The sequence below is a fragment of the Cololabis saira genome, chromosome 5 (assembly GCF_033807715.1).
Source record: "Cololabis saira isolate AMF1-May2022 chromosome 5, fColSai1.1, whole genome shotgun sequence".
Taxonomy (NCBI): Eukaryota; Metazoa; Chordata; class Actinopteri; order Beloniformes; family Belonidae; genus Cololabis; species Cololabis saira.
In genome coordinates, this window is record NC_084591.1 from 34502409 (window position 1) to 34790766 (window position 288358).

General features: G+C 41.3%; 12 protein-coding genes, 8 non-coding genes and 1 pseudogene across 28 annotated transcripts in view; 16 read left to right on the plus strand and 5 right to left on the minus strand.

Moving 5' to 3' along the window:
* Positions 1-14712: 14712 nt before the first annotated feature.
* On the plus strand, positions 14713-17987 carry snapc5 (small nuclear RNA activating complex, polypeptide 5). Its single transcript, XM_061721778.1, has 4 exons — positions 14713-14857; positions 15194-15315; positions 15391-15471; positions 17369-17987. The coding sequence occupies exons 2-4, from the start codon at positions 15226-15228 to the stop codon at positions 17552-17554; spliced, it is 357 nt and encodes a 118-aa protein (XP_061577762.1). The 5' UTR covers positions 14713-14857; positions 15194-15225; the 3' UTR covers positions 17555-17987.
* Positions 17988-18199: 212 nt separating this feature from the next.
* Positions 18200-23652, plus strand: lctlb (lactase-like b). 4 transcript variants are annotated; one of them, XM_061721776.1, is made up of 15 exons: positions 18200-18399; positions 19089-19275; positions 19384-19544; positions 19652-19739; positions 19839-19948; positions 20028-20156; positions 20650-20745; positions 20828-20882; positions 20967-21128; positions 21216-21493; positions 21597-21723; positions 21814-22013; positions 22129-22192; positions 22459-22532; positions 23128-23652. In XM_061721776.1, the coding sequence occupies exons 2-14, from the start codon at positions 19149-19151 to the stop codon at positions 22521-22523; spliced, it is 1662 nt and encodes a 553-aa protein (XP_061577760.1). In that variant the 5' UTR covers positions 18200-18399; positions 19089-19148; the 3' UTR covers positions 22524-22532; positions 23128-23652. The 4 variants fall into 4 exon arrangements, with proteins under 4 accessions (XP_061577760.1, XP_061577758.1, XP_061577761.1 ...); XM_061721774.1 differs by lacking the exon at positions 22459-22532 and adding an exon at positions 22921-22965 and having other exon boundaries at positions 23128-23651; XM_061721777.1 differs by lacking the exon at positions 23128-23652 and adding an exon at positions 22921-22958.
* On the minus strand, positions 23330-29336 carry zwilch (zwilch kinetochore protein). Its single transcript, XM_061721772.1, has 18 exons — positions 29171-29336; positions 29029-29071; positions 28855-28947; positions 27794-27963; positions 27496-27686; positions 27325-27404; positions 27078-27233; positions 26834-26905; positions 26661-26754; positions 26519-26571; positions 26298-26400; positions 26127-26206; positions 25628-25784; positions 25442-25470; positions 25214-25350; positions 25011-25106; positions 23959-24074; positions 23330-23852 (listed from the first exon to the last, which is right to left on the minus strand). The coding sequence occupies exons 1-18, from the start codon at positions 29218-29220 to the stop codon at positions 23758-23760; spliced, it is 1815 nt and encodes a 604-aa protein (XP_061577756.1). The 5' UTR covers positions 29221-29336; the 3' UTR covers positions 23330-23757.
* Positions 29337-29751: 415 nt separating this feature from the next.
* rpl4 (ribosomal protein L4) lies at positions 29752-35695 on the plus strand. 2 transcript variants are annotated; one of them, XM_061721780.1, is made up of 10 exons: positions 29752-29846; positions 30216-30387; positions 31240-31346; positions 31572-31710; positions 31942-32066; positions 32457-32586; positions 32796-32952; positions 33151-33234; positions 33409-33529; positions 33616-33741. In XM_061721780.1, exons 1-10 carry the CDS (start codon positions 29844-29846, stop codon positions 33691-33693), a joined length of 1116 nt encoding a protein of 371 aa, XP_061577764.1. In that variant the 5' UTR covers positions 29752-29843; the 3' UTR covers positions 33694-33741. The 2 variants fall into 2 exon arrangements, with proteins under 2 accessions (XP_061577764.1, XP_061577763.1); XM_061721779.1 differs by lacking the exons at positions 33151-33234; positions 33409-33529; positions 33616-33741 and adding exons at positions 35077-35160; positions 35335-35695.
* LOC133444949 (small nucleolar RNA SNORD16) lies at positions 31415-31513 on the plus strand. The gene has a single exon (XR_009782767.1). It is a non-coding gene; the product is annotated as a small nucleolar RNA SNORD16 (small nucleolar RNA).
* Positions 31774-31873, plus strand: LOC133444948 (small nucleolar RNA SNORD16). Its single transcript, XR_009782766.1, has one exon. It is a non-coding gene; the product is annotated as a small nucleolar RNA SNORD16 (small nucleolar RNA).
* On the plus strand, positions 33009-33079 carry LOC133444946 (small nucleolar RNA SNORD18). The gene has a single exon (XR_009782764.1). It is a non-coding gene; the product is annotated as a small nucleolar RNA SNORD18 (small nucleolar RNA).
* Positions 33273-33339, plus strand: LOC133444944 (small nucleolar RNA SNORD18). Its single transcript, XR_009782762.1, has one exon. It is a non-coding gene; the product is annotated as a small nucleolar RNA SNORD18 (small nucleolar RNA).
* On the plus strand, positions 34497-34595 carry LOC133444950 (small nucleolar RNA SNORD16). The gene has a single exon (XR_009782768.1). It is a non-coding gene; the product is annotated as a small nucleolar RNA SNORD16 (small nucleolar RNA).
* LOC133444947 (small nucleolar RNA SNORD18) lies at positions 34934-35004 on the plus strand. The gene has a single exon (XR_009782765.1). It is a non-coding gene; the product is annotated as a small nucleolar RNA SNORD18 (small nucleolar RNA).
* Positions 35199-35265, plus strand: LOC133444945 (small nucleolar RNA SNORD18). Its single transcript, XR_009782763.1, has one exon. It is a non-coding gene; the product is annotated as a small nucleolar RNA SNORD18 (small nucleolar RNA).
* On the minus strand, positions 35448-51550 carry map2k1 (mitogen-activated protein kinase kinase 1). Of its 2 annotated transcripts, none has more exons than XM_061721782.1 (11): positions 51305-51550; positions 41294-41465; positions 38949-39095; positions 38720-38797; positions 38517-38568; positions 36851-36975; positions 36491-36695; positions 36347-36411; positions 36206-36264; positions 36070-36115; positions 35448-35999 (listed from the first exon to the last, which is right to left on the minus strand). In XM_061721782.1, exons 1-11 carry the CDS (start codon positions 51385-51387, stop codon positions 35886-35888), a joined length of 1146 nt encoding a protein of 381 aa, XP_061577766.1. In that variant the 5' UTR covers positions 51388-51550; the 3' UTR covers positions 35448-35885. The 2 variants fall into 2 exon arrangements, with proteins under 2 accessions (XP_061577766.1, XP_061577765.1); XM_061721781.1 differs by having other exon boundaries at positions 35532-35999; positions 41255-41465.
* Positions 51551-70555: 19005 nt separating this feature from the next.
* Positions 70556-163597, plus strand: megf11 (multiple EGF-like-domains 11). 2 transcript variants are annotated; one of them, XM_061721783.1, is made up of 26 exons: positions 70556-70684; positions 91469-91598; positions 94235-94347; positions 96370-96471; positions 96833-96933; positions 101448-101540; positions 137392-137638; positions 137734-137854; positions 137998-138134; positions 139403-139615; positions 140096-140270; positions 145987-146107; positions 147096-147259; positions 147365-147467; positions 150835-150981; positions 152304-152438; positions 154363-154491; positions 155058-155186; positions 155740-155868; positions 156009-156137; positions 156242-156478; positions 157393-157565; positions 157652-157715; positions 159458-159502; positions 161446-161652; positions 161894-163597. In XM_061721783.1, the coding sequence occupies exons 3-26, from the start codon at positions 94241-94243 to the stop codon at positions 162067-162069; spliced, it is 3384 nt and encodes a 1127-aa protein (XP_061577767.1). In that variant the 5' UTR covers positions 70556-70684; positions 91469-91598; positions 94235-94240; the 3' UTR covers positions 162070-163597. The 2 variants fall into 2 exon arrangements, with proteins under 2 accessions (XP_061577767.1, XP_061577768.1); XM_061721784.1 differs by having other exon boundaries at positions 156245-156478.
* A 4405-nt stretch (positions 163598-168002) lies between these two features.
* trnaq-cug (transfer RNA glutamine (anticodon CUG)) lies at positions 168003-168074 on the plus strand. Its single transcript has one exon. It is a non-coding gene; the product is annotated as a tRNA-Gln (tRNA).
* Positions 168075-173836: 5762 nt separating this feature from the next.
* dennd4a (DENN/MADD domain containing 4A) lies at positions 173837-239686 on the plus strand. The gene is made up of 30 exons (XM_061721785.1): positions 173837-174020; positions 179667-179991; positions 180180-180426; positions 180521-180590; positions 180705-180874; positions 181528-181766; positions 181866-181932; positions 182064-182122; positions 182234-182378; positions 182681-182856; positions 183219-183319; positions 185528-185746; positions 186363-186508; positions 186873-186893; positions 187970-188103; positions 188334-188466; positions 188617-188823; positions 188913-189041; positions 189152-189296; positions 190009-190131; positions 191167-191277; positions 191709-192475; positions 192566-192785; positions 194005-194096; positions 194201-194376; positions 194563-194953; positions 195375-195492; positions 196575-196737; positions 196833-196897; positions 237895-239686. Exons 2-30 carry the CDS (start codon positions 179681-179683, stop codon positions 238029-238031), a joined length of 5082 nt encoding a protein of 1693 aa, XP_061577769.1. The 5' UTR covers positions 173837-174020; positions 179667-179680; the 3' UTR covers positions 238032-239686.
* LOC133444200 (sodium/potassium/calcium exchanger 1-like) lies at positions 238725-250131 on the minus strand. Of its 3 annotated transcripts, none has more exons than XM_061721788.1 (10): positions 250000-250131; positions 248448-249685; positions 247557-247616; positions 247197-247305; positions 245620-245706; positions 242195-242283; positions 241699-242007; positions 241517-241606; positions 241241-241407; positions 238725-241128 (listed from the first exon to the last, which is right to left on the minus strand). In XM_061721788.1, the coding sequence occupies exons 2-10, from the start codon at positions 249522-249524 to the stop codon at positions 240879-240881; spliced, it is 2238 nt and encodes a 745-aa protein (XP_061577772.1). In that variant the 5' UTR covers positions 249525-249685; positions 250000-250131; the 3' UTR covers positions 238725-240878. The 3 variants fall into 3 exon arrangements, with proteins under 3 accessions (XP_061577772.1, XP_061577773.1, XP_061577771.1); XM_061721789.1 differs by having other exon boundaries at positions 245626-245706; positions 248448-249681; positions 250000-250121; XM_061721787.1 differs by having other exon boundaries at positions 248448-249681; positions 250000-250121.
* A 1541-nt stretch (positions 250132-251672) lies between these two features.
* Positions 251673-255579, minus strand: LOC133444888 (sodium/potassium/calcium exchanger 1-like; annotated as a pseudogene).
* Positions 255580-256878: 1299 nt separating this feature from the next.
* Positions 256879-264552, plus strand: ints14 (integrator complex subunit 14). Its single transcript, XM_061721790.1, has 11 exons — positions 256879-257474; positions 258802-258909; positions 259569-259724; positions 260085-260203; positions 261140-261282; positions 261375-261467; positions 261843-261987; positions 262109-262242; positions 262462-262580; positions 263262-263327; positions 263415-264552. Exons 1-11 carry the CDS (start codon positions 257253-257255, stop codon positions 263646-263648), a joined length of 1539 nt encoding a protein of 512 aa, XP_061577774.1. The 5' UTR covers positions 256879-257252; the 3' UTR covers positions 263649-264552.
* On the minus strand, positions 263790-268254 carry hacd3 (3-hydroxyacyl-CoA dehydratase 3). The gene is made up of 11 exons (XM_061721791.1): positions 268064-268254; positions 267226-267268; positions 267063-267136; positions 266806-266970; positions 266601-266646; positions 266337-266447; positions 266113-266240; positions 265886-265998; positions 264851-264957; positions 264644-264775; positions 263790-264551 (listed from the first exon to the last, which is right to left on the minus strand). Exons 1-11 carry the CDS (start codon positions 268139-268141, stop codon positions 264475-264477), a joined length of 1074 nt encoding a protein of 357 aa, XP_061577775.1. The 5' UTR covers positions 268142-268254; the 3' UTR covers positions 263790-264474.
* Positions 268255-268352: 98 nt separating this feature from the next.
* On the plus strand, positions 268353-273515 carry ppcdc (phosphopantothenoylcysteine decarboxylase). The gene is made up of 5 exons (XM_061722613.1): positions 268353-268556; positions 269641-269736; positions 270099-270227; positions 270328-270496; positions 273101-273515. Exons 1-5 carry the CDS (start codon positions 268413-268415, stop codon positions 273187-273189), a joined length of 627 nt encoding a protein of 208 aa, XP_061578597.1. The 5' UTR covers positions 268353-268412; the 3' UTR covers positions 273190-273515.
* Positions 273516-281458: 7943 nt separating this feature from the next.
* c5h15orf39 (chromosome 5 C15orf39 homolog) overlaps positions 281459-288358 on the plus strand; it is a 12089-nt gene continuing 5189 nt past the window's right edge. Inside the window, exons 1-3 of the mRNA XM_061721792.1 lie at positions 281459-281489; positions 284072-284206; positions 285954-288358. The exon at positions 285954-288358 is cut by the window's right edge and continues 794 nt beyond it. Coding sequence (XP_061577776.1) covers positions 285996-288358 — 2363 coding nt within the window. The 5' untranslated portion in view covers positions 281459-281489; positions 284072-284206; positions 285954-285995. The remainder of the gene's footprint in view (positions 281490-284071; positions 284207-285953) is intronic.

Below are 288358 nucleotides of genomic sequence, written 5' to 3' on the forward strand. Positions count from 1 at the left end.
CTTTTAAAAAGGCAAGAATTTGAGTTTCTGAGAAGAATCAATGAACAACTCATTCTGCATTTTGGTTAAGACCTGTATGCAATATAGCATTTTAAATAATCATTATGCCATCGACTTTCTCCTGTGCATAGTACATGAGTGTATTCTATAAAGATAATGAGTAAAACAGCTGTTTTTAGCCATGCACTACACTCACATCTGCTGGGAATACACCCCGTCTGCCTGACTCACTGATCATCAATTTGCCTTACTTACCCTAATTTATGCACAAGACAACGTAACAGGTTTCTGGCATAGATTAATAGAGTCGGCATGAAAATTCTGTTTTCCTCAGCAAGTAAAAATACTTGGAAATACGAATGTTTTATTTTGTTTCCTGGGCAAGACTCTACCATTCAGTAATTTCAAGAACAGGGTGTCTCATTCAGACAAATGTGATATTTCCAAATTCTAAATGTTATTTGATATAGTTTCATAGATAAAGGAATAGATCAGCATTGTTAAGCACACACGATGAAAATACTCTGCACTACAACTCAGGTCACTGGAAAAGACCCCATGATAACCCCAATGAAGCCTAATGCACACTCACTCACTGACACTTGCATCATGCAGACCTCAACTGGGGACACATGTGAGTCAGAGGTACAGGTTCATCTGTAATATCAGTATTTTCTGCTGATAGGAATCCATTGCTGGGGCCCATCCGAGCTGGTCATGGAAATTAGGACTGGAAATTGTAATTTCACATCAGCATGAACGGGGTTCCTGTGGTCACACAGAACCAGCTATCTTTATCAGTTTATTAAATTCATTTGAGTCAGCAGCTCTGATGCTGCTGTCTTAACAAATGAGAGTAGGGGTGGGTATTGCCAAGGACCTCACGATACAATACGATACTGCGATATCCAAATTTTTGCATTATACTGTGATGTTATACATAGTTCGCTGAAAACATTCAAAGGCATTATGCATCTTAAAATCTGAGTTGCACGTACATCAGATTATAGGGATAATTCATAGGACAAACTGAGTCAAAATAATGTAATTCAAATTATCCATGCCATTTAATTGTAATTATACAAGCTAAAGTTACAACATATTTGTATATTTTTTTCATATTATTTACATAATATGAAATTAACATTAACAATATTATTTAAACCACCCATGTATACAATAAAGTCTTACTGGATTTACAACCTGTCTGAAACATGATTTATTATTTGAAAAAAAAATCAAAATTTATATTAAAATGTTAAATATCGATATTGAATTGGCCAACAAAGTATTGCAATATATTGCCATAATCTATATTTTTGCCCAACTCTAAATGAGAGCAAATAAAACTTCAGTCTCCATCACAGACTTATAGAGCAGTGGTTCTCATATGGGGGTACGCGTACCCCTGGGGGTACTTTAAAATAATTATTTCATAAATAATTGAGGAAAATATAAGTCTAAATTCATAAAATGAATTTTATCTTCAGGAGTAGGCTATTCAACTTATTATCCTAAAACCGCAGAGTATCCCCCACACCAGGATGGTTCCACCTAACCTGTCAATCACCTGGCTTCACCTGTCAATCACTTGGACCAACGATGGAGTCGTGGTTGAAGCATAGCAGCAATATTTTTATGTTTAATAAATCAGTTACTGATGGCACAGTGCTCTGTTTTAGTTCTTTTTTTTTACAACCAAAAGTGCTTTGCGCTGGTTAGGGGGTACTTGGCTGAGAAAATATTTCACAGGGGGTACATCACTGAAAAAAGGTTGAGGACCACTGTTATAGAGGATATCCAACATGTTGCGTCAAACTCTGAATGGCATGGCAGCACCTGTGTCCAACTGGACTCACAGCAGTCCTACCAGCACTTATCCAGCTGTACCCTCCTATGTGATTTTGTGCTTGTGTTGTTCTCTCAGATATAACTCGCTTTGGATAAAAGTGTCTGACAGTAGTAGTAGTAGTAGTAGTAGTAGTAGTAGTAGTAGTAGTAAATGGCCTAAACGTCCTTGAGAAATAGAGTCTGGTATGTCCTTTCATGTTCACAGATTTAGCTCTACAATCTCATATGTGTATGTCCCCAACATCCACTTTGTCTTCCCATTAAAGGTGAGGTGACTTCCCACACCATGCCCCAAAGAGGTCCACCATTTTTCTGCCTACAGTTAACCAAAGATCTGCCCACAACAGCAAAGTCATCTGAGTATTTCTGCAGATGACAGAACTCTGAATTGCACAGGAAGTCTGAGGTGTATGGGCCGAAGAGAAACAGTAAAGTGCCCTGCAGTAGCCCACTGCTGACCACCGGCTCAGACACACCAACCTTCAGTCTCAAAAACTGTTTGTCTCATAGCCAAAAATCCTAGCAATTGTAGAGGCATCTACTTGCTCTTTTTCTGGAGTTTCCCACATAGCAGTGCAGGCTGAATCATGTCAAACTCACTGGAGAACTCAAAGAACATGATCCTCACAGCGCTTCCTGCTTTTTCCACATATGAGTGGGTTAGCTGAAGTTGGTAAAAAACACCATTGTTGACTCAAACTCAAAATGATAAGCCAACCGCAGAGGGTCCTGAAAGGTGCTTACTTGCTTCCATGGGTGGACTAGGAAATTCATAATGTGGTAGGGCAGATGGATGTGACTCCTTAGGTAGTGGAACAAGGCTTTTTTCTTTATAATTTTCTTCATACAGAGAACAGGACACTGTGTTCTTTTCTTTTTTATAAACAAATAAACAAACGTACAAATAACATTTTCTGTTTCATTGTCACTCCTAAAAACAGGTGATTCTTGTACATCCAGTCTTCCTGGTTCAACATTAATAGGTGTACCTGTAATCCATACAGTCCCAATTGTCCAAGGACTTTTCCCACTGATCTTATGGGTGATGCTAAAAAAAAAAAAAGGGTGAAGTCTTGCTGTTGCTGCAACAGAGCGGCTGAGCTTCCACAATGATAAAGCTCTGAGAAAGAGACATTTTTTTAGAAAACTAACTAGACACATCTTTAGCAATGTGTTATACTCCCACTTTGGTTGCTTTTGCGTTCACATCTAGATCACATGGACAGTCACCTAGACCGTCAGGCGATTAGACAGTCACCTATTTAACCACACAATACAGAGGTAGGGATGGAGTAAGACAGAACCTGAACCATTTTTGAGGCACTCATTTGATTCACAATCCACAGTGATCCCAGCCAGGGGGAGGGATTTTCAGGAAGGAAGATCAGTAGCCAGGCTTAAGTTAAAATGTCAAATGTCTTACTTTGACTTCATGCAAAAGAGACAGTTCAGAAGACCCGACAGACCACATACTACCACGCGTTTTTCCTCTCTTTGAAAAACAGGTACAGACTGGTTCTTTCATGGAGCTGCGGCAAAACAACGAGATGCTTCAACCCTGAAGGCCGGTGATACTTGATCATCAAACTGCCACCAATTACAGCATTAGGAGAAGTCATTTATTTTGCCCATGTTAGTAAAAGGTGCTAAACTCCTTGAACCATTCCCTCATACCACTGCTGAAATTTCATCCAGAGCAGCATTAGCCCCACACAGAGAAAGAGCGATACTGAGGGCAAAGTGAGACCAGGGCTCTGGAGACCATGCAGAGTAGATCCTGCCAGTCCAGGAGCAGCCGGAGAAATGACAGCTCTCTTTCATCACTCCTCCCATCTCTCCCCTCCCCCCTCTCCCCTCTGATAGGATATCAGCCTACTACAATTCATTGTTCACTACAGAAAATGTCTGAACGCTCACGTTTTTCCATCACGGAGGGCCTAACGGGGCTCAGGGGGTAGAAGATGGTCGCCGACACACTCCCTCTTTTCAGCCTATGACCTAATGCAGGTAAAGAGTGAAGCCCAGCTCTGAACCGCTCCCTCTTGAGCCCCACACCCAAACTTCCAATTTAGCTATTTGTTGAACCTCCTGCACTGAGAGATCCATGCCCCAGTGGGAACAGACTCAGAACTGGGAAGAGCACAAGTTTTCTCAACAGTGTGAAGACAGCTCAAAAAGCTCAGTTATTATGTTGCTTTAGTGGTTTCCTTCTATCCAGCCACCAAAAACCTCCCTGATAGCACCTAAGGTTTATCCAGTATAATTTAATGCATCACACTGAACACCTTAAACCAAATGTCTGGCACACCAGTTTCAACAGAAATCCATCTTTAACTCTGAAAAGAATAAAAACAGTATTCGTGGATATATGTTGGTTGAAGTAGAAAACAACAGTGTGTTTCTTCTAGAGGTAAAAAGACAAAGTACATAGAGTACATAGAACTTCCGATTACTAAAATGTTTGGCATACTTGCGCTCTTATGCCTACTGTACGTGCCCCTCACCCTGTGTTAATAATAAATAACAGCGCCCTCTACTGGGCAGCCCCTGAAGCATCATCCTGTCTTCACCACAAAGCTTCAACTGTTCCTGATAAAGGGCAGTCATGTCTATCCCAGCATGCACCGGGAGCAATCTCTAAACAAGACAGTAAACCTGCAGACAGTAAAACATTTATAGCTATTGACAGATTCAGCTTTGGGGAAAGGTGAAACAGAAAAGCATCCTGTATCAATCTGTAAATGAATTACAATGTTCTAACTTGATGAATGGTTATGCATTTTTAAGTTTGTCCTTTCAAAGCAAAAACGTGTACGCTTTCTTTCCCTGTAATGAATGCATGCAGTGTTTAACCACATTTCTGTGAAACAGAATTGAACAAAACACAGTGTAAAAGTCTGAGGGCTGCAAAGCGGTATAAAGTAACCAGCAAGTCATATTGTGCGATTAGGTCTCATTAATCATGATCAAGTTCAGCCAAAGAAACCAAAAAAGAGAGAGAGAAAAAAAAAATACAGCTGAAATTTTTTATGGCACTGACTTTTTCTGTCCTCTTCGGTGATGAAATGCATGCTTTCATGTGTCACTTTAGCAATAACTGTCACATGACAGATAAGTCTGAACAATTGGGAGGGAGGTGTTGTATCGGTAGTCAGTCCCAAACTGGGTAAGAGGATATTTCATCCAGTGCCTCTACGCAGGGCTCCAACAGTAACACCTCCAGACTAAAAAGAAATTCCTCTGCCTCTTCTGCTCGCTGCTGGAACAGACAGCCCTCTTAATCCTGCTCAAATAATGAGGTCATTTCACACTATAACTTCCTCCCCCCTTTTTTCATTTGAGCATATTATAATCTGGCTGCAAGATGATCAGAACATTTGTGTGTTTTTTTTTTATATACGTTGGTTTATTTGTTAAAAAGCACATGGCGAATCACGACTCTGTGACCCTTGTTTACTTGTATTTCTGCAGCTATGATCACAGGCCTGGGCTTATACGGGACTGTAGAGCGAGGAGGTGGGAAGCAGTGGGACAGACAGAGATGTTGTGGAGAGCTATGTCCTGCCAAAACCATCTCTGATCACTGCTCTGAAACCATCTGATCGCAGGAGCAGCCGGCCTGGCCTTAAGTGGAAGTGACAGTGTGTCTGAGAGACACGTTACAAGTCAGAGGAAATTGGAGATAAACAGATAAAAGAATGCAATCTCTGCTGGAAGTAGCAAGGCACAGGGGGCAGGAAATAAACCTGTATTTAAGCTGATTACCCGAGCAGAGTCCCAGCCCCTTTCAGCAGCTCTGTGCTGCCCGGTCTCTCCACTGCCAATGTTGTTAATTAGAGATTTGCTGAGGGGAAAAAAGGCAGCCTTGTCAGACTTGCAGGAGTGTTAGTGATGGCTGGCTGGAGGGGGACATGCAGAGCTCTTAATTGGGTCTGTATGCTGTATCGGTGGCTGGCTGGAGCGCTGGTGATGATTGCTGTGAGCAGGTGGCCATGGTGGCAGCTCCATGCAGGCCGTCCAAGGCCAGCCTGTCTGTTCTTGTCAGAACCTGGAACACTGAGCAGACAGCTCCTGAGCCCCACACTCATTACTCCAAGTTACCCACCCAGTTGCTTAGCAACACCCTCACAGCCCCTCCATAACACCTCAGTGGCCCCACAATGTAACCCGCAGTCGTGGAAGACTACTTCCTCAGTCCTGCCATGGGAAAAAACACGAATACGCCACCACTTCATAACATGTAGTACATTAGATCATTAATGAGTTTGTCTTCTTGAAAAAAGGGGGTTAAAAAAAATGTGACAAATAGTTATATGACAGTTTCAGGCTATGACATCTAAAAAAGCACAGATTTCTTTATTTAAGTTATTTTTTTTTTCATCACATGAGGCAATACAATTGAAAAACGGCATTTATGAAATAACATGAAGCTAAATTTCTTGTCTCTTGAGTGGATTATGGTCAGAAAAAGGTATTTCAACGTGCTTCTTTTAACAGTACTTGAACAGATAAGCATCCATGTGACGACATCCACACAAACACAGGATCGGGGGTCTAGGAAATATTCTTGCTAAACATGCTGATGTCTTTTTCCGGCAGTAATCCTGTTTTGAGTAGGAGAGGTGCTCCGCTTCATGGAAACACTGCTGAAGACATGAAGTCCAGCAACCCAATCCAAGGCTGACAAGAGTAAAATACAGCAATCTAGAAATCAGCCTGAACAGACTTCCTTCTTCCAAAATGTCTCCATGCCAGGGCAAGATTTATTGGCAAATGAGTGATACAACTGCCAGAAGGAAACTTAACAAAGTAAACTTGGATTTTGTGATTGCAAAAGGAGCAGAACATTTCTGCCGCAGCGTTTTTGTTTTCCTTTTATTACCAAATGTCATTGGTTCATGGGGCAATCCATGTCCCAGGAGGACCGAGGTTTCCTTTAGTCGCAGTAAGATTACTTTGGACAGCAGTCAGCCAAAGTTTCAACAAGATTCAAAAGGAATTTTGATGAATGTTACAAATTAAGTGTAAAAGAATTAATCATGTGAGGATTTGACCTAACGGACTTTGGGCATGTGGAGCGCTCCTTCTGCTTGCCTGGAAAATGACAGGAAACAGTAGAATGACATCAGTTATGGCACAGTGCAAGTCCTGTTTAATGAAATGGAGAATTCAGTGGGCTTCTATAACGCCGTCTCATACGTGGAGTGCACCTCCAGACTCCAGCTGTGAATTAAAAAAAAAAAAAAAGGGCATATTTCATGCAACCGCTGAAGAAACTGGAGCAGAGTTGGAATACAATCAAGACCAACATTACCCCCTAATAAGCAGTGACTAATCTGGCAGTAATAAACGTTATTTTCACTTCTCCTTTCTCAAAGGGTTACCGCTTAAAAATTGAGAAAAACCAACATTCTGTGTTGTTTTTTTCTTTTTGTGTGAATGTGTGCATGCATGCATGCATGTGTGTGTGCCTCATCTGCATGATTGAAGTTGATCTAATCGAGTCAACAGCTCACTAAGAACATACAAGCTAGACAGTGTTTTGAGTGGAGGCTGTCCTCCTGAGTGTGAAACTGGAGCACTTGGGGATGTGGCCACAGTGGGCCCTGCAGACCCCTGGAACAATGTTGGAGATTTCTGCCCAGAAGAGCTCAGATATCATGTAGAAACCTCAGACTTCTAGGCCTCTGGTAGAGGCCCTGAGTGTTATACTGCCCACATGAGAAGAGAGGAGTGAGCAGGGAGTGTCCAGTATACAACCATACCCCCATCGTAGACTCTCTGTGACACGGTTATCTACACCAGGACGTGTCCATGTTCAGTGGTGCTTCTTGAGTTACTGAAGCTGCAGAGAAGGGAAAACCCTCAACTTAGACCCACTTTAGTGCGCCAAGACGACCAGAGCATGCAAAAGCTGAAAACCCAAAGGGTGATCATTTGTCACAGGCCGTTCGCATGTCTGGAATGTCTCAGTTTGTGCACTCAGAATATCAAACAAGATGGGTAGTATTACTAGAGATCAGGGCTAGTTGCATGTCGGTCGATCAAAGCAAGGAGGGCTGCCTCTGCAACTTTCACACGCAAACGTGTCTTTCCGGAGGTTGCACTTTGGCTGTGGGTGCTAGACCTCACTGTGGAAGTGCCTGTAAATAAATGGTTTTGTTAGTGTGTATACACATTCCTCTGACCACCAGTCCTTCTCAGCCTTGAACCTCTGTCAATACAGGCTGCTGTCCCCACAGCTGACTGCTCACGTCACCTCATTACATTAAATGGACTTCGCGGAAAGAAATCAACTGACACTTTTCAGCACTATTTAAGTCTCTTCAAAATGGCTTGAAGGTAACTTACTAAGATAACTGATATGCCATTCGTCTAACCTTTGATGGGGGAAAGAATCTGCTGTGAATGTCAGATGAGAGGGAAAAATTAAATTTGTTCAGGAAAAGTTGTCATCAGTCATAATTTATTGAACGCAGCAGCAGGAGAACAGGTTCAGCAGAGGCCTCACCAACGAAGATTTCTCAACATGGCAGTTTCATGAGGGCGTATTTATGGTAACACTATGCACATTTTAAAATAAGTAAAGATTAGATTTGTGATAACAGTTTTTATATTATATATTTTTTCCTGTTTTAACAAGAATTTCACAGATGAAAAATAAATAAACTTTTCATCGCCCTCTGCTGGACAAACAGGGGATTGTTTAAAAAAATGGCAGGGAACATGTTTGCAAGAAGAAGAAGAAAAAAAAAATCAGACAATATCATTGGTTAAGCACCTGATTTTTCAAACTTTTCTTTTCGATGATAAAATATAAACTAGATGCGAGATGTTTGTCGGTGCGCTTCACATGTAATACAAAAGTATTCATTTGTTTAACAGTAATCTGTTCTTACTGTAGTACTTAGTAATATTGTATATTAAAATTGATTGTATATATTTTTTTTAATTGACAATTAAGCAAATAAAATAATCTATTGGTAACAATTTCTCAGACACCATCTTAAAGACAAGGGGGTATGGTTTTTGTGTATGCACCAGTTCAGCAGCCTGAAGACTTGCAGCTAAAAACCTGAACCTGCAGGAGTGGTGGGGATGGCTGGGACGGATCCTAGAAATCTGAAGTCTAGTACTTGTCAGATGGTCTCCTCGTCATTTCTAAACCTTCCAAGTTCATATTTAACTGAGATGAAGTGATAAGAACATGAAAAAATAGAGATGAGAACTAAAAGTGGAGCCACAAAGATCTCAATCTAATAACCGCTTTGTAAGGTTCCCTGCATTGCACCATACCTGCATATAATATTGATTTCACTGCTGCCTTTCAGATGCCATGTTATGACTGTGGAACCAAATCTGAGCAGACTTGAACTCTTCTTTATAATGATGAATCGAGTCCAAGTACTAAAACACGGTTTACCACATCTTTAGCTGGAAAATCATATTGAAAATCCATATAAAATAAGAAGAAAAAGAGCCTGGAGACCTGCTAATAATGAATCATAAAGCACAGAGAGAGAAAAAAAAAATGACAGCAGAAAAGAAGAACACAGTGGATTTCCTGATGGTTGGTCTGGCATTGCAAGGATGTTTTACTTAGGGTACCAAGGGAGGTGAACTACCCAGACCAACACACAAGGCTCAGATTGAGAGAGAGCGCACGACACAAAGAAAGAGAGGAAAAGGGGGTAAATGTAATTAATCACACTCGAGTCAGTGGGTCTGGTTGGAGGTGGTCTTGAACTCTGGGTTTGTTCCGACGGCCTGGAGAGGAAGGCCGGTGAACCTGGAATGCTGGGTATGGGTCCTCAATTAGTTTACAAATTTCAGCTGTGACAGAGACATCCTCATCAGCCCAGGCCACAAGCTCCATCTCACCATCCCTCAGCAAACCACATTACATCAGGGACTAAACCTCATGCCGCTGCCTGAAGAATTCCCCAAGTTGCATCATAAAGAAGCTCTCTCAACTTAGCCCGACCTAAATCAACAGTGTTTTTGTTGTGGTTAGATTGGATTGCCTTACATTCAGCCCTTTTAACCGTTTTTTTTTTTTTTTTTTTGGTTCCATAAGTCCAACGCACCCCCAGAGACTGGACCTCCACCGGTCTGCTGTTTCAGTTCCCTGTGGTCTCAGCAGGTTGCACATCCCTGCCAGTCTCACTGGATGTAATTATCCCTATTTGGAAATGTAAGTTTTGCAATAAAAAGCTAAGCGGACTCCACTTATGTGTGGGCTGAAATAAAATCTAATTGTGAAATAAATATGCTTTCTTAAGCGCTGCCTCGCAATGAAAATGGTTCAGATGATAAAAAGCTGAGCGTAAACGGTCAGGACAGGGCCGGGGGTATGAAGCTTAACTCGTACTTCCCTCAGTTGACAAATGAAGACAGCGTCACTGGGCCACCCAGCTGACTTTCTCACAGACACACACATGCTGGTGTTGATGGACAAAAAACACACGGTGGTTATACCACAGAGCTGCAGTTAATCTGATGATTAACAGTATTATCAATCATCCTCTTATTCAGCGACAGAGTGCCCACTGGGATGAAACTGATTTAGTCACACACAAAAAAAAGTTATGCAAAGAGTTCCTTCACTACCATGCAGATCACAGCTCTGCAGTAGTTACTTTATTAAATATGAGCACATATTTCCTTCTTGTAGCACTAGAAGTATATAATATATATATATATATATATATATATATATATATATATATATATATTTATTATTTTTACCAATTAGTACTTTGCATTTTTGGGAATATGCATCTGTAAATACATTCACACAACATCCATCTATTCACTACCAGAGTATGCATCCCGTCTTCCGAGCCTGCGTACGTGCAGATGTTTTTGCTGATCACAATGAATCGAGTCGAGTATATTTATTGTACATTGTGTGCGTGACAAATTGCATGAATATGTGTGTGAGAGCTCAGGACAGGAAATGTTAAAGGTTTAGGTAGGTCTATGGGAACAAAGGCTTGGCGATCCCCGAAAGCCCTTTCTTTTCATAGCGCCTTGGGCTCCTGTCACCCTCACAGAAACGCTGAAGAGGAAACATGCCGGAGCTCCCACCCACACGTTTCCCTTCACCTTCAACGGAACGCCTGACCCGCAGTGCATCCCAATCATTAAACCTTAACATAAACACGTAACAATACTGTTCCCCGAACCAGATCTAAATGACAAACAAAAGAAAGCTTAATTCCCCCGGTGACTAAACAACCCCGACTTACTTTCATCTCTGACCTCACCTTACAGTCATTAGAACCCACTTCCTTCTTTCTTTCATCCCTCTGTTATTTCTCTGGCCTTATTCTGGGTAAAGGTACTCTAACGCAGGCTCATTCCCCTGAAGTATTCCATGTTCATCCTACACGTGAGGACTTTGTGAGGACTTGAGGAGAGCTGAGTGACCTTTGCCTCGAGAGGATAATTACAGCACAACTAAACGCTCCTTGTTTAAGCTGATTTTGCACATTTATTGAGGATCTGCAATTATTTAACCATTTTCTCATCATTTCATTATAGTTCATGACATGCAACAAAAAGGAAATCCATGAAAAACAAAAGAACTTTAATGAATAATAAAAGAATTACTTCAGACCCTCAGATACAAAACATGAAAAAACAAACAAAAGATGCCAATGAACAGAAAAATAAAATCTATTAATACTCTGAAGTTGATTTGATGACTAATTTGACCACACTGGTCTAAAACTGTAGTGATTTGTGTCAGCTCAGGTATATCAGCTGTGCCTTGCAATCACCAACAGATTTGTAGTAAAGTGGAAGGGCAAAGCCTCATATGTTGGTCTCATACTCCTGGTTGAGGAATCCCTCTTCACTCCTTCATCCCAGCTCCTCATGATGGACAATCAGACTGATTTCCAGGTTAAACAAGGGACAGGGAGCGATCGCTCAAGGGATTTGGCATGTACCCTGGGTGCTTCACTGCCCCAATTAATAACTGACTCATAATTTCCTGATCGCAAAGGTCACCTCCTCCTCCTCTTTTGTCTCTGTCTTTCTCTCTGTATCCTCTGCCCTTTTTTCTCCTTTCCCTTTTGGAAGGCCCCTCATCCATAGCGCCCTGCACTGCATTCCACAGACGGTGGGAGCACCTTCAAACGCCGCACAAGCAAAGCAGACGACTGCTCACAGCAGCTTGCACGGAGGCTGAGCCTCAGCTGCCACCCGGGCCTCAACGCTAAGTTCAAGCCCTGCCAGGGGGAGGCTTTAACTGGGGAGAAACTGCAATGTAGCTGCAACACAGCCTGTGCGATGACAAGGAGAAAACAACTGTTTCTCTCAGGGAGCAAAGTGATAACTGTCTAGTATTAGTGACCTCAAAGCTGCTGAAACTGGCTCCACGTAAAACCCTCGGTCCACACCGAGGTCTCTCATGCCTGTGCTGGGACGCTGGCAGCTGCAATATCAGCCCACACGCCCCAAAGCACATTTTCTTCTGACCCCCAAATCTTTGAGGTCTCCACTACACGGACACACAGCTCCAGTTTCAGCCTCCCAAGGGCTCCTATGATCTTGCCTTACACACCAATAATGCTCCAGTATGTGGTCACATACCACGGCATGGCAAATGCAAGGTATAGTAGCAAACAGTAAACCTATTTATTAGCTGACTAACACTAAGCCACCACTATCATATTCAAAAGGCAACAACAATAAAAACTTAAATCAATTACTTCATAAAGTTAGGACCTTCACAGCTGTTGCTTCTCACCAATAAAGCAAGCCCATGAATTCATTTTATGAAATATAGAGTGAAAAATGTGCCATTGGTGAATTGCATCCCATCCTGATTAGATATTAAATAGAGCACACTTGTACGATACACCGAGTAAATAACTGTGAGAAATGCCCTGCGTTTTAAGCTTTTAAGTGTTGTAGTACATCCACATGCGCAAAACACATTCACTGTTTGATCTTACACATACTGAGAGCCCTCAAAACCCTTCAGACTCTGTTGTTTCCCAGCTATTATCCCATCCCGTTCCCCACCACACCAAGAATGTAAAACCACAAAACTGATGAAGAAAGTTCACAAATTAGGGAACGTAAGGCACGTACATCCCACGGCATTCCTCGTTTAATGTATGTAAACAGAGACGGGTACGTCCCTCTGCTTGGCTGGTCTCTGCTCAGTCTCCAGTTGCGCCTGCGTGCTGTGCTTATCAACGCACACATCTGGATGGACTTAGTGATGAAATCCTATAAAGGAACTAATGGGCTCTTCAAACATTTCTGAGGACTGATTAAGAGCCGTTTCAGATCTTGTTCACATCAGTAGGTTCCATATGTGATTTATTTACATTCTCACTAAATTTGTTATCTACTTCACATGCTCTTAGTCAGAGTGGGGTTGGGGGGTCTCTGGGATTTGAAGGGGACTACAACGCTGCTGAATATCTGCTTATGTGGCAGGTCAGATTCTTGTCTCTGTTTGTGTGTGTTTGTGTAAACTAAACATGCATGGTATGCCTTGTACCGCAGCCCCAGCTCTCTGAAGACTATGGTCTTCTCGCAAAGTTATTCTTCCTGATTTTTGTGCAAAACTATTATCTACAAAATAAATCACTTATGTCTTGCCTCTTCTGCAATAAAAACTACTATTAGGAGTCACGGCAGGCAAATTTACACCACTCATACAATCTGGTAGCCAGTACTCTTTGCTGTGTCTTCCAGCAGTGCGACCCCTGTGTTTTAAATGAGAGACTGACATCATAAACTACACGTGTTACAAATTAGGCTTTCTGGCACAGTAAAGTTGACACCTGCCACTTCAAACCATTCTTTGGAAAAAGAGACAGCCTATGATGGCCTCAACAAAGAAAAAAAGTTGCTTTGTCGCATGTTCTTTGGTTGATAAACGTCACACGAACCCAGCTTGGTATTTCAGTCGTCTGAAAAAGTCGTTTTGCTCAAGAAGTTATCAAATTATGCTTCCCGTGACCAAATTAGCAGTTACCACCGACTGACCACCAGATGGCGCCAAAAACAACCTTCATAATGAAAGTCTTCAGAGCTCATCATGAGGCATTATTTTTAAGTTCAAGACGTACAAATGTTGACAATGAGTTATTGTAACAAACTTGCTTCGGTCGATTAAAACAAACTGAAATAAACAGTAACACCGATATTTTTTTAAAATTCAGTAGCCTGCTATTTCACAGTTCACTGTTACTGAACTCTAAGACTGTTTCAATAAATTGCCTTACCATCTATAGTCGGTGCAGAAACTCAAACAGGTGGTGAAGTATCATTAGTAACAGATTATTCCCACGTCGTTGAAGCCAAAACTAGGGGGGGAAACAAAAATTAAAATTCGTCAGCTACAAATTGGCACTCCGGTGTTCTGTCATATTTTGTTGCTTTGCCAAAAAATGCTCCCTAATGGTTTTCTACCTTTGTAGAGCTCATGGATGTAGAGCTACAATTGTTTTGCTCCCAAGCCCACTTCCTTTCCCCCCAAGTGGTCCTTGTCGCTTGCCAGGCCTTCATTGTAAGTAAGAATGTGTTCTTAATGACCTGCCTGGATAAATAAAGGCCAATGACTGAATGAATATCAAATAAAGTGATAGAATTGTTTTTTTTTCCTCTTTATCGTATAATGTTCACAAAGTGTAATGCAATTCATGTCATGGGTCGTGTATTTTTGAAGGATCAAATACTCAACATCCCATATTATCAATTTTACATCATGCAAGAAATGATTGGCGTGGCAATCAAACTTTGAAAATCCACTGTGCGCATGCGCAGAACCAAAAAGTAGCATTTCTCGGCAGGTAGCAGAAATTGGCAGAACACCGGATATGACGAAATGATGACGTAACCATCACAGGACGTAAACTTTAGCAGTAGCATGTAGCATGTAGCTGTAACGCACAGGAAACGAGCTTTTCATAGGCATTTTATTCAATCAACGATATTGATGTTGGCATGCTGCTGTAGACAGAATTATTACGCGGAGGTAACGGGTTTCAACTCAGTCTCACCAGCATTTGTGGACACTGACTGCCCCCCTTTAGAGCAGCGATGATGTTTATTTCTGCAGCTCGCTCAGGAAGCAAAGGAATGTGTTTGCCTTCTTACCATTTGCAGGACTTTGCATTGCTTTGTACTTTAAATACTGATCTGTTACCAACACATCAGTACCACAACACTATCTTATAATGCCTATGATTTGCAGCTTACTGTTCAGAACAGAAATATACTCCCATGTCGACCACATAAACATCAACATAGTTGGTAAGAAATTGAAACTGGGAGTAGCTCTGATGATCTGACTTTGTTTTGTTTATTTTAGTCTCGAGGAATGGTCTGAATGCTGCAGTAAACATGCACAGCCGTTTGCAGGAGCTGAAGAAGGAAGAGGAGACCCTCCTCAAAATCAAAGTCATGCTGCAAGACCAGCTGAACCGCTTGAAAGTGAGTGCGAATTCATATAAAACCATTGTTTTATCACATATTTGTGCCTTACATATTGTGTCTATGCTGTTTCAGTTTGAAGAAGGGGCCTTGAAGTCTATAATCAATGCTCAAACAGAAGAAGGAGGCTCCCACAAATTGTCCTCAGAAACTGAGGTAAATCACATCTGGTTGAAATCCTGCCACCTGTTCAGAGATCAGTTATAAAATAATGACATTCTTGGTTCTGGTTGTTTCGTACTTGGATAACCTCAGTTTGCTCGCAAACACATTAAACCCAAGTTGCTTTATTCTCTTTAGTGAATTATTGCATTAGCGAAGTGGAGTTGTAGTTTTAAAATTCATGTAAACAAACATATTTGATGGATTTTAAACCAAAATCCTCAGTTGGACTGATACACCCAGATAAAGCAGTTAAAGTTAAGCTAATTCTTGCATGTAAATGTTTAGCTGGACTAGAACCAACATTTGGGAAGCTGTGTAATATGTAAATATAACTGAATGCAATGATTGACATTTAGCCATTTCATGGAAAATATTAGCTCATTTTGAATTTGATGGCAGTGACACATCTCTAAAAAGTTGGAACAGGGGTGGCAAAAGGATGTAAAAGTCACAAATTGGCATAAATCGAAAACAACTGGAAGAGCATTTAATAACTAATCAAGTTAATTGGCAACAGGTCAGCAAAATGCTGGAAATGTTTGTTTCATGGTGTGTCAAGTGTTTTCCTCTGGTGAAAGCCCACCGCCAATGAGTATTACTGGGCCCATTCAGTCTTTTACTATTGAGATATTTGCCCATTTTTAATGATGACACAAAAGCCGCCCGAGAGCCCAAAGATTACGAGCATCCAGTATTGGCCTTTGGCCATGTCACTTCCACACACAGATTAATCCTGATTTTATAACATTTTTGATGATGTTATATGCTGCAGATGCTCCTTTTACACCCAGTCATGTAACTGACCTGTTGCCAATTAAAGCAGCACTACGTAACTTTTCCACCTTAATATCATATTTCCAGAGTCATTGTGATGGTACATCAACTTCCAACAGGTTTAATGACACCTCTGTCATGGTCTTAGGGGTCTGTATCGCCTTCACTGGCACTATATAACTTTGAGGTGCATGGTAGGAACCCTTCCACACTACTGGTAAAGCACTACCACTTTTGTCCAAAGGAGCCGCCAAACTCAACACAAGCTGAAAGTTACATTGTGCTGCTTTAACCTGATTAGTTGTCAAATGCTCCTCCAGTTGTTTTTGATTTGTAACAGTTACTTTTCTGTCCTTTTGCTGCCCCAGTTCCAATATTTTTGACGTGTTGCTGCCATCAAATTCAAAATGAGATATTTTCCATGAAATGGCAAAATGTCTCAGTTTCAACACCTGATATGTTGTTTGTGTTCTATTGGAGGGAAGAAATATAGGTTTGTGAGCTTGGCAGTTCATTTTATTTTGTTTGCATTTTACAGTGCCCCAGCTTTTTTTGAAAAGGGAGTTGTACTTGCTCTGCAGATGCTTGACAGTTACCACCGCGGGCTTTGATCCAGAACGATTTAAGTAAACTTATACTCAAAGGAAAGAGCAATTTAAAGCATAGATAATTTATGAAATATACAGAGCTGTAAGACCCAGCTCACACAACAGCATCTGTTGCCAACATCACTTTTAGTTGTTTCTGACATTGCCTCATCAGGGGTCAGTCTGTCCAATTAATCATTTGTCACTTTTCCATTTTTACTTTCATTCATTTTTGCTGCCACCAGCTAAACCAAAGATGTAATTGTTGTTTTGGTGTGTCAGAATAGCCAACAGTAACAAGCTGCAAGTTGCCACTATTGCTAACCATCATGTAGAGTATGACGTACTGTGGTCAATATATCGTATCCCTCCACATACATACATGAATGTGAGAAGTCCAATTGAATGACCCACTGAGCCATAGCTCAACTAATACAAATATACTGACTGTTTGGGTTTTATTACGTTTCTTATTCACATGATTGAATTTTTCATTGCCATGCCGTTGTTTTTTGTTTTTTTTCCAGGTTCACATTAATCTTGATGATGAGGGCGAGATTAATCGAACCAAACTCCTACTGAATGCTGCTGTAGATTACGATATGGAAGAAGAGGAGGAGGATGAGGATGAAGAGGATGACGATGATGAAGACGAAGATGAAAACGAGCTTGGATTTGTGCCTGAGGACGATGAGGAGGAAGATGATTACTGAGAATTGTGGGTTTTCTGTTTTTTGCGCCACTGAAAAAGTACTCCATGTAAACAGACACTCGTTAGTTTGTATTATCCGTTGATAAGTTTAATTTATTTGAACGGAGTAACAGTTACAGTGTAATGGTGTTTGGTGCTAGCAGTACCCTCTCTTTGCCTGAAGTGATGCATGTCATCTGCATTTCTCACCAAGTTAGTTGTGTCAAATCTTGTGGGAGATACTCACTGATATGCAGTAAGGCAGTTATTAGGTGCCTTTTAAGGTAGCTTCCTAAAGTCGTTGTGCATTTTGAGAATATAAAGGAGAGCAACAGTTCACATGAGAATCAAAAGTGTTGTGTTTTATTAAAAATGTATGGCTGGGCCATGTGACTAGTGAATATGTAGGCATTATGTAAGAAATCAAAAGCACAAAATAAATGTTTTGCATATGATTCTTTTGACTGGTTTCCACAGTGTACACTTCTGGTTTCCAAGACGCGATTATGTCTTCATATGCAGTGGGGTTGAATTCAATTAAGGTAACACCTGAGTTAAATCCTTGTCCTAACCTGACCCAGGCAAATAGGTAATGCAGTGCAAACACTTTCCCTGGAAATCCATTCAGCATTTTCTAAACAGTTAAAACAATGCAGCGAGCCTCACAATAAGGCCAGTTTTCACATTGACAGCAGGGACAGCTCTGGAGAAGGGTGGTGCTACAACAGGGAATGTACAATAGAGATTTCACCAATAGATATATACAGCTTTCTACATGCTCTGGTGGTCCAGGAGAGGTACCATTCCCACAGAGATCTTGGCTCGGCTTGTACACCTGCTGCAAATGCATTTTTCATAAAGTGTCAGGTAATTTTACAAGAGTAATTCTGTGTGTTGCTGAAGTGAGTTAATTGCATAAAGATACTGAAAGTTATGAGTCTGAGAAAATTAAATATTCGGGAGAAAGAATCTACTCTGTGCATTATGTAACATTTATGCAAACAATTTCAGGGACATTCTAGTTGTTTTGTTATACATATTTTATATGTGTATCGAATTCAAGATTTCCACTGTTATGGTGTGATCATTTGACAATGCTTTGCAGCTCATTGTACAACTGAGATGACCTTCCTTTAACATGTTAAATGATGAGGTTTCCTTATTTGTGATCATCTACGTGCTCAAGTGGAATACATTGTCCTATGATTCTGTATTGTAAACATATCAACCTCTCTGACATTAGGTTTGCTTACAGAGGTAAAATCACAGTTTGTATGGGCTCTGTCTGCCTCAGCAAGATGAGCTTACACTCCATTGAGTCTGAAAAGAGGCATATGGCATTGCAACAGAGATCCCCCACCCTCCACCCCCTCACCCCCCCTTCATAGCCCGTCATATCGGATGCTTCCAGACTGCTTAATGGCAGTTCAGTGACATTATACCAAGTTTTTCTGTCAACAATCTTCTACATTTGCAACATCTGAGCTCATTGGCTTGTATATAAAATGTTGGTTGTGATTAAGTGTGGGGCCTGAACTGTTCATGTCTGTGTTCAGACATTTGTGAGAGACTGGAGCAGAACAACACAGGAACTGCCCTGCAGGCTCGGGAGTACCATGCCGCCCCACTCTGCAGTCAGTGTGTGCCATGTGCTTATGCTGGTGCTGTGTCTGTCTGCGGCTGAGGACTTCGACTGGACAAAGAACAACCACGGCTCCTTCTATTATGGCACTTTTCCAGCTGGTACTCGCAACCTGGCCTTTGATTCAGTGGAATAAATTCATTACACGTTTAAACAATTGCTAAATAGGATTCATGTGTGCTCATCAGGCTGACTGCTTTATTTGTTAGGATTTTCATGGGGTGCAGGAGGTTCAGCCTATCAAACAGAAGGAGCCTGGGACAAAGATGGAAAAGGCCTGAGCATCTGGGATGTGTTCAGTCACAAGAAAGGCAGGGTCCAACAGAATGACACTGGGGATTCCTCCTGTGAGGGCTACTATAAAATCAAGGTGGGCCATCGGAAAACATGCTGAAAGCAGGGGGATATCATTGGGTTGGTTAGCAGATACATCTAAATGTTTTAAATGTCTCACTATGCTCCACGCGCTTCGTACAGGATGATGTTTCTCTGATAAAGGAGCTGAAGCTCAACCATTACCGTTTCTCGATCTCCTGGCCCAGAATCATTCCCACTGGCATAAAGTGTGAGTAGTTACTGCTAATCCAAGCCTTTTTGAGCGGAACTGGCAAATGTCATTTCATTTTTAAAGAATTTTTTAAACTCTGTCCAATGCCATTTCCAGCTGACCATATAAATGAAAAAGGAATACAGTACTATGATCAACTGATTGACCAGCTCCTGGACAATAAAATCACTCCCATCGTTACACTTTATCACTCGGATCTTCCTCAGGTAGGTATCATATTACTCACCACTCCAATTATATCATTATTGATTTTAAAATAATACACTTTATCACATGCTTTTCTAGGTTTTGCAAGAGAAATATGGTGGGTGGCAAAACATAAGCATGATCAATCATTTCAATGAATTTGCAAACCTGTGCTTTGAGAAGTTTGGCAGCCGAGTGAAGTATTGGATCACCTTCAACAATCCATGGGTATGTATGCAATACTATATATCTTTGAACATACATTCATATTTCATACAAAAACACAGTATTTGATGCATTTGCTCAGTTAAAGTGTCATAGCTTGGTTTTGGATTTTGGAGATTTACATGGGCAGTGCCCACTCTCCAAAACCAGAAGCCAGTCGTGCATATGGCACAGCCATGCTTTTACTTTGGCGTACCACTTACTAATGATGACTGCTGCACTATAGTATTCAGTACATTTGCCATACCTTTTTTTTGTGAGCATAAGTCAGCTGCTCAGCAGCTGTTTTGGAGCATACCAAACTCCCCACTGCACAGGTGTTGTGCATGTATTTTACAGTAATGGTGATAAATAAAAGATGGGACAACTGGGGTGCATTCACTCCGTGACAGATCCTTTAGCTTTATGACTTCCAGAGCAGACAAAATACTAAACAACACCTTGGAGGGAAGAGAAACCCCCTGGTCATGTAACGATCTCTGATTCCCAACCGCAGTCTGTAGCAGTGGAGGGCTATGAGACAGGTGAGCATGCTCCTGGACTGAAGCTGAGAGGAACAGGCGCCTACAGAGCTGCACATCATATAATCAAGGTAGGAGGCTGGGAAAATGTCAGAACCACAAAAAAACATAAGAGGAAACTTTGAACTTAAATATGAAAACTTATTTTTCCAGGCACATGCTAAAGTTTGGCACACGTATGATACACAATGGAGGGGAAAACAGAAAGGTAAACCAGATATACGCTTGGAAGTAAAGAGATCTTTGTTTCTCTCCGTGCCCAAGCACTGAGAACTGCCGTTGACATCTGCAGGTCTGATCGGCATCTCTCTGTCGGGGGACTGGGGTGAACCGGTGGACATCAGCAACCAGAAAGACATTGAGGCGGCTGAGAGATATGTCCAGTTCTGCCTGGGCTGGTTTGCCACCCCTATCTTTTATGGTGACTACCCTCAAGTAATGAAAGACTTTGTAGGTAAGTTCAGCTGTAAACACTTAACCCTGCAGCAAATGTTGTTTCACTAAGGTAATCAACTAATTTCCCGTTGTAACTTGTATCCAGGAAGGAAGAGTGCCCAACAGGGTCTGGGGACGTCTCGACTGCCCACCTTTTCCCCCCAGGAGAAGAGCTATATCAAGGGGACCTGCGACTTCCTCGGCATTGGTCACTTCACCACTCGGTACATCACCCAAAAGAACAACCCAGCAGTCCGTAGCAGCAGCAGCTACTTCACCGATCGTGATGTGGCTGAGCTGGTTGACCCACGGTGGCCCGATCCCGGGTCGGAGTGGCTCTACTCTGTGCCCTGGGGTTTCAGACGTCTGTTGAATTTTGTCAAGGTGACCCGCAGTGTTTTAATATTGCTGACAGACAGTATGTGCTTCTCCTTAAATGCCCCCACTGCAACAGCAGGTTAATTACACTGTTTTGCCTTCTCTCCAGACTCAGTATGGAAGCCCCATGATTTATGTGACTGAGAACGGGGTCTCTGAGAAGATGATGTGCACAGAGCTGTGTGATGACTGGAGGATACAGTATTACAGAGAATACATCAATGAGATGCTCAAAGGTAAATTAGGTTCCATATACTAGACAAAAAGACAAACAAAAGAAAGACTTGCACATGAACTCAAAGTCTCACCACATTTCTCTCACTCAGCTGTCAAAGATGGAGTTAATGTAAAGGGCTACACCGCATGGTCCCTGCTGGACAAGTTTGAGTGGGATGAGGGATACTCAGAGAGATTTGGCTTGTACTATGTGGACTTCAGGAATAAAAACAAGCCTCGCTACCCCAAAGCCTCTGTGCAGTTTTATAAACGCATTATCAGCTCCAATGGATTTCCAAATCAAAGAGAGGTGAGATGCTTCACAGTCACTATCATTACGGTCAAAATATACTTTCTTTTCTCTTTTTCAAAGACATTGTCCAGACAGACGTGTCTTTGTTTACACATGTCCTAAACATTCACAGGTTGAAAACTGGAGAAGGAAGGCCGTTGAGAGCTGCTCCTCCAGCAACCAGCTGTTGGCTGCAGGTTAGTTTATCGTCTCATGATGGTCCTTAATTATATTGACGGGTAAACAACTAGCAGGGGGTAAACAAACTAAGATTCTGACCCTAGAATTATTAAATACAATTAAAGCAATTTGTTCTAAGAACAATTATATTTCTTTTTCTTTTTTTTGCAAACACTTCAGAACACATACAAACAAATAATTAGTTGTAAGAGCGGTGGTGGAAACCTCGTCACCAGACATCCTTGGAGAATACCTGAGGTATCTTCTTTGTTTGCCCCTCCAGCTAGAAGAAAATCCAAGGAACATGCAGAAATGCCAAAGGTTTGGCCAGTGCATGATGAAGTTTAAGACTCGGGGGTACATGTCTCCCGTTCATTTAGCTGCCGTCTCTTGTGTGGGTTTGTGATTGTGTGGATTCAAATCTAACTAACAAGCAAACAAACAGAAAAAAAAAAGAATCGCTAAACTTTAAGCTTATCAGTAAATTTGCCCAGAGAATATTTCACAAAGCAGAACTTTTAGTCAGATAACATTTCAGGGATAACTGACCTGGAATTTGAAAACAACTTCAATTTGAGCCTTGTTTGTTAACGACGAAAGTGATATATATATTGAACAGGTTCAATTTTGATTGATCTCACTGACAAAAACGCTGCTTTCTGAAATATTCCCACATAGCTGCATACAGTTCTCAAAGGGTTAAGTGTTGTCAATCAACTCTGAGTACTTTCTCTTCTTTTGATAGAGGAACAGCGGAGTACTGCTGCCAATATTCTAAGACTTATACATGGTAAGGAAACCCTTGCGCTCATAATTAAAGTCAAATTATGATTGAAATTAAGAAGAGAAATATTAACCCTTTGAGTGCTGTGCTTGAGCTTCATTAGCAGTGTCTGTATTTAATGGTCATATAAGCGAGTTTTTAATGAGTGCACGTGTGTGTGCTTTGCAGACCCTTTGACCAGCCACATGGAGATGGTAACTGAGATCGTTGTCCCCACTGTTTGCACACTCTCTATTTTGCTCTGTGCCATCTTCCTTATGTTCCTGCTGCGGAGGCGGAACTAGGTGTGCATGTTTACAATCACAAGCATCAGCACGCACACACATACACACACTGTACATAAATGCAATGTAAGTACATAATTTCTTTAATAGCTTATGTGTGGACAAAAATGCATTGTTTTGAACACAACTTAAAGTTTATCAATAACATGGATTTGTTGTGCATACAGTATTTACTTAAAAAAACAGACATTAACTGCATACTTTAAATTTTGACACAAACTGACAGTGTGAATACAATTGCAATGCTCAATTTTCTTATTAGAATGCTGCTGGACTTTATTTTTATCTGGATGAAAGAGTTGTTTGGCAGAGTATCTAATGTGTTAATAAAGGACAGGAAATACACACAAATGTACAGAGACTCATATTTGTTCACTAAAGACAATAAACAAAAATATATCGATAGAAAAACATGTTTGTCAAAGCAAGTTTTTGAAGCATGTTCAGCCGTGTCTTTGATGGCCGATGAGAAAGTCAAATATGAAAGCACCTCCTTCGTGTAGTGGTGCGATCCCTAAACTGAAGCGAAGCTGACGAGGCTGCTGCAGCCCAAGGTGGAAAAGAAAGCAGGCTCTTCACCGTCTCCGTTAACGGTCTCGTTAGGATAATCTGGAAAAAAAGGGAAGAAAACAGGCACAACATGAAGAAAATATGTCTGCAATTTACTATGGTAGGTACCATTCATACATTCTTTTTTTTCGGGGGGGGGGGTCACCTGTTTCAAAGATGACGTGATCAACCAGTGGTCTGTCACTGAGCTGTAAGGATGTCCGCACCTCACGAGGACCATTCCCACTGGACACATCCACACTCCACAATACTGGATGCTCTCTGCAAAAAAGAAAAACAATGTTATGATCTATTTTAAAATACATATTAGCTTCTTTTCTTGTTACTCTATAAAATGAAACTACTGTTTGAAGATTTTTTTTTTCTAATTTAAAAAAAAACATGTTTGCATGTTCAAATGGGTTTTCTGAGAGTCTTTAAAGCTTGATTTATTTGGGGATCCTCTTATACTCTGAGCAGTTTTATTCTGCGTTCATCATAAATTCACCCAGGTGTCTGACAGTAACACAGAGCAAAAGTTTGTTTCAACATCCACACAAAGTTCTGTTAAGTTATACGAGTCTTAGAGTAAAGATTTCTTCTTCTCTTTTCTTTTCGCTGATGTGTTTGTTAGTTAAAATCACAGCTACATGAGAAGGATTTCTGCTTTCAATAACAGATGTAACATATATTTTCTTTTGGTTTAGTTCATAGTTCATAGAATCTGTGTGCGTGTAGAGTCTGAGTGGTGTGCATGTGGAAGTTTCCAGAGGGTTTCAGACGGCCCCCTGTTGATGGATGATTAAATCTACATCAGAGGAGCTCACGCGGTCCCTTCAGGACACATAAAATATGAATTTTCTCAGGGGCCAAACTCTTCCATTCTCTGCAAAGCTGATTAATGTCTAGTGCGAATGCATTAGATGACATGATCACAAGACAGTAGCCTCAAACACTGCTGCACTGACAAGTGTTTAAAAGCAAGTCCCACAAAATAACGATTGCACCTCATGAAGACAGCTGGATAAAGCGTCTGTCCACTGATCAGATGTCAGCAACAAAAGGCAAAGCTTACCTTTTTCTTTTCAGCATTGGTGCAGATTTATTATAGAGATAAAAAAAACAAAAATCTAGCTTTTTGCCTCCAATATGTTAGATTGTGCTCACAGTTTGTCCTTTAACACAATCAAACAGTGAAAAATAGGTTGTATTCCTTACTTCTGATAGAAATGGCTGATCAGAGCAGGTTTGATTTGGAGTTTAAATTCATGTTCCTCATCATATGGAGATGTTTTATAGTGCAGTAAACATGATCTATGAAAGAGAAAAAGATGTCAAATATCCTGTTACAACATCACCATGGAAAGCATGTATTTTCACTTGCTCATAAATTGCTAAAATATATATATCAAGTGATTTACTGTGTTAGAAGAAACAGTCGGTCGTAGGGCAAACCCAGGAATGTACTGCAGGTGACGATTATTTCCAGCAGATGGTGCAGTTTTCTGAGTCGGATCACTTGCTCCTGCAGATCAACCTCCGTGCTCAAGTAATAACACTGTGGAGTAAATAGCTCATTTAAGTACTTTATGGAGGGATGCTGTAAAAAAAAATATATATATATATATATTAGCATACTATGAGCTTACCAAGTGGTTTAGAGTTGTCAATTGTTCACCTGAGAAACAAAAAAGAAAGCAAAATGTCTGTGAAATGTGCAATTTATCATCCTTAAAAACCTTAGTTTTAGTAATCAGAGATCTAAAGTTAGACTGCAGCTCAGACATGATGATGGGCAAGTTGTACCGTACACAGAGTAATAAGTTCAAGTTTACCAATAAGGTAGTTAATATAGTCTTTTCTCATCTTGTCCAGACCCATCTCCAGAAGCATGTTGACAGGGGTCACGCCCGTAAGAGACACGTGATCGATCTGCTGGTGGTAGCACTGCAGAATGAGCTTGCTGAGGGAGCTGTTGCTGTCTCTGTGAATCTGGGGGATGTAAAAATCACACACACAGGGAAAAATGAAACAGATTATAAAATATATATGTTTCTTTATGATTCCACATTTTCCAAAGTTACATCATTCTAATCCATGTATTGTTTATTCTTTGTTTTTTTTTTTCAGTGCCAAAGAGAAAAACAGAAATGAAACAAACGAAATAAAAAAAACATTTGTTTCTAGTTCATCTTTCCTGTTTAATAAAACAAATTAAACCCATCTTCCCTTATTCTGTTTTGTGTTTAGAGTGGGGGGAAAAAGCCCCATGTGTTTTTCAGAGTTTGTTCCAGAAAAAACAAAGAAGGAACCATGCACAGACTCGTTCTGTACCCAGGGCTTGATGTCACCATATCTTAGACCTTCAATGACCATCTTCAGACAGTCTCCAATGTCCTGGTATGACGTCACACCTTTATGGGAAACAAAATAGATAAACAGTTGCTGTTGTCTGTTTCCAGCGTTTGTAATTCAAACAAATTCTAGTTTTCTTAATAAACTGACTTCTTCTCATCCGGACCCACAGCTGCTCCACAAAATCCAAATCACCTCTTTCAAAGAAAGAGCTAAAAATGGGAGTGTCTGTCTCAGGCTTCAGCTTTGTGTTCTTCAAAGAGATCAAAACACAAGATGTGTGCAACATTTAAAGTTTCAGTTAATATTCTCATTATTTTAATAAAAGCAAATAATTCATGACAATGTTCCTTTTTTAGTCTCTATCATACCTCTGTTGCTTTTGTAGCCTGATCCTGCAGTGTTTTTGCAGTATTCTGAAGCTCTGAGAGATGAAAAGAAAAAGAAAGTAATGTTAACTATATGTTAACTTTTCGGAATAATTTATTAACTTGTCTCACTGAATGCAGATACCTTCAAGGTAAACCTTGGTCAGTTTTACAGCAGATGTGCTTTCCAAAGGCTCCATCCATTCGGTTTCCCCTGTTCTCAAACCATCAGCAAGAGCCTGAAATAACAAATGTCTCAGATATTTAGCCATTCATTTTGATTGTTACTATAATATCGGATTACAATGAAACCCAAACCTGAAGAAACTCTAGCTCCCTGTACATCTCAAACATTGGACTTCTCATGTCTCCACAGCCTACTTTGATGTTCTGCATATGAAGAGACAAACAAGGCAAATGTTAGTCCAAATTTAATTAAATTAACTAAAATAAAAAACACAATTGCAATTTAATTTTAAATTATAAAAAAAACCTTAGAAATGTACAAAGTACTTCACTGTTAGGAAAATTGATTGTTAAGTTGCAAAGGATTTGTGCTTACTAGTGTTGCTGAAGAGGACAGAGGTGGAGTTTCAAGAATACTCTCCACATGACTCCACTTGAAATCCACAGTCACATTGCTCAGAGACTCGATGGTGGTGTGTTCAACAACAGTGGACCCAAACAAGCTGAACCTAGCGCTGCCTTTAATCCCCATCTGGAAATATTGACATATATATATATATAAGATGCAAGTGAATGAACATTCATCCACAGAGGGCAGCATGGTTTCAAACATGCTTACTTACTGTGGATGGGTGATGCCTTTTCTTATGCTCTTGTTTAAGCTCCTTTAAGCTCATGAGAGATTTTGTATCCGTAGTTGAACCTAACAGTATGCAGATCAGTAAAGACAAATGTCAAAATTAAAGTCTAAATACGTGCCAGAGTCTTAAAGGAGTTTAGTGTCTAAACAATACCTTTGCAGGTGACAGAATACAATTTGATACTGGTTACTTTGTTGCCCAAGCAAATTGGTTCGGCCCCAAACCAAGTTGTTCCAGCAGGGTCTGACATGTCACAACGCACCCACAAAGGGTACAAGGCAAGAGTTGTCTCCATAGCTGACACACCTGTGTTTTGAGATAATGTGTACCAAGAAAGCAACTGTCTATATGGAAGAAAAAAAAAAATGGGTTTATTATATACACAGCCTAAAGAATCATGCTAGCATGTCCCTCTTTTAGATGAAATGTTAAACTTCTTAGCATTGGTCACCTTGCTTTCATGACTGTGAGAGGCTGTGGTCCCACTTCCATTTCCAAAACATCAGCACCATCAACAGCACCATCACCAGGCCCATCATCATCATCAGCATCAGCATCATCACCCACACATTTCGATGTCTCAGTCGTTTGCTGATCCTCTGGTTCACTTGTTTTTGGAACCTAGTGAAATTACAAAACATGACCAAGTGGTCAAAATGTAAATCATCCTCTGTGAAGCACGAGGAGCTATAATATTGCCGTGGGCATCAATGGCTTCAAATGCACTGAGTCGATGCTATTTATTTGTTAATTAGTTATTAAAAGGGAGGTATTACAGAAGAAGATGGTTATATTCAGAGGTGTATGTGAACACTGTCGGCAGAGATTCAGCCAAATCTAAAACACACTTTAAAATTGAAAATAATAATAAAAAATACTGTTATTATAGCAAACCAAAAGACCAATGTTAAACCTTCTTAATTTAAGTCTCTCAAATAAATAACATAACGCAGTTGCAGCAAAGGTCTGACAATGCATCACCAGTGAAAGAAATCAATTATTTGACGATATCCATGGACTCAAGATTTACATATTATTTATTAATTAATTGTAAGTTATTTCATGAAAGAAATTCTCAACAAGTGATAACAAATGAAAATTTCATGCACGTATGTTTACTAAAATAATTTGCATTTGAAGCGTATCCTAAAACTCCTTAACCATAGCTTTCTTAAATTAAACCTTATAGCTTGTACTGTAAGTCTGTTTTACTTGGATAGCATATAATACATATATAGTAACCTGAAAAAGGGTTTGTTAAACATTTAAAATACTGTAATACAAACTGGATCCCTGTTCAAATATTTCCAGAACAAACTGATGCACTGAATGTGCACCATCACGTGATTATGTGTATCTTTACTTCAAATCATCTAAAATATCAGTTACATCAGAAGAGTTTAAAAAAAAAAAAGTATTCACATAAAAATGTAAACGTGTTCTTTATTTCTGGGATCAGCTGATATCTTTACTGTGTGGCATTTAATGTGTGAGAAGAACAATGTTACTCACAAGTTTTTGACAGACAAAGACTGTCTGGTTACCACAATACATGTTAACTGCATCAAGTTTGCTCCCGTTCATCTTTAATATCTGGATTTCCTCCTGAAAAATACAAATGTATCGTAGCTGTTAGTTAATACAAACCAAACACGGACACGATCACCCCAGGGAACATTCAATTACCTCATATGTACACGAATCACCACCTTTTTCATCTTGTAGAATTCTGAAAGCAACACATGACCAACAAAAACACTGAAAATAATTTAGATTCAGAAAGATTTGTAAATTAAAAAAAAAAATGAACAATGCATCCAAAACTCACCGAAGAATCCTGAAAAACTCCTTGGCACAAGATAACACTTTTGAGCCCATAACGAAATGAACGCCAAGCGTCTTCGCTACAAGAGAAGACAAATATTGAAAGCAAACTGAGAGAAGTAATGATGTCAACTCGCTGCTCAAACTTCAAATGTTGATGTTTGGACACTCGCGCGCTCACTCGCTCTGACGACACAGGGTCAAAGGTCATCTTATCTGTCATATATTTTTAGATAAAAGAGAAAAAATAATGACTTATATAACGTCGAATAATGTATAACACAAAAATAACAGATTTTAACCGTGAAAAAAACTCATTATTTTAAAAAGGTTAAAAAAGAGGAAAGTAGTCCGGAGCTTCCGTTTATACTCCCCCATACGCCATGAAGTAAAGAAATAGTCCCAACTGCAAGAACAAATCTTAAAGGTTTACGCTAATAATGACTGAGCGTAACCTACTAAACAGTTGAATTTATGAACAATTGTCAATTTTTTTTTAAATGTATCTTTCCAAAAGGTTAAGAATAAAAACTGTTGAAATAATATTGTGAACGGAAGTGGTGTCCTCTGGGGCGGAGGCATAAGACGGTGCGTGTGGCTTTGCCACTTCCTTTTCACTGTGGCCGCCATAGCGAGAGCAGCGTGCTTCCCGGCGAGCCGAAAACTAGATACCGATCATGGTAAGAAATCCTTAACGTAACTACGTTGGCCTATTATATTTGTAACTAATTATTGTCATATAATCCGTAAATACTTTTATGTATAGATCCCAACGCCGTATGTTCGCATTATTCCAGTAGCATGTGGAAAGCTACCGGCCAGCTCGGCTAATACGAGCGGCCATTTTGGATGAACAGCTCGGCTGCTGCACACGTGTAGCTGTGTCGTGGTCGTGGCAACATTTTGTAGACAATTAACGCATATTCTCAAGCTCAAAGTTTCCGCCATTGACGTTGAACGTAGCAGATAAGCAAAGTCGACTGAAATGTCTAATTATGAAGGTTATATTCGTACTTTACCAATGAGTGTATTTGATTTTCTGTTCCCAGGCTTGTGCCCGACCCCTCATCTCGGTGTTCTCCGAGAAAGGCGAAGCCTCAGGCAAGAATGTAGTCATGCCTGCCATTTTCAAGGCCCCGATTCGTCCTGATGTTGTCAATTTTGTGCACACCAACATGCGCAAGAACAGTCGCCAGCCATATGCGGTCAGCGAGCTGGCAGGTGAGTGTATTGGTCCTGCTGTTCAGTGGTGTCAGTCACTGCTATGTTTGTATTTACTTCATCTGTGCTTATGTATTATTCTGTCAGACCAGTTAAGAAACCGTAAAACAGGTTGCATGGTTGGCAGTGAACTTATTAATCATTTTATGTATGCCGATGATCTGGCACCTAGCAGTGCTGGGTTTCAAGAGCTTCTCAATATATGTTCTAATTATAGTGTAACATCTGATGTGAATTATAATGCTAAAAAGAGTTCTGTTATTTGCAAAGTAAAAGGAGATGAGGACCTCACTTTTCCATCCTTTTAACTGTCAGGACAACTGCTTCCTGCTTGCTCTAAAACTAAATACCTGGGACACATCATCACTGAAATGACAGATGATGAAGATATGAATAGTCAGCGTTGTATTTTATATATGCAGGCTAATTTGTTGACCAGAATATTTTCTGTTCAGAGAGGGGGAAAGTGGGTCTTCTTAGGCCTTACTGTACCCCTTTTTATACTGCACCCATATGGATTAAATTTAAGGCCAGCATCCATTAATTGCAGGTTGCGTACGATTGTCTGCATATTTTGCTTGGGAAACCAAGATGGTCTAATCCAAGAGAACTATTTTGTAAAGTTCAAGTTATCACTTTTCATCCTCCTTTAAGGGGATTGATTTTCAAATTCATATGTCAACTTAATAGCTCTTGTAATGCCATTATGATAACCAACCCAGTCAGTGCTGTAAGATACCAGTCTGCTGTGTGGAAACACTGGTATGACTGTCTTTTTTTAAATATTGCTGTATGTTTGTTTCTCTTTTAATGGACCTGAGTCTAAATAAAAAATGATTTTGTGTTTTTTAGGCCACCAGACCAGTGCCGAGTCCTGGGGAACAGGAAGAGCTGTGGCCCGTATTCCTCGTGTGAGAGGTGGTGGTACCCACCGCTCCGGCCAGGGTGCTTTTGGAAATGTATCCTATTTGTCAATTTAACAAAAACCTTTTAACTTGTTCCTTTTCCAGTAAAACGTGTGAAGACCTGCCGTGATGGTGTAATTTGCGTCTGACTCTGTGACCAGGGACAGTATGCCTGCTGTCATATCCTGGCACAGATGGTTGATGAACCTTGAGACTGAGCAGAAATTAGCACTTAAGTATTTGCTTCTTCAGCATGAAACTTCCTTGACCTCAGTTTAGATGTGCCGTGGTGGTCGCATGTTTGCCCCCACTAAAACCTGGAGGCGCTGGCACCGCAGGATCAATACCCCCCAGAAGCGCTATGCCATCTGTTCTGCACTGGCTGCTTCTGCCATCCCTGCACTTGTGCTGTCCAAGGGTAAGCTCAGATTGTATTTATTGCACAATAGGCAGATGTAGTATAACACATTTAATTTTGACTTGCCATGATGGTGTAATTTGCGTCTGAGCTTGTGATCAGTGACAGTTGCCTGCTGTCTTTAAGCTGTCACAAGGTATTGATGTGTATTGAGTTCTGAGCAACAAAGTGATTACGTCGGTAGGCTTTGTGTAGATGTACACCAGAGTTTCATCAAGTTGTTTTTATTAGGACATCGTATTGAGGAAATCCCTGAGGTCCCATTGGTGGTTGAGGACAAAGTTGAGGGCTACAAGAAAACCAAGGAGGCGGTGCTCCTGCTGAAGAAACTTAAGGCCTGGAACGACATCAAGAAGGTGAGACAAAATTGACCGTCAACTCCTTTCTAGTTGAGTTTTGTCTCCTTTCCTCCATGGGTTTTGTAAATTGAGTGAAACCCATTGGCATGTAACGCAGACACACTAAAACGCACTAAACTCAAGTTTAAATGCTCATTTTGATGTGCGTGTTAATCCCCTTTGACTGAGCAGAAGTTCCAGTGCTTTCTGTACATAATCTCTGAACCTGTTTTTTACCTGAAAGGATCAAATCTAAACCCCTGTAGGATTTAACTTGGAACCTGTTGTTCATATATGAATGCATACAGTGAAAGTATTTTATTAAGCGCAATCAGAAACTTGTAAAGATGGTTTTGTATTTCAAGCATTTTCTTTGAGGCTGATTAGATCAATAATTTGTGTTTGCAGGTCTACGCATCTCAGCGCATGCGTGCTGGCAAGGGTAAGATGAGGAATCGTAGACGGATCCAGCGCAGGGGGCCATGCATCATCTATAACACAGACGCTGGTTTAACTAAAGCCTTCAGGAATATCCCAGGTGAATTATTACAGATATAATCCATCAGTATGTTATAATGTACAGTTTATATTGTCATTTGTTATTATGGTCGAAGTAGATAATTGTTAGATTAATTTGAAAGAAATGAGTCCTGCATCTGTCATGCATCATATTCTTGATTCATTTTGAAATCACTTGTTTCATTTTTGGAGATTATATATTTCTAACCCTTTCTTTTTCCTGTGCAGGCATCACTTTGCAGAACGTGAACAAACTGAACCTCCTGAGACTCGCTCCTGGTGGTCACGTTGGACGGTTCTGTGTCTGGACCGAAAGCGCTTTCAGGAAGCTGGATGAGCTGTACGGCACCTGGCGTAAACCTGCCACCCTCAAGATGGACTACAAGTGAGTATCAGAAACATTTAGGATAGCACAAGTATATGTTGTACGTTTAATGTACGCCACAGTGATGAGCTTTATACTTCAGGTCCGTGTTTTTGAACTACATGATATTTAAAGAAGTTCTGAGTTGAGCAACCCAATACCAGTTGCTGCTGCGTGTCTGTTTGGTGGTGGTTTCATTATTGGTGTTTCTTGTTTCAGCCTTCCAATGCACAAGATGACCAACACAGACCTGAGCAGGATTCTGAAGAGCGAGGTGATCCAGAAGGCTCTCCGTGCTCCAAAGTAAGCATCATGTTCCTCATTATCGTGTCGTAGCTCATCAGCTATGATGATTTCCACTTCAGGTCCGTGTTTCTGAGCCCTGATCATAAAGGAAGTTCTGAGTTATGCAGAAGGTCTATGACGTGTTGCAGTTTAGCTGGCGTTTACATTAAACCCGGGATCTTGTCATTACAGCAAGAAGATCAACCGCAGAGTACTGAAGAAGAATCCTCTGAAGAACTTGAAGATCATGCTTAAGTTGAACCCGTACGCCAAGACAGCGAGACGCCATGCTATCCTGAAGCATGATCCCACTGTAAGTAGCTAAAAATTAGTTCAATAACACCCAACAATGGAATAGGAAGCTACACACATGCTTCATCACTTCTGTTCTTGTTGTAGATCAAGGCCAAGATGCTGAAACCCAAGAAAAGGCCCCACAACAAGAAGGCGGCAGTAGCTGAAAAACCCAAGGCATAAATATGCAAACAGACTCAAGTTCCCTCAATAAAAGTTGTTTCAAATACACTAGTCAGTGTGTCATTCATACCTTTTTAATTCACAAGACTTGTATCATAAGCTAACAAAGATAACAATTGACAGTGTTGGCAAAGGGGTGTAAAGTCATCTAAAGTGTAGAAGTTTAGCAGTTTTCGTAAAGATTAAAAAATCATTTTTCGGGCAAGTCTGCAAAATAGCCCTAACAGTTCAAAATGTGTTACTTTACACAAGTAGGAATGCACATTTTTACTCTAAACAAAACTATGCAACCTCTTAACTAGTAATTTTCCACATTTGGGAAAAGGAGCCTTGCTAGTGTCCTCACATGGCAGCAGTGTGGGTGGGTGTTGCAGACCGACTCAGTCCAATAGTGCTGCATAACCAGCCTGCAAAGTCCACCTCCTTGGCTGGATGAAGATGCTCGCCCACCATCAGCTGCTTCAGCTCAGCTCTCTGCAGGAGTCTTTATCGAACCGCAGGGAGAAAAGTTTCAGCCACATGCAGTCAGCGCACTGGCAGGTGAGGGTATGTTATTCATTGGTATCCTGTTTCCAAGTCACTGCTATGTTTTTAGTTCATACCACTTAATGTTCATCTGTGCTTACGTGTCTTTAGGCCACCAGACAATTGCCGAGTCCTGGTGGACAGGACGAGCTATGGCCCGTTTTCCTCGTGTGAGGTGGTGGTACCGCTCCGGCCAGGGTGCTGTTGGAAAGGTATCCTATTGTCTATTAAAAAAAACCTTTTAACTTGTTAGTTTTCCAGTAAAACGTGTGAAGACCTGCCGTGATGGTGTAATTTGCGTCTGACTCTGTGGCCAGGGACAGTATGCCTGCTGTCATATCCTGGCGCAGATGGTTGATGAACCTTGAAACTGAGCAGATGTTCTTGATCTTTTACTTGTTCCCTTTAGTAAAACATGCGATTAGTGACAGTTGCCTGTTGTCTTTAAGCTGTCACAGGGATTTTTGAAGATTATATATTTCTAACCCTTTCTTTTTCCTGTGCAGGCATAACTTTGCAGACAGTTAACAAACTGAACCTCCTGAGACTTGCTCCTGGTGGTCACGTTGGACGGTTCTGTGTCTGGACCGAAAGCGCTTTCAGGAAGCTGGATTAGCTGTACGGCACCTGGCGTAAACCTGCCACCCGCAAGATGGGACTACAAGTGAGTATCAAAGAAACATTTAGGATAGCACAAGTATATGTTTAATGTACGCCACAGTGATGAGCTTTATACTTCAGGTCCGTGTTTTTGAACTACATGATATTTAAAGAAGTTCTGAGTTGAGCAACCCAATACCAGTTGCTGCTGCGTGTCTGTTTGGTGGTGGTTTCAGTTATTGGTGTTTCTTGTTTCAGCCTTCCAATGCACAAGATGACCAACACAGACCTGAGCAGGATTCTGAAGAGCGAGGTGATCCAGAAGGCTCTCCGTGCACCAAAGTAAGCATCATGTTCCTCATTATCGTGTCGTAGCTCATCAGCTATGATGATTTCCACTTCAGGTCCGTGTTTCTGAGCCCTGATCTTAAAGGAAGTTCTGAGTGATCCAGAAGGTCTATGACGTGTTGCAGTTTAGCTGGCGTTTACATTAAACCCGGGATCTTGTCATTACAGCAAGAAGATCAACCGCAGAGTACTGAAGAAGAATCCTCTGAAGAACTTGAAGATCATGCTCAAGTTGAACCCGTACGCCAAGACAGCGAGACGCCATGCTATCCTGAAGCATGATCCCACTGTAAGTAGCAAAGTATCAAGGCCAAGATGCTGCATAAATACGCAAACCGACTCAAGTTCCCTGAATAAAAGTTGTTTCAAATACATGAGTCAGTGTGTCATTCAAACCTTTAATTCACAAGACTTTTGTCATAAGCTAACAAAGATAAAACAATTGACGGTGTTGGCAAAGGGGTGTAAACAGTCATTTAAAGCGCAGAAGTTTAGCAGTTTTCATAAAGATTAAAAAATAATTCTTCAGGCAAGCAAAATAGCTTTAACAGTTCAGACCATGTTGCTGTACACAAGTTGGAATGCAAATTTGTACTCTAAACAAAACTATATGCAACTGTCACTAGTTGTTTATATATAAACTTTATTTTAAATGTTTAAAAAAACAAAAAGACCGTTTGAGGAGCCTCTGATGGGCTTGGCTGTTGCTGGAGTCGTCCTCACATGGCAGCAGTGTGGGTGGGTGTTGCAGGCTGACTCAGTCCAATAGTGCTGCACAACCAGCCTGCAAAGTCCACCTCCTCGGCCTCGGACTGTCTGATAAAAGGGTGCACCTGAAAAGGAAAGTTGGATGTAGTTAAACATGAAGGATGTCGGATGATGCGATCAGAGGTGCTCACCCACCATCAGCTGCTTCAGGTCTGCTCTCTCCGCAGGAGTCTTTATCAAACTGGAGCGAGAAGTTTCAGTGTGAAACATGTTAATAGACCAAGTAGGTGCAGTCTGGATTTGCATGGTTGTATAAATAACTCCTACATACCATTTGTGGACAAATTCTTGGAATTCAGAGCTAAATATCGCAGGTAGTTTTGGTGGAGGCTGAAAATGTTAACAATTGACACAGTTGAAATGCAAAAACGTATTAAGAGTGTCGATGTGTAAATGTGGTGGACAAACTCACCTCATTGACGATGTAGTCAAGCAGCTCAAATATAGCCATGGGAGGTCTGCTGTCTGGGCCGTACACTAGGGGAGGAAGCAAACAGCATTAAGGCTGTCCTGCATCAATGTCCTGCAGCGCGGACCAGAACCGGCTGGGACTTACAGCTGACGGGACACCCAGGGGGCCGTGGTCTGGGGGACTCGGTGGGTGCTCCGTCCCCTTCCACCGGGAATCCAAAAATCTGCTCAAGCTCTTTAGAGTCAGGTGGAGGGATGGGGAAGCGGCCAATGGCCATCTCAACTAGAGACAGACCCATGCTCCATATGTCTGACTGGACGGAGTAGTGGGTGCCCTGCAGACGCTCTGGCTGCAGAAAACAAGGCAGCATAGAGATATACTGCACTGATAAAATAATTTTTTTGCATCAGCTATTGGCTTGTATAGCACTTATAAACATAGAGATAAAGTAAATCTGAGACTTTGATTATTCAAGAAATATGAATATCTGTATCCTTAACTTACGGACATGTACGACCGAGTGCCCACGAAGGAGTTGGCCATCGAGTCTATGAGCTGTCCACTCACTCCGAAGTCACACAGCTTGATCTCGCCGCGGGAGTTCACCAGGATGTTGGAGGGTTTCACGTCTGAAAGAGGTTCACCAGAGGGCGCTAAGCTAAGCAGCGAGGCCAAGCCGCTGTACGACTCTGATCCTGTTGTAACTTCTCCCCATTAACACATGTCACAATGTCTCTTACTCAGGTCACAGATCCAAACATTAAAGATCACGTTCATATTTCCTCATGTCGTTATGGGCTGGTACTGAACATTGTGGCACCCTTTATTTGTGGTTATTATAGCTGACGAAAACTAAAATCAAGTAAAAAATTAAAATACATTAAACAAAATAGAACTGCAGGTAAAACTGTTCATTTTAATTTGATGCCTTGTTTTTTAATGTTTGCTGCTCCATTTTCAAATTTTTTTTCTACTTATTACCCAAAATAAAGAATAAAGGACTTTTGTACTGTATAACATTGTTTTTTTCAAGCATGTTTTTTTGTCAACATTTGTATGTCAATACTTCAAAAACTAAAATTAAGACCAAAAATATACAAAACTATTTTCCATAACTGAAACAAACCTTTAACTACTGTTGCGCTGGTTAAACTATTTAAAACTAAAATGAAATAAAAACCAATAAAATAATTCAAAACCATTATAACTGGTCAAGATTACGCTGGTTACGGATGGATCCTATCCTACTGAGAGCACACTAAAACAGAATGTTAGTGTGGATAAAAGACCCTTCCTGGTTACAATAGAAGCAAACTGGGATCAAATCCATGAACTGTTTCTTGTAAATATTATTTAAAAACCTGATGTGGAGCACCGATGACACCATGGAGCGACTAGCGCAGGATATACATATGTATACTCATTGTGAAGTGTTTTTGGACAGGATGCTGAGCCGCAACGTGTCTGCTGTTATTAAATTAAATGCTGTCTTATTTGATTTCTGTATCAGTCAAGCCCTGTTTAAACTTATGATAAACTTTTTTTTTTGTCCTCTTCTCTCATTTGAACAGGGTGTATGTTGCTACTATGCTACTGAGGACCAGTTTAGGAGTTTGGACCATCCCTTGATATATGTTATATATTATAATGTTCCACATGCATGAAGAGGTCTGGACTACAGGCAGATCACTGTTGTACTTTGCCTCGGACCATGTAACATCAGAAGTTTGGTTTAGGATCTTCTTTGCATGACGCACAAAGATCTAATCCACTGGGTGCAGATATTCTCAGGATTATTTGAATCTTTTGACAATATGTTCTGTGGTTCATGAAATTCTCAGGTTCACAGTTACATTGTCATGAGTGGAGAACTCGGTCACATCCTAAAGCTCAGGCTGTTCTTGAAACTGGGTCGTACATTACTAAAATGACGTTTGCAGCGTAGGGTGCAAACAGTTGCAAGCTCTGCAGGGTGCAAAAAATGCCTTCTGGGAAATTCCCAGTTACCAAATAACTAACCTACGTTATATGCTTTATTTAATAATGTAACGGATTCAAATTCAAATGCCAGTAAAAATAAAACAATCTAACTCTAAACATTTGGTGTTGTCTGATGTAATATATTTCACTTCTAATTTGGACGTGTCTGGTATGTTGAGTGGTAAACAACCTCTGTGCATGATCTTGTGCTTCTCCCGGAGGTAGGAAAGCCCTTTAATGACCTGCAAAAACAAATGTTAATGGCAAATTATTTGGCACTGCAAAATGAATCTAATACTGCAGTACAAACTTGGTTGAGACACAGTTGTAAGCATAACTCTTGTTTAAATGCCAGAACATGAAGTGCGTGGGAGAAGCGCTTAAGTCACGCACAGCGATGCTGACTTTGCCAAGTATCTGCTCTGGGATCTTGCCAGCTTTCTTCAGTGACTGGTCCAGGGAGCCGCCATCCTGCGGCCAGAATGAAAGGAAAATATGGAAAGCATTAAGTGATTTAAAATATATCTGAAACAACTAAATTAGCTGGTTCTCATACCAATGCTCCACAAAGTGAATACAGATGGGGGATAATGGGCAAGTGTTATATAATGAAGAGTTGTACCATATGCTCCATGCAGATGCTGATTTCTCCATCGCTGTAAAAAGCCCCGTAAAAGCCTACAATATATGGGGAGTTACACTCGTGCAGCACCTGCAGCTCCCGAATGATCTGGTTCCTGATGGCTGGCTTGATCTCCAGGTGGATCAGCTGGAACACAGGAACCCTCTGCTTTATGCTCGTATACACAAAAGACACTTATGCATTCTTCTGTAAATTTCCAAGCTTTAGCTCAAATTTTGCAGCAACATAAGGACATCTGTGGTAGCGCATATGAATGCTGGTTATTTGTTGGGAATGCGTGAGTATTTTTCATACTGGAGAAAAAAACTCTGCTATGACAAAATCATACATACACTGATACATATTTTATAGACAGTAAACAGTGCCAGGCTGTCATGCTTCATCTTCAAAATGCACACAGATGGAGAAGGAGCAAGAGCATCGGGTATTGGTTTGCGCTTCACTAACAAGCTGCATTAGTGAGATGTTAATGTTTCTCTTCAAGATTATTGTTCTTTATTATTGTTTTATTGTTATTATTTATTAAAGTTTGTTTTTAAAACAAAAGCCATAACCTGAACTAAGAAGGAAAGACTTTTTTAGTATCAAAAACACTGGAAGATGCTGCCAACAGTGAGGGGCTTGGTGAGTATTTACATCTACGCACCAGCCGAGACCAGGTTTAGTGTTACTTTAGGCTGGAAAATCCCACCAGGAAAACTGTGACGCCGTTTCCAGACTAAAACAAAAACAATAATGAACCATTGATTATTCAAAAAAAGTTTCTCAGAATGATATCACACGCAAACAGATATGAGCCATCTGCTCCCCTTTTCATTAATTATTCATTATTATCCGTCAATAAAATTAACATTTTTAAAACATGTTTATTTATGTTCAAATTTAAAAATTATATACAAGATCTTCCTTCTTCTTTTCATAATTTCTTTTGTGTTAATTCCGATATTCATTCTTATGCCACAAGGCACAAAGATTATTTTAATTTACCGTTTTGTAGAACATGGAAACATCAATCTTTCATCACTTTCAGAGGCCCCCACTTGTGGAATTCACTCAATAAATCTCTTAAATCATCACCATCCTTGCCAATATTCAAAAAACATTTAAAGAACTTTCTTATTGTTTCATCTTTGTAATGTTCATTATTTGATCTGAGTTACATTTTCTTTTTTACTCTCCCTTGTGTAGCTTTGTTTTGTTTTTTATTCATATATGGAAAGGATTCTATATAAGCCACCAGGCTTCTTCCTTTCCTTGCATGTTATTTCATTGTTTTTCATTTTTTGTTCATATTTGTCTAAATAAATAAACTAAACTAAACTAAACCTGCTGGTCACATAAAATATTGAGTTTGATGTTGAGTAACTAAATATCTGGAGCCGTGGTAGTTACCCAGGTCAAAAGCAAAACTTTCGACCTGGGTAACTACCACGTTTGGGGTTGGCTGGCTCTAAAAAAGACCTAATTCAGAGAGCGGTTCAGAGGGGAGAGATCCCAAGTGCAATTGAGTAATTCCTTAAACCCCTATACAGTTTTGATTTATTTATTTATTTTATTTTAATTTTTTATTGACGCAATACTAGAGCATTTCTGCAAACAGAAATTACACGGTGAATTTTGCCATAATCGGGATGATGACCTCAAAATGAACCTGTACCTCAGAGAATAGACTTTAAAATATTTCTGTTAGTTTATAAATCACTGACTGCTTTTAAAGCTAACCCTAACCCAACATACATCAGAGACTTGTTGTTGCCATGTCAACCATCCAGACCTCTCAGGTCTGCTGGTTCTCCAATCATGGAGATGCAGCATTCAGCTTCTATGCTCCACAGATCTAGAACAAACATCCAGAAAACTGCAGGATCGCTGAAACCTTCAGTTCCTCTAAATCAAGGTTAAAAGCTCATTAGTTTACAGCTGCCTTCGACTGGATTGTTTAAACCCTTCTGAATTTAACTTTAAACAATGTTCATTTCAGTTCTACAGTGTAACTCTAGCTTAGGTCTACCTATTCTTCATTTGGCCACTGCAACGTAAGTCATACTTTTTGTTTATTCTTTTTAGTTGTTATGTTTTCATTATGTAAAGTACATTGAATTGCCTTCTTGCTGAAATGTATTAGAAGTTTTGTATTGTGGACCTTGGACCATTATTTTGTAATCTATAAATGAATTCCCCTCCTGGGATTGATAAGGTTTTGTTGTTCTTTTGGTAATGTGCTATACAGATGAACTTGCCTTGCCTTTTATCGCCTCTTCACTATTACTGCACCTGCAGCTTACCTTCCTCGCCATAATCAGACCTGAAGGCCGGTGTGACACCTTAAAGACAACGCCTCCGTTGCCTGCACCAAGCTCACAGATCTTCTCGAAGTCGTCGTCCTTCAGCTCTCCCACCTTCTGCTTCTGTGTCAGAAAGGCCTCCAAGCGTTTTCGCTGCTGCTCATCCAACTCAAGCTCTTCTAGCTTCTTCTGCAGCGCCTCCAGGTTTGTCCTTCGACAAAACAGGGTAAAGACGGAAGCGCAGAAAGATTAGTAACTGGTTATTATTGTACTCCTCCCTGAAGAAAGGCTTCTCGAATGCAATAAGATGGCGTACAGATATTATTCACAAAAGGATTCCCTGTGACAGACATCTAGTGGGACAACCAGTACTTCATTTCCCCCTTTGAACATATGAAATAACCAGAAGGAAAAGCAAAGTGCTGCCAGTGTGTTTCAGTGTTGGGAACCTTTGAATGGTGCTCCTCTTCCTCTGTTGTCATGACAATGCATTTCACGTGAAAGGAAACTGTAGCCATATACCAGCTGACCTCTTGCTCTTTCGTCGTTAAGCTCTGTATTAAAACACCGACCACACCAACACTCAGAGGAAGTCTGCCCCTCTATCAAAAAAAAAGATCCAGTAAGGTGATGTGAACAAAGATGAGGAGTCACTTCTCTGCTCTGTGAATATGAAGTAAAATGGGGCTTTTTTCTTCCATTTTTCTATTCTGCCAACAGTGGACGACTCAAACAAAAGCCTGCCTGATTTGAGCTTTGTCTTGACCCCCAGACAAGTGATCATTTATGCTTATCTGATGAGATAAATGTTCTTATCAAGCTCATGGTAATAGTGTCTTTTTCTTTCTTTGCAATAAATCACGACTCACTGGAGAGGGGGCTGGAGCTGGAGCAGGGCAGCACGCGCTCCTTTCCACGCCACTTCACGCAGCAAAGAGAGGGTTAAGTGGTTTTTAGTTTTGACAGCAGGCCTGCATATCCATGGAGACAAGGCGTTGAGTTTCAGCTAGATCTGGGTGCCGTGGGCGTTTTGCCGACAAGAACTGGAGGCGGAGGAGGCGGAAAATTCTGAGGAGAGGAGCAGCCTCAAACGCACTCCACACAATACGTGGGAGGGACGCCCCCCTTCAGGTGTGGAAAGAAGTGAACACGACGCTGTCCTTTTGTGCTCCATCCACACAATATCCAAGGACATGCAGTAGAATATGAAGGCAACAAGCAAAATATCTCTGCAGCTTGCCAAAGAAGACGGCGTGACTTTCCATGCGTGTTTTTGAAGGAGAAAAAGGCATCACAATATGACTTTCTTTGCTTTTTAAGCTATCATGAATCCCTTGCAAGAGAGAAAAATAGTGTAGCTACATACTGTAAATGTGATGGTTTGGTCTGGTGCAAGCCATGGCTGGAAAAGTCCCACCAGAAAAGGTTGTTTTTACGTGCTCTCTCATCCCTCCTGTGTTGATATTCAATACTTGATTGGCATCGTGTAGGCCACCCACAGCACTCCTCCAAATGCTAGCAGACACGTCACGCTGTGAAACTCGGGCTGGTTGGGCCTCAAATGGCAAATCTTTCTCACAGGAGTGCAACACTGTGATTTTGGTGAGCTCGTCTAGGACCACTATGTAACACATATAAAGGCTTGTGGACTTGGCGATCCTGTGGTACAAAATACCCCCAATAAAGTGATCATCACAATGAACATTTTGCACCTTTCCTATTCAAAATAACTGCAACACATTAAGTACTAGTGAGACAGCAAAAGACCAAAATAATGATGCTATTTCCAACAGGGGATGTCCACAGGTGACTTGTTTGCTTCAATAAGCGGTATCCCTTAAACGCTGGAAGAAAGGTGAAACAGAGCTCCACTATGTCAATAAATATGTGAATAAATTAATTGAAATGTTTAAAAATAATTTTCCTCAAATAGTAAGATTTCTGATTCTATGGTGCATATCTTTATCAAGTGACTGCAGGAGATTAGAGGGGATTTTTTTTTGCCTAAAAGGACAATGGTGTAAGGGCGAACCAGACAGCCGTAATCTTCAATCTCCCAGACTGCACTGCATCAACAATCATTGTTCATAAAAAATCTATATTACCATGTGGACAAAGGCTGACACTAGGAGGTATTCACTACCATCCACAGTGATACTGACTACACTTTGCTGTGCAACAAAGAAGCTTTATGTCAACCTTATTCAGAGGTGGTGCTGATGTCTCTTTGATTTTGATTTGATTTATTCACACACACACATGTGAATTGGTCTCCTGGAGAAGCTATCCAAAGCTTATGGTAGGAGTCAATGAACATAAATACATTAGACAGTAATGCATACATACACTTACACTTATATACACACTTACAACATGCACTTTATACTAGACTACCACTTACATTACGACATAACATTACAAACACTTAACGAGAAACATTTTGTGGTCTTGAATTGTACATTTATATATATGAGCTTAACAATTGTTTCTTTAACTGGCGTTTGAATATGGAGATGGACTGTGACTTTTTAAGGCAATCATTCAACTCGTTCCAGATCTGTGGTCCCCGACACACAACACTCATACTTGTTCCCACAAGTTTACGTTGTTTTCCTATAATAAGGTGTTCTGGGGAACGGAGATTGGGATGAGTTGAGTTAGTCTGTGATTCAAACCTGAGACCACCTGATATATCATTTTTTATTTTTAAAGTATTACACCAAATAATATTACAGTAATTTAAATGTGGTTCAAACAAAGTTTTATAAAGAATGAGAAGGGCAGAGCATGGAAGCAGGTGTCTCAGTTTGAAAAACAGACCAACATATTTAGATAGTTTTTCCACAAGGTGATCTATATGACATTTAAAATTTAGACAGTCATCAATGAGGACCCCAAGGAACTTTGTAGAGTTTACTCTCTTTATTTCTTCATCATTTATTATGATCTGAAAGGCCAAATTTTCCATATTTATTCGTTTTTTTATTGAAACAAAATAATATATAATTTGTTTTCTTAATATTAACAGAGAGTTTATTTACTTTAAACCAAATATCCACCTTAGCTCATTGTTAAGGAGCTCTTGAAGTTCTTGAATGTTGTTATGTGATATAAAAAGGTTTGTATCATCCGCAAAAATGATTTTTTTGGAAGACCTTTGAGCATTTGACCACATCATTTATATAAATAATAAAGAGTAATGGCCCCAAAATAGAACCCTGTGGAACCCCATATTTGATGTGTCTATATTGAGATTTGTTGTCATGGATATGTACATATTGTTGTCTCTGAGAAAGAAAACTAATGAACCTTTTAAGAGCCGTGCCTCTGATCCCATAGTGGGTCAATTTGTTTAGCAGTATGTTATGATCAATGGTATCAAAGGCCAGAAACACACCAACGCCATATTCTCCTTTATCTAGTGCATCATTTACTTTACTTTCTTAAACTTAAACTTAAACTTTATTTATTTATATAGCACCAACTCATGCAGTGTAAGTGCAACTCATGGTGCTTTACATACAGAGATAAAATAACAATCAAAAGTACAATTTAAAACATCCCATACGACCCCACCCCCCACGCATACACACACACACACTCACTCACACTCATACACATGTGCATACACTCACACGCCCACACACACACACACACACAATAAGTCGACTGGTGACATGGCTTCGCACTAACGATCCAGGTGAGGATAACACTACCTATGGGTGGCCGTCCACACCGAGAGGCTCCACCGGCCACGACCACAAGGAGCATCGCCACAGAGACCCCCCCAACCCAGACAGACCAGGACAGACCCCACACAGAAGGTGGAGTCCCTCCCCCAGCTACCCAGGCCTGAGGGACCCCCATGACGACACCCCCATAGGCGGAGCAGGCACACCTCCCAGTGTGGACGACCCCCCTGAGGAAACACTGGAGCTAAAAACTAAAAGATTAAAAGAAAGTAAAAAATGCCTAAAAAGTGTAAAATTTTAGAAAAATCTATACAAAACTTAAGATGAATAATAAATAACATAAAATACAAAGTCACTCAAATGGATTAAATGTTTATAAAAAAAAAAAAAAAAAAAGAGATCAGATAAAAGCCAAGCTAAAAAGGTGTGTCTTGAGCCTCCTTTTAAAAGTATCAACGTTCTCTGCGGTCCTGAGGTTCTCTGGCAGGCTGTTCCATAAATACGGGCCATAATGGCTGAATGCAGCCTCACCGTGGGTTTTGGTCGCGGTTCGGGGAATGGTTAAAAGGCCGGTGCCAGAGGACCTCAGGGTCCGTGAGGGTTGATACGGTAAAAGCAGATCAGATAAATAAGATGGCCCAAGACCGTTAAGACATTTAAAAACCAGTAAAAGGACCTTAAAATCAATCCTGAAGCGGACGGGGAGCCAATGCAGCGATTTTAAAACAGGTGTAATGTGCTCCCGCCCTCTGGTCCTCGTCAGCACGCGAGCGGCTGAATTCTGTAATAGTTGTAGGTTCTTAATACTCTTTTTAGGAAGACCAGAGAGCAGGGCATTACAATAATCTAAACGACATGAGATAAAAGCATGCATCAGCACCTCCGTGCTGGCCTGAGAGAGAAACGGGCGGACTCTGGCTATATTCTTAAGATGGTAAAAACCTATCTTCGTAATATTCTTTATGTGTGGAATAAAAGTGAGCTCAGAGTCAAAAATAACACCCAGGTTCTTTACACATTTCGAAGGTTTAAAATCTTGTAGTTTTGGTAAAAGTTTCTCTCTCTGGCCTTCAGGACCAATAACTAAAACTTCTGTTTTGTCCTGGTTGAGCTGTAGGAAATTATCTGCCATCCATGACTTAATATCTAAAATACAGTTAAAAAGGGCATCAAGTGGCCCTGTGTCATCAGGAGACACAGCGATGTACAGCTGTGTGTCGTCAGCGTAACTGTGGAAGCTGATGCCGTGTCTCCTGATGACGTCCCCCAAGGGAAGCATGTAAAGGTTAAAAAGAAGCGGACCTAAAATTGACCCTTGGGGGACCCCACACTTAATTTCATGCATTCTGGAGGAACATGTATCCAAACTTACAAAGAAAGATCGATCTGTGAGATAGGAGCGGAACCAGTTAAAAACAGTACCAGAGAGGCCCACCAGGTGCTTCAGTCTGTTTAATAAAATGTGATGGTCTACTGTATCGAAGGCGGCACTAAGATCCAGTAGAACCAAGACTGTCAGTTTGCGGTTATCTAAATTGCACCTGATGTCATTTAAAATCTTTAAAAGGGCTGTCTCGGTGCTGTGGTTCATCCTAAAGCCAGACTGAAATTTCTCTGAAATATTGTTTCTTATTAAAAAATAATTTACTTGGTTAAAAACCAGCTTTTCTAAAATCTTACTTAAAAAGGGTAAGTTGGATACAGGTCTGTAGTTATTAAAAATGCTGTGATCTAAATTGCTCTTCTTCAGAAGGGGCTTCACCACCGCCATTTTAAAGGCGGCAGGGAAGACACCCGTCTGAAGAGAGTAATTTACTATATTTAAAATATGTTCCTCAAAGAATTCATAAAATGTCTTTAAAATTGATGTGGGAATAGGATCTAAAAGGCAGGTTGTTGGGTTTACCTGGGAGAAAACTCGACCAAGGGTCCTCGCATCAACCAGGGCAAAACTCTCCAGTGTTTCCTCGGATAAAAACAACTGTCCAGATGTGTTAAAAATGACATTTTGATGTGGTAAAAGACTGGACCTAATGTTGTCAATTTTACTTCCAAAGTGGTCTGCAAAATCCTCACAAAGATTGTCTGTTGGTGGTTGTGAGGAATTCTTAAAATGTACATTTGTTAAAAGATCGAAGGTGGAGAAAAGAAATCGAGGATTGTTTTTATTGTCTGTAATGAGTTTTGAGAAATGAGCTATCCTTGCCTGTTTGACGGTTTTATTGTAGGATTTGAGTTGTTCACGAAATATTTGATAATGTATTGTAAGTTTACTTTTTCTCCACCTTCTCTCAGCACCTCCTGCATTTTCTTTTTGATTTTTTGACTTCCTCAGTTCTCCATGGGGGTGTAGGCTTAGTTTTTATGGTTTTTGTTAAAAGTGGAGCAACTGAGTTCAACGTAGATTCCAGTTTCCTGTTAAAATTATCAACAATAAAATCACATGATGCAGGTAAAACATCAGCAGGAGTGCTCTCTAAAATCTCAATAAAATTTGCAGCCACTTCAGAAGTTAGGTAGCGTTTCCTCACCGTTCTCATCGAGGCTTCCTGATGATTAAGACTGGTGATGTTAAAAAACACGCAGTAATGGTCAGACACAGCCAGGTCGACAACAGAGGACACACCGGTGGACAGGCCAGGCGAGGAGATCAAGTACAGCCATACAGGTAGTTCTTTTTTTCCTGAATCTATACTGAGATGGTGTAAATATATTACATTTATTAAGATAATCACTCAGTCTATTGTAAAGACTCTCTCCAGTATTTTGGAGAATATAGGTAGTATTGATATGGGGGATAATTTTCTCTGTCATTCTTATCACCAGATTTATGTACAGGAATGATTTTTGCTATTTTAGTCATTACGGGAACAATACCTGTAAGTAGGGAGAGATTTAGACAGTGGACTAGAGGCTCAACAATTATATTTGCAATAGATTATAGGATTTTATTATTAATCTCATCCTCTCCTGCCGAATTGGAGCTTTTCATAGCCATTATAATATTTAAAACTTCATTTTTATCCGTTGGTTTCAGAAAAAAAGAATTTAAATAATTATCTGTCAGGTATTGCTTAAATTCATACATTCCCTGAGGTTGACTGATCTTCCCCGAAAGGTTTCCCCCTATAAACACAAAATAATTATTAAAGTCATTAGCAAGATTAGTATAGTTATCATTAGCAGAATCAGGAAGCACAGTGTGTTTCTGACCCCTGTTCAGGACATTGTTTAGCACCTGCCAAGATTGAATTACCCTGGGATAGTTGTAGGAGGTCACAATAATAATTAGCTTTACCTTTCCTTATTATTTGTGTAAGTTTATTTCTATAGATAGTATAATTATTCTTATTTACTATACTCGAGTTTTTCAGATATATTTTATATAGTTTATTTTTATGGAATTAAATATTCCCTTAGTTAACAAGGGTTTTGTGTGTGTCCTCCTGTGAGTGACAGTCTTTTCAGGAATAGTATTATGAATATAATCTGTTATTTCATGAACCAGGCTGTCATATGCAGTGTTCGGATCATTGCCGAGATAAACAATGTCCCAATCTTTGGCCTGAAGGCTAGTATTTAACTGCTGTTCTGTGGTAAAAGATGGGCCTTGTGAACTACAGACCAGAAATAATAATGATAATAAAAAGAGACCATCCAGACTGTTATCAGCAACAGATCCGATGGCATAGGGTTGCATCACTGGGTAAGGTCACTAATGCTTTTGTGATAACAACATTGTTGAAAAAAAATAAGAAAAATGTTGCTTTAAATTATAAAGAAATGTGAGCTGCTTTCGAGATGGCTTCTTTTTCCAAAAACATCAATGTCTTTTCAACTAAACCATATTTCTGCATAGATTATAAAAGTGTGGGTACCAAACAGTCGTGCCTGCAGTCATGACCTCTCTTAACAGAGAATCTGGAAAAATAAATAAATAATGTGCCAACTCCCCCAAAAAAGACACAACAAGAGATGAAATGCTTCATTGCTTTATATCCTCAATGCCTTTGCAATGGATGCATTTTTAGCGCAAGGCTTTATGTTGCAAACATTTTGGAATGTTTTGCAGGCAATAAATGGAAAATAAATGAATGAATAAATAAACAAATATAAATAACACGTGCATGTATGGACATATAAATATCAGTAGAATGAAAAATAAGGAAATAAGACAAACGCATGGAAGTACCAGTAAATGTAGGTGTGGCTATGTGTGTTTTTGTTTGTCAAATTTGGATTTTTCAGCCTACTTCATCTAATCTAGGACAGTATCAGTAGCGTTGATCTGTTTGAATGTATTAACTTGTGATGCTCTAGCTGTTGCATAAGATTGAACAGAAAGCTTTTTTGCCTCTGTTTGGCATCCTCACTGATGTCCACAAGCTACAGCCTCAAAAGCAACTGTATATCTTCTCTATCAATATCCTAACCTCTGTAAACTGGCAAGAGAGAGTAGACACAATATAACGTGTTGAATTATATATGTTATACGTGTACAGCAAGTGCATGCATACTCCTGTCTGCAGAGCTTCAGACAGCCGAGAGTGCACACAGATGAAGATAGCTTCTTTAAAAGAACAAGAAGACTGAGCAGAACCAGGCTGAACACCAACCTGCATGTTAACATGCTGTCGGTGAGTGTATAACAACAGCAGCATTAGCAGACGCGCTCACAGCTGTGGGAAGATTCCTAACGTTTGATTCAGAGTTCCTGTTTGTTGCCTCATTCCAGCGTGCTGCTCCTCATCCCACTCCAGCCTGGCCCGCGGCGGCAGCAGCAGCGCGGATCATGTCATCATCAAAAGCTTAAAGTGAACAAAACCTAGCTAAAGTTCATGTAGTAGAATATAAAGAAGTATGTGAAGCACAGGTCTATGTTCCTGGGCTGAAACAACAAACGGAGTAGCTGGTTAGATAAGTGAAAAGGTTTCTATGCAGCTGTTTAGATGACTGGTTTCTTGGTTAAGTTTTGAGGGCATTACCTTGCTCTCGCAGCGGGCAGGTCTTACTTTTTAGATATTCTCACCAACGCTCCACTTAATGCCACCGTTTTCGCCCTACTGTATTTTTTTTAGGACAAAGACCTTACATGGTCTTCAGACGTAGGTTCTAATGGAGAAGCAGTGGAATATTCTGCCTGAATAACACATTAGATTAGCAGCCCTCACAATGGATGACATGTTATGTAATTGTGATCTCAGCTGATTCAGTTTCTGTTACAAGAATAACCTGGCTCTCCTCTAGGAAATGAGAGCTTGAGCGCGCTGTCACACTGGGTTTATTATCACATTTTGGCAAATACCGGTGGGATCAGGCCTATTAACCAAACATCTAATCCACACAAGGATATATATTTCACCATGCAGCAGCGTCCCAGCGCGGGTCAGCCACAGGAGCGCTGGACAGCCATGATCTTCCCAACAGCACTGTAACAAGGATCTTTAGTGACAGTGGCTTACAATTATGACACAATGGGAAAATACACTCCAAAAAATGAAAAATTATGTTAGCAGCCCAAAACCATGGTGTTTGATTTGTTTTTTGACCAAAAGAAGCATGAATGCAAACAAAGATTTATCAATCCTAAATCTTATAGATATTCCTACATATCAGAATTTGAGTTTTGAAATCATAAATTCAACATTTTTTGACTACTGTTTAAAGTTAAAATAAATAGTTAACTTTCTGTGGTTTGTAACTATTTGAAAAGTGTTTAACATTTATCAACCGTAAATTTGCTGGATACTCTGCTTTTTCTCTGGTTTAATGAATGTAAAGATGTTAGGAGGTGTTCATTAGGATCTGTCCATCATTTTCAAGTCCAAGGAATCCATAATGATAATAATAATAATAATAATAATAATAATAATAGTAATAATAATAATAATAATCATCATCATCATTATTATGATTATTATGATGATGATGATGATGATTATTATTATGATTATTATGATGATGGTGATGATTATTATTATTATTATTATTATTATTATTATTATTATTATAATATGGCCTAATGTAAAGTGTAAAACCCATGGATGCAGCAATAAACAGAGCACAAGGATTAGAAAGCTTTTGAATTTGATTGTGGGAATCTGGAAAGACACATTTTACTTTGATTGAACAGTGTTTTGGGGAAATTCCTCAGTTTATGACTCATTAACTACAATTGTGATTAGTTGAAGACACAGTTAAACCACACACACAAAAAATCCCCGTGACACACATCTGGTGCAGTATCACGCACTCATCCAGATAATAGGGGTTCGGCTCCTGTCACAGGTCTTAATATACTTAAGGAGATAAATAATAGTCGCTTATTAACCGCTTATCATCCGGAGATGACACTTACTCTGAGGCTCCCGTTCCGTTTAGTGTGTTTCCATCAGGAATCGGGTTGAGTTGGATCGGCTCCGGCTTCCTTCTTTTCTGCATGTTGCAGGAGACAAGCTGACAGGTACAGCTGTGTGGCTGCAGGAGGAAAGGAGGTGTGGTAACACAGGGATACTCTCGCTTTATGTCGGCACAAGGACCGAAACGGAGCAAACGAAACGGAGCAGCGCTGTCAGGATCCGCAGAGGTAGAGACGCTGCTTCTGCAACGAGAAGACGAGAATGAAACGTCACAAAAATGTTTACATTGGTCTTCCGAGTAGCGTGGCGGTGAGCGGTGCGGCGCGCCCTCTGCCGGCCGTGGCGGGTATTACCGGCCTATTTTTGAGCTCAGGTCCGTGAGGAAGCAGGGCCGAGTGAGGAAAGAAACGTAACTTCTGTATTTTTAAGGTGTTTCACCTTATATACATCTGCAAATATGCATGTCTTTCACGTTATGTATACAAAAATACACATAATCAGTGACTAATTAAAGGGGACCTATTATGGCATCTAATACCTATTTTAAACAGGCCTTGAATGTCTTAAAAACAAGCTTTTGATTGTTTTTGCTAAATAAATTAGAAATTCAGCCTCTAAACCATGTCTTTATCATCCCATTCTCTAATCTCATTATCTATGTGGGATTCTGAGTGGACGGGGCTATGATAATGAGGCTCTGTGCTGATTGGCTGCCTGAATGACGCGATACACCGCTACGAAAAAATGGCGGAAGCTCCGGCCGGCGGAGTTACACCGTGTCCTAACTGCATGCGATGCGAGCGAGCGTCAGCGACAAAATCACTTCCATTGCTTTATTTTCTATTGGAGCGCTGCGCGGCGTTTTGAGCCGAACATTTGTCAGACGCCCTGCTTCTATTTTCTTCCTGTCGCTCGCGTTGAAAGCCGGTTGAAAGCGCTGTAGGAAACAGTCATGGATGAGGAACGGCTGATCCAGTTAGTTGAAATGAGAAGTTATCTCTATGATACCTCCTCATTTCACTACAAAAACCTCAATAAAGTGGCAGCTGTCTGGAGGGAGATGGACAGAGAGTACGATGTCACGCAGTGCGACGCAATAGTCGGACGCTCGCATGCTGTTATTAGGACACAGTGTTTAGTTGTGGGCGTGGTTTGCATTTAGGTTACGTAACGAAAGGGAGCAGAATCTGAACGGCTCATAGAAGCCACATCACACTGGATGGCTCATCCGGGCGGCTGTAAAGACACTGCAGAGTTTGGTTGCTTTCCTCCTTCTCTGAGTTGGCAGGCTGAGGGGAGACCACTTTATATATGTTAAAGCAAGAAAAAACCTGTTTTTCATAATAGGTCCCCTTTAAGTTTGTAGAAAAAGTTCCACTCCATGAATGACCACCTTATTATTGTAGAGATGTTTGGGGGACCAAGTCATTCCATGTCGTTGTTGGTGACTGTTCATCCCTGGCAGAGTTTGTGATTTGGCCCAAGGCAAGAAGACTGAATATTCAGTATTTCAAAAACCTTATATTTCAAATGCTTATGATGAGTACATCTAGACCCCTGGACAGCTTACTTGGAATAGTGACATGAGGGCTTCATCTTGAAGCCAAGCTGGAGGAGGGGCTCAAGAATGGTGTCTGGGTGGACACAGTCCAAAACAAGCTACATGGGATCACCCCTCTTGTCCACGGAATTGGGGATTGGGTGCCAGTCTGAGACAGAAGGCTTGTTGATCTGATCCTGGTTTATTGAAAGTGTCTAGAAAGACTTGGGACATCCCCTTACTTGCAGACAAGAAAATCAAGCTCATACTGTCAGATAAGAGATTGTGGTTAAATATAATCGTGGTCACCTCGAAGCTCACCAATGGTTTGGCACAGATCTCTTAGACAGTGGCAAGAATTTATTTAACAAAAGGAGCTTATCTGCACCTTCTGGATTGGAATCAGACTCTGACTGCTGTTTGCACCTCTGTACTTAATGTCATTTCAGAGTATTTGACCTTATCAGAGTCTATCGGGGTCCTTAAAATGCAGGACCGGGGGACTCTGTTTTTCTGCTGGAGTATTTCAAAATTACATGGCTAATGACGGTGAACCCTAAAGGGGTGTGAGTGGCAGGAATGATGAATTCCATTAGTGTTCTGTTGTCTGTGTTCGTCACAGGCTGGCCACAACAAACGGCACGGTCAGGCCTAAGGCTGCTCATAAGTGCATGTGACACCAGGACACCTGGCCGCAGGTTGTTTGGTTTTGTAATGATTTCATCAGAACATATGATTGTGGACAACCGTATGACTTGGATAAACAAAAGAAAAGAGGAAGTGATGACCGATCACCCCCTGGTGGCCAGGTGAAACACACTCAACACTTCCTGTCTTGTCTGTAGCAGTTAAAGGAGCTTGAGGCAAGAATAAGAAATGAGACTCATTAGCGCCACGACAACCGTCGGGGTTCCTGCAGCCAACAGCGAAGCCGGCACGGGAGCGCGTGTGTAATCACATGTGATTTTCAAATCAAGCTCTAAATATGACTTACAATGTTATCCTACCTGGTCAGTAGGAAATGAGCCATGTCAGCATCTGTTTTCAGTCCCAATTCAAGTTGAAGCTGCCTCCATGACTCAAACGCGTATCCAATGTTTACTCGTGCGCCGCCGAGAACGCGCATGCAGCGTCATGTGACGTCACATCCACAGGACAGCGCGGGAAATTCCGGTCCGGAATTGCAGCACATTTTGCAGCACACAGCCTGTTCAAGGCAACGGAGAGATACGCTAGAGGGCTCATTCTTTTTGGTTTGGAACGCTTCATCTGACATTATTACTAGAAAACTTAAAACGTATACGAATTTTTTTCCTAAATCCTGCCTCATGCTCCTTTAAAAGCCAACCGTATGGGCATACAAGCACTACAAACGTTGGTACGTCAAACCAGAGAGCAAAGACCATGTGCTTCATCGTGGGCTATCCAAGTGTTTATGACAAAATAAGCAAGTGTTTAAAGCAGTCATTTGAATGAAAGGGCATTTTTGAGTCACATCAGAGGCTTAAAATAATTTGTTTTGACTTAGAAGGCCTGAGATTATTGGCAAATAAAGCAAGACCGGCTGCAGCGAAGACAAATTCAAAGTTGCTTCAGTTGTTTTGGTCCCTGACCAGAGCTTACATTCCTTACCATCTAATAAAAGATCTATCGTTGATTTAGCTCTGGACTCTTCCTTTAAACTTGCTTTTTCTCCTTAATGAGTTCATTCCGCGATCTCACTGAAACAGAAGTACAAACACAAACATCAGGTCAGTGCATAATTTCAAGCTAAAATGATTGTGTAGTTACCAAATTATGTAAAAGGGAAAACAATTCCTGACATGTCTTTTTTATACTTTAATCTCTTTCTGTTTGTTTTTCCCCTTTTCTTGCACAGCTGATCACAAAATTCAATAAAACCATTTGCTTCTGTCTTTGTAATCAACAAACAGACTAGTGCAGTACAGACGTCTTCAGGCAATTTTTATACATTTAGATGGAAAAGAAAATGCAAAATAAATAAATAAATGAATACATAAAAAAGTGACAAAAAAGAGAGAAAAATCAACTTTCATTTCCACATTCAAAGACCAGTTACTGCAAGTACTGAAATCGGTGCAAGAGCACACATTTGTGCCACCACAGCTTCCCCTGGTGGAGACTGTGCTGCAGATGAATTGACTCATTTGGGTCCCCGGCCAATGGTCTTTCTTTTTCTTTGTCACAGCAGTTGGCTGCTGCTATCTGCCACTTCTGAAGCGGCCTGTATGGCCTTCTGTTCTCTACGACCAGAAACCCCCAACTCCCCAAACAAAGTAATGGTGGATGAGGCAACAAACCCAAAGCATCAAACGAGAGCAGCGTGTTCTGGCTTTCCATTGCTTTTGCGTGCCCTTCATCCCCGCGTCAGCCCGAGCCTAGTGCTATCCAACAGGACTGTTACTCTGGACAATACTCTGTCAACACTTTTCATGTTAGGAACTTCCAAACAAAGATGTGTATCTCATTAAAAAAACTGCTCTGTGCAAGGTCTTTAAATGATCCTGAATATCAGGGACACTGAGTCTGGAAAGAAATGTGGCTGATGAATCTTTTAAAGATGCCCTCCAGATATTTTAAGACACCCACTAATGTTCTGCTTTGAATAATAATTTGTGTCTGATGTTTTTTTTCAGTTCTCACAGTAAAATTACTGTTTTATAAAGAGTTTTTAAGAATTACAACGTCCCATCTTGACTTGTAAAATAAAGGGTTTATACTTTTACAGATTTTGCTTTGGCTGCTGGACATAAGTACCTGTTGCTCCTGAAAAGTCCTTTTTTTCACAGAGGCATACAAGCATTTCCTTTATCCACATCATACTCTTGCAAAAAAACCTAAAAAATAAATAAATAAATAAACCATGATGTTACTTCAGTGCTTCCAGTATCAGTGTAAAATCTGTCTTCTCTTTAACTACAAAGTCTTTTTAAGTCTGCAGGAGTCCTTCTAGGCAAACGTCAGTTTCGCAGTGTGATTTGATCCAGGCCAGGACTCACTGGGGCTCAGGCTGAAAGTCCATCTTTAGGAAACTAAGTAGCTCAGGTAATTGAGCAGTCACCAGGTAAACTGCAGACGGTCCATTGAGACCCTTATTTGCCGTATCAAATCCCCTGCTTTCCTGTCTCCTCTCAGTCGCACACATATGCAAATGAGGTATCAACGCTATCGACTTTGCATTGGGGTGACATGAAGTGTTGAAAAAATTCCAAATGAATTGTGGGTGTCACAGTGCAAGGAGTGAAATGCTGCAGAGTGCACGTACGAGCACGATAGTTTTGTGCTTCGCTGCTTACCACAAACTTTTATACATTCATAGTTGTACAAGAAAACCAAACAAGCAAAACACTGTTGTTAAAATCCTAACGCACTATTCCCTCTGAATTTATATTAACATTAAGATACACTGTTGCCAATAAAATTGATATAACTTTGTTTTCAGATACATTCCTCTACTTTAATCCTCTCTTTATTTACAATCTTTAGAAGATGTTTTATTTCAACTTATTGGGCAGCGGTGGAGATGTGCTCTCAGAATTACAACTATGACTTACAGAGCTGTTATCATAGCTGTTGCTAGTAACATCATTTCATTTTCATCCCAGTAATCCCTTCTAGATTGGGTTTCATCTGCACTTTTACAGATGTACATGCAGGTCTGAATTTTGATGGCACAATAAATAATTTTGTTGAATGGAAGGAAATGTTGTAGAATACGTTGCTGTGCATTGTAATATTACTATACTAAAAATATTTGTAATATACCAAGACCATGCTGCTCTCTCCACAGCTAATAGGAAAGGCCATAAAATCATAAAAAAAAAACACAGCGTGTCTTTAATCCATTTCTTTTTAAATGTTTGATGTGTGCTTTTTTTGAACCAGCAAACTGGCAAAACACAGTCACCTAAAACCAAATGTTCTAACTCAAGGTGAGTTAAGTTGCTTTAAAATTGCTTTGCTAATCTTTATAACTCCTTTGATGGATTTGCCGCATTCAAAAGTTCAGACATCAAAGAAGCCCCACAGCGCGATATACAGTAACCCCTGCTTTGTTTTAGTGTGGAGTGAACTTTTCCTTATGGGCTTAATTTCACCATTATCAACAAACAGATCCATTGCATACCCTAAGAGCCCGACTTTGATCTTGTCTGTTTCATAGAAAGTTATCCCCGAACAACTGTGTCTTGTCTATTTGTCGGTTGGTGCTTTTCTTTCCTCGGCTTTTAAGACTTGAGGTCGTGTAAAATGGTTGATGGTACAGCAGAAGCTACAACCTGAAGTCATCACTGGAGATCGTTTCAGGTCAGGCTGAAGAAGCTCTTTGGATGCCCCGCGGACCTCTCAGTACGTATCCTCTTAGTGCTACGTCCTAGATTGAACAGTTTCCTTACAACAGGGTGTTGAAACAGGGATTTTGGGATCTTTGGCAATTGCTAATTGCTTTAAAATCGTTAGGTTTTCTAATAAAGGCTAGCCTAGAAATCTAGGCTGCTAGCTCATTTAAATTTGCTCTGCAGGATCATGTAGCTGCCATCCGTTGCAGCTCATTATAACTATGCCCAAAGATCTTGGGGAGCCAAACAAAATCAGTCAATCCTTGTAGAGGGAGTTTTTGGGCGGGTTTAACATGATGACTACAGAGCAGCGACGTAATCTGGAGGTACAACCCAGTCTCACATAAAAACGTACCCTGCCTACGTTGGTCCAAAGTGCAATAATGTAGAGAGAAATGTAATCAAAACGCATTTTTATGCAGAAACTAACTCAAAATATTGATTATTTTCACAAAAAAATTAGAAATGTCCACCATGTTTTTTGGTATCACGGCCAGAATCTTGAAAGTCCCGTGACTTGGACGCAAAATGAATAGGCAGAAAAATTTAAGAGTTATACAATTCAAGGGCTATTATTGTAACCCCTCTACGTTTTTGCACTTTGGACCAACGTAGGCAGGGTACGTTTTTATGTGACACTGGGAGGTAAATAGTGTCAATGCCTGCAACTGGGGGCCGCTTTGAATCGGTTTTGGCATCAACAGTTAATCTCAGATATTTTATTTGAAAACTGGACAGACAAAGACAAAACTAAAATCAAGTGGATGTATGTCTGTTTCATCGACAGGACACGATAAAAGTTGAATGTACTCTTCAACACAACGTCACCGTGTTCGATGCCCTGATCATTTGTAGCGCCAGCCAACTGGGTGCAAAGTCAGTTTGAGAAGAAACTGCTGGATGGGGAGGCCCTTTGGATTGTTTTCATATCCTATATCTTTCTAAATGTGGGTCTGATTTATCAGGTAAAATAAAAGCATTTCTGACACTAGACATCTTTCTTGCCTTTAGAATCAATTCAGACACAGATGAAATGAAACTCTGTCAGGTATTTATCATCAAAGGTGCTGATGTAGAAGCTTTAAGCAGGATCCTGTTTGAGTAGCTGATTCAAAGGGTGTCCTTTTGTCACATATGAAGTTTCCATAATTTTCAGTGTTCACCTAAGTATGGGGCGGAAGGAGATAGGTCTGAGGGGTCTGACAGCGGCAGTAAGTCAGGTTAAAGACACGCAGGTAAATAGCAGGTAATAATGTAGAGCCTTGACCGTGACCGACGAGGTACGTTCTGTAAGTCTACCAACCGGCCTCGTGGAGATGTAGCAGCCAAGACTTTGTGGTGTGGATGACATTAGATGGCAAACAGCTGGGCACAGCTGAACCGACACCTGCACACTGGAAGACACTTCAGTAATTAAGCAGAGGGACTGTCACATCCACTCTTTCTGAAGCGTCAACTAATTAGGGACTTATACTCGGAGAACTTTATAGTGAGCTAATTATCGTAAAGGACAGTTTCAAACACACTTCTTGCTACTTTCTTCGAGCTGTGAATGACATCACTGCTGTCACAACAATTCAATGGACCGGGTCAAAACTTCAATGTATTTTTTTTTTTTTTACTGAGTGTCTTTCAATATGTCTCCCCGAATAAATAATTAGCAAATACCTTCAGGGGTTTAGAGCTGTTACCATTCATCTCATTACATTTAGAACATTATTTTCACTCCACAACCCTTGCATTTGCCTTTAGTTATAACAAAAGGCAGTGGAAGACATTATGTGCATTTCTTATAAGAAATGTAAATCATCATTTAATGAGTTTGTATAACAGCAAAATTGAAGATTTTGTGAAGAAACTGACAAAACCCCACAAAAAAACTATAACCTGCTGGTCTATTTAATCAACACTGCCTGGGAGAAGTACACTTTGGCAATCCTAAATGCTGGCAAAGAATATACTTTCATATATTTTTTTATTTTCTTTTTTGGATTTTGAAGACATTTCACCTCTCACCTGAAAGGCCTTTTCATTTCTAACAGGTTGGTTACCTTCTTTTGAAAAGCAATGGCCACAGATAACTGATTATCAATGCCAATTTAATGCATTTTTCATTATAGTAATTCCTTTGTGACCATCCTTTCATGGTGCAACAACATTCATTGAGTCCCCTATAAAGGGCTTATTAAACCTCACAAAGCTCTTGGGAACCATTACCAACTGTAAAACTCAACACATGGTCCATTATGTAGTGAGTGATTTTGGGCACCGCTCTGCTTATTATTTAATAAAACCACTACAAAAGGTTAAATTCATGTTTTAATAATGCTCCCCAAAGAAAGGTTGAAAGGCAGCATCTTTTCTAGGGACATCCATGAATTTTTCAACGAAACGATGCAAACCCACTCACAGAGGCAGGAAAACAGTACCGGTTCTGAATGGACCTGCCTTTTCATACTGTCTCAAAGAAAACGCTTAATTCAATGTAAGAATAATTGTGTTTTTTTCATCTGGTCCCAACTTTTGTTTTTCAGAACTAGGGTTGTTTCATTTATTTATTCCAAATTAAGGATAATCTGAAGTCAGGGGTATTGCATTGACAAAAACTCGGGAACTCGGGAAAATGTGGGACCGGGAAAAGAACTAAGAATCTGTAATATTGTCTTTTTATCAATACTATATTGTTGGTTCAGTTGCTGCAGTATCATCTCCCATCTCCTTGCAGATCATCCCACATAAATCATCTCTTTTTCTGCTCTTTATGGCACCTTTACTCCTTCAGCAAACGACCTTTTTAGTGACATTGTGGTAACAAGGAAAAAAAACAAAGCAAAGCAAAACAGAGTCAAATAAATCAGTTTTGTGGTTTTTTGTGGCAGAATTTTGTTGTCATCATTGGAATCCTGATATTTGTGCCAATGTTTTGATTCCCAGCCCCTCAGAAAACAACGACTGCTGGTGCAGCTGTTTAATGTTCCTCGTGGGAGACGAGAGTTGTGGTCATCACTTATGATTCAGAAGGTCGCTGTCCACATGCATGAGACTGGATGCAACTAATCTTCCTTTCTGTCAGTCCTGCTTTATAAGGAAAAAAGATGATTTTGGCAGAAAGATGCCTTTTGGTAAACCGGGCACGGCTGTCTGGCCTTGTGTCTGTCAGGAGAATCCGCAGAGACAGCAGAACAGATTGTAAAAATGGCAGCAGCTCTCAAGTTCAGCTTGATATCTAATCTGCATGGTACAGTTAGGCTGACAGCTGATACATCACTCCCCACAGACCATCTCCTGTTGGATGAAACAGTTCTGTCTGAGTAATCATGTTCCCCTTCCCACTTTATTTTGTATTTTATTTATTTTGAGGGAGGAGCTAACCTAATGCCACAGCCAACCCCTCTCTGCCCCCTGCGTATGTAGACAGTTATCAGTGGTGGTCTAGTCTCAGAGTCCTCAAGGATGTTTTTATAACACATACTGAAATATTACAAACTTAGATTTTGTGCTATTTTTATTAACATCAGCTATCTAATATAACCACAGCAAGGACAACGTGTTTTTATGTGAAATATAGCCTGGGGGTTTTTTGATTGTAAGGAGTGGTCGTGGCAAGGGTTGACCAGCGGCAGAGCAGCCAAGGGCGTCCTGTCTCTTTAAACTTGTTCTCTCTTTGTTTAACACTTATTTCAAAGCAGTGCTCGTAATAATCAGAGAAAAAGTTTATTAAAAGTGTAGTTTAAGCTCACTATTTTTCCTGTGTGACTGAGAGAGACAGAGAGAGAGAGAGAGAGAGAGAGAGAGAGAGAGAGAGAGAGAGAGAGAGAGAGAGATGAGAGAGAGAGAGATGAGAGATGGGTTTATAATTGCATACATGTAATAACACTGAAAAGAGAAAAAAGTAGATTTGATTCGGCAAAACTTTTAAACTTTAAGCTGAACACAAAGTTAAAGGTGAGTGTACGTTTTTACAGGTTCTCATGTTTAGTGATTATAAGCAGCTCATTGACGGAGCTCGGGTAGAAGACCGAAAAAGGTGAGATAATACAGTTAATAAAGATACTATACTATGCTCATATTACAAATAAAACAATGAAATGAATAAAACAATGTCGTCTTCACTTTTCCATGTGCAAAGTGATTATTACAACAACGTTTTTCATTACTTGGAAGAATAGATACAGCATGCTGTCAAAGTAAAGTGACTTTTCTTCCTAATGTTGGCCCGTACTCGAGTTAAAGGTGTCTGATGATCGCCATCACAGAAGAGACAGTGGATCTTTTTGTTCTTTTAAAAGCATTTCAATGGATTTTAAAGGATCTTTCAGCAGATGAAGCTGCTCCATCTAACGTTTCCCTGGCAACAGAGCTAATATATGAGAGAAAACTACAGTTGTCGATTTCAAAAGCAATGTTTTTGACAGAATGAGATCTTTATACTGTTGGTACATTAGAATATGATTAACCATACTGGATAAGGTCTGAGAGAAGTTATTTGATGCAAATAATCTTGCAAATTAATAAACGTGCTGATATTGACACGAGATGTTATATTGACACAGCTTGTGAAATAATAATGTGACTCAACAAATACTTTATTATTACACCACAGAGACTCCCAATAAAACCCAGACTTCTTATATTGAGCTGTGAAGTCCACTTGGTCTCATTCAGTTGATTAGCTTAAAGATAAAAATAGTTACATGGCTGTCATATTGTACTACAGTGTAAAAATACACAAGATGAGTTTAAACAGTCCTGCAGTATCAGCTTGAAGTGAATAAAGAATAAAAAGTCAAGTAGTTTTGAAAAAAAGCAACTTAATAACCTTCAATCTTACAAGCTAAAACTCTTACTTCTAGTCAAGGTTGCACGATGTGTTTGAAGTTTGATTTCATGCAAGAACCAGAGACACATACCATCAAATCAATCACATCCTGAAGGAAATTAATTAATACTGCTCCTTTGTTGCTTTAAATTAGTCTTTTTTTCAAATGCAATGTCATACTCAATCTCAATTGAACAGTGAGCGTTTAAAATATGTTATCTGTTCAAGAAAATAAAGCTCAGACGTTGCTGAGAGTAAGTCTGAGATCCTCTGAAAAAATTCCATAAAAAGAAGAAATATGTACGGCTTCTTTTAATCCCCTGAACAGCCACGGAGCGTGAACAATAATTAAGACGCCAGCAGTACAAAGGGAAGTATTAAAGAGGAAAGGGTATTGCCGTAGATGAAATCAGACCCTGAATCCTCCGCGATTCTGAGCTGGAATAAATAAAACAGAAGCAGGGAACGTCCAGAAACCTTCAGTGGCTGACTAAGAGGCCTGCTGATGATGGTGAGGCTGCACAGGGACACCATGGACCAAGACAGAATTAGACGTGATGGCAGACTCTTTAATTTAGAATTTTTTTTAACTTTTTTTAATTGGATTTTTTTAATCTTTTCATTTTTCTAAGTTTTTACATGTCTATGATTATTTTTATAGTCCATGTTTTTATTTGATTTCAACTGTGAAGCCCTTGTTTTAGCAGATAACCTTTCTTTACTTGTGAATAAATGTGGAAAAAATAAACATAGTTAGTATTTTTTCTCACCAGATTTTCAAAATGTACAGGTATTCCGGCAATGATCAAAAATACCTTCCTGATGGGTTTATATGGGTTTTTCCTTCATTAAACACTGTTTTAAAATGTGGTAAAAATGGCACACAACATGTGTTGAGATGGTTTATCGAGATGATATTGAGATGATAGCTAAAATGATTGTGTGGATGAAATAAACTAAAATGAATTTGTTTCTTGATGTTCGGTGGTCGTTCCAGTCAAATGATCGAATCTCATATCTTATTCATTTGTGCTGTCACGTACAAATTCTGTTTTAAATTGGCTCTTTAAAGGGAAAATGTAATAAAAACGTCTTTTACAGATCATTCATGACTGATGTTCATCTGACAGACATTTATTTGTCATTTAGGGACACCTGAGTATTTTGCAGTACTGGTCTGTCATCACTTTTGAACACTTGTAGAGACTAAATGTAAGATGTTAGCTTTTGTAAGGTGTTATCATTCTGCAGCATGTTATAGAAATTTGAAAGGTTATGTTCTTTTCATTAATATGAATGGGACAAAAAAGAAATACATCTTACATTTAGACACATCTCTCTGTGCAAATGTGACCCCCAAAATTAAACCAGTATATATTTTAGAACTTTTTCACCAAAATTGGAACAATGTTGTTCCTGAGAGAGTTGAAATGAGTATAAATGAGCACATTAAAACACTGTCAGGCTATACATCTATATTTTTTCTTTTCTTTTAGACGTAAATGTGTGTGACAGTACGTGTGTCCTTCACCAGTCCACTTTCACAGTCTGATCCAACATATTTTATTAAGATTCGAATTCCATATTCTGACAGAGAGGATTAAAATCACCGATGTGAAACGTGAGGGACGGGACTGTTGGAGAGGACAGGACTGATAGGGAGGAAAAGTCTGATGGAAAGGACAGGACTGATAGAGAGGACAAGATTGATGGAAAGGACAGGACTGATAGAAAGGACGAGACTGATAGAAAGGACTGGACTAGTAGAGAGGACAGGACTGATAAAAAGACAATGATGGGTACTGTGTATTTACAGCAAGAACAAGCAATAATAACAATATTTTATATATATATATATATATATATATATATATATATATATATATATATATATATATATATATATATATATATATATATGATATATATATGTGTGTGTCTGTGTGTGTGTGTGTGTGTGTGTGTGTGTGTGTGTGTGTGTGTGTGTGTGTGTGTGTGTGTGTATGAAAGTGTGCGTGTTGATATTAGTGTAGATAATTGGCATTTAGACAAAAATTAATGACCAGAGAAAAGTAATAAAGATGATAATGATAATAGTCACCATTAATTAGTAAAAAACCAATATTATCATGAACAATATATTAGTACAGTTAGAGGTATTAGGTCAAAAACTGACCAACTGGATTGTGGCATGGTGGTGTTTGTGGAAGCAGGCAATGGATGAGCCAAAGAAATGTGTTCAGGTTTTTCCAAGAGAGAAATATATGATGTTCCTTTATTTCCGGCTCATCAAGATGGTTTTCTCGGCAATAGTCGGGGCCACGAGGAGAAGTTTATTGAATTCTGATAAAGCTGATAAATCTCCTAATAGGCAAAGCGAGGGAGATAACGGGATGAGGCAGCCCAAGAAACGAGATAAAGTTGCAGTGACTTCTTCCCAACGATGTTTAATGGGCCTGCGTCCGGAGCTTTAGACAGTTTTGTTTTGTGTAATTAGTTCTGCTGAGAGTTTTCTACAAAATGTAAGTTAGCATTTATAGTCCTAAATACATATTTTCATAGATTAGAGTCCAGAATTAAGCATCAGGAGCAACAGAATGAGAGATATATTGTCTTATCAGAGCAAAATGTTATTTTCTATATTTTAGAGAGGATTTTGTTGAAGAGATATTTATTAAATCTCATCCTGTAATCTATACATCTTTGAATGAATCTTGAAGAGTTTCTTTTTGTCGAGTTCAGCTGGGTTTAGGAATGTGCTCTTCTTAACTCAAATGTATAATTAAAACATTGACTTGCTCCTACTCAAGGCTTTAGTCTGACACGTGCTCATAGATCTTGTTAATGCATGCGTAGAAAAATCATGGCAAGGCACCAAAAATAAAGTCTCTAATATTATCTTTCTGCATGTTTCAAAGTCCTCTTGACACAGTTCGAATAACATTTGTGTTTTAGAAAAAGCTCATCATCTTTAAACATGATGTTGGGGCCTCCTGCAAGTCAATTTTCAACACATTGATTCTAAAATGCTGAAATCAGTCTATGAAGTTATAGTATGTGCGGTGAAGATGGAAAATAGCATGCATTTATACATAAATAATGTGGTATTTTGATCATATGAGTATTTGCAGACAAGCTGCAGAAGAAATCAGGCAAATACTCATTACTTTCCACATTATTGTAATTTACCCCCCCTAACAGTTTAGGTAAACATAGTTATTTTCAATGAGCAGGTTAACACTGAGATAATACTTCTTTTTAGGCTGAAACATATTTGAGCTCTTTTGTCCTCTCAGTCTGTTTAATTTAAGGCTCAAGGAAGGATAACTACTATATTTTAACAAAAATAAGACCACAAATTGTTTACCTAAGAAACTACTGAGTTCGTACTCCTTTACAAATGTTGTATTAGTTAGATGTAATTAACGATACATGTCCTGTACCAACAGTTATGATGTTTTATGTGTCCCATTTGTTAAAGTAAATCATAAGACTTCTGTGCATTAAAATATAGATTTATTAAATACATGAACTGCTCACAATAAATTAGTATGTGTATAACTTAAAATATCTATTAAATGTTCCAATCATATTTGTAAGAAACTCAGATATTCATATATCCAGTTTTTACTTGTTATGATGCCTAAAAATATCTTATTTATAACAAATTAGTTAGAACAGAATGTGTTTTTTTCCTACTTTTTTCAAATTTTGCATTTTAAAATAATTCCTGAAACCTTTTTCAGTATGGATCCAAATAGCAATCAGGTCCAGAGGATCAATAACAAAACTGAGCAGTGCTAGTGTAGACGGTACATGTTGTCGATTCCGTTCATCAGCTGATCTCAAGGCCCGATCACATCAGTTGACGGACCGCCCGTTTCACTTCTGCACAACCAATCGGTAGATGTCACACACCTGGGGTGTCACCTCCTTTGCAACTTCCACTCCAGTTCCTTCTTTTCAAAGTGCGTTTAACTGAATCAGTGAGTACGCTTACATGCACGGCTACACTAAGCCAAAGTTATAGCTTGAGTAAGCCATTTAATTAGACTCCTGTCCTTGTTTCAATATAGAGGCACAGGGGGGGATCCTGTTTATTGATCAATGTGTGTCAGGCCTTTCCTTTCCCTCCAGCTCCTTGCTGGATTAGCTGTGTGCGTCAGTCCAACTCTCAAAAATGGGATTCATTATGATTTTAGTTGGTCTCACATATTGGCATGCATTTTAAAGCTGTATCACAATAGTTGATATTTTTTCCCCAATGTTGTGTAATTGTTGTTATTGTTATAGCTACCATTGTTGATTCACTGTTTTGAACCCTGGGCTGTTTTGGCTGCTGCTCTCATTGACTCATATACATCTTTTGCTTCACAAAGGTTCTGAGCAGCCAATTGAGGGAATAGAAGAGGTCATTGTTGTGATGCGTTAGTAAGCAGCTGTGCAGCAAGGACCAAATGTTTTTTTCTCATGAGAATGAGAATAAGAAATGTTATACGAAAATTAAAGCTGCAAGCAGCGATGAACGGGCCCTCGCGCATGCAATTTTCACCAATAAAGGTCAAGGACTCAAAACTAAGTCCGATTACACCACCCACGACTCTCTATATCAAAGCCTGCTCACTCCTCAGGTTAAGGAGGAGACCTGAGCTCAGTGCGGGGCCCTCCCGGGGTTGGTAGAGGATGGCAATGCCCAGGACTGTTAGGTAGGAGCACTGGGTGATAAAATGGGGAAAAAACCAGGATAAAAATATTTATAAAAAAAAAAGGAAAATAGGAACTATCAAATATCAACCAATCAGAAGAAGGGGCGGGGCTAATTTGCCCCAATTAAGGTGAAGGAGTCAAAACCGAGTCCGATGACACCACCCACAAGTCTTTATGTCAAACCATTCAAAAGTTATGGCCGAAAGTAGGAACTATCAAATATGGACCAATCAGATGAAGGGGGGGCGCGCTTTTTGGCGTCTATCGTCGCCACGGTAACGCTTTTGACTGAGAAAAGTAATGCGCATCGTTGCAGGATCCAGACGCACATTTTGATGTATAACACACCTGGGTGCACATTACGGTTCGGGCGAAGAAGCGGCCGAAGAAATGGCATAAATTGCGCCAAAATTACACGATTAATTCAAAATGGCCGACTTCCTGTTCGGTTTCGGTCATGGCGCCAAGAGACCTTTCTTTAAGTTGTGACATGATACAGGTGTGTACCGATTTTCGTACATGTACGTCAAACCGTGTTGTGGGGCTTGAGGCACGAAGCTTTCTAGGGGGCCGTTGAGCCATTAGGCCACACCCATTAATGCAAACCATTAAATATCAAATTTTTCGCCAGGCCTGGCTTGCGTGCAAAATTTGGTGACTTTTGGGGCTTGTTTAGGGGGGCAAAAAGGCCTTAATTTCGTTGGAAGAAAAACGAGAAAAAAGAAATAAAAATTCTTACAGATACAATAGGGCCTTTGCACTGTGAGTGCTCGGACCCTAATAAGAGGAAGGGTGTAAAATCCAAGACACAACAATGAAATGGAAGAACCTAAAAAAGATTTCAATGGTGTCACAAGTTGGCATTCTGGGAAGTGTCTTTATTCTGTGTTTCTGATTAAAACCCCCAAAAAACACCCAGACTTCTTTTTCTTCTTCGGCTCTGTTCTCCACAACAACTGGACTTGTGTTTGAGACCCAGTGATGGGAATCAGAGGAAAGATTATTAGCAGGAATGTGGGTAGTACTTATTGTTAACACACATGGGCTGAGAAAGTGTCCTATCAGCTTGGTGACTGGAGGTTGTAAGAAGTTCCCTTAAAGTATATGTTGATGAAGCTAAGTGGCTCAGTGGCATCTGCAGAGGTTCACTGAGGCCAGCAGCCTGATCAGTGTGATTATGGATCGTCACAGACGTCTGTCTCGGTTCTGGGGGGGTGCAACAGTTTGGGGGGATTCCAGTTACCTTGTTTTGTCCTGTGCTCTCATGTTTGAGAACATTTGCTCATAGCTTAAAGTGATGTAATGTAAATTTTTCGTTGCATAATGACGAGTCTTTATCCTTCCATTCAAAAAAACCCAACCCAAACTAACACCAAAGTCTCAATACATTCCAGCCTTCATGAAATGGGACGCTGTGGACTGTGTCTCTGATGGGGTTGTTGATATTTGGTTAATTCAGATTCAGATTCAGATTCAGACGACTTTATTGATCTGTTTGGGTGGTTCCCTCGGGGGAATTGACATCTCCATCTCACTCACACAGCACTGTCAAACACTCCAAAAACCAAAAACCCATATATGGGCCTTCTTGTACAGCTGCCTCGTGTTGCTTGTCCAGCCCAGCTTGTTGTCCATCCACAGCTCAAAATATTTACAGGTTTGCACAACCTCCACCTCCTCCGCTCTTAACAGAGGTCTAGGACTGGGTCTGTCCCTCCTGAAGTTGATGACCAGTTCCTTAGTCTTTGAGGTGTTGAGCTTCAGGTTGTTTGTGTGGCACCAGACAACAAAGTTCCTCACCAGACTCCTGTACTCCTCCTCTTCGTCGTCTCTGATACACCCCATGATGGCCGTTTCATTTGCAAACTTCTGGATTTGACACGTTTCAGAGTTGTAGCAGAAGTGTACAGAGTGAAGAGGATGGGGGACAGCACGGTCCCCTGTGGAGATCTAGTGCTGCTGCTCCAGTGTCAGACGTGATGTCCTTCAGCCTGACATACTGTGGTCTGTCGGTGAGGTAGCTGGATATCCAAGCAACCAGGCCGGGGTCCACTCTCATCCTGATGAGTTCCTCCTGGAGTGCGAGGGGTTGGATCGTGTTAAAGGCACTCGAAAAGTCCAGGAACAGAATCCTGACAGTGCCGCACCCCTTGTCCAGATGAGAATGGGCTTGTGTAGGAGGTAGAGGATGGCATCCTCCACCCCTACCCCTGCCTGGTAGGCAAACTGTAGTCAAACTGTAAGCAAATTGTGCAATAGTGTGGCTTATCAATGCAGTTTGGTCATATTTGGTCAAGTTAATTGCACGGAATTCCTAAGTAATGAGCGAGATATAGAATATTAGCAAAGGGACGTTTAACTTGAGCGGCCTGTCTGGCCCCTCGCCAATACATCATACTTTTAAATGCCGTTAGATTCCGTTAAATGTAGAAAATCAAAAGGAAAACCTTTATTGAACATCTGTAATTTAAAGTGTGATGTTTCTCTATGACAGAGGACTGAACACATACGTTTAAAAACCATTCAAAGATTCACTTTCACATTTACCCAGAAGAGGGGTTAACTGCAGTACATGTCAACAAACATCTAAATACTGATTTTTCTTTTTAAATCTCACATCATCTCATCTGTCCTGATCTTTATTTTCTGGTTCACGGGAGAACTGAAGTGTGCATCCTTGCAGAAATATATACGATTTAATAATAATGATTAAGCCGTTCCAGGTAATTTCCCTAATCCCCCCCCTCTTATGATGACTGAATGCTTCATCGATGTTTGACAAGTAAATCAGTAATTCTCTTCGGAGTTAGAAAAAAGACTTGGGTAACTTGTTTCCCAACGGTTGAGTACCTGGGGAGTGGGTTGAAAAATAGATTTTTTAAAAGCTTTCTTTGTGAAGTACAAGTTAAGTACAAGAGTTAAATGAAGGCTTATTTATAGTTCCGTGTTACACCAACGCAGAGGCGTGCGTCGCCTCGGTACCCTACGCCGTAGGCTCTACGTCGATTTAACGCAGAACCATAATTGCGGCTGGAGGAGCCAGTGGGTGGGTTGGTGGAGGTGAGTGATGGGGATGGATGGATGCTGGTGGGTTGGTGGAGGTGAGTGCAGTGGCGTCAATTCAGTGGAAGCTAAGGTATGGCAAGGTTACGAGTCACAGAACTTAACTAGAGTATCAATCAACACGTCCAGCAAATACTCATCACAGAAGTCTGCTATGTAGCTTATCTGTGTGGTCAAGAAAATTGGAACTTTTTCAAATGCAGTCTTGCTCACTGCAAAAACTCAAAATCTTATCATATTTGTCTTATTACTAGTTAAAATGTCTAATTTTTTGTCAAAAAATCTTATTACACTTAAAACGAGAGTCATTACCAGAAAAATAACTTGTTATTTGACCATTTTCACCGGTTTCAAGTAAATTTTCACTTGAAATAAGTAGAAAAATCTGCCAGTGTGACAAGATTTATCTATTACAAAATCTTGTTCCACTGGCAGATTTTTCCACTTATTTTAAGTGAAAATCTACTTGAAACAGGTGAAAATGGTTGTTTTGGAGTCTTGTCTGAAATGTAATGATTTTTTTTTACTAAAAATTTGACATTTTAACTAGAAATAAGACAAATAGTGATGGGGGATGGATGGATGCTGGTGGGTTGGTGGAGGTGAGTGATGGGGGATGGATGGATGCTGTTGAGCAGGGGGCAGCGTTGCTCCTATGACGTCAGCAGAGTTTAAAGTGGGCCGCGCTCGGGCCGCCGGAGGAGAGCAGAGAGAGGAGAGAGGAAAGAGCGGCTACTCTCACCTGACTTCTGCTCGCCGTCAACTCCACAAAGTAACAGCGCTCCGGAGTTTGACGCTCGCTAAAAGATGGGAGACCGTGTTTCGCGCTGGATCCTCTGAATTCCCTCTGCGTTGCGGGCGAAAACTTTCAATTTCAGGTTTCCCCCCAAGGGTGAGTTCATTCATCCTTTCCCCCTAGAATAAGTGTAGAGAAGATGCTGCGGCAGGCGCGTCATCCGTCTCCGCCGACAGCAGGCTATTTGCGCTGATAAACAGCTTTGCAGGTGTTATTTTAAAATGACACGTGTTATATATTTTTTTGTTTGGATTGTTGGAGCTGCCCTCGGGCACTTGCAGTCGCAGTCTTGCCGGTGCTGGTCTGCTGGAGTGAGAGTTGGTGCTTGTTGATGTGGAAAAATTAGTGCTCTCTGTTTAATTAGGCTATTGGCGAGTGTATCCTTTTAGAAAACGTGCGCTCTGTGCCAGAGAAAAGGGCTGCATCATCCCCGAGAGAGACTATAGGATCTCGCTGTTGCAGCATGTACACTACTGTATTGTTTTTACACGGTTTTCAGTCATAGTGTTTGCCACGAATACTACATTTCAGTTTGAACACACAGTGACGTGAAAAGCCTGCTTTAGTGCTCTGAATGGTCTCGGTTGTCAAAGGAGTTGTAGGATGCAGGAGAAATGGCTTTACTGCTTGAGTTTACTAATTTAAAAACGTGTTTAATGGTTTTAACGTTTTTCTCATACGCTTGGTCGCTGTGACTTCTATTCATATTTAATTTGGCCCCTCTTAAATGCTGCACATTCAGTTAAACATCGTTTTAAGTGTCGGACGTCTAAGAACAACATATTTCTGTCTTTCTGTCCTATTCTTTTTCTTGGATTTAAAATAATCCTTTTTCTTTAAAAGTACACGATTTGAAATAAGTCTGATATACAACCACGAACATTTTGATTGCACACTATAAAGATCACGTGTGTTATGCCGTTTTTAAACCACTAGATGACAACAGAGTTCAAGCAGAAGCTGCTGATTAAACTTGCATTAGCCTATGATGATCAGATACCACCACTATGTGATAATGAAATTATTACAGATGCTGATTTCCTTTGTGGAAAGATTAACAAACCACCGCACACCTTTGTAAAATTCATGATTTTTATCAGTTTACTGGTGTAAGCGAAGGCAACAGAACATACACACAGAGATAGAGGAGCCCTTCTGCAGCCTCTGTTGGAGCTGCATATATTGTAGCACCTGCTTTGCATGCATTCTGTGCTTTATAGCAGTTTTTCAAGAAGCCATTTATCACAAATGCACCTTAGGACAACATGAATGCAGGTTTTGACTGTGACCCTTGACACTGAATCTTTCTGCGTGCTGAGGTATCATGTTTTCAAGAAGCAACTATAGCCCGTTCTTTATCCCTCATTCTTCTGAAGTATGTTTAAATATATTATATATTACTCACACACACACACACACACACACACACACACACACACACACACACACACACACACACACACACACACACACACACACACACACACACACACACACACACACACACGCGCGCGCGGTTGTATTTGTTGTTTTTCCTGTGAAAAGCCTCCAAGATGCCAAAAAGACATAGTTTTCATTATAGTTATAGAAAAATGGTCTTTGTGAATATAAATCATTCAGAGCTCCTTTGGTAATGGACTTTTCCTAATCCTGTTGTTTTTCTGGCAAATGAACACATTATTAAATTTGGACACGGTTTCATTATAGAACAGTAACTGGTCAGTGATTTAAGGGGTTTGAAAGCCTTTGATCCTAACAATTCTCATGGCATTTGTTGAAAATACTGCACGGTGGAAAAAAGTCTGACCAAAGTTAACCTTAATATATATATATATATATATATATATATATATATATACAGGGCTGCACATAATTATTTTGGTCTGGTGCTCAGAGGAGCCCCTGGATATGTGACTTGGGCCTCCAAAAACGCGGTGACCCGTCTCGCCGGACCGATAAAAGAGGGATGCAGGAAAACGATATTTATTCACTTATAAAGATGAATGGCTCAATATGGTCCTTTACAAAGTTATTTTATTTCAATAATTCAACTAGAATATGGTGTAAAAGTTAAATTATTTCAATAATTCAACTAGAATTTGGTGTAAAAGTTAATTTATTTCAATAATTCAACTAGAATATGGTGTAAAAGTTAATTTATTTCAATAATTCAACTAGAATATGGTGTAAAAGTTAATTTATTTCAATAATTCAACTAGAATATGGTGTAAAAGTTAATTTATTTCAATAATTCAACTAGAATATGGTGTAAAAGTTAATTTATTTCAATAATTCAACTAGAATATGGTGTAAAAGTTAATTTATTTCAATAATTCAACTAGAATATGGTGTAAAAGTTAATCTATTTCAATAGATATGTTGAACCTTTATTTGTTATAATTTGGATGATGGAATTGTTTATTGATTTCATAAAATATTCTCTAATTTATTTTTTATTTGGGGTTTTCATAAACTTTGAGCCATTAGAGAGCAGCGTCTTGCTGGCGCAGGTAACTGCTGCATGCAGTGACGGACACTGGCTGATTTATGGTTCCGCGTTGCACCCACGCAGAGCTTACGGGGTAGGATACGCGGGAGCGCGAACGCACGGTGCGCGTCGCCGCGTAACATCTTGCAGCCACTTCTCGGCGAACACACATTTTCTGTTCGATTCGGGTAGTGGTTCAGTTTGGCGTCTCTTTGTAGTTGGTGGCGGTGGAACGCCAAAATAATTACTTAATGGCGCTTGCTTCTTGGACATTTTGACGAGACGTGTCGGGGTTTGTTCTGATCCTTACCTCTCTTCCTGCCCAACGATCATGGAGGGGGAGTAAGGACGCGCTCTGATTGGCCAGTACCAACTTTAAGTGGCGGTTCTGGGGAAAAGCTCTCCCAATAGATTTTTTAATATTAGTATTCTGGTCTGGCCACAACCAATAATACGAGCCCCAGCTGTTGGTACGCAAAAGCGCTTCGCAGCACAAGATTGACAGCGCACTGTGGATTTTGACGGCGCATGCGCTCTGGCGGCCCACTTATGTGCAGCCCTGTATATATATATATATATATATATATACATATGTGTGTGTAAAACACATATAACACGTACAGTATTCTGTCACAGCATAGCATGCAGTTGGAGGTATTGTACTATCACCAGTGAGCTATAAAGTTGTTTTTGCTCTCAGATGAAGTGGCTTTTCATTAAAGCATTCAGCGTGCAGGTTGTTGCTGTAAACCGCCTGGTGGTCCCCCAGAGTTACAACTGTGGATTCAAACATCTTTTTCCACCAGTGGTGAAACAAATTGATACTCAGTTCAGCTTCAGTGGTTTCTGATCTCAGCGAAGGCGAAGGACAACATTTGCCATTGAGACGCGGTGGATTATGACAATAGTTAATTCGAACGGAGCGGACACCTCTTTGTCCTACTTTTGTGAGCTTGTCTACAAAAAAAAAGAAAGAGATCCTTCAGAGGACGCACAAGTGGCTCCTGGATTTCATGGAGTGTGTGTGTTTGTGTGTGTTGTTGCTGTGGGAACAGTCCAGTAAACCCTTTTAAACTGGAAATCTCTATGTTTTGCTCAGTCAATACATTTAATTAGGGCTGATTAATGTATTAGTGTGTCTTTGGAAGGCTGACAGATTTCTCACTTCACAACGACACAGTCGATTGGAAAACAGGGAAAATTGCTTTTTATGGTAGGAATTACATCTGAACGTAACCATTCACATGGTAGATTAGATTAGACGTAAGGATAAAAATACATGAGATAAGGTTGCACACACAATTCAGATTTCATTTTTACTCAGATTGCACGCTAATTCCTTTTCTTTTTTTTCTTTCAATAAAAGCAATCAACACTGCTGGTGTGGAACCACACAGGCTCAATAATCTCTTAATCGGTCATGAATTATAGGATTTACAAAGGCTTGTCAGTACATATGCTTAGAAGTGTTTTCCCCTTAAGGTCTGGCGTGCCGCTAGCCATTTTTACTGCAAGGCACTGGGAATTGCAGAATGACTGGGGGCTAATAATGACTGGGTTGTCCGGTTCACGAGGGCATATCACAAGAGTCGGTTCAGTGTTGTATATTTGACATTGATTTTTAAGACTGCATGTGAACATCTCAGAAGGCTGTAATATTTCAGCCCAGAGGTTCTTTTACAGTTTGCTGTTGTATACACCGTTCTCTGTCAGAGTCCCTCCCTCAGTGACCTTTATTCTGCAAATGAAGCTGTTTTTGGTCCGCGATGACTGATAGATCTTATTATTTCAGCAAAAGTACACTGAGCATTCAACAAACACCCTGCAGGAACAGAAAGCACATTAACAGAATTTAATGACATATACGGTGGCAGGACCAGGATTCTGCCTTATCACTGAAAACTGTGGCATTTACATCTTGAGGAGTGGATAGGGCACGAAAACACGGCTGTGGTGTTGGGTTTTTGACTGCAAAAGCAGTCACATGTTTGTCACACTGCTTTTTGTGTCACATAGTTTGTTTTTTTTGTGTCCTCACAGTTTTTTCAGCAAATAAACTCATGAGTGTACTCCAAGCAAAACCATGGTTGTGTATGTTTTGCATACAACAAAGCTGAATAAGCGTATAGTGATGCCAAACTTAATAGGTCGCAAGATTCTGCTCCTAAAACAGCATAGCTGGCTGGCATTGAAAAACAAGAAGACGTTTGCAATTTAGATACAGCTTCAATTGCTGTCCCAGTGGTCAGAGCGTGTCTGCATCTGATTATGCTTGCATGCATTTAATTAATAATTCGACAATGCACAGCATTGATGCCAGTCAGCCAACGCACTGCAGGGAAATAGATCGCCTTAGCTTGATATCCAGGCACAGCCTACCATGAGCAGAAACGATGAGCTCAGGCAGATTTCAGATACAGGCGCCCCAGCATGGAGCTACGTTAATCCCCCCTCCCTCAGGTGCAGTCATGGGCAGAAACACCACGGACTACAGCTCACTAGCGATGCTTGGCCCATCTCTGATTAATGCACTCATCAGGTCTTTTCCTATTTGTTTTAATGACAAGCTCGGCCCCTCGTGGGAATTTGGTGACTTTTTGCAAATACTGCTGATGCATTTGCTTACATCTGCCGCTTTTTTTCCTCCTTGTTTTGTGAAAAGAGCCCTGTCAGAAAGCCCAAGTCTTTTGACATGAGAATGCTGTCAGCAACAGCGCAAGGAGACTGCACGACACATATTCTGCCGGAGATACAGGATGCATGAGCTGGAGAAATGAGCTGCGATAACATCTCAGCATGTTGCGATGTGTTGTGCTTTGTTGATAAGGCCATTATTCATCATCATGCCTTGGACAGCAAAATCCCTTTCTCGATCATCTCAGACACATTCTGCTTCGTGCTTAGTTTACTCAGCGCTTTGCACTTCCAGATTAGCTTCTCTGACTTCTGTCGTTAATTACTGGGGAGTTTAAAAATGATTTAATAATTTATTAAAATAGCACAGAAATGAACATTAATACCTGAGAATGCATGGACTCATTTTCTCTTCTTAGAAGTGATGTCACCGAGCAGAAGTAGAGTTAAGAATTAAATATATGGTCTCGTTAGAGACATGCTGAAATTTAATATTTAATGTTAATTTGACAAGTTCGGGAAGGTACAGAGTTGTAGTAAGAGCTTTTTGAAATGTTGAGAAAAAATTTATATATTTAAAAGTATGAAGAAAATAATAAATGATTAATCAATCTGATCACAGACTGACTGACTTTTTAATACTTATATAAACTGAAAAAGAAAATCTCAACTTTACCCACTACGGTAAAAAAAAGAGGTCTAATATAAAAAAAAAAATCTCATCTTCTCAGTTTGAGTTCAGTCAAGCAAGTCAGAAAACCCCCAAAACAAAACACAAAAACAAAGCGAAACATTGATCTGAGCATGCTCTGTGGGTTACAAACTGCTACGGATTGTTTCAGCTTTTCTGTGCAGGAGTCTCAGGGGGGTAACTGATACGGTAATTAATATTCACATTTGATATTAAACCGTTTTTATGCAACACGGTCTCTAATGAATGATCATCATCCCGACACATGCAGACAGGAGAGGGTTGTGCTCGTGCCACAGTTGGCAACTGATGTGTCACATATAATTCAAATATTTAAGAGTATTCAGCTGTCCATTAATATTTCTACACCTTTCAAGGAAGGGCCTTGTCGTGATTTCTTGCTGCCTATTTCTGGAGATATTCGTGTCCGTGTATGCATTTCTGGGAATGTAAAATCAGATTTGACAACTGTAATGTGTGCGCTCTGCTCCGTGCCTGCATTGATCAATATGTAACAGATTGTTGTCATCGTTGCCACATGTTGTGCTTTGCCTGTTAAACAAATGTTGTAGATATAGCACATTTCTTCTCAGCTTGTCTTTTAGCGAGAACCCTCTGGACCGTTTCCAGTGCTTGGTGATGGATCTTTGTGTTATCACTGAGGCATTTTGAGCCCCCACACCATAAAGCCCCTGCGCTTATTCAGCACCTGCGTACATTCTTTTTAATCAATGGCCAGCAGGCGGGACGCTGAATGGATCACGGATTGAACCACAACTGGGATTTGGATGCTGAAGAACAGTCTTCTCAGCAGGGGTGACTCATGAATAAAATACTCGCCGGTGGAGCGTCCAATATCCTCTTGGGCATTACAAGCGATGCTTTTGCACTCAGATCTGACCGAAGAGGTTAAGGGATGGGGCGGTTCATCAGGCTGCTAAGGCTCCACACCTGGTTCTCCTCTTGTGACTTCCACACCGTGGCATTTATAGAAAATGTTAATGTTTTTAGGATGAGAGGAGACATTTTTCTGTGACAAATGTAGTGCACTTGAATACCTCTGGTAGTCGCTTGCATATGGTACGCATCACTGCAGAACAACTGCAAGTACTCTGATCGGCTTTAGCCGATTGAATGGCTGATTGATCCATTTTGAGACCATTTTTAGATCCATTTTGAACAGTAATAGTTCCTGTGTCAGACTTGGATCATCAGGCATCGATAACCAATTCTACAATTCATGGCATAGTTGTGATGTGAATATTCATAACCTCAGAACCATTAGCACACGTAAATCCTCATCTGTTAGTTTATGTGTTAAAAAACCTCTGAGGGAACAGATCCAGGAACATTAATTATGTGTTTTGCCACTTTAATTGAAGCTTCACTTTGAAACCACAACTTCCCATTTTTATCCTGGAAAGGTAAAAAAAAAAGAAAGAAGGATTAATAGCAACTGTGTTCGTTGCTTGACTTGAGATTAAAGATCATTATTTTTTTTATTCTCATCTCAGCTAAACCATTCTCAGACTCTCATGAGTTACTTTCAATAAATATACATAAATATTTATTTTGGTGATTTGAATTTGCATGATAGTCTCACTGTTGCATTTTCAAATGGTCCAAATGGTGCGCCTATAAGGTGCATGTGTACATCAGCTGACCTTCAGCAGAGGCCCCATCTTAGACCTGATAATAATAACCTGCCGTGCTTGTTTCATCAGTAGCACATGTACGCATGTCAAATCAATATTGTGTTCTGTTTTCTTTATTGCTATTGAAGGTTTTGTATTTCAGGATATCCCCGAGCAAGCTGTTAGGAAACAGCATCTTACCTCTGAGATGGATGCTGTTTTTTTTTTCTTTTTTCTATTTTTGCTCTCTTGTGTGACATACCTGCATATGATGAACGATTATCACAAAACCCAAACCGCCCTGGTGAAACAACAAAATAAATCATTTAGAGAGGAACTGTAACAAAATACTAAGAAGATGGGGGAAAAAAAGATCAAGAGTGAATTAGTTTTCTTTTGTTAGTAGCTGAAAAAAACGCCATTAATTATCACTTCTCAAACTGATTTAAGATAACCAAAAACAATCCCAGAGTCTTGTCGTCAGTTTTTGACAACTTAAAATCCTTTTTCACCAGTTCCCAAAGTAAAGAATTTGAACAGCTGTTCAAGAATGATATATGAGATCCAGTTTACACTCACCAATTTTACTAACCCTTTCTAATGTTTGTACATGAAAGTCTGTTGGAAAAATCTTGTGTACAGATAAGACTGAAGTAGACCTATGTTATAAATGAAAACTTTTATGTTTGGAGGAAGAAAAATTTGAATTTCCAGTGTAAAAATCTGAGCTACCATGATGTCATCTAGGTAGAAATGTGAAGGTATGATCATGGTATGGGTCTGCTTGGTGCACGAGGGCTTACCAGCATTGACTTAACAATTAATTCTCAATTTTGTCATTGCATTACAAAGTAAAGTGTCAAAAAGGGTTGTTTCCCCAGCAGGCACAGAAGAAACAACCCTGGATAGGCCTAAAGCCAATCAGAAAAATGAAGCATGTGATGAAAAAGACCGCTGGCCACTTTGCAGCTAATCCAAGGCATCACCAGTTCTGCAGTCGTCTTGTTTCCCTGAAGCCGTAAAGAGTAAGATAATTAGGAAATAAAACATTTCAGTTCTTCTTTTCTTCAGAGGTTATCTTGTATCTTAGTTTTTCTTTATGTTGTTTTTTAGATTTCAAGCATTACATTATCCTGTCAGTTATGTTTTAGTTTAATTTAAATTAAGGCTGCTTGATTGTGGAAAAAAAACCCAAAAACATAATCACTGTTATTTATTTTAATTGATTTACCTTCGGGGATTAATGAAGTGTTCTTGAATTGAATTGATTCAGAAGTTTGGTCAACATGAAAATCATGGTTATTAAAAACTAAACTTTTTAAAACATTTTGTTGTCATCGAGTTGGCTGTAAAAATTTCCTCAGTAAGCTTAAAACACAGAACAGATAAAATGTCAGAGATGATTCGGGCTAACATTGCAAATCTCGGTAGAGCTGCTGAAGTAATCCAACTTGATGTTCAACAACTAAAGGAGGAAAGATCCCCCTGGACAGAATATATATGGTAAAGGATTGTTTATTTTTCTTTTCATGATGACATTGTTTTTGGGATTGTTGGAAGCCAAAATTAAAGTCACCATTAAAATTCAATCAACTGCACATTCCAAATTTAAGTATGCAACGTCGCTGATGGAAATAGGGATCAGGGAGGCCCAACAAAGACACTTACAGTTTCTTTTTTTTTCTTTTTGATTCATTTGGTGTAATTTTTTGAAGCGGATTCAAAGACATTTAAAAGGTCAAGTTGGGAAAAAATTGTGCGCCCATCTGGAATGCAAATCTAGTTGATTGAGCACCTTTTTCATCAAACTGAGCTCACTTAGTAGCTGCAGCAGCACCACAATTTCAGATTTAATGATAATAATAACAGCAACTCATTCTTCTTTCAGTCATTGACTAGTGATCCAGCAGGTTAATGTTCTGCAGCGTGGGAGTACCTCCACCGCTGAGCAAGAGTGATGAAGGAGTTTTAACTTTTGAGCAGATGTAAAGGGTTATAAAAACGACTAATTTTGTACAAGAAAATCCCTCCTACATATTCACCTGTACACAATCCCACATCCTGCCATGCAGTTCACCAAGCTAGAATATTTCAATGATACACCAGTGCCAGTAAAACAGTTATTTGATGTACAGTACAAGATGTTTGTTTAATATGTAGCCTATATATTAAGATTAAACTTTTCTAGAGTCCTTGCCTTGTAGTGCCTTATCTTGTAACTAGAATAAGATTAAAAAAAGTACATTAAATTCGGGTTTAAATTCAGTTTAGACACAAAATGCTAACCAAAGACTCAGAGAAAAGGTTAAATAGTTAATTGACCACAGGGTTTGAAGGAATAGCAGGTTGAACGTTTGCTTGAGTTCATAGGTTTCACAGGGTTGCCAGACCTGAGGGGGGTGGGTTGCAGACTCTGTGTCACTTGTCTCACCTAACACTTCTGAAATCTTAGATAGAAAAGATCAGGATTAGCCACATGGAGATCACAATAGGGCTGCACATAGACTTGTGGTCTTCCCTGGACACATCCTCAATGAAATAGACAACAGTGTGTACAAATTAATGATACTATGTCCGCCTTTAGAAAGATTACTTGTGGTGTACCTCAAGGTTCAGTGATTGGTCCAATACTGTTTATTCTTTATATTAATGACATCTGCAATGTAACTGATTTTTTTAGATACGTTTTATTTGCCGATGATACCAATTTGTTTTGCTCTGGTACGAATTTAAGGGAACTTTTGTGTTGTGTAGAAAGGGAGCTGGAAAATCTCAAGACTTGGTTTGATGTCAATAAATTATCGCTAAATATTAAGAAAACAAAATTCATGGTTTTTGGGAATCAAAATGAAAGTGATGGTAATATTAAATTAAAAATATGTAATGTTGATATTGAAAGGGTTTTTGAGACTAAATTCCTTGGGGTTGTCATCGACCAAAAGCTAACATGGAAACAACACATTGAATATATTAAAGGGAAAATTTCAAAATCACTCGCAATCCTGTATAAATCTAGAAATATACTGAATTCCAAGGGCTTGCATTTGATTTACTACTCATTGATTGTTCCCTATTTATCATACTGTGTGGAATTGTGGGGATCCACCTTTAAAACCACCTTAAATGCAATAATAAAACTTCAAAAACGAGCCATACGTACCATCAATAAGGCTGATTACTACGCTCACACAGATCCACTTTTTCTAAATTCTCATGTTATTAAATTTTATGATTTGTTTTATTTTAAAATAATGCAAATTATGTTTAAAGCAAAATCAAAAATGCTCCCTGACCGAATACAGAGGTTCTTTTTAATTCAGGAGACTCGTTACAATCTTAGAGGTGTCTGTAATTTCACAGTACAAATGGCTAAAAAAGGTATGAAAAGGAGATGTGTCTCCATCGTTGGAGTTAAATTCTGGAATGATGCCAACATAAATTTAAAAACATGTCATTCTTTTGTTGTATTTAAGAAAATGGTTTGTAAAGCTATTTTTGAAGCTTATAAGTGCAATTGACCATCTGTCAATGTTTCTTTGCTTTTCTATTGTTTCTTTGCCTTTTGTTGTTTCTTTGCTTTTCTACTCTCTTTTTGGTTTTCTGGAGGTCGGTAGCCAAAAATAGAAAGTTGTTAATATAGGATAGGCTTTTATAAGCAGTTTGCTTCTGCCTATGCCTTTTCAGTTATTGTTCAACACATTTTTTTTTTGGTTTAATGGTTAATGCTGTGTACAATGTTTTTTTGGTGTTGTTTTTGTGTTGCAATGACTGAATAAACTTCATTCATTCATTCATTCATTCATTCAAATGGGTGGTGCAAGAACACGACTGCTTTTTTCTTGATGCAGAACTGTAACAACCTTGGCTGATGTTCCTCAAGTAAACAAGAACACAAGCACGGACGAGTACAAATATTGTGAAACAACTTGTGGTTCTCCACTGACCTAGCTTAAGCTACATGGTTGCTACGGCTCCCCATCCACAGAACTAATGTTAGCTCAGCAAAACGGAGGGTCGTGCACTGACCCTGCTGTTGTCACAATACAAGGGGTCATGTGGAGCTCTGTTGTTTGATGGTGTTGCAATTGACGTTTGAAAATCAGATTTGAGCGAGCAGGGCATTCAGATCAAAGCAGATCTGTGAAAACTGATTAAAATTGCACTGGAAACCACTTCCCCATGTAGTTTGATTGAGATTTAAAAAAAAAAAAAAGAAGCATTTTATGCTGTTTTTGGCTGTTCAGTCTTTCCACAAATCTATCTAGAATATGATCTAGGTAATTGGCTTTGGACTGGCAGCTTGAACACAGACTGAGGGTATCTACTGTCAGATTCAGTTGGTCTGACGGTGTTACGGTCCAATTTAAGAGTCAAAAACACTTTACAGGCACGTATTTTGAGACTAAAATAAAGGGTGAGGTCTGATTTACTTTGTGTGACCAGTGTTGAGACAACTAAGGGGGCAAGTAGCCAATAGTCCCAGTAAACCTTCCTGTCTTTGCTATTTGCAGTAATATTGTAGCTCCCCATATAATGAACCCATATCTGAAGAATAAATAATATGTTCAAAGATTGAGGTGCTCTGAAAAGACACTGGTGTTGCTGCCAGTATCATGTACTTACACAATAGTTATGGGGTATTATTTATCAGTGTAAAATATATTTATGTCACTTAATGTTTTACATAAAGCTTAAAAACACAAAGCATATGGGAATATATTTGATTTATTGGTCTTATCTGCCAAACATCTTAACATCTAACAAGTTCAAGTTCTTCAAATGTTCCTCATCATCCGCGGTCCAACTCTCATGTGGCGTATCAGCTTCTTCGGGATGGAGTGCTGTTATGGGCCATTTATGTCCACCACAATCTTACAGTCTCCTACTGTTTGCTGGCCATGTCACTCAGTTCCTGCGTGTTTCCTGAAGACTCTTTTTTTCTACAGTAAGATGTCTCGTCGCCCTGTGAAATGACAACAACATCACCAAACAACATTTTTATTGAAGCGAGAGAAAATTGTCCGAAATTTCAGTGTACAGCTGTGTATTTACTACAGAATTTAAGACCGCCATCTCCTCTGGTCTTTTCCCTGACGCACAACACCATATAATCAGTGACTGTGAAACCTGGCTGGTTTTCCTTTTCTTTTTTTATGCAATTAATTTTATATATTTCACTGCACCTGCAGCAAATTAAAGCTCCAGCATCGTCTCCTTGCCCACATAGGTTCATGCATCATCTCCCAGTTTTGCATTTATTCAGTCATTCACATGACTCGTTGTTTTCTGTTTACTGACGGTTTATGTCTGGCTTTTCAAAATGTAAATCCCATTTCCTTCAGCTGATATCTTGCAGCTTGGCCACAGACGCTGGATCTCATTTGAACACTCTTGTTTTCATTTGGGTTGTGCATTCTGATGTCTGTCTTGGTCTGCGACCACGTTACATCCTTCCCATTTTGTTTGTACTTGCTTCAAATTTCAGCTCACACAGCTCACTAGAAGCAACAGTCAGTGTGGAATTACCTTTTTTAAGCAAGGTTTTATTACATGTCATTGTTGCAAATGACAGCCTGTGTTTCTTTGCCATGTTTCAGACGGTCGTGGCAGCTCATAAAGATATGCAAGTTCTCGCTCTTAGTGGAAGACGGATTTGCATATTTAGCTTCTAAATGAATTTGTTATAGAAATGCTAATTATACGGTAATGCTGTAATTCTTTGAGTCCAGCATTTTTTCCTTTACTTTATCTAAAAAAAAGAAAGCCAGAATGTTCAGCCTTTAAATGTAATTATTGTGTCATACCTGTGATATTTTAACAAAATAATAATAATAATCATACTACTACTACTACTACTACTACTACTACTACTAATAATAATAATAGTAATAATGATAAAAAAGGCTAAACATCCTTCAATAGTGGTCATATTTTTAGATGGAGTTTAAATGTAAATGTAAATAAATTTAAGCAGCTCTGCTGGCGGTTAAACGTTCACAGGATCCAGATATAGGTTGTAGTGACATCTCGTTTTAAAGCTACACTGAAATAACAGTGTTCACATTTAGTTCCCTACTCAAAGACCAAGTGAACATGTCCTGCCTCTCCATCTCCGTTAAAACGTATCAAACTATGGCCGGTGCTCGGCGTCTTCCTCCTTGGCGCCTACGGAAACAAAGTAATACAACACGGGGACATAGATGGCGTGTTTTAAGAAAATGAAAGCACCGTAAATGTTTCACGTGAGAATTTTAGAGCAAGGTACTATTTTGACAAGGTGCTTATATGGGGAATAGTGACGTTTAAGTCAGAATTATACATAAAGCGTCTGTGTACTTTGAATGGAGTGGCGATGTCGTTGCAGAAGTACGTTACAGGCATTCTTAAGTCTGACGCGAAGTCTTTTGGGCTCTCAAGGGATGGCCTGCAAAGAAAGTAAAGCGTCTACGCACACTGGCTTCTCTCTTCCTTAGTTCCCCCGTTTTCTTCACACATCGCTTGCCCTGCGACATTTGGAACGGGTTTCTTGCTGCTTCGCTTCTCACATCTTGGACACTGACACAAAATAAATGAAGACACAAAGAAGACACAAGGTTGAAAGTTGGAAGGGGTTGGTGGCTGAGGTGTGAAACTATTCAAGTGTAAAATTGCCCTAGCAGCCATGCTGTTGTTTCAGCATTTCATGGCGAGCTGCTCAGCTTGACTCTCCTGTTCAGCTCATCCTTCCTTCAAGCTCTTTTGATTTGTTTTTCTGTCCACACCATGCATCTGCTGAGTTTGACCTTAGGTCTGCAGAAGCAGTAGAATTAGAATACAGTAATAAACATGCGGGCTGCTCCGCCTGCCCTGCTCTCGGCTGACGACGGTCCGGGCGGGAGAGAGCAGAAGGTTCAACAGGCTAATGTTTGCACACTAATTTGTCCAAAGAAGTCCAACTGTTCTTCAGTATTACTCATTACGTGCAATCAGTCACAGGGTGGCTAATTGACTGTGTGGGGAACAAGATTGTTACTGGTGCATGGAGGAGCCTGACTGGTGCTTCCTCCTGGTGGCAGCAGGAGGCCATGGCCGAGCTGTGGCGAGAGGACAGATGTAGTGCAGAGGGCACCGCAATCCATTTCACTGTCAGTGTGATGCCCGAGGTTATTATTAAAAGCATGGGGTGAAAAAAGCCACAATTCTAGGCAGCAGACGCAGCTATGTGACACCAAGCACATTGTTATATCAGTTCATTAATTGGTGTTCAACTAATTAGCTTTCTTATGGAACATGCTGGCCTCGAGCGTGTAGTTGATGACATGTTTACGGCTGCCTGCGATGTGACAAATCCAAATGCAGTTAATTACAAAATAATATGATAATGTTTGACAAAGCACTATATGCTCCAATCTATTATCCATATTTTATCACATAGCTTTTAAAACGCATGGCTGACTGTCTCAGATGCTCTGCTCCCTTCTGTGTTGGATTCTACATTCATAAAGTTAAACCAATTTAGATTCTTTAGTTTCCATCCACAGGCAATTTCTCATAATCTTGTGTATTTGGAAGCAGAATGTGAGGCAACAGGACGGCGTTTCTCTGGTCAGACACGCTGCAGGAAGTCTTTGTGGCCAGAATTAAAGAAACAAAAGTACTAAGAGAGGCTCCGTCCAGCGGGCCGTGTCTGTTGTTGGTCTGCCCTGCGGTAAGGCAAGGTTATTCAGATGAAAGATGGTGTTGAGATTAGTGAGCCCTGCCCAAGCGCGTGGATGTCCAGCACGCCGCACCGTGTGATTTATGAGAGTCGTGATATCAGCGGTCGCCACATGAATAAACCATGTGGGGAGAATTAAGCTCCTGTTAAACGACGCACAGCATTTTCCCAGGTGCTTTAACACAACTAAGCAGGAATCAAATTCATGAAAGTTGTATAGCTGCTGATCACACGGTGCACCGGCTTAAGAGCTGCCAGCTGCAAGTTTTCCCTGATGAAGTCCATGACTTCAACACTTTGAGGTCAATGTTCATATGTTCATATATTATAGTCACTTTAAACTGATTGTAATGAACTCATGTCTTTTGCTCGACCTACAACCAAGATCAAACCAAAATGTGGAAAAAAAATGCATAGAAAAACTAAGTACACCCCATTACCCAAAATATTGTAGAACCATAACAAAGCTGAGACAGTCGAATGGCTCCCTTTTGAACCATGAACCTACAGCAAAGTTCATAGCAGCTGGTTTTAAGGGTGTGAATCAGCAGATGCTGCTCCACCTCGCTCTTTTGAGACTCAGCTTACCATCTTAGAGGTACATCAAATGCAGCATTAAAGGAAACTGACTTGAAGCTGGGTGCATTTAAAGATGGACAGGAAGATAATCTGATCTGGGTCTGTGATGTCACGGCGTCCTACAGCTCTGAATGACCTTTCTAAATGACGGATCTTCGGACTCAGACAAAATAATAGGATTGCTTTATTTCATTTGGTAGTCACCTGATATGAACAAATATCTGCTCACATACAAAGACGGAAACCTTTAAAGAACTATTTTAAACTTGTAGCTGGTAGGGTGCTAGCTTTTAAAACGGGTTTTATTTAAATGTACTTGTCTTATGAAGTGTGTCCGTATTACAAGCAAAACCCAGAGTAATTTTTGGATTTTAGAAGCATTTACAAATTTCAAGGTTAAGCTCCTGCAAAGGATAAATATTTGTATTTGAGAGGCTTGTCAGATGTTTGACAGGAAGGAAAAAAAGGTTTAAAGTAATAGTACAGACACAGAAAGTAAAGTAGATGGCTGTGGTCGTTAAACATGACTGACGGGTTTTCCCAGGCAGAGCACACTCGTCTATGAATGCAGTAAGGGCCTCTCCTTCATGTATTTACTCTGGTGCAGTAAAGATACAATCCTAGATGTGGTCACATTGCTTGCTCGGGTCTATTGTGCTCAGGTTTAACTCATTTTAAGAACTTCCTTAAGTATAAGGTGATGGAAATGAGAAAACCTTTATTATTAATGTTAGGACATTTTGTAGAAGTCATTTTGGACCACCGTAATTGATTGTGTTTTTGTGCGGTTGGCCCGTGACTCCGTGTGAGTCAAAGCCACCAGTAAGAGCCAGGGACGGCCAGCTGTGAGGTTTGTCTCATTAGCAGTCTGCGCTGTGCCGTTACTTCCTTAACCTTTAGATCACTCCAAATTAAGCTGCTGCAGGAATCCTTCAGTAGTGATTACAAAACGGATTGAGAGGCTGGAAGAAATCTCATAAAAGTTGTACACGAGTTTTCTCGTCTGAATTTAGAGGTGGGGTAATAGGCTGATTGTGCGAAAGCATGTCACAAGACAGCCCAACTCTGATCAAGAATTCTCTCTTGGTGCTGCAGACAAATGTGATGTTTCCGTTGACTGCTTTCTATTATTAAGCAGGAAATTAACATAAGCAAGACTAAAACAGAGTATTGTGATAAACAGAGCTCTAAGATGAGCCTGAAAAGCAGCTGGAGACCAAAGACTACTACTGAGCATCATTCATGCAAGGATGTTGTCTCTGGTATGCCAGGGGACAGGGTTGTTAATTGCAGTGCACTTTAATAAGTCACTCAGTAAAGACACAACGCTTTAGCTGTTTGAATGTGTGTGCTGATAGGTATCAAAGGCGACCGCCACGTCTCACCTGATGTTTCCATAGGTTGAAATCCAACATCAAACCTGGTTACACGACAATCAGAAGTCTGCATCACAAACTCAACATTCATATTCACTCCGTGTGCGTTTGTTGTACTTGGCAATCGGGTCCCAATCAGTAGCCCAAGAATGCTGCTGTTTGAGCCGCTCGTCTGCTGGCTGAGACGCAGCCAAAGTCGACAGGGAGAGCCTTGTCTCAATAATAACGAGTGATGAACAGGTTAGTGCCGCATTTTGGGTGTTTTACGTCTCTGGACAAAAACATATTTGGGGTAAATTGTCCTTGAATTCAGGTATAAAGATGCTGTTTTGAAGGAGGGTGGAGGGGGTGGGGGGTTAGCAACATAGGAGCCCCAAGTGATAAGTGCCATATTGATCCAGCTTGTCTGACTCCTGCAGTTCACTGTTCACATTTTTGAATGCAGAATCAACAATTATCCTGGATTGCTGCTTGCACTCAGAATCACATTATTACCTATCAAAGAAAAGTCTGACGTTAAAATCTCCTCTGAATTAAAGGGCCCAAATGTATGTATGTCAAGTATTTTTCTTTACCTTTTTTGGTCATTGACATTTATGTTGCTAAAGTCAATAAACAGCTATACTGACAAATTCAACTCACTGGAGGTCGACTGTGAGCAGATGTAAAAGTGTAGCATTTGACATTGAACGTCTGTGGTGGATCTGAGGTACATTTAGTTATCTTTGCTAAAAGACAAGAAAATAACATTGTGGTTTATTTTATGGGATTTCTATATATTTATGTTCGGTGTACGAGGGAGTGATACAGAAAATGAGCTTTACACTCACCAATCAGACTACCATACTGTGCAGTTAAGTTTATATGTATGACTTTTAGGTGTCAACATCTTCTATGATTACATGCAGCGGTGAAGTCTGCACTTGGGAACCCATCAGCTGATCATGTGCCATACGCTTTTGATCACTTTAAAGACAGATCCTGCTGGGCTCTGTAGATTTTCATTAAATGGAGCTTGTGCCTTTTTTAAATGTCTTAATGAATATGACAAACAGCAGCCTTCTTAAAAATGTGAAGGAATACCTTTGTATTGTAAGAAAAGTCTGATGTTAAAATCTCCTCTGAATTAAAGGGCCCAAATGTGTTCAAGTATTTTTCTTTACCTTTTTTGGTCATTGACATTTATGTTGCTAAAGTCAATAAACAGCTACTGACACATTCAACTCACTGGAGGTCGACTGTGAGCAGATGTAAAAGTGTAGTATTTGACATTGAACGTCTGTGGTGGATCTGAGGTACATTTAGTTATCTTTGCTAAAAAACAAGAAAATAACATTGTGGTTTAAAAAAAATGCCTTGGTTTTACATCAATAAATACATCCTTAATTGAGTAAATGATAATTTGAAGGACTTCCGCTAATGGTTTGCTTTGCAAATTAGTTGGTCTCTAAATGGATTTAAAATTGTTTTTTTATGAGCAGATTAATAAGTAAGACTGACTATACGTGCTTTAAATTTGATATTTTTTCACAGGTTGACACAATTTGTTTAGACCTCCCATTAAATATTTGTGAAACACTTTGCTCAGAATACCTCAGGATTACAGTATTGATTACTTTCAGCCATGAATATTAAAGTACTTTAAGGGGGTGGTGTCGGCCACTTGACCCTTATCCACCCCTTTCCCCAAGAGTCTGCTCCTTTTGGGATCTGTCCTACAGCTCCAGAACTTCATTACCTCTTGAAATACCAGTACTTAGCCTGACAGCTCACACAAACATGCACTAAACGTGATGGTCTACATTTCATATATTCAAATAGTTTAAAAAACTGAATTTTGATGGTGAAAATGAATATTCAAATGTGGAAAAACACGCCTGAGTTTAACTGAATGAAGCCTGCTGTGTTTGGGACAAGAATCGTGACCTTAAATTGCTTGCACAAATCTCTTTATCAGCACTCTACATTTGTTTACTGTGGTTCATTTAAAGTGTTATGGGTAGAGAGAGAGAGGGGGGGAGGGAGTGAGGTCTGCGGTCTTGGCCATTAGTTGATTTACTTGTTTTTGTGTAGGTAATACGCTGTCAAATATGTTTAAACTTAAATAAACAACCTATACAAGTAGTTATGTCTCTTTGTATTGTGTTGCTTAAAGGGTCTGTCGAATATAAAATCAGAATCTCCCATTTCCAACCAGGAAACAATTTCAGAACGGCTGTAGGAAATTGGATTACCTTATCAGAGTATAAATCACTAGCCAAATTGTTGTGTGTGTGTGTGTGTGTGTGTGTGTGTGTGTGTGTGTGTGTGTGTGTGTGTGTGTGTGTGTGTGTGTGTGTGTGTGTGTGTGTGTATGTGTGTGTGAGAGTTTTTTTTATAGTTTTTTTTTTTTAGGGGCTCTCTCAGACACCCATATATATGCTTTAAAGCTCAACAGAAGGTTTGGAACCAGATGGGTTGTAGAGATGTTGAAGAAGTTGAGTAGTTGAGTAGAAGTAAAACAGATAGCAAGGAAGTAAAAGTTTAAACAATTTATGTGATCAACAACCCCCCCACCCCTCCCACTCCCACATTAGTTTTTGTTCTGTTTACATTAGACCTGAGCCGTGGTTAAGTGTACCCTCGGGGGCAAGTTAATACGCGGTGCCAGCTCCAGCTGCCTACTGTTGTTGCATGTGACATCATCCAATGAATTATTGCCAGGATACAAACATAACACCTGTCTGCACTCATGAAGATCTCTTAACATTTCAAACACATAACATCTCAACTTTTCAACTGTTTGTAATCTAATTTTATTTTTTTTTTCTTTGTTATTTTTTTCTCAGTTTATACTGCAAGAATAAAGTCTTATCCAATTCAATCCAACTTCTCTTCAATGAGATATTAATGATTCACTTGCCATTCACTCATTTACACTTCACCTCTGCGTCAGTAGTAACTTTACCATGTAGAAATCTCTAAATGTACTTATTTGCTCTCATTCTCTGCTTCACAATTACTTACCTAAATGTATAGACATTTTTAGATATTACTTTTATACCTTTATATTTTTAGATCTTATTTTGAGCTTGCCACTGTCTGTTCCTTGTATATTATGCTGCTGCCAGCAGGTAATAATTTCCCGATCCTGGGATCAATAAAGTACATCTCATCTCATCATCATTTGTGATCACTACAGATGTACTGAGTTTACCAACAATAATTTAATCTGTCCCTTGGAGCTACAAATCAGCTATATGCAAAATAAATGATGTTGAATTATGAATGTAGCAGAGTACAAAAGCATAAATACTATTTTAATGTTCTTGAGCTTACATCTAGGTATCTCAAACCTGCCCTCTGACCCTCTCGAGGAATCATTACAAGCCTTGTAGTGTGACAGATTATTAGACGCATCCATGTTCTCCTCTTACCGCCATTGTCATTGCGATAACCCTCGTGTAAGGATTGTTACTGAGTGCAGATGATCCTGTCACTTTGTGGGCAATCCACTCACAGTGTGTGGAGTGTTAACGGTTTCATTGTATCAGCCTCTTTTGAGTACACGTGGGCTTTTATTTTGGTAGCTAACTTTGTGATAAGTGGGGAGCAGGAAAAGAAAATGCGGAGGATGAAACTGGCCTTTCTGGAGCAGCTTCTGTGAACTGCACGCCTATTGATATCCTCCATCACATAAGACGTGCATGAGTTTGTGTTCACCCATCTGTGGGAGAGCCAGCAAGGAAGCTTTTGTCTTCAGAATGTCATCATAAGCTCATTATTTTTCTTCTTTCCTGCAGAGCTGCGACCTGTCACCACCTCTCCCAGCGAGTATCTGTGTCTGAACGCAGCAGCACTTCTGTCACTTTGTGCTTCCAGAGCCCAACAGCAGGCATAAAAACACCCAGGGACCACAGGCTGCAAGATTAGGTGAGCTTAAGGCCATGCGCCTCTGGCTATGAGATCAGTCACTGTCTCTCTCTCTCTTTAAGGACACTGTGGTACTTAATTTGCTTGCAGTTATCACTATTACAACTGCTCATTTGATCTCACTGTATACTCAGAATATTTCTAATTTCATGATGTCCTGGCCTCGTGCTTCAGATTCGTGACAGGGAGCAGCGAGATACATTTGACAAGTTATGAAGGGTTCCACTTGTCCTTCGTCATTTTGAGAAATGACTCAGAGTGCTGGTCTAATGGCAGAAACAATAAAAGCTTTCTAGTCCATCAAGCAGTGTCCCAGTGGTATTTAACAGGATTCTGTCGGAGATAGACCTGAATATGAAATCAGCTTCAGCTGGGAACATGCATTCATGTTGATTAATAATCCTGTTAAGCAAATTAACACGAGTTTAACCTCTGACTGTTCAGAGGAATTGTTACTTAGAGGAAGTGGAAGTCTGATTGATTTTCTGTCACTTTGTGAATGAACTACATGCAGATATCAATGGAGGAGATTAGCTGAACATGTGAACGGTGGTCTTATCGACGAAATGGAACACATACTAAGCACACACCTAAGAAATGTACCATTGTTTTTGTGTATTATCAAATTTTATGGGATTTCTATATATTTATGTTCGGTGTACGAGGGAGTGATACAGAAAATGAGCTTTACACTCACCAATCAGACTACCATACTGTGCAGTTAAGTTTATATGTATGACTTTTAGGTGTCAACATCTTCTATGATTACATGCAGCGGTGAAGTCTGCACTTGGGAACCCATCAGCTGATCATGTGCCATACGCTTTTGATCACTTTAAAGACAGATCCTGCTGGGCTCTGTAGATTTTCATTAAATGGAGCTTGTGCCTTTTTTAAATGTCTTAATGAATATGACAAACAGCAGCCTTCTTAAAAATGTGAAGGAATACCTTTGTATTGTAGACGATTTATATTCTGCATATTTTTTCTTCCTAGCCATGTATAATGATATAAATGTACCCTTTGTTCAAGTGTTGGGCTGTATAAAGTAGACTGGTGAGATCACTGGCTGGAGTCAGTTGTTAAAACTATTTTTTACTATTACTATTTTTACTATTACTATTTTTTACTGGTGTTAAAAAGTCTTATGGCAGCCACAAAAGTCCCCTCCAACTTGCCACAAAATAAAATGCAAGTTCAAGTCATGATCTGGTGTTTTTCATTTTTTCATTTCTAAGTCAGGAACACCAGGAATAGCAGGCGATGGTACGATCAAGCAACTTTTCAATACTATTTCCTGTTTCATATGGAGGACACATTCTGTTTTTCTACACTGAACAAGCACTAAGCTATTAAAAGCTAAGCTTTTAATATTTCACATTTTGCAAATGAATTCCAGAGATTCAAGACTGTAATGCTTGATTGGCCATTAGTTGTGTTTCTGTCAAGCTGTTCTCATGCAAATGTTCAATCTGCACATGTAAACAACTTAAAATTGGAGAAAAAAATAATTGAAATATCTTGAAAAGTTTTGACAGGTAGTGAAACACGTGGCTCAATAAGAGGTAAAAGCATCAAACTGCAACAGATTCAGCAAATAAGTGTTGAAATGCAAAAGTAAAATTCCTAAAACTAGCAAAATAGTATAAAATAGTCCAATAGTTAGTTGTTTTTTTTACTTTCTTATAAGTGCATTTTTGCAGTGCTTGTTTACTTTTGCACAAGGTAAAATGATGAAAAAAGTAGCCAAAATCTAGTATCTACCTATTTCTGCTTTAAAATGGGTGTTCAGAGTTTTCTCATTGAGCTTCGTGTTTATTCACTGAAAAATTCAAGGGAAGAAAGGGCAGTGTGCCATAACTACAATCATACACTACCTATTAATGTTAATGTAATGTAACGTTAACAGTTTTTTTTTTTGTCTTGATATCAATGCCAAATGCATTTTGATGTATTAGCAATATCAAAAAGTGAATGGAAAGTAATAAAAGCCAGCAGAAAAGGGTATGAAACAGAAGCTGTTATCAGCTCACACACACACACACACACACACACACACACACACACACACACACACACACACACACACACACACACACACACACACACACACACACACACACACACACACACACACACACACACACGCCGGCTCACGGTTATTCCTCTTGAGGATTGCCACTTACATTCACACATGGTATCACTCATCATTTCTTCAGAGGTGTTTCTGTAGAATTGGTTGTGTGAAAGAAGTCCTGCCTGAATGCTAAGCACATTGACATTCTCACCCACAGGTCCTCTGAAACATTTGTAGAAAATGTCAGGATTGCATGTATGAAACCGTCCTAAACTACTGCCTTGTTCTCGTCTCGGCCTCTTTATGGTTTCTTAAGCTATACAACGCAAAATAAAATCACTTAATACGGCCTGTGCTCAGCCAGATGTTCTCATTCTATGATATAATCAGGCTAGATATTTTTTTTCTCTGTAATTCAGATTTTCTTATCCAACTTTTGGTGTCAAGTATTTAATATGTCTTGCGGTGCCTGTCCGTGGTCTTGTATTTGAGAACAGCCAGTATAAGAGCTGGTCCATTCATCAGCCGTATGTTTTTCTTCTCTGCTCCCCCTTCACAGATAAGGATGGGGTCACAAGTTGCCCTGCTGGGTTGGCTTCTCATTCTGGGCTTCACCACGAGTGCACTGAGTCTCAACCCTGATGACCCGAATGTCTGCAGCCACTGGGAGAGGTAAGCGTCTGCCTTCTTGAGTTTACCACAGTGCATAAACTTTTACTTTGCAGTCATTAGAGAGCACCGACCTCCTGGACAGACACTGTCGATGTTGGATTCTTTTTCCGCACGTGTTCATAACCATTGCTCCAGTTCTAGTGTCAGAGTCCATACGGCAGTATTGATCGCACACATCTCAAGTCACAACTTAAGAGCTGCGAGCAGGGAGGAGTTGCAGCTTCAGTTGAAATATGGAGGCAGATTGATCAGTGTAGTCTCTTCCCAATCAATCATGACATCCACAGTGCCTGAATAATTATTAGCAGTGGTGGCCAGTGTCACCTATGAGAAATAAGCAGGAATAATTTCGGTCTTCGATGCAAAGCAGTGGATGTTAAGATGTATCATTTGGATTATTTCCCTACCAAGGTGAAGGTAGTTAGGATTTGTGTCTCCACTTTGTTTGCACAAGTATGAACTCTGTTGTTAGGCTGCCTTTAAGGTTTTTAAGGGCCTCCAGTATCCCCACTGGTAGCATGCATTACAAACATTTGCTTTCATCTCATATCAAGGAAAAACTATTATCCTGACCACTTTTGGTTTTGACAGCAGCAATGTTTAGAAGTACTATGTAATTAAAAAATAAATGAAATTAAAAAAGTTTTAAAAGTTTCTCAGCAGAAAATTGTTCTTGCAATTTGATCTATAGATATCATGTCATCAAGAATTGTATTATTGTAACTGAGTTGGGCTGAGCTATCTAGTATGAATTTAAATTTTGTTAAATAGTTCAATTCAGTGTTTTTCATGTTCAGGGTCGGAGCCCTGCAAACGGTTGCAAGACATTTTAAACTAGACAGATGTGAGCAAAAAGGAAAGATTTTTCAGAGTTTTCCCTGACCAACTATATCTAATTCATTTATAGATTAAAATTTTATGACTGGGGCAAGAGAGAATAAGATTATTTTAAAAATTACAAAATGGACAAATAACAGCAGTGTTAGTTTTTGCAAGCAAAGGTGGCTCATCACTTTGAGTCCATTAGAGAATCATTAGTCACTAAAAAAGATATATTTTAATGCCACATTGCAAACAACTTATGCCATTTAAGTGCATAATAATGTGAAAAAGATTCATATGGTCTGAGGATATCTGAGTGGGTAAAGGCCAGCATAGTCCAAACATTACAGGTTTCTGCAACTTGTATGTGAACATGTGCAGGAATGCTGCAGCTTTCTCTGCACACAAGCTAATCTCAGATGAAATAAATGGCTGTAGACACATGTTCTGTTGTCAGATGAATCTATCTCAGTTGTGTCTACTGGGAAAACATATTCTACATGCCACAAATAAGAAAAAACATGAATGCTGTGCAGAAGCAAGGGTCTGTGATTATATGGTGCAGCATCAACACCCTTGGAAGGGGGATTTTGCCTGCGTATAAAGGTAATGCTGATATAGATGTGCATATTTGAATTTTGGAGAAACATATGGTATCATCAAGACTACGTATTTCCACTTTTTTGGCAGGTTTTGTGATTATCTCAGTTGGACAAAGCAGAGTGGTGGTTGCCTGACTGCCCCACCAGCAGTTCACATCCGTCTGGAGAATTATAAAGGGAAGAATTAGCTGAATGTGACATTTTAGCTGCTCAATTGAGCAGCTAAAAAAAATTGGAAATCTTTTTTTTTTAAATATGCCTCTCTGTACTTTGAAAGTGTATGTTGTGTTTGTTGCATTTTTGGAGTAAGTTTATACATAAAAAAGCTTCAGTTGGTTACTGATGAGGGGAACGAGAGAATTGACATTAAGGCTGTGTCTGTTTTTGGATATTCTTTTTTTATTTATTAAATGAGAATCAACATTTTTATTTCTGCCTCTTATTTATATAAAAATATGATTAGGTTAAGGAGTTGGGAAAACTAAAGACACCTTGGAAATGACTAAGAACTCCTTGTAACCCCCTAATTGCACCTACGTTTGTGAGAGTCCTGTGTGCTGCTGGTGTCTTTACACGTTTTTACACGTTTGTATTTCAGTTATGCCGTGACTGTCCAGGAATCCTACGCTCACCCATTTGACCAGATCTATTACACCAGATGTACGGACATCCTTAACTGGTTTAAATGTACAAGACACAGGTACGTTTGAAATACCTTCTTCTTCTTCTTTCAGTTGCTGACTTTCACTCTCACCAAAATTTAGAACCAAATTTATAAAAACCAAAATAGATGTCTCTGTCACGGTGGCTGATTGAACAGCACCTAGATGGCTTTCATGGTAATAATCTGTTTTAGTAATCATCTTTGAATCCCTCCATAGGGGGTGTATAACTGTAAAGGCGTGAAGAATTAACTCCCGAGGGCAGGAGGGCAGAATTGCATTTGTTTTTGCTAGTAACACAGAGATATCAAGTAACTTTTACCCTCTATGTGTTTCCTCCCTCTCAGTTAGGGCCTGTCCTTACAATACATAGCTGTCTGCGTGTGTCTAATTTTCCAGGATCAGCTATAAGACATCTTACCGGCGGGGAGTGAGGACCATGTATAGGCGCCGCTCACAGTGTTGCCCTGGTTACTTTGAGAGCGGAGACTTGTGTGTTCGTGAGTATCAATTTCCTAAATCCTTTGTCCTCACTGATGACTGATTCTGGGGAAAATAAATACATAGTAGAGCTGTTCCTGTCCTGCATGGACGCCGTTACCTTTCCTGTTTGCTTCATCCATGCGAACTTGATTATGATGTGATTAAGTATGATTTCATAAGATGGCATGCTGTTTTAAATGATGCCCTGCTTCTTGCTCGGCTCTTCCAGCGAGAGCATTTTAATTGAAGTTGTATAACAATGACAAAATTTAATGAGCCAAGAAGCTGCTGGTTAGAGAGACAGGAAGTGTAGTACCCAACATAAAACTGGACCAGAGTCTGACGGATTAAAAAGAGCAGAAGCCTTGAAAATTAGACTGTAGCAACATGCTGATAAAAATCTGTCACTGTCATTTTTATAGTGTCATTAATGGACATTGACTTCTTCTTCTTCCTCACTTCAAACTGAATATCTTTGCACGCTGGTCAAATAGAGGCAGAACATCTTACAGTTGCCTCAGAGTTGTATTTTTAACATTTTTGTCCAACCAGATTTTTTATTCTCTTTATACAAGTTTAACATTGCACTTTCATGCTCTCCTAGATCTTTTGCAGCATCGAAGGTTTCTAACACAATGGCTGAGCCGTGTGGGTTTGCTCTTTGACCACAGCTGAGCTTGTCCTTGTCAAAGCTTTAATCGCCTCAGGGTAGCAAAGAGTCCAAGCTGGTGTGATTATATGGTGGTCTTCAGGGCTGATGTATAGAATGATCAATAATGCATTCATTAACAATTTAACTGACAGTGGAGGTATTTGTTCATTAATAGGCTTTTCAGAGTGTTAAATAGGTGCATCGCTGAACTGAGTAGGGCCCCTCTAGAAGGAGACCTTCTCTTTTCATGATCGGTTTCTCCTTCATAATATGTGCAGCCCGGCCGTTTAACCCAGCGTATTTCAGGTGACGTGGGGCCGCCGAGTTGATAGAGGCCAACAGGGCAGCGTCTGCTTTCTGCTGCCTTTGCAAACCTTTCTTTTTTTTAATCCTTGCACGTTCACCACCAGGATTAAAAGATTTGTACTACTCAAGCAGTTTTGCACTCAGTGACAAAAGGAAACCTTAGAGAGTAAATTGACCCAAAATTAACCAGTAAAGTCGTCTATTGGTATTTACCCACCCCATCACAATGAACACACGCACACGCACACGCACACACACGCACACAAACACGCACACACATGCAGGACTCTCAACGACGAGTCGGTTTTGATAAAAGTCGGAAAAGCTTCATATGCTTTTCCCTTTTAGTCATGCCTGTTTATTTTTTCCTTTTTGTCAAAAGGCATCACATGGCTACTCACATCAGCTTCAACGAGGAACTGCTGAATAAATCTGGACATTTTGAGACTCCACATGAGCAACAACTGTTACATAAACACATAAATGGAAAACAGTTGTGACTCTAATAACTGTTTGTTATTTAGTGTCATATCATGTTTTACAAGTCATTGTTTGTTTTTTTCAAGGTCATCCACAATAAGTCAACTTCCACCTGCTTGTCTTTAACTAGTGCTTATGTTTTCAAGTAAAGGTCTGTATTATTTCTTTGACCTTTGATCTTTCAAAAGTCATTACCTTAAAACGTTTCCAGCCTATGAAGACGATATGAAGAACTCATTTCCCTCTTAACAAGCATGATTATTAAAGTTGTGCATGAAGAAGTGAGAAGAACTTGCTAATGACAAGCGCCCGTAATATCTTCCGAGGCTGACAGGCTCTGCAGTGCAATGAGTCCTTATTTTTTTTAAAGCATCAAGGCCTGATGACTCCTGCATGAATCTTACCTGTACACTGCTGAAGGATGGTTTTAAAATGACTGGCTGCAGAATTCATTGGGTTTTGATAAGCGTCACATTTGCATTTTGATGATATGGAAGATGATGAGATTTTTCTTCAGAAAGGGATGCTGTGCCTTTGATTTCTTTTTCATTTTGGCTTTGTTGAGTTCTTTTTTTTTAATGCTTCAAAGTAGCAGTTATAAAATAAGTCATCCCTGTGTTAGACAGGGCTTGTAGAGGAAGCTCTGCATGAAGATGTTTGATGTCTTCTGTAGTCTCCGGGATTAATCTAACAATCAGCTACAACACACTATTTTACTTTTCACTGCAAAACAATTCCTTTATTATGATAATAACAATGATAAAACCACAAATGAAGCCGCACTGGTAGGTTTTCTTTCTTTTCTTTGGTAAGTTTGAGTGTTACAGGAGGGAGAGGAGGGCCCGCCTGCAAACGTCATGCAGGTAAGGAAAACAAATAAGTCTTAAAAGAAAATGAAAATATATAAAAAGCAGTAGGATGTCAAGTATAAGAGATGAGAGGAAGGGACTAAACAGGACTTTGTATGAAGGTGAGGCTAATCGCACACAAGATAATGATGATGGGGACGTTAACAAGGATAACCTGGTAGCATATTCCTGCGTACGCTGAGAAACACGATGATTCATGCCTCACAGGTGTGACAGGCACTAAGTGAAACAGACGAGACATAAATATTAAAGGATACAAGCTCTGCAAAATAAAAACATGAAATAAGGCTTTACTAAGACGATTAGAAAAATGCCCAAAAATAAAATGTTCAACCTGGATACAAAACATGGAGGTACAAATCACAAGGACGACGGTAGGGGGAGAAACAAGGAACCTTAGAAAAACCCATATATGACAGAGACCGTAAAGAGGTCTTTTTTTATGTGACGTCTTAAAAGATTGTAGTTTGACTGGGCAAAATTATTAACTTTAATAACACTGAATGGCAATCACCAATTAGCTCCATTGTTCCTGTTCTGATAACACCTCTGCATAATGAGTAAGACTAGCCTTTTATCTAGATGAAAGACTCAATTTTCCAACAGATTCCTTAGACATGACTTAGGCAGAGTGATTCATGAATTTCAATTAAAATGAAAGACCTACCTCCTACTTTATTATGCCTTCCCTTCAGTACACCGGTTCAGATCTCAGGAGAAGGGTGTGCTTTATCCTTTCTCTCATATTCAAAACTTAATTTCCATATTCCTTTTTTTTTCTAAGGAATGTGGCACATTTGCATTTCCCTGTACTCGCTGATCAGAATTTGCTGATTGAAACTAAATGAAATCAACTCATCGTGGTGACATTGAATTTGTCTCCACCTCCCTTTGAATACTCTGCATACTGTGGACTCATTGATTACAGGTAGTCGATCTCGCTGCTTCCGTCAGCACAAACGTTGGAGCCCTTCCTTCTCTTTCTTTTTGCTGCCTTACTGTAATTAGACAGTTTTATGCCAATGTACTGATGCTCAGAAATCTGCCCTGAATTATCTTTCAATCTCTGGTTTATCTTTTTTTTTTTTTTTTTTTGTGCCGTGGGAGCATTTCTGCAATTATCTATGGCTGGTGGGTGTTTGGGATTCACTCCTCTTTCTCCTCCCCTGCTGCATTTCACTTGCTGGTGGTGGATCCTAATCAAGGCCTGATTGAGTGATAATCTATAGTAGCAGTGTTCTGGCCTGCAGCCTGCCCCCGTTGACCTGTCCGCCTGCAGCGCGGATACCATAGCGCTGCACACAGATGTGGAGAGACCTTGCGTTTTAGATAAAATCCTATATAGCAAGACACAAGGCTAAAGAGGAAAGAACAACTAAGCCAAAAAACTTGGATGAAACGTTAGATGGGGTTTGATCAGTTAAGGGGACGGGCTGTCTGCTCGGCTGCCCTTGGCCTGTGTATCGTCCCTCCACAGGCCATGTTAGTGGGCTGCTGATTCCCATTAGGGAGGGTTTGCCAGTGCATCTTCCTCCCCAGATAAGAAGTTTCTTCTCTTATCCCTGCTGCCCACATGACCTTTGCTGCCATTCATGCCAAGTACCATTTTTTTTGTCTTGATTATATTTATTAAGCTTTTGTGAAATTGTTCCTGCTACTATAGGATGAATATAAAACCTCCACCTCAAAAAAGAAAACCTTCCAGCGCTTGAGAGCACTCTTCCAGGAATACTAATGCCTCCCTGATCAATCTGGTGTTGTGTCGCTCAATATGAATGATCAAGAAAACTGCATGCCTGGTAAACACTGCAACGCACTCGCAACATTAAAGCTTCACAATATGGCGGAGCGTTAGAGGTGATTTACAACTCACCCGTCACGGCTCAGCATGTTGATAACGACTCGCTGTGGAGAGTGAAGGTATGTCATAAACCAGGATGTTAACTAAGGACTCTCTAAAGAAATCATATAGCCTGTTTTCAAGCGCTGGAGGAGGATGTTGAATACTTGTATGAGTGGCAAAGCTCAGATTTAGTCCCAAGGAAGAAATATTGAGTGTTCAGTTTCATGGACTGTTTTCTGTCAGCCGTTATCTGATGGTTTTAATTATTCTGTTTATTGGTCGTTTAATGATCTTTTACACCCTGCTTGTGTCTGTGCATGTGCGTGTGAGTGTTAACACAATTATAAATTGCACTAATGAGAGGATGTCTCTGTGTCTCAGCTCTGTGTACAGAGGAGTGCGTACATGGCCGCTGCGTGTCTCCCGATTCGTGCCAGTGTGAGCCGGGCTGGGGAGGACTGGACTGCTCCAGTGGTGAGTGCCCTTTACCTCTAAACCTAATTAGTCACTGAGACTCATTTATTCTTAAATTGCTCTCACAGCCAGTAAGTCCATAAGACTGCTGTGAATCTATTTAGCCTCGATGTCCGTCTATCTCAAAGCTGCTCAGCTTTGTATCCTCTCTCTACTTAGCAAACACAGCCAATGGAACAGGTAAGTCACAATGAATTCATTTTCATTTGGTGGAAGTGGAAGTGAGTTGCTTGATGAATCTAGTGGATGGATGGATGGTTGTACCCCCCCTTGTGTGCACCAAACTCTCTGTTATGGTCTTAATCATGATTAGACTGGTGCCTATGTCTTGTTCAGTGAAATGATGGATCAGTGCCAGGCTGAAACAAACCATTGTGGCAGTGTCTCTGTTTACTGGGGTTACCTTGGCTCCTGGAGGCCGGATGGGCGGGCGGAGCTGGGCATATTCCCCCTGCAATCAGTTAAATGCTGGAGCCTCGCTCAGACAGCAGCAAAAACTCTATATATCCTTTAGTGTAATTTATGCCTGCATAAAACTGTGCATATGGAAGGCTCTTATTCTTCAACAGAGATAGTAACACTGATGACGACCCAGTCACCATTTCCTACATCAACATTTCTAACCTTAAATTTCACAACTTCAGCTGTTTCACTGCAATTGCCTGTTGCATATTACGAAATGAGTAATGGCAGATAAAATTATATCAGTCGTGTTGCTGTTGAGATCTATGAGTTTCATTATAAAGAGAGCCATTCACTGATTAGCAACCGTCTGTAAATCAGCTGCTCTCGCTGCAGCAACGGGCTGTTGGAGGTGGATTCATAGGCGTAAGTGAAAAGCCAGAGTTGTTTGCCGCAGCTCCCTCCTCCTGACTTGTCAGGGTCCAGCAGGGAGGATTGGAGGTTCAGGCCCTGAGGGCATCTCTTGTCCCACTATAAGTTAGCTAGGAATGAATCCATGTGCGCTTTCAGCCTTGCTAATCCACCTTGTTGAAACGGACTTGATTACTGAGACAGAGGCATTATTCATAACTTTAGATTTCCATATCAGGCATGATTCCAGGCTCTTTCATTTATGAGCTTTCATCTGTAGAAATTAGGAATGCGCGCCAATTTTTCAATTAAATCTGCCCTCCTTTTGCTTTGTGTAAATGGTTCAGCATGTTTTTCTGTCTGTCACTGTAATTTTTACTTTCACCCAGCACAGATAGAGTGCGATTTTTGTAAAAGTCACTATGCAAGTGGATACCAGCATCGTATTACGGATCCCGTGGTCACAATTACAACAAATAATTTCCCATACAAACAATGCTTGAGTTTATTTGATGTGCATTTCACCACAGGGTTTGGCTTGAAAAGCCGTAATGCACGGCAGAATGAGCTGCTCACGCGACAAAGGGTGGGTAAAATGTGATAAAAAAAAAAGTGTGTCGCCCAAGCTCAGAGATGAAGCGCTGCCGTGGGATGCTGCAGCCTAAAGCCGAAGTGACAGCCTTTCAACCAGTGATCTGGAGCTGGATCAGAGGCTTGGACCTAGTTTCTGGAGCAACACCCACCAGGAGGCAGTTTTTCTATATGGGTCAGGTGGTGAAAATAAAGAGTTGGACCGTTTGTTGCCAGAAAGGGGAAAGCGATAAGGTGGGAGAGATTTACTGAATTGTGTTGGTGGAGACAAACAAACGATATTGCCAGTTTTATTTCGCCTGCAAGTGCCCACCTGCTGTAGCCAGAAGAACCTTCATCCCAATTTCGTTCATCTCGAAGCAACAGTCCCACTGAGGCTAGACTCGCCCCGTAACCCTCCTGCAGTCCTGAGGCGCCTCAGCCTCATCTCAAGGACATGGCAGTAGACAGATAAAACAGCATAACAAGACTGATGAGTGGCCAAAGCTGCTGGGGGTGACTGGGAACATTAACTCCTGTGTTTTGGAATGTTTTAAACATGTTTCTTTAATAATATGTCACAAACTGTTTTTATTTTTAATTCAACTGTTTCAGCAATAAAAGTGTCTGAATATTTGATTTTTTTAATGGTTCAGTTTGCTGTTTTTTCTGCTTGTCTCTCTTTTTAAGATTTAAGTGTATTGTTTGTCCTCTCTGTTCCATATACTTTATCCGCCAGTAGGGTTTCTCTTAAAAACAATGCTGTTGTTTTTTTTTACCATTTTCAATAAGAATTTCACATGGATGACAAAGTATTTAAGTCGATAAAGAAGCAACTTTTGCAAAGGCAATTCAGTTAAATGCGGCTCTGCTGATGGGACGGAGCAGCACGTCTTCTGTGATTTTAGTCAGCTCATGTAAAGTGCTCGGCTTTGAGGATGTAATGACATTATTGGATGTAGTCTGCAGCAGATATTGCATGTGTTGGATAACCATGCAGCATAAGGGTAATATCAAGTCTTCGTAGGATATTATGAGTTTATTAAATGAAAACTGTATAAAGTTTTCTTCAGGACATTATGAGTTTCTTGGGTTTAGAAGTGGAGTTGTTTTCCTGTAGTTTCAGAGAAATTACTAAGTCTATATTCCCTCATTGTGGAGTGGTTTTCAAGACTCTGCAATTTAATTCTCCTGATGAGTCTGTCAAACAAGGTCACTATATACTGCAGTAATAACAGCTTTCAAATAAAGACAGCGATAAAGATAGATGTTGTATGCACTAGCCATTTTTAGCTGTGACTGCCATCACTTGAAAAATATTAGGTGTAATGAAGCATTGATTTCATGAGCTTCAGTGAGATAATGACATGTTCCCGTTGCTCAGTGGGAAAATCTTTTTCATAAAATGGACCTTTTAGTCTTGTATCTCTCAACCAACCCCCACCCCCATTTATGGTGGAAATGTTTGGCTGTTTGTGAAGAGATTTTCTTTTTTTTTTAAATCAATGCAACCGAGGTACGCACCTGAGAAGTTGGAGGAGCAGTTGAGCTTTGTTAACCACGAACCATCCTTTGTGTTCCTGGAAGAAATCTATCACACTTAATAGCCAAATCTAATGTGGTTGGCCTGCCGCGGTCCATGAGCTAACACATTCTTCAACGTGTTAAAATGATAAAGCAGCCATTGTTGTGGGTGCTGTACAGATGATAAATTGATAAATGTGCCCCATGAATGCTTTTTCATGGGCCATTGCACCAGATTAGGTGCGACTTGTTGTTTTATGTTAATTGAAAAGTAAAGTATTCCTGTTTGAGGTTTTATTAGATTAAAAAATCTGGGGTGGTGATCACAACAGTCCAGGTCAAACGGAAAGGGCATGTAATTATTTCAGCTTCATTAGGTGATTTTATATGATGGGTATAGTAAAGTATATCACCCAAACACGTCAGAGCGAAACCAGACCAAATCAGCGCCGTTACACTTCAATTTGGTCTGGAAAACACTCTTGTGAGGACTCCCTCTGGCACATGTCAACAGTATTTACGTATTATTCTCTGAGGTACGTCGAAGCCAGATGGCCCTTCCCCAGTCCCTCATTGACATGCATCGCTGTCCAAATCCAAGAGACTAAATCACATAGAATATTACGGAAACACACATAGATTTACTCTCACTTGACTCATCAGTCTAAATGTCACTTAACTTTGCTCTTAGAACTTCTCTGTTCATTAATCTTACAGATAGAAAGCGCAGCGTGTCTGCGTGCTCGTATGTGTACGTGCTCGCATACCATTTGTCAGAGTAAAAAACAAGTCTGTTTTCTTTGAGATGATGCTTCCATATCAACAACAGAAAAGAGAGGAAAAACTCCAAAAGTGAGACTTCATCTCCACATCAGCTTTTGAAAAAGAAGTCCACATCGATTGAATTCCTCATTATACAAACATGTAAAGAGACACTTTGGGGAGAACTATGAATATTCTAACTGTATGACTCTCAAGGGGTTCCTTGCTGATTGTAACAGTCGATGCGAACTGCCTCATTCATTTTGGTAGATCAAAGCGTCCAGGCAATGGTATTTCTCAAGAGGAAAGAAAATGGACCAATCTATAGTGGCTGATGCCTCTGCATGTGTGTGTGAGTGTGTGAGTGTATGTGTGTGTGGATGTCATTGAAGCTGAGCCCTGCTGCACAGAGTTCTGTTATTGTAGGCTGCACTCTATTCCTCACGAGTATCGCAGCCTGCTTTTGATTTGGCAAGTATGTGACAGTGTTAACTATTCCATATTGTACAGATGAACAGGTATCTTTTGGACCAGCATCTCTATGATTATAAATGAAATAGTTGTCCAACGCCTCGATTACAAATGCTCTGTGGAGCAAAACAATAGTAGCATTAGGGAGAGGAACTGTACGGAGTTCTTTGAACAGACCCTGCTGCACTCTGATGGGATAATAGACTGCCAGATTGTCCGTAGTAGGTGTCACAAATTACAAGAGAATGAGACTTTTAGAAGCAGCCATCTGTACAGCTGGGAAATGTAGTGATTTTGTATTTCTGACGTTGTCCAAATACTTGGTTGATGTTCTTAGAAATGTACTCCAATCAAGTATTTTTGGCTCCTGACTCAAAGAGTTTTATTGCCAAATGTTAAGCAGGTTATTGCACTGCCTGGACCGAACCACAGTGGTTGTTGCTGTGTGATCATTTGCAAGTCCTCACCAATGCACACTTTCAAAACTTTTATCGAGCTCAGAGGCATGCAAAGCCCCAATATATACTCCATACAGTATATACTCACAAAACGTCCAGTGTAGCACCTGGCCCCCCTGGCCAGTTAAGGAACTGTGTTTTAGGGGCTCATGGTGCGAGTAGAAAAAAAGTAAAACCTCAGTCACTTTTCGTTTAGTTGTATGTGAGAGACAGATAGGTTGCTGAGTAACAGGTGATTTGAAAGGTGGAGAAACATATCACGGTGTTAGAAACTACTACTATCTTATCAACGCTTAAACTTTATAGAATAATTTAGTAATTTACATGACAGGTTTGAGGCAGGTTTCCTGCCTCAAATGTTTAATCCAGAAAGCTGGTGAGCTCATATTCAGCATCAACGATAAAACAAGCTTGTCTGAAGTCTCTCAGCGTCGTCAGGACGTTGTGGTGTGAGCACGGTGCCAGACAGAAGCGAGGAGAAGCACCTCGTGTGCTGATTGCACCGTTTCCTTGACTCCCACAGGAATGAATGGACATTCATCTTTTCTTAACTTCTCATTTTCACATGGATGATGTATACTTCAGAAATGTTTTTACATACAGAGTTGGATGTGGAAATTCATCAAAATGCATCTCAGCTGTGCTGCAGTCTGTTCTTTTTTGTAATAGCTTCAGTTTTCAAGATTGTGACTGAAATGTTATGGCATGCTTTGTAATTTGTATTACTGTGAGATAAAAATCAATTCAACTTAATTTAAAACGCTTCTTTTATCATTTCTTGACCTAAGTGATTTTTCATTTAGTGGCAACAACACAATCTTTGTTGTCGATACAAACCCTCGAGAGAGTTGCATCTACAGAAATTATTTTTTGTTGCCAAGATGTTTTTGTCGTACACCCACAGCATGCCATGCCCCAATAACAAATCCCAAATTCCCCCCTGCATAAGCAAATAGCTAACAGACCTATGAAAACAAGAAATGAGAGATAAAAAACCCATAAAAGGATGATAACAGCAACACTGCCCACATGTGTAGTATGCCTAAACCAAAGAAGGGATGAAAGCAGAGCTTCACTTTCAATGAGTTGGTCATATTTGCAGTTTTCTGTTTTTATACCACTAGCTGGCATCTACAAACCTCATTAACAGCTCTTAAAAAGGGCAGCTGCCATGGCCAATGCCATTCACGTGAACGCAACGATACATTAGTGATATTAAAACTTCGAGCAAAAGGAAAGATGAGACCGATAAGGGGATTTATGGAGGACCATTGCTCTCTGATGCACTACAGAGGTAATAAAACAAAAAACAATTCATACAAAATAAAGCCATTGTGCAAACAGATGCATACATTAATATAAATATGGTTACTCTAGTTTTTCAAAAAGCAAAGCTGTTCTTAGCAGTTTTACAAGTTGATCTACTTCTGAATTGGCCGTAGTCCAAAACCAGCACCCGTTGTGCGTTGGTTGAAGGCTGTTTCGGTGAAAATGAATATGTTCATTAGCAAGTAAACCTGTGCCTTTAGGTTTAATTCATAGTTTTTCCTTTTCCTGCCCTTGATTTTGCATGGGGCTGTAAGACTGATGCGTCTTCAATGAAGCTTGCCTTTCTGAGGTCTCCAGGTGAAACGAAATTTAAATGGTTACGCCCATAAACTACTATTACTTGCAGTCCACTGACTGTTTCAAGGAACTCAAGAAGATTCTGACACATTAACTATGCTGGTTTTAGCCTGTTGAAGCCAGAGTTAGCTGTTTTATCATTTCTGAGCTGACTAGGATGTAGATGTTACCGTTCGGCTGTGACATCCTTCAGTTCCAGGATGTGACTCAGGCAGCACACATCTCTGCATTTCTCATAGTGACTTATGAGGGGTCTAAATCACTGTGCCAAGACTTCAACTGACTGATATTGAGTCCATCAGATGAATTGTTGCACACACACATACACATACGCATACTATATATACCTAACAGCATTCTTAACTGCAGATGACTGACACTTATGCTCTAATGCACCCTTCTGATGGATTAAATATGACAAAAAATCTAAATTTTCTTGATGACAATCACAATCTTTTGAGAAGGTCTTAAACAAGAATCATGCATCAGCTGAGTCTATAACATTTTCTGTACACATAAGCCTCAAGTGTACAGATTGACTTTGCTCAGCTCTGAATATTTTTTTTTTTGCACCATCCCATTAAGCAGGATTTATTATTCCCCAAGAGCTCACTGCTCCATTACCCTTGGGAGACTGCCTCAAATGTGTATGTGTGTGTGTGTGTGAGCGTGCGTGTGTGTATGTACATGCATGTTTAATGTCTTTGCATATAACCTGTGCACAAAAAGCCGGTGGATTGCACATCGCTGTGATAGTTAGGATGATACAACATTGAGGCCCGCTGGTCATTATCACTGTAGTTCTTGTCATTAGTCAGAGTGAGAGAGTTATGAGCTCCTGGAAGACACTACTGAGCTCTGAGAGCCTGCTTAGATGGTTTGATTTAATAAGGACATTAAAAAGCCTTATCTCCTATCCTTAAGAGAAGGTCAGTGTGTCTAAAATAGCTGAAAAGCTACGATAACAGTAGAGCGAGATAAGGTATCGCCGGAATTCTAATGCAAAACAAAGCTGTTTTTTTGCTCATTTCACAGACTTGATTTGTGGATCACGGCAGTGTTTATCAAATATTTTTGCTTTTCTTTGGCTTTTTCACCGTTGCAAGTAAAGCAGCCTCGTGATGATTTGGGAAACTGTGCCAAAACAATAATCTACTGTTGAATCAATTTAAGATAACAATAATAGTAATAATATAAAATGGACTATGAAATTAAAAAAATTAAATTAAATTTTTCTTCCTATGCCACAGTGTACAATAAAATCAGGTAGTTACATCTCTCACGGTATTAAAACAGTCTTTTTCATAAACTGTCACTTACTTTAAAGACTATGTCAGATTTTGTCCTTTTAGCATTCACTTAAGTGATTTTTGAGCACTGGGGTGAGGTAAAAAAAAGATGCATGCAAAACACTGGAACAACTGTTATTGACCAAAACCCTCGGAGCTTAACGAAGTAAAATTAAACAGTAAAGTTGAATGAAACGAGGAGCCTATATAGGAAAATGCTAAATGGTGTGCATGCATATATGACCTTTTCAACCTTGGCTAGAATCTATAAAGCGCTTCTGTTTATCATTAACCCATTCAAACAAGTACACAAACACACGATCCTGCTGCACTACTTCTTATTCAATATGTACAGCTCCTTTTCTCTGTCCTACAAACACAGATGCTGATGAGCAGATCTTAGGCACCGCGGGGTTCAGTGTCTTTCCCAAGGACGCTTTAACATATGAAGGTGCAGAAATGACAAAAATACAACTTGTTTGCCTCTTCTTCGTCATTTTTGTTGATCGTTTAATATTACCAGGGAGCACCACAGTCATGTGGGCGCTGTGTTGCAGTGTCCTTCGTCTGCTTTGGGAGTGGGAGCATATTAGCAGTCTTTTCTCAGATCCTCTGGTGCACCTGCAATCTCCTGATGTTTAACACTGGACTTCATTGGAGTGTTGCAGTGATTACAGGCCGTCCTCAGGGACATCGATTGTCCTGCTCCTCCCAGGCAAGCCCCACACAATGCTGACGAATGAACTCGTGGCCCTGCCAAGTCCAATTAACTGTCAGTGCCGCATCGACGAGCTCCTCCGTTTGTTGAGAGTAAAGAAAAACAAACTTTTAATCAAATTTGCCTCCAGGCCCTGGGGTATTTGGGGTTATATTTTGCATTCTACTGTGTTCTGCCATGCCTGCAGCCGTGCACCCCCCCTCTTAGGAAGTTATATCGCATGTTGTTTGTGTGAGCCAGCAATTTTCCTTCGCGTTACCTTAGTGGCAGGCCTGTGTCGACACAGTCTGTGACTGATGAAGAGCTTTTTTGTCAAAATTACACACCCACGAAGCAGAATGACAAAGGAGTTAAAAGAGAAGCGAGGCCAATACTGCAAAATGCATTCTTCCACACTGGCACAGTTCTTGTAAAGAAAAAAGGAAAAAAAAAGAAAGTTTTTTGATCTTTGCAAAACAATCAGAGCAGACTATAACGTATGTTTGGTATAAGATTATTGCAAGTTACAACTGCTGCTTGAGTGAATATCAGGGCAGGAATGCCCATAAGGCCTGTGACTAGTTTATCAATAAAAGCTCAGGCTTCGATCTTGCAGTAGAGTAGTTTGTGCATTAACATTTACACAATTGCCCTCTACTAACTTTACCAAGGTCGAGATAAAAAAAAAAACGGAAAAAAAAACCCTCGTCTCTGATTAGAGTAATGCAGACATTAAAAGCTCAGAAATTCAATTAAATTGGTGGCTTTTGCCACAGAGGGAAAAAAGAAAAGGACAAAACACATAGAGACGCTATCACATAACTGGGCTGTAGTAAGTGGAACAAAGAGATGTAGCCAGGGATCTAAACATTGACAAAAGGGCACCTGGATGATAAAGATCAAAGGAAATCCTAGTGGAAATGCAATCATTGCCAGACACAAGGATTCATTCATGAGGTTTCAATCTGTCTCTGGCAGAAATGGATGCCAAATTAATTTTAAAGCTTAAATAAAACAGCAGAAAAAAAAACAGGTTCGATACCAGTAAAACTGTAAATGTGCAGAGTCATAAAGTTAAGTGAGAGCAGAAAATCAGACCTGTAAGAGTTCATCATGTCCTGTGGCATTCACTTCATAAAAACCTTTCAATTGCATTTAGATGAATTAAATGCTGACTCGCTGGTTCGGGCACCAGCGTGCACAGAGCGATGAGTTCCCCCTGAGAAATTAGATTTTCAAAAACACTAGACACCCTGTGATTCTTTCACCTTCTCCTCTTAGACATTGGCTTGTATTATGATTCTGCGTCTCGCTTCCATTTAATTCATAGGCATACTGTAGCATGAATGACAAAAACGTCCTCCGCCACAGAACAAAGACGGGGGTTAAGGTCCCCCAAATCAATACCGGTGGACCTTTCACTGATGTGGAAATAAGGCTTTGAAATGATTTTTTTAATTGTTTGTCCCTTTCAATCAAAAATGACCGATGATTAAATCTGTTTAATTTCAAATATACTGCTTCCACTCATTGTTGGCATCATGTGAACAAACATGTGTGCCCCGTGCTTGCCCTGTTCCCCCCAGATCGCTTGATTCATGTATCAGTTGCCTCTTGAATATAACAGCACCCCTCCTTTTTCCCCCTCACTTGCTCATATACAACGATCCTAAAGTTGCTGTTGTATAATTTTCACTCGACTTTGACTTTGAGAACTGGAGAAGAATAATTTATGTGCTTGGTGAGTTTCAGAAACTTGGATAATAACTCTGCTTTCACAGCCAGCAGTTCATTTGAGATGAACTCCTGGATTTCATCTTTTCCTCGCTCTTGTTTTTTTTTTCTTTTCTTGAGAAATCTCCAAATGTTTAGATGATGGGAGAAACAAAAGGAGAGACACTCTTGAATGCTTCCTGCTCCTTTCCTCTCACACAGTAGCAGCTTTCTCTTTTTATTCATCTTTCCAGCGCGACTGCTCTTCTTACCAAGGTATAACACACTGCAGTTGTTTTCACACTTTCGTCTTTGAGATATTTAAATTGGCTAAAATTATTTATCAAGACTAAACTGTGAGTTTGACAAAGGAAAAACTTCCATAAAAGTAGCACAATACAAACACATATGATTATTGTTACCATTAATATTTGGTTGCAGAACCTTTGTAAACAATCGCAGCGTCTAAACATTTCCTGTCATCATCTTAGAGGTTTTTGCACCCACCTGCGGTTAATTTCAGCCAGTCTCCTATCAGTAAGCTCTTTTATGTTTGTAGGAGTTGATCGGATTTATGACTGGACTTGTTGCAGATCAGTTAGCAGCAATCCCTCTTTACCGTATCAAGTATTCTGCACTAAAACGCCTTGGTAATCTTTTCTTTAAATTTGATTCAAACGTATAAGGCCTATAAGACCAGAGGTAGCAAGGCAGCTCCAAGCCATGATACAAACTCCCCCATGTTTTGTTGTAAGTAGGGTGTTCTTTTCCTGGGGGCTCATGTTTTGTTACTTAAGACAGAAGCCCCTTTTTGCACTGGCCGACACCCTGCGTTAAACACTGATATCCAGCCTGTCGCCTGTCCTTTTTACATTAACTGACATGGGGCGGCGTGTCGCGCTGACCCTGCAGGTAACTCACCTCTGAGGGTACACTTGATCGCGTGTCAGGACTAATGGGGTGGCAAGTCGAGATGATGGCCATATTCGTGCACCATGAAGGTTGGGAGTCACTAGGTAAGTCACTACGCAAATCCAGCATGAATCCAGAATGGATCCGCCACCCGATCCATCTCCTGCATCCTGCCAGCTCTTATGTCGGTGAAGTAAGGCCGTACAGACAGCAGGTTGTCGTGTTACGTAGTACCACTCGGTAACGCCTCCCGAGTCTTCTTCCCTCCCCTCATCCCAGCTTCAAGCTTCAAACACACCTTGCATTTACATCACCCAGCACGCTTTAAAGGAGCTTGAGGCAAGAATAAGAAATGAGACTCATTAGCGCCACGACGACCGTCGGGGGTACTGCAGCCAACAGCAAAGCCGGCACTTGAGAATGCGCATGCAGCGTCATTTGACTTCACATCTGCAGGACAGCGCGGGAATTGCCCAGAATTGCCCAGAATTGCAGCACATTTTGCAGCACACAGCCTGTTCAAGGCAACGGAGAGATACACTAGAGGGCTCATTCTTTTTGGTTTGGAACGCTTCATCTGACATTAGTACTAGAAAATTTAAAACATATACGCATTTTTTTCATAAATCCTGCCTCATGCTCCTTTAAACATTTTTAGGGGTAATATTGGGGTCTAATCTTAAAATACCAAAAGTAATTAACTCTAAAGAACTCCTATTTTATTTCCTCCGCCTAAAAAATGGTATCTAAGAAACCCTGTAGCTTATGAAAGCTACAGAGCAAGCTTTACTGTAGAGTCCCACCATTCGGCCTTCCGTCCAGTTGTGGTGTCCTTTCCTGGCCTTGGTTTTGGTGTCGGTATTCAAGCTGAAACCAATACATGATAGTTTCAAGCAGGTCTGAAGCTCTTCTGATGTCCTTTGTGGCATATTTGCCACATTTGGTGCTAACGTCACAAGACTTCTTCTAGTTCTTGAGGATGTTACAGGCTTGTGAGCAAGCAGCTGTTGTTGATCATGTGTTCATAAGACGAAGCACAGTTTTCTTAATTATTTTGTTTTTGGAAATAATTTGAATCAATTAAGGGCATCAGCTAAAAGTTTGTGTTTGTGTGGTTTTTCATTAACTATGCTGGATGGTTGATATTCAGATAAATAAATAAACATCTAGCACGATCAGGATGATTCTATCAATGACCATTTTTGGAGTTATTTAAATGTATCAGCAGATGAATGAACAGATATGTGAATGTAGGCCTGTGAAAGTCTTTGCTTCATAACTTTTCTTGGACCATATCTGTCTATTGGCATTACTGTTGCTTAGACAGGTAGAAACACACCCCAAGATTAATGGCTTCATGATGAGCATTTGCATAATGTGAGATCATTAAAAAGCAATTATCCTTGCATTTCCTTGTGTGTATGCGTTTCTTCATTGTTGGGATTAATTTGGTAGGCAAACTGATTGACTCAATTCAAAGTAAATCATGTTAAGTCTTCACATCATGAGGCATGTCCATATGCTGGGGTATGTTAGGTACATATAAATTGTGCTTCATGTAAACAACTGACTAGCTAATGTTTTGTTTTTTTAACGTTTCCTTCCACAACGTTCCAAAGAGTGAAATGTCAGTGGTATAAACAGGAAAAAAGAACTGTTACTGCATTTTTATTCATGCAACTGTGCTGTTCAGTGGGTATAAGTGCTTTGGAAGCCAGCTGTACTAATGTTTTGTGCACATAGAGCTTAACATAATTAATAGAATAATAAATCTTACATATTGGGAAGCATGTAAAACTTTGTATTTCAAGTCTTTGTTTCAAAAATTACTTGGACATATTTTGACCGTCCCAAGATAACATTAAATATGTTTTTATTAAGCTTACTATTGGAACTTATTTTCATACTTGTATATTTTAAGCATGCTTGCATCAGACATTTGCAGTTTTTTTCCTTTTTTAAAAAGAAATCATTGGTCCAGGACTAGGTCTTAAGGACAACAGTATGAGCAGAGATCCTAGACCGGAGTCCTCTTCCATGTAGGACATGTCCAAAACACCTCCTCTGGGATACGTCTGGGAAATATCTACCTCAGCTGGCTCCTTTTTGATATAGAACAGCAACTTTACTCTGCTTACTCTGCTCTGCTCTACTCTGCTCTGCTCTACTCTGCGCACCTCTACTCTGCTCTACTCTGTATTGCTCTGCTCTACTCTACTCTGCTCTACTCTGCGCTGCTCTACTCTGAGCTGCTCTACTCTGCTCTACTCTGTGTTGCTCTGCTCTGCTCTACTCTGCTCTACTCTGCTCTGCTCTACTCTGCGCACCTCTACTCTGCTCTACTCTGCTCTACTCTGCTCTACTCTGTTCTGCGCTGCTCTACTCTGCTCTGCTCTGCTCTACTCTGCTCTGCGCTCCTCTACTCTGCTCTACTCTGCTCTACTCTGCTCTGCTCTACTCTGCTCTGCTCTGCTCTACTCTTCTCTGCTCTGCGCTGCTCTACTCTGCTCTGCGCTCCTCTAGTCTGCTCTACTCTGCTCTGCTCTACTCTACTCTGCTCTGCGCACCTCTACTCTGCTTTACTCTGCTCTACTCTGCTCTGCGCTGCTCTACTCTGCTCTGCTCTACTCTGCTCTGCTCTACTCTGCTCTGCGCTGCTCTACTCTATCTTAGCAATGTAAAACTGCTTTTTTTCATTGTAATTTTACTGCTTGTTAGATCTGATCAGCTGACATGAATGAATGAAAAAGCTTTAATGTCCCCGAAGGGCAATTTGGTTTGCAACCACAGGACAACATACATATATATCCCACTTCAAACACACAATACAATAAATAAATAAATATAATAAAAACAGTCATCACATCACATTGTTCCCCCTATAGGCTGTTTAAAAACTTTACCGCAGATGGGATAAATGACCTGAGGTACCTGTTTGTTTTGGTGTACCTTCTCTTGGAAGGGAGAAGCTGAAACTCAGCATGAAGAGGATGGTGAGGGTTCGCCAGAATGGCCTTTGCCCTCCGAGTGGCTCTGGCTTGATAAATGTGATCCAGATCATTCAGGCCAATGCCAATTGTTTTCTGGCAGAGTTTGACCACATTCCTCAGCTTGTTTTTATTTAAAATGCTGAGGTTACCAAACCAGCAGATCAAAGCAAAAGTTAAAATACACTCAATAAAAGATAAATAAAACATTTTAAGAAGCTTCTTATCGACGTTAAAACACCTCAGTTTTCTCAGATAAAACAATCTTTGATTTGCCTTCCTACCGATAGCGTCTGAGTTGATTCCAAAAGACAGTTTGTTGTCTCACAGTCCGAATAAGGAAAACAGAAATATATTTTTCAAAGTTTTTTTATCCATTTGTGTTTATTTTACATTTACATTTACAATCACGTTTAATGGACTTTAGACTTAATGAACTATTTGCCGTCATTAAAAGTTTCACCCAACCACAACTGTAGGATTTAAGTCCTAATAATCATAATTCAAACATTTTCTTAGCAGGGAATTTCATATTTATTATCAACATTATAACGATATAAATTTAAATCAGAAAAAGTTGAGGAAATATGGAAAATATAAATTTGATTGATTCTCACATGAGCTCAGACTCTTATTCTTTGTGTACAACACAAATGTAATGTATTTTTTCTCATGAAACATTTTATTTGTTTATATGCATCCAATTTTGCATTTATGGGCTTGCACCAGAAGACTTTGTGATGTTGTCTTTCTTATCACAACATTTAGTCTCAAAGGTATTCTTGTAGATACCCAGTGATGAGGGGTTCCAGTCGTATTAGGTCTCATTCTTCCTGACAACACAATTTAAAGGGGACTTATTATGGCAACTAATACCTATTTTAAACAGGCCTTGAATGTCTTAAAAACAAGCTTTTGATTGTTTTTGCTAAATAAATTAGAAATTCCGCCTCTGAGCCATGTCTTTATCTTCCCATTCTCTAACCTCATTATCTATGCAGGATTCTTTTTTTTTTTGTCTGCACACATAGGCTATTAATGGTTAATACCATGCTGGTAAGAACCTAAGGCATATATATGTGCATTGTTAATATATTGATGTCATTAATATATATATATATATATATCCAGGACGCAAGCACACACATCACACATGGAGGCGCACGTCAAGCGCTGGAAATCTGCCAAAAAAAACAAAAAAAAACAGAACAGACACGAAACAGGCACGGAACCGGCCGAAACACTATCAGCGACCGTCCCAGGTCTCGAGATCCAATCACAATCTGAGCTAAGGTACCGCGATTAACTAACCCCAAAACCTACAGAGCAAGCATGCAGGTGAACGGTCCGGGTACTTCGCGCCCATCCGTTTTTTGTTTTGAAATGACAAAATAAAAATAGAGAAATAATCCAAAATAATCCGTTTCCCGTTTTTTGTTTTGATAATAAAAAAACGGAAAACGGATCGTTATCCGTTATCCGTTATCCCATTTCATTGATGTGTTTGAAAATCAAAATTGGGAATTAAAACAGCGAGTGGAAAACTCTTTCTTTCTCTATTTCTTATTCATTTCCAAGGATACTGAAAACATGGATTGCACATTTTGCCGCATTCAACGGGGCATTTTTCCACCTTCAATCTTTCGAATTGTACGCATTACGAGGTCCATGGAGAGCTAGAGCAAAGTCAGCCATCTGTAATCAGAGGACTTCCACCCGCTGCTGCTGTCCCCTCTTTTAGCTTTCGAGACTCGTCTTCTGCTTCTTCATCTTCATCATCTACTGAAAATGCAGCTTCACATGGAACTCCACTAGCTGGTGGCAGGTTCCCAGCTAAATCATTCCACAGGTCCATATATTATGCTGATGATCCCTGCTACTAAAATGTAATCCCATGATATTTTTATATGATTTAAAGCAGTGTTTCTCAACTCCGGTCCACGGGACCCACTGCCCTGCATGTTTTAGATGTTTCCCTCCTCCAACACACCTGATTCTAATGATCAGCTCATCATCAAGCTCTGCAGAAGCCTGACAACGAGCCATTCATTAGAATCAGGTGTGTTGGAGGAGGGAAACATTTGTCCAATCGGAAACTGCCCTTGTTTTCAGTATCCTTGGAAACGAATATGGATAATGGATAATGGATAACGGATAACGGATAATGGATAACGATCCGTTTTCCGTTTTTCATTATTTATTGTCACGGTGGCTTAGTGGTTAGCACTGTTGCCTCACAGCAAGAAGGTCCCCGGTTCAACTCCCAGGCCCAGCAGGGTCGTTCTGTGTGGAGTTTGCATGTTCTCCTCGCGCTTGCGTGGGTTTCCTCCGGGCACTCCGGTTTCCTCCCACAGTCCAAAAACATGCATATTAGGTTAATTGGTGATTCTAAATTGCCCATAGGTGTGAGTGTGAGTGTATCTGGTTGTTTGTCTGTATATGTGGCCCTGCGATGGACTGGTGACCTGTCCAGGGTGTAACCCCTGCCTCTCGCCTGAAAATAGCTGGGATAGGCTCCAGCAGACCCCCGTGACCCTGCAAAGGATAAAGCGGGTATAGATAATGGATGGATGGGATGGATTATTATCAAAACAAAAAACGGGAAACGGATTATTTCTCTATTTTTATTTTGTCATTTCAAAACAAAAAACGGATGGCCGCGAAGTACACGGACCGTGAACGAGCCGGTGTCTATGCGGGATTCTGAGTGGGCGGGAGGCTATGATAATGAGGGACTGTGCTGATTGGCTGCCTGAATGACGAGATACACCGCTACGAAAAAATGGCGGAAGCTCCGGCCGGCGGAGTTAGTTCTGGGCGTGGTTTCACGCATCGGAGGCCAACCTACTGTATGTAAATCGCAGAATCTGAGCGGCTCGTAGAAGCCACATCACACTGGACGGCTCATCCGGGCGGCTGTACAGACACTGCAGAATTTGGTTGCTTTCCTCCTTCTCTGAGTTGGCAGGCTGAGGGGAGACCACTTTATATATGTTAAAGCAAGAGAAAACGTGTTTTTCATAATAGGTCCCCTTTAAGTTGTGCAACAGTATGGGGTTTTCAAAGTGCAAAGTCAGTCGAGTACACATGCACAAGACATTCAATCTTTCTTTGTGGGTGAGTTTTAGTGAGTTTAGTCGGTTTAGAAGTGGAATTTATATTGATGCATTTTTATGACAAAGCAGAGATCCTCTGCACATCTTTTTCAGCATTTCAATACTGCTTTGTATCAGATTAGAACCACTTTTTGACATCACCTGTTTAAGAAAAACAAGATTTTTTTTATTGGCAGTAAGTGGCCTTTATGCCAGCAACTCTTCTTCTCCTTGCAATCTGATAAATCTGACCACATGTGGCCCACTCTTGTGCTCACACCTGCCATTTAAATGAATCATAAGTCTTAAATGATCAGATCTGACCTTGCTGATCTGCATATAAACATGTAGTCTAGTAGGAAGGAGGGGTTCCCGAGCACCCGATGGACTCTTTTCTGAAACGTGTTTTTTTGGGATCCTTTAGGTGTTTGCTTACGATTTTTGCTTGTTGCCCGAAAAAAAATTGGTCCGAAAGTTCTTTTTTGGAACCCATTTAGAATTTTTGCCTGTTAAAATGGCAAAAACGCCGATTTCCATAACTTCTGAACCATAAATCCTAGAAAGACAAACAAACACACTTTTTCTCATAATATTGACACCAGGAATCCAATGGAAAGGTTACTGGGATGGTAGAACCACTCTTTATTAGGGAAAAATGAGCTTCAAGTAGTATTTTAGGGCAAAATTACCCAAAAACGCTTGAAAATGTTTTTTTCAATCAAGTGCATCTCCCTTTTGGAAATACCTGTTGGTGTATTGTTTACACCAAAAAAAGGCCCAATTAGTCCCCTTTCCAACGAGGTACAACTTGTAAGAAATCTCCATTTGTGGAATGAGTAATGAAGCAAAATGCGGGGGATGCAACCCATTTAGAATGCTTCGAATGTTCAGTAAAAGGGGCGTGTCTTCCCACTGTTAAGTGTTTAGAATGTTCAGAATTTGAAATCTCAAACCAACTGTAGCATCAACTGTCAACTGTCAAACACAAGCAAACTTGAACAAGGAGTGTAAGTATTTTCTGAATGTTTTATCATTTCTAATATAAGGTTATATCCAGGGCTGCACATAACTATTTTGGTCTGGTGCTCAGAGGAGCCCCTGGATATGTGACTTGGGCCTCCAAAAACGCGGTGACCCGTCTCGCCGGATCGATAAAAGAGGGATGCAGGAATAAGTTATAGGCGAAACGATATTTATTCACTTATAAAGATGAATTAACAAATTATGGTGCGTGTTAGTCTGTAGAGTCAGTATAAAAGTTACAGTTTTTATCGGCCAGATTGGGATGCTCATGGCATATCTTGCACCTAGGGTTGCCAACTTTCAGAAATAAATAAATTAAAATAAAGGAGCCAAAAAAAAGCCCCAAAACTTCTAAACAGCATAAAAATGTGTTTATTTTATATGAAAAAACGTGTTCTTTAATAGCATTGAACTTGCATGACTGTACAGACAGCCAACCATATAGCAGCTGAAATAGCCACCTATGCTATGTATGTCCACATCAGCCAAGGTGTAGAATATTGCTTCAGGTGAAGAATATGGTGTAAAAGTTAACTTATTTCAATAATTCAACTAGAATATGGTGTAAAAGTTAATTTATTTCAATAATCAACTAGAATATGGTGTAAAAGTTAATTTAGTTCAATAATCAACTAGAATATGGTGTAAAAGTTAATTTATTTCAATAATTCAACTATAATATGGTGTAAAAGTTAATCTTTTTCAATAATTCAACTTAAAAGGTGAAACTAATATATTACCTAGTCTTATTTCATGCAAAGCAAGATATGTTGAACCTTTATTTGTTATAATTTTGATGATGGATTGTTTATTGATTTCATAAAATATTCTCTAATTTATTTTTTATTTGGGGTTTTCATAAACTTTGAGCCATAATCAGAGAGCAGCATCTTGCTGGCGCAGGTAACTGCTGCACGCAGTGACGGACACTGGCTGATTTATGGTTCCGCGTTGCACCAACGCAGAGCTTACGGGGTAGGCTACGCGGGAACGCGAACTTACGGTGCGCGTCGCCGCGTAACATCATGCAGCCACTTCTCGGCGAACACATGTTTTCTGTTCGGGTAGTGGCTTGGCGTCTATTTGTAGTTGGTGGTGGTGGAACGCCAAAATAATTACTTAATGGCGCTTGCTTCTTGGACATTTTGACGAGACGTGTCGGGGTTTGTTCAGTAAAGCTGATCCTTACCTCTCTTCCCCACCGCCGCAACGAGCATGGAGGGGGAGTAAGGACGCGCTGTGATTGGGCAGTACCAACTTTGAGTGGCAGTTCTGGGGAAAAGCTCTCCCAATAGATTTTTTAATATTAGTATTCTGGTCTGGCCACAACCAATAATATGAGCCCCAGCTGTTGGTACGCAAAAGCGCTTCGCAGCACAACATTGACAGCGCACTGTGGATTTTGACGGCGCATGCGCTCTGGCGGCCCACTTATGTGCAGCCCTGGTTATATCTTATCATTTTTGCTAATATAACATTATACATGGTTGTTTTTCTTATATTAGAGCCAGAGGTAATACATTCTTCAAAATAGCTTCATTTCTATTTGGTTAGCTGGACAAGCTAACCAATTAGCATGTTAGCTAGCTTTTTTCATTGAGGTTAGCTTTTAACTCTTACTGTTGCTTGTATTTTGTAGGTTTTAACTAACAGTAGGGTACGCTAAAAGAAATGTGACATACAGTAAGTTCGATTATCCAGGCCTTTTTTTTAAATAATTTAGTCCAGTGGCACTAATTGTATTTTTTTATATTCTTTTTTTCTGTGCCCAGTGATGGATTAATAAAACATGAGAAGTGCAAAGAGACTGCATGATCAGACTTCTGATGTGTCTGAACCCCCACTAAAAATCCAATCATATACCTGTGTATTGCACACCCCAAGTCCATCGCCTGGGAACTTCATTTGCTTCAGTGCCTCCAAAAATGACCCCAAAGAAAAGTTGCATCACCTTCTTCAAATACGAGACAAGAGAGAAGCTGAACCAATCGACTCACCTTTTCGGATGAAGGCAATTAGTGATCTATTGCCAGAAACCCTAGATGGTGTCAACCTGGACAGTACTGGTTATCACAGGAACTGTTACTTAAATTTCACATCAAAGCTTGATCGACTAAAAAACAATTCACATCAGCTTGAAGTAACAGACAACAAGTACTCTCCCCGGAAGTCACACCCAGCCACAGGCTCTGCATTTCCAGTAGAATGTATATATTGTGACACAGATGAAAAGAAATTCAATGGAAAAATACAAAGGACTGTCCCATTTACTTGGAAAAACAATGGTGCCGCATGGAAGCGCTTTGAACCTATGGCTGAAGCTTTAGGGAAAAGCAGTCTGCTCCGCAAAGTGAAAAATGAAGACCTGTATGCGAAAGGGGCTCGCTATCATGTCACCTGCTGGAAAGCCTTACAAGTAGAGTACTTGAATCATTCTAAGAAGCTGACAAAGGAAGCCTCAGGTCAGAAACTGACAATCTCTGCGCACCTTAAAGCATACAACGTGGTGAGGGACCACATTAAAGAGCAGGTCATAGAACAAAACAAAGTCCTACAACTTCGCTACCTGCGCCACCTGTATATCCTTGAGCTCGAAAAGCAAAATAACCCCAACCCTGAATACAGAGGAGATAAACTTCTGAGTCGTCTGCAAGGTGATGAGGAGCTTAAGAAGCATTTAGCCTTTTCCAAAGTTCCTGTTAAGGACAAAGGAAACCTTGCCTTTTACTTGGTCCACTCTTCCCGTATTTCTGTGGAGGACGCCATGGCCTGTGCGTATCGACTTTGAACGGTGGACAGTGTAAAAGATGTAGCTCTCACCCTACGCAGCGTCATCAATAAGGCCTTCAAGTCCAGTGTTATGCCTTGGCCACCTACCGCAGATGACCTAAACAAGACAGCAGAAGAGGTGTTACCTGAAGAGCTAGACCACTTCCTCAAACTTCTCTTCTCTGGAGACACTGTTTCTGATTGTGAGAAAACAAAGCCACTTGTTCTTTCAATTGGACAGGACCTGTGTAGAGCAGTGACAAATGGCGAGTGGAAACTTCCAAAACATGTGCTTTTATGTGCCACAGTCCGGCACTTGTACCGGAGCAGACAACTGACCACCATTCTGCAGAGATTAGGCCATTGCGAATCTTATGATTTTAGATTGGAGCTGGAGACAGCATTGGCTAAGGCTGTGGATGAAATGTCAACTTCCCTTACACCTTCTATCATCAGAGGAGATGGGAATGAGGTGTTCCATAGCGAATGGGACAACCTGAACAGAGTCACAACAAATGTCCATGGTTCGAATGTTGTTAACAGTGCCGGCGGCATCATGATCCAGGAAACAAAACCGGGTGCCACAAGCTGCCAGGAGAGAACACTACCTAAATATGACAGGACCATGGAACGTCGTCTGGACTGGACACACCTGAGACCCTCCCTCCACTGCACATTGGTATCAGAGTGGGTCCTAAGTTTCCTGCAGATGCGTCCTTCATACCTCCTGCGGAGAATGATCAAGTGTTCAAAGACAGTCTACAAGTGTACTACGTCTGGATATTTGGTATTTGTGTGACTGAACATGTTTTTATATGCTGTATCCGGTATATCCTATATATCGCTATGGAACACCTCATTCCCATCTCCTCTGATGATAGAAGGTGTAAGGGAAGTTGACATTTCATCCACAGCCTTAGCCAATGCTGTCTCCAGCTCCAATCTAAAATCATAAGATTCGCAATGGCCTAATCTCTGCAGAATGGTGGTCAGTTGTCTGCTCCGGTACAAGTGCCGGACTGTGGCACATAAAAGCACATGTTTTGGAAGTTTCCACTCGCCATTTGTCACTGCTCTACACAGGTCCTGTCCAATTGAAAGAACAAGTCGCTTTGTTTTCTCACAATCAGAAACAGTGTCTCCAGAGAAGAGAAGTTTGAGGAAGCGGTCTAGCTCTTCAGGTAACACCTCTTCTGCTGTCTTGTTTAGGTCATCTGCGGTAGGTGGCCAAGGCATAACACTGGACTTGAAGGCCTTATTGATGACGCTGCGTAGGGTGAGAGCTACATCTTTTACACTGTCCACCGTTCCAAGTCGATACGCACAGGCCATGGCGTCCTCCACAGAAATACGGGAAGAGTGGACCAAGTAAAAGGCAAGGTTTCCTTTGTCCTTAACAGGAACTTTGGAAAAGGCTAAATGCTTCTTAAGCTCCTCATCACCTTGCAGACGACTCAGAAGTTTATCTCCTCTGTATTCAGGGTTGGGGTTATTTTGCTTTTCGAGCTCAAGGATATACAGGTGGCGCAGGTAGCGAAGTTGTAGGACTTTGTTTTGTTCTATGACCTGCTCTTTAATGTGGTCCCTCACCACGTTGTATGCTTTAAGGTGCGCAGAGATTGTCAGTTTCTGACCTGAGGCTTCCTTTGTCAGCTTCTTAGAATGATTCAAGTACTCTACTTGTAAGGCTTTCCAGCAGGTGACATGATAGCGAGCCCCTTTCGCATACAGGTCTTCATTTTTCACTTTGCGGAGCAGACTGCTTTTCCCTAAAGCTTCAGCCATAGGTTCAATGCGATTCCATGCGACACCATTGTTTTTCCAAGTAAACGGGACAGTCCTTTGGATTTTTCCATTGAATTTCTTTTCATCTGTGTCACAATATATACATTCTACTGGAAATGCAGAGCCTGTGGCTGGGTGTGACTTCCGGGGAGAGTACTTGTTGTCTGTTACTTCAAGCTGATGTGAATTGTTTTTTAGTCGATCAAGCTTTGATGTGAAATTTAAGTAACAGTTCCTGTGATAACCAGTACTGTCCAGGTTGACACCATCTAGGGTTTCTGGCAATAGATCACAAATTGCCTTCATCCGAAAAGGTGAGTCGATTGGCTCAGCTTCTCTCTTGTCTCGTATTTGAAGAAGGTGATGCAACTTTTCTTTGGGGTCATTTTTGGAGGCACTGAAGCAAATGAAGTTCCCAGGCGATGGACTTGGGGTGTGCAATACACAGGTATATGATTGGATTTTTCAGTGGGGGTTCAGACACATCAGAAGTCTGATCATGCAGTCTCTTTGCACTTCTCATGTTTTATTAATCCATCACTGGGCACAGAAAAAAAGAATATAAAAAAATACAATTAGTGCCACTGGACTAAATTATTTAAAAAAAAGGCCTGGATAATCGAACTTACTGTATGTCACATTTCTTTTAGCGTACCCTACTGTTAGTTAAAACCTACAAAATACAAGCAAAACAGTAAGAGTTAAAAGCTAACCTCAATGAAAAAAGCTAGCTAACATGCTAATTGGTTAGCTTGTCCAGCTAACCAAATAGAAATGAAGCTATTTTGAAGAATGTATTACCTCTGGCTCTAATATAAGAAAAACAACCATGTATAATGTTATATTAGCAAAAATGATAAGATATAACCTTATATTAGAAATGATAAAACATTCAGAAAATACTTACATTCCTTGTTCAAGTTTGCTTGTGTTTGACAGTTGACAGTTGATGCTACAGTTGGTTTGAGATTTCAAATTCTGAACATTCTAAACACTTAACAGTGGGAAGACACGCCCCTTTTACTGAACATTCGAAGCATTCTAAATGGGTTGCATCCCCCGCATTTTGCTTCATTACTCATTCCACAAATGGAGATTTCTTACAAGTTGTACCTCGTTGGAAAGGGGACTAATTGGGCCTTTTTTTGGTGTAAACAATACACCAACAGGTATTTCCAAAAGGGAGATGCACTTGATTGAAAAAAACATTTTCAAGCGTTTTTGGGTAATTTTGCCCTAAAATACTACTTGAAGCTCATTTTTCCCTAATAAAGAGTGGTTCTACCATCCCAGTAACCTTTCCATTGGATTCCTGGTGTCAATATTATGAGAAAAAGTGTGTTTGTTTGTCTTTCTAGGATTTATGGTTCAGAAGTTATGGAAATCGGCGTTTTTGCCATTTTAACAGGCAAAAATTCTAAATGGGTTCCAAAAAAGAACTTTCGGACCAATTTTTTTTCGGGCAACAAGCAAAAATCGTAAGCAAACACCTAAAGGATCCCAAAAAAACACGTTTCAGAAAAGAGTCCATCGGGTGCTCGGGAACCCCTCCTTCCTACTAGACTAATGCACATCTTTTTCGCTTGGAGACAAATGTGTGTGTCTTTAAGTCACTGAATGAAGCAGCTAAAAAAAAAAAACATAACTTTGAAAAAAGAAAATTTAAAACTATAACAGAAAAAATATTTAAAAAATCAAGAAAAAGAGGAGTCAGGGTGTATAGAATAAAAGGAAAGAGCTACCACAAAAACACAAATCCACAAAGGTCATCTGCGTGCAACAACCTGGGGCGCCGAAAAGGGGGGGTGAAGGAGACGGATTCTAGGGGCCCATGATTGATGGGGGCCTAGAAAGGCCCCTAATGATACTGAAATGATAAGAAAGAAAAAATAGGTTATTTACTAACATAGACTCACAAATGTATTTTGAATTTTGTTAACTATATATATTATTTTTTTTGGAAACATCAACGCCTGAAGATGATTGGCTGTAACTGTGTTTGGGCGTGTTTAGCATCCACTTGTAGGCTCCCATTGTAGCTGGACAGGCATGGGGAGGAACAGTGAGTAGCGGAGAAGTGAAAATGGAGGAGCATGTGAAAGTTGTCTGTCCAGTGAATGGCGAATTTACATTTTTAAAAACACCTCGATGGCACCATTGATAAAGATAGATTGTTATGTGTTCTGTGTGCAAAGCTCTTTGCCCATCACCGAAGTAGCTCAAGTTTAGCTACCACATAAACGCAAAGCACCCGGTCACGAGCGCAGCCACAGCTAACGTTAACAGCAACGATGTTGCCACAGCAACGATGTTGCCACAGCAACGATGTTGCCACAGCAACGCTCTTCCTCAAACTAAACTCGAGGAGAGCACCCCATGTCTGCGACAGACAGGATGGCAAATGATCTTGCCAAGTGGATGTAAATCGCTAGGACTGCATCTGTTCCAGTCTGTTAAAGAAAAAAAATAACTTTATAAAGCCACTTTTTTGTTGTTATATATCAATGTTTTGATCTGCCGCAATAATGTAATGAATTTAAAGGAAAACACCTCAAGTTGAGAGCTTTTCTCAGCAATTTTTAGGTGCGATTAAAAAAGCGATGAATTAGATGAATTAATTACAGATCTTAATTAATTAATCACTCAATCTTTTTAATCGCTTGACAGCACTATCAAAAGTAACATTAAAATGCATAATTGTATGTAAAATAATGTAAAAGAATTTCGCCGCTGTGTTGGGGGCCCAGTAAAGATTCTTTTAATGGGGCCCAAAATCCCAAGTGGTGCACCTGGCAACAACAAATCTCCCATGATGCTTTCGTATTCAGATTACAAAGAGAATGCGGATACAAGTGTGCCAGACTACCTTCAAAACCTGACTGAAGGACTTGATCTGAAGCCATCCTGTGTTCAGTCTTTGGATCCCTGTTGGACACTTGTGATCAGATTTTCTGAGACACTTTTAAAGGCAAGATCTGAACGAGGTTAAAGATCTTCAAGGTTTTCTGGACCTACCAATATATCTTTTTTCAACAAAAGGGCTTGCTTGCTCTCTCATTTGGAACTGAAACAAACGATTAATGGATTGATAGGTTGACAAAATATAACTGGCACCAAAAACCCTTCAGTTACGTTGTCTCAGCTGTGAGTTTCAGATGATTCGGAAAGTTTTTGTTCATGCAAAACCATTTGATTTCCTCTTAACCTGAAATGGTTGGTTATTTTTCAACATTTCATGCGAGAGATCTGAAATGAACAGACAGTATTCAATAGTGACAATATTTATCTGCAGGTCTGTTTTTATTGTGAAACAAAGACAAGACGTGTTTTGTCTTTTCTTTCATGAGTCACTCATGAGTCAAAGTAAAACCTAAAAATTAGAAATAGTTGAATAATAGATAAAACCATAAGATTATGTTATGAAATGTATTTGTATTTGCCAGGTTGAGTGCTCTATGTTGATAATTTGTTTATAATCATCGGTTTTACCAGATGCACTGCGAAATTGAACTTTTCTGTTGTATAACATTGATTGTGCAACGCAGCAGGGATGTCCCTTTTATGTTGTTTGTATAATGTGGCATGCTGTGCTGCTGCTTTTTGTGATTCTGTTTGACAATGCATCATCTGAAACTTCTGTCGTAACCCACTGTTTCCTCTACATAGCGGCAAAATAAATAGATAATTGATGTCGGCTGATTTTAAAACTCACTGCTTTGAAAAAACCTGCCCCCACCGTTTGCAAGTCCTAAATTCACCTTTGCCTCCACTGGCACACAGACGCACGCTCAGTGTCGAGTATCACTCCTCACAAAACCTATTTGCACTTAGATGTTATTGTTGTTTAAGGTTTAGACTGAATTGTTTTATTTTCTGCCGTATAACCACAGAAGTCATATACACACAGAGGTGCATTAATTAGTATCATTGTACACACATTTCACAGCTGCAGTGTTCCCTTGTTTAGCACCTCATTCATTAAGACCACTTCTGGAAATGAAGTCGGGTACAGATCTCTAATTAAGATACGTACGGCACAACAAAAGCTCCCACTCTGCAGACCTGTACTCAAAGTGAGAAATGGTGCCGTAAGCTCGGGATTTGATTCGACTAAAGACAAAAGCACACGAGAGGCTGGGAGACGTTCTGCCACGCAGTCATGTGTCATCTCATCTTGATGTGTTGTTTTTTAGTTATGCTTTCCACCAGGGAATCTTCTGAACTTCTAATGTAATTTATTTGGAACTGTATTTTGATTTTTTGATGTTCTTTTTTCTTCCTTGTGATTATTGCTGTACCTGGTGAGTTAATGGTTTGAGGCTTCGGTTTTTCTTAGAGTAAGTGGAAATGCCTCTTGCAAAAATCCATTCTAGTAAATATTGGGTTAGGGTTTCCCCATTTACCTTCACTGGTGGAAAATCATTCACCTTCACTGAGTTGCACTGTAATACCACTTAGAGACCACTTAGAAGAAAATGATCTTGCAGCCAAAGATGAGTTTTTGATGGAAAAACATCCAGAACGTTCTCCTTACAGATGCACCATTTTCTAAGAATGTCTTTATTATTCACCTGTATTTTTGTTTCATTTCAAAAAACAACTGCTTGTGGCTCGTTTTGACATAAAATTAAGAAGTATGCCTTCTCATTTCAAATGTATTCAACAGTAGTTTGTGTGTGTGCGTTTGCGTGTGTGTGTGTGCATGCGTGCTTGCGTGCGTGCGCGCGTGCATGCGTGCGTGTGTGCATGCGTGCGTGTGTGTTCGCATGTAATCATTATATGAATGTTCATTAGTTTCTCCTCTGCGACTGCACCCCTTCATATCGACTGCTGTTGCCCCATTCCAGATTGGACTTCACCCTAATTACAATTAATAATTGAAAATAGGAAATCAATATGTGCAAATTAAGTATGATAACACTTGGTTTTATCCAGGTGACTTTGTGTTCTGAGTGGTCATGTCAATCCCAGCCCCTGTTTTTATGTTACACAATTATGGTTGTGTTTATTTGTCGCGTACTGTATCCGAGGGCCCGCCTCCACACTCATTGCTTTTTATTGCCTCTGTCCTATGACAGAGAGAGTAAAGACTTTGTTTTCCCCTGACAGGGTGAAGGGTAAATTATTAATTTGAAGGAGCAGTGGGGTGTGTAACAATTTGCTGATCCAGAAGATTTCATGATCCATGTCAGGTTCAGTTGAACAAGTGACTTGTTTACTGCAGTGAAGCAAACCATCTTTCCCCCCCTGCTTGCATCGCTGCTCAACATGACCAGCTTTATTAGAAAGAGAGACCCACCCTTTTAAGTAGCCTCACTTTTAAGTGCTTGTTTGGACTGGAGCGTGAGATGAACTGGCCTTGTATGTCTTGGTCAACTGCTGGACTTGTTAACCCTGTTAGAGCGGTGTTTCAGAGGAGCTGGCTGGCACCTGCTGCGCTTATATCGATCCACATTCGCATCCTAAGTCGAACTCAGACAAATTGTCAGATCCTTTTCTGGATAAACAACCGAGCCAGACATTTTAATCTGCAATGCTCGGTCCTAAAAGAATTAACTTATTTACTCATTAGTTTTGTTGCTCCAAGTGGGCAACGTTCAGATCTTGTAACGTCTTATCTAAGCGCAAAGTGGTATCAGTACTGAATAAATGGTGAGCTATAGTGATTCATTTGCTGTTTTGTGTTGTTACTTGGTCCTGTGCTGCACCCCTCCACCCCCCAGGGAAATATGAACATGCAAGGGCTTAGCTAAGATGAATTAGGGTGGGACAAAAAAACATGCCCAACAGCAGAAGTACGAGCAGGTTGTTATTCCAATTCAGCAGAATGGCCCACATGACTATTGGCAGTTTTTTTTCCCCCTTATGCTCGAGATCTCATTTGTCAAGCTCTTGATGTATCTACGTTTTTACTTGTGTCTCAAGTATCTGAGGACAAATACATGACTACTTGACAGATATCAGCAGGGCAGAGATGAGACAGCATAGTCTGTCTTGTAGCATATCGGCGGCTCTTACATTCTCAAATTCAACAATACCGGGGGAAATTTAACACAAAGTTTAAATCTCTTACTTAACACAGCCATCATCACTTTCCCTCACTTCTGCCTGCTTTTCACTCTTTTCAGGGGGATGTGACAAATAGCTTATTGTAAGTAAGGGTTTTCATAAGCACCTGCAGAACAGAGCAGAATCTTCTGTCAACTAAATTGTAGGGAAATTGCCCTTGTCCTTTAAAGAAGCGCTGAAAATGTCAAAGGAAAGCATTTCTCTTTATGTCATTTTAGGTAGTGACATTATCAGAACCACGTCTGGGTATAGTGTTGAAATATAAAAATTCACAAGTGTCAAAATAAAATAGCAGAGCTACAAAGTGCAAGTGACACAATGTGGGACTTGCAGTTGGATTGTTCTCATGATGTAAAGCTGGCGACTCATCTAGACAATGAGTCATGCTGCTTTTCTTTGCCACAAGCTCTGCAAGAAAAGTAAGCATGGAGTGAGAGGCTCTCATGAGCAAACGCACCGTGCTTTCATGTCTTTAGTTAAGTTATCCCTCAGGTGTCTATAGTGTGCACTATGTGACGATGTATACCTCTGGCCACGGAGAGCGAGCTTGGCGCCGTGTGCTTATTGTTCCAAATGCAATTATATGGTTTTTCCAGTTAGAAGTGGGAGAGGAGCGACCAGCTTTCAGTGCCAGCAACGTCCACTGGCCAGCATTTCTTTACCAGATGAGATCGGGCTGTAATTGTTGTTTTCTTTTGTCCCGTGGCCAACTGAATGAATACAGCATAAAACTTAAAACAGGGAGCTTAACTCACACACTCATTTTGAATTTAGATTCGGAGGAGCTTTCTGAGACCCAGACATCTTCTTATAGAGAACTGGTACAAACATTTTGCTGAAGAGGCCGAGTTCATGAGAACCCCTGAATGAAGTTTGTTGCAAAAGCTCTTTGGTTTTAATCCTGTTGCAGGCAGCCTCTGTTTATGCAGGCTCTTGAACACACTTCAAAGCTCAGCATCCGCCATGACGACTCTCTCAGCCTTGTCTTAGGACTTCCCCTTCGAAAGTTTATTACCTGGCTGTAGCCCTCATCATGATCTGTTTTGTTCCAGCCAAGGGTATTTAGCCCGGCATCTTGGGATTGGACTTTTCTCTGTGAGTGTGAGGTTATCCACATTCTAACTGTTATGCATCATGAGCTGTGAGAGTCCAGGCTGGCAGGGCCTTGCATCCCCCAGTTAGGAACACTGACCCAGGCCAGAGCAGTTAATGGGAAAGATTGCAACTTCGCATGGTTCTGATTTGTGTGGGATTCGTTGCCAGCACATCTCAACCCACAGGGATGCTCATCAGTACGCACAATTTAGCGGTTTCCTCTAGAAACCGAAGCTTTAATGCTTGCTGTTACTTTCTGTTGCTGTTTCTCGCGGTTTTTTGCCTGCAGCTCATCATGAACTCTGACTCCTTAATCACAGTTAAATGTTGTCAGAGCTGGCGAGTGAGAGACTTTTGGGTGAAGTTTAAGAACCTCTGTCTAACAGAGAGGCAGCAAGATAATGGGCTTTGCTCTCGATGTGCAGAGGCCTCTAACTGCGAGACAAAAAGGGTTTGAAACTTCAAATGATAACATTAATTCAGCTCCAAAACAAATGAAAAAAGTCTCCAAATTAAGCACCAGACAGATTTTGGTTTATTTTTGTTTCTTTTCCTTCCTGGTGTTTTATTATTTTGATACTGACATCAAGTTTTGAGTTATAAATGTGAGAGTGTGTAATGCACTCAGTTAATGTGGTTCATTTTAGTGCTGAATCCAGAGGTGATGATGCCTCTAGTTATGTGCGCACGGTCTATTTTTCTGCTGTGCTGAGGGAGCTCTGATGAGTGCTTAAAGGCTGCTAAACCAAGTTGCAGCTAAACTGCTCATCCATTACAGCAGCTGGCCGCACACACCTCAGATTTAATGTGCAAGGATCGTTTGCGTGGCAGCAGCTGAGTCTTCAGGGAACTCATTCATGCCAGACTGGAGGCCAGGAGCAGATTAGATCAAATCACTGTGAGCCTTTGCAACGGGGCCTCCAGTCTATGCAGGCGCAGAGGAAAAACGGCACCAGCCCGGTGTTTAGAGACCCCCTTCAGAGCAGACCTGTCTGTCTCTGGGAAAGGCTGATCATCTTCCTGCTGTGAACCTGCAAAAACAGGCTTCAGTGCCATCCATGAAAGACGGTTCATTAAGCTCCTGTTCTGGCTGATCATAGCTCCGGCCAAGCAGGCACAAAAAGGGGGTGTAGCGTCTTCACATTTCTGCAACTGGATCTGCAATGATGCAAAAATCAGTAGTGGAATATTCACCGTCTTGGCTTCTGTGCTGGCTCAGAATCTCAGGCGGGGTTTCCATGTAAAGCAACACGGCTGCCCCTGCCACTGCCGCAGGTGGACGGATGTGAAGGCCACAACAATCACCTAAATCACCACTCTTCTCAAAAGAACAATCACCCCTCGTGGGAGTAAACACTGGTTTCCTGCTTCATGTCAGTGCTGATTGTTCACAACTTTGTTGTTCATGTAACCTTGAAAATTAGCGGGTTGCAAGCAGTTATAGATTTTATTGAGTTTTTTGTAAACTGAGCAATTCCCTGAGGAATGAGGTTGTTTTGCATCGTTCCCCAGGTACCACTCAGTACTGTGGATGAGCTCTACAATAAAAAGCAGCTACAGCCATTTATCTAACTTTACCAATATATATAATACCTGGAAGGACTATTTTTGCTTCACATCATTGCTTTAAGACGCCAGCGGTACACTGTTTAATCACAGGACATGATTATGGCTTCATCAAGGTGTTTGAACGGAGCTTTACTGCAGTGTTGTTCAGCAAGATTAACTGGTTGGCACATTAAGCAAGATTAAAAAACAAAAGTGGACCCATGTGAACAAAGATACAGCATTAGGTTCTTTACCTTCTGTATATTAAAAAGAAACTTCATAAATTTAAGTAATTAGGATTAGGATTCCTTGCTGGAAATTTAAATTGCTAATTGTTCAGGTTTTATCATAGACTGTAAACAATGGATGAAGCATTCTCACATGTGACCCATTGGTTTCTGAAGACCGTTTTTTTTTTCTGCAGCCATATTGCTCAGCAAGCCGACGGGAACATGCCCATTGCATTTCAATCAAAGTTAGTTTTGCTCCCAACTCCTTCAGCCAACACCAGCAGAAATAGCTACAGAGCTGCTGCTAGACCTCTACAGTGGAATATACCGTTTAATATGTTGATTCGATGGAAAAATCAAAAATTATCATTGCGTTTAACCAAAGCTACGGCTGGTCGCTCCGCTAAGCGCAATAGCATGTCGTTTACGAATGAAGAAGTGGTAATGGCTAGCCATTGGCTGAGCCCACTGTCAATCATATTATAAATACATGTGATGCTTTATATAAACTTATCTGGGGTGGGACATTGTCATGGATATGAAATCAAACAATTGAGACCAAAATGGTCTTTTGAACCAGGTTGTAAATATGTTTATTTCTGCTCTGATATTGGACATTTTAACATTTTAACATTTTAGCAAGTCAGTGGGGATTGACTTGCTTTTGGAGCCAGCCTCTAGTCGTCTGTCGGGGAACTGCAACAAAACTTAGTTCCACATGAGACTCAAGCCGGTTGGTGCTTGGGTTTTTACGGTGGCCGACAAGGGCCAAACGCACTGCAACGGCCTAATGCGTCTCAGTTAATGAAAAATATTAGTGACACATTTCTGTTTAAAAAGCTGTTTTGGACCGTACTTGGCACCATTCGCAGTATAAAAGCACACGATACTGCGATGCGTTCATGGTAGTATGTGGAATTGGGAAATGTCAAATTTTAAAGTGTGGCTGTTGAACTGTACAGTCTGGCATAGTTTATTGCTTTTATACTGCGATTGCTGCCAAGTACGGTCTAAAACAGCTTTTTAAACAGAAATATGTCACTAGTATCCGTTTTTTCCACTGCCAATCACGTGAATATGGTATACGTATATACAGTGTTGAATCATACTTCTACTGATAACTTCCGCAACTTACGTTTCCTGAAGGCAACATGACTGAGGAAGGTCCCCAGGCTTCTCTGTTATGCTGTCACTCATGATGCCACGCCCCTCTCAGTTGATGCCACGCCCCCCTGAAACTGAAAAAAAAGATGTGAAACTGAAAAACAAAGATCTGAAACTGAAATAAAAAGATCTGAAACTGAAAAAAAGATCTGATACTGAAAAAAAAAAAAAATTGAAACTGTAAAAAAATAAAGTCATGATCAAAACTTGAATTTTCAAGTTCAAATCTTAGTTTTTCAATTACAATTTTATTTTCAAATTAGCAAAACGTTTGGCCTTGATTTGGCTCCATAACGTTACACCAGACCATACAAGGCTGCATACATCCCGTGTGTCTGTCCATTGAGCTGTTACGCTGAGAGCGCCCCTGCAGGTTTGGAGCACTTCCGGTTGTAGTGTTATGAAGCATTTTTCTTTTGAAGATGGTTTCTTGTTTTATATCGTTTTGTGCTTTGCATCGTTTCTCTATTTGCAGCGCGTTTGATGATGCTGCATTTGTCTTTGTTTTTTGCAGCACGTTTTTTCATTTGCACCACGTTCCTCTTTTTGTACCTCGTTTTGAGTTTGTGAATTTGAATCGTTTCTGTACTTGAAGCCGTTTTCCTTAACTGAGACGCATTAGGCCGTTGCAGTGCGTTTGGCCCTTGTCGGCCACCGTAGGTTTTACCTGAAAAGGGTGTTTAAAGCATTGAAACACCAAATTGCTTTATCTAAACAATACATTTGAACAGCTTGCACGTGCTTCTTATTTTGCCCACTAAATCCACCGTGTTATTAAAACTTTTCTCTGTGGAAGTTCTTGTATGTGAACATAACATACACCATAACTCATATATCACCACTAAGAAGTTTTGAATGATCATTTATTTTTTGTTTTTGGTACTGGAGAGTTTTATTCATTTGCAACCAAGGGGCAAAATCATTGAGCCAGTGCAAAAGACTGTACATTACCATTAGAGGCCCGGCAATTTCCATTGACCCCTAAAAAAAACACATTTACAGCCTGGTACAAAATAGCGGTGTTGGTCCCAATAGCCTGATTTCAAATTAATTTTCCATCCCCTCATTTGTTAGGATTATATCCAACCAAATGTGTATGCATAATAAAGAATGTGGTTTCAGGGCGAATCGGGGGGGGGGCTGCCCGCCTACTAAGAGCCTTGCCCCCCCTCCTGTTGCCCCCCTAATTTTAATGTTCTTAAAAAGATACAAAAATCAAATGACTACTCTGCTCAAAAGTCCCCCAATGCATTTAAATAAGGCATTCCCTTTTTTAAACTATAAAAGATCATCTTTGTCTGCTAAGATACGTAGGGACTGTTGGACCCCCGATACCCTGCATTGGTAGCATGTAACGCGTCTAGGCTGACTAACTGGACAGCCTAACCATGCTGGCTCACCACAGCTCCAGCAGGCCTCGTTTAAGATGTTGTTTTGATAGCAACACCTGAAACATGGATGGAGGGGCAGATTAGATCAAGTCAAACTGCACCTCAGGTTCCAGGGTCGAACCTGCAGGTCGGCTTTGGAGCTTCCTGGTCCAAAAGCAGGCATGTTTGTTAGCGGCTTTTATTTGCGAGTGAGCGTGGTGCTGTCCCTCTGCTCATTTGGTGTCGGACTGGCAACCTATCCAAGTTGCAGCATCTTTTCCATTGTGAGCTGGAATATTCGATCTGGGATTCTACTAAAAAAACCCAGTATAGCTAATGGCCATATGCTGCGACGAGGTCAATGTCAGAAAGCTTTTCTAGGTGCAGATGCCATAACTGATGTTGTTATGTACATATGAAATAATGCATTTGTGAGAAGGTGGTGCTTGAATACTTAAGCTTCATCTTATCAGTCTTAAAAATTAGATGTACAATATACATTTAGTAAAAAGCTGTGAGATGTATAAATGTTTAATAAATAGATAATTAAGGTAGAGCAACTGTGAATCTTGCATTTAGTTTGCTTTTATTTTGTTACAGATAGTATAAACCCCAAATATCTCTTTTTTTTAATCAGCTCATCATTTGTTAAGGTTAATCCATTATTGCATTTTAGACTACCACTTTTTTTTTTAATTTGTACTAGTGCATTTTAGTACTTGTTGGGAGATGAAAATACATTTTTCAAACCATATGATAGTAATGATGATTAGGTACAAAAGGTGAGTCCCTCTGTCAGCACTGTATCAAGAGCCATCACTGATTGATGGCTAATTGTGCATGATTGATGGCTGATCGATGGCTGATTGACAGCTGATAGACAGCTGATCAACGGCTGATTGTAGCTGATCGATGGCTGATCGACGGCTGATCGATGGCTGATCGATGGCTGATTGACGGCTAATTGATGGCTGGTTGAATCAAAGACTAGAAAACCCCTAGAATGCTTCGTTTCATTCACAAATGCCACTAAAAACTGTACTTGTAAAAAAAAAGTGCTGCCAAGCTTGGCGGCATCGAGAAGGGATTTATTTCATTTTATTTCATGCTGCAAGGAATAAAGTTCTCTGATTCTGACTCAGTAGTCTTACAGTTTCATTTTGATTTCTGACGTCTAAGTTTTGTCTTTTACGTGTTTGTTCTTCAATTCCCATACGTATGACAATATTATTACAAAAAAAGTTACCTTTAATAAAATAAAGTAATAGCTTTGTTATTTCTCTTTTAAAAATGGTAAATAATTTGCATTCAACAGCCTTTAAACTTTCAACTGGGTTAGTTTTTTTTGTATTTGTTGTATTTAGATACCATAAAGCAGCAGGAAAAAATCTTCTCACAAACTATTGCAAGTGCGCTGCTTTTGGTCTTGAAGACACAGTAACTTTGTCGCTGGCAGACTTTTAGCACTGATGAAACTGCCTCCCTTTGACTACACTGATAAGCTCCAGTGCATAGATGGATTTGATTCATTTTGCATGCTAATTGTTGATATTAAAACAAATATTACTGGTTTTATCCTTGAAGATTAGCAGCACACTCTGTACATGTTAGAATTGTAAATTAGTTATCTTTTATATTATGAAGCAATCAGGGAGTAATTATTATAACAATAGGAAGTAATTAGTTGGAGGGAGTAATTCCCCATGACATTTATTATTAATGATGAACTTGTACATGTATTGCAGAGATTATTAATGAATAATTTAATTGTTGTATTTCCTTCTGAATATCTATTATGATTCAGATGTTATTTTTTAAGGCCCATTGTGTCTGTTGTTGTCACCCCAGCCTGTTTGATGGCTTTCCTCTGTGTGCCTGCAGGCTGTGAGAGCGACTTCTGGGGACCTCACTGCAGTAATCGGTGCCAGTGCCAAAACGGGGCTAAATGTAACCCCATCACAGGGGCGTGTGTCTGCACTGACGGGTACCAGGGGTGGCGTTGCGAGGAGCCCTGCGAGCATGGTTTCTACGGCAAGGTGTGCCATCTACAGTGCCAGTGTCTCAATGGCGCCACCTGCAACCACGAGACAGGAGAGTGCATCTGTGCACCAGGTTACACGGGAGCTTTGTGAGTACGAGCAACGTGTTTGCTCCTTTGACACTTTCTGTGAACAAATGCTGCTGTGTGTTGAGATGTTTGACTCCTGACTTGTGCAATGACAGCTGTGGAAAACGCTGCCCCTCTGGTAGTCACGGTCCTCAGTGTGAGCAGCGCTGCCCCTGTCAGAACGGAGGAACGTGCCACCACATCACTGGGGACTGTTCCTGCCCCGCCGGGTGGACGGTAGGTCATGCAAACGGGGGGATGTAGTGAAGAAAAAAAAGCCTCAGAGAAGAAAATGAATAAATGTTTAAGAGTTTTTATGTCTCAGATGATAAATTCAGTGTATCTCACACAATATTTAAAGGGCTTTGTTTTTTTCAAAGGGTTCAGTCTGTGCCCAGCCCTGCCCACTTGGCAAATATGGCATCAACTGCAGCAAAGAGTGCTCCTGTCGCAACGGCGGACTGTGTGACCACGTCACGGGGCAGTGCCAGTGTGCAGCGGGCTTCAGTGGACGCAGGTCAGGCCCTCACTCCCCCGGCAGACCCGTCGTTCACTTCTCACACTCGAGATCCTTTCGTGAAATATTCTGTTTAAACTGGAGCACTCAGACAATAGCATGAGTTATTGATATTCATATTTAGCACAAAAGGATGATTTCACGAAGCTACGCGTTAAACAACCACCCACTGACCTATTCTCTTTGTTCGTTTTTGGATGAGGTAAAAACCTTACTGTCCTTTCAACAGCTAACGTAAATGTCAGAATATCCTCACAATCAAGAGACATAAGCATTTATAAACAGCCAACACTGTGTCTTAAGAGAAATGAGCACTTTTAAACATCCAGCAGTGTGTCTGAAGGTGGACTGGAAGCTTTTAATAGGGGTGTTTATGTGTAATTAATCTTGCAGTGCATGCTGGCCAGAAAGGCTTCATGTCTTCAGCTTTCATCCACATCCACTTCCAGCCTTTCCATTGATCTCACCGTGGGCAACATGTTGTTTGGGCTTTGCTCATTAATTATAAATAATGGGCTTATATTAAGGTCTCATCGAAATCCACAGATCATTTTAGTCTCTCATGCCTGCCAGATCATCCCAGAGCAGCATACATCTATTAGTTCAGCTAAAGCAATTGTGTCTTTGATGGAAACGCTTCCTTTACACAAGCTTTCATTTACTTTATTATTTAGCAAAATTGCCCTCATTTATTTTGTCAGAGACAGGTGAATTAACCTTCGAGGAATAATTTGAGATTATGTTAACCCCACTGCCACCCTTCTGCCTGGTGTAATACAGTTGTTAAGACAAAAGTCTGGAGTCACTTAAACATGAAATACGACTTGAACATTTTTCTACTGCAATTGAGCTGTTTGTAATAGCTTTGTTAGGCTCCCGAGACTGCCACTTCACCAGTGTTGCACGATGAAGTCAGTATTTTTAAATGGAGGCAAAATGAATTTTCTGATCTAGTGTCGTAGAAATTCTTAGGCACTTTTCATTTCCGTTGTCGATGATGACGGCCAGGTCTCATCCAGCCCCTGCAGATATACTGAAGTGCTCACAGCAGGGTCTGCTTTTAGGAGTTCCCTGAAAAATACTTAATGAAATTTGACCATGCGGGTCTTGGTCCCCTAAAGTGAACATTCATAATTTATGCATTGGAATGTTAATAATACATGTAGTGATAGCTGAAGTTACTACACTACAAGCGTTGAGTCGTTGTGCAGAACAGTCTTGTAGCAGCAGTTGAAGACAGCGTCATTTGTTTTGTAATGTTCCCCTAGATGTCAAGAAGATTGTCCTGTAGGGACCTACGGTCCAAAGTGCAACCAGAAGTGCGAGTGCCAGAATAATGCCAAGTGTCACCACATCACTGGAGCCTGTCTGTGCGAAACAGGCTTCAAAGGGCCTAACTGTCAAGAAAGATTCTGTCCTCCAGGACTTTATGGTTACATTTGTGACAAGTACTGCCCCTGTAATGCCACCAACACCCTGAGGTAAGTGCTACATCCCCACCATGCTGCACGCAGCTTGTCCCTGACCGAGCCTCGAAGCAAAGCCCTCCTGTAGCGCCACAAAAGTACCGACCTCTGCGGTTCAAATTTGTCCTGTCTTTAGCTCTTAGCCAGCATTTGCTCATCCCGAAGTCTGGACATCTCTCAGCCATGTCACTCAGTTAGCTTTTAATCAAGACCTTTGCTTCATTCATAATTTGTCAGCGCATTCATAGTTAATGGAGTGTTAATGCTCTGATTCCAGCAGGATCTCGGGATCGGCTGTAGAAATCATTACCGAATGAAGGAGAAAAGGGCACCTCATCTGTGTGAAACAAGCATGTAGATGTGTGCACAGATGAACTGCTGCTGGAGCAGGATGAAAGCGTGAAGCCTTATGTTGATCATTTCACAACTGAAACTTTCACCGCATTTTCATTTCTCGCTGTTGTTGTCCCATATTTTTCTCTCATTATGTTGTAGCTGCCATCCTCTTTCTGGTGAATGCACCTGCTCTGCGGGATGGACAGGGCTTTACTGTAATGAGACCTGCGAGCCTGGATACTATGGAGAGGGATGCAAGTTTTCTTGCAGCTGCGCCAACGGAGCAGACTGTCATCCTGTCACAGGCGCTTGTATCTGTGCCCCCGGCTTTATGGTGAGCACCATGTACAGTCACTGCTACGCTGTTGTACCTTTAATGCATTTTTGTCTTTCCACATCAGTCTCTGGTCTGTGTCGGTAACACAAACCAACACAGAGTCAAACAATTACTCTATGAAAAAGAGTAATTAAACAAAGAAGGAAAAATGGGTGAAGAATAATAAACATTTCCTGAAACACACAAACATGTCAGATTTGATTTTCTTTAATAAATGCGTGTAACAATATCTTATTTAACACACTCTGTTGTGAAAGTCTTCAATTGAATTTAGCTGAATATTTAAAATCATTTTTGTTGCAATGTTATCAAAAAGTGGGGAAAAAAAATTAAATAAATAAATAATGCAAACAAATTTTTTCTCATAAGAATTAGTTTGCAAGCTTGGCTTTGAGTCTCCGGCTCTCGTCATGTATAAAATATCAGCAACATGTTGGTTGCAGGTTCTATTTTCTTTTCAACTGTCCCTGTAAAAATGACTGTGTCACAGTGGTCAGACTATTTTTGAAGCGGTCCCGGTTTCACTGCAGGAGCTTTAGGACAGACAATCAAGAGCAAGGTGAGACATTGTATTATTTCCTCATTATGGATGTTCTCTATTGCACCACGGGACGTTCCCTTGATATAATTCATTCCTAGCTGCAACCTTGTGCAGACATTAGCGATGAGTTGTGTGAATTTCACAAACACGGTTGATAGTGCGAGATCAAAGGGACAAGCGGGTCACGCTCGGGTCGGCAGTCCTGCATCAAGAGGGAGAAAAATTTAATCTCTGACCGATTCCGTTTTAGTCTTTTTCAGCAGGTCATATTGTCCGCTCTTACGACTGTCAAATTAGTTGGATAACTTCAATAAGTTTCCCCATTGTGTTTTTTTTTTGTCTAGCAATCTGAAGTTAAAAAGCAGCAGAGACCAAGAGGGTACAAGTCTGCCAATATTGCACTTCAGTGGAAATTGCCTGTGTCTTACAGCAGGCCACTGTGGTGAATTGAGCTCCCAAGCAGGGGCTACAGACTGTGTCTTAATTTGCTCCACCTGTTCTCTTTGGCGGCTGCTGGGAAGGGCTGCCAGATCCATTAAACAGACCTAGCGGGCAAAAGCTGGAGAGAAACGGAGGCAGTCAGATGGGAACAGACAAAGCTCATATGGAGGATTGGTGTGTTTGTGTGTGAGGAAAGGGAGGTGAACACTCAGGGTTGTTTTTTTTTTCTTCTCCTTTTTTTGTACTTTTAACAAAGTTGCTGCTGTGCAAACAGGACAGAAATATCATTATAAACTAGGATCTCCATGTAGCTGCTGCCTTCTTACATTACATGGAGAGTTCATGATGATTGTTGAGTGGAGCTGTGAACACGTGGCCGATGGCGGTGTTGAGGCTACAGCTGGAAGGGAAGTCACTTCCTCAGAGGCAAACTGATAAGGCTTAAGCCTCCTGCATCTTTGTTCTGGAGTCCCATCGGGGGGCAAACCAAGCAAAGTGTTGGAACAGACCGAACACCTGCACGCTTGATTTAGCTCTAGTAATTGGACATGCTCTTTTTGACTGGGACAAAGTGATTACATGTTACCTATTCAGGCATTGCTCCTTGCAGTCTGTAGCATGCACACACATCAACGTACAGTGTCTGTGTGTCCTGTTGACAGTACTGTATTTGAATGATTAATGCATCAGATATGGATTCCAGTCTGCTTTTGTAAGCGGTGGAAACAAATCATATTCCCGCCTCTCTGGGGATTTTTTTTTAATCTCATCAGAAGATTCAGCGGTTCATTGTCTGTCATGTTGCATGGAATTTAAACTGCGCTCATTCCTTCAGCGCTGAGATGAACTGATAGGGAGTGAGACTGATTTGCAATTAGTAATGCCATTTGCATTCAATCAGTGGCGTGTCCACTAGTGGCTTTCTGGGGGGAAAGAAATGCACCTTTATTCCATTAAGATACTAATAGGTATGAATTTAGTGCCTTAGCCAAGGATAACCTGGCTGCCTCTCAGGGGCTCAGGTCTGGTTACCGCCTCCATCAGTTGTGTTATGTGAGGTCGTGCTGCCTCCGTGCAATGGACTGGCAGCCTGTGTATTAATAATGATTCTCCACTTTAAGACTTCAAGCCTTGCCTGCTCTGAAGGAATATGAATCAGATAACTAATGAGAGAGCTGTCTTTCCCCTCTGGAGAACAGTCCGGCTGGTGTCTGCACCGTGAGGGTGAAACCAAGTGGAATTCAATGCAGCCATGGATACAGCAAAATCCATGTGGTCATTTGTGGCTGCATGGCGCTTTATCCATGAATCCAGTCACCAGTAAATTGCCTGTGCTCTGAAGAAAGACCGAACCTTCCTCCTCCTCGTCCTCCCTCCCCCCCCCCCCTGCCCACCCCCACCCCGTGGCTGGTCAAACTTCTCTCTGCGCCTAACAACTGTAACTGAACTGCTATTGTTAGCGGTCTTGAAGCTTTTTCAGCAGAACAAAGGTTATTGCAACCGATTGATAAAAATTTCATTCACAGACAGGCGCTTTTATGTGGTGTACGGGGAGGAGAGATGTTTTAAGATGTGTGTTCTGCCCCCGGCGTCCACTGGCACATCTCCTCCTGCCTCCTGTTTAAACTGAGTTCAAAATGATAATGAGAGCAGCGAGCAGCCAGCGGTCCCCGAGCACTCTGGTGAGCGAAGCAAGATCCACTGTGGGCTCCTTTGGGCTGCTAATTGGAACTCTAAATCATTGTGTCACCTGTCCGTCAAGGCGAGGTTTGAAAGAGAGGTTTTGGGAGCCCTTACACTGGTGTGATCTCAAGCTGTGGGAGGGACGTGGCTAGTGGAGGTGGGCTGTGCTCAGCCTTTAAAGCAGAGGGGTTCTAATAGCAGCAAGTTGTAGAGACATAGCTCGAGTACTCCATGCCCTTTGCCAGAGATCCCCCTCTAATAAAATGGCAAGGGACTCGAAGCCATGGCCACAGAGCTCTTATTGGTGTTTTCATTAATACCGGAGTAAGAGCTGCCGGGAGTCCTCGGGGATGAGATTATGCTCTTTCCTGTGGAATTTATTTGCTTGGTTTTAACCCCTCTTTTCTCAGTTTGGCTTGTCAAATCTTTATATTACCATCCATGTCGCTGCTCAGTCTCGCTGTGGCTCTAGTGGGGTGTAAATGGTGCCACTTCATCCTGTATAAGTCAGGTCTCCACCCTGACTTTAAAGGTATATTCTATAGCTATGCCCACCTTTTACTCAGGTGAAGCAAAAAGAAGTCTCAGAAAAGCTTTTTCCCCTCTCATGACATAATGCCATGATCGGTCAGGTTACGTACGTTTTCCCTGCCTCAGAACAAAATTTGAAAGAAGTGCTTACGTACGTATCTCTTCAGGTGCATGAGTTATTTAAAAAATGGCTGAAACTGCCTCAGGAAAGAGTAAAAATCCTTTATTTCTGTGAAGTAGAAACCGTTTCTTCACAGTTGTGAATTTCATCAGACTTTTCTAGGCCAACTCCTCCAAAATGAAGTAAGATGTATGGAAACACAGGTAGTGACAGCTTTACCATGCGGAGCTATGACGGAGGACTGATTTCCTGGAGCACCAAAGGGTTTGTTGCACAGAACTAAAACTGGTCTCAACATGTGATAAACTTGTTATTTTTCATTATAATCCTTCAGGAAAGAACTGAACCAATTGGTTACGGCCAGTGGATTCTTAAAGGAGCTGTCTGTAAGAAATGGCAAAAACTGGTACTGCAGTCACTTTCAAAATATTGTTGAGCGGCGTGTACCCTCCCCCTCCTCCCCCCGACCAGAGGTTGCCAGGTTTTTCATCCAACACGTTCGTAGCGGCTGCTGCGATAATTAGAGCCGAGCTGGCAACCCGGATGCCGAAACAATACTGACTTGGTGATTGGGAGATAGGTGGAGGGTGGAGCTTCAGAAACAATACTGACTTGGTGATTGGGAGATAGGTGGAGGGTGGAGCTTCAGAAACAATACTGACTTGGTGATTGGGAGATAGGTGGAGGGTGGAGCTTCAGAAACAATACTGACTTGGTGATTGGGAGATAGGTGGAGGGTGGAGCTTCAGAAACAATACTGACTTGGTGATTGAGAGATAGGTGGAGGGTGGAGCTTCAGAAACAATACTGACTTGGTGATTGGGAGATAGGTGGAGGGTGGAGCTTCAGAAACAATACTGACTTGGTGATTGGGAGATAGGTGGAGGGTGGAGCTTCAGGCCAAAACAAAAAATGACAACATAAACATCAGTTGAGGGCTGCAACTCCTCTTTTTAAACTGGAATATCCTGGCTTGAGTGCTGTTGTCAGTGACATAAGTATTTGAAATGAACATGATTTTTAAATGTCTGTTGACATATCGGGGTCATTTTATGATTCGTTTTATTATTGCTCTTACATACAGCTCCTTTAAGGTAGATCTATTTGCTGCAACAACTGGTCAGAAAAACGGATGTGAAACAAATATTACCAACAAAAAATGCCTTCGTAATCATCCCATTTCCTTTCCTTGACCAGATTCTTTTTACCTATTGCTTATATCAGCGTCTCCTTTAAAAGCAAATATTGTTGTCTGTCGTCAGCCTGTAGCTTCTATTATTCAGTAGGATGCTGATTTGTTCAGAGCCCTGTCGATTCCCTAACCTCTTACTTGGGATCCTGCAAGTCCTGCATAAATCCAACGACCACGTTAGGTAAGATAATTAAAGTTGGGAAATTAACGAACTCATCTGAAGTTTTTCTATTTCCATTACAATGGCCACCCAGTCAAAATCTGGAGCTGGGGCGGCGATGAACTGCTTGTGGAGGCAATGACGGAGAGAAATGCTCCCACAGCTTCAGTTCTCAGAGCCAAGACTCAGTCTCACGTGAGGACAGGCGTCCAGCACATTTTTTTATTTAGTGTCCTAAGTTTATCAATATCAAAATCATTGTTCTCAATAACAATACCATTATCTTTTTTACCCATAAAGATCAATTTATTAGAACTCTGGGAACATCTTCTACACATCCATGTCTACATGGCAAACAGAAGCTCTCATATTTTAAACATATTTTCAATAATGTTTATCCTTTATATTTGCCTTACATCCTTTATAACTGTCTTGATTTGGTAGTTAAGCTCCCAGGGTCAGTTAAAAAATAAAAAATCAGTGCAGGAAACACGTTAATAGATGCTCTACAGGTCCACCAGTCATTTTAAGGAATTCTGGACCACAGCTTATGCAAATGACGTGTTTTGAGATGAGATATGGGTTGTATTAATGAAGTGAAAACGGGAGGGTTGAAGGGTGGATTTAGTCATTGCTTGTGTAGAGAAAGGTGGAAGAAGAGTGGGGATCCCTTGCCCTTGGAGTCTTGCCAGTTTCTCCGCTAATAAGGCAAAAACACTGGCTCTAAAGACGGAGGTATGGAGAAGCTCTGAGATGGGGTGATGCAGGGTTGCAGTGGCTGGGAGATTATGTCAGAACAGAAGATGTTGTCATACTGTATATGGTGTTTAATTTGAAGCTACAAAATGATGAACTGTACTTGAAGCTGACAGCTAGTTTGCTCCTTTTCTGTGTACAGATGCAGTAAGGGTACTCTCAGTGAACAGTAGGCCTACAGTAAGCTGTAGAGAGCTGCAGTGAAGCCTCTTTGTCTCTCCGTCTGCAGCCATTAGGACCACACTAGCTGAACTCCTGCCTCACGGCACTGTATCATTTCTTCTGCAGGGTGAGGACTGTGCCACAGTGTGTCCTCCTGGTCTGTTTGGGCCCAGCTGCATGTTCACCTGCTCCTGCCACAATCACGCCTCCTGCTCTCCGGTCGATGGCTCCTGCATCTGCAGGGAAGGTAAACGAGAAGTTAAAAGTAAATTCCTGCTCTATCAGGTTGAATTCTAACACGGACAGTACTCGAGTTGAGGGGGGGTGAGGGGGGATGGCATCCCCCCTGAAATAAAAATGGTCAAAATCATCCCCCCTGTAAAACTGCTACCCCCCCTTTCCATCCCTTATGTCATTTCATCAATGAATGTGGTTTTACTGCTATTTCAACATTTAGACTCATCACCAGAAAAATAATTTCTGCCAGTGGGACAAGATTTATCTTCTCATTACAAGCAAAAAAAACTTGTTCCACTTATTTCAAGTGAAAATCTACTTGAAACAGGTGAAAATTGTTTTTTTTTCCAGTGATGAGTCTTGTTTTAAGTGTAATGAGATTTTTTTTACTAAAATGAGACATTTTAGTAAAAAAATAAGACAAATATTCTTGTTAAGATTTTGAGTTTTTGCAGTGATCCATTTTACTTATCCTGTGAAGGACAGAGTCATATTGATAAGTTCAGAAAACTGTTTTTTATTGTTGTGTTTTGATGTATTTGATGTAAGCCCAGTGGATATTTAAAGCTTACAGATGCTGCATTTAACTGCTGCTATGTCATTCCTGCAGTATTTCTGCAGCTGTTTTGGTCAGTGCTATTACTTGTAATATATTATATTATTTGTAATCAGCAACTAAAACTGTAATTTACAACTCGACTACTGAACACGGATGACTATTTAGTTGCTTTCCTGCATATACTGTATGCACATCTAACTTCCTTAGCGTCGTACTGCTAGCATGGTTACCAACAGTAACTTTGTTCCTTTCTTATTACATCAGTTATTTCACTTAAACTGAATATTGTCTCTGGGGTTTCTGTGGTTCCAAGGTTGAGGATCAGTGTGACAGTTAATGCGGCTGATGAAACCCGCAACATGCTGTGATGAAGATGTGTCCGTGAAACTTCATAAATAAATGCGAACAATTAGACGTGTCTCCTCTCTCTTAACCCGAGGCTGGCAGGGTGTGGACTGCTCCATCCTCTGTCCCAGTGGTACGTGGGGTCTGGGCTGCAATCAGACCTGTTTATGTGACAACGGCGCTGCGTGCGACCCTGTTGACGGCACCTGTGCTTGTTCTCCGGGGTGGAGGGGAGAGCACTGCTATGACCCCTGCTACGTAAGTCTCCTCTAACTGAGAGTGTGCTGCGGAGGCCCCGCGGCTTTTCATCGTTTCGTGTCATCATACAACCTGTCACCACTGACTGTCTTTGATTCTTCTTAGGACGGCACCTTCGGGCTGGAGTGTCGTGAACGCTGTGACTGCGGCCACGCTGATGGCTGTGATTCTGTGAGTGGCTACTGTCGCTGCCACCCCGGCTGGACAGGTCAGTGTCTCCAAGCGTCCAAGCAGCTGAAATAACCTCTGACATCAAAACTGTTTTCATTCACTGTCCTGAATAAACACATCAGATGCTTGTCCGGTACATTAATTCACTTAAAACTAAAAATATGGAGGGGCATCCATGGTTTGCGTTACCTTAATTAAATGTTCAGTGTGTTTTCCCTCTAAGAGAGTAGCATATCCAAATGAAACATGCAGAAAACTGAGCTTTAAATGAATTCTCTTTGCTGATACTGTGTGCTGGTATGCAATCGTGCTTATTATTTGTTATTCACAATGACTGAACTGAATCATCAGATAAATATTTGAAGACTGAATCTAATGATTGGCTCAGAAAGCTCTGTTAACTTTCAGACACAGCTGGTGATATTTTTTTATTTTTGGTTCCATCCGTTAATCAAAGTTCCAGGTCAGTGTGAAATCAAATGCCACAGTCAATCATCCGGGCTCTCCCTCTTTGTCATCAAAGTTTCTCCATATTTTATGAAGTCTCATTCTTTGTAGATCGATATACGTACGTGGACATGTGTACGTTCTGCGTTTCCCCGTAATTTAAATCATTTGCCCACAGGGAAAGAGTCTGTGTGAGGAAAGTGTGAATGTCACAGCAAGGGTGAGGATCATTATGCTCAAAAATGGACCGCCGTATCTGAATGTCAAATTCCCTGGACTAGAGGAGGTTCTGGTCTCTGAGCTCAGGTAGAGAGGAGCAGTCAGGGAGGGAAAAGACTCGGCAGAAAAGGTCAAGCCTGTGAGTTCTCAGCAGCCCACTCTATTCAGCCTCCAGAGCTTAGGGCATTTATTCTGGGAAACAATGTGGGTTTTATTAGCTGCAAGAACGGCGCCGGGAAAACAGGCCTCATGCTCTGAATCCTGCACAGGTCGGGACCATCTGTCAGACTTAATTGAGTCACCGGGGTGCAGGGCTGGGGGCAGCGTGCAGACCAATGGGTCAGACGAAAACACATACATGCATACTTGAATCGTGAAGGAGAGAGCTAGGTAGGGTTTGTCACAGAACTAAGTTAGGGATGGAATACAATAGCTATATACAGAGGTGTTTGTTTGTTTGTTTGTTTGATTTGCTGTAAAAGTATTTTTATGAGAGCCAAAATGATTCCTATTGGGTATTTACCCAGCTAATTGTAACATGAGAAAGAAACACCAACTATTTTTAGATATAGGCTTGCTGTTGGCCAAGAGAGTCATTGCATTGGCTTGGAAAGAGGTGGATAGACCAAGAATAGGTAAATGGCTTTCCGAACTAACTGCAACTCTGCCCTTAGAAAAGATCACGTATACGATCAAGGGTAAGCAATCTGTCTTTAATGACATCTGGGGCCCATTTAAAAACTTTCTTTCTACTAAAGACTTCTGGTTTGGTGGAAACACCTGGGGATGATCCATGAACAACCCTCTGCAGCTTCAAAAAGGTTTACTGTCTTGTGTTGAGTGATTGTTGTCAATTTATGTGCAGTGCAAACTTGTATGAGAAGTGTATGATTGGTTTTATTTCTACTCTCCCCATTCTCCTTTTATTTTTTTATTTATTTTTTTTAAATTTTACTAACTACTTTATTGCTATAGATTTCACTTACTCAAGCAATGTATAATTATTTCATTACGTATTGAATTCCTGTCTTTCGTTAGGTATTCATATTTATTATTTGTATTATTTGTTGTTTTGTTGTCACGATTTGGTTGTGAATTGAGGGCATGGGTTCTGCACAGTTGGGGGCAGATGTTTTGAGTCCCATGGGTTATATAGTGTGTATGTACTTTTATGTTTTGAAACGCATAAATATATTGTTGGAAAAAAAAAAGTATTTTTATGGACGTGTTTGATCCAGAAGCTCGGCTGTAGGAATGAATGGAACTGGCTAATCCGTCTGTAACCTACACAGCTGTTGCTGCACTGTTGTAAGTCTGACATCAGCCAAAAAAAATTCAAATGAGTTCTCTAATGAGACGCTTGACGCTCGTGCTTCACGCGAGTCCATGTTGAATATGACGTTGCCTTTTGTCATTGAAAATGGTCCTTGTCTATGTAAGGCAGGTAACAAGAGCACTGGTTTGTATCAGATGAGAAGAAAAAGCTAAAAAGGGAAGTCAAAGTTTTCTTTTGCTGGGCTCACTTTGTACAAATTGGAATACAGGACTTCTGGCACTGCTCGGCAGAAAGCCTCCTTTGAAGAGGCTTCAGTTCAGGCTTGTCTCGCTCTCTCTCCATCTCTGTCACTTGGCATCCAGAGCCCTTCTGTTTGTCACCATTAGACTGAGAGATGTGATGCCCTGTCCACATTCAATTTCAAACAGTAAAGGCAGTAACAGTTTTTTGTCCTGACGGGCCTAGCAGATCCTCAAACACACTCGCACACAGCTTGCCCTTCTTTTGATGTGGAAAGCTCAGCTCCTGACTAAAGCACACACACACACACGGACACACACACATGCAATCCTATCATCACCAGCGCTTCCTCTCCTTTACTCCTCCATGGCTGCCCTTAGTTGCTGTGGTTACTGTATGACATTAGTCCCCAGAGTTTAGTTCAGGTTTAATTCAAAGGTACTGCGCTAATGCAGCTTTAAAGGCTACGTCCATCTCAGATATTCTCATTCAAATGAGATTTCAAATGAACCTTCAAAAATGGCTGGTGCTTGATCGTTTGCAGAGTTTCCATGCACGTCCACAACTCTAAAGACGTGTATGTTTTATGTAGCATACTATGTGTTGCATTTTCTTTACTCATCCTGTTTTTTTTTAAAAGGCTGGGGAAAGAAACGTGCGGCTCCGACAGCTGTGCTAATGCATTCATGTGCACAGTGAGAACCTTGTATGGTTGCAGTGTTTTTCATTTGTTGATTGGAGCTGCACCAAACACACTGTGACACTTCCAGACTGTGCTCTCTCAGCCCGGGCACCTCCCTCTCCCCTCCGCTCTGTACACAACACCAGACTCTGCTGAAAGAGAATGGGAGACAAGCTCAGGCTCTGGAGGCCCAACCCTGTTAATCAACACAGTGCACTGGCAAGGAGCCCCAGTCAGATCAAATATGAAATACATTTGGAGAGGAGAACCGGGAGTGCAAAAGATAGGCTGAGGGAAAAAAATAAAAATAAAATAAAAACACTTCAAACCTAAGATTCTTTATTCAAGGCAAAAATCATTTGAGGATCCATGCAGGGGGAACATCCTTGCAGAGAGCTGGTAGGAGCAGGCATTGTGAATTATGTCCTGTAATGATGTTTTTTTCACAGATGTCACGCTATTTACAATGTTTCAGCACACCAGTCTCTTGCCCTCTCAGTGTGCACTCACTGAATATTTGTTTTGTTAATGCGCCTGCAGGAATCCACTGTGATAATGTGTGCCTACAAGGCTTCTGGGGACCCAACTGTTCAGTCAGCTGTTCCTGCCAGAACGGGGGCTCCTGCTCCCCGGAGGATGGCACATGTGTGTGCGCACCTGGATACAGAGGGACCTCGTGCAAAAGAAGTGAGCCTCCGTCTCTTTCTCGAAGCAACCTATCTTGATACAGCGCTGTAAGTGGGAGCAGTCAGAGGCAGAGTGACGGAGGGACAAACTCCATCACAACACTGACCTTGTTCTGATCTTTGATGAGTTGTTAAAGGGTTGGCTAACAGAGGAGAGGCACTCGACTGATGGTCATAATCGCCCCAGTATAAATCTTTCATCATTTAATCACAACCTCTTCACCCCTATGGCCTATCCCAGACATACACACACACTCATCATCACCCTCCTACGCTGTCCTTAACAAACAGCTTGCAGTGGGAGACCCACGGCCCTGCGGCTCATCAGTGGACATGCTCACTCGGAGTGGCGGCTCTGGTTTCTGAAAGCCATTTCAGTGTCTGAAGCCGCTCTCAAGTGAGGCGCGCGCTGATTGGGAGCAAAACTCCCGCTCGCAAACATGTAAACATCCGTTTGAGTGGAGTATAAGAGAGTGATTTGAACAAGCTGCGTGTGTGCACGGGTGAGCGTATGTTTTTCAGCATGTGAAATGATTACTCCAGTAAATTTGATATTATAGAAGTAATTTACCTGTCAAGTACGAAATTAAAAAAAACAACCTCATAACTGCAGGTTTGTGGTACTTTCTTTCCAGAAACCTTCTAATTGAGGGATTACATGCTTCCACAGAGGCCTGGTACTTGAAATAAAATCAGATCCCGCTAGGTAATCTTCAATTTACATGGCTGTCAAACAGTTACTATATCATTTTTATCAATTTGTATAAGTATCCTTAATGTCCTGTGAGAAGAGGACCATTCGAGAAGAAGTTGTTCCCAGATTCTGCTCATGAAAATGGGAGTGTGACGCTGATGCTTCTGGCTCATGTGCATCAGTTGCCGCCACCGCTCACGGCTGCACGGTTGATTTGTGTCAATGATGTTGAGAAAATGACCTCCGTGCCAATTTTTTAGTATTAGTCCATTCAGATTTTTTTGATAAAATCTTGATTGTAAACACGCAATTGTTTCTCTTGACATGCTTAGACCATAGATCTGCTCCCAAGGCTTCACAAAAAAAGACGTTTCGCAGTCCTCTTAACACTTTTGCCATTCGATCTGTGGCTGCAGATGAACTGGCAGTGATTACAATAATAGCTGACTTTTCTGCTCCCTTTGCTGTCTCTCCTCGTCTTTTCTGCTTTTACTCCTCCGGCCTTGATTTTTTCCTCTGCTCTCCTGATCACACTTGTCATGCTGCGTCTCATAATTATATAGCTCTTGTTCCATCCAACACCGGTGACTGATTCCCTCTCCTCTCCCACCCCGCTCTGCCGGCTGCAGTCTGTTCCCCTGGGTTCTACGGCCACCGCTGCAGCCAGTCGTGTCCGCAGTGTGTGCATAGCACCGGGCCGTGCCATCACATCACTGGTCACTGTGAGTGCTTGTCTGGCTTCTCCGGGTCACTGTGCAACCAAGGCAAGTAGCTTTCCAAGACGCGCTGACATTTTCCTGCAGTTTTGCACATGTCAAATTCATACACCTTCATCTTTAGGGTTTTAATATATTGTATATACTGTTATTTCAAAATTCTCCAATGCTATTTATTGATAAAATGCACAAAACCTTTAAATCTTTAAAGGGAGGAAAAAAGAAAAGATTATTAAACTTAATATTTTATCGTCTTTAACCTTTTCTTTCAAATAAAATCTGAATGACCAGCCTTTAACGGCAGCTTCATAAATCTCCCACCTTCTCAGAAAGCAGCATGTGAAGTTAATTTTTCTGTCCCACCTCCTCATTCTACAAAGGAAAAAGGAAGAAAATCAATTTAAACTGTTTTTATGAATATACACAGACAAAAAGTCCGTGTGTGCACCTGTTCCACTTTTTAAATTCATTTTGTGACGACCTGTCATTTTGTTTATTACCTTGGTGATGATTTAGTTCCCCAGAGAGACCTTTGTGCTGATTATTTATGAAAATATTTTGCAGCTTACCTGCATATTCCTGCTTTTCTTTCTTTCAACCAAATATGTGCTTGATTTATTTATTAAACCTTAAAAAAGTGGCTCCCTGAGACAGCATATCTTTTAAAAAACAACAAATACATAAATCATTTTTAGGGAGCACACACAGTTTTCTACAGAGTAAAGTTTTTATGTCCATTTATTAAACCGTATGTTCACATTTTAAATGTGTGATCCTTTGTGAGCGTACAAAGTACTCTATCCTGTTTGCAGCTTCTCATTGTGGCAAAAATCTGCATCAGAGGGAGAAAAAAAACCTAAAAAATACAAATGTGCTGCACATTTTTACCTCGAATAATTTACCTTGCTAAATAAATGGCAGCGAGGCAGTGAGGGACTTTTGAATTCTCTTTCATGGCTTTGAGCAGTGTCTTGTGAATAAAAGTTTAATAGCTTAGCTGAGGGAAGAGAAAAAAGGGGAAGATGAGAGCCAGTCTTAATTTGTCACAGCTATAATTACTGTTGAGAAGGCGCTATGCGACGCGGGACGGAGGTGACCAACAACATGCTCATTCTCCTCTCTAAACCCCTTCAGCATGCTCGGCTGTCCTGTGTCCAGCGCACACAGTCTCAGCCTAATGAAGCTCCCCTGGTGAGTTGAGACTTGAATCCCCACAAGCAGTATGGGGGAGCCAACCTCTTGGCTTGATGACAACCTGCTTGAAAGAGCTTGAAAGAGCTCTCAAGAAGAGGGGAAAGCCAGCTGAAATGTAATCATTAAAGTCACCCTACATGAAAATGAGTCCGACCCATCTCTTTCACAGCAAGCCACCTTCTCAGATATTTCCAACACTGGGGTATTCTCTTTATGTGAGATCTTTAATCTGTCTGCTGGTGCTGCTGCATCCCCCTGATCCTGATGGTTGGACGCACCGTGATGCAGTTGATCCCGGTGTCCAGCCAGAGAACACAAAGGAGGCTTCACTGTAAATCATATCTTTTATGAAAGAGTGCCGGAATGCATTGAAATATTAATTTCATGAAATATTCATACAATGGTCTGTGTACACGGTCTATTTTAATTCTGTGTCGCATCACTCATTCCATTCGAGTGGGTGGAAATAGGGCATTTGTGCCACAGGAGGCAGTGATTGACTCCTCCTTTTGTTTAAACAGATCAATTCACTTCATGTCCACTCAAACATAACAATATCATCCGTTAGGAAAAACGATGTTAACACAACCTGTAATTGTTTGTGTAAATGCGCTCCTAGCAAAGTGACTAAGTTTGATGTCACAGAGTTAATCAGTTTTTCTGGTCTTTCACTCATTTACTCTGGTGATAATATGTTCAACAGGGTTGCTTTGTAAAAGTGTGGGGGGGGGGGTCTTTCTGTCTTTTTTTCTTGACTTTTTTTGTTCCTGTTTTGCAGTCTGCCCGAGCGGCAGGTATGGGAGAGGTTGTGCTGAGATCTGCCGCTGCACCAACAACGGCACCTGCAACCCCATTGACGGCTCCTGCCAGTGCTTCCCGGGCTGGATAGGAGAAGACTGTTCTCAGGGTATTTCTTTATTCCCTCATCGTTAACTTGCTTCTTATGATATATATATTACCCCCTTATTATTCACTCCCTGCCCTATTTTCTCTCATGCCCTTACCTTCGTGTACAAATGTCATTTTCATGACCCTACGCCTTCACAATAACTACTCTCAGCCCCAGGTGACACATTTTTAAAACTCATAGCTTGTTTTAAATGGTTGTTGTGCTAAATTATGCTCTTTGATTTAGTGAAACTCAGGGCCAAAGCTAATAATTGGGTCTAATAATTGGGTCTTTAGGCTGCCATGGCAAGGGAAATATGTCTGTGTGATATCTTTCAAACAATTGATCTTTAACAAACACCTTTGCCCGTTCTTTTCCACCTTTGCCCATTTAAAATATAAAATTCAGGCAGATGCATGGAAAAAATCACACATGGGACTTTCTGCAGAGAAAGGTTTCAAATGATGTCATGTGTTATGGACTGATATTGTTTTGTATAATTGGGGAATGTCATGACTTCTTCATGTAAGAAAGTCTTTGCGTGAATGTGATTGAGATGTGACTGTATGTGTGGTGTCTCTCAGCCTGTCCCTCTGGACACTGGGGCCCTGATTGTCTCAACTCGTGCAACTGTCACAACGGAGCCCAGTGCAGCGCCTTTGATGGGGAGTGCAGGTGCAGCCCCGGCTGGACCGGACTCTACTGCACACAGCGTGAGTTTACCGTCGGGTTATTAGACACACAGTGCCATCTACGGGCTGCTCCGCAGAACTGTAATCAATGACAAGGAGGCAACTACTTTTTGTCTTTATTTTTTTAAGTTAAAGGATAACTGGATGAATCGGGGTTTAACTAATGATCACTTCATCATTTTTGTAATTACACATTCTACTTATTTACCAAGGAAATATGCACATCATTAGAACTCATTCTGATTATTTAAATGTTTATTCAATTTTATATTCAGTGACAACCTTGAATTTTGCTTTCATTTCTGTTTTCTCTTGTAGAGCTTCCCTATTCCCAATGGCCTTGTCCCTTAGTCTTCACCTCTTGGTTATGTTTACAGCATAACTGACTTTTTTGCTGAAGCAGGAAATCTTTCATTTCCATTCATTCACGTCGTCTATTGAGTATGCAGTGGAGACATGGAATTGTATTGATTTTTCCTGTCGCCTTACAATATGACCTTGATTCTTGATGTGATCATCTCCCCCTCTTTCCGGCACGCGTGCCACCCCAACATTTTATACATTTCTGTCCCAGGCTGTCCTTCAGGGTTCTACGGCAGGGACTGTGCAGAAGTGTGCCGCTGCCAGAATGGCGCGGACTGCGACCACATCTCCGGCCTGTGTGCCTGCCGAACGGGCTTCGTCGGGACGAGCTGTGATCAGAGTTGAGTGGGCTCAGAGCATTAATCTTAGAGTATAACGATCCTGTAGATGAGTGGCCGTGTGTTCTGTAAACACTCTGGCTCCCGCTCAGTAAGTGCTTTGATTTTGATGGATGTAATAACGCCCCTCTCTGCCATGCAGAGTGTCCTGCTGGTACGTTTGGATACGGCTGCCAGCAGCTGTGCGAGTGCCTGAACAATGCTACCTGTGACTACGTGACTGGAACGTGCTACTGCAGCACCGGTTATAAAGGCATCCGCTGCGATCAAGGTGAGAGGTGACTGAGCCGGTTGAGAATTTGCAGGGCATTATCGCTCCATCACAGACGTGTACGTATTGTTTAAATTGCCCGCTCTCGTTTGTTTTCTGTGTAGCAGCTCTGATGATGGACGAGCTCAACCCGTACACTAAGATTAGCAAAACCCGAGGCACGGAGCGCCAGTCTGCCGGGGCTGTGATGGGCATCATCTTCCTCCTCCTCATCATCATGGCCATGCTCAGTGTATTTGTGTGGTACAGACAGAAGCAGAGGGACAAAGGCCAGGAGATCCAGCCCAGTGTGTCCTACACACAGACGATGCACGTGAACAACACAGACTATTCCCTCTCTGGTAAGATGTTTCGGCCACTACTATTCAGTGTATTTTTGACGATATAATTAAATGACTGCACTGCAGCCTATTGCAACAGTTACATAACACAAAAACACAACACGTGCACTAGGGGTGGGTATTGGGAAGGACCTCACGATACGATACGCATCACGATACTTGAGCCACGATACGATACACATTGCGATATCCCGATTATGCGATATCCCGATTATTATATTCTACATAGTTCACCGAAAAATTTAAAAATGCATTACACATCTTAAAATCCAAGTTGTGTATATGTACATCAGATGATAGTGATGGATCTTAAAATCCGAGTTGCACGTTCATCAGATTATAGTGACAATTCATGGGACAAACTGAGTCAAAATAATGTTTTATTATAACTATACAAGCTAAAGTTACAACATATTTGTATATGTTTTTCATATTATTTACATCATATGAAATTAACATTAAATTTAGTATGAGGTTGCTTTAATTATGTGGCAAATGATAATAAACACAAGAAAGATGGTACTAAAACCAAGGACAGGCACAGTGATCAGTCAGTATAGATATAAATCCATAAATAAATAAACCTCTGTCCATTATTTTTCATTTTTTTAAGGACAGGCAATTGTGTTATATAAAAAATAAATTATAAAATGAAATAAAACGTGAAATAAAACCTGAGCTCAGTGCAGGGCCCTCCCAGGGTTGGTAGAGAGTGGCAATGCCCAGGACTGGGTGATATAATGGGAAAAAAATCGGGGATAAAAAAAAAATTAAAAAAAATCGATATTCAAATTTTTAATATCGATATTGAATCGGCTGGAAAAGTATCGCGATATATTGCCATATCAATATTTTTGCCCACCCCTAACGTGCACACATTTCTCTTCCAAACCTCTCAACCCGTTGACCCTCAGAGTGTGGCAGCACCGTGGCGATGAGAACGAGCGGGCCTGACGTCAGCCAGAACCTGAACAGCAGCAGCGGCAGCAGCAGCCAGTGCTTCTCCAATCCCAGCTACCACACCGTGGCTCAGTGTAACGTCGTCTCAACCATTTCCAGCAACCTCGATGGCACGCTGACCCTTAAAGTACGGGCTTGTCAACACGTGATGTCACTCACAATTTTTATTTATCGGTAACACGACGACAGTTGACTTTGTTCTTCCGTTTGCAGTCAAGCACCCTGAAAAGCAGAAACGGGTCTGAATGGAGAGCGTTCTGCAACCTCAACGACATCGGTCAGCTATGCTCTTGTTTTTTTGTTGTTTTTTTTTAACCTTGTCTTCCTACATGCAAGCTGTATTTGGACCGATGAGCAGACATGTGCAAAAGTGTCAGTTCAAGAACAAGGGGCTCGTGCACCGTTATCCTCACCTTCTATTAGCGCCAGACTGCTCTGAATGAAGATGAACCAGAGGTCTCTTGTTAAACATAACCTTTGCTCTGATTTGGTTTAGATATTCAGGTGTGACAGAGCGAGCACCGCCGCGAAGATGAATAGGGGTCACTATGTGCTCATTACCTCTCCTTTAGTTGCTCCAGTTTTGGTGATGGCTTACACTGGGTCAAACACTCCTAGAATGTGAATGATAAAAAAAAAAATTGAATTCAGCACATTAGCATATCATTCATCACATGTAACACACTAAATAGTAGACGTATGGATATGAAAGCGTTCATTTGTCTTCATGTTTCAAGTGTAACTCTTCTTATTGCCAACTGTTTAGTTTAAAATATTGCTTCATTATATGTCTTTGTACCTGAAAAGTGTGACAGGGCTATAAATGTGTAAAAATACCAACGACACCCTGCTGTGTCTGCTGGGAGCTACACTGATCTGCATGTCTGTGGTCTTCAAAAGTTTGTGAATCCTTTAGTTGTTTTTTAAATTTTTTCCGTAAATATGACCCTAAACAGTATCACATATTCACACATTTGCTGAAATAAGATAAACAGAGGAAACATATATAAACAGCTAAATGAAATCAGCTTAGGTTAGTTGTCCAACTCCATGACCCATTTTCTTTTGAAATTCAGTTCATCGGACAGATGTTGTGACTTTTTCCAAAATCTATTGGTGTAATTCAAAGTTCATTGTTCTGCCAATGATGGCAAGCCGTGCTGGCACGGACGCCGCCACCACCGAACTGTCCCCAGCTGGTTTCAGAGCGTGGAGGAGGTTTCTATGGGATGTTTTTTCCCTCCAAACATGGAGCTCCTCGCGTAGCTCTGTTTTGATTTCATTTGTTGAACAAAAAAAAAGAAGAAAAATCAGCAATCTCCTTAGGATGGGCATTGATAAAGAGCCGGGGTGGGGAACCCTGTCCCTCGGGGACCGCTGTCGGCCCAGGGACGTTTCCCTGCTTCAACACGCCCTGATAGAAATGACTGTCAACAACAGACTTGTGCAGATCCCGACAACAAGCTGATCATGCCCATTCATTTGAGTCAGATGTGCTGAAACAGGGAAACATCCACATGCAGAGCAACGGCGCTCGAGGACCAGGGTTCCTCAGCCCAGATTTAGAGTGTCCTTGGTTCCTTTGTAAAGATAATTGTGTTTTACAGTCATAAAAAAATGCTCTTGAATTTGTTCCATCTGTACTAAATCTTGGATTTAACCGTCCTAAGTAATACTCTTTAAAGATAGTTTTGCGCCTTTTCCAGCCTGATGAGAATCAACAACTTCAATCATTTGCAGAGCTGTTCAGAAAAACTCTTTTTCGTGCAGTAATACACCCCAAAAACATCCATTTAAAGATAATTCATGGACTTGTTCTGAATACATTCGACTCTAATTTCACCTTCATAAGAACAGTGTTTTTGGACAAATATTCTACGGTGTACACAGTTGATGTACACTTGGAAATACTTGTAAGGATTTGGAGGATTTTTCTGATATCTGATTGTCATCTCAGAGTTGTCATCCAGCAGGAACTGATATGAGATGTTTGCTTCTTGTTTCCATGTGTTGGTCCAGAGGTTCAACAGGGGGAGGGACAAATACAAAGAAGCTCAAGAAAAGGTAAACATTCAATTATCAGATGATTTCATCTGATGTGTTTGAAAACCTTTTCTGCATGTGTAATCCCATTCAGCTTGGGCAACGCCGTGATTAGTGATTCCTGTCACGCTTAACAGCTCATTTACCATTTTCCTATTTCAGCCTCCCCCCATCTGACCCCACCGTTTCTCTGGGCTAAAATCTCACATCCGTATAGTCTCTGTGATTTATGTGAAAACGCTCCGCACTTTGGACAAGATCATGGTGGGCCGGGGTTTTATTCCAACAGTAATTGCTTTCTATGGCTCAGCGCCTGATACGTCATTATGTCTCCCCCATTCTGCAGTCGGTGGTGAACATGAGGACCCGGGGGTGTGAGCAGGGCTTAGCTGTGGCCTCTAATGAGGCCTCTTATCAGATTGATGAGACTGTTATGGATGAGATGAGCTTTCCACTCGTTTGTACTCTGAATACTATATCACACCACTTTCACTTACCCATAACAAATAAAAGAAGTTTCACTTCCTCTGAATGGTACCAAGTTTTTAAACACTGTTGCTCATGAAATTTAAAATAGAGTATTAAAGAAAAAAAACAACCTTGATTGATAGTCTTCAAGTAAAGCCTTTCTGTGTCTATATGGCCTTTCCTGTGGAGGAACTTTTTAACATCATGTTGTTTATGGCTTTATTTGAAACATTATATAACAACTATTAAGGTCTTTAGGTAAGGTAAAAAAAAAACTGTTGTGTTTTAATGTTTCATAAATATTGGTTTATATCTTTTTTAACTTTAATGTAGGTCACCCTGGTTCCACTCGAGGTGCATTCAATGTGCTTTATAAACAAAACTAACATTAAAATTGACATAATATAACCCAGTTTCCAAAATATACAGAACATTGTGTAAAATGATTTGCCCATTTCATAAACTCATCATTAATTTACCATAAAACATACAAAGCTTTATCAAAAGCTTTAAACTGAATGTAAACTACCAAATAAAAAGAAAAAAAGAAGAAACTTCTGGTGGCTGCAGACAAAGCTTGAGACAGGATTATGTTCACTGTTGTGTCCCGTCCGCTCAGTAGCCGTCTCCGTCAGATTTTCCACTGCATTAGGTGTCAAATGACATGCTACCATTTGATGTCTTTATAATGCATGCGGTGTAGCATTAACTTGCTGAAAGACATAGCCTGGATCGAGACAGGTGTTGCTATAAAACCTTTCAGCACTGATGTTTCTTTTACAGATGTTGTCTGCTCCATGAGCACAAATGCACTCTCAACCTGGATCACTGGACGACATTACTAACTGTGGTCTTAGACGATTGCTGGAAGTACTGCCGAGCCCAGCGCAGTCATTATCATAACAGAATAATTCATGCTCTTTAAGCCGCACTGCCCGAAGGCCCAAAGATCATGAGAATTTAAAACTGTCAATTGTGCACAAAGATTTCTGCAGCATTTCTGAGTATTTTGATGAGTTTTATGTGATTTAGAGGATGAGATATTCAGTGTGTTTCCCATTTCATTCTGAAATTTTTTCACAGTTTGTAGAAACAATTTACTCCCGACTGGTGAACCTCTGTCATCTTTACCTCGGGGAAACTCTGCCTCACTTATGCTCTTTTTACACCCAATCATATCACCAACCTGTTGCTCATTCATCTAATTAGTTGCAATATGTCCTTATATGTTGTTTTTAGCACTTACTTTTTTTCAAACTTTGTTTTTAACTGTTATGCTACCATCAAATATCAAATGAGCGTATATTTTAAATTAAATAAATAATGTTCAATATCTGATATATTTACTACGTTTTATTATGAATAAAATGTGGGTTTGTGACGTCTGTAAATAGTTATATGTCGTTATTGTTTATATATAAAATGATTTTGGACGACTGAGGCAACTGCTTTTTCTTCTTGGACACTGACTTTGTCCTTGGTTTGGACTTTCGCAGATTACATCAAGAGCTCTATGTGCAGTAATAGCTCCTGCTCCCTGAATAGTGATAATCCATACGCCACCATTAGAGACCCGCCGGGGTTGGCTTGTAAGCACACGGAGAGCAGCTACGTGGACATGAAATCCCCCTCCCACCGCGAGGTGCCCTTTGGAGGCACCGCCACCCTCCTGGGCCCCGTGAACAGGAATGTCTATGACATTGGTGAGTGCCTTGTTCCTCTTGTGTGTAGCTCTCAGCGGCGTTCCAGCGTACGCCTTCTCCAGTCATGTCCCATGCTGTGCACCTGCACAGGTTTTGTTGGTCTTGCTGAGAGTAAAGATGTGACCTGCCTTGTCATTGAAAAGATCTCTTCCTTCTCTTTTATCTTCAGCCTCTGCATGCCTCTCTTCAGCCTGGCTAACATACCTTTCCTACCTTTTTTTTCACCCCCAAACTACTGCAGAACCGACTGTGAGCATCCTGCAGGGTCCCAATGGAATGGCCACTGGCTTCTCCCAGAGTCCCTATGACCTTCCTTGCAGCAGCCACATTCCCAGCCACTACGACATTTTACCCATGCGTCACAGTCCCACACATTCACCCCCACCACCTCCAGAAAGCCCCAGCTCCTTGCTCTAAGAGTGCACATCCTCCACGTGGCCACTGACAGCGTGTTGGTGGCTGGGGAGCCTACGTTCAGCCAACAGCGCCCCGTTTTGTTTCCGTGTGTGTTTTGATTAGAAACTTTGAGATGGAAAGACAGCCGCATCTCTTGTGGACTTTTGTGGTCTCTTTGCCTCCTTCACTCGCACTCTTTTTGTGGACAAGAAGAAGGGAGGGGAGGAAAGAGTGTCCCACACACCAGCGACCGTTCACCCATTTTATTTTGTTATATAACCGATCACTCAAACTGCTGCCTGGCCTGTACATGGACCCGCTGAGGTGGAACGTTATTGTTCCAACACCGCTAAGGGCAGCATACATGAATCGGGTGGACAGTTTATTTACAGGGAGAGAGCTTTCCTCACACTCATTTTTATCGTATGATATAGGTTTGTTATTCGAGAGCAGCCAAGTGTTTATATTAGCCCCTAAACAGAAGTGATTGCCCCCACAGGAAGGAAGATATTATAGCCTTGACTATGTCAAAGGGATTCACAACATACCAACATCAGAATATATGGATTTTTGCTGCAGCAGAATGAATTACCGCCAATTTGAAGAGGTGCTGATTGTCTGCTCAGAGGTGAAGAAGTGTTCCAGTTAAATAAGAGAATAGTTTGTCCTAAATGTTATATATGAAAGGCCCAAGTCTGGGTGAGCATGGATGAAGAAGCAACTACTGTCATGGTCCTGTATTCACTGTTATTCGGTAATGATCATACGGTTAATACTGATCTAAGCTAAGTTTTATTGTTAATGAGGCCATGTGTATCTGGATATGTATTCGGGTCACCAGTGTTCATGCATTTATTACATTGAGAGTTACAGAAGAAGTCAGTAGCTTGGATTTTTTTTCCCTACACTAATGAAGTGCTCCAATCTTCTGTTGCAATCTTTGTAAAATCCTTTTTATTCATTCTTTTCCAATGTATTGCTTTACATTTTTAGATATTGGGTGTTAAGAATTGACTGCTTTGACCCTTTTATGTTTTATATTTATAAAGCTAATTGCTTTACTTGTTAATTTATATTACTGATGATGTTTTTTTAATCAATGTGACTAGAATAAAAAAAAAAAAGATGAGCATGATCATATTATTGATACCCACTGATGTAGAAAACACACGCTTTCTTTTCTTGTGAAATGAGCACTGTCATTGTGTGTTGTTTTTGAAGTCACTTGAAATGTTCTCTTTGTCAAATTGTAGATTAAAATCAATATTTCATCAGACCAATCCAAGACCCACGAATGCCCTGCGCAGCACTTGCAAAGAGAGCCACGTGTAAAAAGTAAATTTCTAGAGATATTTAATGTTTGTATGAGGCTGGAGTTGCGAGGTCATCGCGGGAGCTGTGTTTCCCCTTCTGCTGAAGCAATAACATGTTGACAATCGAGGCACAGACGTCTTTGACCAGTGTAGCGACGGATGATCATACTTCACGTGACCATGTGACCGTTTGTCCTCGTCGCTGTCATGTCAAAGCTGGTTGTTGGTTTGGTATCCAAGTTTGTTTCAAATTAAAATGGCTATTCTGCCCTCAGAAACCTGTCTCCGTCAGCTTAATACCCCAGGTATCACACGATGATGAGCTATAGTTCTAGTCTAGCAGGATATGTGATCGGGCTGCTGCTTTAGCTCCTGAGCTTATTTAGAATTTTGAAATAAAGAAAATTATTTGCACACCTTACATTTCTTTTAACTTTCCAATATATATGGAGACATTCTTGGCCCCCAAATTAAATGGACTTCATAATGAGGGGAAGCCTCTGTACATGTTGTTTTAAATTACAGATGAAAATGTTGCACCACTTTCATAATATGATGATAAAATACCTCCAGAATGAAACTGTCACTGCCTCCTCTGACGGGAAGTTTGGGGTTTGTTTCGCCTCTGACCACCCTCTTACCACACTGCCATTACAGGACTTGATTTTTTCTTATGTGGCTTCTGATCAGGTTTGTATTAAACAACACAACTTCTGGGGGCACGGTGGCGCAGCTGGTAGTGCAGCGGTCTCACAGCAAGAAGGTCCTGGGTTCGATTCCCGCCGGGGGACGCTGTGGGTGCTGAAGTGCGTGTTAGTTCCCCCATGACTTCAGTGCCCACACCATGGGTGGGGTTGGCGAAAGGATCTTTCTGTGTGGAGTTTGCATGTTCTCCCCGTGTTCCCCTGGGTAGCTAGTGTGAGCTACCCTCACAAAAACATGCACACAGTCCTGGGCTACACATGCCCCCTCTGGCCAACCGGGGCGCCAGATGGGGTGGGGAGGATCCGGCCGGAATAACGTGATCCTTCCACGCGCTACGTTCGGCCGGAGAAGCCCCACCCTGTCTGGTGAAAAGAAGCGGCCTGCTCACTCCTCAGGTTAAGGAGGAGACCTGAGCTCAGTGCAGGGCCCTCCCGGGGTTGGTAGAGGATGGCAATGCCCAGGACTGTCAGTAGGTAGGAGCACGGGGTGGTAAAAATGGGAAAAAAACCGGGATAAAAATATTTAAAAAAAAAAAAAAAAAACAACACAACTTGGTGTCGAAAAAGTCAAACTGTCAATTTATTGTATATACTGTGACTTAAAAAAAAGCCTAATGCATAGATAAAATACTCTAAACTAAAATGCATTACATTAAAGCTTGGGTAAGAGATTTCTGGGTGGAGTCACGTCTGTGAATATTTAAACGGGGGGGTTTACGGGGTCAGGGCTGTGTATGACGGACTGGACTTATTTTTTGTGTGCTCATGAAATGAGCACCCAAGGATGCTGCAGGGATTTTCACTGACTGTGACAAATATGGTAGATGTTACATAGAATTGCTCACTCTACCTTTAACTTTAAAATATGCAACCGATCTGCTTTAATGTTATGGAACTGCAGACTTTTTTAAGGAATCATTTTAGGAATCATGTAGCGGACGCTGTTTTCTCTAGAGATTAAATAGAATAGCACTGTAACGGAGAGAAGATGCAGTAATGAAGCTGACTCTTGTGGAGGTGTTGGGATTGTTGCTCTGTAAGAAGGAGCACATCTCCTGTGTACCACAGGTGATGAAAATGCCACTCAGCTGACAACAAACATGCCCAAAGGAGCTGAAATGCCGGTGAGTTGAGGCTTTTCGGAGCGAGCTCGAGAAAAGAAACATCAAAAGTCATTTAACCCCCTGAGACCTGGCACCCACATATGTGGACATCATAGTCTTGGTTGTCTGCACCCTAATACTTCGACACTTAAGACTGCTGTCTGGTCGTTTCATAAGACAACAATGGTATTTAAAATGGCATTTATAAATGTATATATGTATAATAATATCTGTATAATATGGTACCAGTCAGCAGTTTGGACACGCATACTCATGCAAGTTTAATGGGTAGGTGTGTCCATAATTCTGACTGATATTAATTAAATATAAAATATACTGTAAATAAATGTTATAGTTAATACCAAAATTAGATTCATTTATTCCTCATGACTCTAAATAGCTAAATTGCAAGTAAAACCAAAGCCCAGGGTCTCAAGAGGTCAAGATCAGTTATTTCACTCAATATAAAGATTCAAATTTGTGACTGAGGTAAAAAATGATTACCGTATAGAAAAAAAAAAATCATGTGCCTCATTACATTTCAACGGGGCAGCGTCGATAGAGCAGTGATCTCATTTCGCAGACTTCACACTAAAAGCAGGGGTGATGCCCAACAGTAAAATTCAAATTAATTGCACAGCGTCCGTCTGTTAAGGAGCTGAAACTAATATAGAACTAAAACAGGCTGCAGGGGGGCCAGTCCTGCCTTTCAGCTACAGGAACGGTGATTAGGTACATACTTTATGTGGTTATGTACCATGCTTGTCCCCACTGAGCTCTAGGGATCTCTAGATTCTTAATGAGTCATCTCTCCAAATATGTATCCCTAGATTTTAATAAACTGAAGGTTAATCAACAGTTGCTGATTATGTCCAGTGCAACGTGTGCTTTTGGATCAAGTTAGTGAATGTGGAGTTGGTCATAATGTAGGGATTGTCGGTGGAATCAGTAAACAAGGCCGTGGCAGAATATGAAATAAGAGATCCTGGTCAAAATACATTCAGTGATGGGCTATCTTTAGACTAATCATTAAAATATGAGAAGATTGAAGTTTCAAAGAAGGGCTGGAGAAGTGTTCTCTTATTAATACAGGCTGTAGGCGCAATATTTTCAGCCGCAGTTAGCCTGTCAACTATATCTTAAAGCCAAAGCTGTTTTTCACCTAAACTGCCAAAGGGAAGAGGTTATATGTCTACCTACTCTGACAGGATGCACTTGACCACACTGCTGCTGGATAACCTGTCTCTTTTCTTTACAGTTTGATGTCAACCTTTAAGAACCAGGGAGGTGGATTTATCAAGGAAAAGGGCAAGAGAAATAAAAACATTTTAAATTAAAGACCTGTGTAAAAGTTTGTATTTTTCCTGTTAAGTCCTGTCAGCTGGTTCAGCTCAACAGTGGGCTACATTCATTTCAATGATCACCCCTTGAATGCACCCTCCTGCAACTAAATCCATAGCAGCTGCAGCTCTTTATTGATATCACGTCCAGCCCCGGGAACTGCAAGGATCCATCAGGCAAGAGCTGGATCTTTACATCACTATGCTTCATGCATAATAGGTATACCTCCCAGTCAGGGTTATTAGTTCTACTCCTTCTGTGTCCATCATTTCCCCCAAGTTCCAGATCAAAATGTATCATGACAGACAGCTTTGCCAAAAAAAAAGATCATTTTAGCTACACGTGGGATAGAACAAAGGCAAGGCAAGTTTATTTGTACAGCATATTTCATGTACAAGGCATTTCAAAGTGGTTTATATAAAAAGATTTTTAAAAATGCATTAAAAAGTAAGAGTTTAAAAGCGGAAATTAAAGACAGACATTGGATTCTCTAAATGAATTTAACTTGACTGAGCAGTGGCCGAACAGATATTCTCTGAAGCAGTAAACAACTGCTCAGGAAGACACAGTTGTTTTGTTTGTTCTTTTTAAATGTAAAGAACTTTGAATTGTCTTGTACGTGAAATGTGCTACGCAAATAAGCCTGGCTTGCCTTATGCAAGACAAACATCTGCTTTCAGTGATTTTACCATCAACGTGTGCCCTGATTAGTTGAAAAGAAAAATAGATTCATTCTTAGTCTTTTCTTACTTAAAATTTAACAACACCTATAATCTAAGTCTAGGGGGCCCTAATCAACAGATGAAGAATCAGCAGTTTTAATCAGTTGCTTCACACTCCTTGTCAAAGTTATTGATAATCCTGAATGAAATGTTGAAACAGAAAGCGATGTAAAAAAGAAGTATACTCCATTTGAATGCTAGGATTTATGTAAGTTTTATTAAAATCAAATATAAAACTATTATTATAACACTATTGTTACAACTATTATTATTTATATATTTTTTAAACAATCAGATCCTTTTTGGGCCTTAAATTAACTAAAACACGTCGTATCCTATATTAAATCCTTTATTATTTAACAAAACTAAAGCGAAAATACACAGGCAGAAACCGAGAAGCTATTCCTTGAGATTTATTGGCATATTGAAACACCTTTTGCGATAAGTTGAAGTATTATGATTTTATAATTTCTAACAGAATTGGGAAGAAATGTTGTCTCTTGCCACCATGTGAGACATTATGAAAGCAATGTTAATGAATGAGTGAACGTCAGCAGCCTGAGCTGCCGTTTCTCATACTGGCCACCAGGCGGCAGCAGCGGCCGGAAAATAATCACAATTATCATCTCTGTTGTTAAAGAATGAATACTCGTTGAATAATTTTAAATCTCCACGGTTGGACCCATAATAACATACATGTCCGCCAATACTGATATGTCTGTGCATATGTTTTTATTTATAAACTATTTATACGAGTCGAGTCTATCACGTGGTTCTATGGTGTAATGGTTAGCACTCTGGACTCTGAATCCAGCGATCCGAGTTCAAATCTCGGTAGGACCTAACTTTTCTGCTTCGCTTAGATTTGGCTGCAATCTAACAAGCACGCTGCTCATAAAACTGCTGGCAGGAATGTCTGGAGGTCCAGGTCATAAAGAGAAAAAACCCAACCAGACGGAGACGTTTACTTGTCTGTTTTATTCTCTTGTACAACATGTACAAGACTGATAAATGATAGTTTAACAATTTCTAGATTCAGATTCAGATGATTTTATTAATCCCGTTGGGAGGTTCCCTCGGGGAAATTGACATCTCCATCTCACACACACAGCACTGTCATTTACAAATCAAACACCCCAAAAGCCAAACACCCATATAAAGATAAAAATATTAAAAAAAATAAAAATAAAGATAAAAATAGAATAAGCACAAAAAAAAAAGTGCAGTTCCATAAAAACAATTATATGGATAGACAAAGTGTTATAATATTGCACAAAGTTCTTGCACTGTCCTGGTTATTGCACAGTTATTGTACACTGACTGACCCCCCACAGCCTTCTACAACCTTCCTGGCAATGGAGAGGGGTGAGTCACATCTTGGCATAAAGCAAATATTATAACTGTATTATTAAAGAGCAGAATAAAACTTTAAGATTCAAGAAAGGTCTTTGACAGATGTATCCAGTCCTTGATGATAAATTGATGTGGTGATCAGATCATCTGAATCGGATATATTGAAGCAGGAAAGGGTCTAGTTGATCCTGAGGACGAGAACTGGGAAGCTCTACCTTAGGAAAAGACATATCCATGTTTTTATTATACTTATTATTTAATGTGTGGCATTGTTTGTGCATGTGGCCACAGAAGTCTTGGTTCAAAAATAATCTTAAATAAAGGAAAAGATTTGTCTAAAACTCAATGTAAATGAAATGTGCACACATGACCTCATAATTGCGTGAGGAGGTTGTCTTCATATGCTGTGTTGATACTAGTTGATATTAGTTAATAGTTTTCTTTTTTAAACTGAACTGACATCTCCAGCAGGTTGCTGAATGTTATGGCACCAACACCAGTTTATCCCTAATCTCTACCCCTAAAAACAAACTTTACCTAATATGGAAAACCCATTTTTCTTGTTTGGAATTTCATTTTAAATTTATTTTTGAAGCATATCACTAGTTTACATCTTGTAAACTGGACGCATGCCGGATCTCCTTGTTCAAAATGCAGATTTGTTTTTTTGATCTCATCCTCCCTGTTCCTGTATGGGGGCTAACAGCCACAGAAACTGTTCTGTTTTGGATATCTGACTCCTTAGCTCACACTGAGCTCTCCACTGAGAACAAAACATGTCACGTAATGTTTTAGTGCCATGGATGAATGTTTTGACAGAAGCAGGATAACTCTAATGTCTCATGTTTCAGAAGTTAAGAATTCCTTTAGAAAAAACACCGCTGTTTTTTTTAACAACTTAATCAATCAGTGACAGCTATTACATTTTTGTAAATACATAGAAACAGGTCTTTTTTAAAACTTTACAAATAAACTGAAATTAACTCCAAATAGTCAAAATCTCTTCTTTGAAACTGAACATTTGCACATTTTGTCATTGTTATTACCTGCATATCTGGAAGGCCATATCACAAATGAGTGAGAGGAGATTCTTTCTGGAGTCTAAATAATTTTTCTTTTTCCACACAGATACCCTGAACCTCAGTGAGGAGCCCTCTGACTGAGTGTGATTCAGCATCACAGAGATAAATGAATGTCAATCACTGCCTGCTGTCGCAAATTCAAGATTCACACTTCAAATATATGAGCTGTCAATCAGACTCTTTTAACACATTCACATTTTTAATACAAAGGAATGAAAGCTCCTTTAAGGCTCTTCCACTCCCTTTGAACACAGATAGCAGTTGAATATCAGATGGGGTTATTGTTTCCAAACTTTTGCATTTCTTTGCTCTACAAAATGTATCAACACAATATGGATTTCATCATTGTGAAATTATAATAACGGCATCAAAGATGACAGTGGAATATCTGAAAATGAAGTCTAAACTCCTGTTGATGCCACAGAAAAGCGTATCTCTGTAATCACCACACATGGGCAGCAGAGGGCAGTTTTCTCCTGAAGCTGTTCTGTCTTGACTTTATCTAATTTTTTTATGCACCACCTGTATCCAGCTGGATTGGCTTTAACTGAAAGCTGGGTGACTTTAAGAAAATGGACAAAGTAATAACGATGGACGATGAATTGATTTGTCAGTTGTTTTAAACTTTGCAATATTTACTTATAGATAGAAGTTATTTTTTCAGAGCATGTTTTGATTTGTAGCCAGAACAAATGACTTACACAAACATCAAAAGGGTAAGTGTAAAGGACTCCAGTTCATAATAGTTTACAGTTAAAAATTCACGTTTCTATTGTTATGCTGCTTTTATTTTGTTATATTCTTTCAACACGAAAGTGCTTTTATTTTGAAGAGAGAAAACTAAACTGATGAAAAAGGAACGTAAACAGTAACGGGTTAATAACGGTTCACGGTAAAACGGTAAAACAGATAAGAATACAAAGACAATAAACGGAAAAGGAAGGACAAAAGGGGAGAGTTAGCTCCAGCCGAGAGGGCAACAAGGTAGTTTATTGTATTTATTTGTCTGTCAGTTTGAGTTTGTGAAAGTTTTGGTACCAACGTAGTTTAAGTTAACTGTTAATGTATTGTTTTCTTTATTTTATGCAGCTCTTACGTTGGTCTTACGGTGGTTTCTGGATCACAGAAACGCATAATAAACTACATGAAGAGACCATCAGTCCAGACTTGCTTTGATTTCGACAGGGATGCTAGACATTGGTGAATATTTAAGGATTGGTTCATAATTTAGGGGTAATTTAAATGTAAGTGTTGGTCTCCTCTGGATTTAACTTCCATAAGCATTCAAAATATTGAGTAAATGTGCACATGTACACTGTGGTGCATGTTGTAATGAAGATCAGTCGCCAGTAGGGGGAGCTGTCTGCTGCTGTTTGACAGCACAGCCGCTTACACTGAGTGGGAAAGTTCAGTTTGGGTCCAGGGGTGGAAAGTAACGAATTACATTTACTCACGTTACTGTAATTGAGTACTTTTTACGAGTAATTTGTAATTTTCTAAGTAGTTTTTGAAATATGTAATTTTTACTTTTACTCGAGTACATTTTGACCCAAGTATTTTACTTCGCTACATTTGAACCCCCTCACGTTACTGAGTACAAAATTTATGGTGAAGGCACGCCGATTTCTCCCAGTGGCCAACCGCGGTACTGCAACAAAAAATCCCATGGGGCCCAGAAAGCTTTTTTCCCATAGACCGCAATAGTTTTAGATCCGCAACTGGGATCTAAAACTGTTCACAGGACACTTCCAGCTGTAATCACCGGCAATTACTAATCTTTGTCTTCTATATTTTTAAGTCATGGACTTTATATCCGTCAAAAATGTTTTTTAACGGCCGGAAAAGTCAAATAAAAGTCTCTTTCTGGGCGTGACGTCACGGCTGTGTCCGTGCACTCCACGGATGTATTATATTAATACATTAATAATACAGTAATACTATACATGTAATAATATACATTAATTCATATATTATATATTAATACATATTATATTAATACTCGCGTCATTGCCCCGGGGCATGATGGGAGGCCCCAGAGCATCATTGATTAAAACAACTTGTGCTGGATTTGATTTGTGACTCATCCTTTTTTTGCATTAAATAACTGAAAGTAACTTTTACTCAAATTACATTTTAAATTAAGTACTTTTGTACTTTTACTCAAGTACATTTTTAGATGAGTACTTTTACTTTTACTTTGAGTAGAATTTAAGCAAAGTAAAGATACTTTTACTCAATTACAATTTTTCAGTACTTTTTCCACCTCTGGGTCCTGCGGTACCGTTTGACAACATAAGCCCCGATCTAACGCTCAACTGGAAGTTTTTCCAGCTCCAGTTGGCTGTGTAGCTGCAACCACCTCTGCTGCGTAACAGCCTGACATCATGCTGGTGCAATGCAACAAAAACACCTGAGGATGGTGCATCTTGTGTTTATCTCTGTGTGACATAGGAGACAATATTCTTTGTTGACCATGGAGTGACTAGCGTTTCTAGCTCCACCTTCGGGGGGGGCAGAAAAACAGCGATACCATCCCGCTTGGTGGAAACACAATACAAATGACAATTTTATGAAAGTTATAATGTGCAGTTTGTCTTGTTAGAAAGGTCAGTGGAGTTGTAGTTTATTGTAGGTTATGTTGTGCTGTGAAATTCACTGTGTTTGACAAATGTTTCTGTTTTTTGTATTTATTTTTTTTTTGTTGCATGTCCTATTTATTATATGTTTTGAATCTTTGCCATAAATTATTTAATGATGGTATGAAACAACAGGGGAAGCCCTGCACAGTTCCACTTGGCCACTTGGGCCAGTAAAACTCATTGGGATGAACAGAGAACTTGTTTCTCCCTGTTTGGCTGGCTTTGGGCCATCTTGGCCATTTTATGCCCCATTTTGATAATGTATCATTCCTGTCATGTTTTCACCTACGTTTTATGTGGTGTGTTTTGTTTGTCTGGGGTTTTTTGTTTGTTTTTTGCGTCTCCACTTGTTTTGTGCTTGATATGACAAACTCATTTGGGGGATTCTTGCATTTCTGTGGTAGGTGGTATTTATGTTTGGCCAATTTGTGTCCTTTTAAAGGTGAGTTGTCTTACTTTTTTTAATGTTATGCCTGTGGTAAGATAATAACCTATATCCAGGGGCGTCAATTGGGTATGGCAAGGTACGGCAGCCGCCACACCTTGGCTTCAAGGGAAAATGTAAATGTTTGTTTTTTAAATACATTTATGGAATTACTCTGTGTCTATTTGTATTGATTATTCTATTACTTAATACATATAGAATAACTACAAATGCAAATCAGAACAACATGATCGATTTCACTAGTTATTATACACTGCAAAAACTGAAAATCTTAACAAGAATATTTGTCTTATTTCTTGTTAAAATGTCTAATTTATAGTAAAAAAAAAAAAATCTCATTACATTTGCACCTGTTTGCACTCACTGTTTGCACTCATTACACCTGTTTCAAGTAGATTTTCACTTAAAATAAGTGAAAAAATCTGCCAGTGGAAAAGATTAATCTTGTCCCACTGGCAGATTTTTCTACTTATTTCAAGTGAAAATTTACTAGAAACAGGTGAAAATGGTCAAATAACAAGTTATTTTTCTGGTAATGACTCTTGTTTTAAGTGTAATGAGATTTTTTGACTAAAAATGAGACATTTTAACTAGAAATAAGACAAATATTCCTGGTAAGATTTTGATTTTTTGCAGTGAGCGAGACTGCATTTGAAAAAGTTCCAATTTTCTTGACCACACAGTACAGATAAGCTACAGTATTTGCTGGACGTGTTGATTGATATTATAGTTAAGTTCTGTGACTTGTAACCTTGCCATACCTTAGCTTCGACTGAATTGACGCCACTGCCTATATCTATAATTACTACTACTACTACTACAATAATAATAATAATAATAATAATAATAATAATAATAATAATAATAATAATAATAATAATAATAATAATAATAATAATAATAATAATAATAATAATAATAATAATAATAATAATAATAATACTGTTCTTCCTGTAAGCAGTTGTAGTTCAGGATAAATTGTGAAGAAACGCAGTTTCCTCATCTCTGTCAGAGCTGCCTGCATGTCATCGGTGACGTCCGCGAGGTTTGTAACGAGTCACGTGATCAGCGCAGGTCTGGATAAAACGCTGCTCAGGACTACACCGTCTATTCAGATCCAGACAACATTGATTTATGCGCACATAAACATATTTTATAGTGATTGGTTGTATAGACAGTAAGAAAATAGAAGCAGACGAGGCAAGGAGACACCGACGTTTTATCTGGACGCGCGCTCATATTGGACAGATCGTCTCTCCATCGCACTGATGTGAGTACAACCTTATTTTTCTGAGAATACGATCAAGCAACGATTGCTTTCCTCTCATAATAATATTATGCAATAAGCAAATCAATCGTTGCTTCTTCTTATAATAATAATAATAATAATAATAATAATAATAATAATAATAATAATAATAATAATAATAATGTATTGGTATTATTATTATTATTGTACTATTTATATCTCCGCTTTGATTTATATTGTGTTTTATGCGATTCCCTGAATGTTTGCATCGCTGGTTCGGATGGTGCGCGGACCAGCCAACCTGGTGACATTGTTGTCGTGCATCTGTGTGTGTTGGAAGAATAATATGAATCGTCATAGTGGTCGTCTGTGTGTGCTTTTCTGCGCGCCCATTGGTTACACTGAAGTCCTCGGCTTATCCCGTGTGGATGCTCCATAAGATGGCTCCTTGAGATGCGCGCACATGAGAAAACCCCTCTGATATCGTGCTCGCAGAGCGGTCACTGGTATTTTCCAAAGGGCAGCGTTCACGTTTATCTCGTATATTCCCGGTGCACGTGATGCCAGCTTTGCGGGCTTATCCTGCAGGGCTTTTTGACGGTTTTTTCCTTCTATTACTTGCAGCACCTTCTTCATCCGTCTATACTCTGTTCTTCTTGGGCGTGTGTGGTCGCCCCGTGTAGCGAGCAGGGTTCCCTCTGCCAAACATGATGCAAATGGCTGAAGAGGGTTGTTTTTCAGAGGGAGCAGATGCTGAACACAAAAATGTTGTGGTGGTTCCCGTCTTGGATCAGGCTGTCAATCCTCCCTCCCCCCATGCAAACGCAGCCCTCTAATCCCTGCACAGCCTGACCATCCAGCAGTTGATTCCTCCGGTTAGGGCCACAACCACAACAGGACTCAAAGCAAGAGTCAAACATTTTATTTCAGATCATTAATAATAACCCCCCCCCCAAACTCCAGGGTTCAAGGCTGATATCAAACTGTTTTAAGTGTATGCCATGGACCGGTGACCTGGACCGGTGACCTGGATCGGTGACCTGGTCTGAGGTGCATGTTGAGCTTAGCCGACAAACTCTCTGGCAGTTCCATCACAGCAAACTTCATTTTCATTGAATGAAAACAATGTAGAGCTGTCACTGTCACAAAATAAAACCCGACGCCTCCAGACACTGGGGGATTTGTGGGTTTTGAGCCTTCTTATCAGAGTGAAATCACAGTGAATAACCGGAACGCTGTGGCATAAATGGTTAACAAATTGCTGCTGAGCTGACAGTTAGAGATGACTAATCCACGCAGTAGTGGATGTGAATGGGGAAGTCAGTTTGCTGGCTGGCAAGAAGAGGAAATCCGCCATGTCCTTATATGTGGCGTTATTATGAAGAAAAGTGTGGTTTAAGAAGAGATTGCAGTTCCTGAGGAGACTGTGAGTCACTTGCTTCCAGTCCTCAGCCAATGCAGGATTGCCCAAAATGTGTCACAGTTCAGGCTCAAAGGGTTTGGGAAATCAAAGTCGTGACATACTGTGACAGCAAGAGAGGTGCTAACCTTTCGGTTATCCAGCTGTTTTTATTGATACAAAGTCTTACAGCTTTTTTTTTTTATCCACTTTATGTCAGATATGATCCTCAGACTTTTAAAAAGATACTCATTTCAACGTTATCCTCGTTAAAGGAGACGGTAACAATTATCCTTCGCATACCTTCAGAGGGAGAAATGTTCCCTTCAATAGTGAATTTTAGTGTTGTTGCTATGGAGAGGATTAGATATAATTTTAGGCCTGTGCTTCCTGTTGAGGGGGAGGAATAGACGCAATGGATGTCGTGGTGGTTGGAGCTGGAGATTACATCTATATTTAATCCAGAACCTTTCAAGTGTTATGGGACACAGCTGTCATATCTGCATCTGAGCATAAGCAGCGTTCATGTAAGAGGAGCAGGTATTTTCCAGATTGGCTTAGATGTTATGTCACATTAAAGAAGAGGTGCATCAGCTCAACAGAACCACTTTAGATCATTAGAACGACTTGAAATGTCAACACAGATTACCGTGGCTTTTCATTTGTAGCCATTATGACCTGTCTTTTGGAGCTTTGACAGGGGTTGTGCAAAGTTTGTGACTCTTTGGCAAACTTTCTGAACATCGTCTCAAATGATACAATCCTAAATTATTAGACTACAAATGAAATCTTGAAACAGGGTTCATTGTATCTTGAAATACTGGCAGATATTTCCCCCTTGCTGCCAGCAGCGTGTCTCCACTGTGTATTGCATCACTCGCCTTTTCTTTTAATCAAAACTCTGTAAAAGTTTGGAGACAAACTGCAGTAGTTCGGACAGTGAAATGCTTCCCCGTCTTAAAAGATGTAGGATTTCAGCTCATTTCTCATGTTTTTCTGTCTTTTCATCAGCGAGTGAGCTTTGGCTCCCGCCCATAGGCTACTGTATGCTGCTTGAATGCATTCAGTGTCGTTTGAAGTAAACTTGCTGCAATAAGAATGACTTTTCCTAAAAAAAAATAATGTATGAATTTGTGGATGGTAGTGTATACAAATGTTGCTCCAAAACCTGTGCAGATTGTTGACCATTAATGCCGCCTTTACATGTTTACAAGTTACCCCTGACCAGAGCACTAATGGTACCCCACAGACTCAAAGCTGTTGGCTGTTGAGACGTACACTGATAACAAGCTGGAGGTCCCTCTTGTCTTGAGTCTGGGGACGCATCCATGACTCTAAAAAGTGTTAAATTCCAGTTCATTCAGTGTTAGGGACAGTTTTTCCACTCCGCATCAGTTCATCATCACTCAGCCTGGACTACAGGGAGCCTAGGGTATCTGTGGGGGTTGTTTATCCATTTGATTTCTTTCTCTACAACCTAGAACTTTAACTTGCATTTTTGGCTGCAGTGATGAACTGTGTCTGTGTTCAGGAGGTCCATGCAGGTATTTCCTCTGGAAAACCATGTCCGTTTCCAATGCTGTTGTGCCTGAGGGTCCAAAGACGATAGCCTTTACAGCACCAGGAAAATCTGCCACCAAAAAGTGTTTCTGGAGAACTGAAATAAACCGAAAATAAACTAAACTAAACTAGTAAAAAAAAAAAAAAAAATCACTTATCATATGTTTGTATCTTTATCATCAAAAAGAGTGTGTAGGGTCTTATGAAATAGTGACAGTAGCAAGTTGTGTAGCTTTTATATTTAATCTCAAACTCATACCAGAAGTTTTATGCTCCTAACTTGGTATTTTATGTGTAAGTCTAACCAAGTGGGGTTGCAGTGACTGTTTAACCAATACAAGTTTGGGGAAAAAAGGGGGAAGATACCAGATACAGGACTTCATACAGAGTTGCAGTGATATAAGAGTGATATCACAGTTGGACGCAGCTGAAGGCTGAACTCGGTCATCCTGGCTAAAATCTTGTGGGCTGGGGCTGTTTGCAGCGCAGCCTCCCCTAATAAGTGTTCATTTATTGGACACGTGCAAGTAAAAAACAAAACAACAAAAAATATTTCTGACCATAGAAATTGTAAAGAATTATGGTTCCCTGAAAACATCAAATGAAAAAATACTTTCCAGGCTTCTTTTTGGCCTGGTTGTTGCACAGAATTATTCTTCTTGATCATCTGAATTATAGGTGACGAAACCCCCGATTTCCTTGAAACTGTGGGACTTTTTTACCCACACCCCGTTGTGACTTGTATAACATTGCTGTCTGGTTTTCTTTCCTGATCATTTCATACGAAGCAGCTTTCTCTGCTTTCTTTGCATGCTCTGCCCACATTGTCTGTTTTCAGACATATGGCTAATAATATATTCTGCTAAACAGAGTGCTCTGATATATGTTCAGCAAAACAGAATGAAACATGTTTTGGTTCCACTGATGAACGTGCACACGATTAAAGGAGCCACAGTATCTCATGGTCGGGCTGTTTTTATTTTTGAGAGCTGGATTGTGCAGCCCAGCAAGTTTTCCAGTGATTGCTGAAAAAGTGAGAAAGCATTGAAAGAAAAAAAAATCTATTGTTCACACAAGTGCTTTTGTAATGAATATTTGCATATTTTACTGTTGAAGTTAATCCATTATTTATAATTTGATTTGGTGTTGAATGGGGTCATATAGCTGGAAGCTGTCTGGCTTGCTGAGTCATTAAGCTTCCCTGTGAGGCTAGACACTGAAAAGGACAAAATATCCATCAAAACAAAGAGCCATCAGCCACTCAGGGAACCCTGGACATGAACAAATGTCAGTTAAAACCCTTCAAAGTGACAAGTAGGTTGTGTAGATGAGTCATCATGTATAAAACCACTTTTCCAGCGTGTAGGGTAAACAAGCTTATGCAACAAGAAATGTGCTGGGCTGAAAGAGGTGGAGCGAATTGCTGTGAAGGATTATCGGGGTGATAGTGGGCCGGCGTGGGTCAACAGAAAATTGGTGATCCTCAGCTACTCCGTATGCTCAAGGGTTGTTGTCGAGTGTTGCTGTAGAGCAGTGGTTTCCAAAGAGGGGGGAACAGTGGTGCTGCTTGCCAACAGGCACACCAGGCAAATGCTTGGGGCCCCTCAAAACCAGGGGGGCCCCCGGGGGAGGAGAATTTGCAATGACATTTGCATTTAATGCCTAAATTCAAATGTTATTTGATGTCTCATTGACCATTAATGGCAGCATTTTCCAAGCCTTCGGCAGGACTGTAACCCTGCCTCTTTCACGTTCACATCTACAGGCCATAAGTGGCGTTCAGCTGTCTTCCCCATCGAACAGCCGCAGGCAGCAACAACACAGAGCCCCTGGCTTTAAAACTAGTGCAGGCCAGGGTCCCACGTAGGTGAGGCAGGATCACACCTTCCTGTGTGCCAAGGGTCTTCAAAGTGGCCCATCTCGCAGCGAAAACATTTTATACCAACTCACACGTGTGACGCCAGTGGAAATAATAAGGAGCTGTTTGTTAGTGAGTGTGGACGAGCTGCTGAAAGAGATAAAGCAAGCTCTTCAGCTCAAGTACAGAAATCTGGACCAGCGCTCATAAGGGTTTCCAAGGCTACATGTGCAGAGATAAAAGCAAAGCAAGCTGATTCAGAGGTGCTCCGCAATCCTTTTCTTTATTGTTGAAGCCCAGAATAAATGCTGAACACTGGCTCGCCGCAAGCTCAGAAAAAGCTGTTTTCTGTAGTATAATGTATTTGCACTTCATTTCCTAATGCTCAAAATATGCTTCCTTTTCTTTTTTTTCCTCCCTCTCAAAGGCATGTGTTGTATCATACATAATCACCCATGGCATATACTGTAGTAGGATCATGGGTCATAAATGTTCACATATTTCTAGGTAAATACATTGTGTTGTACAGGCAGGAATGCACGTTAAATGCTTCCAGATGCCCTCTTTATATGTTATTTCTTTGGAATGGTATGTTCTAAATGATTTGCTAAATTGTATTTTCATTTTGTTGTGTCATGCAACAATTTGAACATCGACGTGGTGTTCATACGGAGGGAATTCAAAAATGATACCATTTGAACTCGTTTGTGCTGCTCAGCCCAGTCTTTTCATAAAAGTAAAAGTCTTTTCCTTCCCTGCTTTTTTTTAGCTGAGGTACATTTGCAACTTTGATAAAAATGAGTAATGAAAGCCCCTCTACACCCGCCCTTCTTTGCTCTCTGTTCCACAGTGTGGGAATGGGAAATGATGGAGGATAAAGCACCTCGTGTAGCCGACTACTTTGTGGTCGCCGGCCTCACTGACTCATCCAAGCCTCTGGAAGAGGATCTTCAGTTTGATGACACCGGTCCCAGGTCTGTTAAACCCAAAGCCCCCATCACCGATGTTGCCGTGGTGATCCGTTCCCTTGGTGAGGAGGTTCCCCCGGGCTTCACCTGCTTGGAAAGCACCCCCTCTGGCCTATCTGCAGAGCTCAATGGTGCCAGTCTCAGGGGCCCTCAGATCTTCTTGTGCTTCAAGAGAGGCAGAGATAAACCTCCACTGACAGATCTCGGGTAAGAAGTAATCCTCACTCACTCACCCTTTACTCACCCAGCACCACTAATCACCATTCCACCATGGGTCAGAGTAATCTGCTCTTTAACATATCCTCTGGATTAGCAGCTATCTCTTTTTCCAAAGCACTCAGGTTTTTCACATGTATCATTTAAAAAAGTCCGTTCAACTCCGGCTTGTATTTCAGGGTTCTGTATGAGTGGAAGGAAAAGCTGAAACCGGGATGCCACATTGTCCAGACCACACCTTCAGGTCGCCCTGCCAACATCAGCAGCTCGTCCTCCCAGCGCATCTACATCACCTACCGCCGCGCTCCAAAGAGCCAGCCTCACACTTCGCTGGCCGTCACTGACGTCTGCATCATTGTTCCTGGCAAGGGGGAGACGCCACCTCATACGTTCTGCAAGGTGGACAAGAACCTGAACAGCAGCATGGTGGGACACAGCTCCAAAAACAGCCCCATACATTACATCGTTTCACTGCAGGCCTTTACTAATCTGTGATCTCTTGTCTTCTTCCATACTCCAGTGGGGATCCTCCGTCTACCTGTGCTATAAGAAATCTCTGGCCAAAACAAATGCGATCGCATACAAAGCAGGTAGAGTTGTATGCAGAATCTTCTTAAGTCAAAGAAACAGAAGTTCAGCTCTGGGCGTGTGATGGTAATATATAACGTCCTCATATAAACTCTATTTGCCTGTGTTGTTCCCAGGCCTGTTGTGTAGGTACCCTGAGGAAGACTACGAATCCTTTCCGCTGCCCGAGTCAGTGCCCATGTTCTGCCTCCCCATGGGGGCAATGATCGAGTGCTGGCCAGCGCACACCAAGCACTCCTTACCTGTTTTCTCTACATTTGTTCTGACGGGGGCTTCTGGAGAGAAGGTAAAAGCACCTACTTACCTCAGTGTTATGACATCTGTGTTCGTGTCGCGTTGATTTAGAACATGTTGCAAATGACAAATGTGCACACTGAAAACTCTACAAAAGGGAAACTCTGAGTAATGTTTCATTGACATCATCGTTAAGGAGTTCCCCCAAAATTCCCATAGTTTTGGCCCTTGATAGCTTCATCCCTGTTCGGCTCTCGGTCTTCGTTTCCCTCTCTGCCTCTCACATCGGGATCCCTAATGGATCAGCCGATGAACTGTGGCAGTCTTTCTAAGAAGAAACATCTCGATCAATTTCTAAACTTCATTTGGGATCAAAAGTAGTCGACGGGCTGTGTTTGGAATCCTAAAAGGCTGTTAGCCCTTGAAAGCAGTGCAGTATAAAACTTTTTTTTTTTCTGTGTAGCTCATCTTCTGAATAATGAATGGCCTATGCACCACTTGGGATAGCGTGCTAGTTTGAATGCCTAAGTGCTCATTCCTTCTTCCCTGCAAGCTTTTGTCTGCAGGATAGTCTCTGAGCACTTCATGCCCCCAATGATTTGTTCATTTTGTGGAGAAAAGGATCTTCAAAGGACTGAGTCTTGCTAATCTTGAAAAAAGTTGCCATTGATCATCACACTTAGAATACGATTTGTTTGTGTGCAGGTGTACGGAGCAGCGATCCAGTTCTATGAGCCCTATCCCGAGGAGAACCTGTTGGAGCGTCAGCGCTCAGAGCTCGGCCTGTCAAGCTCCGGCCTCGGACATGACGGGACCAGAAATGTTTACAGCAACAAGAGCATCTGTTTACTGTCTCACTGGCCCTTTTTCCAGTCCTTCAGGAGCTTTCTCACATTCCTTTACCGGTACTCCATCTCTGGACCACATGCGCTCCCAATTGAAAAGTGAGCAAGTTTTACAGATTTTGTCTTTTTGTTGAAGTCTACCAAAGGCACGCCTTCAAAACTAGCTAAAATTGTCCACTGAATGTTTTTCTCTCACAGGCACATCTCTCACTTCATGCAGCATGTACCATTCCCCTCCACTCAGAGACCACGTATCCTTGTACAGGTAAGCTTGAGATCCCATGAATGAGCTCCAGTTCCACAGACCTGCTTTATTTGGTCTGACATTAATGCGGTTAAATGGCCTGGTCACTAAAGCACAAAGCCCATTAACTCTTCTGTGTTGGTCTTCTGCAGCTGTCGCCACACGACAGCCTCATGCTGAGCCAGCCTGTGTCCTCTCCGCTGCCTCTCAGGTAGAGATTATTATTATTATTAAATTGCAATCTTATATAACATGAGAATGTTTCGGTCATTGCTGAGTCCTTATCCTTTACTTTACTTTATTTGGGTTATTTTTGTGGCAGTGGTGGGAGTCTCTCCACATTACTACTCAATCTGGGCCCAAAAAATGCAGCCACTCTGCTGGTGCTGGCGGTCACCGAGCACAAGATCCTGGTTCACTCCTTGCGTCCTGCTGTGCTCACCAGTGTCACCGAGGCCCTTGTGTCTGTAAGTCTTTTGTTACTTATGTCCTCTTTGCATGATAATGATCCTAAAGAGGGTGGTCTGCAGTACAGTTGTTAAGCAGCGCTGCAGTATTAATGAACTGATGCGTGTGTAATTGCATCAAAGAAGACAATAAGTATAAAAGAAAAATACTATCCAAAAAAGTGAGCATAGGCAATTCTAAAGTATGAGAAGGAAATAAAGACTGCAGACTAATTCAGAGTAAGAATCAGATAGATTTGTTTCATCTCTGCAGATAATGATATTTATTCATTGGACTGATGGAAATCTCTGCTGTCTTTCAGATGATCTTTCCCTTTCACTGGCCCTGCCCTTACATCCCTCTGTGCCCGCTGGCCCTGGCTGGTGTGCTCAGTGCGCCTTGTCCTTTCATCGTCGGCCTGGACTCCAGATACTTTGACCTCTATGTGCCTCCGGCTGATATCAGCTGTGTGGATCTGGACACCAACACCATCTCCCAGTAAGTGACCTCTGACTGCTTGGAATCTGTGATGGATGTCCTCCGTCAACCTTAGGATACCCGTTCAAAATGAGCCTTTCACCGTTAGGGTTTGCATTGCTCGGTTAAAACGTTAAAGTTATTTCCCAAGGTCGTCCGTATCTGTCAGCAAGAGCCCTGCTTATGCAATGACTTCACCTGGAATGTGGATTTCTTTTTTTTTTTTTTTTACTGTACAAAGCAAACTGAACTCCCACATGAACTTGAACAATTTCGTAAAAAGATTAAACTGTCAGCGGTGGTGTCAGTGAATCTGCCATATCTTTTTGCAATGTTTCACAACTGTCCTCCCGTGTGATGAGAACCATATGGTGTTCTTTCAGAAAAGATGACAAGAAAGCTTTAACGTGGAAAATCCTGCCCAGGAGAGCTTGCAAACATCTCCTGAACAGCTTGAATAAGCTCTACCAGCAGCTCATGGAGGGTAAGTCAATCTGATGCTGTGTCGTTTTCTAAGTGGTTTCATTATTGACTACATGAGTCTGAGTCAGCCTGTACAGTCATCTTTACAGGAAAGCTGTAGGAACGCAACGGTACACAAAACCGCTTGTGATGACTGCATCTGTAGATGATGCACCAGGAATTCTGGGCATGCACGAGGGGTTTTGTGTGTTTATACGAAGAGCCCCTCTGATATACCCGTTCATCCCTTCCATTTATCAGTTTTCCACCCCGCACTCATGAGTTGACCTGATGATATGTAACTGTGCAGAAGACGTCAGTGTTGAGGATGCCAAAAGTGTTAAAGTTGTGGATGCAAAAGTGCAAGTGAAGACTCAGAAAAGAACAGAGTTAGTTGCTGCAGCCTTGTTTGTTTGTACATAGCTGCTTTTGCACTGTTGTTAGTAATATTTGAGTTGTTGCTGTCGGGCCTTTCTTTGTCATTTTAGCTGCAACAAAACAATAAGCTTTGAAAGAGCTCTCACTGAGGCAGCGTTATGAAATCAGGCTGCTAAAATTATGTTCTTCAGACTTTCTGGTACATCTCCTTTGCCCTTTATTCAAAGTTACACACGTTATAAGGATATATGAATATCTGCTGTATTATGGTCTGTTTCCCTCAAATCCATGCAGGGGATTTCGGTTACTGTAACCCTTGAATATTGATCCAAAAATGAATCCCAGCATCGGAAGAGGCTCTCCAGCTCGGATAGAATAACATTCTGGGAGGGAGAAAATAATCTCTTATTTGTTTGCCAGTTTATAACACAGTTTTGGGATCTATTGGTGTCTGTGTTCGCTGGCCAGTTGTTCTCGGAAACGCTGTGATCCAGACAGGAAAGCTCCAGCACTATTGATCAGGTTGCTTTAAAAAGTTTGTAAAGACTAATGACATTGGACATTGAGTATCTCTGCCGACACCAGAGGGATGTGCTCTTTGTTTTGCACACTCATCACATTATGGGAAAAGTACCAGCACAGCATTAGCAGTAAAAAGCACTTCTGTTATGTTTTTTTTTTGTTTTTTGTAGATGATAAAATAGCTAACTGCTATGTGGTTAGCTGGTGTATATACACAGAGGTGGACAGAGTACTCGACCCCAGTACTTGAGTAAGAGTACAAATACTACTGGTCAAAATTTACTCCGTTACAAGTAAAAGTAGATCAGTCAAAATATTACTCGAGTAAGAGTAGAAAAGTACTTGTACTTAAGTATCCAAAAGTAAATGCTTTTAAATTTACTTTAAGTAAAAGTAAGAGTAAGAGTAAGAGTACATTTCTTATTTTCCACATCAGTAAATTACTATATTTTTTCCAAATTAATTTAAGGATCTTTTAACTCTTGTTTCTGAGAATTAACTCTTTGAAACCAGCTGCACTGATGTGCTGCTTTTAGAACCACAATGTTATATAAAACCTGCAGAAACACCAAAAACAAATCAAATGAATGGGATCATAAGAGGACAGCAGATGATGCAGAGTTTATTAACAATCATGAACTGAAACCAAATGAACCTGCACCATCCAACTAAGTCTGGATCCCCCTCAAACATCACTGCTTTACAAAAAACTGTGCCCTCGTTTTTTACTCGGTTGAACTGAATTGAGTTAAGATACGGCCAAGGATTTTGTGAAAGTCCCTGCTCCGAGTCCGGCTCATTATCAGACTCAGACGTCTCAGCGGATTGTCTTTCTTCTCCTGACGCAGGCGTAGCCATTGTTGCGGCTCTGTCTTGACAAACGCAGGCTACTTTGGCGGTATCGTTTTGAGGAGGCTTGACGTATTTCCGCTTTACGTACATCCCAGTGGAGAGCGTGCACTGTGATAGGTCTCCTCCTTTGACAAAAACAGCTTGTGTCCAATAGGATTTTAGGGAAGAAGAAAAAAGAGCAGACCTGAAAGTAACGAGTACTTTTCAGCCTTCCTAGAAATTTACTCGAGTAAAAGTAAAAATATTTGTCTTGGAAATGTATTCAAGTAAGAGTAATAAGTACCAAAGAAATCTAATACTCAAGTAAAGTACAAATCCTCTTGATATGTACTTAAGTACAGTACTCAAGTAAATTTACTCCGTTACTGTCCACCACTGTATATACAGCTGTATGGCATTTTAATAAGCAGCCCTCTTTACTGTCTAGCTTTTTATGAATTACGGGAATAAAATATTGAATCAAACTGTTTTGTTTCAGCTGGTCAGCTAAACCGTGAGGATGTGCAAATGGACCACACAATGACTGACAGTGAGCTTGAAGGTGGGAAGAGCCTCCACACCCTGGAGTTGGAGATTCAGGAGGCCTTCCTGCGGTTCATGGCAGCCATCCTGCGAGGCTACCGCTCCTGCCTGCAGCCCATCACCCAGGCTCCGTCCGAGAAGACCACCGACGTCAGCTCTCTGTTCGACATCCAAGGTAACGCTCATTCTCTACCATTTTTGGGTTTAGTGATCTTTTTTAGTGATTATGAATCATATAAACACCACAAATTATTGTTTCACTTCTCCTATGATCTAATACTGTTTTTGGCTAAAGGGACGCGTCAAAATGTGTCCTAAATAACTGCTGGTGATTTAACTTAAGCCTCTGTGAAAATAAGGCTTGGATGACAAGTCGGAGAAGAAGGAAGATTAATAGCACAATGTCCCGGCACATCTGTCCGCTCTTATGCAAGTGTAGCGGCCGAGAACAACTTGTTTCATACCACAGTATTTATTTATTTCCTAAAATGTTGGATACATTTGCACGTTGACCCTGCCAAGTATTCTGTCACAGCCTGAGAAGTAAATGCCTGATATTTTTAATCCTGGCAGTGATGTTATAAGAGGCGTGACGTTTTTATTTTAAGTAAATGAAAGAACATATACGGATGAGAAGGGGACTCTTTATTCCGACCAAAGCTTGCCACGGTTATGTCATTAAGTCTTCTGGAATTTGTGTCAACTTGTTAAAATTTGAAATAACATGTCTGCTAATCTTTAATGCCCCCTGGCCCGAAATGTGTTGGAAAATAATGTGTTTCCTTCTACAGGCTTCCTAAAGAGCAGGGACCGCTCCCATCAGAGGTTTTACTCCCTCATGACCAAGACTCAGATGTTCAGTCGTTTCGTAGAAGAGTGCTCCTTCGTCAGTGACAAAGACGCTGGCCTGGCCTTCTTTGACGAGTGCGTCGATAAGGTGAGGCTCAGAAACCTTACAACAAGTAGGATTCTGCTGTGCAATAACAAAGCATCATTTCACTTCCAGAGCTTCTCAATGATTAATTATAAACTGCCTTGTCTGATGAACTCTCATTATGGCCCTCATTTGATTTGATTTGTAGGCATTAATTAGCGATGAATACAAACTCGCTGAAATTAACACCAATTAACCCTCTGACTGAATGATTGTCGTTAAGGTCACCACTACAGTTTTCTCATCTATAATTTCCTGTATTTCCTGGCTTCTGAAAATGTTTTTTCTGTCCTTTCTTCTCTCATTTTCTTCCTTTTGTCTTTTCTTTCTGCTCCTTTTTTTTGCCACTTTTGCTCCTACATGGTAGTTATTTACCACTGGAGGGAAGGTAAGCCACCACAACTTCCTTCAGTCTTCTATGTTTATGTGGATCATTTATTATATATGGGGGTTATATGTTATTTATATGTTATACTGTGTATATGTGTGTTGTTTTGTTTTTTTGATCTAGATGAAGTTAGAGTCATGTGCTAGTTATTTGCACATTAAACAAGTTCTTTTGAACAAAGTCAGTCATCCTGGCCAAAAAAAGACTCTGAAAATGTCTGTGCTTGCAAACTTGTGCAATCAGGAAGTCATATTTACATCCTGAAAGAACATTTTGAGCTTCTGCATGAATGGTCATCGTGGTAATTATTGAGAAGTGGAAGCATTGATTCATTCAGCAGAAGTGCTGCTGAGGTTGACAACAAATGTGTGATTGGGAAAGAGATGTTGGGTGTAAGAGGAAGGACAACAAGCAGCGCTGGGCTGAGCAGAACTGGAGCGAGGGCAAATAGGTCAGAAAGAGTCGGTTGAATGAATCATCCACTCAACTGAGTGGAACAAACGCTGTAATTCAGGACCACCGGGGAACGATTCAGCCACTGCAATAATGTTAATGTTTTATGAAAGCTCAGACTTGAAATAAGCCAATAATCGATTCAGAAAAGGCAAGCGACTGCAACATGAGCAGTGTAGGCTTTGATGATCTCACAGGCAGCCATTCTGTCGTCTCCTTCGCCAGAAAGGAGCACGCACGCTTTTGATGTACCGCTCTGTGTTGCTGCCGTTGTTCTCCGACAGCCAGGCTTGAATAGTTGAATGTGAACTAGAACTGATGTGGCAGTTTAGTATTAAGCAGTGCTGCCAAAGCCTCATTTACGGGGTTTTAATGCCTCTAGAGCAGCATGCCCCCCATTTTGCCCAGGTCACTCGCAACCTAGATTCATTTAGTCTCCGAGGATTCGTAGGATCAAGAGAAATGGGATTTGGGCCTGTGCCATATTTTTGATGTAGATGTACTCATATCTTACACGTGTCTCTCATATTTAACAGGGTCATACAGTATCATATGCTCACGAGCCTATGCAGCATTTGCTTTTATAGCAAAGATAATGACATGTTCCTTTCTTTTGAAACCAGATTGACAGTGAAAGGCCAGAAGACACCAGACTAATTGAGTTGGATGAATCTCATCGCAGTGAGCACACGGTTTACATAAACCCTCCAGAACTGCCTCCTCTACCTCAGGGAGAAGAGCATCCTTTGTGCTTCAGGTACCATCCTAAATGACTGACATAAATGTTTCTTTTGAGCATTAGTTGAACAAAGGAAAATGCTCCTAAAGCAGAAGTTTAGTATGAATTCCTCGCCACTGCTGCAGGACTGTGCCATTTATTTTTGTTTTCAAACTGGAATACATGGAGTCTAGAAGAGCAAGCATATTCCACGTCACCTGCTTTCCCAGTGTTTATTGATGTTGAAGTAAGCACATGTTTTTCTGCAGCTACTCTGGGTTCCCTGTGTTGAGAGCTGAGTTGCTTGAGCCGCTGGAAGGACAAAAATCTTTGTCAGCATGCGTCACCACGCGCCACAGCAGCCCAGCCAGCCCTACAGCCATCTTTAGACGCTCTAAACAGGTCAGCCAGACGAGGCTCTTTTTCACATTATACTAATGTTTCTGCTGTACTATTCTACCCACTGAAGTATAAGGGCATCTGAATCTAAAATGTAAATCTGGCTGCTCAAGGCCAATGTATGAACTCTCCATGTGGTCTTTTGTACGGCAGGAGATCAAATCAGCTCAGAGACTGGCCAAAACGTACTCATCAATGCCTCAGATGTGGTCCAAGTGTCTGCTGCGCCACTGTTACGGCCTGTGGTTCATCTGCTTGCCAGGATTTGTTAGCAGCTGCCACTCTAAGGTTCGAGCTCTGCGCACAGCGTATGACGTTCTGAGGAGGATGCAAGACAAGAAGCTGCAGGCTCCAGATGAGGTGAGAAAACGGATGCAGGCGTTTCATCATGTAGCATGTAGCACTATCAAAAATGAGGGTTTTTAACTGGAAGTGACTTTCTCTTGGAGGTGTGTTACCGTGTGCTGCTGCAGTTGTGCGGCCAGTACAGTCAGCCCGTCTTGGCTGTCAGGGTGTTGTTTGAGATGAAGAAGGCCGGAGTCCAGCCCAACGCTATTACTTATGGGTACTACAACAAGGTGTGTGCTGTTCATATGAACGTCAGTAAGCTTCAGTGAGATTATCTAACTCTACTCTGAACTGTGTACATCTTAACATATCGTTTTCTGCATCGTTCCTCCTGCTGCAGGCGGTATTGGAGAGCACCTGGCCCTCCACCACCAGAGGAGGCTACTTCCTTTGGGGAAAGCTGAGGAACGTAATCCTTGGCGTGCTCCAGTTCAAGCAGGCGGGGAGAAAACAGCAGCCTCCACACAGGGACACTCAGCTTTCAGGTGACAAAACCCAACATTCTAGCCCTGCAATCGCTAATGTTTTAAAGTAAATGTAACACACAACAAGCGCCTGTTTGGAAGATAATTGTGGCTGTTACCCACATGGATGTTTTCCATTTCATAGCAATGCATGGCCAAACTTTAGCTAACTATTGCCTTACAATGTTTGGTATTAGAAGTTCACAAGTAATGACTTTGTAAACTGTGGACAAACTTAATAAAAGAGTTCTCTCTCCTTTTTTTAAGTTTCAGTAGCTCTTAATGAACACATGTAAATGAGTGCCGTCCCGCAGGAGTGCTGGTTTCTTTGAGCCTCCTAACGTTAATTCCTGCTCCAGTCTCCTCGAGCACGTCCTGTTCCCAGACTGCTCCTCTTTAATGATACCGTAATTAAATGATCATTAAAACCACTGAAGAGGTTTTTCTTCCCAGCAGTCTCAGCACTCAGATTCCACTCGCTTGTGAGAGTGTGTGGGAGGGGATTCATAGGTGGGATTACACTATGCATAAGTCACCGGTCATTTACAGGGCCGGTGCAATTGAGACAGACAACCTTGCAGATTCAAACCTAGGACCAATTGATGTTATTTTAGCAAATATTGTCTTGTCAAATAACAGTTTGCAGAATGCAAAATATTGATCCACCCCTCGTGGATCATTTGTTTACCTTTGAATCCATTTCCTCTTTCCTGATTTCATCTTCTCCCTTCAGACGGTAGTGATCTTGACACACTCAGTCATGGCAGCTTGGACAGTGCAAACGACTCTGCTGAGCGCACCTCCATTGACACCGACTTCACTAAAATGGACTCCAGCGATGACGGAGTTAGCACGGGTAGGAAGACACAACGTTACTTTGAAAGCTTCATGATCAACCTCTAGTGGTGCTTGCTTCATGTTGCAGCTTTGGTCTGATCTGATTTCATTGAATCCTTGCCACCTTGAACTGGAACAACTTATGAGATTTATAAATGCCAGACAACTCTTTTAGCTCCAAACCCTTTGCAAGCCATACGTTGAACTGGCCTGGCTTGTTATGACAATACACTGCAGATGCGCTGAAGTAACTTAACACCCAATGCTGGTGATAACAGATGAGTCCAAATTAGTTTGTGATACTGATATTTACAAGTTTGCTGTTATTATGAAAGGTTTCAATGTGACTGATGTAATTTACCACAAGAAAAATCAATTGAAGAACAAGAATATTTGTGTTTAAACAGTAGACTTTAGTCCTGGTGTGGCACTATCAGCTCATTCTGATCGCCAGCAAATCACAAAACAAGAGCGAAGTAGGATTGACTTCCAACTTCCAAGGTTGAGTGAATGCAGCACGGTTAAATCTGGAGTTTATGGTTGGGGACTTAGAAGACCTGGGTCAGCAATGATTTTTTTCTTATTGTGCCCCTTCTAACAGACTCCAGACATAGGATGGTACATATCGGCAGCAGCAGCTTAAAGCTCTTCTACATTATCCTCACATAGAACCTGGCACAACCTTTCCCTTCTCCCCTCCAATAAAGACAATGCTCTTTACAGGCTTTTCAGATAGATGCAGTATCTTTCCCTGCAGTTTTACTCTGTGAGTGTGATGGGAGTTATAAAAATACTCCCGTCCTTTTGTGCCTCTCTTGCTTTTTATATCCCGGCAGTCTTTTGTGCCGTAAGCTGTGGGCTGTTACTCTTCTGAAGACTGACATTGACATTCTTTTGAAGAAAAACTCTCTGATCAGCGGTCTTTTATGGAGCAATCATTGAGACTAAAAGCAGATTTTGAATTCCCTCCATCTCTTATAAGAGAAGGCATGAAATGGTAAAGAAAATGTAAAAGCAAATGAAACTCATGAGAAAAGCTTTTCATCTCTTTTAGGTGGACAATCTGACCAAGGCTACGATTCCCTGTCGAAAGAGGAGGAGAGGCTGTGCAGCAGAGAGAGTGAAAGCACTCCATTGGTGGATGACAAAGCACTGGGGCAGTCTGGTGAGTTGTGCATATTTTATATCTCTAATCTTTCCCTCTTAGTGACAATGTTTGCAGAGGCGGGTTACAGCTCAGAGCCAGTCTTAAAAAGCTTAATAATATCCCAGTGTGAGTGTAATGTTCTGTCCATCCATCCATCCACTTGCTGTTAGATCAGAGTGTTTCTCAGTAAGAAATTCTCCTGATGAAATCGCAGCTGCGTGTTTTATGTAAGTAGATGACTAAAGAATTATCTTGCCTGGTATTTGTTGCAAATGAAATAGCATTTTTTTGTGATGCAATGTCCTTCTTACTTGTTTTCTACAAGAAGTTGCAAAACAACAGATGCCGGTTCAGGTCTGACTTATTTCTTGACAAGGAGATGATCACAGTGTCCAAACCTTACAGATCTGTCTGACCCGAATGCTTTGCAACATGTGTTCTCTACGCAGGCAGCGGCAGCCGGCTGGTTTCCAGTCCATCCAGCGACACGTCTCTATGTGGAGTATTGCCAAAGACAGAGCGGCCTAAATCCCTTGATTTGTCTGGACAGGGATTTACGAGGCTCGCCGTCCCTCTCCTCAGCTCAGCCAAACAGAATCACCACACCGCCGACAGGCTGCACGGAGTGGAGGAAGAGGATCCAGAGGCCGATAAACAGAATCCTCTGGTGGAGAGGAGTGCCAGCTGCAGCGCTGGAACAGCTACAAGGACCGGTATTGAGACGGGCTTTGATCCCCTGTCACAGATGGCCGTGGCGACAGAACCGGAGTGTGAGCGGGAAAACAGTAGCACACCGAACACCGGTCGCAACCTCGCCGAGGAGATTGAGACGTACATGAATAACGGCAACAGCCCCCTGAGAAGTCGCACATCCAGCATGGACCTGCAGAACCCTTCGAGCCCATTGTTTCGCTGTTCCTCGTCTCCGCAATCTTCCACCATGGTCCGCTCCAGTACACACCTATCACTGCCCAAGGAAAGACTAAGGCCGTCACCGTCTCTTCCTCTGGGTGTGTGTGCCAGAGACAGGGAGAGGCCTTCCTCCTTGGTTTCCCCATCATCACCGACTCCCTCCACCTCATCCTTCTCTATGGACTCCCTGTTAACCCCAACTCTGGATATCTTCAAGAGCAGCGTCATCTCGGCAGGGAAGGGCGTGGCTGAGAAGGCGAGTCGCCTCTACTCTCGCCTGTCATCTCAGACGTCATTGACGCAGGTAAGACGTGCGATATTCTCATAAACAAACCTGTTCAGAAGATGTACGCCAGCAAGGTGACAGTGTTTTGTCTTCCTCTCTGACCTGCAGGACACCAATTCCGACCGTGTGAGTGTTTCCTCGTTGACCTCGGCAGATGCAGAATGCACCTCGCTGCTTGATAATGACTCCTGTCTGGACCCAGATGGCTTTACGTCCCCGCAGCACGGCAACACGACCCGGGTCAGGAGAAGCCCTGTTGCATCTCATCACACAAACCTGAGCAGCCCTGTCAACCCCAACAGAGTGTTCAGACACAACTCCTTCTCTGGTGGGTTTCATTTATTTACAGATCTAAATACTTTCTGCACATGTGGTACTGTTTCAGTTATTATTTTTTTTCACATAATAGGTTAATATATTCATATCTACATGTAAACTGTTGTTGAGGACAAAAAGAGCAGCTGTGGAGTAGGGCTGCACGATTCTGGACAAAATGAGAATCACGATTTTTTTGCTTAGAATTGAGATCACGATTCTCTCACGATTTTTTTCCAATATAAAATTTATTGCACTTATTACTTTAACTTTGCAACAGCTAAACAAAAATATAATAACAATAAACATCTCTTGTCTTCTTTACACAAACCTTTGAATAATTTAAACAATAATAACAATTTTGAACAATATTTGTTCCTCCCTGAGTTGAACACCCTTTCAGAAAGGGGACTTGTAACAGATCCTGTAGTTCTGAGGCAACAAATTATTCCTCTGGCTGGGATGAACCCCCCATTGCCTTTTGCTGCTATTAAGAAGATGCCGATACAAAAGGTAAACGTTACAAAAAATATGATGGTGCCTGATAAAAGACTGGCATCAACTTTGTAACAGCTGACATTGAACATAAAAACAATAAACATCTCTCTTGTCTTTAAATAATTTAAACAATAATAACAATTTAACAATATTTGTTCCTTTTTTTATGCAGCCATCTTTAAAAAAAATAAAAAAAAATAATAATAATTATTTTTTTTTTTTTTTAAATCGTCGTCATTTGGAAATGAGATTGCGTTCAAGCATGAATCGAGATCGCGATTTTTTTAACAATTAATCGTGCAGCCCTACTGTTGAGTCATTTCTATTCCCAATGAAAGTGACTGGGGTGCAAAAGGTCTTGTTTCTTGTAGAACTGTTGGAACCAGGCCATTGTTTTGGTTCGGGCGCGAGCACTTTGTGACAGTCTAAATTTAGAGGAAGAGCAAGAATCGACTATAGAAAGCGTCTGTGTTGTTCTGTGGGGAAACTAGGCCAGCAGGGATAAGGACTGATTCGATGTGTAGGCTTTCCTGCACTCGTCCACGGGACCCATGCTCCATGTAAACACGTGAACATGGGTACACGTGTGCACGCTCAAACACACAAATTCCCTAAACCTGCCTAAAAAAACTTTGATAAAGGAGGGTGGCGGCTTTATTGCATTTTTATACTTTGTGAAAATAAAGTCCTGGCTTTACCTTGTCCATCTAATCACCATCTTCCATCATATCCAGGTGGTTTGGCACTTCCCTCTAAAGCTCCTCACACTCCAGATTCCTCCCCCGATGGCAGCCGTTTCCAGCTCATTCCTAATTACATCATAGAGGTGAGATATTTGCCTGTTGAATCCCTGATCAGACACCGTTCTGCATGGTGACTCCTATCAGAAATGATCACTTATCTCAAACCCGGATGCTTTTTGTGTCTTAGGTGCTGATGTCCAGCTGTTCGCTTTGTAAAACATGTGACTGCCTGGTGTACGATGAGGAGATCATGTCAGGCTGGACAGCAAATGACTCCAACCTCAACAGCACTTGTCCCTTCTGCGGCACAGCCTTCCTGCCTTTCCTCAACGTAGAAATTAAAGATCTACGACCACAAAACAGGTACAATATGCACAATATGGTATTTTCCTTACCATTCAATCTTTTCTTTTACTGAATTCATGAGCGTGGTCATGTGCAAAGTCCTTATTTGCTAGATCAGATGTTTTGCTCGCTGTTACACTTTTCCATAAATAAGCAGTGACACATGCATACAAACACAAACCAAACATCTTTGTCTCCACTCAGATCTTCTACAGGAAGTAATCCTGTTAAAGAGGAGGGCGTGACTGTTAAAGAGGGGAGCAAAATGTCTGCGACAGACGATGCTGCTGAGCCGTCTGCAGCTCCCCCGAAGGAACCCGAGAGCAGCAGGAGCGCTGGCAAGGCTGCACCGGCGTCCCTCCCAACATCTGCCTCTGACCTGGTGACGGTGCCGTACCTGAGTCCGCTGGTTCTGTGGAAGGAGCTGGAGAGCCTGCTGGTGAATGAGGGCGACCAGGCCCTCTCCTGCCCAAGTGTTGTCGACCAACACCCCATAGTCTTCTGGAACCTCATGTGGTACTTCAGAAGGCTGGAGCTGCCCAGTAACCTGCCGGCCCTCATTCTGGCGTCCCAACACTGCAGCCGTGGAGATCAGGTACAGAGGCCCTTATTTTAGTCATTATTTTCTGGAATTAAACTTTGATATCTTGGATATTTTGGAAAAGATGCACTTGTGGCAGTGAAACAAGAAGATCAGCAGTCAGCATGTCAGTGCTTGATAAGATAAAATGTTGCCACATTTGATTTAGCTTGCTTAATCCATTTAAATGTCAAAAAGTGAGAAAGATGCATTACTGCTTTACAAAGATGTTAGGGTATGTTCTCTCGAAGGCTCGTTAAATTGGGACTTTGGCTCCCCCTGGTGTTGGTTAACGAAACAAACAAACAGACGGTAAACAGATGGAATAAAAAGCAACAAGGATTTTCTGTAATGAAGTCATTTCAAAGATTACTGTTCAACCTATAAGGACTAATGTTATAAAGGATTAATTTTTGAAACGTGTCATCTCCTCCAGACTCCTCAAAATGTTTCATCTGAAGACAGTAAGCAGGTGCTTGTGAGGATCATGTGGGACAACCCAAAGTTGCACCAAGACAAAGTTCAACCATGCTACATCCTGTGGAACACTCACTGTAAGTTATTACCGCATTTAGTTGTGTGATTCTGTCACACAAGTTAGTATTGCTTTCAAAAATAGATCTCGCTCCATAGACAGGGAAAGAGCCATTCAGATTTAAATAGGTCTGTGACATCACAGAACCAGCTCTCCTCAATTTCACACGGTGCATCACTGTGGTTGATTGGCCAAACCAGAGACGTTCAATAAACGAGACAGCCCACTACGGTTCGAATTCCTGTATCTGTGTCACGTGACTGCCACGCCCCTTTAGGAGACCGGAAGTAGGTCCTGAGTCTATTGAGTCCTATGGGAAAAGTGAACGTGAGCACAGATTATTACCAATTCCTTCGCCCCATAGTAACCAAAGTAAATATGGGACCCATTTTCCAAAAGCCACAAACCTTCTGAACATTCTGACACCAAAATGGCAATTTTCAGACCGACAGATTAGGAGAAAATGAACTTTGTTTGAGACCTGTCTCTGTCTGAGCAACACACTCTCACGAGATTTGGCTCTCATCGTTTTCCCATCGGATAAAATGAAGTTTAAAACTAAAATAAAACTTGCTTCTTTGCTTAATAATACTGTTATTTTTATTATTTAAGTCTTTTTGGAAGAAAGTTGTACTGTATCTAGTGTTGTATGTTCCAAAACGATGTGGGGAGAGGGGCGGCCACGCCCACTTAGGAGACCGGAAGTGTATACCATTTCATACCATTGGCAGTATCGGTAATGCGCTATCTTCTGTATAGAGGATCTTTGGCCAAACTGTAACACAGATTTTAAAAGATGCACACTCTGCAGAAGAAAGGAGTGGAGTCACGTCAAGTAGCTGACTCCATGCCCTAAAACTGGCTGCTATGAACACAGCTGTAAAATCATGCTGGAAGCACATACTATATCAATTTCCCCATTTATTTACCGTATTTTGATTGGCATAATATGCCTCCTTCATGGAACAATTACATCGCAAATAATTCAGGTCACGACTCCTGCACGTCATGATGTCTTTATCAGCGTCTTAGATTTGACTTTGAATGATGGACACGGGTGAGCTCTTGAGCACAGACACTTATTCCTATCCGTCTTTGCAGGTGCCAACTCCTTGGTTCGCTCTGGGCTGTGTGAAGAAGGCCAGCTCTTCACCGTGGAGCTTCTGCAGGGCTTTGTGAGGGGCATTAAGAAGAGTGACGTCTATCAGCCTATGAGTCAGATCATTCAGCTGCTGGGGCCTGAGTTGGGTTTTAAGAGGCAGAGGTAAGGAAAGAAAGTTATTTTTCCGAATGTAAAATGATGTCAGTGAAGTGATACGACTGAAGAACTTAACTCTTTTTTTTTTCCCTCCCAAAAAGGAGCCTCTACAGAGATTTATTGTTCCTTACTCTAGTCGCTTTGGGGAAAAACAACATAAATATCAGTAAGTTCAAAACCCTTTGATTCTCTTTTAAGGGATGCTGGCAGCACAGGGCACCAATATCAATGGATTGATTTGGTGATTGACTACTTCAGCCCCAGGAGACTTGAAACGATCTCCTGATGTTTTTCTCTAGTTCAACCAGCAGGTTAATCCTAGCGACTGAAATGCATGGTCACTGTAAAAAAAGAGTTTTTTTTTTTTATACTTTTTTTTTGTCTTTTTCAAGTTACACAGAAAGGAAAGAGAAGGGGAAAAAAATTATAATAATAAAAATAAATTAAAGCTGCAAGCAGCGATGAACGGGCCCTCGCACTCACGGCCACCGCCCCATATAAGCATATCAGAAATGACACCACCCACGACTTCCTATGTCAAACCATTCAAAAGTTATAGCAGAAAAAAGGGACAACCAATCAGAAGAAGGGGCGGGGCTAATTCAGGCCAATGAAGGTCAAGGACTCCATACAGAATCTGATGACACCACCCACGACTCTCTATGTCAAACCATTCAAAAGTTATAGCAGAAAATCGGGACAACCAATCAGAAGAAGGGGCGGGGCTAATTAAGGCCAAAAAAGCTCAAGGACTCATTACAGAGTCCCCTGACACCACCCACGACTCTCTATGTCAAACCATCCAAAGGTTATAGCAGAAAAAAGGGACAACCAATCAGAAGAAGGGGCGGGGATAATTAAGGCCAACGAAGCCTAAGGACTCATTAGAGATTCCCCTGACACCACCCACGACTCTCTATGTCAAAACATTCAAAAGTTATAGCAGGAAATAGGGACAACCAATCAGAAGAAGGGGCGGGGCTAATTTTCACCAATTATGGTCAAGGACTCAATACCGAGTCCCATGACGCCACCCACGACTCTCTATGTCAAACCTTTCAAAAGTTATGGCAGAGAAAAGTATTCTAGGGGGCGCTGTTGAGTCGTTAGGCCACGCCCATTAATGCAAACCATGAAATATCAAATTTATCGCCAGGCCTGGCTTGCATGCAAAATTTGGTGACTTTTGGGGAACTATCAAATATGGACCAATCAGATGAAGGGGGGCGCGCCTTTTGGAGTCTAGCGTCGCCACGGTAACACCTTTGAAAGAGAAAAGTAATGCGCATAGTCGCAGGATGGAGACGCACATTTTTATGTATAACACACCTGGGTTCACGTTACGGTTCGGGCCGTATTAATTGCCGAAGGAATGGCAAAAATTGCGCCAAAATTACACAATTAATTCAAAATGGCCGACTTCCTGTTCGGTTTCGGCCATGGCGCCAAGAGACTTTTCTTTAAGGTGTGACATGATACAGGTGTGTACCGATTTTCATGCATGTACGTCAAACCGTATTGTGGGGCTTGAGGCACAAAGTTTTTTCCGGGGGGCGCTGTTGAGCCATTTTGCCACGCCCATTAATACAAACCATGAAATATCAAATTTATTGCCAGGCCTGCCTTGCATGCAAAATTTGGTGACTTTTGGGGTACTATCAAATATGGACCAATCAGATGAAGGGGGGCCGCGCCTTTTGGCGTCTAGCGTTGCCACGGTAACACTTTTGAAAGAGAAAAGTAATGCGTGTAGTCGCAGGATGGAGACGCACATTTTGATGTATAACACATCTGGGTTCACGATACGGTTCGGGCCGTATTAATTCTCGAAGGAATGGCATATATTGCTCCAAAATTACGCGATTAATTCAGAATGTTCAAAATGGCCGACTTCCTGTTTGGTTTCGGCCATGGTAATAATAATAATAATAATAATGACTTGGATTTATATAGCGCCCTTCAAGGCACCCAGAGCGCTTTACAGAGATCATTATTCATTTATACACATTCTCTCTGGTGGTGGTAAGCTACATTGTAGCCACAGCTGCCCTGGGGCAGACTGACGGAAGCGTGGCTGCCATATCGCGCCAAACGGCCCCTCCGACCACCACCAACATTCATACACATTCAAACACATTCACACGGGGCAAGGTGGGTAAGGTGTCTTGCCCAAGGACACTACGACAGCAAACTGGGACAGAGCGGGATTCGAACCGCCGACCTTCCGATCATTGGACGACCCGCTCTGCCACCTGAGCTACTGCCGCCCCAGTGGGGCATGGTGCCAAGAGACTTTTCTTTAAGTTGCGACATGATACAGGTGTGTACCGATTTTCGTTCATGTACGTCAAACCGTATTATGGGGCTTGAGGCACAAAGTTTTTTCTGTCTGAACCGATCAGATGAAGGGTGGGCGCACTTTTTGGCGTCTAGCGTCGCTACGGTAACGCTTTTGAAAGAGAAAAGTAATGCGCGTAGTCGCAGGATGGAGACGCACATTTTGATGTATAACACACCTGGGTGCACGTTACGGTTCGGGCCGTATTAACTGCCGAAGGAAGGCATAAATTTCGCCAAAATGACACGATTAATTCAAAATGGCCGACTTCCTGTTCGGTTTCTCGACATGACGCCCAGACACTTTTCTTTAAGTTGTGCCATGATACAGGTGTGTACCGATTTTCGTACATGTACGACAAACCGCATTGTGGGGCTTGAGGCACAAAGTTTTCAAGGGGGCGCTGTTGAGCCATTTTGCCACGCCCATTAATGCAAACCATTAAATATCACATTTTTCGCCAGACCTGGCTTGCATGCAAAATTTGGTGACTTTTTGGGCACTTTTAGGGGGGCAAAAAGGCCTTCCTTTTGTCAGAACAATAATAAGAAGAAGAAGAATAATTCCTGCAATTACAATAGGGCCTTCGCACTGCAAGTGCTCGGGCCCTAATAAAGCTGCAAGCAGCGATGAACGGGCCCTCGCACTCACGGCCACCACCCCCCATAAGCATATCAGAAATGACACCACCCACGACTTCCTATGTCAAACCATTCAAAAGTTATAGCAGAAAAAAAGGCCAACCAATCAGAAGAAGGGGCGGGGCTAATTCAGGCCAATGAAGGTCAAGGACTCCATACATAATCTGATGACACCACCCACAACTCTCTATGTCAAACCATTCAAAAGTTATAGCAGAAAATCGGGACAACCAATCAGAAGAAGGGGCGGGGCTAATTAAGGCCAACGAAGCTCAAGGACTCATTACAGAGTCCCATCACACCACCCACGACTTCCTATGTCAAACCATTCAAAGTTTATAGCAGAAAAAAGGGACAACCAATCAGAAGAAGGGGCGGGGCTAATTAAGGCTAACGAAGCTTAAGGACTCATTACAGAGTCCCATGACACCACCCACGACTTCCTATGTCAAACCATTCAAAAGTTATAACAGAAAAAAGGGACAACCAATCAGAAGAAGGGGCGGGGCTAATTCAGGCCAATGAAGGTCAAGGGCTCCATAAAGAATCTGATGACACCACCCACGACTCTCTATGTCAAACCATTCCAAAGTTATAGCAGGAAATCGGGACAACGAATCAGAAGAAGGGGCGGGGCTAATTAAGGCCAACGAAGCTTGAGGACTCATTACAGAGTCCCATGAAACCACCCACGACTCTCTATGTCAAACCATTCAACAGTTATGGCAGAGAAAAGTATTCTAGGGGGCGCTGTTGAGTCGTTAGGCCACGCCCATTAATGCAAGCCATTAAATATCAAATTTATCACAAGGCCTGGCTTGCATGCAAAATTTGGTGACCTTTGGAGAACTATCAAATATGGACCAATCAGATGAAGGGGGGGTGCGCCTTTTGGCGTCTAGCGTCGCCACGGTAACACTTTTGAAAGAGAAAAGTAATGCGCGTAGTCGCAGGATGGAGACGCACATTTTGATGTATAACACACTTGGGGACACGTTACGGTTCGGGCTGAATTAACTGCCGAAGGAATGGCATAAATTTCGCCAAAATGACACGATTAATTCAAAATGGCCGACATCCTGTTCGGTTTCAGGCATGACCCCAAGAGACTTTTGTTTAAGTTGCCCCATGATACAGGTGTGTACCGATTTTCGTGCATGTACATCTAACAGTATTGTGGGGCTTGAGGCACAAAGTTTTCAAGGGGGCGCTGTTGAGCCATTTTGCCACGCCCATTAATGCAAACCATTAAATACCAAATTTTTCGCCAGGCCTGGCTTGGGTGCAAAATTTGGTGCCTTTTGGGGAACTATCAAATATGGACCAATCAGATGAAGGGGGGGTGCGCTTGTTGGCGTCTAGCGTCGCCACGGTAACACTTTGGAAAGAGAAAAGTAATGCGTGTAGTCGCAGGATGGAGACGCACATTTTGATGTATAACACATCTGGGTTCACGATACGGTTCGGGCTGAATTAACTCTCGAAGGAATGGCATATATTGCTCCAAAATTACGCGATTAATGCAGAATGTTCAAAATGGCCGACTTCCTGTTGGGTTTTGGCCATGGCGCCAAGAGACTTTTCTTTTAGTTGCAACATGATACAGGTGTGTACCGATTTACGTTCATGTACGTCAAAGCGTATTATGGGGCTTGAGGCGCAAAGTTTTTTCTGTCTGAACCAATCAGATGAAGGGTGGGCACGCTTTTTGGCATCTAGCGTCGCCACTGTAACGCTTTCGAAAGAGAAAAGTAATGCGTGGGGTCGGAGGATGGAGACGCACATTTTGATGTATAACACACTTGGGGGAACGTTATGGTTCGGGCTGAATTAACTTTCGAAGGAATGGCATAAATTTTGCCAAAATGACACAACTAATTCAAAATGGCCGACATCCTGTTCGGTTTCGGGCATGACCCCAAGAGACTTTTGTTTAAGTTGTCCCATGATACAGGTGTGTACCGATTTTCGTGCATGTATGTCAAACCGTATCGTGGGGCTTGAGGCACAAAGTTTTCAAGGGGGCGCTGTTGAGCCATTTTGCCACGCCCATTAATGCAAACCTTTAAATATCAAATTTTTCGCCAGGCCTGACTAGGGTGCAAAATTTGGTGACTTTTTGGGCATGTTAAGGGGGGCAAAAAGGCCTTCACTTTGTCAGGAAAATAATAATAATAATAATTAAAGCTGCAAGCAGCGATGAACGGGCCCTCGCACTCACGTCCACCGCCCCCCATAAGCATATCAGAAATGACACCACCCACGACTCTCTATGTCAAACCATTCAAAAGTTATAGCAGAAAAAAGGAACAACCAATCAGAAGAAGGGGCGGGGCTAATTCAGGCCAATGAAGGTCAAGGACTCCATACAGAGTCTGATGACACCACCCACGACTCTCTATGTCAAACCATTCAAAAGTTATGGCAGAAAATCGGGACAACCAATCAGAAGAAGGGGCGGGGCTAATTCAGGCCAATGAAGGCCAAGGACTCAATACCGAGTCCCATGACACCACCCACGACCGTTTATGTCAAACCATTCAAAAGTTATGGCAGATAAAAGTATTCTAGGGGGCGCTGTTGAGCCGTTAAGCCACGCCCATTAATGCAAACCATGAAATATCAAATGTATCGCCAGGCCTGGCTTGCATGCAAAATTTGGTGACTTTTGGAGAACTATCAAATATGGACCAATCAGATGAAGGAGACGAGCGCTTTTTCGCGTCTAGCGTCGCCACGGTAACAGTTTTGAAAGAGAGAAGTAATGTGCGTCGTCACAGGACAGAGACGAACATTTTGATGTAAAAAAAACACAAAAATTGCTTACAAAAATCTCGGAATATTGCCAGGCTTGAACTCCCAACCTCTGGCACCAAAGACCGCAATAATCTGGCTGAGCTAAGTCTCAGCTATTCCTTTCATTTGACCTACTGGCTTAGGACAGACCAACATAGCGATAAAATGTCTGGAACTTTTTTTTCCTAATTTTTTAAATATTTGTAAGTTATAAATATTAGTAAAACCCTACTATTTTAATTATTACTTTTTCTGTAACCATTCTGCCAAGGTTGTAACCTGGCTTGCATGCGAAATTTGGTGACTTTGGGAGAACTATCAAATATGGACCAATCAGATGAAGGAGACGAGCGCTTTTTCGCGTCTAGCGTCGTCACGGTAACACTTTTGAAAGAGAGAAGTAATGTGCGTCGTCACAGGACAGAGACGAACATTTTGATGTAAAAAAAACACAAAAATTGCTTACAAAAATTTCGGAATATTGCCAGGCTTGAACTCCCAACCTCTGGCACCAGAGACCGCAATAATCTGGCTGAGCTAAGTCTCAGCTATTCCTTTCATTTGACCTACTGGATTAGGACAGACCAACACAGCGATAAAATGTCTGGAACTTTTTTTTCCTAATTTTTTAAATATTTGTAAGTTATAAATATTAGTAAAACCCTACTATTTTAATTATTACTTTTTCTGTAACCATTCTGCCAAGGTTGTAACCGGGCTGAGCCGGGAATATTTCTGAGGTCACCACATTACAGGGAACTGATTGGTCGGGGGGCGGGGCCGTCATCACCCTACTCGCCACTGATTGGTCGGGGGGCGGGGCCGTCATCACCATACTCGCCACTGATTGGTCGGGGGCGGGGCCGTCATCACCCTACTCGCCACTGATTGGTCGGGGGCGGGGCCGTCATCACCATACTCGCCACTGATTGGTCGGGGGGCGGGGCCGTCATCACCCTACTCGCCACTGATTGGTCGGGGGCGGGGCCGTCATCACCATACTCGCCACTGATTGGTCAGGGGGCGGGGCCGGCAGATGTTTGAATCAGGAAGCGGGAGTCAGCGCGATAGCGACTGGCGGCTTGCGGCGATTTTATTATAAAAAAAGGACAACCAATCAGAAGAAGGGGCGGGGCTAATTCAGGCCAATGAAGGTCAAGGACTCCATAAAGAATCTGATGACACCACCCACGACTCTCTATGTCAAACCATTCAAAAGTTATAGCAGAAAATCGGGACAACCAATCAGAAGAAGGGGCGGGGCTAATTAAGGCCAACGAAGCTTAAGGACTCATTACAGAGTCCCATGACACCACCCACGACTCTCTATGTGAAACCATTCAAAAGTTATGGCAGAGAAAAGTATTCTAGGGGGCGCTGTTGAGCCGTTAGGCCACGCCCATTAATGCAAACCATGAAATATCAAATTTATCGCCAAGTCTGGCTTGCATGCAAAATTTGGTGACTTTTGGAGAACTATCAAATATGGACCAATCACATGAAGGGGGGGCGCGCCTTTTGGCGTCTAGCGTCGCCACGGTAACACTTTTGAAAGAGAAAAGTAATGCGTGGTGTCGCAGGATGTAGACGCACATTTTGATGTATAACACACCTGGGTGCACGTTACGGTTCGGGCTGAATTAACTGCCGAAGGAATGGCATAAATTTCGCCAAAATGACACAATTTATTCGAAATGGCCGACATCCTGTTCGGTTTCGGCCATGGCTCCAAGAGACTTTTCTTTAAGTTGTGCCATGATACAGGTGTGTAGCGATTTTCGTTCATGTACGTCAAAGCGTATTATGGGGCTTGAGGCGCAAAGTTTTTTCTGTCTGAACCAATCAGATGAAGGGTGGGCACGCTTTTTGGCGTCTAGCGTCGCCACGGTAACGCTTTTGAAAGAGAAAAGTAATGCGTGGTGTCGGAGGATGGAGACGCACATTTTGATGTATAACACACCTGGGTGCACGTTACGGTTCGGGCTGAATTAACTTTGGAAGGAATGGCATAAATTTCGCCAAAATGACACGACTAATTCAAAATGGCCGACTTCCTGTTCGGTTTCGGGCATGACGCCAAGAGACTTTTCTTTCAGTTGCGCCATGATACAGGTGTGTACCGATCTTCGTGCATGTACGTCAAACCGTATCGTGGGGCTTGAGGCACAAAGTTTTCAAGGGGGCGCTATTGAGCCATTTTGCCACGCCCATTAATGCAAACCATTAAATATCAAATTTTTCGCCAGGCCTGACTTGGGTGCAAAATTTGGTGACTTTTTGGGCATGTTAAGGGGGGCAAAAAGGCCATCACTTTGTCAGAAGAAAAATAATAATAATAATTAAAGCTGCAAGCAGCGATGAACGGGCCCTCGCACTCACGTCCACCGCCCCCCATAAGCATATCAGAAATGACACCACCCACGACTCTCTATGTCAAACCATTCAAAAGTTATAGCAGAAAAAAGGAACAACCAATCAGAAGAAGGGGCGGGGCTAATTCAGGCCAATGAAGGTCAAGGACTCCATACAGAGTCTGATGACACCACCCACGACTCTCTATGTCAAACCATTCAAAAGTTATGGCAGAAAATCGGGAAAACCAATCAGAAGAAGGGGTGGGGCTAATTCAGGCCAATGAAGGTCAAGGACTCAATACCGAGTCCCATGACACCACCCACGACTCTTTATGTCAAACCATTCAAAAGTTATGGCAGAGAAAAGTATTCTAGGGGGCGCTGTTGAGCCGTTAGGCCACGCCCATTAATGCAAACCATGAAATATCAAATGTATCGCCAGGCCTGGCTTGCATGCAAAATTTGGTGACTTTTGGAGAACTATCAAATATGGACCAATCAGATGAAGGGGACGAGCGCTTTTTCGTGTCTAGCGTCGCCACGGTAACACTTTTGAAAGAGAGAAGTAATGTGCGTCGTCACAGGACAGAGACGAACATTTTGATGTAAAAAAAACACAAAAATTGCTGACAACAGTTTCGGCATATTGCCAGGCTTGAACTCCCAACCTCTGGCACCAAAGACCGCAGTAAACTGGCTGAGCCAAGTCTCAGCTATTTCTTTCATTTGGCCTACTGGGTTAGGACAGACCAACATAGCGAAAAAATGTCTGGAACTTTTTTTTCCTAATTTTTTAAATATTTGTAAGTTATAAATATTAGTAAAACCCTACTATTTTAATTATTACTTTTTCTGTAACCATTCTGCCAAGGTTGTAACCGGGCTGAGCCGGGAATATTTCTGAGGTCACCACATTACAGGGAACTGATTGGTCGGGGGGCGGGGCCGTCATCACCCTACTCGCCACTGATTGGTCGGGGGGCGGGGCCGTCATCACCATACTCGCCACTGATTGGTCGGGGGGCGGGACCGTCATCACCCTACTCGCCACTGATTGGTCGGGGGGCGGGGCCGTCATCACCGTACTCGCCACTGATTGGTCAGGGGGCGGGGCCGGCAGATGTTTGAATCAGGAAGCGGGAGTCAGCGCGAGAGCGACTGGCGGCTCGCGGCGATTTTATTATAAAAAAAGGACAACCAATCAGAAGAAGGGGCGGGGCTAATTCAGGCCAATGAAGGTCAAGGACTCCATAAAGAATCTGATGACACCACCCACGACTCTCTATGTCAAACCATTCAAAAGTTATAGCAGAAAATCGGGACAACCAATCAGAAGAAGGGGCGGGGCTTATTAAGGCCAACGAAGCTTAAGGACTCATTACAGAGTCCCATGACACCACCCACGACTCTCTATGTGAAACCATTCAAAAGTTATGGCAGAGAAAAGTATTCTAGGGGGCGCTGTTGAGCCGTTAGGCCACGCCCATTAAGGCAAACCATGAAATATCAAATGTATCGCCAGGCCTGGCTTGCATGCCAAATTTGGTGACTTTTGGAGAACTATCAAATATGGACCAATCAGATGAAGGGTGGGTGCGCTTTTTCGCGTCTAGCATCGCCACAGTAACACTTTTGAAAGAGAAAAGTAATGCGTGTAGTCGCACGATGGAGACGCACATTTTGGTGTATAACACACCTGGGTGCACGTTACGGTTCGGGCTGAATTAACTGCCGAAGGAATGGCATAAATTGCGCCAAAATTACACAATTAATTCAAAATGGCTGACTTCCTGTTCGGTTTCGGCCATGGCTCCAAGAGACTTTTCTTTAAGTTGCGACATGATACAGGTGTGTACCGATTTTCGTGCATGTACGTCAAACCGTATTGTGGGGCTTGAGGCACAAAGTTTTCCGGGGGGCGCTGTTGAGCCATTTTTCCACGCCCATTAATGCAAACTATGAAATATCAAATTTATCGCCAGGCCTGGCTTGCATGCCAAATTTGGTGCCTTTTGGGGAACTATCAAATATGGACCAATCAGATGAAGGGGGGGTGCGCTTGTTGGCATCTAGCGTCGCCACGGTAACACTTTCGAAAGAGAAAAGTAATGCGTGTAGTCGCAGGATGGAGACGCACATTTTGATGTATAACACATCTGGGTTCACGATACGGTTCGGGCTGAATTAACTCTCGAAGGAATGGCATATATTGCTCCAAAATTACGCAATTAATTCAGAATGTTCAAAATGGCCGACTTCCTGTTCGGTTTCGGCCATGGCGCCAAGAGACTTTTCTTTTAGTTGCGACATGATAAAGGTGTGTACCGATTTTCGTTCAAGTACGTCAAACCGTATTATGGGGCTTGAGGCACAAAGTTTTTTCTGTTGAACCAATCAGATGAAGGGTGGGCGCGTTCTTTGGCGTCTAGCGCCGCCACGGTAACGCTTTTGAAAGAGAAAAGTAATGCGTGTTGTCGCAGGATGGAGACGCACATTTTGATGTATAACACACTTGGGGGCACGTTACGGTTCGGGCTGAATTAACTTTCGAAGGAATGGCATAAATTTTGCCAAAATGACACGACTAATTCAAAATGGCTGACTTCCTGTTCGGTTTCGGGCATGACGCCAAGAGACTTTTCCTTCAGTTGCGCCATGATACAGGTGTGTACCGATTTTCGTGCATGTACGTCAAACCGTATCGTGGGGCTTGAGGCACAAAGTTTTCAAGGGGGCGCTGTTGAGCCATTTTACCACGCCCATTAATGCAAACCATTAAATATCAAATTTTTCGCCAGGCCTGACTTGCATGCAAAATTTGGTGACTTTTTAGGCATGTTAAGGGGGGCAAAAAGGCCATCACTTTGTCAGAAGAAAAATAATAATAATAATAAAAATTCCTGCAAATACAATAGGGCCTTCGCACTGCAAGTGCTCGGGCCCTAATTAAAGCTGCAAGCAGCGATGAACGGGCCCTTGCACTCACGTCCACCGCCCCCATAAGCATATCAGAAATGACACCACCCACGACTTCCTATGTCAAACCATTCAAAAGATATCGCAGAAAAAAGGGACAACCAATCAAAAGAAGGGGCGGGGCTAATTCAGGCCAATGAAGGTCAAGGACTCCATACAGAATCTGATGACACCAACCACGACTCTCTATGTCAAACCATTCAAAAGTTATAGCAGAAAATCGGGACGACCAATCAGAAGAAGGGGCGGGGCTAATTTTCACCAATTATGGTCAAGGACTCAATACTGAGTCCCATGACACCACCCACGACTCTTTATGTCAAACCTTTCAAAGGTTATGGCAGAGAAAAGTATTCTAGGGGGCGCTGTTGAGCCGTTAGGCAACGCCCATTAATGCAAACCATGAAATATCAAATTTATCACCAGGCCTGGCTTGCATGCAAAATTTGGTGACATTTGGAGATCTATCAAATATGGACCAATCAGATGAAGGGGACGAGCGCTTTTTCGCGTCTAGCGTCGCCACGGTAACACTTTTGAAAGAGAAAAGTAATGTGCGTCGTTGCAGGACAGAGACGCACATTTTGATGTAAAAAAAAAACACAAAAATTGCTGACAAAAGTTTCGGGAAGCCAGGCTCGAACTCCCGACCTCTGGCACCAAAGACCGCTATGATCTGGCTGAGCTACGTCTCAGCCATTGCTTTTGTTTTGACTTACTGGCTTAAGAGAGACCAACAGAGCAATAAAATGTCTGGATCTTTTTTTCATAATTTTTTAAATATTTGTAAGGTATAAATATTAGTAAAACACTACTATTTCATTTATTACTCTTTCTGTAAGCATTCTACCGAGGTTCTAACCGGGCTGAGCACGGGACTATTTCTGACGTCACCACATTACAACAGCTGATCGGTCGGGGGGCGGGGCCGTCATCACCCTACTCGCCACTGATTGGTCGGGGGGCGGGGCCGTCATCACCCTACTCGCCACTGATTGGTCGGGGGGCGGGGCCGGCAGACGTTTGAATCAGGAAGCGGGAGTCAAACCATTAAAAAGTTACAGCAGAAAAAAGGGACAACCAATCAGAAGAAGGGGCGGGGCTAATTAAGGCCAACGAAGCTTAAGGACTCATTACAGAGTCCCATGACACCACCCACAACTCTCTATGTCAAACCATTCAAAAGTTATGGTAGAGAAAAGTTTTCTAGGGGGCGCTGTTGAGCCGTTAGGCCACGCCCATTAATGCAAACCATGAAATATCACATTTATCGCCAAGTCTGGCTTGCATGCAAAATTTGGTGACTTTTGGAGAACTATCAAATATGGACCAATCACATGAAGGGGGGGCGCGCCTTTTGGCGTCTAGCGTCGCCACGGTAACACTTTTGAAAGAGAAAAGTAATGCGTGGTGTCGCAGGATGTAGACGCACATTTTGATGTATAACACACCTGGGTGCACGTTACGGTTCGGGCTGAATTAACTGCCGAAGGAATGGCATAAATTTCGCCAAAATGACACAATTTATTCAAAATGGCCGACGTCCTGTTCGGTTTCGGCCATGGCTCCAAGAGACTTTTCTTTAAGTTGTGCCATGATACAGGTGTGTAGCGATTTTCGTGCATGTACGTCAAACCGTATTGTGGGGCTTGAGGCACAAAGTTTTCCGGGGGGCGCTCTTGAGCCATTTTGCCACGCCCATTAATGCAAACCATGAAATATCAAATTTATCGCCAGGCCTGGCTTGCATGCCAAATTTGGTGCCTTTTGGGGAACTATCAAATATGGACCAATCAGATGAAGGGGGGGTGCGCTTGTTGGCGTCTAGCGTCGCCACGGTAACATTTTTGAAAGAGAAAAGTAATGCGTGTAGTCGCAGGATGGAGACACACATTTTGATGTATAACACATCTGGGTTCACGATACGGTTCGGGCTGAATTAACTCTCGAAGGAATGGCATATATTGCTCCAAAATTACGCGATTAATTCAGAATGTTCAAAATGGCCGACTTCCTGTTCGGTTTAGGCCATGGCGCCAAGAGACTTTTCTTTAAGTTGTGACATGATACAGGTGTGTACCGATTTTCCTTCATGTACGTCACACCGTATTATGGGGCTTGAGGCACAAAGTTTTTTCTGTCGAACCAATCAGATGAAGGGTGGGCGCGCTTTTTGGCGTCTAGCGTCGCCACGGTAACGCTTTTGAAAGAGAAAAGTAATGCGTGTTGTCGCAGGATGGAGACGCACATTTTGATGTATAAGACACCTGAGTGCACGTTACGGTTCGGGCTGAATTAACTTTCGAAGGAATGGCATAAATTTCGCCAAAATGACACGATTAATTCAAAATGGCCGACTTCCTGTTTGGTTTCGGGCATGACGGCAAGAGACTTTTCTTTAAGTTGTCCCATGATACAGGTGTGTACCGATTTTCGTGCATGTACGTCAAACCGTATTGTGGGGCTTGAGGCACAAAGTTTTCAAGGGGGCGCTGTTGAGCCATTTTGCCACACCCAATAATGCAAACCATTAAATATCAAATTTTTCGCCAGGCCTGACTTGGGTGCAAAATTTGGTGACTTTTTGGGCATGTTAAGGGGGGCAAAAAGGCCATCACTTTGTCAGGAAAATAATAATAATAATAATTAAAGCTGCAAGCAGCGATGAACGGGCCCTCGCACTCACGGCCACCACCCCCCATAAGCATATGAGAAACGATACCACCCACGACTTCCTATGTCAAACCATTCAAAAGTTATAGCAGAAAAAAGGAACAACCAATTAGAAGAAGGGGCGGGGCTAATTCAGGCCAATGAAGGTCAAGGACTCCATACAGAATCTGATGACACCACCCACGACTCTCTATGTCAAACCATTCCAAAGTTATAGCAGAAAATCGGAACAACCAATCAGAAGAAGGGGCGGGGCTAATTAAGGCCAACAAAGCTTAAGAACTCATTACAGATTCCCATGACCCCACCCACGACTCCCTATGTCAAACCATTCCAAAGTTATAGCAGAAAATCGGGACAACCAATCAGAAGAAGGGGCGGGGCTAATTAAGGCCAACGAAGCTTAAGAACTCATTACAGATTCCCATGACACCACCCACGACTCCCTATGTCAAACCATTCCAAAGTTATAGCAGAAAAAAGGGACAACCAATCAGAAGAAGGGGCGGGGCTAATTCTGGCCAATGAAGGTCAATGACTCATTACAGAGTCCCATGACACCACCCAGGACTCTCTATGTCAAACCATTCCAATGTTATAGCAGAAAATCGGGACAACCAATCAGAAGAAGGGGCGGGGCTAATTAAGGCCAACGAAGCTTAAGGACTCATTACAGAGTCCCATGACACCACCCACAACTTCCTATGTCAAACCATTCAAAAGTTATGGCAGATAAAAGTATTCTAGGGGGCGCTGTTGAGCCGTTAGGCCACGCCCATTAATGCAAACCATGAAATATCAAATTTATCGCCAAGTCTGGCTTGCATGCAAAATTTTGTGACTTTTGGAGAACTATCAAATATGGACCAATCACATGAAGGGGGGGGCGCACCTTTTGGCGTCTAGCGTCGCCACGGTAACACTTTTGAAAGAGAAAAGTAATGCGTGTAGTCGCAGGATGTAGACGCACATTTTGATGTATAACACACCTGGGTGCACGTTACGGTTCGGGCTGAATTAACTGCCGAAGGAATGGCATAAATTTTGCCAAAATGACACAATTTATTCAAAATGGCCGACATCCTGTTCGGTTTCGGCCATGGCTCCAAGAGACTTTTCTTTAAGTTGTGCCATGATACAGGTGTGTAGCGATTTTCGTGCATGTACGTCAAACCGTATTGTGGGGCTTGAGGCACAAAGTTTTCCGGGGGGCGCTGTTGAGCCATTTTGCCACGCCCATTAATGCAAACCATGAAATATCAAATTTATCGCCAGGCCTGGCTTGCATGCCAAATTTGGTGCCTTTTGGGGAACTATCAAATATGGACCAATCAGATGAAGGGGGGGTGCGCTTTTTGGCTTCTAGCGTCGCCACGGTAACACTTTTGAAAGAGAAAAGTAATGCGTGTAGTCGCAGGATGGAGACGCACATTTTGATGTATAACACACCTGGGTTCACGATACGGTTCGGGCTGAATTAACTCTCGAAGGAATGGCATAAATTGCGCCAAAGTGACACGATTAATTCAAAATGGCCGACTTCCTGTTCGGTTTCGGGCATGACTCCAAGAGACTTTTCTTTAAGTTGTGCAATGATACAGGTGTGTACTGATTTTCGTGCATGTAGGTCAAACCGTATCGTGGGGCTTGAGGCACAAAGTTTTCAAGGGGGCGCTGTTGAGCCATTTTGCCCCGCACATTAATGCAAACCATAAAATATCAAATTTTTCGCCAGGCCTGGTTTGCGTGCAAAATTTGGTGACTTTTTGGGCACGTTTAGGGGGGCAAAAAGGCCCTCCTTTCGTCAGAAAAATAATAATAATAATAATAATTAAAGCTGCAAGCAGCGATGAACGGGCCCTCGCACTCACGGCCACCGCCCCCCATAAGCATATCAGTAAAGACACCACTCACGACTTCCTATGTCAAACCATTCCAAAGTTATTGCAGAAAATCGGGACAACCAATCAGAAGAAAGGGCGGGGCTAATTTTCACCAATTATGGTCAAGGACTCAATACCAAGTCCCATGACACCACCCACGACTTCCTATGTCAAACCATTCAAAAGTTATAGCAGAAAATCGGGACATCCAATCAGAAGAAGGGGCGGGGCTAATTCAGGCCAATGAAGGTCAAGGACTCCATAAAGAATCTGATGACACAACCCAGGTCTCTCTATGTCAAACCATTCTGTTATAGCAGAAAATCGGGACAACCAATCAGAAGAAGGGGCGGGGCTAATTAAGGCCAACGAAGCTTAAGGACTCATTACAGAGTCCCATGACACCACCCACGACTTCCTATGTCAAACCATTCAAAAGTTATGGCAGATAAAAGTATTCTAGGGGGCGCTGTTGAGCCGTTAGGCCACGCCCATTAATGCAAACCATGAAATATCAAATTTATCGCCAAGTCTGGCTTGCATGCAAAATTTGGTGACTTTTGGAGAACTATCAAATATGGACCAATCACATGAAGGGGGGGCGCGCCTTTTGGCGTCTAGCGTCGCCACGGTAACACTTTTGAAAGAGAAAAGTAATGCGCGTCGTCGCAGGATGGAGATGCACATTTTGAGGTATAACACACCTGGGTGCACATTATGGTTCGGGCCGTATTAATTGCCGAAGGAATGGCATAAATTGCGCCAAAATTACACAATTAATTCAAAATGGCTGACTTCCTGTTCGGTTTCGGCCATGGCTCCAAGAGACTTTTCTTTAAGTTGTGCCATGATACAGGTGTGTAGCGATTTTCGTTCATGTACGTCAAACCGTATTGTGGGGCTTGAGGCACAAAGTTTTCCGGGGGGCGCTGTTGAGCTGTTTTGCCACGCCCATTCATGCAAACCATGAAATATCAAATGTATCGCCAGGCCTGGCTTGCATGCAAAATTTGGTGACTTTTGGGGAACTATCAAATATGGACCAATCAGATGAAGGGGGGGGCGCGGTTTTTGGCATCCAGCGTCGCCACGGTAACACTTTTGAAAGAGAAAAGTAATGCGTGTAGTCGCAGGATGGAGACGCACATTTTGATGTATAACACTTCTGGGTTCACGATACGGTTCGGGCCGTATTAATTCTCGAAGGAATGGCATATATTGCTCCAAAATTACGCGATTAATTCAGAATGTTCAAAATGGCCGACTTCCTGTTCGGTTTCGGCCATGGCACCAAGAGACTTTTCTTTAAGTTGCGACATGATACAGGTGTGTACCGATTTTCGTTCATGTACGTCAAACCGTATTGTGGGGCTTGAGGCGCAAAGTTTTTTCTATCTGAACTGATCAGATGAAGGGTGGACGCACTTTTTGGCGTCTAGCGTCGCCACGGTAACGCTTTTGAAAGAGAAAAGTAATGCGCGTAGTCGCAGGATGGAGATGCACATTTTGATGTATAACACACCTGGGTGCACGTTACGGTTTGGGCCGTATTAACTGCCGAAGGAAGGCATCAATTTCGCCAAAATGACGCGATTAATTCAAAATGGCTGACTTCCTGTTCGGTTTCTCGACATGACGCCCAGACACTTTTCTTTAAGTTGTGCCATGATACAGGTGTGTACCGATTTTCGTGCATGTACGACAAACCGCATTGTGGGGCTTGAGGCACAAAGTTTTCAAGGGGGCGCTGTTGAGCCATTTTGCCACACCCATTAATGCAAACCATTAAATATCAAATTTTTCGCCAGACCTGGCTTGCATGCAAAATTTGGTGACTTTTTGGGCACGTTTAGGGGGGCAAAAAGGCCTTCCTTTTGTCAGAACAATAAGAAGAAGAAGAAGAAGAATAATTCCTGCAATTACAATAGGGCCTTCGCACTGCAAGTGCTCGGGCCCTAATTACAGAATCCCATGACACCACCCACAACTTCCTATGTCAAACCATTCAAAAGTTATGGCAGAGAAAAGTATTCTAGGGGGCGCTGTTGAGCCGTTAGGCCACGCCCATTAATGCAAACCATGAAATATCAAATTTATCGCCAAGCCTGGCTTGCATGCAAAATTTGGTGACTTTTGGAGAACTATCAAATATGGACCAATCAGATTTCAAAATGGCCGACTTCCTGTTCGGTTTCGGCCATGGCTCCAAGAGACTTTTCTTTAAGTTGTGCCATGATACAGGTGTGTAGCGATTTTCGTGCATGTACATCAAACCGTATTGTGGGGCTTGAGGCACAAAGTTTTCCAGGGGGCGCTGTTGAGCCATTTTGCCACGCCCATTAATCCAAACCATGAAACATCAAATTTATCGCCAGGCCTGCCTTGCATGCAAAATATGGTGACTTTTGGGGAACTATCAAATATGGACCAATCAGATGAAGGGGGGCCGCGCCTTTTGGCGTCTAGCGTCGCCACGGTAACACTTTTGAAAGAGAAAAGTAATGCGTGTAGTCGCAGGATAGAGACGCACATTTTGATGTATAACACATCTGGGTTCACGATACGGTTCGGGCCGTATTAATTCTCGAAGGAATGGCATATATTGCTCCAAAATTACGCAATTAATTCAGAATGTTCAAAATGGCCGACTTCCTGTTCGGTTTCGGCCATGGCGCCAAGAGACTTTTCTTTTAGTTGCGACATGATACAGGTGTGTACCGATTTTCGTTCATGTACGTCAAACCGTATTGTGGGGCTTGAGGCGCAAAGCTTTTTCTATCTGAACCAATCATATGAAGGGTGGGCGCACTTTTTGGCGTCTAGCGTCGCCACGGTAATGCTTTTGAAAGAGAAAAGTAATGCGTGGTGTCGGAGGATGGAGACGCACATTTTTATGTATAACACACCTGGGTGCACGTTACGGTTCGGGCCGTATTAACTGCCGAAGGAACGCATCAATTTCGCCAAAATGACGCGATTAATTCAAAATGGCCGACTTCCTGTTCGGTTTCTCGACATGACGCCCAGAGACTTTTCTTTAAGTTGTGTACTGATACAGATGTGTACAGATTTTCGTGCATGTACGACAAACCGCATTGTGGGGCTTGAGGCACAAAGTTTTCTAGGGGGCGCTGTTGAGCCGTTAGGCCACGCCCATTAATGCAAACCATTAAATATCAAATTTTTCGCCAGACCTGGCTTGCATGCAAAATTTGGTGACTTTTTGGGCACGTTTAGGGGGGCAAAAAGGCCTTCCTTTTGTCAGAACAATAAGAAGAAGAAGAAGAAGAAGAATTCCTGCAATTACAATAGGGCCTTCGCACTGCAAGTGCTCGGGCCCTAATAATAATAATAACGCGAAGAATTCCTACAGATACAATAGGGCCTTCGCACTGAAGGTGCTCGGGCCCTAATAATAATAAAAATTCCTGCAAATACAATAGGGCCTTCGCACTGAAGGTGCTCGGGCCCTAATAATAATAATAAAAATTCCTGCAAATACAATAGGGCCTTCGCACTGCAAGTGCTCGGGCCCTAATTAAAGCTGCAAGCAGCAATGAACGGGCCCTCGCACTCACGGCCACCGCCCCCCATAAGTATCAGAAATGACACCACCCACGACTTCCTATGTCAAACCATTGAAAAGTTATAGCAGAAAAAAGGGACAACCAATCAGAAGAAGGGGCGGGGCTAATTCAAGCCAATGTAGGTCAAGGACTCCATACAGAATCTGATGACACCACCCACGACTCTCTATGTCAAACCATTCCAAAGTTATAGCAGAAAATCGGGACAACCAATCAGAAGAAGGGGCGGGGCTAATTAAGGCCAACGAAGCTTAAGGACTCATTACAGAGTCCCATGACACCACCCACGACTTCCTATGTCAAACCATTCAAAAGTTATAGCAGAAAAAAGGGACAACCAATCAGAAGAAGGGGCGGGGCTAATTTAAGCCAATGAAGGTCAAGGGCTCCATAAAGAATCTGATGACACCACCCACGACTTTCTATGTCAAACCATTCCAAAGTTATAGCAGAAAATCGGGACAACCAATCAGAAGAAGGGGCGGGGCTAATTAAGGCTAACGAAGCTTAAGGACTCATTACAGAGTCCCATGACACCACCCACGACTTCCTATGTCAAACAATTAAAATGTTATAGCAGAAAAAAGGGACAACCAATGACAAGAAGGGGCGGGGCTAATTCAGGCCAATGAAGGTCAAGGACTCCATAAAGAATCTTATGACACCACCCAGGACTCTCTATGTCAAACCATTCCAAAGTTATAGCAGAAAATCGGGACAACTAATCAGAAGAAGGGGCGGGGCTAATTCAGGCCAACGAAGCTTAAGAACTCATTACAGGGTCCCATGATACCACCCATGACTTCCTATGTCAAACCATTCAAAAGTTATAGCAGAAAAAAGGGACAACCAATCAGAAGAAGGGGCGGGGCTAATTAAGGCCAACGAAGCTTAAGGACTCATTACAGAGTCCCATGACACCACCCACAACTCTCTATGTCAAACCATTCAAAAGTTATGGCAGAAAAAAGTATTCTAGGGGGCGCTGTTGAGCCGTTAGGCCACGCCCATTAATGCAAACCATGAAATATCAAATGTATCGCCAAGTCTGGCTTGCATGCAAAATTTGGTGACTTTTGGAGAACTATCAAATATGGACCAATCACATGAAGGGGGGGCGCGCCTTTTGGCGTCTAGCGTCGCCACGGTAACACTTTTGAAAGAGAAAAGTAATGCGTGGTGTCGCAGGATGTAGACGCACATTTTGATGTATAACACACCTGGGGGCACGTTACGGTTCGGGCTGAATTAACTGCCGAAGGAATGGCATAAATTTCGCCAAAATGACACAATGTATTCAAAATGGCCGACATCCTGTTCGGTTTCGGCCAAGGCTCCAAGAGACTTTTCTTTAAGTTGTGCCATGATACAGGTGTGTAGCGATTTTCGTGCATGTACGTCAAACCGTATTGTGGAGGCTTGAGGCACAAAGTTTTCTAGGGGGCGCTGTTGAGCCATTTTGCCACGCCCATTAATGCAAACCATGAAATATCAAATTTATCGCCAGGCCTGGCTTGCATGCCAAATTTGGTGCCTTTTGGGGAACTATCAAATATGGACCAATCAGATGAAGGGGGGGTGCGCTTGTTGGCGTCTAGCGTCGCCACAGTAACACTTTTGAAAGAGAAAAGTAATGCGTGTAGTCGCAGGATGGAGACGCATATTTTGATGTATAACACATCTGGGTTCACGATACGGTTCGGGCTGAATTAACTCTCGAATGAATGGCATATATTGCTCCAAAATTACGCAATTAATTCAGAATGTTCAAAATGGCCGACTTCCTGTTCGGTTTCGGCCATGGCGCCAAGAGACTTTTCTTTTAGTTGCGACATGATACAGGCGTGTACCGATTTCCGTTCATGTACGTCAAACCGTATTATGGGGCTTGAGGCACAAAGTTTTTTCTGTCGAACCAATCAGATGAAGGGTGGGCGCGCTTTTTGGCGTCTAACGTCGCCACGGTAACGCTTTTGAAAGAGAAAAGTAATGCGTGTTGTCGCAGGATGGAGACGCACATTTTGATGTATAACACACTTGGGTGCACGTTACGGTTCGGGCTGAATTAACTTTCGAAGGAATGGCATAAATTTCGCCAAAATGACACGACTAATTCAAAATGGCCGACATCCTGTTCGGTTTTGGGCATGACCCCAAGAGACTTTTGTTTAAGTTGTCCCATGATACAGGTGTGTACCGATTTTCGTGCATGTACGTCAAACCGTATAGTGGGGCTTGAGGCACAAAGTTTTCAAGGGGGCGCTGTTGAGCCATTTTGCCACGCCCATTAATGCCAACCTTTAAATATCAAATTTTTCGCCAGGCCTGACTAGGGTGCAAAATTTGGTGACTTTTTGGGCATGTTAAGGGGGGCAAAAAGGCCATCACTTTGTCAGAAGAAAAAAAAAAATAATAATAATAAAAATTCCTGCAAATACAATAGGGCCTTCGCACTGCAAGTGCTCGGGCCCTAATAATAAAAATTCCTGCAAATACAATAGGGCCTTCGCACTGAAGGTGCTCGGGCCCTAATAATAAAAATTCCTGCAAATACAATAGGGCCTTCGCACTGAAGGTGCTCGGGCCCTAATTAAAGCTGCAAGCAGCGATGAACGGGCCCTCGCACTCACGGCCGCCGCCCCCCATAAGCATATCAGAAATGACACCACCCACGACTTCCTATGTCAAACCATTCAAAAGTTCTAGCAGAAAAAAGGGACAACCAATCACAAGAAGGGGCGGGGCTAATTCAGGCCAATGAAGGTCAATGACTCCATACAGAGTCTGATGACACCACCCACGACTCTCCATGTCAAACCATTCAAAAGTTATAGCAGGAAATAGTGACAACCAATCAAAAGAAGGGGCGGGGCTAATTTTCACCAATTATGGTCAAGGACTCAATACCGAGTCCCATGACACCACCCATGACTCTTTATGTCAAACCATTCAAAAGTTATGGCAGAGAAAAGTTTTCCGGGGGGTGCTGTTGAGCCATTTTGCCACGCCCATTAATGCAAACCATGAAATATCAAATTTATCACCAGGCCTGGCTTGCATGCAAAATTTGGTGACTTTTGGAGAACTATCAAATATGGACCAATCAGATTAAGGGGGCACGCTTTTTGGCGTCTAGCATCGCCACAATAACACTTTTGAAAGAGAAAAGTAATGCGCGTAGTCGCAAGATGGAGACGCACATTTTGAGGTATAAGTCACCTGGATGCACGTTACGGTTCGGGCCATATTAATTGCCGAAGGAATGGCATTAATTGCGCCAAAATTACACAATTAATTCAAAATGGCCGACTTCCTGTTCAATTTCGGCCATGGCGCCAAGAGACTTTTCTTTAAGTTGCGACATGATACAGGTGTGTACCGATTTTCGTTCATGTACGTCAAACCGTATTATGGGGCTTGAGGCTCAATGTTTTTTCCCTCTGAACCAATCAGATGAAGGGTGGGCGCACTTTTTGGTGTCTAGCGTTGCCGCGGTAACGCTTTTAAATGAGAAAAGTAATGTGCGTCGTTGCAGGACGTTGCAATATGTAGGATTGCAACGTCCTGCAAGGATTTTTTCTACATATTGATGTAGAAAAAAAAAAATTGCTGACAAAAAATTCTGGATCCTGCGGGAATCGAACTCTGATCTCTGACTCCAAAGACGGGAACGCTCTGGCTGAGCTAAGACTCAGCTTCTCATTTCTATTTGACCTACTGACTTAGGAGAGACCAACATATCGATATTTAGAAAATGTAAGTCCGGAGCTGTTTTTTCTAATTTTTTTAAATATTTGTAAGTTATAAATATTAGTAAAACCCTACTATTTTAATTATTACTTTTTCTGTAACCATTCTGCCTAGGTTGTAACCGGGCTGAGCTGGGAATATTTCTGACGTCACCACATTACAGGGAGCTGATTGGTCGGGGGGCGGGGCCGTCTTCACCCTACTCGCCACTGATTGGTCGGGGGGCGGGGCCGTCATCACCCTACTCGCCACCGATTGGTCGGGGGGCGGGGCCGTCATCACCCTCCGCGCCACTGATTGGTCGGGAGGCGGGGCCGTCATCACCCTACTCGCCATCGATTGGTCGGGGGGCGGGGCCGGCAGACGTTTGAATCAGGAAGCGGGAGTCAGCGCGAGAGCGACTGGCGGCTCGTGGCGATTTTATTATAAAAAAGGGACAACCAATCAGAAGAAGGGGCGGGCCTAATTCAGGCCAAAGAAGCTCAAGGACTCATTGCAGAGTCCCTTGACACCACCTACGACTTCCTATGTCAAACCATTCAAAGTTTATAGCAGAAAAAAGGGACAACCAATCAGAAGAAGGGGCGGGGCTAATTCAGGCCAATGAAGGTCAAGGACTCCATACAGAATCTGATGACACCACCCACGACTCTCTATGTCAAACCATTCAAAAGTTATGGCAGAGAAAAGTATTCAAGGTGGCGCTGTTGAGCCGTTAGGCCACGCCCATTAATGCAAACCATGAAATATAAAATTTATCACCAGGCCTGGCTTGCATGCAAAATTTGGTGACTTTTGGAGAACTATCAAATATGGACCAATCACATGAAGGGGGGGCGCGCCTTTTGGCGTCTAGCGTCGCCACGGTAACACTTTTGAAAGAGAAAAGTAATGCGTGGTGTCGCAGGATGTAGACGCACATTTTGATGTATAACACACCTGGGTGCACGATACGGTTCGGGCTGAATTAACTCTCGAAGGAATGGCATAAATTTCGCCAAAATGACACAATTTATTCAAAATGGCCGACATCCTGTTCGGTTTTGGCCATGGCTCCAAGAGACTTTTCTTTAAGTTGTGCCATGATACAGGTGTGTAGCGATTTTCGTGCATGTACGTCAAACCGTATTGTGGGGCTTGAGGCACAAAGTTTTCCGGGGGGCGCTGTTGAGACATTTTGCCACGCCCATTAATGCAAACCATGAAATATCAAATTTATCTCCAGGCCTGGCTTGCGTGCCAAATTTGGTGCCTTTTGGGGAACTATCAAATATGGACCAATCAGATGAAGGGGGGGTGCGCTTGTTGGCGTCTAGCGTCGCCACGGTAACACTTTCGAAAGAGAAAAGTAATGCGTGTAGTCGCAGGATGGAAACGCACATTTTGATGTATAACACATCTGGGTTCACGATACGGTTCGGGCTGAATTAACTCTCGAAGAATGGCATATATTGCTCCAAAATTACGCAATTAATTCAGAATGTTCAAAATGGCCGACTTCCTGTTCGGTTTCGGCCATGGCGCCAAGAGACTTTTCTTTTAGTTGCGACATAATACAGGAGTGTACCGATTTTCGTTCATGTACGTCAAACCGTATTATGGGGCTTGAGGCACAAAGTTTTTTCTGTCGAACCAATCAGATGAAGGGTGGGCGCGCTTTTTGGCGTCTAGCGTCGCCACGGTAACGCTTTTGAAAGAGAAAAGTAATGCGTGTTGTCGCAGGATGGAGACGCACATTTTGATGTATAACACACTTGGGGGCACGTTACGGTTCGGGCTGAATTAACTTTCGAAGGAATGGCATAAATTTCGCCAAAATGACACGACTAATTCAAAATGGCCTACTTCCTGTTCGGTTTCGGGCATGACGCCAAGAGACTTTTCTTTCAGTTGCGCCATGATACAGGTGTGTACCGATTTTCGTGCATGTACGTCAAACCGTATCGTGGGGCTTGAGGCACAAAGTTTTCAAGGGGGCGCTGTTGAGCCATTTTGCCACGCCCATTAATGGAAACCATTAAATATCAAATTTTTCGCCAGGCCTGACTAGGGTGCAAAATTTGGTGACTTTTTGGGCATGTTAAGGGGGGCAAAAAGGCCTTCACTTTGTCAGGAAAATAATAATAATAATTAAAGCTGCAAGCAGCGATGAACGGGCCCTCGCACTCACGTTCACCGCCCCCCATAAGCATATCAGAAATGACACAACCCACGACTCTCTATGTCAAACCATTCAAAAGTTATAGCAGAAAAAAGGAACAACCAATCAGAAGAAGGGGCGGGGCTAATTAAGGCCAACGAAGCTTAAGGACTCATTACAGAGTCCCATGACACCACCCACGACTTCCTATGTCAAACCATTAAAAAGTTATAACAGAATAAAGGGACAACAAATCAGAAGAAGGGGCGGGGCTAATTCAGGCCAATGAAGGTCAAGGAGTCCATAAATAATCGGATGAAACCACCCACGACTCTCTATGTCAAACCATTCCAAAGTTATAGCAGAAAATCGGGACAACCAATCAGAAGAAGGGGCGGGGCTAATTAAGGCCAACGAAGCTTAAGGACTCATTACAGAGTCCCATGACACCACCCACGACTTCCTATGTCAAACCATTCAAAAGTCATGGCAGAGAAAAGTATTCTAGGGTGCGCTGTTGAGCCGTTAGGCCACGCCCATTAATGCAAACCATGAAATATCAAATTTATCGCCAAGTCTGTCTTGCATGCAAAATGTGGTGACTTTTGGGGAACTATCAAATATGGACCAATCAGATGAAGGGGGGTGCGCTTGTTGGCGTCTAGCGTCGCCACGGTAACACTTTCGAAAGAGAAAAGTAATGCGTGTAGTCGCAGGATGGAGACACATATTTTGATGTATAACACATCTGTGTTCACGTTACGGTTCGGGCTGAATTAATTCTCGAAGGAATGGCATAAATTTCGCCAAAATGACACAATTTATTCAAAATGGCCGACATCCTGTTCGGTTTCGGCCATGGCTCCAAGAGACTTTTCTTTAAGTTGTGCCATGATACAGGTGTGTACCGATTTTCGTGCATGTACGTCAAACCGTATTGTGGGGCTTGAGGCACAAAATTTTCCGGGGGGCGCTGTTGAGCCATTTTGCCACGCCCATTAATGCAAACCATGAAATATCAAATTTATCGCCAGGCATGGCTTGCATGCCAAATTTGGTGCCTTTTGGGGAACTATCAAATATGGACCAATCAGATGAAGGGGGGGTGCGCTTGTTGGCGTCTAGCGTCGCCACGGTAACACTTTCGAAAGAGAAAAGTAATGCGTGTAGTCGCAGGATGGAGACACATATTTTGATGTATAACACATCTGGCTTCACGATACGGTTCGGGCTGAATTAACTCTCGAAGGAATGGCATATATTGCTCCAAAATTACGCAATTAATTCAGAATGTTCAAAATGGCCGACTTCCTGTTCGGTTTCGGCCATGGCGCCAAGAGACTTTTCTTTTAGTTGCAACATGATACAGGTGTGTACCGATTTTCGTTCATGTACGTCAAACCGTATTATGGGGCTTGAGGCACAAAGTTTTTTCTGTCGAACCAATCAGATGAAGGGTGGGCGCGCTTTTTGGCGTCTAGCGCCGCCACGGTAACGCTTTTGAAAGAGAAAAGTAATGCGTGTTGTCGCAGGATGGAGACGCACATTTTGATGTATAACACACTTGGGGGCACGTTACGGTTCGGGCTGAATTAACTTTCGAAGGAATGGCATAAATTTCGCCAAAATGACACGACTAATTCAAAATGGCCGACATCCTGTTCGCTTTCGGGCATGACCCCAAGAGACTTTTGTTTAAGTTGTCCCATGATACAGGTGTGTACCGATTTTCGTGCATGTACGTCAAACCGTATCGTGGGGCTTGAGGCACAAAGTTTTCAAGGGGGCGCTGTTGAGCCATTTTGCCACGCCCATTAATGCAAACCTTTAAATATCAAATTTTTCGCCAGGCCTGACTAGGGTGCAAAATTTGGTGACTTTTTGGGCATGTTAAGGGGGGCAAAAAGGCCTTCACTTTGTCAGGAAAATAATAATAATAATTAAAGCTGCAAGCAGCGATGAACGGGCCCTCGCACTCACGGCCACCGCCCCCCATAAGCATATCAGAAAAGACACCACCCACGACTTCCTATGTCAAACCATTCAAAAGTTATAGCAGAAAATCGGGACAACCAATCAGAAGAAGGGGCGGGGCTAATTCAGGCCAATGAAGGTCAAGGACTCCATACAGAATCTGATGACACCACCCACGACTCTCTATGTCAAACCATTCCAAAGTTATAGCAGAAAATCGGGACAACCAATCAGAAGAAGGGGCGGGGCTAATTAAGGCCAACAAAGCTTAAGAACTCATTACAGAGTCCCATGATACCACCCACGACTCCCTATGTCAAACCATTAAAAAGTTACAGCAGAAAAAAGGGACAACCAATCAGAAGAAGGGGCGGGGCTAATTAAGGCCAACGAAGCTTAAGAACTCATTACAGAATCCCATGACACCACCCACCACTTCCTATGTCAAACCATTCAAAAGTTATGGCAGATAAAAGTATTCTAGGGGGCGCTCTTGAGCCGTTAGGCCACGCCCATTAATGCAAACCATGAAATATCAAATTTATCGCCAAGTCTGGCTTGCATGCAAAATTTTGTGACTTTTGGAGAACTATCAAATATGGACCAATCACATGAAGGGGGGGGCGCGCCTTTTGGCGTCTAGCGTCGCCACGGTAACACTTTTGAAAGAGAAAAGTAATGCGTGTAGTCGCAAGATGTAGACGCACATTTTGATGTATAACACACCTGGGTGCACGTTACGGTTCGGGCTGAATTAACTGCCGAAGGAATGGCATAAATTTCGCCAAAATGACACAATTTATTCAAAATGGCCGACATCCTGTTCGGTTTCGGCCATGGCTCCAAGAGACTTTTCTTTAAGTTGTGCCATAATACAGGTGTGTAGCGATTTTCGTGCATGTACGTCAAACCGTATTGTGGGGCTTGAGGCACAAAGTTTTCCGGGGGGCGCTGTTGAGCCATTTTGCCACGCCCATTAATGCAAACCATGAAATATCAAATTTATCGCCAGGCCTGTCTTACATGCCAAATTTGGTGCCTTTTGGGGAACTATCAAATATGGACCAATCAGATGAAGGGGGGGTGCACTTGTTGGCGACTAGCGTCGCCACGGTAACACATTTCAAAGAGAAAAGTAATGCGTGTAGTCGCAGGATAGAGACACACATTTTGATGTATAACACATCTGGGTTCACAATACGGTTCGGGCTGAATTAACTCTCGAAGGAATGGCATATATTGCTCCAAAATTACGCAATTAATTCAGAATGTTCAAAATGGCCGACTTCCTGTTCGGTTTCGGCCATGGCGCCAAGAGACTTTTCTTTTAGTTGCGACATGATACAGGAGTGTACCAATTTTCGTTCATGTACGTCAAACCGTATTATGGGGCTTGAGGCGCAAAGTTTTTTCTGTCTGAACCAACCAGATGAAGGGTGGGCGCGCTTTTTGGCGTCTAGCGTCGCCACGGTAACGCTTTTGAAAGAGAAAAGTAATGCGTGGTGTCGGAGGATGGAGACGAACATTTTGATGTATAACACACCTCGGTGCACGTTACGGTTCGGGCTGAATTAACTGCCGAAGGAATGGCATAAATTGCGCCAAAGTGACACGATTAATTCAAAATGGCCGACTTCCTGTTCGGTTTCGGGCATGACGCCAAGAGACTTTTCTTTAAGTTGTCCCATGATACAGGTGTGTACCGATTTTCGTGCATGTACGTCAAACCGTATCGTGGGGCTTGAGGCACAAAGTTTTCAAGGGGGCGCTGTTGAGCCATTTTGCCACGCCCATTAATGCAAACCATTAAATATCAAATTTTTCGCCAGGCCTGACTTGGGTGCAAAATTTGGTGACTTTTTGGGCATGTTAAGGGGGGCAAAAAGGCCATCACTTTGTCAGAAGAAAAAAAAAAATAATAATAATAAAAATTCCTGCAAATACAATAGGGCCTTCGCACTGCAAGTGCTCGGGCCCTAATAATAATAATAAAAATTCCTGCAAATACAATAGGGCCTTCGCTCTGAAGGTGCTCGGGCCCTAATAATAATAAAAATTCCTGCAAATACAATAGGGCCTTCGCACTGAAGGTGCTCGGGCCCTAATAACTAGAAAATTTCAGGACATTTTGTAATGTTACCGAGTTCCATAAAGTCAGCTTCCACTGAACTGAAGGGTGACTACAAGGACACAATATTTTTTAATTTTGTCCACATTTTCTTCCAGGATTTAATACAATATTTTGTTCCTGATTTTGCAACAGCTTCAAACTCACTGTTTTTACTTTCAGTGCTGTTTAGTTTTGATTTGCCCGTGCCATCATCCTCAAACATTCCACAACTGTCATATCTGGAAGTCATTTAGAGTTGCAAAATACAATTAAAGCTGCAAGCAGCGATGAACGGGCCCTCGCACTCACGGCCACCGCCCCCCATAAGCATATAAGAAAAGACACCACCCACGACTTCCTATGTCAAACCATTCAAAAGTTATAGCAGAAAATCGGGACAACCAATCAGAAGAAGGGGCGGGGCTAATTAAGGCCAACGAAGCTTAAGAACTCAGTACAAAGTCCCATGACACCACCCACAACTTCCTATGTCAAACCATTCAAAAGTTATGGCAGATAAAAGTATTCTAGGGGGCGCTGTTGAGCCGTTAGGCCACGCCCATTAATGCAAACCATGAAATATCAAATTTATCGCCAAGTCTGGCTTGCATGCAAAATTTGGTGACTTTTGGAGAACTATCAAATATGGACCAATCACATGAAGGGGGGGCGCGCCTTTTGGCGTCTAGCGTCGCCACGGTAACACTTTTGAAAGAGAAAAGTAATGCGTGGTGTCGCAGGATGTAGACGCACATTTTGATGTATAACACACCTGGGGGCACGTTACGGTTCGGGCTGAATTAACTGCCGAAGGAATGGCATAAATTTCGCCAAAATGACACAATTTATTCAAAATGGCCGACATCCTGTTTGGTTTCGGCCATGGCTCCAAGAGACTTTTCTTTAAGTTGTTCCATAATACAGGTGTGTAGCGATTTTCGTGCATGTACGTCAAACCGTATTGTGGGGCTTGAGGCACAAAGTTTTCCGGGGGGCGCTGTTGAGCCATTTTGCCACGCCCATTAATGCAAACCATGAAATATCAAATTTATCGCCAGGCCTGTCTTACATGCCAAATTTGGTGCCTTTTGGGGAACTATCAAATATGGACCAATCAGATGAAGGGGGGGTGCGCTTGTTGGCGACTAGCGTCGCCACGGTAACACTTTTCAAAGAGAAAAGTAATGCGTGTAGTCGCAGGATGGAGACGCACATTTTGATGTATAACACATCTGGGTTCACAATACGGTTCGGGCTGAATTAACTCTCGAAGGAATGGCATATATTGCTCCAAAATTACGCAATTAATTCAGAATGTTCAAAATGGCCGACTTCCTGTTCGGTTTCGGCCATGGCGCCAGGAGACTTTTCTTTTAGTTGCGACATGATACAGGTGTGTACCAATTTTCGTTCATGTACGTCAAACCGTATTATGGGGCTTGAGGCTCAAAGTTTTTTCTGTCTGAACCAACCAGATGAAGGGTGGGCGCGCTTTTTGGCGTCTAGCGTCGCCACGGTAACGCTTTTGAAAGAGAAAAGTAATGCGTGGTGTCGGAGGATGGAGACGAACATTTTGATGTATAACACACCTGGGTGCACGTTACGGTTCGGGCTGAATTAACTGCCGAAGGAATCGCATAAATTGCGCCAAAGTGACACGATTAATTCAAAATGGCCGACTTCCTGTTCAGTTTCGGGCATGACGCCAAGAGACTTTTCTTTAAGTTGTCCCATGATACAGGTGTGTACCGATTTTCGTGCATGTACGTCAAACCGTATCGTGGGGCTTGAGGCACAAATTTTTCAAGGGGGCGCTGTTGAGCCATTTTGCCATGCCCATTAATGCAAACCATTAAATATCAAATTTTTCGCCAGGCCTGACTTGGGTGCAAAATTTGGTGACTTTTTGGGCATGTTAAGGGGGGCAAAAAGGCCATCACTTTGTCAGAAGAAAAAAAAAATAAATAATTAAAGCTGCAAGCAGCAATGAACGGGCCCTCGCACTCACGGCCACCGCCCCCCATAAGTATCAGAAATGACACCACCCACGACTTCCTATGTCAAACCATTGAAAAGTTATAGCAGAAAAAAGGGACAACCAATCAGAAGAAGGGGCGGGGCTAATTCAAGCCAATGTAGGTCAAGGACTCCATACAGAATCTGATGACACCACCCACGACTCTCTATGTCAAACCATTCCAAAGTTATAGCAGAAAATCGGGACAACCAATCAGAAGAAGGGGCGGGGCTAATTAAGGCCAACGAAGCTTAAGGACTCATTACAGAGTCCCATGACACCACCCACGACTTCCTATGTCAAACCATTCAAAAGTTATAGCAGAAAAAAGGGACAACCAATCAGAAGAAGGGGCGGGGCTAATTTAAGCCAATGAAGGTCAAGGGCTCCATAAAGAATCTGATGACACCACCCACGACTTTCTATGTCAAACCATTCCAAAGTTATAGCAGAAAATCGGGACAACCAATCAGAAGAAGGGGCGGGGCTAATTAAGGCTAACGAAGCTTAAGGACTCATTACAGAGTCCCATGACACCACCCACGACTTCCTATGTCAAACAATTAAAATGTTATAGCAGAAAAAAGGGACAACCAATGACAAGAAGGGGCGGGGCTAATTCAGGCCAATGAAGGTCAAGGACTCCATAAAGAATCTTATGACACCACCCAGGACTCTCTATGTCAAACCATTCCAAAGTTATAGCAGAAAATCGGGACAACTAATCAGAAGAAGGGGCGGGGCTAATTCAGGCCAACGAAGCTTAAGAACTCATTACAGGGTCCCATGATACCACCCATGACTTCCTATGTCAAACCATTCAAAAGTTATAGCAGAAAAAAGGGACAACCAATCAGAAGAAGGGGCGGGGCTAATTAAGGCCAACGAAGCTTAAGGACTCATTACAGAGTCCCATGACACCACCCACAACTCTCTATGTCAAACCATTCAAAAGTTATGGCAGAAAAAAGTATTCTAGGGGGCGCTGTTGAGCCGTTAGGCCACGCCCATTAATGCAAACCATGAAATATCAAATGTATCGCCAAGTCTGGCTTGCATGCAAAATTTGGTGACTTTTGGAGAACTATCAAATATGGACCAATCACATGAAGGGGGGGCGCGCCTTTTGGCGTCTAGCGTCGCCACGGTAACACTTTTGAAAGAGAAAAGTAATGCGTGGTGTCGCAGGATGTAGACGCACATTTTGATGTATAACACACCTGGGGGCACGTTACGGTTCGGGCTGAATTAACTGCCGAAGGAATGGCATAAATTTCGCCAAAATGACACAATGTATTCAAAATGGCCGACATCCTGTTCGGTTTCGGCCAAGGCTCCAAGAGACTTTTCTTTAAGTTGTGCCATGATACAGGTGTGTAGCGATTTTCGTGCATGTACGTCAAACCGTATTGTGGAGGCTTGAGGCACAAAGTTTTCTAGGGGGCGCTGTTGAGCCATTTTGCCACGCCCATTAATGCAAACCATGAAATATCAAATTTATCGCCAGGCCTGGCTTGCATGCCAAATTTGGTGCCTTTTGGGGAACTATCAAATATGGACCAATCAGATGAAGGGGGGGTGCGCTTGTTGGCGTCTAGCGTCGCCACAGTAACACTTTTGAAAGAGAAAAGTAATGCGTGTAGTCGCAGGATGGAGACGCATATTTTGATGTATAACACATCTGGGTTCACGATACGGTTCGGGCTGAATTAACTCTCGAATGAATGGCATATATTGCTCCAAAATTACGCAATTAATTCAGAATGTTCAAAATGGCCGACTTCCTGTTCGGTTTCGGCCATGGCGCCAAGAGACTTTTCTTTTAGTTGCGACATGATACAGGCGTGTACCGATTTCCGTTCATGTACGTCAAACCGTATTATGGGGCTTGAGGCACAAAGTTTTTTCTGTCGAACCAATCAGATGAAGGGTGGGCGCGCTTTTTGGCGTCTAACGTCGCCACGGTAACGCTTTTGAAAGAGAAAAGTAATGCGTGTTGTCGCAGGATGGAGACGCACATTTTGATGTATAACACACTTGGGTGCACGTTACGGTTCGGGCTGAATTAACTTTCGAAGGAATGGCATAAATTTCGCCAAAATGACACGACTAATTCAAAATGGCCGACATCCTGTTCGGTTTTGGGCATGACCCCAAGAGACTTTTGTTTAAGTTGTCCCATGATACAGGTGTGTACCGATTTTCGTGCATGTACGTCAAACCGTATAGTGGGGCTTGAGGCACAAAGTTTTCAAGGGGGCGCTGTTGAGCCATTTTGCCACGCCCATTAATGCCAACCTTTAAATATCAAATTTTTCGCCAGGCCTGACTAGGGTGCAAAATTTGGTGACTTTTTGGGCATGTTAAGGGGGGCAAAAAGGCCATCACTTTGTCAGAAGAAAAAAAAAAATAATAATTAAAGCTGCAAGCAGCGATGAACGGGCCCTCGCACTCACGTCCACCGCCCCCCATAAGCATATCAGAAATGACACCACCCAGGACTCTCTATGTCAAACCATTCCAAAGTTATAGCAGAAAAAAGGAACAACCAATCAGAAGAAGGGGCAGGGCTAATTCAGGCCAATGAAGATCAAGGACTCCATACAGAGTCTGATGACACCACCCACGACTCTCTATGTCAAACCATTCAAAAGTTATGGCAGAAAATCGGGACAACCAATCAGAAGAAGGGGCGGGGCTAATTCAGGCCAATGGAGGTCAAGGACTCAATACCGAGTCCCATGACACCACCCACAACTCTTTATGTCAAACCATTCAAAAGTTATGGCAGAGAAAAGTATTCTAGGGGGCGCTGTTGAGCCGTTAGGCCACGCCCATTAATGCAAACCATGAAATATCAAATGTATCGCCAGGCCTGGCTTGCATGCAAAATTTGGTGACTTTTGGAGAACTATCAAATATGGACCAATCAGATGAAGGGGACGAGCGCTTTTTCGCGTCTAGCGTCGCCACGGTAACACTTTTGAAAGAGAAAAGTAATGTGCGTCGTCACAGGACAGAGACGAACATTTTATGTGAAAAAAACACAAAAATTGCTGACAAAAATTTTGGCATATATAGCCAGGCTTGAACTCGCGACCTCTGGCACCAAAGACCAGAACAATCTGGCTGAGCTAAGTCTCAACTATTTCTTTCAATTGACGTACTGGCTTAGGACAGACCAACATAGCGATAAAATGTCTGGAACTTTTTTTTCCTAATTTTTTTAATATTTGTAAGTTATAAATATTAGTAAAACCCTACTATTTTAATTATTACTTTTTCTGTAACCATTCTGCCAAGGTTGTAACCGGGCTGAGCCGGGAATATTTCTGAGGTCACCACATTACACGGAGCTGATTGGTCGGGGGGCGGGGCCGTCATCACCCTACTCGCCACTGATTGGTCGGGGGGCGGGGCCGTCATCCCCCTACTCGCCACTGATTGGTCGGGGGGCGGGGCCGTCATCACCCTACTCGCCACTGATTGGTCAGGGGGCGGGGCCGGCAGACGTTTGAATCAGGAAGCGGGAGTCAGCGCGAGAGCGACTGGCGGCTCGCGGCGATTTTATTATAAAAAAGGACAACCAATCAGAAGAAGGGGCGGGGCTAATTCAGGCCAATGAAGGTCAAGGACTCCATAAAGAATCTGATGACACCACCCACGACTCTCTATGTCAAACCATTCAAAAGTTATAGCAGAAAATCGGGACAACCAATCAGAAGAAGGGGCGGGGCTAATTAAGGCCAACGAAGCTTAAGGACTCATTACAAAGTCCCATGACACCACCCACGACTCTCTATGTGAAACCATTCAAAAGTTATGGCAGATAAAAGTATTCTAGGGGGCGCTGTTGAGCCGTTAGGCCACGCCCATTAATGCAAACCATGAAATATCACATTTATCGCCAGGCCTGGCTTGCATGCAAAATTTGGTGACTTTTGGAGAACTATCAAATATGGACCAAACAGATTTGAAAATGGCCGACTTCCTGTTCGGTTTCGGCCATGGCGCCAAGAGACTTTTCTTTAAGTTGTGCCATGATACAGGTGTGTAGCGATTTTCGTGCATGTACGTGAAACCGTATTGTGGGGCTTGAGGCACAAAGTTTTCCGTGGGGCGCTGTTGAGCCATTTTGCCACGCCCATTAATACAAACCATGAAATATCAAATTCATCGCCAGGCCTGACTTGCATGCAAAATTTGGTGACTTTTGGGGAACTATCAAATATGGACCAATCAGATGAAGGGGGGCGCGCCTTATGGCGTCTAGCGTCGCCACGGTAACACTTTTGAAAGAGAAAAGTAATGCGTGTAGTCGCAGGATGGAGACGCACATTTTGATGTATAACACATCTGGGTTCACGATACGGTTAGGGCCGTATTAATTCTCGAAGGAATGGCATATATTGCTCCAAAATTACGTGATAAATTCAGAATGTTCAAAATGGCCGACTTCCTGTTCGGTTTCGGCCATGGTGCCAAGAGACTTTTCTTTAAGTAGCAACATGATACAGATGTGTACCGATTTTCGTTCATGTACGTCAAACCGTATTATGGGGCTTGAGGCGCAAAGTTTTTTCTGTCTGAACCAATCAGATGAAGGGTGGGCACGCTTTTTGGCGTCTAGCGTCGCCACGGTAACGCTTTTGAAAGAGAAAAGTAATGCGTGGTGTCGGAGGATGGAGACGCACATTTTGATGTATAACACACTTGGGTGCACGTTACGGTTCGGGCCGTATTAACTGCCGAAGGAATGGCATGAATTTCGCCAAAATGACACGATTAATTCAAAATGGCCGAAATCCTGTTCGGTTTCGGGCATGACTCCAAGAGACTTTTCTTTAAGTTGTGTACTGATACAGGTGTGTACCGATTTTCGTGCATGTACGTCAAACCGTATCGTGGGGCTTGAGGCACAAAGTTTTCAAGGGGGCGCTGTTGAGCCATTTTGCCACGCCCATTAATGCAAACCATTAAATATAAAATTTTTCGCCAGGCCTGACTTGCATGCAAAATTTGGTGACTTTTTGGGCACGTTTAGGGGGGCAAAAAGGCCCTCCTTTCGTCAGAAAAATAATAATAATAATAATAATAATAACGCGAAGAATTCCTACAGATACAATAGGGCCTTCGCACTGAAGGTGCTCGGGCCCTAATAAAAATTCCTGCAAATACAATAGGGCCTTCGCTCTGAAGGTGCTCGGGCCCTAATAATTCCTGCAATTACAATAGGGCCTTCGCACTGCAAGTGCTCGGGCCCTAATTAAAGCTGCAAGCAGCGATGAATGGGCCCTCGCACTCACGGCCACCGCCCCCCATAAGCATATCAGAAATGACACCACCCACAACTTCCTATGTCAAACCATTAAAAAGTTATAGCAGAAAAAAGGGACAACCAATCAAAAGAAGGGGCGGGGCTAATTAAGGCCAACGAAGCTCAAGGACTCCATACAGAGTCCCATGACACCACCCACAACTTCCTATGTCAAACCATTCAAAAGTTATGGCAGAGAAAAGTATTCTAGGGGGCGCTGTTGAACCGTTAGGCCACGCCCATTAATGCAAACCATGAAATATCAAATTTATCGCCAAGTCTGTCTTGCATGTAAAATTTGGTGACTTTTGGAGAACTATCAAATATGGACCAATCAGCTTTCAAAATGGCCGACTTCCTGTTCGGTTTCGGCCATGGCTCCAAGAGACTTTTCTTTAAGTTGTGCCATGATACAGGTGTGTAGCGATTTTCGTGCATGTACATCAAACCGTATTGTGGGGCTTGAGGCACAAAGTTTTCCGGGGGGCGCTGTTGAGCCATTTTGCCACGCCCATTAATGCAAACCATGAAATATCTAATTTATCACCAGGCCTGGCTTGCGTGCCAAATTTGGTGCCTTTTGGGGAACTATCAAATATGGACCAATCAGATGAAGGGGGGGTGCGCTTGTTGGCGTCTAGCGTCGCCACGGTAACACTTTTGAAAGAGAAAAGTAATGCGTGTAGTCGCAGGATGGAGACGCACATTTTGATGTATAACACATCTGGGTTCACGATACGGTTCGGGCCGTATTAATTCTCGAAGGAATGGCATATATTGCTCCAAAATTACGCGATTAATTCAGAATGTTCAAAATGGCCGACTTCCTGTTCGGTTTCGGCCACGGCGCCAAGAGACTTTTCTTTAAGTTGCGACATGATACAGGTGTGTACCGATTTTCGTTCATGTACGTCAAACCGTATTGTGGGGCTTGAGGCGCAAAGTTTTTTCTGTCTGAACCAATCAGATGAAGGGTGGGCACGTTTTTTGGCGTCTAGCGTCGCCACGGTAACGCTTTTGAAAGAGAAAAGTAATGCGTGGTGTCGGAGGATGGAGACGCACATTTTGATGAATAACACACTTGGGGGCACGTTACGGTTCGGGCCGTATTAACTGCCGAAGGAAGGCATAAATTTCGCCAAAATGACACGATTAATTCAAAATGGCCGACTTCCTGTTCGGTTTCTCGACATGACGCCCAGAGACTTTTCTTTAAGTTACGTCATGATACAGGCGTGTACCGATTTTCGTGCATGTACGTCAAACCGTATCGTGGGGCTTGAGGCACAAAGTTTTCAAGGGGGCGCTGTTGAGCCATTTTGCCACGCCCATTAATGCAAACCATTAAATATCAAATTTTTCGCCAGGCCTGGCTTGGGTGCAAAATTTGGTGACTTTTTGGGCACGTTTAGGGGGGCAAAAAGGCTCTCCTTTCGTCAGAAAAATAATAATAACGCGAAGAATTCCTACAGATACAATAGGGCCTTCGCACTGAAGGTGCTCGGGCCCTAAAAAAATACAAATAATTCCTACAGATACAATAGGGCCTTCGCACTGCAAGTGCTCGGGCCCTAATAACGGGAAGAATTCCTACAGATACAATAGGGCCTTCGCACTGAAGGTGCTCGGGCCCTAATAATAACGCAAAGAATTCCTACAGATACAATAGGGCCTTCGCACTGAAGGTGCTCGGGCCCTAATAATAACGCGAAGAATTCCTACAGATACAATAGGGCCTTCGCACTGAAGGTGCTTGGGCCCTAATAATTCCTACAGATACAATAGGGCCTTCGCACTGAAGGTGCTCGGGCCCTAAAAATTCCTGCAAATACAATAGGGCCTTCGCACTGCAAGTGCTCGGGCCCTAACAATTGAAGCTGCAAGCAGCGATGAACGGGCCCTCGCACTCACGGCCACCGCCCCCCATAAGCATATCAGAAATGACACCACCCACGACTTCATATGTCAAACCATTCAAAAGTTATAGCAGAAAAAAGGGACAACCAATCAGAAGAAGGGGCGGGGATAATTCAGGCCAATGAAGGTCAAGGACTCCATACAGAATCTGATGACACCACCCACGACTCTCTATGTCAAACCATTCAAAAGTTATAGTAGAAAATCGGGACAACCAATCAGAAGAAGGGGCGGGGCTAATTCAGGCCAAAGAAGGTCAAGGACTCAATACAGCGTCCAATGACACCACCCACGACTCTCTATGTCAAAACATTCAAATGCTATAGCAGAAAATAGGGACAAACAATCAGAAGAAGGGGCGGGGCTAATTCAGGCCAATGAAGGTCAAGGACTCCATAAAGAACCTGATGACACCAGCCACGACTCTCTATGTCAAACCATTCCAAAGTTATAGCAGAAAATCGGGACAACCAATCAGAAGAAGGGGCGGGGCTAATTAAGGCCAACGAAGCTTAAGGACTCATTACAGAGTCCCATGACACCACCCACAACTTCCTATGTCAAACCATTCAAAAGTTATGGCAGAGAAAGGTATTCTAGGGGGCGCTGTTGAGCCGTTAGGCAACGCCCATTAATGCAAACCATGAAATATCAAATTTATCGCCAAGTCTGTCTTGCATGCAAAATTTGGTGGCTTTTGGAGAACTATCAAATATGGACCAATCAGATTTCAAAATGGCCGACTTCCTGTTCGGTTTCGGCCATGGCTCCAAGAGAATTTTCTTTAAGTTGTGCCATGATACAGGTGTGTAGCGATTTTCGTGCATGTACGTCAAACCGTATTGTGGGGCTTGAGGCACAAAGTTTTCAAGGGGGCGCTTTTGAGCCATTTTACCACGCCCATTAATGCAAACCATGAAATATCAAATTTATCGCCAGGCCGGTCTTGCATGCCAAATTTGGTGCCTTTTGGGGAACTATCAAATATGGACCAATCAGATGAAGGGGAGGTGCGCTTGTTGGTGTCTAGCGTCGCCACGGTAACACTTTTGAAAGAGAAAAGTAAAGCATTTAGTCGCAGGATGGAGACGCACATTTTGATGTATGACACACCTGGGTGCACGTTATGGTTCGGGCTGAATTAATTCTCGAAGGAATGGCATATATTGCTCCAAAATTACAGGATTAATTCAGAATGTTCAAAATGGCCGACTTCCTGTTCCGTTTCGGCCATAGCGCCAAGAGACTTTTCTTTAAGTTGCGACATGATACAGGTGTGTACCGATTTTCGTTCATGTACGTCAAAACGTATTATGGGGCTTGAGGCGCAAAGTTTTTTCTGTCTGAACCAATCAGATGAAGGGTGGGCACGCTTTTTGGCATCTAGCGTCGCCACGGTAACGCTTATGAAAGAGAAAAGTAATGCGTGTTGTCGCAGGATGGAGACGCACATTTTGATGTATAACACACTTGGGGGAACGTTACGGTTCGGGCTGAATTAACTTTCGAAGGAATGGCATAAATTTCGCCAAAATGACATGATTAATTCAAAATGGCCGACATCCTGTTCGGTTTCGGGCATGACGCCAAGAGACTTTTCTTTAAGTTGCCCCATGATACAGATGTGCACCGATTTTCGTGCATGTACGTCAAACCGTATCGTGGGGCTTGAGGCACAAAGTTTTCAAGGGGGCGCTGTTGAGCCATTTTACCACGCCCATTAATGCAAACCATTAAATATCAAATTTTTCGCCAGGCCTGACTTGGGTGCAAAATTTGGTGACTTTTTGGGCACGTTTAGGGGGGCAAAAAGGCCTTCCTTTTGTCAGGAAAATAATAATAAAAATTCCTGCAAATACAATAGGGCCTTCGCACTGCAAGTGCTCGGGCCCTAATAATAAAAATTCCTGCAAATACAATAGGGCCTTCGCACTGCAAGTGCTCGGGCCCTAATAATAATAATAAAAATTCCTGCAAATACAATAGGGCCTTCGCACTGCAAGTGCTCGGGCCCTAATAATAATAATAATAATAAAAATTCCTGCAAATACAATAGGGCCTTCGCACTGCAAGTGCTCGGGCCCTAAAAATGATAGTAACAATCATAACATAACTACCTGGGGGAGATGTAATATTTTGCCATTCTTTTCTTTCCCTTCTTTAAGGGCATGGCTGGGATTTGACCTTAAATGTAGAACATTTTTGCCACTTTTGAGCAAAATCCCTTCCTCTAATTCTCAAACAAAAAGTAAATTTTTCCATGGCGTAAATTTCTTCAACAATGTCGAGCCATTGTCTCAGTCCTGGGGGATCGCTTCTCATCCAGAGTCTTGTCAGGGCCTTCTTAGCAGCAACAGTCAATATTTTGAAGAGATAGATGTCTCTCTTTTCAGTGACTTCAACAGGCATAAATCCCAGATATACAGTCCTTGGATCTTTAGGTATTCTCAGATTTAGAATTTCCTCCATTGTTTGGACAACATTATGCCAGAATAATTGGAAAAAGAGAGTTTTAATGTTTAACCCGACAAAATGATAATCTGATTCTCCTGGAAATTAGGTTTCTATAACTTCAGATTAACCATCGTACATGACTGTTGATTTAACAGTGCCACAGAAGAAAAGTAACCACTGTTGCTCACATTTTCTTGCATAGTCTAACTACTAAATGTTGTCTCGTCTTCCTGTAGACGCGTTCGACCGGGAGTACAGGCTGGCCTACGACCGCCTCACCCCCGGCCAGGTCAAACTGACTCACAACTGTGACCGGCCCCCCGGAGCAGGAGTGATGGAGTGCCGGAGGACTTTTGGAGAGCCCAGTTTGTGAACTCCTCCAACCACAGACACTGCTACTGTTATGTCAGACTTCTCTTCAGACTCAGGACCAGCTCATCGGACTCGGGCGCAGAGCTTTTAAAAGCACAATGGAAAACTCCCACTTAATGTAAAGCAACTGCCATTTCTTTTACCGTCAGAGCTGAGAGGTGTGAAGCGACAGGCCTTGTTTTTGTAAATATTTAGAAAAATTGATCTTATTTTCAGTATACATGTAGTAAAATGTTTGTACATTTATTATACAGTCAGTTTTATGCCTTTATTTCTGCTGAAGCTGTGAATAGATATGTAACAATAAGTGTACAATCACACTGTTGAAATTCCTCAGTGGTCCTGGCGACCTTGTTAAGACTGTTGTTATGTGTGAGTGATGCGTGTGTGTGTGGGTGTGTGTGTGCGTGCGCAATGTGCGTAGTTGCGACTAGATGTCCATGTTTTTACAAAGCACTTTGACAAGATCAACTCCTTTATTTCACCCACGTAACTCAGTGGCCCTGCGGTTAGAAGATCACAGCTCCTGTGGCCGAGCCGCCTCATATTCCTCTCGGGTTCAGTTAAAAAAAAGTAAATATATTTCTGCTTGTGCACCCTGACTTAGCCTGACTTACCTGAAAACTCTAACCTAGAGCGTAACAACCGACTGTAAAATCAATTATTGTTTATGAACTAAGAAGGGAACACTCAGTGAATATATGCACAATATTTATTTGTTCATTTTCTTTCTTCCATATACCCGCAAAGAGCCCGCAAAGGAATCATAATTATGTGATTTATTTACAGTTATTTACAGTTTTTCAATAATAAAAAATAAGGATTTATTAACTTATAAACTGTATGTGACCACACAGGGTAGATTTTGGTTTAATCAACATGATAACTGACACAGTTTTGGATATTTCATTTCTTGGTATTCATTGTATCGTGTCTATGTCGGTTTTGGATATCTGGACGAATCTGCATTGTTTCGTGTGAGGTAAAGAGCAGAGAAGAATATTTCAAACACTTACTATCTGCTCCAAAGGTTCACAGCGCAGATTTCTTTGCACTGTGTTTATTAAATGAAATCAAAGCTCTGACCTGCCCTGATTCAGAATCGCTGAAAAAGATAATTGTGACGAGTGTTCACTGTGTCGATATTGACTTTTACTACTAACTGGAAAAAAAAAGACTGAAGAAAGACTGCCTAAATTCATTTTATATTAAGCTTATTACTGGATGTCACAATCACTTTTACTGATACGATGCTGGATGAGTTGAAGCTGTGTGCTTGGAAGGAACACCAACCTCACGGCGTGTAAATCTGCATTTTAACCCTTTGTAACTATAGCGTCTAAAAACCACTGATGACCAAAACATAACTTTTGTCTGTGTGTTGTTTACACTACTTGTCAATTTGAACAATGTTTCCAAAGTATTGTTTATCATTTGTAACACAGATATGGATTTGTATGATTTTTACATGAAAAAGAAATCGAATTTCTTCCCTGGCTGGATCTACAACTTGCCTTCATTTATGAATAAACACAATTGCCCTATTGGTTTCAAGTTTGATTATTTCTAAACTGAGATTTCTGATTAGTGAAACTAAGTCTGGTCCTCTAAAATAAAGTTATAAAACAATAGTTGGTTCATTTTTATACATACATATACGAAATTCCAATTAAGAAACCTAATTTGTCCAACATGTACACATGTCCTTGTTATCTACCTTAGCTTTACAGACAATATTTTGTAAAAAGAGAAAAACAAAAGAGTATGAGATCATATTCATTCTTAAGCACAATCTAAAAAACAAAAAGATGTTCCAGTGGGATAGAAACACAAATGTTAAAGCTGCCTTTCTTACTAAAAGTATTTATCAGGTTGTTGAAAATGTTGCAGTATGCTGAGCTGGCAACGTACCACACATCACACTGGCAAAGATGCAAAAAATCATAATTATAATAATAAGAAGTTACAGAAGCTTCATGGTTTCTAAAATCAAATGTTAAACAACATAAAGTACAGCTCATGGGTGTCTCAAGATGTTTGAACAAGCAAACACTTATACTCAAGCAAATGAAACAAATGTCTCCCAAAACTGACATTTATTCTGTAATTATCTTTTACAATATAGAGTAAATCACTCAAAAGTATCATGCAAGCACAAAGCACATTATTAGACCCCCCTCCCCACCTTGGAGTTACAGGTGAAATCTACCTTCAACATCTGAACTGTGCGATGTCTAGGGATGTGAGACCTTGAAGAGTTTACTTTGATTGAACAGAAAGATTGAGGTTGCTTCTGGACATGCCATGTGAAATGACATGGTAATGTGAAAGTTTTTAAAATTAGAGGCTGCAAAGAAATAAGATACAAATGTGTGGAAAATGCTTCAAACAATTGACCAACCCTGAAAAATGAATTCGCTGGAGTAGACACAACACAGGTTACATCGTACTGTGGGAGGATTTAAAACAGGCAATACGTAAAACTTTTCAACGGTCTTGTAAGTGAAGACGCCGTCCCTGGAAGAGCGGTTCAGTTTTTAGCAAGCTGATGGTCAACTGCAGAAATATTCTGCTGAAGGGAGCACTTCTAAGTTCAGAGATCAAACCTTTTACACAGAAAATTACAGCTGTTCATTTTTTTTGTGTTTGTTTTAGAATAAGTGATTAAGCAAATGTTTTCTTTGTTATGATATCACTTTTTTCCACAGGCATCGTGTCAAAGAATCCGTTTCACATGAGTGGGTACCATCTTTTACCACTCATGACATCCATTTCTGGGTTGACAGATCGTGTTCATATCAAAAGGGGAGAGAATACCTACTGCAGCAAAGGCTTCTTGTTTGCACTTTCAGATTGAAATGGGACAGACGATGATACGATCCTCCAGCATGACGCTGAGCACCAGGAAGATGAAGTAGAGGAGAAACATGGTGAAACCCAGCGCCTTGTTCATCTTCCATTTACAGGCTGCAATGGAGATGATGACAAACAGGAGCATGAGGAAAAGCAGCACGATGGCACAGAAGAGCCCGTTGCTGCTGACGGCCACTGGAGCCAAACCATTGATGCACGAGTACAGAAGCCAGGGGACGGGTAGACTGCAGGAGAGACAGAGCGACAAACACAGAAGAGTCTTGAATAATTCATCTAAATATGCAATGAGTTGCTTTTTTTCCCTCCGTGATGGAAGATCAGACAACAGAGCCTCACCCCACGGTGATGTCAAAGATGTTACTGCCCACTGAGCTGGACACCGCCATGTCTCCCAGACCTTTACGAGCCACAATCACACTAGTAATGAGATCAGGAATGGACGTCCCTGCAGCCAAGATAGTCAGGCCCATGATCTCCTCAGAGATGCCAATGGTCTCTCCCACCTACGATGACAAAGTGGGGTAAACGTTGGGAATAAGCACAAGCAGAGAATCTCGTTGAAATCATATTTATATCATTAGACATTGAAAACGTGTTGCTGCAGTAACTGACCTGATGGGCCCACCACACCATGAGGTAGGAAAATATGGCAATCCATATAATGGAGCCAATGAAGGTGATCACAAAGAATTTTTTGGATTTCTGTTGGACAAATTAAGTGATGCAAAGGTAAAACGCATGATACTTTATGAAGCCGATCACTTAAATGTACGCCCTTCTAAAATGTGCCTCACCTGGTTGCGAACATCAGGAACTGTGAGCCACAGTGGGAAGACGATGGGCAACAGGAAGAGGAAGGTGGCTTGTTTGGGTCGCGTGTCCGGCCAGTTTAAAGACAAAGGTTTCTCTCCTTCTTCCCCCTTGTCTTCATCTCCCTCTTCCTCCTGCTCCTGCTCCTCCTCCTCCTCTTCCTCCTCCTCCTCTTCCTCCTCCTCCTCCTCCTCCTCTTCACTGGATTCATAGCTGTCGTCGTCACTGTCTCCTTCGTCACTGTTATGATCGTCTTCGCCTCCAGACCCACCCTGTTCTGCCGGTACATCGTCCTGAAATGGAAAAGAAATTGTAACGGACAAAAGCAGAGGAACACAACAAAGGATAAAAGACAACATTTGCCAAAAGAGGTCTGCCTCAAAAGTGAGTTGCTCTGCTGACCGTGAGTCTTACATAGACAGGTATCATAGACTGACTTCTGGGCTTTTTGATAGCCACCAGGACAAGGGTGGGGAGTACCTTCTTGTCTTCCTGCTGTTCGTCTTTGTCTCCGTCAGCGGCAGGAGCAGCCTCTTGCTCTTTGGTCTGATCAGTTTTCCCCCCACCATCTGTTAGAGAAGTCCAGAAACATTTTGTTCATGTTTTCTTCTTAATTACATTTTTTGATAAAAAGTTCTACCGTAATCTTTTATGTACTGGTTATGTGGAGAGATGCAGAAAATGGGCTAAATGAGCTCACTGTCTTCACTGGTACATGCATGTGACTTTATTACATGCACTCAGTCTAGCCATTACATGTTGTTATTGTGCACTGTATTGTTTGCCAGTTGAAATATATTTGGTTTTATATGTACACCCTTGACATTACTTTACCACAAACCACCACAATAGGCAGCAAGGGATGCTGCACGACATGTTTCTCACAGGGTCAACAAAAGTACTACGGAACAAGACCATTTTTATTTAATCTTACTGAAAATGACAAGCGACAAAGACAATTGGACTTCATCTTAAAGTAAGACAAGATTCATTTTAGTCTCTGTTCACTGACGTTTTTAAGCAGGTTGACATAGACTAGATAAGGAATCCCAATCTGTGTATCAGTATGTGTTAAATGTTTGACCTCTTTGAAGAGGGCAAGCTGATGAAGCTTGAATGCGGCCTGGCCTTGGTAGGAAGAGCAAGTGAGCTGTTAAACATTTTGAGAAGAACTCAAATTAGCTCTGGAGGATGTGTGACTCAGGATGGAAATGAAAACTCAGCAACAAAGAATTAACACAATTACAGTGACTTCAGTGCCTGCATAGCTAAAGCGCATATTTCCAAGCCAACAATAACAAAAACCATTTGCTGAGAAATCGCTGCGGCTGGATAGCATGGAAAAATGACCATTTCCCAACCTCTTCTTTATAGGTTTACAGGTTTGAAAAAAGCATATAATGGTGCAAAGATTACAGGAAGACATCAATATGGATGATTGCTTGACCTCAACTATGGAGCATGTGTGCAGGTCTGGCATGGTTTGGAAGGTTATGTTGTAGAATTCCTTTTATACTGTAATAGTAGGGGGAAAAGATATCAATATGGCAATATATTGCGATACTTTGTGGGTCGATTCGATATCAATATTAAAAATTTCCATCCATCCCATTTTCCATGCCTGCTTTATCCTTTGCAGGGTCACAGGGGTCTGCTGGAGCCTATCTAGGGTTGCCACCTTTCAGAAATAGAAATAAGGGATGCCCTGATTTCAGCAGCGCAGGAGCCAAAAAAAAGCCCCTAAACTTCTAAACTGAATAAAAATGTGTTTATTTTATATGAAAAAACAAAATGCTTTGATTTAAAGTTTAAAGTGCTTTAATAGCATTGAACTTGCATGACTGTACAGACAGCCAACCATACTAGCAACTGAAATAGCCTCCTATGCTACGTATGTCCACATCAGCCAAGATGTAATATAGCCTACAGGTGAAGAATATGGTGTAAAAGTTAATTTATTTCAATAATGCAACTAGAATATGGTGTAAAAGTTAGTTAATTTCAATAATTCAACTAGAATATGGTGTAAAGGTTAACTTATTTCAATAATTCAACTACAATTTGGTGTAAAGGTTAATTTATTTCAATAATTCAACTAGAATATGGTGTAAAAGTTAATGAAAATACAGTAGGCCTACAAATCGCGTCCCGTATTAGTTCAATACGGGACGCAACATTTTTTTCTCAAATAAAGGACAATTCCGTATTTTACGGGACGGGTGGCAACCCTAAGCCTATCCCAGCTAATTTCAGGCTTGAGGCAGGGGTACACCCTTAACAGGTCACCAGTCACCAGTCCACATATAAAGACAAACAACCAGACATACTCACACCTACGGGCAATTTAGAATCATCAATTAACCTACTATGACTGTTTTTGGACTGGGAGGAAGCCGGAGTACCCGGAGGGGAACCCACACAAGCACGGGGAGAACATGCAAACTCCACACAGAAAGACCCCCGCCGGGCCAGGGACTCGAACCGGGAACCTTCTTGCTGTGAGGCAACAGTGCTAACCACTAAGCCACCGTGCTGCCCTATAAAAAATTTGAGTATCGATATATTTAAAAAAATAATAATAAATCATGTTTCAGACAGGTTGTAAATCCAGTACAACTTTATTGTATACATGGGCTTAAATAATATTGTTAATGTTAATTTCATATTATGTAATTAATATGAAAAACTATGCAATTATGTTGTAACTTTCGCTTGTATAGTTACAAAAAAACCAGCATGGATAATTTGAATTACATTGTTTTGACTAAGTTTGTCCCATGAATTACCAAAATAATCTGCTGCAACTTGGATTTTAAGATGCGTAATGTCTTTTACAGCAAACTATGTATAACATTGCAATATATATCGCAAAATTCGGCTATCGCAATATCGTATCGTATCATGACTCAAGTATCGTGATGTGTATCGTATTGTGAGGTCCTTGGCAATACCCACCCCTACTGCATAGTACTTTAACTTCTCCGGATTATTTGTAAATAAGGAACCAATGCCGTTAAAATTACCCTAGCACTATCCAAATTATGTAAAAGTCCATTCCTCCACATATTGAGGCAGTTACTGCTGCCAAAAGAAAATAAACTTGATATGAAATTATCAAAGTGTTGCCTAACTTAGGGTTTCCTTGTTTTCTCCAACACCATATGGTTCTGAAAATTGCCTTCACTCAGATTTTGGACCATTTCTCTTGTGCAGTAATCTCGATCTTTGAGACTTGAGCTGTTGCCCATCTGGGCTTCAGCTCAGATTCAGGTGCATGAATTGGTAAGCAGTTGTTATTACTAAGGACGGAATTATTCATCTATTTATTTGTCCGGTATGGTCTTTCTCTATTTCCCTCCAAAATGTTGATATTCATTTCTGTTAAGACTGTTTTGACCCGTCATAAAAACTACTCAGCTTCCTCTACACAGCCTTGGTGATGATCCTTAAATGATCCCTGGAAAAAATAAAATAAAATAAAAAAGGACTACTTGTAGATTCTTCATATCAATATCAGAGAATCTCTAAAAGAAGAAAAAAGAAGACTGAGAACTTAGAGTTTTAATCGATTTAAACCGCATCATTCATCAATAGGTTGGAGAAAAGGCTTGAATCACATCCAGAATCTGTGAATGAAATTAAATGCGAGATGGCAAAAAAGCCATCAAGCCTCAGAAATCTGGTGGCCGCTGCAGGAGGGAAACCTTATAAAATTTCTATGAAAGTGAAAAATAACCAAAAAAACAAGCCTGTGAGAAGATGGACGTGAGAAAAAGCTCAAGGTATATGCCATGTACATCAGGTGAGAAATTTGAATTGATCTGGTTTTTATTGTGACATCCCACTCTGAAACCTCAATGATGAGTGTCTTATATGCAGCTAAGCATCTTTTTCTTCCATATTACCTCCACCTTTGTCTTTGGGCTCTGATTTGGGCTCTGGCTTCTGTTTAACCACAGTCGTCAGAGTTTCAGCCTTATCCTTAAATTTACCTATAAAAAAAGCATACACAAGCAGGTGTTAAGGATCCCTGACACACGCGAATGGAATGGTCAGAAACTGATATATGGAAGAAGACGGGGAATTGATCTTGAATTGTTACCAACAGTGCTACAAAAGCAGTGACAACATAAACGGATCTCCTCAACTCACCTTTATTTATGCAACATTTTTCAGGCAGGAATGCAATGCGAATTGCTTTACAGAGCAAAAGCGTGAAAATAAAATAATGTGTAAGCTATGTAGCTTTACAATACTTACAAAAGCAATTTGCAAGCAATAAAAATAGCATCAATATGGATATAAGCAGTAATTCACAATAAAACAAAAGTGTTACAATTATGCAAATGGCTAAAGAAGCATGTTGAAATAAGTAATGAACAAAAAGATTATTAAATTGAATGTAAGCTCTTGAAAGATTTTTGATCTCTTTGAAAATAGATCAAAGTGTTTTCAAACTTCGAGCTTCATCTTAAAGAGGGTGTCGATGTCCTCTAACACGACCAGCTGCTGGTCCCACGGATGTATGACCCGTTTTATAATAGATCCATGGTATGACCCCAAACACTAAAAACCCTGCTTCCGGCTCGAGTTCAATACATTCTGGCAACGTCACACAAACCAGCATCCTGAGAGCAAAAGGGACGTAGCTTGGCCATCATGTGAACTGAGAAGGATTTTAAAGCCTGCTCTAAACTTTAAGTGAGTGTGTTTGCCAATTCTTAAAGCTAAAATATGACAGACATAAAAACAAGGATTCTGGAAGCACGACGGTGTTGCATGTGCACACACAAAATATGTCATAGTTCAATAAAATAGCAGCTTTTCAGATGAAATACAACCATCCCAGGTCAGAGTGTGCAGAAAAGGCATAGGTGAATGCAAAGGGTTTGACATTGCATTAAGTTAAAGGCGTCTTGTATTTTTTGAATGCACGTCTCCGAGAGCATGAAGTGGCTGTATCGGTGCTCCAGATTGCTTGACTCATTCAAAAGCTGATTATTACACTCGAGTCACGTAAGGCAACCTGAGATATGTGTTAATGTTTCCAAGGAAGGATATGAAAAAGTTAAACTTACAAGCCTTTCAATTTTATTTAATTTTTTCATCCATCACATTGTTTAACTGGCCATGATTTCATATTTTTCCCTAACTTTTTGTAATTAATATAACAGGAAATGATGTCTTTCAATGTGATAATTAGATCATTACAGAACCATCTCTATGATGAAGACAGCCCACTATACTGACATGTTTATTTATGATGTACCATGAACCTACAAATGCGTCCCTCTACAGTCTGAGGGGGGGTATTTATCTGCTTAGTATCAATCTGGATTTAGCGATGCCTTCATACAGGACACTTCAGCTAATCCAGTTTACAATGAGAAGGACATCGTACACAGAAACTATGAAAGTGATGTTCACGGCTTGTAACAGCCAGCAGTCAGCAGGGCTACCATTGCAGTACTATGTTACTCACCATTTCCTAGAGGGTCTAACGTGTGAATCATGAGCTGGAAGAGGGTGCTTCTCATGGTGCTGTTGTGTAGAGAGGCCGAGCTCCCCCCTCGCTGAAGGGCTGGCTTTATCTAGGAAAGAAGATGGCTGAGGTCACGACAGCTATTTACTATAGAGACAGCGACATGTCAGGATGAGACGGTCATATTTGAATGATTTTCTCAGCAAGTGCATGAAAATGAGCCGGCAGTTGATGGTATGATGAAGGGGACTGCAGGCAGATGAGTAGGAAACACAATGACAGGTGGAAAAAGTGTTGCACTGAACACCGTGATGCTTGAGTCTCTTCTTGTGGTTGATTGATTGGTGGATTGATTTTTACCTTTAAGAGATTCTTGTCCTCTGGAGCAGGAGGTGCATTATCTTCATCCTCCTCATTTGTCTGCGTGCAACAATGTTGTTTCAGTAATAATCATTCAATGCTAGAGATAGACCAAAGTTATTTCATTTTGGTGGTTTAAATATCAATACATATGTTGTGTGTGCGGCTGTGTGACATAGACGTGTATATAATCAAGAAATGTAAGATATAAAAAAACATGAATCACTCCACCTCAAAACTGAAAACATTTTACTGTGGAGGGATTACCGTAAGTTAAAAGGTGTTTTCACTTTGAGAACTGAGCATGTGCAGCACATCGTTCAACAAAAGCTGGGAGTGTGAACAAACTCTACTTTCAATCAATCACATTTACACTGTGCAGATGCTAAGTTAGACAGAGTATTAACTCTTTGAAAGGTTTGTTTGTACGAGTATAGGGCCTTGCTTGTATGTAGACTGTAGTCATTACTCTAAATGCATCAGTATCAAATTAATCAAATAGGAGTGAGGAAGTGATGTCACTGGTGATAAATAAATATTGTATTTAAAGAGTATGAGAGAAAAAGACTTAACATTTCTGCTCACAAATGTCTACATTAAAACACAGCACTCCTTTAAGGTAGAATGACTTCAAATTTTATCTTAAATTATGGTTGTTTTAGTGGGTTAAAATGAAGACAATTATCTTCTAGTGTGCTGTACATTCAACTTTACAGCTCAATACCAGTAGAATCATATTAGAGCATCAATGTAGCTCAGAAAACCCAAACAAGCTGTACAAAGGATGCAAGTAGAAAACCACAATTATGAGTGATTCTCAAGACATCCAGCTCTGGGCTGACTGAGAAGACAATGTCATCTAAAAACTAGTTCTGTTGGTGGATGGCTTACCTGTTCAGGTTCTTCTACAGTAATGACTTTCACAATGCTTTTGTGCTTGTGGAGTTGAGTCTTGAACGCTCGCTCCAGTTGTACATTGTACTTCATAAAGACTACATATATAGAGTAACAGGCCACCAGAATCATGCTCTCCCACCACATAATAACATTATCCAAGAAGAAGATGATTAAAAAGATGAGGCCAAGTATGTAGAATGACACGTCTCTGAAAAGCGGCCACCAGGTCAGATGAAGCATCTCCCGAGAAAACAAAGCGCACATCCCAATTACAAACAAAATGTTGAAAACCGCCGAACCCACAATGGTGCCAATGCCCACATTGCTGTGGGCGATAAAGACTCCTATTAAGGAGGTGAAAAGTTCCGGTGCAGAGCCTCCTGCAGCCATGAAGGTGGCTCCTGCCACGTCATCAGAGATGGCTAACTTGTCTGTGATTACCCCCAGTGCAGGCACAAAGAACTCATCACAGACAATCGCAAGAGACACAAACATGTAAATCATCCCCAGAATGTGGAGGGTCACCCATCCTTTTCTTCGATCTTCAATAGAGAAGATGTCTTCAGGGTAATCTCCCTTAACGTGTGGGGCTTCACCATGGGTAGCTGGAGTAGTGACTGTAGGAGGAACTGCAGCTGGTGTGGGTGTCTCTTCTGGAGGTTCAGGAAAAACATAGATGCAATGAACCATAGTTCCGTTTGTGGTTGGCAATTGTGTAGATTCCGTGGTGGTTGACGCTTCGAACTCTTGAGTTGTATCTGTATTGGCATCCGTGTTTACATCGGTATCCTCGTACGTCTGGGTGACCACATGCATCCCTGGTGTTGTTTGATCTGTGAGCTCAAACTCTTGTGTTGCAGTGAGAGGCTCCTCCAGCCCCCCGGGCTCCACCGTGGGCTCATGAACACCCTCTGTTGAACCTTCTCCAAAATCCTCTCCAATCTGAGCCATTGGCAGCGGAGCATGCAGTCGGGCACTGATGGTCAGCTGGTAGAGGGTGCACAGGAAAACTCCAGAGAGGAGAAACAGGACCCGACTCAGCTGCAGTCGCTTCCTTCTTGTGCAATGCATCTTCCCCCAAAGCAGTGTTGCTGATGGTTAGGTTGAATTAATCAGCATAAATGAGCTTTGGTCGAGTCCAGCTCTCTCCCCAGCAGACCATGGGGGCAACAGAATTCAAAACTTTGCCGGTGCGATTCATGTCACGTCATCAGCTTTTTGGAAAACGCTGCCTGGAGTAAAATTAAGAAGAAAAAAAAGAACAACACAGTGGTGCACATTTGATTACATTTCTGATTAATGCATTCTATAAATAATTATTAGCCTATCCCATTAAAAGGTCATCAAGATTATGCATCATAATGCTTTAAGGACATAATGGACACACTAAATAACAGAATATTCAAACACCAACTTACAAAATAGTAATGACAACATGAAGGATTTTTAGAAAACATCATACAGTAAGTATAGCAAGGAGCTAGACTGTATTAGACTATAACCAAATTCATGGAGGTGGGAAAAAAAGAACCAGATCCTGACTTACCATAGCCCTCGAAAACAATGATGCAAAACTTTCCAAAGGTAGCTTTCAAGACTAAGATGTTGCGGTACGAATAAAAACTGTTGGCAATGACCAACAGGTTATGTAGGACACAGAACAAGTCTTCACGATGGATCAGCATAATACTAACACCTGAAGTCTTCTAAGAGGATTACCGTAGTTGCATTGTCTCACTCTCACTTTGAGAGCATACCTTGGTAGCGATCAATAATGTGCCAAGTAAAAGCAACATTTGGTCCAGCAAAGCCATCACATTAAAAGTATTGAGCTTACATTTTAAAATACTTCTGATAAATAATGTTTATTTACTTAAACATTTTGAAAGGGAAGAATTGATTTTGACAAAAAGGATGTACAACGTTACCTCCAGCAACAAGAGCAGCGGTTGGCACTACATGGGCTGCTGCGACAAAAAGTAACATTAGGTATATTTTTAAGCACTTTTGCTGCGTTTCAGTTTAAACTAACAAAGATACAAAGAAAGCAAGAAAGTTCCCCGTAAGATGGCTTTTCCTTCCACCGTGCAACAACAACCTGCCAGGATGTTATACATGAAGAAATAGGAGATGTGTACATATACATAGTATGTTGAATGAAACTGGGTATTTTTCAAACATGAGTGACATCTAGGGCAGCACGGTGGCTAGTGGTTAGCACTGTTGCCTCACAGCAAGAAGGTCCCCTATGCACAAACATGCATGCGAGGTTAATTGGTGATCCTAAATTGCCCGTAGGTGTGAGTGTGTCTGGCTCTTTGTGTATATGTGGCCCTGCGATGGACTGGCGACCTGTCCAGGGTGTAAGCTCTCGCCTGAAAATAGCTCCAGCAGACCCCCGTGACCCTGCAAAAGGATAAAGCGGGTATAGATAATGGATGGATTGAGTGACATCTAGTGGTCATATTGGAGATAGCAACGACCCTTCAACCTCTGACTTCCTGACCTGTCAAAAGTGTCACCACGTCCATGTCCTTCTAGTTAATTCTTAAACACTTTGTTTATTGTTTATTTTTCTTATGTCGATAAAATGGTCTTCCTACCACGTAGAAAAACTAGTGAGCAAAAACATATAAATGGTTCATTTAAAAGGTAATTAAAAAATACAAAATTCATTAAATGTCAACAGAAGCAGTTATCATTCTTTTTTCCATCTCCTGGATTGCTGCTGTTGTTTTACTCCTTTAACATCTTAAGGACTCATAGGCTTTGGATATAAACTAAATATGATTGTGTAAGCTGTTTCTACATATTCAAATTTAAATGACAAATCTCAGGAGATTTGTCATTTACACCTTGGTTTCAAAAAGGAAATTAATCTCTATTTATGAAAAATCACAATCTTCAAGGTGAAAGAAATTTGTATTGTGGCTGAACATGAACCAGTTGAGGGTCATTAATTCTTGTTTGGTTATTGTTTTTTAGTGTTGTTGTGTAGCATCACTGGCCATAATCCAAGGTTTTGTGGTACCTTTTTGACATCTTTCCCTCACCGTGTTGTTTGGAAAGTTTATGGCTGTCTTTAGATACAAGAATAATCCAAAAGTAGGTATTTGTATGGTTTCATGATTGGATTTTGATATATTTTTGCAAAATGATATAACTTTTTTTTTTTAAATACTGCACAAATCTCTACAAAATAATCCAACCAGATCACTTTCATCCAACAGGGCAGAAAATGACTCTAAAATGCAGCATAACGCTGATAACCAGGAAGAGTGCGTAGAGTAGGAGCATAGCGCCACCCAGGATTTTATTCAGCTTCCACTTGCAGGAAATAATGGAGGCGATGGCAAAGAGGAGCATGAGGAAGAGAAGCGTAGCGGCACAGAAGAGCCCGCTGCTGCCGACAGCCAGTGGAGCAAAACCATGGGTAGGAGTACAGGAGCCTTGTAACTGGAAGACTTTTGAGTGAAGTGACACAGGAAAATACACAATCAATCAAATGATGACTGTGTTCAACTGTTCAGCTACTGTTCGTCAAGCGTGACAGCTCATGAATTAGACGATCGACTGACTTCACAGTGATATCAAAGATGTTACTGCCCACACTGCTGGACACCGCCATGTTCCCCAGGCCTTTACAAGCCAAGATTACACTGGTAATGAGGTCAGGACTGGATATCATTGCTGCCAGCATAGCTGTGAGACTCACCGTTTCTAACATCTCTTCAACCTGTTGAACAGCTAATTTTCATCAAGCAGAAATCGCAGGATGTTTTCAGGATTTGATTGATATAGCTCTCAATCAATTCAGTCTGTTTCAGGAGAACTTGACCTGACAGGCACATCACATGAAGAGGTAGTTGGAGACGGCAATCCATGCAACAGAAACCAGGTGGGTCACAACAACAAAGGTTTTTTGAGATTTCTGTGGGGTAGGAGCAGAAATAAACTCACTCACACTCGCTATAAACATATAAATAAACATTTCATGTATAATTGGTATAAAACATCCATCTGAATCTCCCCTTGTTGTGAACATCAGGAATCGTGAGCCACAGTGGGAGGATGATGGGTAACGACAACAGGTAGGTGGCTTGCTTCCAGCATCTGTCAGGCCACTGTAAGGACACCGGCGTATCTGTTTTTTCTTTCTCCTCTTTCACTTTATTCTCATGGCTGCCATTTGTTGTGGGGTAACCAATGCTTTTATTGCTATTATCTTCCTCAGAGTCTCCAGGGGCCTGTACTACGAAGCAAGTTCAACATATCCAGGATATCTTTTCCTTATCCAGATTCACTAAGCGGGACAATTGCAATCACGCTAAGCGGTCACACGACGGTGGTTATCAACTCGGTAGATCGACCCAGCTTTCTCCAATCTGGATATGAGCGCGTGCACATAAAAGGGGCGGTGTTTTCAGCGCATGACCAATCGCAAGCATGGAGAAGTCCGCTGTCAGAGCCGCTTATTTCAGTAGCGAAGAGCAAACTATAATTTTACGGAAATATGATGAGTATAGGCATATAATACAGGCAAAAAGCAACACAGTTGCAGCTGCAAAATGCAGGAAAGACAGCTGGCAAAAGATCGCTGACTGTATAAATGTGTAAATTCATAGGGATATAAACATATATTTGAATATTCTGGGAATCTTAATCTTAAACTGTAAACCATGATCAGCAATATTAAAATAATAAAAGGCTTGCAATATTTCAGTTGATTTGTAATGAATCCAGAATGTATGACATTTTTTTGTTTTTGTGTTTGCATTACAGAAAATCACAATATTCTAATTTTCTGAGACAGTCCTGTATATATTGGTTCTATAACTATTGTTGTTGACCGATAACTTGTGCTGATGCTGTACCAAAGAATTGGGTTTTTTTATTTATTTTATTTAATTTTTTATTTTTTCAGGAGGGGGGTGTTTAGTATTTTAAAGTGACTTCTCAGAATGTTCGAGGGACGAAATTGAAAATCCCTTTTTTGCTATCCCCTTACAAATGCATCTTCTTTTTGATTTCTTCTTGATTTATTTATTTAATTGGTATTAGTTTTGGATTGACTGTACATCGGATTTTGGGTGATGATTTGTTTTATTTATTCATTGATTGATTTATTTTTTATTTTCTCCTCCACCTCTTTTTTCTTTTTTTCCTTTTTTTTTGATTTTTTTGGATCGTTCATACAGGGAAAGCAAAGGGGTTTTGGTGGTCCCTGAATACGCGTTCTGTTCGGAGGGATCCTCTCACGATCCGCGCACTGAGCTCCACTGGATTCTCTTCGAAAGGGCATGCCATTTTCCAAGAGAGCTGATTGGTCAGTGGGCGGTGCTTTTATACCCGGCGATCTGTATCTCGAACATAACCTGCTCCGGAGCAGGTTAGCTGTTCAGCATAAGTTACCATGGCGATGTGCCCCGATAAGAAGTGAACCACCGTCGTAGTCCTGAAAACCCAGGGTTAAACCTGAAGTTACCTCGCTAACCCCAAATCCCGCTTCGTAGTACAGGCCCCAGGACCTCCTGCATCATGTTCTCCTTCAGTTACATTCACCTAGTTGGAGACATGTTTTTGTCTAACATAATTAGCATCAGTGAAAGGCATCTATGCAGTGATGTGTGGTTGGCCTTCCTTGGATTAAAATCATTCATTTCACCAATGATTATGTTTCTAAGGCAGTTTTTAATGTTTCAAAGTTTATTTAGATGGGACAATGCATATTCATGAACACCACATTAAGTACCGTAGTGTAAATACACCGGGTTTAGCAGAAATGCTAAACCCTCACTCACACTCACGGGGAATTTAGAATGATCAATTTACCCACTATGCATGTTTGCATAGTAGGTAAACTCCACACAGAAAGGTCCTGCTGGGCCTGGGAGTCGAACCGGGGACCTTCTTGCTGTTAGGCAACAGTGCTAACCACCAAGCCACCATGCTGCCTGCTAATATGGATTGAAGAGTAAATGTTACAAGTGCATAAAAAAAAAATCACTAATCAACTATGTAACTGTTATTGAAAAAGGTTTTCTGTAGAGAGGAGAAGCAACTAAGCAACTAAGCAACTAATCTTGGATGAGAACAAATTCTTAGCTTACCTTTTTGCGTTCCACCACACCCAGAACTTTCATCATGGTCTTGTGTTTGTGGAGCCGACTCTCGAACGCTTGCTCTCCGTGAACATTAAACTTCATAAAGATGACATAGAGCATATAACAGGCCACCAGCATCACGGTCTCCCACCACGTTGTCATTATCCAAGAAGACTATAATCAGCAGGATGAGGTCAATAATGCAGAATGACTCTGAATGTCTCTGAAAACTGGCCACTGATTCAGATGAAGAGCTTCTGGACAAAACAAAGCGCACATCCCTATCACAAACAAAATGCTGAAAGCTGCTGATCCCACGGTTGCACCAAAACCCACTAGCTGAAGAATATCGCCGTGGGCAAAAAAGACTCCAACCAAGATGCCGAAAAACTTTGGGATGGATCTTCCAGAAGCCATGAAGGTGGCTCCTGCTACATCTTCAGAGACGGCCAACTTGTCTGATTCTTACTAATGAAGAACTCATTACACACAGTTACAATTGACACAAGCATGTACATCATCCCCAGAATGTGGAGAATCACCCATCCACGTCTACAATCTTCAACAGAAAAGAGATCTTGAGGTTACCCCGGGTAGTGTGGAGCTTTGGAAGTTGCAGGTGTGGCAGTAACAGAAAGGGCTGCAGGGGACCGTGTGACTGTCTCCTTTGAAGGACACACAGTGGTCTTTTTCATGGTGGGCAACAAGAGAGTTTCAGCGTTAGTGGATACTTCGAGGCGTGAAGTTGAATCTATATATTGTACCATATGCATCTCCTGTGTTGTTTGGTCTGCAGACTCTAAACCATGTGTTAGAGGATCCTCCAGCCCTTCGGTCTCTACTGCAGCCTCCCGATCCTCTCCTTTGTTGCCTTTTTCAAAATCCTCACCAGCCTTTGCCAATGGCGTAGGATTATTGAGCTGGACACTGATGACCAGCTGGTGGAGGTTAAAGAAGAAAAGCCCAGAGAGGAGAAACTTAACTTGAGTCGGCTGGAATTGCTTGCGTCTCGTAGTGTTCATTTTGTCATAAAATTTCTGTTTCTACAAACCAAAATGAACAAAAGGACAATAATGAAAGTGAAAGCAGTCTTCCTTATAGGCAGACCAAGGAGTGACACAGTCCAGACCTTCAGCAGCCCAGTCCAGCACCCTTCCTGTTTTAGAAACCTATTTTTAAATGGAAGAAACCATAAAAAGATGTTAGATATTTAAGAATTTGTAAAGAACATTTCAGGCAATTCAAGGTTCTTGTTGGAATAAAGTTATACAATTGTGAAGGACTAAAATGTTCCAAGAGCTGAATTTACATAATCAAAACACACTTTATCGACACAAAATACACAGATTTATTGAAAATGAATGACTGTTAATTTAACTCTTTTATTTAAGTTGCTGCCGAACCAAAACATCTGTGGGCAACCAATGTCCATTACTGAATTAAGTAAATCCAACGTTTTTCAGCGATGGTCTCACTGTGAAACACACAATGAAATGGCTCAATTTTATATTTTCACCAAATGAAAAAAAGTTTCACAAATCAGAAACTGTGTTTAATATATCCTTAACTATCTAAGACATAATTAAATCCATATTTTAGCAATCTAGGTATTGTGGTTTTTGATTGGGACCTGGTCTTAGGTAGTCTGACTGTGAAAAACATTGAAATTGAACTATTTTACTTTTTCACACGTTGAAAAAAGTGAAATCCATATGTCAATGAGTTTTACATATTCTTAAGTATCTAATACACCGTTTAATCCAAGTTTGAGCAGTCTAGTAGGTAGGCTACTTTATTTAATTTTTTTTATTGGGACCTGGCGCCTCATTGCTCTAAAATACATGGATCGTTCCTTTAGTCTGTGAATCGGGAGTAAATTCAATTTCTTCTTTTATGGAATGGGCGTTTCCTATTCTGAGCAAAGTTATTATTAAAATTATAACATTTTGGCATGCAACGGCATGTCCTATGTTTTCACTCCTTTTTGTTCGCTTGACGAACAAAAAACTTTTTTTTCCCTATTTATCAACGGTTTCTTGAGAAACAGTATCCCAGGCCGTAAAAGTGTTTGGAAAAAGGGAAGTGAAAAAAAATCTGATCGCAGTTTTCCCAACCGACCTTTGAAAATCAACTTCAAAGTCTAAATTCAAAATGTTTACTTTTACTTACCCAGATCACGTTAATTGTGTATAGATTTGCTAAGTCGTTCTGCTCATTATAACTTTTTTGATTTTATTTTTCATTCCGCCAAAAAAAGAATAAAAAAAAGTCACATAGGAACTATGTATTCAACCCTGACGGTTGTTACCCGGACGGAGATTTTCACTGCACATTATGACAGTCGATGGCAAACAAAAACACAGAGCGGCTTGTGCATTTTAGTGCTATTTTATCAGGTTATGCCAGTTTTTGTACTCTAAAGTTGTTAAAGTGAATAGTTTTCCATATTATTTGATACACAGCAACCATAGGGTTTTCTCCCATTGGTCTCTTAATCGATAAATGACAGGTTGCTAAATAACTAGCCCAGACGAGCTAGCAGTCTTGTGTGAACATGCGTCCCCTCATAACGTCCTAACTTGCTTTTGTTTGCTGGCCAAACCCTAGAGTCGAGTGCTGACAGTGCTGACAGTTGCACCCTGAAAACAGGTGTGGGGTTCATTGTATTTGAGCAGATCTCCGCCAGCAGGGAGCCATGCCGACCGTGATCCTGGTGGACGCGTCTCTGTCCATGACGCGGCCGGTGTCCCTGGACGGCAGCGAGGAGTTCCAGAGGAAGAACCTGGCGGTGCACGGACTCAACATGCTGTTTGAACACATGGCCTCGAACTACCGCCTGGAGTTCACTGCACTGATGGCCTTTTCCTCCCTCTGGGAGCTGCTGGTGCCTTTCACCAGGGATTACAACGCTTTACAGGTAACGATACTTCACATGAGACGTGTAGGAAAAGCCCAAGCCCGTTCAGTTTTCTCACCATAAACACTTCCGCTGTGCCTGTAAAGACACGCGTTTGTTGCTTGACATTCGGTAGGTAATTGAAGTAACACATAAGTGTAAGCAGTATTCGAGTTGTAAAAAAAAATCAGGGGGGATTGTGGATTTTATCATATGGGGACAGATAATTTGTTCTGATTACAAATAATATAATATATTACAAATAATAGCACTGACCAAAACAACGTCAGAAATACTACAGGAATGACATAGCAGCAGTTAAATGCAGCCTTCTGTAAGCTTTAAATATCCACTGGGCTTACATCAAATTAGGGCTGGGCGATTTTGGACAAAAATAAAATCCCGATTTTTTTCTCTGAAAACCCGATTTTCGATTTCGATTTCAATTTTTTTGGTAAAACTACAAAAGACAATGGAATAAATTGTTTCAAATATTTTATCTTATTTTTAAAGAAAAATAGCAAACAAATTTCCCTATTGGGAATGAAGTGCAATTGAAAGATACTGTAAATCCTCCTTGAGTTTAGTAAAGTGACAACATTTACAATTTTCTTGACCAAACAAAGACGACTAAACGGGCTCTTTGCAGCCAACCAATCACTAAACCAGCTCCTCTGCAGGTAAATGGTAGGTCCTTAGTGAAAACACCTGTTCTAAATGTACAGGCTGATCCAGAAACACAGCAGGGTTTTTACTTTATGGCATCTGGATTAAACACCTCTGCAAAAAAACAACCAATTCCCATGTTGCAAACAGCAGACATTGCTGTAGCATTGTCTTCACATGCTTCTTCAGAGGGTTGGAACAACTGCTGGACAGGATTTTTACTTTATGGCACCTGGATTATACACCTCTGCTTTTCTGTACACTCTTTTCCTATTATATCTGTTTGTCTTATGTTAGCATGTCTGTTGTCCTACCACAATGTTCACTTACATACACATCACACAAACACTACAGTAGTCACCACACTACACACATCACGGTCTTATCTTTTTACCTGCCTTGTCCTTTCATGTTTCACATTGGTGATTTTAGACCTCTCTGACAGAATCAGGGTCTCGCCTGTTCAAATATGTTAGATCAGACTGTCAAAGAGGGGTGGTGAAGGACACACTCACACATGGAGAGTGTGTCCCAACTAACATTAGCTGCAAGATTGAAACAATATATGTTTCACTGAAAATGTTTTACTAAATCATGGTACCAACCATTAATAAATACGCAGACCTTTTTTTTTTTTTTTGAAGAAACTTTGTGTTCATCAGATGATTTGTTTTCTGTACAGGAGGCACTTGGCAGCCTGGAAGATTATGACAAGACCTGTATTGAATCAGCTCTTCACGGGGTCAGTAACGTTGTTCAGCAGGAGTGGGGCAGTTCCTGTCCCTGTCAGGTATTCTGCAAAGCTTTTTTTACACTTTTTATGTATTTATTATTAATTCCAGAGTTCGGGCTGGTAATATATTTGCAGTGATTTAAACTATTTTTGCATATTAGCATATAAAGCCATGCCGGATTGATATGTTAATTAGCAGTTTTAGCTGTAAGGCAGCTCCATGATGTTTCCATGACGTTATGGTACTTTTAATTTCAGACACACATTTCATGCTTTTGATCATGTTAAAAGTAAAGATGGATTTTTATGAATATTTTCAGTTCCTTTCACATTAGGAAACACATTATTGAATCTCAGCTGATTGTTGTGCTCCCGATGTTTGGGTTTTCTCCACGTACTCTAGATTCCCTACTCGGGTCTAAAGACTTGTATGTCAGGTTGATATTTAAATGAACTACAACTGTGAGCATGCACATTTTTTCCTTCTTCCTGTTGGATCAATGAATGAAGTGAAATACAATTTGCTGAGTGTCGAAATCCATAATCTCAGACACATGGACACATTTACAGGCCTTAACTTGGTTATTCACACAATCAAATATTTTTCTAACAGTCAACGATTATAAGAAAATTCCTTATTCATTGCCCAGAGGGGAAAGTCAGTGCTTCTCCCACAGGTGTTCATGTTTCTTTAAACTTTCTCTTTTGTCCAATAGATGGTGCTGGTTACTGATGGATCTCTTGGTATTGGAAAAGGCTCTCTGCGCCACGCCCTCCAAAACCTAAAGCACCGTGGGGATGACAAGAAGTTCCCACTCCCTTTCCCCTTCCCCACCAAACTCTTCATCATGTGTGTAGCCAATGCTGAAGAGGTATTTAACCACTGTTTCATTTTTGCTCTTATTATTTTTTTGCATGGTAATCCTGAGAGAAAAATATTAATAGACTCCATGTAACTACAAGCATTTTACAAATTCCAGCCTGTCCAATAAAAGTGAGAATGATAAATTAGCTGTTTGTTTGTTGTTTTTACACTTTATTTTATTTTTTAATTTATTTATTTTTGTACATAGTTTTTTTCACAAACACCATTACTTGTATAGCTGGTAGGTTTTTCTTACACATATTATATTGTTATTATATTTTATTATTATATTATTTCAGTAATTTACAGCTTTGGGTTGATTTGATGGAATTAATTAAATCAGGTTTGTGGTCTTGTGCAACTGTAGTTACAAATGACCGATGCGATGGATAACTTGGAGGAGCTTCTTCGTCTCAGTGGAGGAGATGGACAGATCTTCACTTTGGATGGACCGCTTTGCATGAAGAGTGTACAAGCAATGTTTGGGTAAGACTACTTGGAGAAAAATATATACTGTATTTCGCGGACCATTAGGCGGACCGCATTATAAGGCGCAATGTCAATAAACGGGTCTATTTTCGTACATAAGGCGCATTTTTTTTAAGGCGCATGATAAAACATATATAAACAAAAAAGTCAGGTAAGTAGAACTTTATTCAACTCATTCACAATAACAATATTGTTCAGTTGTAACTAAAACAGAAAAATACACATATTTTAAATAATTCGTCTTCAACTAATCCAGAAATAAAAAGTGGCGGAGGTAAGCGTTGTACTACGTCCTGTTCTCTGATTGGTTCATCGTGGACAGGGACATCTGAAGTTAGTGTGAGGTTGTAGTCCAGCATTTGATTATAATTGGATTATGATACAGATTTGAAAATTGGGTTTAGCTAAAAACCTAATGTTGGCTGGACGTCTAATTACAGTAAGGTAATGTTGACTAGATGTTGGATGATGGTTGCTTGCCAGCGCTACATAATTAGTTATCTACTGTCGTCTGACGTTGCAACCCGTATCCAGCCAAGGACCGACTTAAATGTGTCTGAACGGTCTGACTGTCAATCAAGCGGAGCGGCTTCATCGCTTACCAAAGTCACACTACGAGTGCACAGTTTTTGAGCGCGGTGTACCACACAAAATTGGTTTGAGGTCAGTAAGCACAACAAAATTCTTACATAAGGCACCCTGGATTATAGGGCACACTGCCGATTTTTGAGAATATTTAAGGATTTTAAGTGTGCCTTATAGTGCGAGAAATACGGTACTGGAAATCCTTTACTCATCTTTTTTTATGTCTAGTGAGCATGTTCATCTGGATAAAGGAAGCAGCAATGTGGGGATCATTTTTTGACCCCTCCAGTGCATATACCAATATATCAATAAAGTTGAATTGAATTTAATTGAATGAAATATCTCCAGGAGGCTGATCGATCACGCGTACTCTCCCTTCCACGCGGTGTTGCATTGTGGGAATCTGTCGTCAGACGTTCAGGTGTTTCCTCGTCCTGAGCCTGTCTTAGTGGATGAAGAGGTGGAACCCATCCCCCGAACAGTCAGTCCAGGTATTAAGCAGGCCCTAACACTTCAATGTAGATCTTAATTTTAACAGCAGATATTTTTAAACAAATAATGCATTTTCTTGTAAAACTTTCAGATCTAGAAATTGTGGGCTTTGTTGAAATTGCTGACATTTCCAGTCCTCCTGTAATATCCAGACACTTGGTACTTCCTGTTGCTGTAAACAAAGGTTTGTTTCAACATTTCCACTGCATCAGTCTGTTGAAGCATGAAAATGTGATTTAGTTATAAATTAGATGAGCAGCATGTTCGCACTGAAATAAGCACAGAGTTAACAAGTAAAGTAACACCGCTCATGGACTCATTTCCTTCTGCTTTTTTTGTTCCCAGACTTTAAGAATAGCTTGCTGGTTGTTATTACTGTTTTCAGGAAATTACATCCTGTTGCAATGAGGCAAATTCAGCATATGCTGCAAGTTATACAAAACAGTAAAGGGGGGGGTTGCACGAGATGCACGTAACTCTAAAAATGGAAAACAAAATCTGTGAGCCCCTAGTCTTCATAAGACATGCATTAACTCATTTTATTTCCATTCAACTTCAGATGTGGATGAGGTTGGCACGGGGGCCACAGATGAGCTTGAAGAGGAACCTTCTGCAAGCCAAATGGCAGGAAAAAGTCCAAATTTTTGTGTTCTTTTACATGGAAGTTTGAAGGTTGAAGGAATGATAGCGCTGGTCCAGCTGGGGTGAGATACAACACAATTCTTTATAGTTGAAAATAGTATTTCTGTTTGATCGACTGTAGAGGAAGAGACGATGTATTTTTATAAACAGATGGCCACATTTACTTTGTTTTTCTCATCCCAGGCCTGAGTGGTTTGGGATGTTGTATTCTCAAGCGGACAGCAAGAAAAAGTCAAACCTGATGATGTCTCTGTTTGAGCCTGGTCCAGAGCCTCTGCCTTGGCTGGGCAAGATCTCATTTTTGGGACCGATCTCAGGTAAAACAACCTCTCCAGTATGTCAGATTGACATTTTCAGGACATTTTAACGCTAGAAAATAAACTAGAATCTCCAACCATTGTGGATGTTATATTGTTCTGAAGATCAGATAACAGATAGTCAAGCAGTTCCTGTTTACCCATCCTTCTGCTTTGACCTTGATGCTGTTGATCAACTGATGTCAGTGTTTAATGTTTTTTTTTTTTCTGGTATTTTAGAGGCTGCTGAAAATCCCTATGGAGAGGACGACAGCAAAAGTCCCTTTCCTGTGCAGCCATCGGTCAAACGAAGTTATGCCCAGAACGTCACTGTGTGGATAAAGGCCAGTGGATTACAGGTGCAGTAGAAATCCATGCAGAGGAGATGAATCACAAAAAACGAGATTTTAATCCTGCTTTAAGAGGGGATTAAACCCAAATTTAATTGGTTTAAAGTTGAAATATATCCTAAATGTTAAGTATGCTTTAATTATCTACTAAAACTTACATGAACACTTCTTCAAGCATTCAATTCATAACTTCAACACACAACTGCACGCTTGGAAAGTCTCGTTCTTAAAGTAAGTCTAAAACTTTTAAATATAAGTAATTTAACCCTTACAGGTCAGCGTATTTAGGCTCCTTCTTCCCTTTTATCATGTTAAAATGTTTAGAGGCTATAAAAATGTGCAATAAAGTCTCCTAGTGTCTTAAAAGGGCATTTTGTGAAGCTGAAGGACATGACCTATAAACACACGCCATGATTGCCATATAGGGATTTGTGTATTATTCCCGTAACATTTTACCAAGGGGCTTCTATCACGGCACCACATCGCTTGAGCTTCACGGGTTAACCTCCGCCGCCTGCATGGGGACCCAAAGTCCCCATATAGTCAAACTTGTTCCTTTACATTGATCCATGTTCTGAAGTCAAAGGATCAGGATCTATTTTTCCCCTTAAGGATTTATGTTGAGTCATGGCCAAAACATTTTTGAATTATTTCTGTCATCATTGACTTATTCCTGTTGTCATTGTACAGACTGATGTCCAAAAGATCCTCAGGAATGCGAGAAAGTTACCAGATAAAACACAGACCTTTTATAAGGTGAGTTTACCTAAAATTGCTGCGCACGAGGCTAGATAGAGAAAATATAACATATAATTTGTCTTATTTGGATTTTTATGCCAACAGGAGCTGAACCGCCTGCGGAAAGCTGCCTTGGCTTTCGGTTTTTGGGAGCTGTTGAAGGGGGTAGCTGATCTGCTGGAGAGAGAGTGCACAATGCTGCCGGACTCGGCCCACCCAGACGCTGCTTTCCAGCTCTCCCATGCTGCACAGCAGCTCAAACTGGCCAGCACTGGGGACTCCCAGTACGCGGATTTTAATCACACCATTGTTCCCATGCACACAGACTTCTCAAGCTGAGTCAATCTGAATTTCCACAAACGGACTGAAATCTCACAGAGTCAGGTGGGATAGACGGAGGTGGGAGGGCATTTGGTGGATCCAGAACGTTTTTGAAGAACATTTGAGGAAACAAGTCAGATAACTGAAAACACAAGTGTGTACATATTTTCTAGGTTTATTCAGGATTCGTTGTGTTTTTTCATAAATTCATTCAGTGTCATAACTCACCTTTTACAGGAGATGGCTGCTAAGGTTAACATTAAAATTACAGGTCAACCTTTGGAAATTAAAGAAAAAGAAACTGCAGATGATGATTAACAGCAGATTTATTGTAGCCCATACAGTAAAGGACACAAACTGCTTTGTGTGTTTTGTCACTGATATGCTTTTCCCTGAGCTTTGAGGGATGATTCAATAATAACTGTTGACAACACCGGTTTTCCCTCATTCACACATAAATGCCTATCAGATAACAAGTGTTGGGTCTTATGATCAGTACTTGTTTGCATTTGGTCAAAAAATACCACAGCAGATCAGAGGTGCGAAAAGAGAGGTTTCACACAGGATGTCGAGTTCTATTACTTCTGACGGTCTTCAATTATCTACAACATGCGGTTTATATGAAAGAGAAACCAATAGATATTAAAATAGGGACTGTTTGTGTACTGATGAGGTGTTGCATCATCTGTAGAGTCTTGATGATGGGTGTAAAGAGGGTCAAATGTCAGCAAACTTAAAGTGGAATATATTTGACCAGAGTAGGATTTTGGAATATGATAATCTTGAAAAGGTGTCCAGAGATAAGCAGGCATCAGAGGTGTTTGAGGAATGTGGTATGTGAATGTTAATAAGCTTTCCTCTTTTTGGTGCGAAAACGCCTCTTCCTCTGCCTGTAAAGATGACGGCAGTTGATAACAAGGCCTGAAGAGAAGGTTAAAAAAAACACTGATCAGTACAGAACTGACTAAATTAGACCATAATATTTGTTTGAATAAGTTCCTCCGGGGACTCACCCAAAAACATGAGCACAAGATAGATGCGCAGGGCATAAGAGAAGCTGATGGAGGTACCGATGGCTTTTGGCAGAGGAATTCTTAAAAGTTTAGTTTCATCAAAGATGGGAATGGACTGTATCACCGCAACAGCTATATTGGATGGAAATATTAGAAGCACATTATTATGGGAATAATGATTAATTCAGCAGAAGTAAACAAGCTCACCTTCGGCTAAAGTTCCTAACGGATACAGCGGTATCCAGACTGTGTATCGCAGCCAGGTGAGGGTTTTCCACTCTGTGTTGAAGCAGCCCAGCATGTAAAATGGATACCTGAAAATCAGTGTCATGTTAGTGTTAGACAAAAAAAGATTTGGTATGTTTATCCGCTAACACTCATTTGCAGGCAGAAGATACATCCTCTGAACACCGTGGTTTAAATGACCTTTTTTCTTTCTTACACAAAACAAAATGCTGCATCTGTGTGGTGCTCGGTGAATCCCTGCGTGAGAACTTTTGCCTTTAGGTTTAGATCCATGTATTAAGTTACATAGCTATCTTATGTAAAGTTTTTGTTGAGTCTCCTTTAATGGATGCTTGTTGTACTAATTGAAAAAAAACCTGCCAGTTTAAGAAAAAATTTAACATCACATTCTGCATCTGATGAAAAAAAGACATCAGCAGCCAGATGCATATAATTGCAAATCTATGTGTAAAAATGTTCGAATGCACAAAAGAAATGCAAAAATGCATGTTTTTTTTATAAATCCATGTGCATATATGCTTTTTTTCAATAAACCTCCGTCTTTTTGGATTTGTATACACAGGGGCTGGATTTCCGTCCACAATTGTTACACCACAACATAATAGAGTAAAATCAACAAAGAAGCAGCACCGTTTTACAAAGTTTGAACTACAATTACAGTACATCGTAGTGTTCATAATATTTTGTGTTTTGGAGTGACAAACAAGTAAAAGATTACAAGCAAGAATTCAGAGAACGTATTGGCTGAAAGCCTCTGTGGTACAGAGGGAACGCTAGAAACCAATTCAAAAAGAAGTAACATACATTCATATTAATTTTAGGTCGAATGTAGCTTTTTATCATTCACTACTTTCTTAGTGGGAAAAGGTGTAAGTTTTGTTTCTGTTTGGCCCATCTTTTTTCCATATATTTATATAAATTAAGATTTTATTTGAATAATACCAGCCACATACAAATATTGTTCATTTACATCACTATTGACTGATGCATTTTTACCTAAAAATCTCAATGGCGCTCCACGTGTAGAAAACAAAGAACACAACGGGCCGGTGGTGCATTTCCTCCAAACTACCAAAAATGATGAAGAGGATAAAATTCCTTCCGATCACCTACCGAAAAAAAATTCATAAAGACCAAAATGAATTATTGCACAACAAATGTGTTCCTGGTTCTATGTATACTTATGAACCTGAAGCTTGTTTAAAAGGCCCCAAATCCCAAACCTGTATCACAGTCGGCATAACACTTGTCCGGACCAAACCAAACGCAGCATTGAGGACCTCAACTGCTGCCAGGATCTGGCAGAACAACATCATGTCCGATATTGTGTGAAACGTGTCATAGAGCGAATCTGAAATGAGAGATGAGCCATCTTTACGAGGTTTCTGTTAACTTCAAAAACTAAGAAAAGCATAAAGACTTTGCTTCCATCACTCATATTTCTTACCTTGGCCAAAAATAAAGAGGCGAACAGTCATGTTGACAAAGATCCATGAAAATCCAAGAAACTGCACCAGATTATAAACAAACAGAAATCCTGTTTTCACATTGACGAATCCTGAAACATTTCAAAGAAATAGACTTATCAGGGAACTGTTTAAACCTATTTAAACAAAAACTGGAAAACATTTTTTGTATCTGAAATTTACTACAAAAACATGCACATTTGAAACGTTCTTTACACATTTTCATTCTCATTATTTACACTCACCTTTGTCTTTGTATCTTACAGCCCGAATCCTGTTCCTCCTGTCCTCCTTATCAACGTAAAAAAACAATAAAGTACTAAATCCTTGCCTTTAGTACCCATAATAGAGATGTCATTACACTATTTCAGAAACATTGACATAACGTAATACTCAGTTTGTGATTGCAATGTTTAATAGAGCAAAAAAACAACGCTTCTTTAGTCTCACCTTTTCCTGGATCTCCATCTCAGCATCTGACTCTTCCAGCCAGCGATCAAAGTCTGGAGCCAGGAAGACTGGTTTCCGCTCCTGTGCAGTCAGTCTTTCCCACCAGCCTCGATGCTCTTTCCGCACTATGATGTTTACCTGCCGCTGCGTGGACTTGTGGCTTACCTGTGCACGCAGATTCATGTGATGAATGCAGTCGGAAATACTACAGGTTACCCATAAGGAAGGAGCCTTCAAAGCTTAAAAGAAAAGCTTACCTCCTGCGTTACTGGTAAAAGAAACTCCAAGCTGAATTCGTATTCATGCTGTCCCTTTGCGCCACGCCCCTGGGCTATAAATAACATTAGAAAAGTCACAAATTAAAACTTTTAAAAAACATATCTATCCAAATTTAAACAAAATCAATAAATGTATTCTCACCACTAAACTGAAGGACTTTCTCGTGTACTTTGACGTCAATGTCCTACAAATAGAAAGACAGGCAAATGAAGAGCATAATACTTCCTCATATAAAATGAAAATTTAGGCTTCAGTTTACTTCCTGTGTTGTGGTCAGCACCAATGACCATAACCCGATTACAGTACTACATTGATACAAACAAGAAAAAGCTGATTTTAATCATCTACAACTCCAAAATAATACTTGCTTTTATTTACCAGTGACATTTAATGCCTTCCTGGAAGACAAGTGTTGAGCTGTGTCTTTTATTTTTGTTTTTCCCTCTGGTTTGGGCAAATTATTATGGCATGAAAAGATTAGCGCAGAAAAAAAGGACAGAAAAGTGTTTGTCATGGTCTCCATTTTTAATCTTTTATACATACTTAATCTCTGTACATGCATTAATATACAGAATCCTGTTATGACAATCAGTCCATATATATGCTGCCTGACTTCAGGCAGGTGTAAGGGGAAGTGTGATGCTGCTGGATGTCCTTGGAGATAATAATCTTTGGAAAAAAAAAGTGTAGATAATCTCACAATGTAGATAAGAGCCAGCGAGTGGGGTCAATTATTAACCCGCGTGACACTGCATGCACGTACAGACACGCTCTTCATATATGATATAGCCTACCACTACATTTATCGCAAAGATGAACTATCAACCAAAATTACTTTCAGCCTAAAGCCTGAATTATGGTTCTGCGTTAAATCGACGGCGTAGCCTACGCCGTAGGGTACGCGACGACGCGCACCGCTCTGCGTTGGTCTAACGCAGAACCATAAATCAGCCATGAGAAATGCATGCATGATTCTCACCTGAGCGTCGGTCAGCTCCACGCGCAGGTAGATTTCCTCGTGTCGTTGGGCCCAGTAAACCAGCGGTGTGAGTGCCATCGTTGTATGAAAGTTATTTCAAATAAAACCAGACTGGTAGGTCAATGAATGGAGTCTCCGGGCTACATGCTAACTGCCCTGGAAGCGTCGGGAGACTGTGCGGACGGGCGCGCTCACGATAGGTTAGTGGAGCGACGTGCTCGTGCAGGAGACAGGTCACGTGGTGGTGCTCTTCTCTGATTGGCTGCTGGCGGTTGTTTACGGAAGTGGCGGAGGGGACACGGCACAGCACCGGCACGTTAACCAAAACTCTCCTTGATGAAACGCTGATATGGACATAGACGACCACGTTTTAAGACTAAAAACTGATTTGTTGAACTCTTCCGGGACTTTACGGGTTCTTGTTGGCGTGACAGGAAGCGTGGCAGCCTTGAAGCTGCCTGTTTTGGTATCCCAGCTTCTACAGCTCCCTGGGGTCAGCTGTTTGTTTAATTCATTAGTTGCAAATTTGTTATTGTAGTTTCTACCGCATGACACTTTATTATGTTTAACACGCACCGAACGCAGTGATACAGTTTGTTTCTTAACCTGTGTTGTTCATGGCCTCATCATCACCGCCAGATGGGGTCAGTGGAGGTGGCATCAACACTAGAGCAATATAATGTGCCATTTTTGCAGAGCATTTGGTCAAAACTTCACGATTTTCTTTTACTTTACATCGTCTATTCTAAACTTAGTTTAACTAAGTATATTGTAAAAAAAAAAAAAAAAAAAAAAACATTTTGCAATTGAACATTTACTCGGTAGAATTGAACCTGCTGAATTAGTTATTCTGAAATGATTTCAAAACATGTACAGTATAGGCTTTCATAGGAAACAGACGGGAAGTAAAAATGAAGTAAAAAAAGAACACGAACATAATCAATTTCTGCATATATATATATATATATATATATATATATATATATATATATATATATATAGATATATATATATATATATATACACACACACACAATAGAGCTCAGATAATACAGTTAAGTGAGACTTCAGTGTCCTTTTGTCTGTATAGAAGTAGTTTTTATGCAAAACTGCATGAGTGCTTCCACACCTTATGCTTTCATAGGAAACAGACGGGAAGTAAAAATGAAGTAAAAAAAGAACACGAACATAATCAATTTCTGCATATATGTATGTATGTATGTATGTGTATATACATATATATATATATATATATATATATATATATATATATATATATATATATATATATATATATATATGTGTGTGTGTGTGTGTGTGTGTGTGTGTGTACGGTATATATATATATATATATATATATATATATATATATATATATATACATATATATACATATATATATATATACATATATATATATCTATATATATATACACAATAGAGCTCAGATAATACAGTTAAGTGAGACTTCAGTGTCCTTTTGTCTGTATAGAAGTAGTTTTTATGCAAAACTGCAGAGTGCTTCCACACCTTATTGCCAATGGGTTGGTCTGAAACCGTTTTGTTTTGTGCTTTAGGTGGATGTACGAGTAGTCACCACAGAGCATGCCAAACACTTCTACAATCCTGCAGAGGTCTCAGTCCAAATCTACAGTGACGAAGATGAGTGGAGGGTAAAATTAAACTTGGTTCAAATGTTTTGTGCCCAAAAGCAGAGTTGGTGTCACTGTGGAAGATTTCTTAAATATGTTTTCTAATCATTTGATGATGTAGTGCAGATAATCACTACATAATACTTATCTACAGCTCATGTGGCCTTTCATGCTTTTTGAATTGAATAGAAGAAAGTAGAATAGGCAAAGTCAAAACATGTGAATACAGTTGTAGCATGAGTTGTAAAGTAGTCATTTAACAGCATTCAAGTTATTTAGTTTTGCTTTTGGAAAGTTTGTGAAATGTGTCAGGCATTCCAGGCAGGAAGTTGAGAAATAAGAGTCTCATTGGTTACTTGCCAAACTTCCTGTCTCTTGTTTAGTTGTGGACACAGAGATCTGACCCTGTTCTACACATTGAGCTGAGACGCTGGGCAGACCTACTTGTCATTGCCCCCCTTGATGCAAACACTCTTGGAAAGATTGCTAATGGCATTTGTGACAATCTTTTGGTGAGAAATGGAATTATCTGTTGATCATCTCTTAAAATCAAATACCAAGAATAATTTATATCAGTTTCACTGAAATCATTTCCTGGTTGTCCTTTTTAAGACATGTGTGGTTAGAGCCTGGGATGTCAGTCGACCTCTCCTCTTCTGCCCCGCTATGAATACAGCGATGTGGCTGCATCCCATCACAGACCAGCAGGTCTCCAGACTGAGAGAGTTTGGATACGTGGAAATCCCCTGCATTTCTAAGAAGCTGGTGTGTGGAGATGAAGGTGTGTTTTTTTCCTACTCACTTATTTTGTATATGTTGTAAATATAACTACATATATTCAAACTTCAAATGAACATTGAATGAACAGAATTGGGGAGGGGTAACACAAGTATGCTAACTGCTGCCACTTTGTTGTTGCACAAAAGCAAAAATGCTAAATCTATTTGAAAAATAATACCTTGCCTTGAGTAAAATATGTTGGAGAAACTGTCATACTGTGCATCTGCATCTGCGTCTGGAGGCATTGAATCTATAAAATATCACAAGATTACCACACGGTTACCATTTTACAGCATAATCTGAACATTTCGAAAAGAGCTGTCTTTAGTGTATTTACTCAAGCACCTGCAAAAAGTGCACAGACCTGATGAGCAGTGGCATACTCATCAGGGTTTTATAAACATTTATAAAACCCAGATGAGTATGCAACTGCTAATCAGGTCCGTGCACTATATATATATATATATATATATATATATATATATATATATATATATATATATATATATATGTGTGTAAATTCAGTTAACAAGCTATCGATACATGTTTGGTTTAAATTTTATTTTACAAGTTGTGAAAATTTCAGTGTTTTTCCAAATTCCCATATCGGAGACATGCTCTCTGGTGACTTGTCACCACTTTTAGTAGTATTAATCATTTTGTTCAGGTTTTGTTGTACAGTATTGCCAAGACGTGCTCGGTTTTGTAGCTTAATTTGCATGGAAACCAACGATTTTCAGGTATGCTTCACTGAAATACAGTGGAACTGTGGACTCATCTGTTATTACTCTGGTCATGACATGCACGTTCTTGTTGAGGAAAGTCTTCTTTTTTTTCTTTTTTTTCATAATCTGTCTTTTAAAGAGGTAATGTTGTTGGCAGTTCAGAGGAGATAAAGGACTGCAACTTTAATCTTACTAACATAGTCAGACAGGAATTTTAATTTGATTTGAAGAGGATGTTCAGGGTAACCTCCCAACCCCGTCGTCATGCCTGCAGACACAAACAAAACCTGATCAACATGTTTAGATATGGGAAGCCGAGAAAGTGTACCCTTAAAGGTATTTATTCTTATACTAGGGATGTGAACATTTAAATAAAATGTTAATTGACAATAAAAAGTAACATTAGTTACTTTACTTAAGTGCACCCTTGATATCAGAAAGTAGCAAATAGCTGGACTCAATACAGTTAGACAGAGTCTGCAACAGGTCACTCAACTGAGCTAATGAGGGCCATTAATTAGAATCAGGTGTGTTAAAGCAGAGAAACGTCTAAAACGCGCAGGACACCGGCCCACGAGGACCGGAATTGGGGATCCCTGACTTGAGGAATCACAGGGATCCTCAAGCATTGCACAATATGAAGTTCCAAGTTGTGAGGACATGAAGCACTTCCTGATCATAGGTGGCCCAGTTTCAGAACAAACATCACTGCACGAATCAAAGGAAATGGTTAATGCCAGCGGTGTGGGAGATCTTATCAACTTGTTCAGTGCACTCTGTAAAAAGGATGTCCTCAAATGATGCTTGATGTGTTATTGTAGATTATATGGCAACGGCATGTGCCCTGTAGTGTAAGTTCCTTTTCTTAAGACGCTCTTGTGTAAGTGCTTCAAATTGCTTGTAAGATTGTTGAATAGTGTCTAAAGCCTCCTCATCCCGGGCAGCGGAACAGTATTTGTTTCTTTATTTATTTACAACTCTTAAAAAAAAACCTTAAGCATATCCACTTCATCCAGGATTGGGTTTTGTCTAAACCTCTTTCATATGTCTCATTCTGTTCTAGTTTGTACTTTGTGTGCACGTGCTCATCTGCACCATTAATGTTTCAGATGAGCCCAAACCATTAATGTTGAGTCTTAACCAATAAGTCTCTATAATTGTTTTTTTTTTTTTTTCAATTCAAATATTTATAGAAATAACACATGCATGCTTGGCTGACACTAACACTGAGGTTTGTTTCAAAAGTATTTTATATATATATTAAATGCTACCTTTTTTTTTTTTATATCACGACCCACCAATCAAATTCCTTCATTCTCGCTACACAAATGAACCTTTGAACCGTCCTCGTGTACAATTTCATTGGCTCGCACTAGCTGCATAGCCGCCATTTGAATGGCTGACACAAGCTGTGACGTTCGAAAAATCTGAGAATCCCCTCGCTTTTTATGACGCAATGAGCAATGCTGCAACCGCAGTGCACAGAACCCACAATTCAGTTCAGCAATGCTTGGCGTCACCCGATTCGATGTGAATGGATGGTGACCCCAAGGACACTTCCAGCACCGGTGTGTGAGCCAAACGTTACATGCTCTGTTACTTCCTCGCGAGGTGGCACAGTGGCACAACAGCAGGGCAACGGAATGGGGCTTCCCTGGAGGGCCGCTGTCCTGCATGCTTTTGATGTTTGTCTGCTTCAACACTCCTGATTCAAATGAATTGATCATCATCAGCTTGTCCTCAAGGTCTGCACAAGTCTGTTAATGAGCTAGTCTTTTGAATCAGGGAAACATCTAAACCACGCAGGACAACGCTCCAATAAATAGGCATTTCTATTTTAATAGTTTTCTAATTCTATTGTATTTTTTTCTTTGGTCTAGGTAAAGGCGCCATGGCGGAAGTATCAACGATTGTCAGTGTTGTCAGACAGTATCTGCAGAAACCAGATGATTCGTCAAAGACAACATGAGGGTCAAGATCACATTGTTCAATTCTGCTGATACCAACATGACAGGTTCTGTTTTGATGATTACATTACATTTGATGATCAGGCCGTCATTGACTGGCATCTGTAGTTAGAAGTGTTTTTGTCAAAGTACGGCCCCCTTACTTGTCATTCTGAGGCTGGTGGACCTAATATCTGCACAGCCTCATCAGCATGAGTAATATCGAGTACCCTCACTTTTGGCTGCCAGCTGTACTGTGCTACATTTGCCTTTTGTCTTTTTAATTATTATTGAACTAAATAAAATTTGCAAGCCTTAAAGATGAAAGTTGAAAAATATTTTCATTTAACCTTGTTTTTGTTTCTGGATTTGTTTTTTTTGTTTTTAAAAAAGGAAAATATGTGCTCTAAAAATATTAAACATACTCAAAGCAGTGCAGCAAGGTTGCACTTCAGCAGAGGAGTTAAACTAAAATTGGTGAAAGTATTCAATGTGGACATCCGTCTTTTATGTTGCTGTGAGACTTATTGGGTTAATTAGAAAAGATAAAGCAACAGAACCTCTTCTCATGTAAGACTGCAGAGTGCTGATAGCTGATGTCTCATTACCATTAATAGCCAATAACTATTAACATTAGAAAAGATTCAACTCTGGTTAGTTTGTGCAGACCAGATTATGTCATCGTTTTTGAAACCATTTTAAGCCATGCTTTAAAAGCCCTCAAACGATGTCCAGAATGATTTATGATGAGCTTTTTACCCACCACTCTAAGCACCAAAGGTCAACAGTGAAATAACCCAGGGATCACAGCAATAGTAGACATGTTTACTGCTGTAAAAGCCCCAATTTCCTGGCAGGTTCTACTCTGCAGGTAGTTCCGTCTACTTGCAGAGTAGACAGACAAGTGAATGGCAAATCAAGCCAGGCAATGATTTTCTTACATGAGTGAGTAGCGGCTCACAAGATGACAGCTGTCCTTCCTGTGTTAAGTTAAGAAATTCACATTTCAGGCGATGATCTGCTTTGTCGTCTTTGCTGCATTATTACTGCTTGTTGGACAAGCAAAAGTACAGATAAGTTTAGACATTGTGTTTTGTATTTGATTAGGATGTAATGAGATAATGCAGTCTCCAACAATTGTTCTATCCTGTAAGTGTTCTTGGGGGAAAAAACTTACAGTTTTGCTCCTCCCCTCTCTTATATCCAGATGTATATATTTTTTCATTTTCATTGTTTACATCTGAGCTGAAGGGAATTTGCTTTGCAGATAACCGGGTGGGGGGGGGGGAGGGCATTGTTGTTGAGCATTCAAGGTTTAGAGCACATGGAGCCTTATAAATAGCTCCTAAAATCTAAAGCATCATTTCTTGACCAGTAACCTGTGCTGCTGCTTTTGACATCAATCATATTCTGACAAGGGGAGGAGCATCAGCGAGGTGGAGTTAACAGCCAACAGGTGCACTGAATTTGAATAAACACACTGTCATAACTGCACACGAATAAAAACCCTGAGGCGACATGGAGTCAGAGGGAACTATTTTGCTCTGTAGTACATGGTTTCAGACAGAGTTCAGACTTGGCCCTCATTGTTTTGTTGTGTTCAAAAATGTACAATACAAAGTCTTCGAAAAGAGGTTAACCTGGCAGCACACCAGCCCATTACACTGCCGTCATTGTATTATATCACCACATGAGTAACTAACTGCTTCATAACTCATTCACTTGCTGCATCAACAAAACCTTATCTTGGGTTGTTCATTTAATAAATGGCATCTTGTTGCAACTTGCAGTCTGTTACAAAAGTACACGGCACATTTCATAGACCTGTTATACAGTTACAAGGCTTCAGCTGTGAGTCACTTTATCAGTAGTTGCATGTGGAGGAAGCAAACCGGGATGTAGGGGTGGTAAATAGTGTTCCTTATTAAACAAAGGAAGTTTAACAACACTCAGTCGCTATTATTTCCCTGTTTGTTGGTTCCTCCATCGCTACTCTATTGCCGTGAGTTAGGTGCGTCTTTAGGCCATCACTGACGACTGTTCTTGGCTCCACGAGCAAAGAACCAAAGGGAAAAAAATGCGACATGAGAAGAGAGAAGGTATGAGCTAAGAGAGCAACATTACAAATGGACTAGCAAAGGGAAGATGGAGTATGCCAGCAAAAAAAAAGGAATACAAGAAAATCCAGACATGACTGAAGTTGGATAGTATTGAGCACTGAACAATGACATTTGTTAAGATGTTTGAACTGAAACTGAACTCAAATCCTTATTATACAAATATTTGAACAATTTGCAGATGAAATAATGACAGGAATGCAAACTTCTAGCAGATGAGATAATAAACTGCTCTCTAAGCTGTAATTATTCACACATTTTTACATGCCACAGTCACTTCCTTTGACATTAACTGCTTTTATTTTTCTGCCGACATAAAGGGCAGACTTCTGACGTCCTTCCAGTGGAGACTCTGCCCATCAAACACTGAAAGGTGGTTTTAATGCTGAAACACGACCTCAAATTATTTACTGGAATCAAACTAGCTCAGAATTTATTAGTTACCTGAAATATTTAGAGACAGGCTTTTATTTTCTTCTTGTTACTATTGTAAAGATGTAATCAAGTCATATTTTGTGAAAGGATTTCAAAAGTGCTTTAACAAAGGCTTCAAAAAGAAAAACCCTAATACATGTCAAAGGTCAACGGTGACGAAACACAGGGATCACATTTGTGCGAGACATGTTTACAACTGTGAAGACTCTCCATCTCTCAGCAAAGCGCGATGAGCCGGTCTGGAGTGTGTCCACACTCCAGTCTTCCCCCCAGAGCTTTATTGGTTTATCAGTCGCTCAAACGAACTTTCCATGGGATTGAAGACATGAAGAGTTTGATTTAGTGGCATCTGAAATGTTGCGGCATTCCTACACCAAATATCAGTAATATCGTACTGAAGATGTTTGAGCGGTGCTTTTGAATATCGGTCCAAGCAAGAAGATGCAAATGTTTGTGGTGAAGAGGGAGCTCACCACTAGAGATGGCACCAACACAAAGAGCCTGCTGCAAGTCCAGGACGAGTGAATACACTACTCGGTTTACACCGGCACAACGGTTTCACTAACTCGTACACCAGGGTTTGTTTTGAAGTTTCCTTGTCCCAAAAAAACAACATTCCACAGTTAAAACAACCCTAGGGCAATGGGATTTTATGTAACGTAAACGTTCACTGCGGAACAAAACAATGTGAAACGCAGCATTGAGTGAGAATAGAATATAGAGTACATTTGCAGTAAAATGGAAATTATGGAGCACAATCAAATTACATCAACAAAGGCATCTTCTTTCAGTCAACACCACGTTATTTGTCTGTACAAATATACATTAAAATCCTGAAAAAACCTAGCCTGGCCAGCCAACTTCCGACTTTGCTTTCTGGGGGGAAGTACCGATGGACGCAGAATAAACTACCTCTGGATATCCCTGGAAATGGATGCAAGCAATCAGAAAATGGAAGCATAAGACATAGGCAGCACAACAATCCGATTTCATATCAGCAATACATCCCATATGGCGCACGGTACAGTAGGAACGTCGTGAAAGACTTATCGATCCAAAGTTTTATTCACAAGTCTATCACCAGCTTGGTTGTTTTTGAGTAGTGCTGTTTCTTTCACTCTCCTGTGAGTCATTGCACAAAGCCTGCCCCCGCTCCATTGTAATTGGTTTGGTAAGATTTGTATTATTGGAAATGGATACGAATCAGAGGATTTGCAGACCCAATTCACAAGAGGGACTTTTTGTGAAGTGAATCAGTACCGAAGGCCAGGCTAGCTCAAACGACTTCAATAGAGGCAAAAGAAGAAGAGTTCATGGCCCGACACTCGTCAGTTTCGTCCATATCTAAACATTAATCCCGTTCTATGGACAGACTATACACACTCTCACTTAAGCGTAATGGCATTTTTGAGTCTTGTCAGACATAAAATAGAAATGTATTTTCACACAGCTTTGTTGCACCAAGTGATAACATTGGCCCATCTCAAGACTGCTTCGATCCACAACTCTTTGCTAATTATAGAGCTACGGTTGCTTTAACTGTGGAATAGTTTCACACTTTTAACCATCAGATGGCAGTGCTCATTGATGCTGACAACTTGTCCAAATCCAGACGGACCAGGAATAATGGAGCTTTTTTCTTCCCCACTCCGGTGCAGCCCTGGCCTTCAGACTACAGCCCCTCTAGAAATAAGCCGAATATTCCTAAATTTTGTCAAAATTGTCTTGTTTTAAGCAAAAATGTCTATACCAATGGGGTAAGAAAAAAGAAAATAGTCACATTTTCTTGAAACAAGACATTTTTACTTTCTGAGAAATTTGTTTTTGCAGTATATTCATTAGTCAGTTGTGCTAATAAATCTGTACAAATTGTAAGTTATTTCTGTAATTCTCTGGATTTTTACAGAAGTCCTTTACACTATTAAAATGTGTACTGTTAGCATAAATTAAAACTTGAGCTGCTTTTGTGTTGCCTCTGCTGTCCAGAAAGTAACTTTTTTTTCCCTCTGATATCGTTTTATCTACCTTCTTACTGAATCTAGTGGAACTGAGAAAAATTTGCTTTGCAAATGAGCTCGGGGCCTTGCTCCTGTTGGGCCTCAGAGGCTGCGGCACATGGAGCCCTGTGAATGGCTCGCTAAAGGAAGAGCATCCTTCCCAGAGCCATAACCTGTCCTGCTGCTATTGGCTGCTGCGAGAATCTTTTAGTGAGGCCAGAAGAGCATGACATCAACCACATTCTGACGAGGAGAGGAGTGCTGACGCGACCTGACAGCCCTGCAGACTTTACAGCCAGCAGGTGCGATTAATGGGAATGAACACCGTGTTCCCACAACTTGGGAAAACTTGAGCGAGACTGTGTCCAGAGGTGATGTGAAGTAATCTGAGGTGAACCTTTTGAGACAAAACATAGTTTTCTCTGCAACTGCAATTCATTCTTATCAGACAACGTCTCAAAGACAAAGAGGTCTTTTTAAAAGACTGACCCTAAGGCCACTGGCTCCAAACACAATAATCATAGTGCTGTCATCATCCTTAACAATCACCGGTGAGTCATAACTGAGCCCTGCTTTATGCATCCTTAATTTATTGAGAATGATTCACTCAAGTATTTATCATTTGGTTATTTGAGTGTGTATACAGTTTTTTTTTCTTTTCCAGAGGATGAGCAATCTTTGAGAGCTTTCAGCTTTTTATTCTTGCTTTCGTCAGACATAACTAGCTTTATTTAATAAACAAAAATGCCCATGGTTACAAGGTTAACCTTGGTGAATAAAATTAGACACAGGAGACACAGACACGACTTTAAAATCTGCACACCGTGCAGGAGAAGCTTTTTTTTTTTTAAAGCTCCAACCTAAAGGGAATTTACATCACATCCAACATGATGACAAAGCTAACTTATTTGCCAAAAAGAAATCACATCCCTGGGAGAATGATTTCGGATTATTTCCATGAAAATCACCTGAATGCATTGTGAAATCTCTCCACGTCACATCAGTAGAGTTTGTGTGTCTGATGCAAGTCAGTCTCCATGCTCGTTGAGCAGCCTCTGGCCTCAGGGGGTGAGAAAGAGGGTTTCATCAGAAACTGCGTCCTCGGAGATCACCTGCTCAGCTCCCCTTGTCACCACAAGTCACTTTACTGTCTCTGAGATGTGGTAAACACCTTCTGGTTTCACTCAAACGTATATCTGCGTGTGGTATTTAGCTGGGTTATAACGGTTATAGCTCGAAATGTTGTGCAACTAAAAAATATGGTGTGATCTAAGAATTTGCAATAAAAATCATGTCACTAACAAAATGTACAGAGATATTAAAACAAATACCGAATCAACAAAGCTGCCGCACTTGAAATATTTTCATTTTTAAATATAAAAAGGGACAAGAACTTTAAAAAAGATGATTGCCAAAATGACTCTTTTTGAATTTGTTTTCTATTTTCAGTTTCTTTCCTTCACAATGTATATAATGAATATTCATATTGAGTTTCCTAATTCTAAAGTCATTTGATTACCTTGCAAGTTACTCAAATTGATATTTGTAGATTATAGATTTCATAAAAAAAAGTTAGGATAAATATTAAGAATAGAGAGTTGAGCATCAGCCGAAGGGGGAATATTGTTTAAATGAAATCAGTCAGACCTTTAAATGTGTAATCATTCATATATGTGCCAATGACGTGCGTGAGCATCTACAAGTGCTTGCATGCATTAACTTTGCTTATTTTTTTAAGATGAACTTATATGTACTTTTTCTATTTTTATCTTCACCTCTTTTTTTTTTGCACAGTGAAAATAAAAGATTCTGATTCTCTCTGTTGACTTGTGATTTTTCTCCCCTCTCATATGTTTGAAAATGTATCCCCTGATACCCTTTGTTGGTTAGCCTGTGGATGTAATGCCATGGTTACTGGAGATGGGTGGGATGTCAGGCGGCTCCGTGGGGGAACATAACCCCTGGCTCCGCAGCCCTCCTGCCCACTAGAGGATCTCTTTATCTGGGAGGCCACTGGGATTGATGGAAGTCTTGTCTAGACTAAACTTTGGCTGCCCCCACAGGACACGTAAATTATACTCCAGCCCACAGGTGAAGGAGGACAGAAATGATGCAAGCGCAACAATAAATTAACTCACTGAGGAGCAAAATCAAGCAAGAGTTGAATAATATACATCCACACTAAATCCTTCAAATAAGCCCTATGCTGGTAAAACATTTATGTTTTTTTTTGTTTTTCCCACAAGTGCCATGGATGAACCAAAAATGTTAAATGTGGCTGGTGACATAAGCTAAATGTCAACAGCTGTTTGCTGCAAGGGCAGACCTGATTTTAACTTTGCTCAGCTAAAGTAAACCATTAACTACATTAGGATGAGGTCAACAAATGAGCAAACAAGGTGTTCTTTTACTTTGGTGTTTAATTTTAACCACCTTTTAATTTCATCCTATTCTTTTAGAACCCGTTATCCTTATTCCTTATTCTTCTCCAAATGTTTGCTGAAACTTTCTGTGAGCATCCATCTGTAGGAGCAGAGCCATAGATGCAATATAAAACTCCTAAAAGGTTGGATTTAGCCTTATCTGTCTGTTAAATACGGACAGAGGGAAACCAGGCACAGGCGTGGGGCTGATATGATTGTAAAGTGGTTGGTGTATTCAGAGGACTTTTGGTCTTGAGATTCCCAAACTTTTATTGGCAGTAGTGACATTTGGGGCAGGGGCGTCAATTGGGTATGGCAAGGTATGGCAGCCGCCACAGCTTGGCTTCAAGGGAAAATGTAAATGTTTGTTTTTTAAATACATTTATGGAATTACTCTGTGTCCATTTGTATTGATTATTCTATTACTTTATACATATAGAATAACTACAAATGCAAATCAGAACAACATGATCGATTTCACTAGTTATTATACACTGCAAAAACTTAAAATCTTAACAAGAATATTTGTCTTATTTCTTGTTAAAATGTCTCATTTTTAGTCCAAAAAAATCTCATTACATTTAAGACAAGACTCAAAAACAACCATTTTCACCTGTTTCAAGTAGATTTTCACTTAAAATAAGTGGAAAAATCTGCCAATGGAACAAGATTTTTTTGCTTGTAATGAGAAGATAAATCTTGTCCCACTGGCAGATTTTTCTACTTATTTCAAGTGAAAATGTACTTGAAACAGGTGAAAATGGTCAAATAAGTTATTTTTCTGGTGATGAATCTTGTTTTAAGTGTAATGAGATTTTTTGACTAAAAATGAGACATTTTAACTAGAAATAAGACAAATATTCCTGGTAAGATTTTGAGTTTTTGCAGTGAGCGAGACTGCATTTGAAAAAGTTCCAATTTTCTTGACCACACAGATCAGCTACATAAACTTCTGTGATGAGTATTTGCTGTACGTGTTGATTGATACTCTAGTTAAGTTCTGTGACTCGTAACCTTGCCATACCTTAGCTTCCACTGAATTGACGCCACTGATTTGGGGCATATCAAATTTCCTCTGATGACTTCATTTCTCAGAAGGGTCATTCAGATTAAGGAAGAAGGAGAAGAAGTGAAACCCAGAGAAGCAAAAAGTGCACACATGAGTGCTACAGTATATGTCAGTGAATAACAATACATCTTTTTTTTTTTTAAAGAAAAGAAAAGCATGACTCCGGCTTGGTTTAAGGTGGCAGCTGGCAGCCGGGCGTTCAGGAGACAGCCAATAAAAGCGAGGAAGCCACCAGCGGGAAAACATCACATGTGAAGAAAACCAGCCGTGGTTAGGCTGCGGGTATGACTCCGCCTATTGATAAAAGACCATCCTCCTCCCTTTTGTCTTTTCTTCACTTTGTTAACTTCAGTAAAAGCCTCGTGCATTCCGGACCAGTTTTTTTGGAGGGGGGGTGGCATGCATGCTCTCTGTCACAGCTGAAAGATCCCGGAGATTTCTGCCCTTTTTAAATTCCCAAGCCGTGTTTCATGGAGTGCGCGTGGAGATCATTGGTGACAGCAGCAGCAGCGAGGTAAGGACTTTTATCACTTTTATTAACCGCTCGATTTGCCTCATTGAAGACACATTACTGAGACTACTGGACGCGTGAGAGAAGTAAGCTCGGACAAACACGCGGAGCGCGTCCTGCCGGAAAAACCGAAGAATGTGCGACTATTTCACCCAATCAAAGCAATGCCACACATGATCCCGAGCGTGAGAAAAACGGCGTGTTTTTTTTGGCCACAGTGTGGCTTTTTTAGTTTTGACTTGAGACACTTTCACAGCCTGCATGGAAATGACCCGCGCTGAAAGACAAGCTCTGACGCGTACATTATTTCCATAATATTTGCGTCCTCGCTAATAATTTGCGCCGACTGTTTATGTGATCGGGACAGCAATCTCGTGATTACATACTCCACCCCCCCTGCAACGACATGCAAATCATCAGAATATCAGAAGCAACACAGAAGGAACTTATTTGAGCTCAAGTTCCGTTTTATGTTGTCCGTGAGTCATGCAAGACGCGCTGACAGAAATCCACCTTTATTTAGTTTTGTCTTGCGATAGGGAACATGCTGACATGTCCCAACGTATCTTTGACCTGACAAATTGGTTTACAGCAAAAGTGATTAATGATTGTTAGATGGACTGGAATGACGTGAATTTCTTTTTTTTTTCCTTCCCTCTTCCTTGTTCTCGCGTGAGTTGCTTCATGTCAGTTTGGACGGTTTTGCCTTAAGCAGGAATTATGGTTCTGCGTTAAATCGACGCAGAGCCTACGCCGTAACCTACGCCGTAGGGCTACGTAGGCTCTGCGTTGGTGTAACGCGGGCCTATAAATCAGCCTTAGGAAGTCGCTCCAACCCTCAGTTACGGGAGGCGAGAAACGCAGTCGCACACACACACACACACACACACACACACACACACACACACACACACACACACACACACACACACACACACACACACACACACACACACACACACACACACACACACACACACACACACACACACACACACACACACACACACACAGAGCCTCACCTCAGCTCCCCACAGTTTCCTTTTATGCGCAGAAAGCGCACTTGTTTTCAGTTTGCTCCAAAAAGCCATCTCGCTGTGGCTCCTTTTTTTTAATTTTTTTTTATTTAAAGTGTGACCACAGGATGAGCAGATAACATCTGTTGGCTCTGCAGGGCGGAGTGCTGACAGCAGCCTGGCTCAGGCTGAAAGTTGGCTCACAGCGAGTTAATTTTACTAAAAACTCAACACAGGATGCAGATATGTCACTCATCTGCAGAAAGGGCAGATGCAAATGTCCACCAGGTCTCCTGCAGCCGTTTCAACATATATGTGCAACATTGTTTGGGGCGCTTCTTATTCCTCGTACCTCAACCAATTATTTCTAATTCAGAAAAGATTCTTGAGAATGATTTCATTTTCTTCTCATCAAGCACCTTCTGCACCGTTATTTAGCAAATTTAAATTATTATCAATTTTTTCTATTAACAAGTTTCAAACATGCCTGTTTATGTTTAAGTTCATTCATTTCAAACAAGACATTCCAGGCACTTTTCATAATTTTTTTCTGTTATCATCAGATTTTCATTCTTATTCAGTTAGAGGTGGGAAGAACTTTCATTTACCTCTTTGTCGTACCTGCAGTCACCAATCCTTTATCAAATCCCATGGCCCTCAACTCTGGAACTGTTTAGATAGATCTCTTAAGTTAGCGTCATCCTTAAAAAATTTTAGGACCAGCTTAATGGGGTATCTTTTATATAGACAAAATTAACAGGCTATTCGTACTAAAATGAAATTTCCATTTCATGGATATTTTGGTTTGGGTGTTTATTGTATTTTTCTTTGTTTCTTTTACCTTTTCTTTTCCTTTCTATTCTTTTTCTATTGATTGATTTGTTTTGGTGATTTTTGTATTGAGGGGGAGGATTTTTTTTCCTCTCGCAGGATGCTGCACGGAATGGCACTGCAGTTTGAGGTGTTTGAGGACATTAAATGGACATATCATATACCTTTTCTGTCCTCACATCCAGCAGGCTCAGGTTGTTGCACGGCGTGCACAAGAGTGTTTTAAGAATGCATGTGTTAAGTGTTTACTCACTTCTGCACTCTTGTTGATTTATTTAAAAAAAAAAAAAGTATGTAACTGTTGTCACCATAAAATGAATTTCCTAAGAAAGACAAAAACCCTAGAATTTAAAAAGGTGTTTTTTTTTTTTTTTTGACACGTAACAATATAATCTGGTTCTCACTTAGTCTAAAAACTGGGTAAATGCAACACTGTCTCAATATTTACTGACCAACATGCAGAAGCATTGTGTGAAAACTTAAAGCCACCCTTACTGCTTCCACAGGCACCAGACGGTTGGTTGCGGGCCAGCTGCTGCTAATCAAAAGCATTTGATGTAGGGATCCTCAGCAGGTGTGACTGCCTCATGCAAAAGCAGACGTTTTGGCAGTTTGCTGTTTGCTGGTCGGGACGTTCAAATGTGAGTTAACACAAAGACGAGAAGGAAAAATATCAGCAGTGGTCTTTAGAGAAGCACTATTGCCATACGTCAGTCTGGGAAGAGTTTAAAAACAATTGGGATTGCATCACAACATTTTGAGAGCCTGAAAAGCAGAAAACATTTCAAAACAGTTGCCAATCTTATGAGGAAAAACGGAACAAAAACCACAAGGTCCACCATGTCTGGCGCTCTACAAACCTCAGTTAGCAATGTCCTGAAGAGGCGAAGTCAAAGAAGAGATGGGCGGCAACGATGTACGTTGGCTTCACAAATTAATAATCGGTCCACCTGGTAGCAGTGGAGCTGCAGGCACATTGAGGTTTTTGGGTTGGTATCTAGGTAGAACAAAGTATCCTTGAGTCAAATATGTTGTATTTACCTCATTTTAAGGACCAATATTTTATTTAATTATACTATAGTGTCCTGAAATGTAACACCATAAAACAGAGTATTTTGTTGTGTTTTTTTGCATAGTGGATTATGTTCTCCAAGTTTGTCCTTTAATCAAATGTCACTTTTTTTCTATCCGTCTTAGTTACAAAAGCCTATTCAGTCGACAAAGACGATGGGTCTTTTTTGGAGATGAAGCTGTATGAGAGACGTGACATTGATGCAACAATTTTTTCTGGGCTTCTAGTGGCAACGTGGCGGAGCTGGACTTAAGATGAGTTAGTACATATGTTCAATAGATCATTATCTTCCCATAATGGTGGTTGCGACATTTCTGACGCACCGTTCCTTTTAAAAGAACTTAAGAGGAAACAAGAAAGAGGATGTACTTCTGCATTTCATTTTTCCTTTCTAGATGTAGAAAAAAAAATAATGCTAGATGTTGCTCAGCAAACGTGAAGAGCAAATATAACTTCCAAAAACACAGTGACGTTTAGCAAAATGCCTTTTGTTGTAGTTTTTATTTTGACAATTAGCAATTGCCTCTTCTCGTGTAGAGTTTATTTTTCTGCTCACTCAAAACAGCATTGTCTTTTTCCTCTTTTTTTTTTTTTTTTTTTTTTTTTTTTTTTTCAGCCCAGGCATTTACAAAAAGTCACTTGTAGTCCCAACATTGAAGAAGTGTGGAAAAAGTATGGTCTATGCCGGTGTTGCTTGAGGTTTCTGGACATCAAAAGCAGAATAGAAACATGATGTTTTGTATTAGGATGTAAACGCACAACAAGAGCTGTCCTTCAGATCAAATGATAACTTCTGGTTTTGTTCAACCTCTCAATTTGATGGTGACGTGATTATGACTAAGAGGAGACTGTAAAAACTCAAGCGTGATTCATCACTTCATAATGTTATCAGCATGCATCCACCTGAAGGGAAGATGGTCACAGGACCTGAGCTGTGTGGGGGAAGTCCTCCCACGCTTGCTTCCCTCATTCACTGATGTCCTTGCACCGGCACTAGATTATAATTAAACACGAAGCATTCCTCAGATTGCAACTTCTCCGTTGCATATTGTTCCCACCGTTCATCTGCACTGGCTGATAACGGTGTCTGTGCGTGATCTGTGATAACCCACAAGATTTGTCAAGGTTGCAAAAAAACCAGGCTCTTATCTAATGATTGCTCTGTTTTGTGAACAAAGTGTTTGTTTTCTCCATGTATCCCGCTGCGCTATCTAACGGATGAGATGGAATTTTAGTCATGGAAATTAAAGGGATAACACAGATGTTCAATAATGGATTCCAGTATCTAATTATTTTTTTCATTTGTGTAACCTCAGATCTGGAGCCACATCAGTGCACCGTCGTAAAGTTACCACAGGATGAGCCGCCATCCAGCGCAGACGCTCGCAGACCCAGCGCTCCGAAGCAACATGCCCTTATTTGATGGGACGGCAGCATCTTCAGGACTGTTAAAACCCCCAACTGTGCCTGGCTTCCTGGGGAAGCAGACGCTGCAGTACAATGGGGCCTATTTTACATATGACCCCAGAGGAAAAGATGGCGCGGGATTCACCCAAGATTGGAGTAAATCAAAGATGGCTCAGATGGATGACAGAAGTCCCGTGCGTCCCCTTTCTGGCATGCAAAGGCAAAACCACGTGATGTGCAGGCAAGACGCTGCCGCTGCTGCAGAGGAAGGCCGTTCTCATCCTTCTCCCATGTGCCACCCACCAGCAAAACAGGGTTTCACGTTTTACAGTAAAAGTCCTGAGATCAGCAGTCCGGCAGTTGCTACATCGGTAGCGTCGGTGGCTGTTAGAAAACAAAAACTCGGAGCCGAGGACCCCTCGCCTCCATCCCCAAGCCCACTTTACCTGGCAATTCCTAAAGCGGTTTACGGACACCACCCCTGCTGTAATGATCTGGGCTGTGCGATGGGGCAACGGTTCGGCGCGCGCCACGGAGACCACGTCTCCCAGAGGACGCCCAACGCCGTCTATGAGCACGACTGGCTGCAGATGACTGCGCACTATGAAAAACCACCTGTTCAGAGGAAGGAAGCGCTGCTGCAACAGAGAAGCTTGCAGTTGGAGCGTGGGGCAGAGCAACTGAAGAGGATGACCATGGAGCCGTACGGCCCGGGCGGGCCAAACTACGCCAGTTACCCCTGTGCCCCGACTCGGACGCTGTTTGGCCCTTTAAGTGAGCATGGCCAGCATTTACAGACTTCTCCCCCGGGCTACCCCGGCTTGTACAGCTCCCATCCCACGTATGAGCAGATGACCTCAGAGCTTTATCAGGAACGTTCTCCCATGTCCAAATATGGCCAGTTAACACAGCACCCAGTGTTTTACTACTCCCAGGCTAACGGGGAGGTAGAAAACAGGCAGTGTAAAGATAGTGGCAGTAAGCAGGGGGAAAATGTCTCCCTTCTTCATAAACGTATAATCCCCAAACCGCTGGAGCATTACGTCCTGCCTCAGTCAGTTCATGCTGAAATTCCTTTGTCTTATACTGAGATGTTGCAAAATCCTTCCTTCATGCGGGGTTTCGACTATCCGTATTACGCAGTTCCAAGATTTCATTTAAATGCAAGCCAAATCAGAGCTTCCTTAGAGAGGCAACATTCATCCCCTGCGTCTCACCCGAGTCACATAAAAGTTTCCTCACCCAGCCAACATGTGGATCTCCCTACAGCCAAGGACAAACCCACCAGCAGCTTGCATGCTGACCAGCTACACAGTTCCTCGCCATTCCTGCATTTGGACCAAAGCACCCCGACCAGATGCGTAAAGCAACCGCCCGTCTCGCCATCCAGCATACAGATGAGCAGAGTTTTTCTCCCTTTCTCCAACCTGTACCGGGACGCCCCCGTCCTTCCTCCAGCTGGCATCAACAGACTCCTCGACTTTTCCACCTGCAAAGCCCAAGCTAAACAGCCAAAGAGCCTTCCTGTTTCCCATGCAGCATGGCAGTCCCAGTCACCCAGCCGCAGTGCAGAGCGAGTGCACGCAGCCGTGCCAAACGGTGCAAATGCCCGAAAAATCGTCCATTCCCCTGTTGTTACAACAGGAAGTAAGCACAATGGGGTCGTGTCCAATACAGGAAGCACTGTTAAAAAAAGGAGTCTGAAGAGAAGCATTTCTCACTCTTCTCCACCTATCAAAATCGAAGAGGAGGACAAGGATGTGTACGAGGTGGAATTGAGCAGCAAACAACAAAGAGTGGAAATGGAGACTGTTAAACAAAGACATAAGATCAGCTCTCCGCCTATGCCAGTTATCGACAACGTCTTCAGCTTGGCACATTACCAAATGCACCTGCAGTCCTCAGGAGTGTTATTTCAAGGCAGAGAGAGAGTGGCGCAGACACCTGAGCAGCATGAGGACGATATCAGGAAGGATGTGACGGAAAAAAGGCCCGACTACGACGATCAGCAGCCTGCTCTCAGTCCAGTTTCCAAAGAAACCTCTCTGGATAGTCGAGCACAGGAGGCTGCAGGTGAGGTCTTTAAACCTCAAAACATAAAAATAGAAAAGGACTATTCATCCGACGTGGACGACTCTGTCGTGAGCCAAAACGAGGACAGAAGAGTAATAGTTAAGATGGAGCCTGAAGAAGCGAGCTCACCTGACAGTGAGCTCGTGTCGTTGAAGGAAAGGTGCGACTCTGAGGAACCTGAAAAAAAGCCCACAAAGGTTTCAGTTGAAAAGGGGATTTCATACGAGTGCAACCGCACTGA

What these genes read in the sequence shown, in the direction of transcription:
- snapc5 (XM_061721778.1), top strand. Translation starts at nt 15,226, where the DNA reads ATGCACAGCCGTTTGCAGGAGCTGAAGAAGGAAGAGGAGACCCTCCTC. An exon ending in ACCAGCTGAACCGCTTGAAA is followed by an intron (nt 15,316 to 15,390) that starts GTGAGTGCGAAT and finishes ATGCTGTTTCAG; the next exon opens with TTTGAAGAAGGGGCCTTGAA. An exon ending in AATTGTCCTCAGAAACTGAG is followed by an intron (nt 15,472 to 17,368) that starts GTAAATCACATC and finishes TTTTTTTTCCAG; the next exon opens with GTTCACATTAATCTTGATGA.
- lctlb (XM_061721774.1), top strand. Translation starts at nt 19,149, where the DNA reads ATGCCGCCCCACTCTGCAGTCAGTGTGTGCCATGTGCTTATGCTGGTG. An exon ending in CATCAATGAGATGCTCAAAG is followed by an intron (nt 21,724 to 21,813) that starts GTAAATTAGGTT and finishes TCTCTCACTCAG; the next exon opens with CTGTCAAAGATGGAGTTAAT. An exon ending in CAACCAGCTGTTGGCTGCAG is followed by an intron (nt 22,193 to 22,920) that starts GTTAGTTTATCG and finishes TTCTTTTGATAG; the next exon opens with AGGAACAGCGGAGTACTGCT.
- zwilch (XM_061721772.1), bottom strand. Translation starts at nt 29,220, where the DNA reads ATGGGCTCAAAAGTGTTATCTTGTGCCAAGGAGTTTTTCAGGATTCTT. An exon ending in TGTCCTCTTCAGCAACACTA is followed by an intron (nt 26,906 to 27,077) that starts GTAAGCACAAAT and finishes CTTCATATGCAG; the next exon opens with AACATCAAAGTAGGCTGTGG. An exon ending in AGGCTACAAAAGCAACAGAG is followed by an intron (nt 26,401 to 26,518) that starts GTATGATAGAGA and finishes ATCTCTTTGAAG; the next exon opens with AACACAAAGCTGAAGCCTGA.
- rpl4 (XM_061721779.1), top strand. An exon ending in GCCAGGGTGCTTTTGGAAAT is followed by an intron (nt 31,347 to 31,571) that starts GTATCCTATTTG and finishes ACCTCAGTTTAG; the next exon opens with ATGTGCCGTGGTGGTCGCAT. An exon ending in CCTGGAACGACATCAAGAAG is followed by an intron (nt 32,067 to 32,456) that starts GTGAGACAAAAT and finishes TTGTGTTTGCAG; the next exon opens with GTCTACGCATCTCAGCGCAT.
- map2k1 (XM_061721781.1), bottom strand. Translation starts at nt 51,387, where the DNA reads ATGCAGAAAAGAAGGAAGCCGGAGCCGATCCAACTCAACCCGATTCCT. An exon ending in TTGGCAAAGTCAGCATCGCT is followed by an intron (nt 38,569 to 38,719) that starts GTGCGTGACTTA and finishes TTGTTTTTGCAG; the next exon opens with GTCATTAAAGGGCTTTCCTA. An exon ending in GCACAAGATCATGCACAGAG is followed by an intron (nt 36,976 to 38,516) that starts GTTGTTTACCAC and finishes AACCTCTTTCAG; the next exon opens with ACGTGAAACCCTCCAACATC.
- megf11 (XM_061721783.1), top strand. Translation starts at nt 94,241, where the DNA reads ATGGGGTCACAAGTTGCCCTGCTGGGTTGGCTTCTCATTCTGGGCTTC. An exon ending in CCAGGTTACACGGGAGCTTT is followed by an intron (nt 137,639 to 137,733) that starts GTGAGTACGAGC and finishes GTGCAATGACAG; the next exon opens with CTGTGGAAAACGCTGCCCCT. An exon ending in AGGGACCTCGTGCAAAAGAA is followed by an intron (nt 150,982 to 152,303) that starts GTGAGCCTCCGT and finishes TGCCGGCTGCAG; the next exon opens with TCTGTTCCCCTGGGTTCTAC.
- dennd4a (XM_061721785.1), top strand. Translation starts at nt 179,681, where the DNA reads ATGATGGAGGATAAAGCACCTCGTGTAGCCGACTACTTTGTGGTCGCC. An exon ending in CATGCGCTCCCAATTGAAAA is followed by an intron (nt 181,767 to 181,865) that starts GTGAGCAAGTTT and finishes TTTCTCTCACAG; the next exon opens with GCACATCTCTCACTTCATGC. An exon ending in CTACCAGCAGCTCATGGAGG is followed by an intron (nt 183,320 to 185,527) that starts GTAAGTCAATCT and finishes GTTTTGTTTCAG; the next exon opens with CTGGTCAGCTAAACCGTGAG.
- LOC133444200 (XM_061721788.1), bottom strand. Translation starts at nt 249,524, where the DNA reads ATGCATTGCACAAGAAGGAAGCGACTGCAGCTGAGTCGGGTCCTGTTT. An exon ending in CTGTAGAAGAACCTGAACAG is followed by an intron (nt 247,617 to 248,447) that starts GTAAGCCATCCA and finishes TGTTGCACGCAG; the next exon opens with ACAAATGAGGAGGATGAAGA. An exon ending in TTCCTGATGTTCGCAACCAG is followed by an intron (nt 241,607 to 241,698) that starts GTGAGGCACATT and finishes TTTGTCCAACAG; the next exon opens with AAATCCAAAAAATTCTTTGT.
- ints14 (XM_061721790.1), top strand. Translation starts at nt 257,253, where the DNA reads ATGCCGACCGTGATCCTGGTGGACGCGTCTCTGTCCATGACGCGGCCG. An exon ending in GGGATTACAACGCTTTACAG is followed by an intron (nt 257,475 to 258,801) that starts GTAACGATACTT and finishes TTTTCTGTACAG; the next exon opens with GAGGCACTTGGCAGCCTGGA. An exon ending in GCAGTTCCTGTCCCTGTCAG is followed by an intron (nt 258,910 to 259,568) that starts GTATTCTGCAAA and finishes TTTGTCCAATAG; the next exon opens with ATGGTGCTGGTTACTGATGG.
- hacd3 (XM_061721791.1), bottom strand. Translation starts at nt 268,141, where the DNA reads ATGGCACTCACACCGCTGGTTTACTGGGCCCAACGACACGAGGAAATC. An exon ending in TGTAAGATACAAAGACAAAG is followed by an intron (nt 266,448 to 266,600) that starts GTGAGTGTAAAT and finishes GAAATGTTTCAG; the next exon opens with GATTCGTCAATGTGAAAACA. An exon ending in GTTAGGAACTTTAGCCGAAG is followed by an intron (nt 264,776 to 264,850) that starts GTGAGCTTGTTT and finishes CATCCAATATAG; the next exon opens with CTGTTGCGGTGATACAGTCC.
- ppcdc (XM_061722613.1), top strand. Translation starts at nt 268,413, where the DNA reads ATGGACATAGACGACCACGTTTTAAGACTAAAAACTGATTTGTTGAAC. An exon ending in AGCTTCTACAGCTCCCTGGG is followed by an intron (nt 268,557 to 269,640) that starts GTCAGCTGTTTG and finishes TTTGTGCTTTAG; the next exon opens with GTGGATGTACGAGTAGTCAC. An exon ending in GCATTTGTGACAATCTTTTG is followed by an intron (nt 270,228 to 270,327) that starts GTGAGAAATGGA and finishes GTCCTTTTTAAG; the next exon opens with ACATGTGTGGTTAGAGCCTG.